Source organism: Marmota monax, unplaced genomic scaffold, assembly GCF_021218885.2.
Source record: "Marmota monax isolate L192 unplaced genomic scaffold, Marmota_monax_Labrador192_F-V1.1 WCK01_AAM20220418_F8-fsc00122, whole genome shotgun sequence".
NCBI classification, from domain to species: domain Eukaryota; kingdom Metazoa; phylum Chordata; class Mammalia; order Rodentia; family Sciuridae; genus Marmota; species Marmota monax.
The window spans coordinates 202,092-490,449 of record NW_026695223.1 but is presented as its reverse complement, the minus strand read 5'-3'; the positions used below and the strand labels follow the sequence as shown (position 1 = coordinate 490,449).

Sequence of the window (288,358 nt, the reverse complement as noted above, 5' to 3'; positions counted from 1 at the left end):
GTACGACCCCATTTTTTAAATATGGTGGGTTTAAGTGTGGATATAGCACACGGGGATGGAATAGTGAATGAAGATCACTTTCTTTTTATGCTTTTTCTGGTTGCTTCCCCCCATCCCCACCACAATGGACATACATTATTTTTATTCTTTTTTCAAAGCAATTTTCTTTTGGGGGAAAAAAAACTGTCACTTTAGAATTTGCTAAAGTATTTCATGAGGCCTTGGATGAAACTGACAGAGGATGCAAAGCTTTCATCTAATCCTCTTAAGAAAAGGGAGGCCAACCCACCGCTCTTCCTAGATGTCTTCCGCTTTCCCTTCCCTGTCACTCACCCAAATTTGTTCCCAAAGAAAAGGTGATTATCCTTCAGGGTATACCATAAAAATAAGGACCACAGACTCAAAGCCTCCCCAAAGACAGAACCTTTTCAGCTGTCAACTCCGAGATGATCATCTGGTGATTGAATGCTTTGCACAATTAAGGACATTTGAATCTGTCTTTCTCTGCTCAACTGATTCACAGAGGACAGATCTTGTTGCCGTTTCCCTCTCCCTCCCCGTTACTGCTGCTTCTCCCTTATCCCCCCCTTTCTTTGTAGGCATAGATGATTACAGGAGAAAGAAATGCAGATCTTTTCAAATCACTATGGTACCTCTCTCCCTTTCCCTCTGCCTTCTACAAGAATATTCTTCCCACAAACATTAAGATCTCCATGAGACCGAACCACTGAGGCTCTGCCATCAGAATGCCCTGAGTTTGGATCTTGGCTTCACTTCTACTACTTGCAAGAGTAACTGAGGCAGAAGGGTATGAAAGCTTTTATCTCACACACAAAAATTGTAATTAATATGTCTATTTTGCCTTTAAACTATTAATAAATAAAGGGAATTCACTCCCCTTTGTATCCCCAAGGCTAGCCCAGAGCCTGGTGATGGTGATTATGAGGAAGAGGAAGAGAGAGAGTGATGACCAATTGTCAGCAGCTAAGCAAATGCTTCCATCAAATCCTTTGACTTGTCTATGTCCCCAATGGTGCCCAGTGTTTTCAAAACCCTCCCACTCTTTCTGCCTAGAAGAGTGCCTGGCACATAATGGGAATCCCATAATTGTTTGTAGAATGAATGTCTGCAACCAACCAGCTGTACATCCTTATGTTTCACCAACATCTCCTCTCAGGCCAAAGCACTCTTGCCAACAGAAACAAAGCCAGAGAGAAGTCAAACATTAACAGTGAGCCACTAAAGAAACAGCCTTAAAGCTCTTCAGTCGCTCCCCCCATTCAAGTCAATGGTACAATGTCACTCTGTGTTCCATATTCAGTCCCTACTCCGTTTCCAACCAAATGAGAAGAAAATAGAAAGTCTGTGGGTATAAGAGGAACAGTAACCAGAAAGATCCAATGAACTAAGGCGAGCTACGCAACCAGTCTATTCACCACCATGGAGCACAGTCTTGCCAAGGATGAGACACTATTACAGCTTGCCTCTGGAATGTCCCCAAAGGCTCATGCCTTCAAAGGCTAGGTTTCCAATGCAGCAGTGTTCAGAGTTGGGGCCTTGGGAGGTGACTGAGTCATTAGGGCTCTGGCCTCATGATTTGCATTAGTCCACTATGGATTCAGAGCTTCATGGGCAGTGGGTGGTGGTGGAAACTTGAGGAGGCAGGGCCTAGAGGGAAGAAGTAGGTCACCGGGGGCATGCCCTTGAAGGGTATATTTTGTGCTTGGTCCCCTCTTTCTGCTTCCCGGCTACCAGGAGACAAGCAGCCTTGCTCCACCTCTGCTCTCCACCATGATGTTCTACCTCATCTCAGGCCCAAAGTGATGGGGTCAAACAACCATGGACTGAGACCTCTGAAACCATGAGCCAAAATAAAGCTTCCCTCCTTTAAGTTGATTCACCTCATATATTTTGTCACCGTGATAGAAAGCTCCCTAACACCGACGCCTTTCAAAACGGAGATGGGAACTTACAACCTGGGGATCTCATGTGTGATCTCAAAAGCCAGTGAAGGACTTGCTTTGTTGGGAAGAACTCCCAAGAGTAAGCAGTGAGCACCTGTTCAGAGCCTCCCAGATGTGTGAGTCCTCAAAGGCACCTTTGTCACACAGAGGGGGTTAGTAGCCACCACGGGCATCAGTGACACCTTTATTTGTCTCTCAGGAACAACGAATAGAAAGGAACGGCTTGGCGTCCCCAGTGAGGCAATTCTGTCATTCCAGAATGTGCGCAGACTGCTTAAGGATGTTGAGTCAGGATATAGGCCGTGTTTTATTTCAGAACCACTTTCCTTTTACTGATGATGAAAACAAAACAAAAATAAAGATCAGAGAAAGTGATGGAAATCTTGCTGGTTTGCTTTACAGAAAAGAAACAAAATCAAGGGAGCTGTGTAGAATTAAATGCTGCTAATGAAATTTAGGATCAAGAGTAACAGAAGACGCAAGTCCTGCATCCCATTCATCAGGAGGGTATCTCTTTATCACGAACAGATCCCAACCCTGGCACTTCCTTCTCAGGTCTGTGCCAGTGTCACCTGGACTCCCAACTCAAAGCATCATCTTCTAAAATAAGGATTGTTTTAGCCACAAAAGACAGCTTTTTCACCACTGTGATCAGAAGACCTGACAAGACCAGTTTGGGAAGAGAAGTACTCTGATGCTCATGGTTTCCTTCCATAGCACTTGGCCTGAGGTGAGGCAGAACATCATGGCAAAAGAGTGGGGTGGAAGAAAGCAGCACAGAATGTGGTAATCAGGAAACAGAGGGAGCTCTGAACACCAGGGACAAAATACATGCTCCAAAGGCATGCCCTCGGTGACCTACCTCCTCCAGTCACACCCCACATGCCTACAGTCACCACCCAGTTAATCCATTCAAGTGAATTAGTGCGGTGATTAAGTCAAGGCTCACATAACCAAATAATTTCATTTCTAAACTTTCTTGTATTGTCTTACACATGAGCTTTTGGGGAACAGCTCGTATCTAAACCATAACAAGAATAAAATGCAATAAAATGCTTAATCAAAGATGGCCCAAGGGGTACCTGGTGGTTCTGAAAAGGAGTTCCACAGCTCCATTCTGCAGCATGGTGGAAAAACCACAGGGCACCAAGAATTGTGTGCAGGGGCTGGAACTTACCTCAGACACAAAATTTAAGGAGACTCCAAAATACTCGGCCATCAAGATAAATTCATTAATATCTGATGCAATATTCTTAAAAATCAAAATGAATTACAAAAAAAGAAAAAGTCCATGAGGAGGGGTCAGAAATGTAGCCCAGTGGTAGAGTGCTCATCAGATCCCTAGAACTACAAAAATAAATGAATAAATAAAATAAATCGAGAGAAGCAAAACATCAACATTTTAAATTAAGACAGGATCAACAGTATTGATTTTTCTTTCACCTCAGGTGCCAGTACAGCTCAATACACTGCTGTCACTGACCCTGTCTTCCTCTAAAACTCAGGTATTCTGTTCACCATAAATTATTTGTGCATTTCAGTTTTGTTACTCTTGCCTTAAAATACAATTTATCTTGGTTTCTGAGATTTGGGGTTGCCGCAGTCTGGCTGGGCACAAATGCCGCAGTCTGGCTGGGCACACAATCACGAGCCACAACACAGCTTGTAGATTCAAACAGCAACTCTTTATTCCCGAACTCACACCAGCCGTCTACAATCACGTTCTGGGGAAATCCACGTTCTCTGCCCAAATCCACATTCTCTGCCTAAATCCACCTCCTCTGGGCATCTGTCTCCCAAAAAATACTCTGAATCCCGTGAGAACTCAAGGGGAACTCAGGCAGCAGGATATGCCCTATTCCCAGCAGGAATAATCTTAAACCTTAAACCTGGAACCTATACTGGGAACGCCCTAAACACGATTATCTTAAACCGGGAACACCCTAATCCGCCTTGGTCCTTGAGCAAGGTCACCTACATTCAATGTCACTGCAACATGTCAGCAACATGGGGTACGCTGGCAAGGAAATTGTCATACCTGCTTGGCTAATGGCTCCCAGCATGGGGTACTCCATAAAGTTTGGGGCCCAAGGCTCTCCTCAGTCCTCTTCGCCTGGTCCTCCTCTCCATGGTCCCTCCTCTCTCAATGGCTTTTCCTTTGACACCCCTAACTCATTTACATTCTCCCTAGACTCTTCTGTCCTTCTTTGAGTCTGTGCAGAGAGAAGGCACCAGAAGCCGGCCTCTCCAGATGGTCCAAGCCACACTTCCATTTGCAATCCTTCCTGGGCTCATTGCTTATGATTTTTGGTGTAATTTTATCTGCCAATTACTTGTTGCCCTAATACCATCTTCATCTGGACCCCTCACTATACTTATAGCAGGAGGACCTGAGCACACCTATGCCAATGGTATTCTTCCTTTTCTGGAGGAATCAACTCCTAGTGATCTCCTAGCTGTAATTTCATCAGGCTGGAATAACTTGACACCTCCATTGTCTGAAACAGAGGCCACTTGTCTTCTAAACCTCAGGGTTGGGGTTGTCACAGACTCCATCCTCTGGTCTCCTCTTAGAGGACTGTGACCACCTGTAACTGAGATAGACACTCAGTCCATAAGCAGCAGGCAAGGAGGGAAACCCAGAGGTCGGAGTGAGTGAGCTCCACAGGCCAGGCACTCTGAGCTGACCAAATCTCTCTTCCACCTGCAGGAGCCCCTGGAGGCAGGACAGAACTCTGGACAAGAGGCTGATGAGCACTGAGGAAACCTTAAAGCCCTGAAAACTCCTGTGCCTCCTGTACAACTGTCAAGCAGGACATTGGCTCTTGAGTGACAGTCCCTGGGATTGTCATGGGAAGCCTCAGAACACTGTGGTACACTACAGGGAGGGAGCATCAAGTGATGTGTATGGAAACCTGGGGCCAAATACAACCCTGCCCCTTAGCAGCTATGTAACCTCAGCCTTTTAGGTGGCTTAATCCCCATGGTTAATAACTGTTCTATTTCAGAGGGCAGCTAAGACAAAATGAGTTATCATTGTGGAAATGTTTGAAAACTCGACAGCACCAAATGTATACATAAAGTTTTTATACTTATCTAATCAAAAGTGATTAATAGACATTTTTCAATATGAAATACCAAGGCAAGAGATCTGCCTTCTAAATATACAAGGCAGTGTAGGCCACAGTCTTGAGAGGACTCATGCTGTGACAGCAGACAGTGCGGGAAGCTCAGGGGTACAAGGGCTCAGCTCCCTGTTGCTTACACACTTGTGTTTGGTAGGGCCACATTCCCGCTCCAGCCTGAGTAGGCAGAGGTCTGAGCAAAGTGGCACATGAAGCGTTATAATCCAGACACCGTGGAGGAGCCCTGGAGTGCAGTCTTCAGGGTAGCCAAGAAGGCAAGCAACAGGATCAGGGTGGAACCAACATGTCTCCAGATTCCATCCCTGAAGAACAGAAGGGGTCCAAGCATACTCTGCATGGAGAACAGGAGGTACAGTGAGGAGTAGTTCAGTGAGGAGTGTATGACCAGAAAGTCCCCATGGCAGGGAAGTGTGACACCAAGGAGCATATAAATCTGCAGAGCACATGGCCAAGTATCATGGACACTTGGATTTTATTTTGGGGCTTGCCGCAGTCTGGCTGGGCACAATCAGGAGCCACTTGTCAAAAGAAACTAACTTTATTTTTAGAACCACACACGACAAACAAAATAGTCTCTCAGGAAAAACCCTCAGAGCCTCAACTGCCACCACCGGCTTTCCCCAAGCCTCTCTCTCCCCCCCACAAACTTCTCTCCCTCTCCCACAATCCTCCTGCTCTTGAGGCCGATTGGCTGGGTCACGTGGGCGGAGCCAAAAAAGTCCCCCAATGAGCAGCTCCGTGGTCTGAAAGGGCAGGGAAACAGTCCAATGAGCATCACCGCAGAGGAGCCAATCAGCTAGATGTTGCTGGGGCTGCTGTGAGCCAATCGTCAGCCGGCAGCTGGAAGTTTGCTGGCAGCTGGAAGTTTGCTGGGGCCCCTTCGGCTGTGGCTCTCAACATCTCCCCCTCTCTGTTTAAACAACAAGCATGTGGCTTAGGGACCGTGCCTGTTAGGCAGTCCAATTCAACATATGGTCCTTACCCGTCATCGGATGAACTGACCTCTAGGCGTCAGCCTCCTGTCTTAGGTTGGTACCACTGCAATTGGATCATACCCGTCCAGCATACAGCCATACTTGTGGATAGGCCTTTGCACCTGTGGGGGGGTGAGGTTCTTTGCCTCACCTCTGTTGGCCCCCAAATTTTAGACCATCACTAGTAGAGGAGGATGCAAAATGCCATGACATTAAGCCAATTGAGGGCTCCTTTGAAAAATTGTACCACCGGTGACATCATCAGCAAAAATACTCCAGCACTACCACAATTCGCTGTACCAACAGATAGTTCACAATGCATACAGGTGAGCTCACAATGTGTCCAGGCAAGTTCTGCAAGCAGTTCAGTGATGGCTATTGTAGAAGCTGTAGATTGGTTTTATCTTTCACTTCACCAGCACTGGGATGAAGATAGGAATTCTGGCAATAATGGCTAAAGAAAAAATTATGTAACATTCCAGAAGGCACTAAAAGAAAACAATTTTCTTAACAATTTACATTGTCTTCACCGGCACTGGGATGAAGATAGGAATTCTGGCAATAATGGCTAAAGAAAAAATTATGTAACACTACAGAAGGCACTAAAAGAAAACAATTTTCTTAACAATTTACATTATCTTTAAGAGAATTATTAAATATAATGAAAAGGAAAGGTAAAAGTAAACAAACAGATCTGTTAACCTTCTTTTTTGTTTACATATTAAAACAATCCTCAACAGTTGTTTACCCAATTTAAATTAAACCATATAAATCACGTGAAAAAAAAAATATTTGGATCCATTTTATCATGAGTGCTCATCATATATGATATATGGACATACGTACATTCAAACATATAACACAAAACACAAGTGTGCACACATAATATAATACATACAACACATAACATTATAGTAAAGGCCTTATAACTTTTTACAGGTGAAATCTCCATTGCAATGCTTAAAAACTCTATAGTCAAAAAATAGAACTGATCAGCAAAACATTAACCTAGGTCTGTATGAGCTCAAAAAACAAAATAGAACTTCATGATATGGCAAAGGGCAATAATAAAATAGATATTGAAAAAAGCATCCTGGTTCTGTTGCAGATGTAAGAATAGCCAAACTGGAGTTTTGGATATCAGTTGTTATGGATTTGAGCCAAATCATCTTCTTTTTGGTCTGTAGAAATCGCTTTAGTTAATCTTTCTGGAATCCAAATCGGCTGCTGTTCTCCCTGTGGAAACACACAAACAGACCCCCGACTCCAGACAATCACTGGGTCAGGACCTTGGTTAATCTCTCTGGAATCCAAATTTAAAAAGTTTAGAGTAAAAAGGGTTATTTTAAGTTTATCTTTGGGGAATATATACCCCTTCCCAATTCCTTCTTTTTGCTTTAATAAGTACATTTTAATAGTTTGATGAGCTCTTTCAACTATGCCTTGTCCCTGTGGATTGTATGGGATTCCTGTTATATGAGTAATGCCAAATGTTGAGCAAAATTGTTTAAAAGAGGTAGAAGTATAACCAGGGGCATTATCTGTTTTTAACTGTTTTGGAACACCCACAGTGGCAAAATTTTGTAAGCAATGAGCTATAACATCTTTAGTTTTTTCTCCGGCATGAAGGGAGCCCATCAAAAATCCAGAAGAAGTATCAACTGTAACATGCAAATATTTTAATTTTCCAAATTCTGGCAAGTGTGTGACGTCCATCTGCCAAATATGGTTAGGTATCAATCCTCTAGGATTGACTCCAAGATTAACTTGTGGTAAAAAGGTCACACAATTTTGACATTGTTTTATTATTTGTCTAGCTTTTTCCTTAGTTATTTTAAAACGCTTTTGTAAAGTATTAGCATTGACATGGAACTTTTTATGAAAATTTATAGCTTCTTCTAGTGTAGAGAAAATATGTATGTCATGTGTAGTTTTATCTGCTAAATCATTGCCCAAACTAAGGGCTCCAGGCAATCCTGTATGTGCCCTGATATGTCCTATAAAGAATGGATCTTTTCTGTCCCAGATTAGACTTTGTATAGTGGAAAGCAAAGAGAAAACAGTAGAAGAAGGGGAAATCCTACCAGCATCTTCAAGAGATACTATAGCATTAACTACATACTGACTATCAGAAAATAAATTAAATACAGAATCTTTAAACATCACAAAAGCTTGTAAAACTGCATTAAGCTCTACCTTTTGAGCTGATTGTTTGGGTACTAAAAATGTAAAAGTTTGATCAGGGGTAACTACTGCTGCTGTACCATTATTTGACCCATCAGTGAATATATTTGGAGCATTCATGATAGGTGTTTTTCTTGTCATTTTTGGAAAAATTACAGGATGCAATGACCAAAAAGACAATAAAGGATTAGATGGTAAGTGGTTATCAAATGAAACATTAGATTTGCACATGATTACTGCCCAAGTATTTAACTCATTAGCTAACTCATCAATTTGATTCATAGTATATGGAGTAATAATTTTATTGGGAGAAATTCCAAACACTCCCTTTGCTGCTTTTATTCCTTTGAGTATTAATTGTCCTACAGCCTCAGGATACCTAGTAAGAATAGTGTTAGGAGAATAAGATAAATGTATCCATAATAATGGACCTTCTTGCCAAAATACTCCTGTAGGAATATTTTTTGTTGGTAGTACAATAAATAATAAAGGCAAACTTATATCAATTCTATCCAAATGCATATTTTCCATATATGTTTCAATGATTTTTAATGCCTTTCTTGCTTCAGGCGTTAACATTCGGGGTGAATTTGGATCTGATGGACCTTTTAGGATATCAAATAAAGGTCCCAACTCTCCTGTTGGTATACCTAAATAAGGCCTTATCCAATTTATGTCTCCTAATAACTTTTGAAAGTCATTAAGTGATTTGAGTTGATCTACTCGTATTTGAATTTTTGGTGGACGGACCATGGTTGAGGATAATAGAACTCCTAAATAATTAATTGGAAAATTTAATTGTACTTTATCTATTGCTATCTCTAGATTATAATTTTTTAATAAGTTTGTAAGTGTGGCATAACATTCTAGCAATGTGTTTTTATCTTTGTGTGCTAATAATACATCATCCATATAGTGAAATATTTGTAGTTCAGGATTTTGATTTCTAAGTGGCTGGATTACTTTGTTAACATAAATTTGACACATAGTTGGGCTGTTAGCCATCCCTTGAGGGAGTACTTTCCATTCATATCTCTGATCAGGACCTTCATGATTCAGTGCAGGGATAGTAAATGCAAAACGTGGACTATCCTCAGGATGAATTGGAATTGAAAAAAAACAATCTTTAATATCTATAACTAAAACATACCAGGTTTTTGGCAAAGCAGACAACTGAGGAATCCCTGATTGAGCAGGTCCCATAATAACCATCTCATTATTAATGGCTCTTAAATCTTGCAATAATCTCCATTTACCAGATTTCTTTTTGATGACAAAAATGGGAGTATTATGGGGAGATACAGAAGGTTGTATATGTCCTTCTGCTAATTGTTGTTTGACCAGGTCATGGGCTGCTTGTATCTTTTCTTTAGTCAGGGGCCACTGAGGAACCCATACTGGTCTTTCTGATTTCCAAGTAATTTTTATTGTCTCAGTGGCCCTTTCTGAAAATCCAACCCATGTCTGTCTGTTCCTTGATCTATTTGTATTGGTGCTGCTATACCTTGTTCTTGTTTTTCTAATCTTTTTCCTTTCCTAAAACCTTGTCTAGTCATAATAGTGGGTGCATTTTGGTTGATGTTATTTGTTAATGTCAAACCTAATTGATCTAGGACATCTCGTCCCCATAAGTTTATAGGAAGATGATCCAATACATATGGCTGTATAGTTCCTTCACATCCTTCAGGATCCTTCCAATCTAATACCATTGCACTTCTATGGGGATTAGTTGCCACTCCTAGGCCTCGAAGCGTTTGAGTGGCTTGTTGTAATGGCCAATGTTTTGGCCATTCTTGACGAGAGATGATGCTAAGGTCTGCACCTGTATCCAGTAGCCCATTAAATTCATGTCCTTGAATATTTAGTTTTAGCATGGGGCGAGAATCTAAATTTAAAGAAAGCATAGCCCAATCTACACCTGTGGAGCCTAATCCCTTGGAACCTCTTTCTACAGTACGACTGGAAAATTTATCATGTAGGCTGGGTATTATTAGTAACTGTGCTATTCTATCTCCTGGTGAAATTACTGATATACCCTTTGGAGAACTGGCTATAATTTTTATTTCACCTTCATAATCGGGATCAATTACCCCAGGACTTATCATAAGTCCTTTTAGAGTAGAAGAGCTGCGTCCCAATAATAAGCCTACTGTTCCTTTGGGAAGAGGTCCTTTCACCCCTGTGGGAATGATTTGAACTCCCATCTCTGGAGTTAGTACTGCTCTGGCGGAGGCGCAGATGTCCAACCCTGCGCTCCCTCTGGTTTGTCTGATGAGGGATCTGATGGACAATGTGTCCTGGGCACTACCCTGATGGGGTTGCTGGGTTCCTCCAGTGCTCCGTATATTTGTGGTTTTGGGCCCCCCTGTCCATTTTTTGGCAATGGAGCCCGATGCCTTTCTCCCAGCCATTAAATTCCATTCCTATATTTGCAGCACACCCCCTGTGCATCTAAGTAGAAAGTCGAGCCTTCCTCCTAATAGAGGAAGAATACTTGGGGGTGGGGAGCCAAATAGTCACTCCCCCAGCCTCCCACACAGCTAGACTCAGGCAAGGAGCAGAGACCCATGTGTCCTGGGCTCTGAATCAGACCTTAGGACGCACACAAAGAAGCAGCCACTGGCAGCATGGCAGCAGCCTTGAATTTCAGGGGCAGGGATGTCCAGTGCCCTGGGCTGGCAGCAGAAGTGGTACCAACAAAGGTGCCCAGTGTCTAGGGACAGAAAAAGCAGTTGCTGTGGCCTCACCAGGATGTTCTTGGTATGTTCTTTGGGTTGGAGTTCAGTTGATGTTTGGTCTCCTATTCAAGCCTAATTTCCAAACTTGACCTTATGGCCTTCTGTTACGGGCTGAATATATGTATATCCCCCAAAATCCACATGTTGACGCCTAATCCCCAATGTGATGGAATTTGAAGGTAGGGCCTCTGGGAGCAAATTAGGTTTAGGGTAGGAGGATATGAAGGAGTCCTAAAGGCTGACTGTGGTTTGTCCTTTCCATTATAAGGTATTAAGAGAGTAAAAACTTAACCCAACTATTGTGCTTAGAGACAAGGCCTTTGGGAAGTAATTATGATCAGAGAATGTTCTAGTTAGGTTTTTCATCACTGTAGCCAAACTAGCCAACAAGAACAACTTAGAGGAGGAAAAGTTTATTTGGGTTTGTGGTTTTAGAGGTCTCTGGAACCAGATTTTTAGCCTCTACTGCTTTAGTGCAGCACCATAGCCCAGTCACCTGTCAGTGGCTCATTTTCAGGTTCTTGGCTCATGAATTTGAAGAATGAAATTCAGACAAGGAAGAGTGAGCATAAAAGAGTAAGGTTTATTCAAGTGAGAAGAAAAAAGCCAGAACTCCCACAGGGTGAAAGGGGACCTCCTAGGGGTTGCCACTTAAGTGTCCTAGTCTAGGGATTTATATAGCTACTAGGTAGGGGCATTGATCAATATGTACGCTAGTCAGGTCTTAGAAGAATACCAAGGCTATTGGTCAAAATTTGTGCTAAACAGGTATTGGGAAATTATCAAGGCTGTTGGTCTGGCTCACGATCTTCTAATTGACTGTGTCCTTGTAGGTCTTGAAATTAAACTTTCCTGTTGTAACCTCTGTTTAGGTCTGCCCCCAGTTCCATTTTCCCACTCAGAGACAAATTATTTCCAAGGAGTGAGCTTTATATTTGAAAAGAGCCTTATTGGGGCCCATTACCCTTACTGCCTGACCATCCTATTCTATCTTATTCACCAGTCCATAGATGGCCAACTCCATTGCCCTGGGCCTAAGGAGAAAGGTGCTCAGCTCATGGCGGGATCAGAAAGCAGAGTTGAGGGGAAGGACCACGGGGAAGATTCACCTTCCAGGGCACAATTCCAGTGACCCACCTCCTCCAGCCATGCCCTGCCTTCCTATGGTTACCACCCAGTCAGTCCATTCAGACTAGGATGGGCTGATTAGATTACAACTCACATCACTGAATCATTTCATCTCTGAATATTCCTGCATTAACAGGGACTTTGGAGGGATACCTCATATCCAAACCATAACAGAGAAGGTCATCATGGTGGAACCCCCATTATTGAATCCTGGGGGCTTTTGTGAGAAGAGGAAAAGAGGTTGAAACATATTTGCCTACACTTTCTCTCACCAAGTGATGCCCTGAACTGCCTTGGGACTCTGCCAGCAAGAGGTCATCATCCAGATGCAGCCCCTAAATCTTGGATTAAAACTACCAAATAATCCTTCTTCCTTTAAAATCTACCCAGTCTGCAGTAATATATTATTAGCAATAGAAAACATTAAGCAGACTAAGACAGGGTGGGACCTACATGTTGAAAATAGCACTTTACAGAAAGAAGAAAATCAAGATTCATTCTCTCTCTCTCCCTCCCCTCCCACCCCACACCAAGCACACTGCAAGACCATGTGAGTACACAGTGAGAAGGTAGCTGCCTCCAAGACAAGAAACACCTCATCAGAAATCAGATCAAGAAATAAGTGTCTATTATTTAAACACATAGTTTATGATGTTTTATTATAGCAGTCCAAACTGACAAAGACACCTTCCTAGGGTTTCCTTGCCCTATTTAATCTCCATCGAATAAATCTCCTTACTCAATCTTCTCACTCTTTCCATAAGCAGAGGTTAGATCTGTGGTTTACCTTGAAGAAGTTTGCATGACATACCTAGTCAAAGAAGTTCCCCACATCCACATTCTTGATCCCTGACCATGGCTTTGGGCAGTCCTGGGCCTTGATTCTCAGTACAGCTTTGGCTGAGGTATGGAACTGAAGCACAGATGCAAGAAATGTGCCCAACTGCTCCAGTCACATGATCAAGATGAAAATCTCTCTACAATAGGTATTTGTTTCACATCCGAAGTTTAAAGAAATTAAGTGTTTTTGGATTTGTGTTTTGATGGCCTTGATCTCAGTAAAATAGTTCTCTTGCATGGTGAATTTGGCCATGAACTGAATAATTTTTAAAACTTAAAATGTGTTTCTGGCACATGCTAACTTGAGGTAAACCAATGAGGACCTGCCTTGCTAATTCAGAAGTGTCACAATCTTGAATTAAGCAAATACAGAAAACTTCTAGCCATGGAACAGAAAGAAGGTTCAACACAAAGTGTCTGACCACAAGCCAGCCAGCTCCTCAGTGCTGAGCCTACTCCCTGTCCTAGTTCTGGGTGACACACTCTGGTTCAGGTGAGCACTACTCTCCATCCTCAGCCCAGAAAGGAGGCAGGTGGCATCTACACCACCTCAACCCCAACACACAGTGTAGACTGATGGAAACAGCAGGATTTTTTATGAGATAACATTCAAAATCAGTGAACAGTCCCAGAAGTCTGAACCTGGAGACAATAGTGTGTCAGTAAATACTCAACAATCAGCTATCAAAGGAAAAAAAAATGCATGTACAATTGAGCTTCCCCAACCTGAAAGTCCAAAATCCAAAATGTCCCAGAATCTAAAATTTTGTGAGCACTGACAGGATGCCACAAGTGGAACTTGTGCCACAAGTGGTACTTCTTTTTGACTTGGTATATCTTATGTGATGGGTCACAGTCAAAAGGCACTAAAAATATTGAACACAATTACCTTCAGCCTGTGTGCATAAAGTGCATATGAAACATAAATGAATTTTATGCTCACACTTGGGTTCCATTCCCCAAGATATTTCATCACATATATGCATGTATTCCAAAATCTAAAGAATCTAAAATCTGAAACACTTCTGCTCCCAAGCATTTCAAAAAGGGATGCTCAAGCTGAGTATGCATATGTGAGGATGTTTTAAATTTACCAACATAAAGATATGTGACACAATTTGCAGATAATAAGCTACTCAGTGGTCCTTCGTGAAGACCCATACTGTTCACTGATTCTCTCAGGGAGGTTTTTGTTGATTTTTGTTAAACCACGGATGCAATTTGATGATGATTTGACAAACAAAGTTGTATCTCAATCTCTTTTCCCAGTACATTTATTGTCACTACCTATGAGATCTACTTATAAACTCACTCTTATGTAGACGACGTTGGTTGGACTGATTCCTCTTTCTGCTCAGTGGACACAACAGACTTCTAAGTTTAAACTGCCCTATACATTAGTCCCTTCATTTTCTTAAGCCTAGACAATCAGCAAAATGATGAATCAAGCACTTCTTTGTAGTATTTGCCAACTCTGTGGTGTAAATGCTCTTACCATGGCCAAGGTCAAACTAAACACAAGAGATTACCAACCACGGAGTTGAGAAAGATGTGCAGGAGAACATCATCACATCCTATTTTCACAAAACGGACGTTAAAAAGCTTCAAAATTGTACGTAAAATAAACTAGCAAAGTAATGAGGCAGATATGTTTTGAGTATTCATTATCTTTACTTTTAGTAAATATATTTAATTGTACATTTATATATATATTTAAATGTCTGCATTTAACAACCAGCTCACAAAATTCCTAAAAGCTTAACAACGCTCACATGTTGGCGTGAGTTGACCTCAGCACACCAGTAGCAGGAAGAGACCTGGAGAGTCACATACATCTACTTCTCCACGTATACAAAACATCTGGAGGTGGGAGGTAGGAGGGTGAACACGTGGATCAGGCAATCAATCCAACTGCTCCACTGAGATGTCCCGAGCATTCACAAGTAGCTGCAGGTCTGAGAGTAAAGTCTGAGCTCTGTTGTGGTCCCGGTGTGACGCTCTCCAACTCCTCCCTGTCTTTATGGATTTGACCTATTTTCAGACCAAAAGAATGCTGATTGATTCTCCAGTTGCCAACTTTGGCCGCGGGTTGCAGGGACCTCACTCCATCCCCACAGTCAGACACATCCCTGGCTTTGACAGCATTTCCCAGAACTCTGCAGGTCTGGAAAGAATGACACAGCTGGGGATCATTTAGAAGACAATTAAGGCTAATGAGCTGACTCAGCAAAAGCAGCAAAAAAGGCAGGAAATGGCTCTGGCTGGAGGATAGCTTTCCCGTGGTAGCTGGTAGAGACCAGTTGGAAAGTAAAATGGGAGATCCAATTTAGTAGCAAAAATTAGGATTTGCTTAACCAGGCCTTGATCTTGGCTGAATTACAGGGTGTGTGTCCAGTGAGGCTGTGGGAACCATGAATGTCTGTGGATAGCAATTTGACCTGACATCTCGCAGATTTAAATGCACATTGTCTGTGACCGGACCCTCAAGGATATTCCCCGAAGCATTGTTTGTATGAGTGACCCTGAATTAGAAGCAAACTCAAAGTCTATTAATAGGTGGCTTGCTAAACTTTTAAATAACAATACTATAAATCCCGACAATAAAACCACTAAAGAGACTGTGGCAGCTCTTTGTTACTGCTGTTGAATAATCCCAAAGGTACACTATTATGTGAAAAAGGCAAGGCAAAGAACACTGTGTCGTAGGCTCCCATCTGTGTACTTTAAATCATGTATTTTGTAGTTAAATGTGCGTGAAATGTCTTTGGAAGGAGACACCAAGAAACTGTTTAGAGTTTGCCTCTAAAGAAGAGAACTGACAGAGGACAAGAGTGGAGAAGGACTCACTTATCAGTCTGTCTCTTCAAAACTTCTTTAGTTGGGGGTCAGGCACAGCCTGGTGGTTCACTCCTGTAATCCCAGTGGCTCAGGAGGCTGAAGCAGGAGCATGGCAAGCTCAAAGCCAGCCTCAACAACTTACTGAGCCCCTAAGCAACATAGTAAGATCCTGTCTCAAAATTTAAAAAAATAAACAAATATAAAGGGCTAGGAGTGTGGCTCAGTGGTAAAGTGCCCTTGGATGGTTCAATCCCTGGTACCAAAGGGGGAAAAAACTGCTTAATTTTGTATATGTTATCGCCTTTTATTAATAAAATTAAAAAGTGTGTGTACTTTTTAAAAAGACAATAGTTGATATACTTCTAAGGTTACTATCCAAAGTGTTGAGCTTTCTCTAGTTTTTCTATAATCAGATTTTAAATAAGCTCCCCTACTCCAGTTTGCCTGGAACTGATTGGTATTAGCACTGAAACTTCAGTGTCCTGGGAAGCCCTCTAGTCTTGGCAAACTGGGATGGCTGGTGAACATTAAATAATGACTCTGCTTTAAAGGAAATAAGAAAATAATTTATTCTAAACCAAATATGAGTGACCACGGCCCCAGAACACAGATTTTAAGTTACCCTGAATGAATGCGGAAGAGGTTATGTGAACTTTTATAGACACAGAAAAAGGAAAGTCATAAATCAACGTATTTACCAATGACGTTGGTGGCAGCATCAGGCAGGTGGGGAATGTGGGGGAAATCTCCTCTGCACGTTGCAGATGTTATCTTCTAGCATTCTTAGCTTTAGGGTTGGTGGAGGCTAGAAATCTGCTCAGCTTTGTAATGCATTCTGAGAAGTTTATTACAAGGATGTTAGGTCAGATACAAAAGTTAAGGTACTTGGCTATTAAAGGACCTAAAATAGCCCAAGATAATTTTGTTCTTTGCTACAACATTCCATCTCTCCACTATCACAATGTTCTGGTCAGCCAAGGTCAAGTCTGCAGGGTCTTTAATATATAAGTGGTTTCTTCAGAGAACTTGGGTTAACAGCACCATCACATAGCCAGGTATGAAGTAATAAGAAACACATATTGGTCTCTGCCCCCAGTTTCTAACACAGACCTCCTAAAACTCTTGGAATTTCCTGAGTGACAGTGTCATCAGATGAGTTTCCAGAGAGGGGGTCCTCAACTCAGGACAAGGGGAATCCTTGGCATATGTAATGGAAAACAGTTTCAACCATGCCAGTCAGAGACACAGACAGGCTTTTGTTGTTGTTTTGTTTAGAAAAGCAGAGGCACATTCAAGGGAGAATCACAGATCAAGAGAGAGAGAGATCTTTTGGAGTAAAGCAAAGAGCGCACCTTCAAGGGAGAATTCCGTGTTAACCTGTGTATAAGACAGTGCCTAGGGGCTGGGCTAGAGGCGAAGTCAGGATGGAGTTCTGTGATTTTGCACCAGCTTATAGCACTTGTGCATTGCCTCTGCATCGTGTTGCATTTTGCAGGCAAAATCCTATGATGAGTAGGCATCATCCAATCCAAGGCCCGGGCTGGGTTGCCCATGAGTTGCTCATTTTGCATTTCAAAGGTTCGTGTGCACTTCTGTTTGGAGACTCATTCTTTTTCTCTTTTTCTGTATCCCCAAATTCCTATCTCAGCAGGAGCATCTTTTGTTCTAATGAGAAGGCTCCTGGTGGGTCTTAGATGGTCAGTGCTCACAAGGAAAACCAAGTCATGATTAGAAGCTTAGAACTTTCAACCTGATCCCTCATTCTGCACAGAGGGGAGAAGGGCTGAAAATGGCCCTAATAGTTGGCTTAGTCAGCTTTCTGTTACTGTTACAAAGTTTCTGAGAGAATCAATTTAAAAGGATTTCAGAAGTTTCAGTTCAGGGTCACTTAGCCCTGTTCCTTTGGGCCTGTGGTGGCACAGTACATTGTGGTGACTGCACATGGTAGAAGAAGACTTATTTGCCTAATGGCACCAGGAAGCAAAAAGAAAGAGGAAGGGGCCAGGGTCTCAACATCACCTTCAAGGGCCTGCCCCCAGTGACCTAACTTCTTCCCACTGGGCCCACCTCTGAAAGGTTCTGTGACCTCTGGGTAGCTGTATGGGCAGCCACTAAGCCCTTAGCATGTGGGCCTTTGGGGGATATTTAAGCCCTGAACCACAGCAATAATCAGTCATGCCCATGTGATGAATCCCTGAATGACCCAGGCATGGTGGCACGTGCCTATAATCCTAGCAACTTGGGAAGCTGAGGCAGGGGGATCACAAGTTCTAGTCCAACCTCAACAACACAGCAAGACCATGTCTAAAAATTTAAAAAGAAAAAAAAAATGTTAAGGGCTGGGGTTGTACCTAACTGGTAGAGTACCCCTTGGATAAATCCCCAGTACCACAAAAAATCAAAATTAAAAATCCCTGAAAAATTAGGTTCTGAGATTTTGCAGGTTGTTAAGCTCCTAACTCAGGACCTTTCCAGACTTGACCCTATGCATCTCTTTATCTGGATGTACCTGAATTCAGTATTGCCATGAGTGTTTCTTCCTTATTTTGCTGCAAACATGTACACATACACATGTAGCTATGTATTTTTTTCTTCCCTCTCTTAGTCCCTTATCATGTAACATAAGATGGATTAACTTTATATCATGGTATTTACATATTGGTAATTTTATATCATAGTATTCAAGTCCCAAGGCATCAAAGAAAAACACCTCTCAAGGACTTTACCTCCTCTTCTGGGGAAGGGGTTAGTACACAGGAGAGTTCACTCTAGGTGGGTGAAATGGTGACCTTGATACTGTATTTGGGGATTAAGTATGGTTTAAGGAGCTGTGTATGGATGCCAAGTTCACAAGGGATGGCTGTGAGGGGTCATTTCGTATACCGACGTGGTGGGCCAGGAGGTGCCCAGATGAAAACACTGTGCCTGGGTGTGTCTATGTGGTGCTTCTGGAGGAGATTATCATTTGAACACGTGGACTGAATAAAGCAGAGGGCTCTCCCCAGGATGAGTAGGCATCATCCAATCCACCAGGACTGAACAGAATATAAGGTAGAAGGAGGAGTTTGCCGCCGTTCCTTCTTTCTGCCTGCCTAAGCTGGGACATGCACCTTCTCCTGCCCTTGGACTGCAGTTTACACCATCGGCTCTCCTGGTTTTCAGGCCTTCCACTTGGACTTAATTATACCACTGGTTCTCCTGGGTCTCCAGCTTACCAACAGCAGATGTGGGACTTTGAGGCCTCCATATTCAAATAAGCCAGTTATTCATAATAAATTCTCTCTGTATATTTTCTTTTCTTTTGGTTCTGTTTCTCGGAAGAACCCCAATACAGCTGGTACACTGTTTTCTTCCCCCAAGCCCATGTAGTGCCCTCAGGTGAGCTCCCCGTGGTCTCCCTCCGATGGGCTCCTTCTCCTGGTCTTCCACTATGGATTCCCACTGGCTAAACTCACTCAGAAGTCAAAGGGTAGAGAGCTCTTGGCTGTCATCCAAACAGGTCAGAAAGAAAAACTACAGTGGTGGGAGGAGGGTGGCAATGGAAGATGTCCTGAGGTCTCCCAATCTAAAGAATTCTCTGTTTGAGGACTTGGGATCAATATCAGTGAGCAGGGACTGACACCCAGGTTCTAGTTCAACTCTTCCACAATGTGTTTCTTCAGTCTATCCTTTCACTTCTCTGGGCCTCGGTTTTCTCGTTTGTAAATGAATGGGGTGTCATGGATTATCCATCACTGTCTTTGGGAAATTTCTACCCAAGAAGCTACCTGTTCTATTTCAGGGTCCATTTGAAAGTTGTTTTCTCTTAAACCAGCATTTCTCAACATAGGGAATCAGTTCTCAATGTTAATGAGGTTCTGATTCAGGACACCTAGGGCAGGAATTCTTAAACCAGACCTTGAAGCCCCTGTCTTAAAGGACAAAGCTGCATCATAGTATAAGAATCTTCAAGTTCATTTTCTCTTTAATGAAAACAAACTGTTATTCTGTAATGGTTCTTTTTAAAACAACAATAAGAGTTTTGAGGCACCCAATTCATTTAATGCCTTGCAGCATGGAACTACTTGCTAAGTAGTAAAATTGCATTTCAAAACATGATCAAACATCAACCTAATCAGCCAGGTGTTAGGCTCTCAATCATAAGCCTCAAAACACATAATCAAGTATCAGTAAGCAGGTGTTTTAAGTGAAGACTGAGATAAACAGATGCCTTTGTGGTTATTTAGGAGGTTTTGCAACATTAAAATGGAGTACCTCACACTCAAGCAAGCTGACTTCAGAAGCTCCTCTGCAGAATAAAGCCAAGCAATAATTAGCCCAGGAGATTTTAACTGGATTACAGTTAAAGCCTTTGGTCATAGGAAATAGTGTTTCATTTCCTTTACTCCCGCCATCTTTAAAGTCTTTGAAAAAAAAAAAAGAAAAAAAATCACTGGAACACATTTCACTCTTTCAGACTGAGGACTTTGATTCCGTTAGAGAAAATCGCCACAGTGCCAGACGCCCATCCCACCTGTCTCTCCAATGTGACAAAATACAACCTGGAAATTCTGAAGAAAAATTAAAAGTTCCACTCTAGAAGTTACTTTGTGTTTTACCACACTTCAAAATGGCTTCTCAGCAGCCCCATAACTAGTCCCATTAAAATCACTGAAGATGGAGGGGGGGGGCAATTAAGGCAACTATTCTCAATAGAAAGGCTCTTTTTAAGAGCCAATGTTACTTAGGTTTATTAGAGTTTACCCTTGTTATTTATTTTAGCAAATGCTGAGAAAGCATCCCTGCTTCACATCACAGTTAATGAATTTCTACTAATTCCCCTTGATTGTGATGAGCAGGTTAGCTTTGAGAGGATTTCTTACACTGCACTTTCTGTTTCTCTGCCCCTTCCCTTGGCTTTGTATTACCACCGCCATAGTAGTTTTAGTTCTTATAATTTTATCTCCCACAGTTAAAGGAGCTATTATAGCATTTAGTCACACATGATACCGACCAAACAGATTCTCAATGCCTTTGCCATCCTGTAGATTCAGAATTATGGTGACACCAAAAAGTTTCAATCCTGGCTATCAGTGTACTCCTCTGAAACAAAAATCAAGAGACTCTAACCAGGTCTGGACAAATCAGGGGTTCTGAGGCTATGGGTTCTACAGCTGAATAAGCCTAAATGAATTCATCTTTCACTCCCAACAATCCCTGAAACCTGTTGGCAATTGCAGAACCACATTAGAAACTTCTCTTTTATATCATCTTCCTCTTTTCAGTCATGAGATTCAGCTGGGAGCTAGTTAGTGTGTAAATGGGGCTTTTGTGATTCAGGGCCTGTAGTTTGAGTCTACTTTCAAAGAAAAAAAGTTTCCTCTCTAAACCAGCAAGACTAGCCATTTGGGGACTATTCTGAGAGGAAGAAGAGCATCATGGCGGAAGGGCCCAGCAGAGGAGCGTCATTCACCTTACGGCAGCCAGATGAAAATACACGCAGAGAATACACACATATAAACATCTGAGCTACTTCAGGTTTGTAATGTTTCTGTCAGCATCTTCAATGCTGTGACCAAAGACCTGGCAAGAACAATTTTAGAGGAGGGAAAATTTATTTGGGGGATGCATATTTTTGGAAGTCTCAGTCCATAGATGGCAAGCTCCATTCCTCAGGGCTCAAAGTGAGGCAGAACATCATGACAGAAAAGTGTAGTAGAGGAAGGTGGTTCAGGCCATGCAATCAGGAATGGCAGAGAGAGAGAGGGACTCCACTTGCCAGTACAAAGTATAAACCCCAAAACCATACCCCCAGGGACCCACCTCCTCCAGCCACACTGTACCCACCTTCAGTAAGTCAGGGAGTTGGTTCATTGATTGGGTTAAGGCTCTCATAAACCAATCATTTCTCCTCTAAAGTTGGCATTGATTGTCTCACACATGAGCTTCTGGGGGATTCCTCACATACAAACTATAACATCATTATTAGAAAAACAGAAATTTGAATGAATCTGAATTCATACTGTTAGAAGAAAAATCGAGAACAGTTAAACTTATCAAAGTTTACTTGAGGGGGAAAAAAAAAGAATTCTAGATCAGGGCAGCATTCCAGACCAAAGATGGTTCAGAACTCCACAGTTCACCACAGGTGTAGGTTATATTTATAGCTGAAGAAAAGGAGTGACATACAGATAGAATCTGATGGGCAGCAATTGGCATTTACCTCATGTGATCATATTTTTGACAATTTTCAGCCTTTGATTGGCTGGAAGTTCAACTGCTCCAATTAGTTGAGACTCAGTTGCTTGGTTACAGGAGTATACTCAGGTTAAAATTTGTTTACCCATCAAGCTAGGTTACAGTTCACAGTGTGTGGAGACTGCATTAGGCCCAACTTTATCACTCAAGAATAGACCGTTTTAGGCCACACTTAACTTCCATTTTACAATATGTAAACATATACACCATTTAGAATACATACATACAAAAAGTCTATATATACAAATATCTGTACATATTTTACAAGTGTTTAGTAAGTTTAAATAGATGTCTCACTTTTTCAAAAAAGCAGGAGTATAAGGAGATGCAAATTATTTGTTTATATAGGTAAATTCCTTATCCGATACTGCTTTTTTATCATTTTTTTTTAAATTTTGCCTAGTGAGCTATAGAATAGTCCACAGTTGCTTCCTTTCTCAGTCTTTTGCTGATTTTTAAGTATTTTTAAATTTTTTTAAGTTGTTGATAGCCCTTTACTTTATTTATTTATATGCTGTGCCAACATATAAACCCAGTGCCTCACACATGCCAGGAAGTGCACTACCTCTGAGCTCCATCCTTAGCCCCTGATTTTTAAGTATTTTTTAGTGTTTAATCAACACATGGTAGTTGTACCTGTCTAGGGATTATAGTGTGACATTTCAATACTTGGATGCAATGTGTAATGATTAGATCGGGGTACCTGAACATCTATTAACTCAGACATTTATCATTTCTTCGTGCTGGGAATGTTCAACATCCTCTCTACTAGCTATCTGGAAACATTCCATTTATTGTTGTCAACCATCATTATCCCCCTATGCTGTAAACGTTAGAAGTTATTCCTCTTCTCCAACGGCACCCCTGTTCTCATTAAGCATCCTCTCTCCATCCTTCCCTCCCCCAGCTATTTTGGTTTATCTTGCATATCTTACATAAATTAAAACTGTTTTGTGTCTTCTGCTGCTTCTGTGTTATCCAAAGATTTATAAAAGTGTTGGCTTCTACTAAAGAAGTGGCTCTGTGACACGTATTTGTGCATCGGGAAATGGTGGGAGCTGAGGGCATGTTATTTACTTAACATTGTCAAATACTAAGATATTTCATTTTCCTTCTAATTGCATATATTGTGATGACAAGACATGAAGAGTCAGGGATGGGAGTGTAGCTCAGTGGTAGAGCACTTGCCTAGCACATGCAAGGTCCTAGGTTTGAGGACCAGGAATGAAAAAAACCTAAAGATATGAAGAGACAATGAGAGAAATTCTAAACCGATGATTTTGACATAGGAAATATATTTCATTCATAATTTTGTTAATTCCACCTTTTCCAAATGCCAATATGTAATTTATTTTATCATATTTATAAATATGACACTATGTCAAAAAATAGTCAATAAAGAAAGGTGAAAAAATACCAACTAAAAATCCCCATTATCCTACCCACTGGAGCTGATAACATTGAAGGATTTTGTGTAAGCTTTGGGAACTTTTTCTAAACTCTTATAACCATATGCTAACATACTATTTTATTTATTTTATTTTTAAAAAATAAGATCATATTATATGGACCATTCTACAACATAGTCATATTGTTTTGTTACTTGTTATGGCCCTCAGTTCATTTAAGCATCTTATGGAGAAACATTTGAGTTATTTTCAAGTTTCTATTGTTACTAACAACAGTTGCTTTGCACATTTTGTACCTGATCTTTGAACAGTTGCCTCATTATTTATGTAGATAAAATAGTTAACAGTAGTCTTCCTTGATCAAGGAAAAGCATGTTTAAATTTTGATGGTATCAAATGATACTCCAAGAAGATTGTGCCAGTTTACCCTCCCCCACCCTCTCCAGCAATGGACGTCACTGATCTTTTATGTTTTGTTTTGTTTGCTGAAGATCAAACCCAGAGTCTTATTCGTGCTGGGAACTGAGTTACACCACCAGTCCTTTAGCTTTTAATTTCTACCACTCTGATAACTCAAAAAAATGGACTCATCTCAATGAGCATTTCTTTATAATCAAGAAGACAGAACTTCCAGTCTGTTGACTGTCCATTTTAACTTCTAGTACACACTTATTCCTGTCTCATTCATTTTTCTGGGGGACTGATTGCATCATCTACCAATTTATAAACTTTCTTTAGACAGAAGCAATATTAATTTTGTGATCAAGATGAAGTTTTCCCAGCTTTGTTCTTTTTTATTTATTTTTATTTTATTTTACCTACAAGAGGCTTAGCTTTTCAGTTAGTCAAGTATATCCATCTTTTTTCCTCATGATTTCTGCTTTTCAGATGATGCTATACAAGACTCTCACCACCCTATGATTATAAAAAGAGTCATCCATATTTTCTTCTAGCACTTCTATAATTTCACTTCTATACTTGTTACTTCGTGGAGTGTATATTTTGGCAAAGAAAAGTGAAATAAAAATCCACTAGAATCATACTCTACATACTATTTCACAATCATTTTTTCATGTAATACATTGTGACCATATTTCCATGTTAACAGATATTTTTCTATAATATTACTTTGTACTGGATCCATAATTTATTTAATAATCCCCTATTATCGGATAATTGGATTGTTTGCAACCATTTCAGACAGCACTGTGGTAAACATAACAGCAGCTGAACTCTCATCTATTACTTTAGCAATTCAAGCGCTTGATCTTCTCCAAAACCCAGACCTTGATTAATCTTCTCATCACAGTGAACTATCCCTCATCCTCTTGCTCAAACCAAATCTTAGATATAGTCTTTGATTTCTCACTACCTATTGGGCTCTACTTATTGCAGTCTTACATCCATTCTCCTGCTGTCCCACACCAAGGCACTGCCTTTCTGGCCAGGACAACTGCAGTAGCCTCCCTATTCCTACTCTAGCCCACTAATCCAGTCTCCAGACAGCACAGAGCACCACTGTAGGATGGAGATCAAATCAACTCCCTTCCCTGCTTAGAACCGGCAAGTGGCTTCCATTGCACTCAGGAAGTAAAGCACAAGAGCCCTCATCAAGTCCTCCAAGGCCTGGGCACCTAGCCCCTGCCAACCTCTCCGACTCCTGTTCACCATTCATTCCCTCTCACACCAGTTGCCAGGCTATGACCTCCTTTCTGTTCCTTAAATGGACCTCTGCCCAATAGGCGCTAGTAGCACCTCCCCTATGTGACAACCAAAAATGTCTTAAGACATGGCCAAATGTCGCCTGCAGTGTAAGATTACCCCAGACTGAGAATGTTGAGACCTTGGCACAAGATCTGCCCTGTACTGGAATGTTCTACCTGCTGAATTTTTACACAAATGTTCTCTTCTTATATTCAAGACTCATATCAAATATCCCCCCCACCCCACCCCCGCCAAGACCTTTTTCCAAACTAAATAAGCTCCACACCCATCACCAGTGACCCTCTGTCATATCACTCTGCTCTGTTTTCCCAACTGCTCTTGTTTCTGTTTGGAGTAACCTTGTCCAGTTATTGGTTTACTTGCTGTTTATCCCCCCTCCTAGCATGTCAGCTTCTGGCCAAAAGCAGCACCTGGCATGAATAAACAGATGTTTAGAAATATATGTTGGCTGAAGAAAATGAATTTTCAAAAATGGAGACCAAAGATCTCTTTGTTGTTAAATCTAATGGATATATAAAAGTTCCTTTGTTAAACCTCTCCAACATTTGGCCCCCTTTCGGTGCAGTGCTGGGGGTGTATGCTAGGCAAGGGCTTTGCCACGGAGCTACATCCCCAGCCCAGCCTGCTCTTTCTCTGAGTCATCACTTGCCTTGCTTCTGTGAGCCTGGGTTATCCTGGCTGATCCCCACACCTTAGGCCCTCCTTTCCAGCTCCTCTCCAGAGCTCTGCTTCCTTGGCCTGTCCCCACTGCACTGCCCTTCAGGAAGTACCATCCTAGTCCCTCTTCTAACCCCTCATCATACAGCATGGTGACTTTGGCAACACTTCTTCATCTACCATCTATTTTCTCGTGACTCCCAAATCTGTATCTTTACTCAGATGCTAGTGGCCCCTGGGTTGTCCATGGGCTCCTCCAGTTCAACATCTCCAATCCAAACTCATCACTTCTACCAACTCGGAGCCACATCCTCAGCAACCTCTCTGTGAATGGCTAATCTTATGTGCCAACTTGACTGTGGCACATTTGTCCAGTACTTTGTTTTTCAAAGGGTCGTCCCTATACCAGCAGCATCAGTACCTCCTGGAAGTTGCTGGAAATCGAGAGCCTCGGGCTCCTGCCAAGCCCTGTTGACATGGGTGCATGTCAGCATTTGAGAAACACTAGGGAGATCCAGAAGACCAAGTCACTGACTGTCAAGCTTGGCTGTCTATTGAATCTGCAGGAGCTGAAAAACACACTGATGTATGGATACGAGGGTGGAGATGCTGATGTCCCTATGTCTTTGGGATTTTCAAAAGCTCCCGGCAACGTCTGTGAACCCCTGCACTGAGTGGTGTGGGGTGGCAGTGTTCCTGCAGAATCAGGGAGGCGAGCATGGCAGTCAAGGAGCTCTGCATGAGGCAGACATGAGCATGTATGGTCATGAAACAGCGGGAAGACCTCTCTGAAGAGACCAGAGGCCTGGAAAGGTCAGATTATGATCATGGGCTTCAAGACTTAATGTAGTAAGAATCAGGACACTGGAAGAGAGAGCCATGCTTGTTCAGATGAAGGTTTGCTGGAGAGGATGGAGCATAGGGGGCTAGATTCAGGGAGGCCAGTCATTCTCAGGAGACCAGGGAATGGCAGAGGGGCTTAGAGAAGCATGATGTCTACACAGAAAGAAGTGAATCATGACAGATGTGTCGTGTTAGTGTGCTAGGGCTGCTGTAACCAAGTCCCACAGACTGTATAACTAAGCAAAGGAGATGTGTCATCCCACAGCTCTGGGAGCTAGAAGTCCAAGACCAAGGTGCAGTTAATTGGTGGGGTTGGTTCCCTCAGAGAGCTGTAGAGAGGATCTGCACTGTGGCTTGGTTTTGGTGACTGCTGGCAGCTTTGGGGCTCCTCTGGCTAATAGAAGCATCACCCCGTCTCTGCCTACCTCCTTACATTGTGTCCTCCCTGTGTGACTGTGTCCAAGAAAGCCACCCTAAAGACCTCTGCTTAACTTGATTACTTCTGTAAAAATCCTAATTCCCCACAATGGCACATCTGAGGAATTGGATTTGAAGACTCAACATAGGAATTGAGAGAAGGGAAGCAAATTCAATCCATAACACACACCTAAGGAGAAATCCTATGAAAGATCCAGTCTTTTCCTTCACACCAAAGATAACCAAAGTGGGCTGCATGGGGCCCACTCATGTCCTCTGAGGTTGATGATGGTCTTACCATTCTGGAGACAGGAGCAATAAATGTGAACCTGAAGGGGACATTCCATGACAGGGAAAACCAGCAAAAGAATTGTTTATAAATTCAATTTTTACTCCATCACAGCAATGGCAGATGGTTTAAACATGTCAGTTGGGATTTATTTTGAGGTTTCAGAGGTTCTTCACACTCCCTGTCAGAGAATAATGGCTGTGCTCTAACTCAGAAGGGCGGGGCAGTTTGGTTTGCCTTGGCTAAGTGTGCTGGGTGCAGTGAGAGGAGAGCCCGTTACTTATGGGGAGGTGCCTATGAGCCATTCAAAAGGGAGAATGGAGTCTTTCTTGGAGACTATTGGTTTTGTCCCAGAAAATCACCATTTTTTTATTATTTATTTTACTTTTTACTTAGGAATTGTCTGAAGAGAGAACAAGGCTATGGCTAACAGAGACCTGGCTTTTAATGTGAGAGAGGTTTGGTCTTTTTTATATAAGAATCTTTTTTATATAAGAATACCCTCTAACTAGACTTGCTGTAGGAACTGCATTAGGGAGTTAGTCAAAAGAGAAAGTTTAACCAAAAAAAAGTTTAAATTAGAAAAAACTGGTAGTGGTTTGATTAAGTCTTTGTTTTTGATGTACAGCTGAGGTCCAGATGAACTGCTCTGAAATGGAGCCTCTTAAAGCCAGGCCTGATTTCAAATTAAGATTGGAGTAAGGGGCTGAGAATGTTCCCCTCCTCCAGGATCAGGAAAAAAGCTTTCTTTCAGTAACATGTTTGAGTCTTCTTGCTTTTCCTGTGTGTTCTTTCAGGAGCTTGGAAAGTGCTCCTCCAGAAAGCAGTTCCATTAAGTCTCTACTATCTTCCATCCAAGGATCCCCTCTGTCCTGATGAATTCTGGCTCCCCAGCACCCCCATCAGTTCTTCCCACTGGCACCCCCTCTAGGGTTTGGACTTGGTTTCAGCCAGTCCAAGAGCCAAGCACCGGACAAGGTAGAACAGAGTCAGAGCCTCAGAGTGTCAGTTGCTACCACTGACACTCTGAGCCACAGTGAAGCCTGGCTATCCCCAGGCCCCACTGGGTCACGACCTGTCAACCCCTGCCAGGTTTCCCCATTATGCCCCTGAGGGAATGAAGCTAACTGGGCCCCCAGTCAGGAGCTGGGGTCTTGCTATTTAATTGAGTGAATCATCTAGGCCCCCAAATCATGCCCATCCTCCACACAGGCCCTGTAGATGGCCGCCCCTGCAGCACCACACCTGAGCACTGGATTGCTCAGAGGTTCTCAGTACAGTGTTCACAGCAACGCGTGGGAGCTCGTCAGAAATGAGAAGTCCTGTCTCCACCACCGCAGGTTCCAACTCAAGTGCCTGCCCCACACACTCATCCGTATTACTGGGTGAGCCTAATGGAAGAGTTCTGGGAACCCATCTTCTATAATGCTACAGGGTGAACAAAGCCCTGAGGCCACGTCCCATACAGCCCTGCTGCCTTTCCCTGCTCCTCCCACTGACCTCACCTCTTCATATCCCTGCTTTGCAGCCACATCCAAAAAGCCGTGACACCATTGATAGCCTTTTCACATTCATCGTACTGCATTTAAAACATCTGTTAGTTGCAGGCTGTATGTTCTCTCTCAAACTAACAACACTGTAAATTACACCATGATTTCCAGTCCCAAGTACATATAGGCTCCTGTATTTATCTGGCAGTTATTTAATTTTGCATCTGAGGGAACATCATAGAGCCTTTAAAAAGAGATGCTGCCAAGTGCTACAATGAGGACATTAAAATATTATATGATCTCACTTATATGCAGAACCTTTTTAAAAAATTGAAACAGAATAGAACAGTGGTTACCAGGGGAAGGGAGGAGGAGGAAGTGGGGAGATATAGGTCAAAAAGTGTTAAGTTGCATTCATTCTACAAAAGAATAAGTCTAGAAATATCATGTATGACAGGAGGACTACAATAAGTAGTTACTATGTAGTTAGTAATACTGTATAGCTAAAAGTAGTTAAGAGCATAGATTTTAGGTACTCTTACTACTCATATGCAAAAAAGGTACCTATGGAAGGTGGTGGATTTGTTCAACGGTAATAATCATTTCACTGTTATATTTCATTGGTTGAGTCTCTGTAACCTGAGCCTCCATCAATGGCAGATGAAAATACTGGGGAAAAAAATTCCAGAAAGTTCCCAAAAGCAAAACTTGAATTTCCCACACAAGCCCTATACTGACTCCACAAACCAAATGAGGGGTGGGCATAGCCTGCTGTAGCCCCCTTGTACTTCACAGACCCCAGGACTCACTGCCTTGCTCGTTGTTTGAACGTTGTCTGGTCTCTTGTTCGTGTGCTGGGCAGTGCGGCCCACACTGGCTGTATCTGTCCTGAACATGGGCAGTTTACTTCTTGTTATCATTTCTTAAACAATACAGTACAGCAATATCTGTATACCATGTATATTGTATTAGATATTATAAGCAAGCGATCTAGAGATGACTTTAAGTACATAGGAGGATTGTGTAGGTTTGCAAATTATACATCATTTTATATAAGGGACTTGAGCTTCCGTGGATTTTGGTATCCTCAGGGGTCCCGGAAACAACCTCTGCAGATATGGAGAGACAGCTGGACACGTATAATCAAAACATCATGTTGTAACCTTAAGTATATACAATAAAAAATGAATTAAACAAATTCTCTATCTGGCAGTGAAAAGAGGCTAATTTAAGGGGTATGCATTATTAAAGAGAACTATGTGTTGATACTTTGAGCCTGATGAATACTTAATGAACTATGGTCACAAAGAAATAAAATGGCAAACGGTTTAACCTAAAAAGGTAAAAGAAAATAAAATAATAAAAATCATTCTGTTTGTTCCATTTGGTCTATCTTCATTCTTTTCATGTTGTGAGGGAGGAAAAAAAAAAGTTCGGGCGGAAACTTCCACTCCTGGCTTTATTTGGAAAGCTGCCTGCAGGACCGGAACCCCATCTTGTGGGCAGACACCTATTTGCACTTCACAAGCTCCATACACTGTACCCGCCTGACAGCCAGCACTGAGACTGTCCAATTCCCTTTCCTCCTCTCTGGGATTGGGGTCCAGGCTGTTCCTTAGGCTGGCCTCTCCCTGTCCCCGTCCCCTATTGTGCTCCTTTCTGGCTTCACAAGACATAACACTGGGGCCTTATTAGCATAGAGAAAGACAGCAAGAAATACAGTCTGTGGGAAAAGCCTTCCGCTTTCTCCTTTCTCTGCAATTATCACTCAACTGCTTCAGTAAACAACAAAATTGTTCCCCACACACATCATTACCGTTTACAAGATTAAAATAGTCTCGAGGTCGGGAAGGCAAACACAGGTTGGTTTGAGCTTTTGAGATGAATTGCTCGCCCTGGCTACACTGGGAGAAATTGAGGATAAAGAGCCAGGCTGATGTCAAGCTAGCATCTCCCCACCCAGATGGAAAGATTGTGGAGAGAGACAAAATGAGGGAAGGACAGTGCTCAGTGAGGCCTCAGTCTGGGTGGGGCAGGCTGTGCAGCTGGGCTGACAACTGAAGGTCTCCACCAACCCGACAACATCTTCTTGGGCCTCCGCCATTGTGGTGCATTCTCCTCAGGCATGGGGCTCCTGGATTCTGCCCCAATCCAGGTCAAGTCCCAAGCAGGGCATCCTGTCTGAACAGCTTCGTGTTCATCTCTTCAGATTATGGTCTTGACTTTGGTCACCCACTCTCGCTAAGTGGGTATGAGGTGTTAGCATAACCAGGGCAGAAGAGGAACATTCAGAACAGATCCAAAGTCCCAGAGCTCAAGAACTCTTTTAAACCACAGGTCCCCCTTGCCTGACTCCAGGGACCCATGAACACTGTATTCTTTGCCCTGAGGTGGTCACACCATGGAAGCCCTCAGTCAGGGGATATTGCTTTCTGGCCTAGTCAGCTGATGTTTTCTGATAACAGGCAGCCTTTCCAGATAAAAAGACATTTTCCATGATCTTCAAATGTGTCCTAAAAAGAGGTCATGAGCTTTACTCATGAACAAATAGATTTGATTGACCAGACATTTCCTAACACCAACTTTACAGGGCCAACAAACTCAAATGACCCCGGGGGCCAAGAAGGTAGCACATATGTGAATCGTGGCCTAGCTAGATACACACACCAGACTTTAAATTCAAGTTCAAGCTCAAGTTCAAAAACTATGCTGGCCAAACTACAACTTAAAACTGCGTTCAACTTCCTGGCATCCGGTTTGCATTTTCTGGACCAAAAAAGGACCAGTAAAAGGGAGAGGAGGGAAGACAAGGGTGAAGGGTTTTGTTCTCCTACTCTGGGCAGCACACACTTTCTCTACTGTGAAGGGCCATCCAGATCACAAAAAAATGATCCCCATCAAAGGGACACATTTTCAGGATGTTTCTCCAGGAATCAGGATAGACTCTACAAGCCAGACCCCTCTGTCTTCAAATCCCCTGAAAGACCAGGAAACCCTTGTGAAATGTCTGGCCAACACTGAGAATGGATCTGCGGCCACAGACCAGAGGGTTTTCTTGTATTGAAACTAATTAGCATGGTCCAATTAAAAAACCCATGAGCTTGGTGTTATTAGCTTAAGGTTGAAACAGCAAGGACCAGCCCAGTCTTTGGGTATTTTGACTTGATGCCCAGAGAAGATGGGAAATAGAAATACACAATGATGGTATCCCAAGTGGTCTCCTGTATCTGTGCCACACAAAAGAAGGCAGCCCATCACCTCACACCACCATCACTGTTCCTCTCTAAGATGTGGGCCGCAGCATGGGCAGATGATGAACTAGGGGTCAACCATGTCAAACTAGATTGGAAATATCCAGAGCTCTAAGCAATGATGATTCCTGCAGCTGCTCCCAGCAAAGATGCTGCTGGTCTGTAGAGATTGGCTTCCTGGGGCAGAGGGAGGGCAAAGTGGGAGAAAGGGCTCCAGTGATCTGGGGTTGAAGACCAAGGAAGGAAGGGAAGAATTTGTCAGTCTTCAGGGACTTGTATCACATATGCGTTCCATATGGCCTGGTCCAGTAAAGATCAATACGAAGGATGGTTTTGAGAATTTAGAGGCCTAATTAAACAATAGCTTATATTTAATTGGTTTAATAACATTTTCTTCCCCTAATATGATGCCAATCGAAGGTAAACTGTTCAGTTTCTTTTCTTATATTTTCCCAAAGTAGAAAAACTCCAAGGACATGGGAAGAGGAAGGAGGATCACTCCCTTGTGTGTGTTTTGAAGTTTGGTTTGCGAACTTGTTAGAAAATGGTGGGAAATTAAAAGCAACAATGAAGGAAGGAAAAGGGAGAGGAAGCCAGGTGGTAAAGAACTGCTGCTGTGAGCCCCTGAGTCTCCCATACCTCCACTCCAGCCACCCCGCTCCTGCCAACCCGGAGGGCACCATGGGAAACTACCCTGGCATGTGCCATCACACCAGCCCACCAGACCCCCCACCATCCCACCATGGCTCCTGTTCCCCTCTCCACCCCTCCAGGTTCCCCTGGCCACTGCAGGCCCAGACCCTGCAGACACTCAGTGGCCACCAGATCCCCAAGGTGGTGGCTTCCTGGCTCCAAGCCTGCACTTCCCTCAAGAGTACCCTTGCATGGCCACCCATGGGAGCTACACCTTAAGTCTATAGCATATTATTTTCAGGGAAAGGGTAAAATCAGAGATGGGTTGGCCTAAAGACTTTATCGTGGAAAGATAAGGCCATATCTCATTAGTATATATTGAGATTATTTGGGGAAAGGTAAGAATCAATACAAAACTGATATGATTAGAAAGGTATCAGATAAATAACAACTTGATCAGATCAAGGGGGAGACTGGTAAGGCAGAGTTTGGACAATATGAGCTATTCTCTCCTGGCAGTACCCACCCAGCAAACCCTGAGGCAGCTTCCCAGTATTTTCCTAGCTTGAAAACAGAAAAGATGGATCATTTCATTTCATTTCATTCAGCACCCCAAAGAACTCTCTGGTGACATGGTTTATATGAAACTCACTAATCAAACGCCTCAGGGTAAGTCAGCCTTTCCCCCTTCACTGACCCAGTTCTGTCATCTCCAAGAGAAAGAAGAATTCCTGACCCAAGACTTAGCCAACTTAAAATCAGTGATCAATGGTCACTCGTCGTGGTTGAGGATGGCACGTATTTTTTTTGGCAGAGCAACAAGAAATAGGTTCCAAAGGATAAAAGGTCACTCTCCTATACCCTAGGACTGACTCCAAAGTAGAAAGATGAAGTCTCCCAAGAGAGAGAATGACTCCCACACCTCCAAGGCTGGACTCAAGGTATAAACAGAGATAAAGCAAGAGCATGCCATCAGAAATGGAGGTGGCAGTCCCCATCCAAGATGTGTTCAGAGTGATGTTCTGGCCCATGTCAGCTTCATGAGCTTGTGGGCCATGCGTCCCTTACTGGACCATGACTCACCAACTTGAGGCCCTTCAGCCATCTAACTAGCGCTTTGTTCTGATTTGAAGCTCACCAAGCAATCTACTGCTGAGGATGGGCTTGACGATGGTTCTACAGAGAGAGACTGGTGTGAGCCACCGCAACAGATTTTATCTGCAGTTGTATTTTCAGAATAAATCAAGAAGCTGCCTTCTGATTTGATCCACAGACCTGTACCTTTGGTGAGGGCAAAGCTTTCTCCAGCACTGGACCTGCTCTCATGGCAATGGATGAATAAGACTTTGACCCCATAAGGCTAGGGGCAGCCCCTAAACGTGGAGGAGGCCACCAATACCAGTGTCACTAGAGTCAGGCGGCTTCCCTGAACTCACCTCACTCTAGACCTTCCATTCACATCTGTAACTGCTACCTGAGTTGGATTGCCAGGATGCCTGTGTGGTGGGCTACTCTGAGCCTTGCATCCCAGAACCAAGGTTCTCCCTCTCCTATCTGATCTCTCTGGGGCTTAAACCCACAACATAGGTTTCTGTACACCCAGCTCTGGTCATCCACATGGGAAAACTCTTGTGGAAACATTCCCAACTTCTGAGCCCCTTACATGGGTTGGGGGTCTCCAGAGAGACTGTGATGGCATCCCAAGTTAACAGAGGCGTCTCAGCCTCTCTTTCTCTCCCACTGGGCTCTTACAGGCTGACCTTGATGGCGAGCTCTACAGAGATGTCAACAGTGCTTTCCTTCTGCCTTCCATTCTTGTCAATATCCCCAAGGCCTAAGAGAGCGCTTGATACGCACCCAGCAGAGGCTGTTCTGGAGGGAAGGAGAGATGAAATGCAGTGCTTCTCTAGCTTGCCTCTGTCCCCACATCATTCACAAGCACGGCATGTCCCTATGAATAACATCTCTCATTGAACAAAATGATTCTCAGTAGTTTGGGAGGGTGAGAGGGGATCAGTTGTCTGTCAAAATATCTGAGTCCTTAGATTAAATCATGTCCCTAGATGTACACACATCCCAGGAGATTCCAAAATGTCCATGCTGACCCTTTAGAAAGTAACTTAACAGCAGTTGCTGACCATGGAGGCATCTGGCCAATCTTGGACAAAGCTCAGCAGAGCCCAGAGGACGGCTGGGGAAGGAACAGGCAGATCTCCAAGCCTGCAGGGTCTGTTGCTCCTAGACATCCACCCACACGAAGGGAACCTCACTGATAGCACCAGGGTTTGCCATTTTCTCCATGGAAAATGGTTAAGGTAATTTTGTTTTCAGAATCTCCCACTTAAAGGTTCAATGCCAAAAGAGAAGCTGGGGAGCACAAGAGCTCACCATGCACCATGACTTCAGACTAAGTCTTGCGTGGGGTTTTTGTAGCCCTTGGGGCTGCTCAGGATCCAGTTAATATGCAAAAAGCTACCACTGCCATGTCCTGTTCAGAGATGACGATAGGAAGACCCTGTTCTCCAGGCACATCAACGTCACCTGATACACCATCAACAAAAGCCAACTGGTTGTAAATCACAAGAACCCCATGAATCACAGAGTGCTTGCCACAGGCCAGGCCCAGGACTGGACATCCAAAGGCCTCTCTCTTCCAAATAAAGACTCCCATCATGCCTTTTCTTAATAAATGAGATTCAGAAGGGTTGAGTTTATGCCCTCAACAAAGAGCTTCACCCTTCTGTCCAGCAGGGTCAATTTATGAAACTAGGACTTTGAAATGTTAGTTGCTACGGAAGAGTTTCCCCCCAAGTATGGAAATAAAACCACACACTCTCTCCTATGTATCCCTCACTTCCTCCAACTATTAAACACTTGCCAAGAGCCTTCCTGTGCTTGGCACTGACCTTCATTAGCATGTCCCCAGGTACTGATGTTCAGTGTTTGCCATCAGAGTAGTGGTGGTCAGAGGGCCCAGTGCTGCTGGACGCCCAGATCATGGTCTGGTCTTTGAAGATAGCAGTGACTGTTTGCTTGCCAGCTCCCCTGCTAGGACACATGAGAGGCAGGGATCCCTAAGACACTTGCCTTAAGGACAACAGAAAACCCCTCCAAAGTAAAACTAAAAAGAGGTCTGTCTTCAAAGATATGTGCCCCACCTTTGTTTTTTAGTAGAAAGAAAGACAATTGCCTTGCTAAATACTGAGAAGACGAAACTCTAAGACATCAGAAGGGGAAGATTATCTGCTCACTTGGCAGCCTGGTCCGTAAGGAGGCCTGGTGAAGTGGGTTAGGGGATCCCGAAGGAGTCCATATGACCCCCCCCAAATTCTGGCCCTTTGCAAATATTGTGCAGGGCCTCCTTCTTGAGCAGAAGTCTGCAGAGTCGGACCCCACACCAGCCCTGCTGAATCTAAAGGCCTTGGTGAACATCAGTGGCTCTGATGCCACTCTGTTGAGAACTGCTGTCCTGGGAAGAGGAGCTCCTGGGTGTCTGTACTGGCTTGTTGAATGGCTGGGTGCAACACAGGTGCAAAATCATACCCACAAGCCAGGGAGAGCCCGTGCCACGGATGCAGACCATGACTGAGGCTGCATGCTGAATTCCTTCTTCCAGTGTCACCTCAGAGGGCAGGGTGTCATTTCCTCAGTCACAGATGCACCACACGTCTTGAGACTCACTTGTCCAGTCAGACTCTGCCTCTCACTCCCCTGCCAGGCAGATGGTCCATGGGGCGATTCCAGAGGATCAGGAACAATTGCAGGACAAAATTAAGAGAATCTTCACAAAGTGCTTTAAACCATGTCTGCCTCTTTCGGGTTTCAACCGACTTCTGTTCCTTCCAGTTTCTTCCCAACACAATTCTTGTGATACATATAGGAATCGCAGACCCTCTGTAAGTACCTGATCCATCCTTGAGAGGCACACAATCTCCTCCTGTGAAAGAAGGTCCCAGATCATCACTTTGTCTAATCATCCATCCCCATGCGTGGCTCAGAAACCATATCAGTGCCTCGTTATGGAAATGTACCGTTTGACCCTGTTTCAGCACAAAGACAAAGCCACACTGTAAAAGCACCTATTTGGTGGATCATTTGTCAGCACAGACATCAATATCCCCTGGATACCCTGCCACACAGCAGGACACAGTCACTCTCCACCAGTGATTTACCTATTTTCTCTTTTAAAGGGACAGGGAGAACTTTGTGGCTCACGGGCTCCAGATTTAAATATATGCCTCTGATATTTGACTCTAAGATTGGCCTTCATGGACCACCATCCTCAGACCACGTGGGAACACATTTCTTGACACTGCTTAAGTTCAAGAGGGCATAGAGAGGCGTCCACACCTGCCAGAGACCGAGTTCTATTTGCAGCTGGGATTCTAGGGGGTCAGTGAGATGGGTTCTTTTCTTGTGAGCTCTCTGTCCAGCAGAGGAAGGTTTAATTGGCAAGAGAACCAGGAGGAGGATGCAGATGTAACCTCTGCCGCCTGCCCCTTCCTCTGGGAAGTGGGAGCTGCTCGTTCTCCTCTGCAAGGAAGGCACGCGGAGCAGGCTGCTCATTTGCCTAGCTTGGAGTCCTCTGAATTCTCCTGGTGCCAGTCAGTCAGCCACTCTCCCCCCTTCTGAGGGGCTGCTGCAAGGGCTGGAAGCAAATTATCTTTAATGAGCCTGGAAGGGTCCCGTCTGGGACCAAGCTGCTCCCTGCTACGTGGAGCTCCCTTTCTTCTCTGTCCCCAGAAGCATCTCCTTTCGTGCCTCATTTGAAAGGCCTAAAAGGCAAGCGAGCTTCCAGACTTCTTCCTCCTCACACTCTAAGCTCATTAATGGAGACGGAGAGGGAAAATAAAACTGTAAATGCAAAACATATTTTCAAAAAAATATTTGAAAAGGTCTCCTTTTTGTCTTCTGTTTTCATATTCACTCACAGTTGGGCAGGAACATTGAGCAATGGCCTCTGTTTGAAAAGAACATTGTGCTATCCTCTGTATGAAAAGACAATAGAATCCTGTTGGAAAGACCATTTATTTATTCAACAAATATTTATAAAACACGTTCCTTAAGCCAGGCCTTCTGCTAGACCCCAGAGTTACAATGTGTCTCCGTTTTCTGTTATTATGACAAAATACCTGAGCCTGGATAATTTATAAAGAAGGGAAATTTATTTCTTACCCTTGTGGGGGCTAGGAACTCTATATGAAAGACCTGTTATCTGGTGGACCCTCTGCAAATAACAAAACCCAAGGATGCTTAAGTACCTTATAAAAAGTAGGATAGTATTTGCATATATATATATATATATATATATATATATATATATATATATATCTTCTCCAGATTACTTGTAATAACTAACACAATGTAAATGCTATGCAGATTGCTGTAATATAGCATTGTGGAGGGAATAATAAAAAGAAAAAAGCTTTGTAAAGAAGATGCATGTTCTAGGGCTGGGACTGTGGCTCAGTGGTCGTGCACTTGCCTGACATGTGTGAGGCACTGGGTTCGATTCTCAGCACCCCATATAAATAAATAAATAAATAAAGGTCTATCAATAACTTTAAAAAATATTTTTAAAAAAGGAGAAGAAGATGCATGTTCTTTGCCAAATATTTGTTATTGGTTGAATCCAAGGAGAGCCAATTATTTATATGGAATAAAAATGCACGCCACACTTAGCACCGCCAAAAAAATAAATAAATAAAATGCATGCTACATGCTGGGGAGAAAGAAGTGCAATAACTGAGTGGAGAGGGGGAGATAGCGCAGGTGAGACCCTGCCGAGGAAGCAAGACCTGAAGTATAAAACAGGCCAACCACACAAAGAGTCAGGAGGAAAGGTATCCCTGGCCAAGGGAACGAAGTGCCAGAAGACCAGATATGGCAAGTGCTGAAAGGATCTAAGGAATACAAAGGAGCCAGAGTGACACCGGTGAGAAGGGGAGGAGGGGGGTACAAAGATGAAGCTGGAAGGCGGGGCAGGAGCCTGATCAGGCAGGACCTCGCTGCCATCCTGCTAGGTGTGGACTTATTCCAACAGCAGTGGAAGGCCACTGAGAGGTCTTCAGAAGGTACACACAAATGGTACAATTTAATCTAAGAAATCACTTAGGCCACTCACTGTGCATGGAGAAGAAACCGGAAGGAAAAAAGAGGAAGCAGGAGACAAGAAAAGAGGCTCTGCAGGAGTCCAGGGTGGAGGGTGCTGCTGGACTCAGAGCAGCAGCAGAGAGAGGAAGGAGCAAACGTAGGTGAGGCATCTGGGTGACGTGCAAGAGCATGGGGTGAGGATGATGCAGGATTTCTTATCAGAACAATTAGGTGAGTGATGGTTCCAGTAGAGATGGGGCTGAGCCCTCTGGTGACAAAGGCCACACCTGATGGGAACAGAGGCAGGAGTGAGAAACGCAGAGGGCTGCTCTGAGCCTGCCAGTGTGCAGTGCGTCGGGGCACTAATGTCCCACACAGTACTCAAGTGTCCCCTGCTCTGTGCTGGATGTTGGGCAGAACTCGCCAGGGAACCTGCTGCAACCCAGGGCTCCTGGTTTCACAAGCTCCATAGAAATAAAACTTACTTTCTCTTTCAACCTTTGGAGTTAAATACGACCAGGAATATCTCAAAGAACACAGTCCAATGAGATTTCCCACTTTTCCCACAGATGTAGGTGCCTTCTTGCCTGTGATGCCCAAGGATTGGTCTCTACACAGAGCTGGTTTTTAACTAAGGAACTGAGCAGATTCGGAGACTTTGAGACCCATAAATTTCAGAGGCACCCACATCTGCTATCCCTGGTCCCACTCTCTGAGCTAACCCTCACCCCCCTCCCTGAGTTCTACAAGAACTTAACTTGGACATAATCTTGAATATCTTAGTGCCCAACAAGAAATTCAGAGCAACTTTCATGAGGTATAAGTAATAACTCCAAGAATCCAACCAAGCCTCAATGTTCTTCCCTAGCAGGTATCACTTTTTAACTGTTTATTGAACTTGTCTACATGCTGTCTCTTCCACTTGATGCTTCAAAGGCAGGATCTTCAGCCTGGTTCTTGGACAGAGGGGCTTAATAGACCGTTCACATGATGACAATGATGTCATCAATCTCCAGTTATTGGCCAGTGGGACCTACCCTAGAAGTGTGTTTTAATGGACAAAAAGTAGGTTCCCCATGCCAAAAAGCATTTCCTTTTTATAACTACCTTACAAATGAACCAGACATAAAATCCTTAAGCCAAAGAGGGGCAGGAGGGCACAGCAGAGCACAATGTTGCACTGAGCAGGTTCAAGTCCCAGCACCATCCCTCACTAGCTTTGTGAACTTGGGCAAGTTACTTGAGCTCTTTGGACCTAATTTCCTCACCTCTAAAATGGAGATAGTGAGCCTGTCCACACTCTACACTCCCACTTCCTTCCCCAACCCTGAGGCTGTGTTTCTTTCTCTCTCCTCCCCACGCATTCTATTGCTGGCTGGTTGTATTGGCCAATTTTCAGTGTCCGTTAACTACACTGTGCATTGCCCAATGTAAACTGGGTGTGTCTATGACGGTGTTTCCAGGTAAGATCAGTATTTTAATCTGTAGACTTGGTATTAGATCACCTTCCCTAAGGTAGGAGGACATCATCCAATTTATCGAGAGGCTAACAAAAAATGATAAGGTGGGGACCAGGCATGGTGGAACAGCTACTCAGAAGTCTGAGGTGGAGGATCACATGAATCCGTGAGTTCAAGACCAGCCCCTGCAACTTAGTGAGACCCCCCCCATCTCAAAAAGAAAACAAAAAAGATGAAGGAAGGAGGAATTTGTCCCCTTTGCTTTCTGCCTGCCTCCTTGAGCTGGGACATTGGCCTTCTCCATTTACTCCATAGTTCCTCAGGACCTTAGACCAATCTCTCTCCTCTTCCCACATCTACAACCTGGTCCTGTTTCTCTGGAGGACCTTGTCTAACACACTGGTCCCCATACAGACTCCATTTCAATGACAAAAAGCTATTAAGGGTACAAAACCAGCAAAAGGATAGACAGACATAGTGTTTTGTGCCCTTGGTCAATTTCAATGGTAACAGTTTCTCTGGGTCTTGTTTTAACTAGAACAGGAGCACTGCAGGTCGGAGGGGGAAGCCCTTCCAGGGTGGGATGCTCTGTCCTCCAGTGTCCTCAGAGAGCCCTTAGAACCCTGTGTGAGATCACTTAGCCATCATTTCCAGTGGCAAAGGTGGTGCTACAAGTCCAACAGTCTTTCCTGTGAATTCCCTCACCTTGGGGAAATGCAGAAGCCAGAAGTGAAAAGAAATACAGCCCGAAGCACAGGGGCCTGCAGAACCCAATAGAGCAGGTGGGTGGTTCTGTGGGAAGACTCCTCACTCTGCTCCATCCCAGAGATGACATCATCTTATAGTGCACTGAGTGCCTCTCTCATGAGACCAGATGCTGTGACCCGTCCAGGAGCCTGAGGTGCTCAGCCTCTCTGCCAGGAGCTTGCTGCTTGAGTTCTGGCCGTCACACCATCTCTCTGGAATTCAGTATCTTCATCTGTAAACAGACGGGTTCAGATCAGGAAAGGTTCCTTCCAACTCAGTGCATTTCTGAGCCTGGCATGCTGTCCCTTCTCCAATCTTCAACATGATTGACCCAGGAAAGCCTGAGGAAAATCAGTGAACTTTACATCTAAACTCACATTCACTATGGAATGCTTAACTTTTTTTCCAACATAGGTTTTGTAATCATCATTAATATGATGAAACATAACAGCACAAAGTGTCTGATAGTCTCATCCCCAAAGAGATGGTAAGCTCCTCAAAGAAATAGGGCTGTCATAACTCTTTCATATCCTCATAGCAACTCCCAGAGTGAAGGGTTGGGATTCCCTTCCCAGAATCTCAAGCAGTAGAAACCTGGATTTTTCAAAGCTCTCCCATGATTCTAATGAGAAGCCAGCTTTAGAAATCTCTAGTTGAGCAATGCATACAGTAGGTACTCCATTTGTGGAGTGCACATTGACATCTAGACACTTGGTAGATCCCTCCAAAACAATGATACAAAAGACATGAAAAATGGAAACTCTGTGTGTGAGAAGTAAGAAACTAAGCAACTGTCTGGCCTATGGGAGCAGCTCCTCACCTGCCTGACTTCCTGTGTTCTTTGCTATCACGTCAGTTTTTCTGGAATGTTTGAGCTTGCCCTGGAGGATAACAGTTATTATTTATAGGGTGACACACACACTAAATTAAGAAGACAATAGCGCCAAATCCCTCCACAAGCTTTTAGGTGCAGAGAAGGAGTTCATCTATTAATTGTGCTAAATCAGCCCAAGGATAGGAAGTTTGCAGCAATCTGTGTCCTTGGTCAGTCAAATCTTTTTGTCGTTTATGTTCCTTAATTCTAGAACACAGTGAGGCAACTGGGGAGTGGGAGGCAGAGGGGGAAGAAGAGGAAAGAATAGAGAGAATTCTTTTGTATCTTTTTCTGATCGTCGGCTTTTCCTGAGCTCACACTAGAGGAGGGAATCATCCTGGCACTTTGCCCTTGGCCTGCTAATACTGATAATAGTTCCCTTGATCTGGACGAGGCTCGCAGCTCATAATACAGGCAAGAGATATGATATCGCAGCCACCAGCCACTTTAGCTCTTTTCTCTCTCTATGTCAGGCATGTGATTGCCGTACAAAGAAAAGGGAAAGGCAGCCACCAGCTGCAGAGGCCGGAAGGAGGCTGGGAGGAGAGGGGATGTCTTTGTCGTGATAAAGACATTTTACACCAGGAGAGTGAGATATGACCGTCAGAGCAGCTCTCCTCTGCATGGCCCGAACCTGCAGCAGATCAGGAGTGGGTTGGGGCTGCAGGGAGGCTGGTGGCCACAGCTCAATTCCCAGGCCTGTCTGCATGGACCCAGGCCCTCAAAACATCTTTTAGTGGTTTCTAAAGCTGGCTGCTCATTAGAATCATGGGGGAGCTTTGAAAAATCTATCTCCCTTCACCAAGGGAAGGGAGAAATGCTGAACCTAAGGGGCGGGGGAAGGACTGACGGCATTGATCACCTTCTCAGAGTCAGTAGTTTTCCAGTGTTCACATGCATCGAGTGACCAGGAGATCATGATAAAAATCCAGATTTCAGGGTCTCAGCCACAGAGGGTTTTGTCTTAACACCAGGTCTTGACCCAAAGCCCTGAAGGTCCGGCAGGTAGAGAAAAGCCAGACTTTCTCTTCTATTCCATTAATGCATCATTAGAAAACAGCACAAAGTCCGCTGCATGGTCCCCTCACAGGCATGTTGGTTACATCCATGGCTTGCTTGGCTGTAACCAATGACCACAATGGTTAGTGGGTCTCCAGCAGGTCAACGAGCCCTAGAAACCTAGGCTGGCTGTAGGAAGCGATCGCACACAGGAGCTGTGTTCTTGTTCTGAAATGGCTGGCAGGCCTGGGCCAGGCCATGGAGAAATTCGGCCCTGGGTGTGTATCAGGAAGGCTGCCGACACTTGAGAACTCACTGAAAATGTGACCAGGATTAGATTTCCCCCTTTGAGCCTGTGCGATCAGATTTCCAGATGCAGGGGAGGACATGTGGGGACAAGGCTTCAAATGTCCTACCCTGTCATCAGTAGTATTCTACTTTGGACCATCACACTCCCCTGAAAAGAAAGAGTGTGTGTCTCTGTGTGTGTCTACACTGTGTGTGCCATGCGGGCTCGGGTATGTGCACCCAAGGCGTTTACCGGGCTATGCAGGAACAGTGGCTCTCAGTGGCTGCACATGCACAGGACCCTTCAGGGTTGTTTACTGCAGTCTTCTTTTTGTTGAAGATAAGGTCCCTGTGCTCTGTAAGTGTTGACTGAGTGCCTTCTCTGTGTCACACACCAGGGGAGACACACAGGTCCTTATACTATCAGAATTTGCAGACTACTAGAGAATTCTGCAGAGGGGACTGCCTCTCACTCTCCTTCTGATCCATTCCCAATCCATCTCACCCCATGTTCTCATGGAGCTCAGACCACTCCCCTTCCTCCAGTGTTTGCTGGTACCCTATTATATGTCAGGTGTAAGGCCAGGTATTGCAGTATACCAAAGATGTATAATGAACAGTCAGGGAGCATGTTTATCATGCACAGAACCAATAGAAGAAGATTATGAGATACATTTCTGATGCTGATAATGTGTATGTAACCCAAGGATCTTCTCAACCATGCTTTTTCTCAAATTAGGATAACAAATAGTCCCTTCAAAGGAAATAAATTTCAAAAAACTTCCAGTCTGCCTTATAATCTTTTATCATGCTACTTAAATAGGCATAAGTATAAAGCTTGGTATAATGTTTTAAACTTACAAATAAAGACCAAAGCAAATTTGTAAGTGCTTTATTTAAAAAAAAAAAAAAACTTCAGGAAAAAAAACAGTCATATTCAAGCTAACAACACCAATTTAATGATAATGTTTTGCTAAAACCAAATTAGTGGTGTTGAGTTTAATAACAGAAAGAGCCTCAGGTCTGATTCTTTCTTTAATCAGCTTTGTGGTTTGGCTTTTCTAAAACTAATGCAGGGAGGGCCTATTTCCCTAAGAGTGCTGTTCAAAATGACATGAATGGTTTCAGGCTTTGTCTGATCGTTCAGCATATTCAGACCTTATATTTAACCAAAACTCACCAACATGCAATTCTCAAAAGCCTACTTCAGTGCACCTTCTGATAACACTGTAAAACTAATTCAGTTGAAGATAAGATTAACATTGTGACACTCTTGAGTCTGTTTCAAACTTAATCTTGTTATTGCCTGTATTACAAGAAGAAAATTTCCACATTGTAAATTTCCTCCTATACTTATTTTTAATGAACTTCAAGTTGTAAGATAACAGTTGAGCACACAGAAGATCTGCTTATATGTGAAACTGTGGTGGCACAGGTTCTTTGGTGGTCAGCAGGCCTGCACCATTTTAAGCCACACGTGGACAAAGGTCTCCCACCCTACCTCATTATTTCTAGCTAAAAAGCTTCATTCATAACAGCCACTGTGATTTCACTAGGCTTTCACTTGATGAAATGGGGCTGGGTATAGAGGTGTAAATGTAAGCACGAAAATATTATGACAAGGTTTAAAGAATGGCCATTCAAAAGATCTTAGGTTAACATTTTTAGATTCTCATGAAGTAAAATCATAAAGTTTAAAAAAATTGCAAAGGGGCTGGAGAGATGTGGCTCAAGCGGTAGCGCGCTCGCCTGGCATGCGCCGGGCACTAGGTTCGATCCTCAGCACCACATAAAAATAAAATAAAGATGTTGTGTCCACCGAAAAAAACTAACTAAATAAATAAATAAATATTTTTTTTAAAAAAATTGCAAAAACATGATAGACCACTGAGATGGATAGGCTTGTAACCCTCCATTTGGCCCTTCCATCTCCCCTGTTCCTCCACGCCAGGCCATCCAGGTATACTCACAAGAATTAGGTCAAATAAAAGAACGAACTCAATGTCAGAGGGGAAGGGATAAAACTGAGTACTAAATAAATAAGACTCTCCCAGACTTCAAAGGAAGAGCATCTGAAACATGCTCCACACAAGTGGCCGTGACCTGGACTTCCCATATCTCTCCTCTTACTATCTCCGTCATCAAACCTCCCAACCTGGAATCTCACCTTCTGGTAAAACCAAAGCCCTGTACACTGAAAGTGACCTCATGCCCATCATCTCCCTTCTCCCCAGTTGTTATTTCCCAGCTCCAGATCTCTTACAATGGCAGAGGGTCCTGAATATTCTCTTAGGTAATCACCAATGGCCACTGTCTTGGTTTGAAAGTGTTTGTCACCTCTGAAATTCCTGTTGACTCTGTATAATATTCAACCCAACGATATTAAGATGTACAGCCTCTAGGAAGTGAATAGACAGGGAGAATTCTGCCTTCATAAATGGATTCGTGCCCTGAAAAAGGATCACAGGGAACAAGTTAATCCCTTCCATCCTTCCATCATGTGAGGACACAATGTTCAGCACCTCCAGGGGATGCAGCAACAAGACAGGCACCATCTTGGAAGCAGAGGCCAGGCCCTCACCAGACAACAAAACTTGGAAGCACCTTGACCTTGACCTTCCCAGCCTCTAGAACTGTGAGAAACAAATTTCTGTTCTTTGTAAATTATCAGTCTGTGGCGTTTTGTTTTAGCAGCACAAACCAACTAAGATAGCCTTTAACACACCACAGAGAAGTCCAGTGAGAATAGCTTTGGAATTCCTGCTTCCCAGTTGGTCTAGGATTTATCAGATCAGATTGCCTCTGTGACATCTCCCAAGTGGGTCAGAGGCATGGTTATTCCTTACCTGTTGGATCTGTTGGCACAGGACCATTCACACACATGCAGGCACACATGCACACTGACACACATTAATTCTCAAGGACAATAGCTGCTCCTCATAAGAAACTATTTCCTAACTTTCATAATTTCCAAGGTGCCAGCTGTAATCCATAATGTTAGGAAATCACTTTATACAGAATGGTGTTTATTTCTTTTTCTAATTCCCCTTTGGGTTTACAGACCAAGCAAAAGGCCCAAGTTCCTTAATAATAGCTTCCCTAGGTACATGAGCAGCTTTGAATTGACCATTCTATTTAGAGTTTTCTAAATTCCCCACCCATGACTTTCACCAGTGGAGACTGACCCTTGAGGAATGAGGAGACTGTGAGACTCAGTCCTAGTGACAACTACTATGGGTTCTAAACCAGGCAAATGTCAGCATATTGTAGAACTACCAAGGAGGCTTCACGGACAAGGTGAGGGCTTAGTCAAAGCTTGAAAGCTGATTAGGCTCTGCACAGTCATGCAGATGATGTGGGATGGGGCAGGTAGGAAGAGACACAATGGTCTGCATAAGATGGAGCCAAAGTGTGAGGACCCTGGACCTGGAGCTCAGAGTGGGAGATGGACTCTATGACTGATGGGATCCATTATAGGGCCACTAAAATATCAGACTGAGTTTAGACTTAGCCCAAAAGGCCATTTACAGCCACTGTGCATTCTTGAGCACAGAAAGTTTGGGGATGAATTGGTACTTGGGGTAGAAGAATCTGGCCACAGTGGGCAAGATCCATTGGGCTGGAAATGAATTAAAAAGTTTTTGTTTGTTTGTCTTTGGTTCTGAGGATTGAACTCAGGGGCACTTTACCACTGAGCCACATCTCCAGCCCTTTTTTTTTGTATTTTAGTTAGAGACAGTGTCTCACTGAGTTGTTTAGAGACTCACCAAGTTGCTGAGGCTGACTTTGAACTCATGATCCTCCTGCCTGTGCCTCCCAAGCTGCTGTGATTACAGGTGTGCACCACCATGCCCAGCTAGGAGTTCAGTAAGTTCAATCTTATTGCAGTAATGCAGGGCACAAAGCCCTGACTGTTAGACTTTAGCTCCTTATGGACAGGTGTTGTGTCACAGGTGATAAACCCAAAGTCTACAAGTGTGCCTCCAGAAGAGGGGGAGCCCGCCTTCCCAGAAAATTTCCACCCAGTCCCAAAAGACTTGAATATCTTTCTCCTTTAACAGCCTGTGCCTTCTCCTCATTCTTTTACCCTGTAACTGTAACCCACTGACCTCCAGTGCAATGAGAAGCTGATCTGTGAGCCTTTCCTCCTGCTTCTCCTACTCTTGACCAAGAATAAACTTTCCTTCGCTGCTTCATCAGTGCTTATTGGTTCCACATTTCCAATGAGGTAAAATAGTGTTAACAGTAGCAGGGCTATTTCACAAAACCCCCAAGAGCCCACTTCCCAAGGACATGAAAAGGGGTGCCGAGGCTGAGTTGTGAAGCTTAAGAAGGGCTCCTTGTTTCTTAGTGAGGCAGAAGAACAGAGGCCACTTGATTTGGAGCATCAGGGACGAGAAATGCCCAGGAGCTGGGGCAACTGGCATATGAAGTTGGGAATGGCCTCCGAGGAGACCTGACTGGGGGGGCAGCAGCAACAGAAATCTTAGCAAATAATACTGGAGGCGACGGCTGGAGGAACCACGAGCCACACCAGCAGGGGAAGGGGCCTGCAGGAGTGCTGGTCCAGCCTGGGTCAGAGGGTACAGCTGCTTCTGAGACCAAAATGGGCCAAAGGAAAAGGCTCATCTGTGGGCTGGGGCATTCCAGCATGCTGTATTGCCAAAGAGAACAAGAATTCCAAGTCCTGCACATTAGCCAGGGTCCCAAAATGACAGAGAGACCTTAAGTGGATTGGTCACTGTCTAAATCTGTCCCAAGTAGTAAGAATGGTAAGAGGGGGCTGGGGATGTGGCTCAAGCGGTAGCGCGCTCGCCCGGCATGCGTGCGGCCCGGGTTCGATCCTCAGCCCCACATACCAACAAAGATGTTGTGTCCGCCTAGAATTGAAAAATAAATATTGGGCTGGGGATGTGGCTCAAGTGGTAGCGCGCTCGCCTGGCATGCGTGCGGCCTGGGTTCGATCCTCAAGCACCACATACAAACAAAGATGTTGTGTCCACCGAAAACTAAAATAAATAAATAAATATTAAAATTTAAAAAAAAAAAAAAAAAGAATGGTAAGAGATCACATGTGAAACTTACTTCATCCAAGCGCCATTTGTTCCCTATAATCCCCAGAATTTGCAGTAGGTTTGTCTGTGGATGTGAGTGGGTGGTATGTGGAATGACCAAGAGGGACAAGGGGAAGCGGGGTGGAGTACGAGTTAGGGTCTAAGAGGGATGTTGGATGCCCTCTGTCCTCCATTTGGAGACTGAGGAGCTCTTTGACCACTTTTTGGCGCTGGGGGATCAATTCTAATTTCCTCTCCTTCTAGACAGGAGGCTCACCAGCAACAGGGCTTGCAGAGGAACTTGTTTTTTTCCAACTTCCCTTCCCCTCCCCAGAAGTGGAAATAATTGATGCTGACACAGATGATCACAGAGACATATTTATAAGGCAACAGGCCAGTAATTTTGACCTTCAGATTGCTTAGCTCAAACCAATTGCACTAATGCAATGGATTACAGCTTGTAAACAGGAGTGGAACCCTCTGGCTGCTGGTTCAGCTGATAACATTATTTCCAACTGTCCTCTTCTCCTAAGAAGACAGCGCCACCTTGTGTACAAACAGCAAAGTTCGGAATATGCCAACCCATTTTTTCCTTCTAGTTTAGATTCCTACAGTTTGGCCTGGGTCTTCTTATTTAATTTTTCAGAGTATTCTGAGATATTGCATTACAAGAAACATAAGATTTCCTCAAGCAGGTTAAGATGTTTCCAAGTGCAGAACATGATTCTAAAGATGTATCTGGCCCCAGAGGATGCCCTTCAGTGTGGTTCTTGAATACCTATTACCTTTCTTCCTCTAATTTGGGTTTAATAGAAGTGAAATCTGTCTGCCTGAAATCCTTCATGTAAAGCATATCTACAAAGTAAAAGCTTTCTAAAGCTTTTCCATCCAAGTCTGAAATAGGCTGTTGAGCTTTTCTCCATAATGTATGGGCCAGTCATAAGATTGTTCCTGATATCTAGCACTTGCTGACTTCCCTGACGCAAATACTCTCACCATGGCTGATTTCAAGGACCAGAGTGACATTGCTGCTGCTGAGCTCAGAAGAGATCCACCATCTGCTCTCAGCAGCAGCAGGTGCAAGCTGGCTCCAAGATATCACCGGAGACCCACACAGTGCTCATCCTACAGTGTCTCCCAGTCATTGCTCAGAGATAAGTCAGAAGCAGAGGAAGGACTGATGGAACCAACCAGTTCAAGAACCCAGTGATCTATAAAAGTATCAAACAATGCCAGGAAGAGGAAGCAAAAAAACATTTATCTCTGAACCCTTTTACAAAGACACCCAATTCCAGCCTTGGATGCCCTTTATCAGAAAAGTGGTTTTCAGGACAGTGGAAACACATGGAAGGTGCAGAACATAGACAGGGCTCCATATGTCTTTGTGGTTCTTGTTAAAATTCACCAGCCCTCTGTGGCCCAATAGACCACATACATTGATAAATCCATGATTTCCTTCAGTGAGGCTCCAAGAAGAAAAATTGCATCTTCTTTAACCTCCAGCTGATACTCCCTCAGCACTTACTGCAAAGCTCTGAGTATTTTCCCTTGAAAAGGGCCCAAAGGGAGACAGGCAAACATTCTTTCAACTAGGACAGCCCTCCTAGGGACATGGCATTTATTGAGCACTAAGAACATGGTAGGAAATTAACTCAAGGTCTCATTTCATCCTTGAAGTGACTCTGTAAAGGAGGTGCTATCATTGTCCTTTTCAATGAGGAAATTGGGGTTCTGAGCTGGTAAGGCAGTTGTCAGGGGCCATTAGGTAGGGTGATGACCAGCTGAGGTAATTCGAAGTGGGACCTTTTGGACTCAAAGCAAGTCACTTCTTTCCACACTGCCCTTGGCTGAGAAGAGGCAGAAGTCAGAGTAGTCATTTCCATCACCCTGTGAACTCCACTAACACGTCATATTTCTGAGTGATCAGGACCTCTGGATTTATGCAGCATGGGCCTGTGCACCCTTACAGGCTCGTGGGTGTATTTTGTCCTCTCTTCTCTGTTACCTGTACCTCAGGGCCATTTTCTCTTCTGTGCCCTAACCAAAGCAAAAACAAAACACTCTCTTCCACTTGAATAAAAGACAAAGATTTTTCCCCGAGGAGGCCTAGGGCAGGGGAAGAAAAGTTGGTGACCACTAAAACCAGAAATGTAGGATGGTCTGGACTCCAGAAGGATGAGAAGCATTCTAAGTTTGCCGCAGTCTGGCTGGGCACAAATCACGAGCCACTCAAGAGGAACATACTTCATTTCTGAACTCCACCAGCACACTCAACACACGCTCCCCAGGAACTCTCCTGAACGCCACGCGGCTCCTCCCGGAACCACCAACCGGAAATCCCTCCTCCGGCACCTCCCCAACCAATGCGAACTCTTCAAGAATCCCTGCGAGAGCTCAACCGGAACTCAATGGGAACTCTGTGAGAACTCAAAAGTCATCATCTTAATGGCTTGCTGGCGTCACCTCTCAACCACTACTTCTGGCAAAAATGCCATACGTCATCCCGACTTGGCTGTGGCCCTCAACATAAGTTGAAGAGACCCTCCTGACAGAGAAGTCCAGTGATGAAGGATGCACTTCAAGTAGAAGCCCCTGCCAGCTTCTCCCATGGTTGATATCCTAGACATGTCCCCAGATAAGTCCTTGGATCCACAGGTCAGTCCCTGACTGAGGGGAAACTGAGCAGAAAACTGTAGAGGCATTTTTCTGTGAGTAGGGGCGACAGAAAACCCTCCCTGCAAACCACCTCACAATATCGGCAGACCCTAGCCTCCGAGTAGGCTCCCTGCAGTAGGCAGTGCCAGCTGGACTGTGAGTAGAACACATCGTTTGAAATAGCCACCACTAAAACTTCTCTTCAAGAGGAAACTCCCTGTTTGGAAGGGTCACTTGGTGAGCACCATGATGAGATGGACAGTATTAAAGAACAGGATGTGCAGCACCAGGGACCCTGAGCACAGGGAAGCTGGCGTGGAGGGAGGGAAAGAGGAGGCCTCCAAAGAAACACTGGAGGCAGGAGGAGAAAGCCCACTGTGTGGAGGGGTGGACGGTCCCTCTCTGCAGGCACCCACTCTAAGAAGCACATACGACCCTTGGAGTGATGGGCACAAAGGGGACTTTCAGGCAACTTAAGAAGCAGCTGTGGTCACATCCGGGAAGCTCTAAGCACAAATGGGGACCTGGGGCTGCAGTGACCCTGTCTACATCCACCGCCAAAGGTGAAGAAACTGCAGATGAAGACAAGTTTAGCTGCTGTGTGTGACCTTGGGAAGCTCCTGCTGATGCCTGGCTTGAATGAGACAACATTAATTCCAGAAGAGGAACAGCTCACTCAGAAGAAACTTCATAGAGCCATTCACATTGACAGCATTGACATATAGCCAGGAAGGCGGGATTGTGCATGCTCAGAACCAACCCCACCCTCTTTGCACCAACTAGACACATTATCACTGCTGGTGGCAGATGGCAGAGAAGGGCACTTCCCTCCGACTTTCTTCAATGAGGGGAACAGTTCAGGAAGAAAATATAAAGTGGAGGGAAAAAGGGGGGGTTTCCTGTCCTAGGGGAGGATATGTAGAGTCAAATAACTTAGAAATATGACATGCTGGATATGTAGAGTCAAATAACTTAGAAATATGACAGACAGAGCTATTGATTTTGCTGCTTACAGATAATTGGAAAATCCCTGATTTAAAATCTGAAGGCTTGGGGACCCAGAATTTACTCTTATGCTATTAGAATAATTTGATGGTTTGGGTAATTTCTGAATGTAAGTACTTTAAGACACCTTTCTGCCTAAGGCTAACAAATAATCGTGGTATAACTAAGCACTGGATGCATTAGCCCAGAAATGCAACTCCAAACAGTTGCCTGACTGCAAGAACAGCTCATGGTTGGCACACACTGGATGTTTGTGGAGGAAGGGAGTCCCCAACAGCTGCGACAGACAGCTATCATGAACTTGGAACTGTGAGAGAAAAGTAAAGGGTTTGGAAGACAGGGGGCACTGTCCCATAGGAGACTGCAGAGGGAGCTGGCCCGCAGAGCTCCTCCAGCCAACTAAAACTGGAACAGAGGCTGGGATCCAAGTTCCTCCCAGCCCGCACAAGGGCTTCTCTAGTTTGCTTGTTTGCTTTCCTTTGATTTCTGCTGTTCAAAGGCAATAGGGTGTGTTGATGTTTGGAGTGAAGAATGTGCTTTCTGAGTGAGCTGTTCCTCTAACAGTAGAACAGAGAGGGAAAGAACAGGTGAAGGAAGCAAAGGTCCCAGAAAACCTCTACAGAAGGAAACCATGTGAGCTTCTCATATAAGGTCACATGAATACGGGTGTGCCCTACTGTTGGGCTAGGTCCTCCATCTTACCTTCCAGACTATGGACGACACAAATACCAGTGGTATAAAAAATGAATGGTACCCAGGGGAGAGGGGAGGGAGCTGGGAGAACTAACTGGAAGAGAACTGGGGAGAAAAGAACTGACTGGACACCTTATTTCCTTTAATCCTCACACCCACCCAAAGGATAGTAGTGTAAAAGCAAAACAAAACAAAAACGGGCCCAAAGAGAAAAGCCACACAGCTGGGGGAAGCCGAGTCCTTTCCCTTACTACTGCCCCAAAGGTGATGAAGACCGAAAACTACAGAACAGGATTTCCTCGTGAGTCCAAAAGTGCTTACTCCTGGAAGTAATCAGCTTCTTAGAAGTGTCATTTTTTTTAAGAATAGATCCATATGGATGAAATATTTTTAGCTCGCCTGCTTATTACAGTCTATTAGGTTCTTTCCAATAGAGTAATGGACAAGGTGAATAATGGGATTTTCATCTTAAGAAGTTTAAATTTCCACATCTAAGTAGCTGTGGTATGTTGGGATAAAGGAGTTGTTTTGCCTTCTAAGTCAAGGCAGAGCCCAGAAAGCAGATTACAGAAGCCCTGCAAGTTAATACACGCCCCTGGGCAGAGAGGTGAGCCGGAAAGGTGGGTATTAGACTCTTCCTCCTGCCGCTTTCACATTGTTTGACGTGAATCCATCTTTAATCAGAGTCTGTGTTGATATGAGGAATGCTGTATCTGTCTACACCATCCCAAATAGCTTGTAGGCTAGTCAGCCGTTCAACTCTTCTCTCCACAAATGCCCATTTTTCCTCTATTTACTGAGTTTTTCATTCTTCATCCAAACGCTTGGGTGTCTGTGCAAGTCATGCACACAGATTCTGAAGTTCTCTCAAAGCCAAATATTTGGATTGTGAAACATTGAGAATATCCACATAATTGATTTTTCCCTCAGATATTTGGCATTGTGTCGGTCATACTCTCCGCTACTTAATTAAGTTTTAATAATCAAGTCTAAGAATGGATAGGGCGGGCTAGCGGTAGAAAATAATGGTGCTACATCTAAATAGTGCCCACTTCTTAAGCAGGTGAACATTTTCAATGGGCTGAAGTTCTTCTTGATCTGAGGTTCCTCATAAGTAGGCTGAGCCACACGGTCAGGATGAGGTCTCAGCTTCCAGGCTGAGCTGAACTCAAATAATACCAGATACCACTGAGAACAGGAAAACCAAAGGGCAGAGTTTTTCAGACCAGGCTAGAGAAGCCAATTCTACTGTCAGAAACAAAAGCAAAGGGGCAAGGAATTGAGTAAAACATCATTCAAGATCAAAAGAATGAGGAAAGAGGTCCCAGATCATGTCTGTGAATGGGCTACAGATGAGCCTTGATTTGATCAAGCTCAGCCTCCTGCTGGCCTGAGGTTCAGCTTTGGAGAGGACCATTTTGCAAGGCATGGATCTTCTGGATCTGTACAGGGCTTGTTTGGTCACAGAACTACAGCCAGCAAGACCACTTGAGGCCAGTTTCACCTAACAGACAAATTATTTTCTTTGGTGTCATGCAGGCCAATTCACCAGGCCCCTGCCCTAGTAGATGAAGAGTGTATGAAAAACCAAATCGATGCCCAGAACCAAACCTCCATGAAGTTGCAGCTTTTGGAGGAGGTAAGGAAGGAAATTTAGTCTTGTCTAGGAATAGCAGAGCTAATAGCTGAAATCATGGACCTCAGATTCAGACCAGGATTCAGATCCCAGCTCTGCAACTTAATTGATGTTTGGATTCAGGAAACTAACCTCTCTGAATCCGCAGCCACTACATTAGTATAACAAGCATAATAATGGCACCTACTTCAGGGGGATGTCACTGTGCTTTAAAGACACAGTAACACCTCCTGTTTAGTCCTTGCACAGTGTTGTGCTCTTACATGTACTATCGCATGCTTTGCAAATGGTAAAAACTCAATGACAGGTATGATACCCATCTACATTCCAAAACATTCATAAAGGAAATGTACTAGTGCAGAGTTTAAACCAAGCAATACAAAAATATCATTCTTAAACTCAAGTGTACTCATGAATACTAAAACATTTATACAAAGGTCACATCTAAGGAATAGTGGTGTATGCTACAGGTGATGTAGAGATAAACTAGAGATGGTCTCTGTCCTTGAAGAACTTCTAGTCTAGGAAGGAAGATAAGATAAACTTAGAAATAGCTGGGAACTATCGTATGCAAGAGTGTATCAGCACTGAAACTGAGATGCCAAGAGTACATTAAGAGCAAGAGGGGGAGGAAGTCCTTGCATCTGAATGAGAGAACAGAGCCTCATGGAGGAGGAGGAGGAAGAGGAGGGGAGAGTGTGACAGACAGAGATGTTGGCTGCCTTCCTTCTTGTTCACTTCCTAACTGAATACCCACTTCCCAGCCTCCCTTGCAAAGGGGTGTGACCTTGTGCTATAACATAGTCCATGACACCTCTGAAGATGGCTTATGTTTGACAAAAGGGAAATTCATCAGTGGTGATGCCCTTGCCCTTCCTCCTACCTTGAACATGACACTTTGGAACCATATTGCCATGAGTCAGAGAAGAAGGATCAACAGGGCTTGCCCAGGAATTGGCCCAACCACTCAAGGCCCCCATGAAACTGAAAGAACTTAGCTCAGCCAACTTTGAGGGAAATTATATAGATGTTGGGTCACTGAAAATTTGTTGCTATTAAGTTTCTAAATATATACTAAGCCCTCAGTATCACCAGGTTCTAAATCTATGGATTCAACCTACCATGGATCAAAAATATTTGGGAAGAGCTGGGAGCACAAGCCTGTAATCCCAGTGGCTTGAAAGGCTGAGGCAGGAGGACTGCAAGTTCAAAGCCAGTCTCAGTAACTTAGCAAGACCTGTCTCAAAACCAAAAGGGCTGGGGACATGGCTCAGTGGTTAAACGCCCCTGGGTTCAATTCCCGGTACCAAAAATAAGAAGAAAGAAAAGAAAGAAAGAAAATTGCATCTCTACTGAATATATACAGACATTTTATTCCCTAAACAGTACAATATAATAACTGCTAGATAGCCTACATTGCATTAGGTGTTATGAGTAATACAGAGATGTTTTAGAGTATGCAGGAGGATGTCCATAGGTTATGTGCAAATACTACACCATGTTATACAAGGGCCTTGAGCCTCTTCAGATCTGGTGTCTGCAGGGGGCCTGGAACCAGTTCCCCTCAGATAATGAAGGTGACTGTGTATATCCTTCTCTAAGGACCTCCTCCTAGCCGCCTCTTGGTTTTAAATCAGTTCACTGGTTTACTCATTGCCAGCTTACAGACAAAACTCAATGTCAGAGAGAGCAGAAGAGCCTGCTGTTCTCATAAATATTCTTTGCTGGATGTAGAAGGTGAAAGGTAGAGCAGAGAGCCAGCAATCAGGGGAGTCGAGGGAGTGGATGACATCTGTGCTTCTGGTCAATGCTGTTGAAGAAAGATGGTTTTCTATTTCCCCACCCTGCCACACTAATAAATAACCACAGCAAATCATTCAGTATGACAACCTATATAAATACGCACTGTCAACCCTGAGGGTGTCCATTCCAAGGAAGAAGGTTCTGTCCCTACAGGGAACATCTGAGGTGAGGGTGGTGACTGGGAGGAGGTCAATGACTGCTTTCTCCCTGTCATCCAGACCAGAAGGATACAGCCCCAGCCACAGCCACAAGGCTGAGATCTCCAGGACATCATGAGCTGTGGTGTGATACTCTGCTCCACCTTCCAGAGAACAAAGCACAAGGCCCCTCCTGTTTCTCTGGCCATGCTGCAGGAAAGTGCTCCAGCTTTTTTAGGTCAGTGGCCAGCAGGGCTTGCACAAGCCACCTCTCAGGGCAAGACTGGTTGGAACTTGCCATGGCAACAGGGATTCTGCTCCATGGTGCCACCCTCTCTTGCCTGCCAGCAGCTGACTGGCCCTAGAACTCTTGTGCCCAAAGAAGAGAAATGCACAGATTTGTGCAGACCCCATGCATTCTGATGCTACCTACACAGACTTTGCCCCACCCACAAACATTCATACTATCACCTGGAGTCCACTCTGCCTGCTCAGCCTGCCATCTCCTAGACTGGCAAAAATGGTACACACGTGATTATTCCACAAACAGTTACTAGTATCTACTGTGTCACCAGCACTTCTTGGCACAGGGAGAGACCAATATTAAACAGAAGGCCTGTCTTCTACCCCTAAAGACTTCATTTGTCCACTTATTCATTCATTACATTTTCAAGCCACTTAATATACACCAGGCACTGATGCTAGGTAGCTTGAAGTCAACAGAAGAAGAAAAAGGGCTCCCCCCAGAACAACTAGAGAATAACCCCAGACAGACACAGCACGTTGGCAAATCATGACCACTGCTGGTACCTGATGCAAGTCTAGCCACTGAGCTTACTGTTTTACATGTGTTTGGGCACATTAGAGCCAAAGAGAGCCCAAGTTACCATGGAGACCAGTGTGTCCCTACCAGGTGACTGACTGCATCGGAATCTCCTGGAGAGCTTCCTAAAAATACAGGTTCCTGGGCCTTGGTCCCTGAGATTCCAATTCAGTAGTCTGGATTGAGATTCAAGAATCTGCATTTCTGAAACTCCCTGGGAGTTGCCCATGTACAACCAGGTCTAGATCTCTCCAGTCCAACTTCTAAATTGAGAGACGAGGAAAATGCAGTCCAGGGAAGTAACAGTGATTTGCCAAAGGTCATTCGGCTCCCTAATGACTGCATTGGAACCTGCCTAAATCAGTGGTTTCTGGCTGGACATCTGAATCACCCCTGGGACCCCTCCCAGGCCTACTGAATTTCAGGATTTCTAGGGGAAGAGGACTGACCAACTAGGATTTGTAAATATTCCAGGAGCTCTTAAAATTCTGACATGAGGCCAGAACTGCAGATTTCTGACTAAGTCTTCTGGTTCTTTTCATTCTCACATGCTGGACACCACATTTGGCTAGGAATCAGGAATCGTGCGCCCACTGCTTAAGAGGGCTGCTACCAGTAGAGTTTCCAGCCAATTCTGGCGGTTTAGTATCTGTGCTTCTTTCCCCCTTGAGAAACAGAGATTTTGAAAACTTAGACCTCACCACTGCATATTTCAGGGTCTAGCATGTTGTCTCTGTTCCCCAACACAATTGAGAACACAGCATGTGGAAAGATAAACACTGGAAAGGGGCCGGAAGAGACCATTACATTGCAAAAATAAGTCACATTTCTCACGTTTCTCTAAGTCCCCAGCTGCCCAAGTTAGTGCAAAGACAAGACCCACTTCCAGAACTTCCTTCCAAAACAACACTCCCAAACCTCCCAGAGTTCCTTACGCAGACCTGAAGGGAGTCCTACCTACCCACTGGGCAGCCAGGTACACAAGCTATCCTGCTTAAAAGCAGATCAAATTCCAAAGGGCCAAACGTCTAAAGCTAACCAGCTCCCTGGGAAGGATCTAATGTCATCAAGGATTGTGATTCAACTGTGTGAAGCCTTAAGAAAACTTGGGGATGATATGTGTTCTGTGAGACTGTCTTCTTGAGACTAACCCATTGTCACCCCCATCCTGAAGAAAAGCAGAGCTTTTAACAGAGCTGTGATCTCCCCTTCAAATTAACTCTTTGATGCTGACAGATTTGAACAGGCCTTGAAGCTGTAAGCCACGTATGGCTTGTGACCATTCTGCAGCAGCAGGTTACCACATGTAGACTTAAAGGTCCTGAGCAAACTCCTTGCTATCATCTGACCTGACATTAAGCCAAAACTCTTGACAATAAGCTTCTTCCTGTAAATTGTGTTGGCTTCAACCACCACTTTTCCTCATCTTCTCATGGCTTGACAGACATCTCCTATGTCACTTGATCTGCTTTTTGTCCTTCTAATCATACTGCCTACATAATTCACTACATATCTGGAAACACACAGTGGACTGACAGACTGCATGGCTGCTGTGAGCGGACTTGCATGGCGTCCACCAACACCACCTTCTGGGTGTACAGTGTTGGTGTGCTTTGGCTCTGAAGCTGGGCTTGGCAGTGGGAAGCTTGCAGGTGGAGAAGCCTCTGTGCAATGTTCTGTCTTCCCCTGTTCTCCAGCTTTGATGGCTCTGCTCCTTAATGATGTGACCTTGAATACTAGAACAGATCCCTTTACCCTGGGAGTCACCAGGGCAGAGTAGTGGGTACTGCATCCTGTAGAAATACGGAGCCCGGAGTACAGTGCAGCTGTGGGCCCTGCAAGGAATCCTGTTCTCCAGCACTGAGCCCAGCCATGGCACAAACCTTGAAGGCAGGTTGGGAACTTCCTTGAGCTTCAAATGTCAAGGTCTTCGTACCCACTTGTTTCTAGCGTACTGATGGGAAGACAGCTCTCACACAGAGCCATGTATTTCCCCAAAGGCACACCCACAGATCCAAGATTGTTGGATCAAGCGTGGTTCCTGATTCAGCCAAATCCTGTGGCCTTCTCTAAGCCCTGTGAAGAGCTTTCCTCCATGCCTCCTGTTACTCTTTCCTGCCATCTGGCCTCTTTTGAGCCAACTCAGCATACCATATAGATGGTAACAACAGTGGATTTTATAGAGAAGGTTTTAGGGTCTCAGTCCCGTCCCCTGGGGATACCCCGTGCTTCTTATACAAATGTGCCCAAACTCATCATTACAATGAACTTGCTTGGCACATATACCACTAAAAAGCCATTCTGTGAACTTTCTTAGAACAAGATAAGGGAACATAGAGATATGAAAATTGGAAGGGAAGAAGTAGAACATACTATTTACAGGTTCTGTGATGATATGCCAGAAAACAGACAAAAAAATTACCTCAACAGTAAGAACACTGAGTAAGGTAGCAGGCAACAGCACTAATGAGCAAACAGTAACTGTTTGGAAGAGGTAATGAAGGAAAAATCCATTTATATAGAAACCAGAGATAAAAATGGTAAATTTAAAAAGCTCAAAGCCTATAGGAAGAAAATTTGAAAACAGCTCTGAAGGAAACAAAAGAGGAATGATAAAGAGACGCATCATGGGATATGTCAACACTCTTTAAATGAATTCATATATTTAATATTGTATCCATATAAATACAAAGAAATCTTTTTTTCCTGCAGCTAGACAAGATGATTCCAAAGACCTCCAAGAAACATGAAGTAGAAAAATTCTGAGAAGCAAGAGTAGTATTAACATATTGGCATATGTGGTATATACAAAACTAATGTATGTTGATATGTGGTATTGACATATATTAATAAGCCTCCAAATTTTAAATTGCATTTGACTAGTACAGAAATAATCAGGCTAATGTCACAAAACAAAAAGTCTAGAAATATTCTAAATACATAAAAGAATTTGCTGTATGATGAAATTTGGGGACTTAGTGGGGGAAAACATGGACTTTTCAATAACTGATGTTATTTCAACTGAGGAGGCATCACAAAAACTTTTGGAAGTCATACTTTATGCCGTATGCCAGGATACCTTTCAAATGAAACAGAAATTTAAAAATAAAGACAAAAAACTATCATAAAACATACGAGAATCCTTTTATAAGCTCAGAGTGGGTAAGACTCTTTTTTAAATGATTCAAAGTCCAGATGTCATGAAAGAAAAAAACTGAAGAGTTTTACTCCATAAATACTAAAACCCCTGCATGGATAAAAACAAACAAGTGAAATACCGTAAGCAAAGAGAAATGAAAAATAGAAAAATATTTGCAATTCACATCCCTTAAATACAAAAATCTGTTACAAATTGACAAGAAATAGATTGATAGTCCAAATAAAAATAAGCCTACTAAAAGGAAATACCACTGCTCTATCTCTCTCATAAAATAAAAGATACAAATTAAAACTGATCGGATACCATTTTCCCACGTCCCATTTTGGCAAGAATCCAAGACTTTAATAATGTGGAAGCCTGTAGAGGAAACAGGTCCTCTCACTTGTGGCTGGTGGGAGTGTAAATTGATGCAATCTGTCTGGAGCAATTTGGCAATATCTAGCAAGTTACAAAGGCATATTGCCTTTGGTTCAACAATTCCACTTCCAGGAATTTATCCTACAAGGGCAAAATGGCCTGTGTACAAAATTATTTACTGAAGTGTTGAATACAATAGCAAAAGACTGGAATCAGCTTGGGTGTATAATCAATAAGACACCATTTAAATAAATTTCAGAAAGTACACAATGAGTAAATGCAAAAATAGAAGGTAGAGCAGGGACAGTGAGAGACCCCCAAGGAGAAGCAAGTAGAGGTTGCAATAGTGAGCTATGGTGCATTCCTGTGTAAGGATGTGACCAGAGCTGTGCTTTGATAAAGTCAGTTTGAACAAAGACACATAAGTGGTTAGAGCAGGATCTCATGCAAGACTGCCAGACCTGGGCAGGGGTCTCCAGGAAGAACTGTCAGAATAGTGGGAGTTGAAATAGAATCAAAGAAAAAAAAAGAATTAATTTTTTTTTTCATTTCTAAGGCAGAAAATGATTACTCTTTGAGGACAAGTTGGCTATAAGGTGTGAAGTGTTGGGAAGAACTTTCATAGAAGACTCCAAGGTTCTCATAACCTTGCCAGAAGGACTGGGCATTCCCCTGGGAAGAATCAGGTAATTGGGAAAGGGAGCTGGGATTCAGGATGGAAAGATGATTAACAAGATTAATTAATAACATTAATGAGATTGTGGGGAGAAGTACTCTGCGGCAATTGCAGAATCTCCCCTACTAAACTCCCTCATGTGGTTTTTCATATGTAGAAAAGAACCTAAAGTCACTGTCTTTATGGTCCGCCATGCTGGACTACCCCACAGTGTGTGTTTTTCATATTTTAACCCAATGACTTTTATGTGTGTGATTTTGAAGTTCATTGACTACAAACTCAGAAAAGGTTAAAAGATGTACTTTTAGCTTCATGCTCACTCGTTTTGAACTCGTTAGAGCCGTTCAGCCTCATTAGCTTCACTGATTTACAATCTTGGAGGAGTCTTCTCTGGAAGCCCCTGCTTGCCACGCTGCGTATGGACCCCACTTTATGCTTTCCCGTCATTCTGTGTGCATTCATTTGTACATCTCCCTTCACGCCACTGGCATTCGGTTGAATTCAGTTTTGAATCAGGTGTTCAAATATTGTAGAAATCACATCTGAGTGAACGTTTGATTGAAATCCAGTGTTTTCTCGTTGCTTGACTTGGAAGGAAAAGGCAGCTCAGCCTAGAAATGTTCTCCCAGAGATACTCCCTATCTCAAACCAAGTACACATGGAGAGGGAGTTCCCTGGAAAGCTGGGGTGCAGGAGTGGTGGGGGGAATGGTGGACGCTATTTTGAGGCTGTGATGTGGTCTCCTGACAGCCTTTGGCATCAGTGGGTGAAGGAGGGCCAGCCTCCCGGACTGAGTCTCCCAGCCCACATTCCAGGAGCTGCTGCTGATGAATGGTTCTTTTCTGCAAGGAAAAAGGTGCTACCCACGTGAATGGTGGGTCTGTCTGGGCTGGCTGGAAAAGGTCTTGGCGTGTTTCTAACAAACTCCTGGCTCAGGGACTTATGAGCTTCATTGGCAGGCTGCCTCATCCTCCTCCATCCCTCACTCGCCTCCTTGCCTGTCCTCCTTCGCCTTCCCTTGTCACCTTCCTTCCTACCCTCCAGCATCCCGCTGGAACCACTGCCTTGGAAAGGAAGGAAGGGGCAGATGCATGAGCTCCATGAGGCTCCCCTTGACGCTCCGCAGGAGCAGCTGCAGCCCACAGGACCCAAGATCCCTGCCCAGACATGACACTGCTAGAAACTGGCTTCTTCAGTGGCTACGGAGCAGGAGGGGCCAGATTCACTGACATCTACTCCAGCTGTACCCAAATGTTCCCTGCTACACCTCAGACTGTGTCCTAGTATTTGTAATTAAAAAAAAAGGTATCATGTCAGCATGATGTAGGTGTTAAACCCAAAAACCCTCAAGCTAGGGGGATCCATTTGAACAAGTCAAGTCACCAAATTTGAGGTCTACAGGTCTATATGTTTCCCTGCTTAAAATATGCTCAATCTCAGAGCCCAGCATGGACTGAGAATGAAGACAGAGATTATTAACTGGATCTATCTGGTGAGATGGGAAACTTCATACAACCAGGCTGTGGAGTTATTTTTTTCTAACTACCCTAATATAGCAAGGACTAAGGGGAGGCCTGAGGATGTCTGACGTCCTCACTCAGGATCCTTTCTTCCCTCAGAGAAGCAGGTGATGGTGCTCTTGCCAAATCGGTAGGCAAGTAACCTCGCCTATAGAATTTATCCATAACCTGGCTTGCCTCAAAAACTGTCTCAGCATTTATATGTATCTCTGAATGAAACCTTATTTGGTTCCCCATGTTTGCAAATATCACGGAGTATATGATGGTTTGAGAATTGCTTGTTTCACTCAACATTGTTTTTGAGATTGGTTTTTTCCAGGTATAAGCCTCATTTACTTCTCACTGCTCACAGCACAGTTCTGTGTCATTTTCTCTTCTGTGGATATTTGTGGTGTCTCCAGGTTTCTCATCATTAACAGCAATTCTACTGTGAAAATCCTCTGCTCATTTGGGAATGTTTCTCTGGGGTGCAAGAGTGGAATTTCTGGGCCATGTGGTGTTTTGCAACTTTAGCTTTTCTAATAGTGCCAATTTTTTCCCCAAAGTAATGGTGCTAATTTACACTCCCACTACTAGTGTTTTGCTTCACGTCCTTGGTATTGTCTGAATTACTAATTTTTGCCAGTTTAATGGCCTAAAATAGTATCTCCTCCTTATTTTAATTCACATTCCCTGATCAATAATGAAGTTGAGCACTTTTTCCTATGTTCTTATCCATTTTCATTTCCTCTTCTGTAGTGTGTCTGTAGGTTCTCATCTGTCTTCTCTATTTATATACTATGCACTTTATCTTTCTCTTAGTGATTTTTAGAAGTTATTTATATACTCTGGTTAATAAATTTTTTTGTTTGTTTATATGGGTTACAGAAATCTTCCACAGGTTTGGAGCACTTAGTTTCACTCTTTTTAAAGGGGTTTGGTAGTTCTGTATTAAGGTAGTAGAATTTATTAATCTTTTCCTTAGTGACTTGCACTTTGGGGACATGTTTAAGAAATCCTTCCTTACCCCGAGGTCATAAAGATGTTTTATGTATTTTTTTCCAAAAGGCTTAAGTTCGTGCCTTTCATCTGTCAGTCCTTAATCAGTCTAGAACTGATTTTCGTACACTGTGTGATACAGGACTCTAATTTCATTTGTTTTCCATTATGAGTGATTATTAAATAGTCTGCCACTTCCCCATTTTTCTATTGTGCCATTTTTTTTTTTCTTTTCAAGTTTCCCAATGTGCTTAGATCCGTGTCTGGGATCTCTGTTGTCTTCCAGTGGTCTTTTTGCCATTCTCGCACGAATACTCCACTGTCTCAATTACCTTTGCTTTAGAATGAGGCTTAATGGATAGTTGGGGAGATCATTCCACTGTCCTTTTTCCTTCTAGACTGTGTTGGCTATTCTTGGACTTTTGCCTTTCCAAATAAATATTAGAATCAGCTTGCCAGCTTCCATGAAAAACCATGTTGGTATTTTTATTGGGAATGCTTTAAATATAGAGCTCAAATTTGGAAAAATGTACATCACTTCCAAGACTATAGAATTCTCCACGTTTTTATGTCTTCTTTAGGGCCTTTCAATATTAGTGGGCACCTTTATCTATATAGATTTTACCTATTTGTTATTAGATTTATATAAGTGTTTTAAATCTATAAATTTCCTTCCAAATACCACGTGAGCTGCAACTTGTACATTTAGATATGTAGTACTGTCATCATTTTGCAAGTAAAAATATTTTATTTTTCATGGAACAATATATGGTCTATGATCTACTGTAAAGTGAACCACCAACTAGGTCAAGAAACAGAATAATGTCTGTACCTCAGAAAACCCGAGTGTCCCTTCCCAGTCACCACATATTCTCACTTAAGATAGTCAGCCTAAACACAATAGTTTTACATTTTTGGTTGGCTTTTTGTTTATTTCTATAAATAGGTTCATAAAGAACACATCCCTTTGGTCCTCGTTGTTTTCATTCAATATTATGCTTGTGAATTAGAGAAATGCAAATTAAAACTACACTGAGATTTCACCTCGCTCCAGTCAGAATGGCAATTATCAAGAATACAAGCAACAACAAATGTTGGCGAAGATGTGGGGAAAAGGGTACGCTCATACATTGCTGGTGGGACTGCAAATTGGTGCAACCATTAAGGAAAGCAGTATGGAGATTCCTCAGAAAACTTGGAATGGAACCACCATTTGATCCAGTTATCCCACTCCTCGGTATATACCCAAAGGACTTAAAATCAGCAAACTACAGTGACAAGGCAACATCAAGAAGGAATTAATAAACTAGAAATAAAATTGGAGAAAATACTCTGAATACAGACCTGGAGGTAGGTTGTAAGGAGATGATGATTAAATTTTAAGTTAAATAACATGAAAGATTGAATACAAAGATTTAACATACAATTATTTGAAATTGGAAATAAGATCATAGAAATAATGGGAACAAGTAATATCTGAGCAGATACTAATTTGACTTTTTCCCAGAATTAATGAAAACACAAATTCTCAAAATAAAGAAGCCCCACGAATTCCAAGCAGTGTAATAAGAATTAATCTACATTAAGACTATTAAAAGTCCTAGAATACCAAAGAGAAAGAGATCTTAAAAGTAACAGAGAGAACCAGGTGCAGTGGTCCATGCCTATAATCCCATTGACTTGGGAGGCTGACACAGGAGGATCACAAGTTCAAAGCCAGTCTCAGAAACTTAGTGAGGCTCTAAGGAACTTAGTGAGACCCAGTTTCAAAATAAAATATAAAAAGGCCTGGGGTATGGCTCAGTGGTTAAGTGCCTCAGGGGTTCCATCCCTGATACAAAAAGAAAAAAGTAACCAGAGAGAAAAGAGAAATTAACTTCTCAAACACAATAAATGAAGTCAAAATACAGTAGGTATTAATATCTTATATAGATAGATAGATATAGATTGTAGTTGTAGGTGGACAGAATGCCTTTGTTATTTTATGTGGTACTAAAGATGGAACCCAGTGCCTCACTAGCTCTCAGTGGTAGAGTGCTAAGCTACAACCTCAGCCCCTAGAACAATATTCTTTTTTTTTTAATATTTCTTTAGTTGTAGATGGATACTATATCTTTATGCATTTATTTATATGCGGTGCTGAGGATGGAACCCAGCGCCTCACGCCTGCCAGCCAAGTGCTCTGCCACTGAGCCCCAGCCCCAGCCCCATTGAACCATATTCTTAAAGGCCTAAGAGGGAGTCAACTTGGAGCATCAATCTAGTATATTCTTTCAGGAACAAAGATGACATAAATATATTTCAGACCAACAAAAACAGAAATTTGACTAACAGCAGGCCTTCACTAAAGCGGAAGTAAAGCCATCAAAAAAAAAAACAGGAAATTCACAGGAAAGAAAATAAAGAGGGTAACTTTGAGGTGTCACCTCAATCTCTCCCTTGTTCTGAGATCAAACAAAATACAATTTGGTCAACTCACTCATGATATGGTAGGAGCCCACTTCAAATAAAGACAAGACAGAGGGAGCAGCGCTGCTAGCACGAGCACGGCGCTCGCAGGCCAGTGGCCCGGCCTGTATGTGCGCGCATGCGCAACTCCGCCAGACAACGTGGTGCCTTCGGTAACCAAGTGCGCGTTTCCCAGACATAAGAAAGGCGGCATGGCACACTCATTGTGCATGCACCACTCCTCTGACACTCAGGACGCATGCACAACCCTGAGGAAGCCACACACACACACACACACACACACACACACACACACACAGCCTGCACAGCTCTGTCATGACTTCCTTATGATATTATAGCATAGAATACCCATGCAAAATGTATTTTTCCATTTAGGGGAGACTAAAGGGCTAATATGTATGGGGCGGGGGGTCGGCTAGCAGGGGCTATATAAAGTGAAGTTCTGCTGCGTTGGGGGCTCGGCCATTGGATGATAATCTGCCAAGTCCGTGCTGGCACAAAATAAACACGGCTTCCTGTTGAATCCCCCAACGCCCTGTCCCTGTGCACAGATCCTGCAACAATGAGGCTGTCAGAAGCATAGTGGGACTGGTTCAAAGGAGAAGTATAGGCCGAGGGGTTGTATAGTCATTAAAGAAAGAAAATGTTGAAATGAGATTGCTAGGTTAATGTACTCCTGAGAAACATCTCTACTATAAAACTCTGCAAGTTAACATCTAACTTCAGAATCTGGATCTTTAATCAGCAGTAGAAAGCAAGTCGCTAGAGGTATATCTCCCTTAACAAAGAACCCATAAAGGTAAAACAATGCTTCATCAAGAGATTGAAAGGACACAGAAGCCTCCTTTCGCCTTATTTCCAATAAATCTCTGTCTACTGAAATAAACCATTGACAGCAATGGCCCTATCCTTGACCAGAGCCTAGGTCACAACTGCCCTGTCCTTGACTGCTCAGCATCTCCATCAGCTGTTGAGTCTGGGGATATCCTCAGGGCTCCCCCTTGAACGAGGGAGTGGAGTCTGCCATTTTGTGGCAGCCATGTTTGTTCATGCTCACACCAAATAAGTAAAAGCTGATCTACAGAGAAAAAGGAGCATTCAGCAAGCACAATGAAAGAAACCAAGGATCATAGTGTCTCTCCAGGTGAGGCAGAGAGTGGGAGAGAGAGAAGTGAGGGTGAAATAACCAAGTAGATTCTCAATGGTTTTCCACTGCTTCCTGATCCAGGCCTTTGCAGAGCCCAGGTTGTGTAGTTCTTGGCCTTGGGTTTTCGAGATACTCCAGTGGTTTTCCAGTAAATTCCTTTTTGTGCTTAAAGAGAGTTAAGTGAGTGGTGGGGGGGTAGTAGCCAATGATTTGACAGCCCAGATAATCAAGACAGAACAATGGGACCCTATCCAATCAACACAACTCTGAAGCTCCTGGTGTAAGACCCCTTTGAAGTGTCAGAAAACATCAGAATGTACATGTTTCCTATTAACCCAGGGTAAGGCTACTCTGCTAAGCAGGAAAGTGCCCGACATTAGACAGTGCAGACTTGCCATGAGACAGAAACGCCATTGGGCTAAGCTCATGCACTCCGATACAATAGATGTGTAGATCCAGGAGAAAGTCCTCCTTTCTCCTTTTTCCTGCTTCTTATTCTTCATCCGGATGGGCTGACATCCAACAGCCTGCCGTCAGTCACCTGTATAAAGCAAGACACAAGAAATCCCGCCACAGTCCTTTCGTTTATCTTTCAGAGGGGTACAATTATGAAATTGATTTACATACCCACATCTCAAGTTGGTATTTTCACTTTTATATTGATTTTTTTATTGGTTGTTCAAAACATTACAAAGCTCTTGACATATCATATTTCATACATTAGATTCAAATGGGTTATGAACTCCCATTTTTACCCCCATTTTTTTTTTTAATGATCAAGCTTCCAAGCCAATATTAAATACTAGAAATCTCTACAAAACCCCAAGGAAAGGGGAAAGAGACCAGGAAGGAAGAGCAGTTCTGAATGAATGGGGAGGCATCTGGCTAGGGGCGGACCCCTTGTCAGAGATCCAAAGTGGGGCTGAGAGAACATAAATTGGAACTGGGAAATCTATGACAAATCAGGAAAAGCCAGATATTACCCATCACTCACCCTGTCTCACTCCTTTCTTAAATTATCCTGGTGACTGTGATAGCAAATAAGAAATTGGAAAGGGACTTTTCTGAAAAAGCTTTCAGAATATGTGAAATAACAAAAGGTCTAGTTTTCCATCTCAGCTGTTTTGTGCAATCACATCAAATAGAAGCTCAGCAGGCCTGAGGGCCACTGCTGCTTCTAATTAAGGCCCCAAGGTAAGGCCACCCATCAGGGGGCTTCAGACCAGCAAAACACAAATTCCACCTCTGTCTCTAGCAGCAGAAGGCTGATTTGGGGCTCAGTAGGCCATGTTTGTTCTCAGCTTGCATTAAAGGGGCAGGCTGCACCTGCCTCCCAACATCCTACAAACCAGTTTATCCCGGTACTGATTCTCTTGTTCAAACAACCCAAAGCGTGGGGAACAGATGTTAAATACAGGAGGAATGAGGAGCAAGTCATTCTCTGACCTGTACCCATTCTTCTGCATGTGTGCATGTGGACAAGGGGTGATGTACATAAAAACAGTTATTATTTCTTTCCTTTTCAAAAGTGACACCCGTTCATCACGCAGGTGTCAACTCTGACATTTTGAATGCTGGTGGAGGGCCTTATTTCTGCCACGCATCTCAAGGAGAATGATTCTCAAGCCTCTGGGATCATTAGGGGCACCTGGAGAACTTCTTAAGCTGCAGATTACCAGTCTCAGCCCCAGAGTTTAGATTCTGTAGGGTTGGGGTGGAGTCTAAGAATTAGCATATCTGACAACCTACCAGGTAATGCTGACTCTGCGGCTATGGGGACCATGATTGAAGAATCACAGTTCTAAGATAATACAGAAATAGAAAAAAGGCAAAGAAACATGAGCGAGGGCTTGAACCCAGCCTTGTTGATGTTTTCTGAGGCCCTGCTGGTAGACACGGGAGAGACAGCTGTGTTTGGATGGGAGAAGGTATGTGAAAGGGTGAATGCATAGCAGGTGGAGTTTTTAAAATGATTACCAACTCCAAAACAGTGTCTGCAGAGTAGGATTCACTTTTGCTGCCTAATGAGGTGTGAGCCTCCAGCACCTCTACTCCATCCCCAAACCTCTTGCAAGACCCTTGTTCTCTGGGCTTCCCTAGCTCAGAATGGCCTGACACCCATGCTCCCCTCTGCCCCATGTCTCCCCCTGTGGAAAGACTCAGCTTGGTTCCTAGTGAAGGGCCAAGAGTCAGCACATTCTGGGTTTTGTTGTCTTAGGGCCGGAGCCACAGGATGCCGTCTGCCTCCAACCCTGTTCCCAGGCAAGCATCCCTCAAGCCCAGTTAATCCTGCCGGAGATGGGCCATTTTGTTAATGATGGCAGATGGGAGGATCTGCTCTGGAGGTCTTAGAAGGGGTCTGTCAATCAAAGGGAAGAGAAGCACCACGTTGCCATGTGGTTTGTCCTTCCTCGCTGACCCCTCCTCTCATCTGATTCTCTGTGAGGTAGTAACAAGCTGTGCCAACCCACCTAGTGTGAGCCACGGGAAGGATTAGCTACATAATTTTCGGGATCCAATGCAAAATGAAGTGCAGGGCCCCTTAGTTCCAAAAGTATTCACAGTTTCAGGATGGCAACAGTGGACTCTTAAACGGAGCACTTTTCTGTGTATGGAGGTCCCAGAGTCATGGGATCATCTGTAGGAGCCTTCAGGTTTGGGTGGAAAACTCTGAACTCTTCCTAAGCCAGGCAGCTGCCCCCACTGGAATGGAAGAGACCTCTCCCTTGTAGGCCCTCTAGAAGGAATGGAAAAAGTGAAGTCAAACAAACAGAAAACACAGTCCTGGCCTCCGAGAACTGTGGGGGAAGCAGACAGATACTGAAAAGCAGATTCTTGCAAACTTCTCACGGCTGAGAAGACATATCTGGACATCTAACTCTGCATACAAGCACTTTTCCAGCGAGGTTACCCAGAAAAGGGTGGGGAATGGAGAGCTGAGGTAAGGAAGATCAAGGACCTTCTGTGAAATAGCATATTTTGTGGTCACCTGCTGGAAGCCTCTGACTCATTTTTCCCCCAGTGCTGGAGATGGAACCCAGGGCCTCACGCAGGCTGGTCAAGTGCTCAACCACTAAGCTACATTCCCAGCCCCTATATTCAGAATTCTCATGAACAAACCAAGGAACTGAACTACCCGGCCTCTAGGTCTCTCCCAGCTCCGTGAACATGCGCCTGGCCTTCTTTCCATTAAAGCTCTTAGTGTCTATTATAAAACAAACCAACTAAACTTGGCTTAAGATGACCACCACTTTTATTACATCTCACAGGTTCATGTGTAAGGAATTCAGACAGGACTCAGCCGTTCGATTTTTTCTGCTCCACATGGTATGAACAGGCTTTGTTCCTAAGTCTTGCACCATGATGAGGATGGCTAGGGGCTAAGTTCTACTAGGACCCTCCTCTGTAGGCCTCCAGATAGCCTTTCAGGCCTAGGGACTCAAGGGAGTGAACTCACTTGGAAGCTCAGGGGTCTCCAGGAACCCAGCAAAGAATTGCAAACCCAGCCATGGAACTCCCACAACATCACTTCCTCTGCATTCTATTTGCCAAGGGAAAAGCCAGCCCAGCTTCAAATAGAGGAAAAGCCATCTCCACCTCCCAATGGGAGAAGTAGAAAATAATTTGTAGACATTACTGACTCATCATGAATTAGTTCATTCAAAGAAAAACCAGTCTAAATAGTATACCCATAACCAAAGCACAAGTCTTGACTTGTCATTATAATATTAGAGAATAAAGTTACAATTTATATTTTAAAGCAAAACAAAATATTTAATATATTTAGGCCTTATTTTTATACTGATTCCTCAACATTTTTTCCATTTGCTTTGATCTATTATTTGACTCAATTGTATGGAATAAGAATCTATTGTAAGTTTTTTTTTTTTAATTCAAGAACTTAGATCCATGACAAGTCCCTATTTATCCTTAGGATTCAAAGCCCAGAACGTGTTTGCTATCCCAGGGTGTAATAATAATAATAATAGAGTGTCTATTAATAGACAGTCCCTGCAGCTGGCATTGAGAAGCTCCCATGCCCAGGGCCAACTTGTCTGGGCCACTTTCACCTCTTCCCTCCCCTGTCTTCCTAGTTCCACCATTTTCCAGGACACACCTCAACCCCATTCTTCCCAACATGAGGCTCTCTTTCTCTGCCTGTTTCTAACTTGAGCTGGGCCATGCTCCTCACTCCACAATTTCAAAGGATACCACAGTTTTCCTTGTTCAGATTCTGAAATGGCCACCAGCTACTAACCCCTCTCCTGAAGTCATTTGTGCTCCTGTTCCTGACGCTTCCCCTAATGATTCAATCCTAGGTGCCATCACACCCTCTTCTTCCACAGACCCTATAGTGGCCCATCAGACCCTGTACCTTGGCAGTTTTAGCATCCTTTGTTGCCATGGTAACCATCTCAAAGTTTCCCCTTCATGTACAGAATGCCTAATCCACTAGTCTCTAGCAAACCAGAGACCACATTTTTCAACTCTTCTTCCCCATTAAGCCTTTTCCAATTAACCTCACCCCTGGGTGTCCTGTTCTTACTTTTAATTTCAACATTTCTGCCTGTGCTTCATGCCATCTCTCTCCCTGAGTGCACATTAGGACTGCTTCTATCTTGCTACACATATGTGTCCCCTATTCATGAAAATGCGAACCCTTAGAGAATAGAGACCATGGTTTATGTATGTTGGGTTTTTTTCTACGAGTGTAGATTACAGGACTGGGCTTATGATATCTGCTGTAAAGATGGTCACCTAAATTAAATGTCTAAAAAATGCACATAAATTTTGCCACGCAGTAGACTAGGCACTTTATGTTAACTCGTTTCCTTCTCGCCCTGTACCACTCACGATTATCTCTTCGAAGTTCCAATTTTAACAAAATTCCTCCAAAGGGAAAGAATTTGGATACTGCACATAATTCATTATAATGGGATTTGGCATCTTGTACAAGCACAGCTGAGAATGCCAAATAAAGTCATAAACATCATCAGGTAGGGTCAGTGGTGACCATTTCCTGGAAGGTGAACTTGACTTCACATAGTTCAGACTCCAGACAAAGAACGGAAGAGACAGGCCTTAGCAGCGAACCAGCCATTTCTGCGGGAGGGACAAGAAGCAAGTTCCCTGCTCTGGAGGAGAGGAAACCTGTAGGAGTTGTGAGGAATGAGGTAGAAGAAGTGATGGGTGAACCCTCAAAAACGTCAGACTTTAATTGTTTTATATATTTCATAAAAGTTAGAACCAGGGAGGACAAGAACAAGCCACAGAAATTCATTCTTGGCTCCTGCCAGACAATCAAGCCCCAAACCACGATTTTAAAATCTGTTTGCTATTGAGCAGACGATTTGAAGACCAGAAGGCCCTGACACGTCTGGGGGGCTCCCTGGCTCAGGAGCCAAGCTGGAGGGTTAGGAACATTTGCCAGCACCCTGCTCTGGTACACTCTGTCCCTGCCTAAGTCTACTGCCATAATTAGCTTTGCTCATTAGTTTCAAGTAAATAATCTCCTTGTCACAGCTGGGATCCTTTAGCAGAACAGTGGACATTAGAGTTCACAGAAAAAAAATGGTTTTTCTTCCCCCCAGAATTCCCTGGAACACTCAGTCATGACCCAGAGATCTGAATGAGGCAAGGAAACTTCCAAAGACATTGAAAAGTCCCAAGGAACAGCTCTGCCTCCAAGGTGAAGGAGTTGGGAAGTAAAAACAAATGAACAAAAACAACAGCAAGAAATCGTTTGGAGCAGATAGGGTTTTTTCAACTCAGTTTAATGGTTTCATACCATCAAAATGCATGAAGAATTTGTTCAGTGTAGACACGGAGGTCATCCCTGCCCTTGAGGAGCAGCCAGTCCAGGGCAAGACTGAGCAGTGAGCTGGTAATAAGTGTCACATTCATCCACCTACAATGCTCAGAGGGAGGAACCTTACCCCTGCCTGGGCCTCCATGGAAGACTTCCTGGACTGGGCATTGAGAGAGACGAAGAGCCGCAACTGTGGGAGGGCCTCTGCAAGAAGGCTGGCCTCTGCAAGAAGGGAGGCATGGGGTGGATTCTGAGGCCATTAAAACAATTGGCAAAATACATTCCCTCCCCATTTTGTCTCTTGGTCTCACATCGTTATTCCCATTTCAAAGGAAGAGAAAGTGAGAAGGCTTCGACTCTAGCCTAGGATGGCCTGTGGGTTGGCACTAACAACAGTGCTGGGGACCCCTGCCAGCTTCAGTGAGTGTCCTGTGATGACAGGGCATCCTGTCCCGGGCTCCGTATGTTTCCCATCCCTACTTGCTCCCTAAGAACCACCAGGGGCATCTTTAGCACCCTCGGTCATTGCCAAAGAAGGTGCCCAGGCTGCTGATACCTTCCAAGCCTGCCTGGGCCACAGCTCAACCCTAAATGCCACTCTCCACTCAGTGTGGCAGAGCCTAGCTGTAGAGTTAAACACAGGACCACCCAACAGAAGAAAGGCAAAAGGTTATGCTGTCTGGGAAATTACAAGATGGGAAGAAAGTCAAGTCAAGAAGAAATAATTGCATGATGGTTAAGAACATGAGCTTTGGAATCAAACAGTTCTGAATGTAGGTTGTACCCTGCTGCTTCCTAACAGCATGAGAAGACCTTCTTGAACCTCAGTTTCCTCATCTTTAAAATGGGTGTAATTATAGTTTTCTCCCCAGTGGGGCATTATAAGAGTTAAATGCAATACTATGTGCAAACACTTCATGCCCACGATAATAGTTATTCAGTAAATGAAAGCCATCATTGTGTGTCCTTTTGCATACCCATATGAATGTATAGGGTACCCAGATTTACCAAGGGTATACCTAAGTCATCTGGATAACTGTCTCCATTCGACCATTTTGGAAACAGCTAATGATTTTTTATATCAGTAAGTTTTTTTTTTTTAATCAGAAAATGAAAAGGAACTCCTAGTAACAAAGAAAAATTTCTGGGGAAGATCAGAACTAGAGGCAAACAGCAGCTCTCACATCCTTGTAAGAAGAAGGAGCTTGTATAATAGGACTTGGTGTTATTGGTCCCCAGCCCATGCTATGGGCACAGTTAGAGAGGTGTGATGTCTGAAATGGGTAATTCTTTTGAACAGTCCAGCTGGACCACAGACTCCCCAGTCCTGGCATGAGTTGGACTAGAGATGAGAGAGCCTTCTCCACTGATTCACATGGAGCAATTCACATCAGTTGTGGCTTTGATTAGCAACTCCACATTTAAGGCTCTGCTTTAAAACCACTATCCTAGCCAAAGACAAGAGAGGCAGAGTCCCCCATGGGTTGCCCTTTGATTATGAAATTGACACTCTCCATCCGCAGTTGTGTTCACAATCAGCAAACCAGACTTGTTTGCAACCTACAATGTGCATTCCGAGCAATCCCCTCCCAACAAGAGGGGCAGCTTAGGTTTTCATCCCTGTTTTACAAGAGAGGACATAATCGTACTTGTTCCACACCATCCAACTGGACAAGGGAAGAAACTAGAGCTGGGTCTCCTGACTCCAAAGTTCTCATTGTCATTAAATCCGGCTCTTTGGTCACGTTGAGGAAAAAACTGAATTCTTTTGCCCTTTGAAACCTGGAGGACATATTTCTAGGACAGACGGCTGGAGTTGGAGTACAGGTTGTAGCCCCTGAACCCCTACACTTATTATTGCCAGGATCTATCATCCATCCAGGAAGAGAATTCTGCAGCTAGTTTTGTCACCTTCCAAATTCTGCTGTTATCTGAATTAGAAACATTCCGTCAGCTGGCCAAGACTGAGCCGAGGGAAAGCTCTGGAACTTACAGGATTTCTGGGAGGAGGGAGACAGCACTATCGGTTCATTCTCAATGGAAAATTGTATGGACTGCTCCCAGACCATTTTATGTCTGGACTTCAGGTCCTCTCTCTAGGTGACCCACCTCTCTGTACCTATAAGAAGTACACATGTCCTAAAATCCAATAACCTCCAGACCCTGCCCTCAGCCAAAACTTTGGTGAGAATCACCCTAAAGAGCAATTTCATTTTAAAGAGATGCTAACTTAATATGTTAATATGTAACATATTATATAATATTCTCAGGGTTGTTTGCCATTTTTTTAATGAGAAAGTTGTTAACTTTCATGGCAAAATCTTGGGCATTATGACAAGTGACTAGGGACGTACTTTGCATCAAGAGGTCCTATCACCACACAGGGGAGTCCGTGGTGGTAAATTGCCCTTCTCCTCTGTCCCATATGGTCAGGCCGAGGTCACTCATTTTCCTCTGAAATCAAAATCTCCTCTTCCAGCTGCTGGGAAGAGAGAACAAAGCTGCCAACTGATTATTATTCAAGAACAAAGCAGACCATTTATTTTAGCAGGTTCAGAGCCATTATCTCCCCAGGACACACGCTACAGTATGTGCTGGCTTTATCAACCCCAGTTTCCTTCTGTCCTCAATCCTTAAAGAGTGTGTTGTTCCTTTCTCTCTGGAGCAAAACAAAAGAGGACAGGAGTGAGGAATGTGTTGCAGTAATGATGAAGGCTCCTCTCTCCTTCCTTTGCTGCCCGGACTTCTCAAAGGCATCAGGATTTCTTGTTTCTTGCAGAAACCCCAGGTGGACGGGAGAAGACTTGGATAACCATGTTCCATTTGGACAGGGCCAGCACCCACGCCCACAAGTTCACTGCCATCGAGCTTGTAGGCTTCTTTGCTGCTAAGGATCTCAAGGAAGAACTGACAGAAAAACACAAGACACCCGTTAAATTTGAATTTTAGATGAACACTGGATGAGTTTTTTAGTATGTCTTAAATATCGCATGGGATTTGCTTAGATACTAAAAAAAAAATTGTTCATTGTTCATCTGAAATTTAAATTTAACCAGCTGTCCTATATTTTTATGGGCTGAATCTGACAAGCCTAGCACACTGTCCCCGAACCCTACCATCTCCATCCCTCCCTGGCCTCCACAGAGTCCGTACTGGTCACCTGAAGCACAGCATAATTCTACTGCTGAGGATAAGGATTTGGGGGGCACAACCAGAAACACACAAGGATGGTGTGGATCTGAGTTCAGCATTGATCAGTGTCAGAGATAAACCTCATCAGAGTCACCTTTGTCTGGCTGCTTCACATCTACTGGTTTAAGGTCACACTGAACACCTGAAAAACCAATAACTGTGTTCCGTGCTCTCAGAGTAAACAGAAAACTATTTTCCCATAGAAGATGAAGGGGGGCTTCCCCTCGCATCTAGGGAAGTTTGTGGAAAAATGTCAATCTCTCTGGGCCTCATCTGAAAACAGTGATGTCCAGACTGGTCCTAAAGCCTCGGCTCTAACCTTGTGCACAGACTGTCCCAAGAGACTCCCTAGCGCCTCCTCCTGGTGGTGTTGCCTGCTCAGCCCCAGGACACCCAGAGGACATGCTCCTGCCCAGCTCCTTCTCTCACTGGGGTCACCGTAACAAATTACTTCCCAGCAATTCCCGAAATGCCCGGCACATCTCGGGCCTCTAATCTCACCCTCCCATCCAGAGCACCTCACTGAGTAGACCCCCCAAGCCCATGGCTTTCCCATTTACCCTGGTTCATCTGCAGCTTCCCCAAGAATAGCCCGTCAGCAGTAAGCAAGAGTCCTTACCCCTGATAAGTAGTCACTTTGCCAAATTTAGGCTGAAAAGCAATCATCTCAATTCTGACCATAATACAAAGTCTTCATGCGAGAGTCCTTGATGTACTTCGGCAGTTTAGTAAAATTCATTTTTTTTTTAAAGTAGCATTAACCCAATACCACCCAGGGTTCATTCTTCTAACATAATCATTCTTCCCTCTCACTGCAAGTCTTTATTTCCTTCTTGAACTTATTGCTGTTTTAAATATGTTCTCTTTCACCCTTTATGTTCAATTTGTCCCTTTGGACTAATTGACTAGTAAAGGCCATGAAAAGTCAATCTATCTTTTTATTTTTTAATTAATTCCCCTGTAAGAGCTAGAAATAGCTTATATTTTTTTCTCTCTCACAAGGTATATCCACTCTCTGAAAATTCACAGGGACTTATATTTTGTAATCTAACTCAGAAGGTCCTCTGAAAGCATCCAGCACTTTTTTTTTAATTATTATTTACTGAAAGTGGACTCTACTCTCAAACATTTAACCATTTAGAAAACAGAAACAGAATTGTCTAGTCATTTCCCCAAGTCAACACTGGTTAAAAAAAAACAAATCTGGGATTAAGAAAACCAATACCATCAGATTTTGTGGTAGAGATGTTTCCTTTTCTATTTTGCTTGTGACTTTTTCCAATGCCAAAATTTCATAACTCGGTGACAAATATTCTCCCATGACTCTCGTGGCTGCTAATGGCTGCATTTGAGAACGATTTCTTTCTAACTGTGAGAATCTCAAGGTTTAACATCCCAGAATGCTGGCTCTATTGGCAGAGAGAAAAAAGGTCTTCCATGCATTATCTATTTCTATTGTTTTATAAGAATGAAAAGAAGACACATAATTAAGCCTGCACAGTGAAGAAAGGCGCTCCAGACATGCCTTCTGTTGGGCTGTGATAGTGGATGACAAGGTGGATGAATGGGAGCCCGAACAGTCCCCGGGGAAAAGGTCATGCAGGTCATTCTCCTTGTTCTCCTGCCAGGCTATCCCAGGCTGATGTTTGGTATAACACAGATAACCAGCAGAGGAAACTTTATCTTCCAGAGTCACCCCATTAATTTTTTCATTCATTCATTCAAAACCCTTCAGTGGATCTCTCATGGGCCAGGTAACAATAGATCAATAAGATCCTTTCTGTCCCCTCAAAGAATTAGATTAAATCTGCAAATAATAAGTGCATTGCAAGGTGTCATGATGCGTGGGTCTAAAGAACTGGCTTCCTATCATTGCGGGTCTCATCCAGGCTCATTTTGTCCCTCGGGGAACATTTGTAAATGTCTGGTGACATTTTTGGTTGTCACAACTTGGGTAGGGGCTGTTACTAGCATCTGGTGGGTAGAGGCCAGGGATGCTGCTAAACACCCTCTATTTCACAGGACAGCCCCCTACAACAGGGAATTATCCAGCCCCCAGTGTCAGCATTGTCAAGGTCGAGAAACCCGGCTCTCATGGACACACTGTGATGTGGTCAGTTCTTTCTAGTTGGCTCAGGACTTTGGACCACTCAGTCCCTCTGTCATTGGCTTGTGTCCCTATGCTAGTTACTTCCACAAAATAGAGCTGGAACCTCTGATCTCTAAATCTCCTCTGGCCTGACAATCTATGGTTTTATTGGGCCAGTGTTTGTGCTTCCACTGAACTCTGCCCCCCACAGAATGTAGTGGCCAAAAACTGTTTACCCTGCCTCAGGTCCAGGAGATAATCAAGTGACCTGTGTTGATGTGGCATGTAAATCAGGGAGGACAAGTGTAATCTCTGCCAGAGGACCCTGAGTTACTCTTCTATCTTCAGAACCTAAGTTTTCCCATCAGCAAACAAGACCATTTAACGGGTCTGCCTCCCAGGGTCAGGAGGAAAGGTTTGAGTACATGAAGCAAGATGGAAAATTACCTGGATGCAGCTCCTATGGCTCAGGCCAACCACAAATACCACTTGCCCGCCTTTAGGAGACCTGTGGGAATGGTGGGTAGGAGGGATCCTGCTCAGGACCAGCCCTGTGGTGCAGGGCATGGCTGGGCCAGGGAGGGATAGTACCTCTTCCTGTGTCCGTGGCAGCTTCTCAAGGTGGACCTTTGTCCTCCGTCCACCTGAGGAGTTAGACTTGGCCTTTTGGCCACACACATTAGGGGGATTCACTCTCGCTCCCTCTCTCTCCTGTGGCTCTAAACTCAATCACCAAACAGAAAGTGCCTGACGGGTCCTGCAGGCTGGGAGCCCAGGGCCGTGGTGGAGCCCAGGGAAACTGGGCCCAGGAAGGGAGAGGCTCCTGCCTGGCCTGAGCTCAGGGCCTCCTCGTGCTCCGTCCTCTGGCAGAGCAGGCTGTCACCAGACAGGCCAGAGAAGGAGCCAGGGTGGGGCTGGCTTTGGCAGCGACCCTGCTTCAGTGTCTCTGGACTCACTGTCCCAGCAGAACAGCAGCCAGGTCTGCCACTGGAGCACCTTTGTGTCCTTTCTATCCAGTGCCATCTGAGGTTGCAGAGGCTGCAAGCGATGAACAAGTAAACCCTCTTTTTCCCTTCCTAATAGAGGAAAAACGAAAATCCAGACGCATTAAGGAACACGCCCAAGTTACTTAACCCATTTTGTCCCAGGGTCCCACATGTGGAACACCTGTGAAAACTTAAATATAGTAAATGATAGAGTATATAATTATGTAAATTATATTATATAATTTAGCACATTATAAATTATATTAATGTAACCATTATATTAATTATATAGTTGACATGATTATATCCTAATGTAGAATTATATAACAAGTTTAATGTTAATTAATATAATAATATGTATAAGCTCTGGATTACGATTTCCAACCCATTTTAACATACCTGTGTAAATTTTGGTAAAATATTCACAGAAGTGAAAACTTGAGACTTAACGGGTTAAACTACTGGACAAGGGGGGACTGCTACCAATGCCACTTCCTGTCAAGTTTGCTGCACTGAACTTATCAACAATAAATGTTCCCAAGTCAGTTAGCCACATGTTTCCCATCCATTATTTGGGATTTTGTGTTCTGTTTGGGAAGAGGGTTGGTATCATTTATAATTAGTAAAATGTGCAAATCTTAAGCAAACAGCTCAGTGATATTTCTATGTGTGTACACCCATGCAGCATTGCATCCTGATCAAGATATAAAGCCTTGTACCATTCTAGAGCATTCCCTCCAACCTGCTTCAGTCAACAGCCAACCTGCCTTCAAGAAACACCTGTTCTTTCTTGGTCTGCTATAGGTTCATTTTGCCTGTACTCTAACTTCACATACTAACCTCATACTCCAACCTCATACTCTTTTGTTCATTTTCAGGTATTCTGGGTTCATACCTGTGCAGCAATTTGCTCTTTTATTGCAGAATAGTATTCTATTGCATGAACATAGCATATTTTATGTACCTGTCCTCTATTGATGGATATTTGGGGTGATTTCAAGTTTGGGATTATTATGTGTATTTATTCTAAAGACATTAATTGGGCAGGGATGATTTTTGTTATTGTTAATTTGTCTCAAAGCATGTGCCTGTTTTAATTCCGCACTAAAGAAACAAATGAAAATCATCCTCCAAAGGTCTCAGAAAATGAGATAGAAAGGAACAGATGCCCTGGGAGGAGGCTTCAGCCTCGAGGTCCTGCAACTCAATCTCCTCTGCCTGAGAGTGGCTGCTCCTCACCTCCCAGGCACGGTATGACAGGGGTTTTCTCTGAACTGCACTACAGAGAATGGCCGTCTCAACACAGAGAATGAACCCTCATCAACAGAGCCTAGAGCTTTCATTCAAACACAAGAAACATTCCCAGTTCCCCACCATTTGATGTCTTCTCCTAACAACAGATACTTTCCCATTCTACCCACCAGAAGGAGCTTCCCCCAGTCCCTCTGCTATGGTTTAAACAGATCTTTCGATGAAACTCTAGCTGAGGTTGGTCTCCAAACCCCAGTGTTGAGAGGTGCTGGAAGCTTCAACGGGATTAGCGCATCAAAAGGGATTAATGCCTTTCTCCTGGGAGTGGGTGCTCCATCTTGTCAGACTGAATGGTTGACCATGAGAGTGGATTGTTATAAAGTAAGCTTGGCACCTCTTCTAGCTCTTCCCCTCTCCTCCCCTCCTTCCTCCTCTCCTCTCCTTTTTTCCATGTCTCTCCTTATGCTTCCACTTTCCACCATGAGGACCTCACCAAAAGCCAAGCAGATGCCAGCACCATGCTTTTGGATTTTCAGAACTATGAGCCAAAATAAACCTCTTTTCTTTATAATTTTCCCAGTCTCTGGTATTCTGTTATAGTGGAAGAAAATGGGCTAGGATACTTTCTGGCCTTCATGGAAAACAATAGTTGTTTCTCCATGAAATATGTGGGAAAGAACAGGCCACCGTGGAACTATCACCCAGGCCTCCCTCCAAAGCAGTTTCATCAAGAGGTTTTCAGGTCCTTCAGTGGATTTCTACCACACACTCTTACACTGATCTATATTTTGTCTAATTCTAACTATAATGAGTCCACACTGTACCTGGCTGTGTTAGTCAGGTTTACATCATTGTGACCAAACAATACCTGACAAGAACAACTTAGAGGAGGAAGAGTTTATTTTGGCTCACACTTTCAGAGGTTCCGTCCATGGTCAGCTGACTCCATCGCTCTGGGCCCAACGTGAGGCAGAGCGTCATGGCTAAAGGGCACCATGGGGGAAAGCTGCTCACCTTATGATGACCAGGAAGCAGGGGGCTGGGAGTAAAAGGGGCTGTAGGGAAAATGCACCCTTCCAGGACACACCCCCAGTGACCTACTGCCTGCAGTCACACCCCATCCGCCTCGAGTTACCACCCATTCAAACTAGGATGGACTGGTCAGGTTGCAGCTCTCATGATCTAATCACTTGACCTCTGAATATTCCTGCATCAACCCAGGAGTTTTGGGGGACACCTCAAATTGAAACCATAACACTGGAAGTCTAAGTGCTGGGTGCAACCCCACCCCATCACAAAAGCAAGCATCTATTTAACCAGAGGAAGAGTCTTTATTACTCTACCTGGGCATGCAAAGAAGAAAGGGAGCAATCATTTGAATGATACACGCATTCACTAGACAAAAAACCACTTTGCTTTAAGATTTATCCCATGAATACTCATTGAGCCATAAGGACGAAAGTCCCAAAGGCCAGAATCACTACAATTGTGGTTCATAACATCCAGTACAGACACCAACCAAATACCTACTGAGGTCCTCCCTCCTCACACCTCAGGCTTCAACCAAAATACCATGGCAGGGCCATGGGGCACACCAAGGCCACCCATCCCTCCTGGTTTGCCCTTGATCTCTTTATGCCCCTCCTGACCTCTCCCTTTTCCTAGTGAGTCTGGATTGTCTACTGATCTCTACTCTTCATGGGCTCACAAAACAGGGAAGAGGACAACCAGACGTGGATACTGCTACTAAAGAGTCTCTGCTCAAGCTGTTTAGATCCCTGTGTCCCCATTTAAGCACTCTCGGCCCCTGAAGCCCACCCCCACCCTCACATGTACCCCGGAAGACCTTCCTGCACCCCAGCTAGCTCAATGCACCATTGTTTCCCCAGCTCCTTCTAATCAAGGTCCACAGCTCCCGTGTCTCACCCACTTGCTGTAGCAAGGTGTGGAGGGAAACTGTTCTCTGGGGTCCTAACCAGCAGGGGGGGTCCCTGAGCTCAGGGCTCTCTGGGCCTCACAACAGGCAGGGCTGATGCCTACCGGATGCTGGCCTCACCCTTTTCTTAAAGTGACAACACTGCATAATCAGCTCCTGAGCCCTTGTCCCACCTCAGCAGGCCCCATCTCTATCAGGGCTCTGAAGACGCCATCCAAAGCCCAGGGTATTTTTCTAACCTCTCCCTGCTCTCCACCCACCTCTTCTTCTTTCAAGAACAAATTCTTCCTCAGCATTCCTAAATTCAGAGAAAGAAAAATTTTTAAAAATATGTATTTTTTCCTTCCATTTTGATTGGGGATGACAATAAATTAGTTATCATTTATTCACCCCTAAGTCAGATTCAGTAATGAACTAGTCCTGGACTGGATTTGAATTTTAAGGACAAACCTAAAAGAGCTCCTGAGGTATTTTTTGAAAATTCACCAGAAGTGGCCAGGAGGTGAATTAGCTAAGCTGTGGTTGTTGGCATTGTGTCGCAGAGCCAGGAAATTCTCTGCATAACTAGTCTGTCGTCCAAGCCTGCTGGGAGCCCAGACTCCAGCTCCTCCCTGATGATTTCTCCTGGGTCCCCAGTCCTACCACCCACTGGCTCTAACCACCAAGGCCGCCCAGCTTACTGTACGTTACAGCGAATGTTCACATCCATTCCTCAAATCCCTTCTAGGCTCAAGATCAGGGGAGAAGAGTGAATTTAACTTGCAGAGACTTTAATCACTTCCTCCATAAAGGTTCTTCTTCTATGGAATCAAGCCAAAGAGCAGCCAAGATATCAACACCAGGGAACTTTCCATTCTGGAAAATTCCCTCTGGAATCACCACTCTCTTCCATCTTTCTCACCCCTAATTCCAATGCACATATACACGCAGTGTATTAGGGTAGGCTAGCAGCTGTAACAGGTACCCCCAACATCTCAGTGAATCAATGCCATGAAGATTTACTTGTCTCTCACATCTAATGTGACTATTTTTTAATTATATTTCTTCCCTTCTAGGTCATAATTCTTTGAGGAACTGGGACTTCACATTTTTGTAGAACTGTGATATCCATCTTTATAATTTGTAGTATAAATAGCATACCCTCAAGCAGGTCCCAGAGTGCAATTTGACCCCCTAGAAGTTGGCAGGAGCTAGAAATCCAGTCTATACTTTCCAAGGTCCTTTGCCTTAATGTATTCAAGGATAACTGAGTTGTTACTACTACGTAGTAAGGATAGGAGAAGAAAACACAGAGCCAATGAGAAGCAGGGAGTCAAATCTTCTTTAATTTGGCCTGGGTCATATCAGCTGCAGGCTGGTAGCTAGAGAAGAGTTCTGTGTCCCTGGGATAGGCAAAGTTCTCCCTGGAGGCCACAGCAGTGACCCTGCTGGGCTTTGCCTAGTCAAGAAAACTGTGCCAAAGACCTGAGTCCCTTGCCTCAAGGACTCCTTCAGCTACTTCTCAGGAGCACTGGACCAGATGGGCTTCAGCAAGTACCTCAGAGACCCAAAACCATAATTTCTTTCTCTCCTTCCTCAGTCGGGTGGATACATCAAATGTCTCTATCTATCCATCCATCCATCTATCCCTCTCAAACTTCCTAGTTTGAGGATCCAACTATCTACCTCTACAAATGGACATGGAGTTGATCCAATGCCCATGCCCAAGAGATCTCCCCAGTTCTGACCCCCAGGGGGAGGGTGTGAAAGCATGTGGTAGATTGTATTAATGTTTATCAGCTTTTCCACTCTATGGGAGGATTATACATCCCTGGCCTGCTGAACTCAAGTATTGCCCTGTGACCTGTCTTAGCTCTTTAAACATGGAGCATGTCACTTTAGAGCAGAAATTTCAAGAGCCAGCATGGTTGCAGGACTCTTTTCCCCTCTTCCATGATGACCAAGCAGTACTTCATATAAAAGTTGCTCCATTCTCCCAGGACATCACAGAGGAAAAGCCATGGCAAACTCACGATGAATGAGAAATCGACTTTTACTTATTGTTGTTGATGTATACCCTTGAAATTTTGGGGTTGTTAATGCAGTACAACTTGATAGATCCTGACTAACAAAGAGGAAAACCAGCCCTTTGTTCTCAGGGGACCCTGATACTCCTTGTGTGAATTAGCCCAGGATTTTTCATACCCAGAGAGTCTTGTGTAAGAAATCCTTTCACATCTTTTCTCCAGGTCTCCTGCGCTTGGTAAACGAGTGTGTCTCAACATTTGCCCTTTTAACTTAGTCTCTACAAAAATTGATTGACAGTTCTTGTTGCTAAAGATGGAAATAATAGTAATCTCTCAGAGGACCCTGCCACCACTTACCTACCTTTGCCCCACAGCAATCTGTGCCTGGAGGACACAGGATGATATTTTCTGTCTGAAGAGAACAGAGATAATTCTAAAGGAAGGTTTAGCATCATTAGTAAAATTAGAAAGCCTAAGGGGTGAATGAAACCATCTATAATTCGTTTCTATCCATGCTATGTCCCTGTTTTAATAAACTTCTCATTAAAAACAAGAGAAGGGGATGGGGTTGTGGCTCAGTGGTAGAGCGCTTGCCTGGCATGTGTGAGGCGCTGGGTTCGATCCTCAGCACCACATAAAAATAAATAAATAAAATAAAAATATTGTGTTAACTACAACTAAAAAAATAAATATTTAAATTAAAAAAAAAACAAGAGGAAACAAACAAAAAAACTAGAAGCTAACGGTGTAACTGGTTATTACAATGATCTCTGGCTGGATAAGTCAAACAAAAATGCATTTCCCCCTCTTTGGCCTCCCTAAACAAGGCACCTGTACTTGGAAGGACATTTCACAGTCACTGGTCTGCACAAAGCCAAGCCGCTTTGTGATTACATTCCAGATGCTTCAGTGACATATAGCCAGCTCCAAGGGCTCCACCAATGCAGTCAGACTGTGACAACACTTCCACCAGAGGAAAGCTCTGGACTTCTCCGTTCAGCTGACCTATCCCTGGGTGAACCTAAGCCTTACTGCCCTCAATTCCGGCTCTGGATGGCAGAGCTGGCAGCAACAGCCGGGTGTTCAGGCCTCACATAGATTCAGGAGCTGAATTGCCCCTAATTTCTTCCACCTGGCAGAGAACCCTGTGTGCACCCGGACCCCAACGCAGCAGAAGGATGTTCTGACCTGGACGGCACTAGTGTGCACGTACTACCGAGTCATTTATGTTGGCAACCCTCGAGGGCCAGATGACTTTTACGCTTGGGAGGCTGGCACTTCATAATTACAGCTGTGTTTGTGTTGTCATACCAAATCGCCTCACTTCCAGCCTTAAAATAGATTCCAGCCTAAAGGTGCTGGCTGTGCAGACAAAGAAGGAGCCATCTGAAGACTCGGAACCCGGTTCTGAGCAAGAGGCAAGGACTTGAAGCTGGACACACAAGTCCCAACTGTTCAAAACCTGTGACTCCTCTCCTCTCTCCTCCCAACAGAAATAGAAGTGCCATAAACATGTCCGTTTCCAAACTGGAACAGGGTTAACTTGGAGTTCCGTCTGCGTCGCTCTCCCGTTCATTCCTTCATTCATTCACTATTTTTCCTACTTCTGGATGGGATCTGCTCTCCTTGCCCTTCAGATCACTCTCCCCCTAGGTCACTCTGTGCCTGGAGGTGGACTTCCATGGACCCCTTTAACCAAGCTCTTTGCCTTCTGGCAACAAAATGGGCCAGGCTGCTGGGAGGCAGGAAACAGAAGTTAGGAAGTGAGAAAGAAGAAAGTCCCAGGGTTTATTCCTCTGCTCCCCCGCTGCTAGTCTGGGCAGAAGTGGGGCGCTCCTAGTAGGTGGTCCCTCTGTTATAATTTGCTGCACACGGGCTCACCTCCCCCCCCCACCCCCTCACTCCTCAGGGCTAAGTGCAGTGTATTAGTTTCCCAGAGCTGCTATGACAAAATGCTACAACCTGAATGACTGAGAACAATGGGAAAGTATGGGCTCACAGTTCTGGAAGCTAGACAACCAAAATCAAGGTGTCAGCCGGGCCATGCTCCCTCTGAAACTTGTAGGTCAGATTCCTTCCTTGCCTCTTCGAACTTCTAGTGACTTCTAATGCAGTCCCTGGCATTCCTTAACTCCTAGATGCATCGCCCCAATCCCAGCCTCCACGGTCATGTGACTGTCCTCTTCCTGTATGTCTCCGTGTCTCCTATTCCCTTCTTATAAGGACACCAGTCATGTTGGATTAGGGCCCACCCTAAAGACCTCATCTAAACTTGATTACATCCGAAAAGACCCTGTTTCCAAATGAGGTCACATTTTCAGATACTGAGGGTCAGGACTTCAGTGTGCTTTGGGAGTCGCTGGAAACTGCAATCCAAAATAATGCTATTGGCCCCTCCTGTGACCAGTGCCTAGACTGGTTCCCTAATCCTTTTACTCCTCTATAAATTGTCCCTACATGGCACTCATTGATTCCTTCCCAGAAGATGTCGTCTCTTTCCTACAAGGACTTTGAAGCCCGACAGCCTGACTAGCTCACTGCAGAACGCTGCCAAGCGCCAGAAGGTACTGGGGACACAATAGTGAGTGACAAGGGGCATATTCTCCACTGTCTTCATGGTGCTTGATGGCCAGAGCCAAAATATCACAAAGTCAAAGTGCAACTGGGATAAAATCTACAAAGGCGAGCTCCACCGGGCCATGAACAGGTGTCAGTGTGGGAATCACCCTCATCAGGGAAGCGAGGAGGAGCTTCCCTGGGAGACGGGAGCCTGAGCCAAAGTGGGGAGGATGAGGACGTCCACCAGGCCGAGAGGGGGTGTTAAGGCTCCCTCTTGATTAAGGAAGAAGACCCAAGGGTTGTGTCACTGTGTTCATATTCCTCATTCGTATTCCAATCCATGGTGACTCTTCTCTTCAAAAAGGATTGGCCTCTTTCCCACCCTCATAACTACAGAACACAGCAGAGACCCCAACACAGACGGGATCAGTCAAGGTGGACAGAAGCCATTCCCCAGGCTAGGAGGAACAGCAGCAGGTCAGAGGATGGACTCTAGGGAAACCAAGTCCCAGCAACGCCCCGCACCCCTGGGCCTGGGCATTGCAACACAGAAATCCTCCTCCTCCAGCTCAGTCTCTGCTGGAGACCCCAAAACGTCCCGTCTGCTCCTCCTACATTCATCTCCTGCTCCAAGTCACCTCTGTGTTTCCAGCTCTACCTCCTCCATCTTTCTCAAACCCACACCCTTCTCTCCTTACCACTGGCTCCTGCCCTGACTCGGGTCCCTCTCATCTTTCCCTGGAACTCTGATTCCTCTCGACTGGTCTCAGCCCTGTCAAATCCACTGCTCCAAGTCACCTCTGTGTTTCCAGCTCTACCTCCTCCATCTTTCTCAAACCCACACCCTTCTCTCCTTACCACTGGCTCCTGCCCTGACTCGGGTCCCTCTCATCTTTCCCTGGAACTCTGATTCCTCTCGACTGGTCTCAGCCCTGTCAAATCCACCCTCAGCAGCACGACCAACCACAGAGATGACCACCTTGCCACCCACTGCCCTTGGGGAACCCGCCAGGGCTCCCTTTTATCAGTAGGGTACAGCCCACAGGTGGCACACGGGCTCTGACCAGCCACTGCCTTCCCACCACCGACACACCTTTGGCTGCTCTTGGGCTGATATTTCATCTTCCAACAAGGCTGAGCCACTTGTAGCTTCTCAGCTGATCAAGTGGTTTCTCCCTCTGTGTTATATATCAAGTGAGCCACTTCCTTCCTCACAATCCAGGTCAATTCAACTCACTTCTAAAAGCTTAGTTCAGACATCAACTCCTCCAAGAGCCTCCCCTGGGGCCTCTCCCCCTCACATTTTCTACCAGGGAATTCCCCCATCATTATGTGTTCTAAATATCCACGGAGGCACTGATTGCCCTCTTTAGTTACAATCAATGTTGTCAAAATGGCCATACAACCAAAAATGCTCTACAGATTCAATGCAGTTCCCATCAAAATTCCAATGACTTTCTTCATAGAAATAGAAAAGGCTGTCATGAAATTCATTTGGAAAAGTAAGAGGCCCAAAATAGTTAAAGCAATCCTTAGTGAGAAAAGTGAAGCAGGAGGCATTACAAAACCAGACCTTAGACTGTAGTACAGAGCTACAGTAACAAAAACAGAATGGTATTGGCACCAAAATAGGCAAGAAAACCAATGGAACAGAAGAGAAGGCACAGAGATAAACCCACATAAATACAGTGACCTCACACTAGAAAAAGGTGCCAAAAATACTCACTGGAATGAAGAGAGCCTCTTCAACAAATGGGGCTAGAAAAACTGGAAATCCATTCATAACAGAAAGAAAGTTAACCCCTATCTCATCCTGCACAAAACTCAACTCTTAAGTGAATCAAAGTCCTACACATCAGATCAGAAACGCTGCGTCCACTAGAGGAAAAGGTAGGCCCAACGCTTCAACATATCGGCACAGGAACTGACTTCCTGGCAAGACTCCTAAAGCATAAGAAACAAAATCAAATGGGATGGCATCAACTAAAAAGCTTCTTCCCAGCAAAAGAAACAATCAAGAGCACGAAGAGAGAACCTACAGAATTGGAGAAAATCTTGGCCACCTACGTCTCAGATAGATGTTCATTTCCAGGATATGCATAGAATGAGGATTCTCAACAGCAGAGACTGTCTTATTTGGCATGTGACTGGCACAGAGGAGAGGTTTAAAAACTAGATGAACAAATGAGCAAATGACAGAAAAAGGGGAGGTGCTGATTGTGCCACTTCTGTGCTGGGCCTGCCGAGTGGACAGGATCTCCCCCATACCTACCGCCATCAGATGGGACCCGCTACTGCTTTGTGCTCAGGGGGCAGATGCTCCTTACTGGTCTTTCGTTTTTTGCTTCAGCCCCGGGTAGTCAGTACATGACTACCTCTGGGGGCTGTGGGAACCCGGTTATTTATCCTTTCCAATCTTCAAGTTCCCATGTGTCAAATGGACTCCCCTTCGGATGTACTGAACAGAACTGCTGTGGAACTGGAGGAGGTAAAGCCAGGTGTGTAGTCAGAACTGTGCGACTGGTTGATATAACTGAGCTGGGAAATGGATGAAGAGATGCAGGCAGGCGCAGTGACTACAGGGAGAAAAAAACGCCTGGGGACCATTGCCTCACATAGGACACCCCCAAAGGTCTTCTCTCCCTAATCCACAGCTCTGGGAAGCTCCATCCCCCGGCTTTTTCTATGCTCTGTTACAAAAGGCAGAGCTACCCGTTTTCTTATCAATCTTGCCCAGTGCACGTAGAATTGCAGCAGAACAAGAAAAATATGGGGGGAGGAAGGCTGTGTACCCAAGGCCAGGACTCGCCCCGGAGAAGTAGAGGCATGTGCCTCCTGTGCCGGGTTGGAGTGGGGAACGAAGCCTGGTTTATCATCTCGTGAAATGAAATGAGTTACAAACTCATTCCTCCCCTCCCAAATCCAAAAGTGAATCCCCAGTTTAGTAATCAGTAGATGACGGTTTGGGGATCTGAGGCTGCAGATGATCAAGTCCAGGACTGGAGGCCAGGAGTGTGCTTTCTGCTCAGCCCCATGCTGGGTCCTCTGGGCCTCGCTTGCAGATTGACAAAGTGAGTACAGAAAGAAAACACTGCACCTGAAGTGGGAAGTAGCAGAGCCAGCAGAACCAACCCCCGAAGAAGGAATGGCGAGCTGGAACCAGCTCATCCTGGCTTCCCAGAAGCAGACTGTTGGTATCTCAGAAATTTTATCAACCACATTAAACCGTCAGTCACTTGAAAGTGGCATGGTGAGAGCATTTTCTCTGGCAAAGCTGGCATGCACCACAAATCAGGGCTTCTCCCTGCCCCTCCAGAATCTGTTCATCTTTACTGCACTAAGGGGTTCCCACAATGTAAGCCTTTGAGGCAGGCTAGGGGAGTGGTTTTGCATGCAGGCTGTGGAATCACATAGACCCAGGCTGAAATCCCAGCTCCACTAGCTAGCTGTGTGATCTTAGGCAGACTACTTAACCCCTCTGAGCCTGTTTCCTCATTGTATTATGGCACCAATGCACTGAATGTATGTATGTGTATGTGCCAGGTATTGTCCCCAGCATTTATACATATTAACTCATTAATTCCTCACAACAACCTCGAAGAAGGAACTATTATTATCCCCAAGCTATAAAAGAGGAAAAGCAAGGCAAAGAGAGATCAAGGAACTCTTCCAAGATCCCACAGCTAGTAAAAGGGGGAGCTGACAGAGGGTACAAAGACAGGCAGCTGGCGCAGACTCTGCTCTCTTCTGATGCTGTCTCATGTGGTCCCAAGTCTGGCTACCTGTGGCTGTGGAGGACTCGAAAAGTGGCTGGTTGGAACTGAGATGCACTATAAGCGTGAAAACTTTGTGCAAAAAAGGAACGCGAGACACCTTACACATAGAAATTATGTAATTTAGAAGCAGGTGCCGTGGCGCACGCCTGTAATCCCAGCACTCAGGAGGCTGAGGCAGGAGGATCGATGGTTCAAAGCCAACCTCAGCAATAGCAAGGCCTTAAGCAACTCAGTGAGACCCTGTCTCTAAATAAAATACAAAATAGGGCAGGGGATGGGGCTCACTGGCTGAGTGTCCCTGAGTTCAATCCCCAGTACCACTCCCCCCCCAAAAATTATATGATTTAGGATTTTTGAGTTAAATAAAAAGTAGTATTACAGTTCATTGCGCCTGATTCTTCTTACTTTTTTTTTTTTTTTTTGGCAGGGAGAAGTATCAGAGATTCAACCCTGGGGTGGTTAATCCCTGAGCCACATCTCCAGCTCTTTATTTTTATTTTGAGACAGGGTCTCGCTAAGTTGCTAAGGGCCTCCAACTTGTGATCCTCCTGCCTCAGCCTGCTGAAATGACAGATGTGTACCACCCCGCCCAGCTTCTTCTTACTTTTAAAACATATCTACTGGAAAATTTTAAATCACACTTGAGACTTGCATTCTAAGTCTTCGGGTAAGTGCTTTTCTACCCTGACCTCACAGTTAGTTGTAGGCATTAAACCAGCAACTACAAGGCGAGACCCTTGTCTGAAACAAACGAAGCACCCCGTAGTTATTATTAATATTAGTGAGATCAGCGGTTTTCAAATGTCAGAGCTGGGATTGCAGAAGAGGAGACCTCTAGGTGTTCTCTCAGGTGGCCCCTTCACCCTGGTCACCATCTCCACAGACTTGGAACTCACCAGGGTGGGGATCTTTGGATGCTCTTGAGCTCTAGCATTCCCCCTCTGTGATTTCAGAAGTGAGGAAGACTAAATGTCCATAGCAGTGCTTTTTAAATGATCCTGGAAAATACTGCCATCTTGCTTGGAGACTCCCAAGGGGCTGGTCACAGATCTGAGCAAAGATCTGTGAAAGGGAGGTTTGCGTGAGGTTTGTCTCCCACAGGCTCGTGAGTTGGAAGCTTGGTCCCTAGTGTGGTGGTGTTAAGAGGTGATGGGATCTTTCAGAGCTGGGTCTTCCTGCAAGATAATTGGGGGGGGGGGGGGCTACTGCCCTCAGAAGTTCTCATGGGAGCAGGTTGATATTTTTAAACAGTGAGTCTGACCACCCTCTCCAAGCTTTCTAGGCTTTCTGTCTCAGCTCTGATCCCTTTCACATGCATTCCTACTATTGTGATGCCAAGTGACATGAGGTCCTCACCAGAGCTGAGAAGCTGGCACCACAACCTTGGACCTCCAGAACCATGAGCTAAATAAACCTCTTTTATTTACAAAGTATCCAGCCTCTGGTACTTTGTTATAACAACAGAAAAGAGCCTAATACAAACATCATGGATGTGACCTGTGTGGGGGGGTCCACTCTGGGCTTCTGGCTTTTGACCTACACAGGATCGCACATGTAGCACTTTTGTATGTCACCTCTCCACTTCTGCTCCCTCACAATCTGCCAACTCCTCACCCACTCAGAACCTGGGAAGGCCCTAGGCCCCCAGGTCCGGGGATGACAGATGGTGACATCGGACCAAGTGCTACAATGATTTTGCTGTCCTGAAGGCAATTCCCGGCTCCACCAGGCCCAGTGTCTGCCAGGCAGCCGCTCAACTCTTCCTCCAGCCCGCGCCCCTGGCTCTGATGTAGTATGTGTGGACGGACAGGGAGGGCAGCCAAGTCTTCGCCGGGCTCTCTAACAAGTTCCGCGGGTCTGTTTGTTAAAGAAAAATTCCAGTGGGTGCATCCAACACATGGAACTCAAGTACAGAAATTATATTTATCCACCCCACTGCCAAGGAGATCACATGCCCCGTGAGTCACTCCAGATGTGCTCAAAAACAGAGACTCTGTGTGGAAGCCCAGTCCCCAATCCCAGGGAGAGTCGGATTAAGAGAGGTGCCGACTCCGTCCCACCCAGGAGGCAGTGGCTGGCCTCCACCCTGCGGAGGCGCGCAGAGGGCATTTCTTCCCTCCTGGAAAGGGAAGGGAGGCAAGAATTCTACCTACGTCTCCCTGGGAGGAACTCTAGGTCCACCTGTAGCCACTGGGATCCCACCTGGGCTGAGGGTCCATTCTTCACCTTTTGGGAGGAAAAGATGGATTGGAAGGCACTGGTGCTCCTGCTGCTATATTCCCATGCTCAGGCTACGGTGTCGCACAGGTGGAGCAGGGGTGAGTTGCTTTTGATTCATTGGTTGGTTGGACGCTCATTCTTCTTTCTTAAAAATGATTAGAGGCTGGGGCTGGGGCTCAGGGGTAGAGAGCTCACCTAGCAGGTGTGAGGCACTGGGTTCGACCCTCAGCACCACATACAAATAAAATAAAGATATTGTGTCCACCTACAACTAAAAAATAAATATTTCTTTTAAAAAGTGATCAGGCACTCGGAGGGCAGTGAGCAGAGGGAGGGGAATTAGAAGCCCCTGCCCTCTTTTTGCCTCATCTCTACCAGTACACCTTGGTGGGACCTCCTTGTCAGGAGATGGTGGGAAATGACACCGGGAATCATGGGAGCTGCTGATTTGGGAACTTGGTCAAGGTAGAGAACGTAGAGGGCATCCCTCTGTGGGGCCAAGAGACAGCTGGGCTCTGCGGCCTGGTGTGCGACAGGCTCCCTCTATTTCCCACCAGCTGTGCGGCTGTGGCAGAGCCTCTGGAGAGCAGGTATCAAGGTCTTCTGCCTACATAATGGAGTCACAGGCGCTGGGGTTCAGGAGGCCTGCTCCCTGGGTGGCCTGGACAGGGGACTCTCAGCCTGGGTGGCCAGTAGGGAGGTCTCCATGCTGCCCCCAACCAGAAGTGGATGCATCTTTGCGGCCGGGTCAAGCTGGCCAGCGGCAGTGAGGAAAGACCCTCTTGGGCACCCAGAGTGCTTGGCCACTCCCACTGGAGTGGCAGGGCCACCAGGGGAAGAAGAGACCCCTGCAAAGGCTTTTGTCTCGTGGCTGAATTCCTCTCCCTCAGGATGTCACTCCCCAGAGCTGGGATGGCCTCTGTGTCCTGGGACTGGCTCCGGCTCGCAGTGCTGAAGTAGTCAGGGGTCATCAGTTAGGCGAGGAGGGATCGAGAGTGCCACCCACCCTGCGCCAATAGAACTGAAATCTTTCCACTGCCTGAAGTCAACTGAGTTCATGTTCCCAGAAAGAACTGGAAGAAGAACCGGGTGTCCTGAGGTCAGATGGTACCGGCATCTAGAGACCCCAGTCGGAGGAAGGCTGGGGTGGTGACCTGGGATGCAGACCTGCTTCCCAAGGACAGGACCAGGGAAGGAAGGAGTGTGGGAACAGCATCGTGGAGGGGAAGGAAGACTGTGAAATGGAGGGGTGGGGGCAGCAGAGCCAGGCGCTTACGCTGGATTTTATTTCTTCCTGTGGAAGCCAGACACTGGGAACCTCCCAGTCCTCTGAGCTGAACAAACCACTGCTGCCCAGGGCAAAGAACACCCATTTCCCTCTCCTTTTCCTGACAACCTCTTTCACGCGCATGCCACACACGTACACATGCAGACACACCCCTCCCTTCTCAAGGTATGCACAGACTTCAGGCAGCAATGGAAGCAGAGAGCAGAGACTTCCAGAACTTGGGTTCTGCCACCTACCCCTGGGTCACACTGGGGGCACAGCTTCCTTTACCTATTAAAAAGGGATCATAATATCTCCTCTTCCTAAAGCCTAGCCCATTAGAAAGTCAAAGGAGCCAGGCACAGTGAGTGGTGCACGCCTGTAATCCCAGGGACCCGGGAGGCTGAGGCAAGAGGATGGAACATTCAAGGCCAGCCTGGGCAACTTAGTGAGGCCCTGAGTAACTTAGGGAGATCTTGTCTTAAAATTAAAAAAAAAAAAAAAAAAGAGTGAGTTGTGGGGGAGGAGCTGAGGGGCAGAGTGCCTGTATGCATGGGTGGTGGTTTCAATCCCCAGCACTGCAAAAAAAAGAAAAAGAAGAAAGAAAGAACAACAAAAAAAGCACAATGAGATGATTTTACCTGTAATACAGCTTATAAACCCTCTAGCTACTTTAGGAGCTACCCTGTAAGGATAATTAATTGATTATTTATTAAGGGTAACTAATTAATTGGCTGTGTGGTTGCTGGCAAGCCTCTTAACCTGTCTGAGCTGTAGTCACTAACAGATAACAAAACTTACCCTCATGGGGAGTGGTTACGACCCTCATGAAGGTCATATTCAAAAATATAAATGAAAATGCTTTGTAACCAATGAAGCACTATATAAATGCTAGTCACTACCTACAATTTTAAAAAAAATGATAATTTTTCGTTAACATTGAAGGCTCTCAACAGAGTCTGATAACATCCTGGGAGCAATCTGCCCTCACCAGAGCAGATCCATCCCCACCAGGGCCACGGTCTATATAAACTTGGGAGGCAACAAAACTGACAGGGAGGTTGTCATGAGGCAGCAGATGTGAGGGCTGGAGCCGGGGCTCTACTCTGGGTTCAGAGCCAGCGAGTTCTCACCCCACTCACCCCACCCCAAGTCTCACCCCAAGTCTTCCACGTGGCTGATTTTTTTAAATGTTTAATATTTTTTCTAATTACAAAAGGAATACACAATGCTTGTCAACTTTTTAAGATGAATGAGGGTCACACCCAAGTAAATGACAATTTTTCCGAATGCGTGTTCCCTTCATCTTCACCCTTATCCCCCAGCCCCCGCCTCCAGCCCTGGCTCGGATGAATTCCCCCTGGAAAGAGTGCGAGGGCACCCTCTCCCTAGAAGGCCCCCTCTTCCATCTCCCTGTCCCCCACCCTCCCACCCTGTGGCCCCACACGTGGAAATGGAGAATACACCCAAAGGGAGCCGGGTGCTGGCCCACACCCTTCCCACCACGAGCCCAGCCTCTCCCTAAGAAACGCTCTCTAGGATTCCACCCTGGAAGGTGTTTCCACGCCAGGATCCAGGATTGCCCGCTCCGGTCCTCCAGCTTAAGACCAAGTGATTCACCTGTGGTCAGCACGACCAATCCAGGGACATAGGACACACACAGCCCCTGTCCTAGCATACCCCAGGTCCCGCCAGAGCAGCACTGAGGGGGTGGACCCTCCAGGCTTTTAAAAAATATGTATCTATTAATTGATAGAAACATCCATGCTGTTAAACACACGTGCGTTACTGTTTAAGAAGCAGTTTAGCCAGGCGCGGTGGTGCACACCTGGAATCGCAGCGGGTAGGGAGGCTGAGACAGGAGGATTGTGAGTTCAAAGCCAGCCTCAGCAAAGCAACTCAGTGAGACCCTGTCTCTTAATAAAATACAAAATAGGGCTGGGGATGTGGTTCAGTGGTCAAGTGGCCCCGAGCTCAATCCCCGATACCAAGAAAAAAAAATAGCAGTTTAGTTGGGGAAGGCTGGGACACTGCTTAATTGGTGGAATCCGGTGGCTCCTTTTCAGATGTGCACTTAGAGTTGTGCGGGTTCAGGTCATGAAGGCTCTGGGGGGCGGGGCCTGAGGTCGGGGCTCCGTGAGTGTTGGTAATAGACTGGTTGCACCTGCCCCTGGGTGTGCCACACAAAGCCACCTCAGTATCTCCAGGAGGTAGGTGCAAGTGTGACCATTTATAGGTGACAAAACCAAGGGAGAGGCAAGAAGGGAGGCGCTCAGGTCACCCTGCTGCAAGGGGAGGGAGGGATCTGACCTGTGTCTCTCTGGCAAGGTCTCCCTGTCCTGGCTCGCCCCCTCTCCATCATCTCTCCACCGCCCCTGAGGGGTGGAGTGTCCCAGCCAAGGTGGCTACTCTCCGAAGCCCACTGAGGACCCCAGCACACGAGGAGAGACCCCACTACCTCTGAGCAGCGCTGTGTTTCCAAAGGGCTGGCCCAGAGCCACAAAGTGAATGACATCAGTAGAATCTGGCAAAAGATCTTTCACAAGGAGAGCCTTTCCTTTCCACACCCTTAGAGTTGCTTTGACTGATTCATTAAAACCACAGTGGGATTTTGGCTTGGTGTGGTCTGGAGTCTGGATCCTGTCCGGCAAGCTCTCTGGTGCCAGTGCACAGTTACGTGAACAGGGGCGTCCTTGACATCTTCTGCCGTAGTGACCATACTGCAGGGCTGGGAGCAGGGAGAAGGAGATGTTTAGACTGTGAAAGGTCGAAGAGAAGGTCAGACTGCAAAGCCAGGCAGGCTGCTCTACTTCAGGGGCCCGTGGCTGCCTGTCCAGGCGAGGAAGTCTGCAGGGATACGGCCTGGGGAGAGAGCAACCACTGAGATAAAGTAAAAGTAGCTCCTTCCAGGCCAGAAGGAGGGCTCCTCTAGGTAAAGGAAGGATGTGGGGGAGACAGAAGTCGACATGTACTTTCTGGTCTTTAGCCAGGACCTGGAACTGCAGATAGACTCAAGAAGCACCCTGTTAGAAAGAGGAAGGTTTTGTAAAACACTCTGATTGGAAAGAGGCAAGTTGCGAGGCAGGGGTAGCAATGTGTTGCTATGTGGTTGTTCATTCATTCATCAAGGGGTACCGAGCACTGTGCTAGGCACTGGGAATACAGCAGTGAAGGGAACTGACAAAATCCTATACCCTCGTGCAGCCCTCAATCCAGGGAGGGGACACAGAAAATGAACACATAAGTGACATCTATGATATGTTGGGTGGGAACAAGGTAGGGACCAAGGTTGGAGCAAATGGAGGGTATGGTAGTCACAGAGGGCCTCACTGACAGAGCAAAAGACCCGAGAGGACAGGGAGGGAGTCCTGCAGTCCAGGGAAGAATAATCCAGAAAGAAGGAACATAAACGCAAAGGCCCTGTGGCAGAAGTTTGCTTGGTGTGCTCAGAAACACACAGGAACAAAGGGGTTGTGAGGAGGCATGTGGCAGAGCGGTGTGAGCCAGGGGAGCAAGGAGTCCTATCAGGCAGCTCCTGCTGGCCTTTGAAGGTCTTTGGGTCAGAGAGACATGGGAAGGCAGAGAGGGTTCTGGGTGGAGGAGCCACATGGTCAGACCTGCGTTTCTGCGGACTCACTTGGGCTGCTGCGTTAAGAGTAGAACCGAGGCAGGGTCACTGCCGTTAAGGGGAGATGCTCATAGCCAGGACCAGGCGGCTGCAGAGGAGGTGGCAAGAAGTCGTCACATTCCCGATAATTTCTGAAGATACAGCCAACAAGATTTGCTGACTGGCTGGATGCGGGATGTCAAAGAAAGTCCAAGATGAAGGTTGAATGACAGAGAGAGGTGGGGAAAGGCTGGCGATGGGGCAGACGTGTGCGCATGTTGGGGGTGACGGGAAGGAGAAGCAGCTACCACACATCCAAAAAGGAGATTCCAGTAGGAAATAGAGGAGTCTGGCCTGGAAACCAGGACAGCTGGAAGGTAGCACAGAAGTGAGTGTGGCTAGAAGAGGAAGGGAGCCCAGAGCACGGGGAACAAGCAGACTGGGGAGAAAAAGGGCGGCCATGGAGCAGGGATTTTTTTTTTTTTAATTATGATGGAAGACATAGCAACGTGTTTCATGCTATTGTGAAAGATCCAGTAAAGAGGAGAGAATCCATGATGTAGGAAAGAAAAGGCTGCTATGCCGGAGGGACGTCCTCCTCGAGACTTCCTGCACACAAGGAAATTTGGGCTGTAGATGGGAGCGTGAGAGGAGAGCAGAAGAGAAGTTGGAGTATAAACAGAGGGCAGGCAACCAGCTTCAGGAGGGAATGGAACAGTCACTGGAGAAAGGCAAGATGACAGGAATCGAAATGTGATGGCACTTTCAGGCCCATGTGGAATGAGGGACAGTGAGTTTAAAGTAAGGCCATTTAAGGCGGTCGTGTTTTTCTCCAGCCTCACGCAGGTGCGCGGATGCAGGTGTGGAGCAGGTAGGGTTGGGTTGTGCAAAGGAACGAGTGATTGCACAAGTGTCAAGTGATTTCGAAGGAACGAGAAGGGAACAAAGGAGCGAGCCCAGGGGCCATGCTGATTTAGCCTGGTATATGACTTTTTAATGTACATGCCTTAAAGAACGTGTTTTATACCAAATGCATTCATTCATTCGTTCATTTACTCCTTCATGATTAACTACCTGATCCTCCCTGAAGTCATTCAGAACTGAAGAATGTCCGGTGTTTGGACAGATGTATCCACAAAAAGAGAGCATTGTTCACCGTATCAGTGAGACTGGGTTTCAGAGTCCGGAAGATCTTGATCTTTAGTCTTATCTCAAACAAATTGGGTGGCCCAGGACAATTTCCTTAACCATCCAGTTCCTTCATCTAGAAAATGGGAAGTTAATGCTTACCTTTCAAGTCTGGAAAGCACAGAGCTCACGGCGGGGCACACAGTGGTTGCCCCCGAACTGTTATTATTTCTGAGCCTCACATTTCAACAGCTCTAGAATGAGGCCCAACAGTGTCCCTCAACAGGGGACATGGGTGGGACCTTCCATAACACATGAATCATGACTCTCCAGATCAGGTTCCTGGAGTAGCTTAGTCCACGTGGCAGGACCTTTGGTGAGTGAATCACTTGTTCCCTGCGGGTTGGTCCGATATATCACAGATGCTCGTTGTCTGGGGAACTGGGGAGGAGAGGAGGAGCTCTCAGCTCCCTGCCCCAGGGGCAGTATGTGCAGCAGACTTTCACTCAAGGAGACTAGTGAGGCCCAGCTGTGCCCAGAACAGACACTGAGCAGTCCGCATAGGCACGTTCACATTCCAAAGAAATACCTAGAGAACAGGCTGGGTGTGGGGGTTGAGTAAAGAAGAGAGAAAATGATGAATGGTCCCAGTTTAACACCCAACGAAAGGTACCCAAAGCCAATGATTGACAAGTCTCTTGTCTGAGGCTCTGTGGTCCCAGGGATGGCGGGGTACCCTCCTGCCAGTCTCTGGTCTCCCCACTCCGCTCCCCCCTTCTCTCCCTTCTCTCTCAGGGAAGGTGCCATTGCTAATGGCCACCCAGTGAAGAGCACTAAGGGCTCCCTGCTTGCTGAGACTGCACTATTACACCAAGCAATTCACCCTAATGGCTCGCAGGGAGCAGGGAGCTGAACTTACGGTGACCTCCATAAGTTTGGGGGATGGGACAGAAGGAAAAGGGAAGAAAATCAGCACAACCTGAATACTCCCCAGGGCTGTTGTTTTATTTTGTTTAATACCTAGTTTATTTTTTTAATCATTCCAAAATATATATTGGGCCTGCAATTATGCAGGTTTCAAGGTCATACGGAGAAAACATAAAATACATTCCCTCCCTCTAGGACCCAGCAGTGCTGATGACACTTCCTAGGGGTTATCCATCAGGGTGGGAAGTGTGCAGAATAGATGATACCAGCAGCCTCAGGAGACAGAGAAGGAAACCAGTGAGTGGCTGGGTGTTCGAGAGAGAGGCTTCCAAGGGAAGTGGGGTCCTTCTTCTAATGATGTGGAAGCAGATCTAGCCTCAAGATTTGCACGTATGTATACATGTGTGGAGCTGGCCTGCCCCTCTTTTGGCCATTAACACTTCTGTCAGGATCCAGCCTTTATCATTATGGACAAGAACGTCTAGGAATAGTGTACATCTAACTTGTACCTCTATGTTTTGACATGGCCTGGAGAGAGCTATTTCTCGCCCACCACCTCCAGCATTAGCAGCTCAAGAGAATATATCCTCTCCAGGTCTCGACTGGAGAGTCAGACTCTGGCCACTGCTCAGCCTCATAGCCCTCCTGCAGCCGAAGAGGACATAAATGTCCCCCACCTCTGTCCAAAGTACACAGTCAAGGCAACTACAGAAATATGGGGGGCAGTACTTCTAGGGGATGGGACAGATGCAGGAAGAGAGAAGGGAGAAAGGGACCCAGTTTAAAGACTCCAGTGCTCCCCACATCTACTTCCTCCAGCAGTCCTGGTTCCCCCAGGCTAGAGGACTGAGGCTGATTCCAACAATTTCCCCCAAACGGTTATTGTGAGGTATAAGAACAAGGGCTGTCGGAAATGACCAAGTATCCATTATTAAGCTTGGTTTTGAATCAGGAAGTATTTTCTTCTCAATCTTGAAAACCAGGGATCCACCTGGGGTGAGCACGTGAAAATTGCTGTTCACAGGGAAACAAGAAAGCCCAGGTTTAAGATGGCAATAACCTCCCCAGAGGTGACCACAGAGAGCCTCTCATTTGGAGCAGAGAGAGCTCCATGTCCATGACATTCCCTCCCTGCCCCTTCTTTTGCTGGGGGATGAATTTTTTTTTTTTTAAGGAAAAAGTACTTTTGCCAGGTGCGGTGGCACATGCCTATAATCCCAGTGGCTTGGGAGGCTGAGGCAAGGATCATGAGTTCAAAGCCAGCCTCAGCAAAAGCAAGGCACTAAGCAACTCAGTGAGAACCTGTCTCTAAATAAAATACAAAATAGGGCTGGGGTTGTGGGTTCAATCCCCAGTACCCCACCCCCACCCATCACAAAAAAAAGAAAGAAAAAAAGAAAAGAAAAAGAAAAAGTACCTTTAATTTTGCAACAAGAAAGAAATTCTAGGAAGAGAATTAAAGACATGAAGTTGCTCTGGAATCCTATCCTGAAGAAGGGGTTCACTTGATCCAGGACCCGGTATCCTTGTATCATATTCTATCAAGAGAAATCAGAGGCAAATCTTCGCTCATGTTGCCCTCAACTCATTACTTCAGGCTCTGATAGGGACACGGAGACGTGAAGCCATCTATCCCAGCCCTTGGGAAACTTGTAGTATCCATCATAAGTGAGTTACTGAGAAGACAATATTTCATCAGTTCTGCATCCTATGAGCTTCTTTTGAGAAGCAGGGGATTCCTAAGTGAGTTTTTCAGGTAATTCTCTGTCAGCTGAAGATGTTTCCATTTCTATTACCTCTGATGGGAATCTTTCTAAACTGCTTCACACAACACCTGCCTTCTTTAGCACAATTTGACCTCTTCTCCATGGCTGAAGGGCACCATTATCAACTAGCAGGTCTGTTATGGCTGGTTACGCAAAGTAAGCTTGCCCAACTCCAGGGGGTGCCGCTCATGTTGTAATCTGGTTTTTACAGTTCTTTCTCCAGTTTTCTGGTAGATGACAATCAAGTGCCTTGAAGAAGAGGCACCTTTTCCTATCTGTTGGCAGCGGGTTTACCACTGTGACAGGTGCAAAGAGGGGCTGAACAGAGGCAGGGGCTGTTTGCTCCTAGTCTGATGTGACCCTGGAAAACAGCTGCCTGTGACGATCTTCCTGCACTCTGTAACAGCCTTCTCTTTCCCTTGTCCTCAGTCAGTTCCCAGTTCTCCCTATCCTTTGTTCCTCTAAGCGCTACACTTCTAAATGCAACCACTGGGGAACAAGGTGAAGTCACAGACTCCATGCTAAATGCGTTGCTAAATCTCATGGCTCTTAGGGGAAACCCTGAGCTGACCACAAAATCCCCTAGAGCCAGGTACTGGGGTCTTGTGGCAGCTCTCTTCCTTTGTTACTTGGGTTCAAATTTTTGGCAGCTGTTCTGCAGATGGCTAGGGTGAGCAGAAGTCTGATTCTCTGATTGACAGCATGGTGAAAAACTATAATCCAGTACTCCATACTGATAAAAAAAAAAAAAAAGTGCTCAGTTGTGTGTTTATTAGAAAACAATATCTGGGGGAACTCACTTGCTGAACTTAAGGGTTTTCGTTTGCTGGCTCCCATCTGTTTTGATTTATTTTTGCTGTGTTTTAATATGAGGTCTCTAGCACAAACGTACCCCTATGCCTATATATTTTTCAACACTTTCTTGGATGGTTCTGATGAGCACCCAGGTTTGAAGATGCTGCCCTGACGTGCCCGGGAGCTTTCTGAGACACACCAGGGGAGTCCATCACCTCTCCCCAGGCTAGGTCAAGATGCACAGGCTACCTTCATGGTTGAGTGGAGGGCGGTGGTCTGTGTGCACAGCAACCCACAAGCTTACTCTGTTGGTTCTTTTAGCAAAGCTCTTCCCTGCTGCTCATCGGCCAAAGAGGTCGTCATCCATGCCATTGAACCCAGTCCTGCAGACCTCCCTGGAGGAAGTGGAGCTGCTCTACCAGGTAGGCAGAGGAAAAGGGGTCAAGCCAAGCTCTTTCCACAGCTGCCTCCCAAGTGACTGTGTGTGATAGTGACAAGAGCTGTGTCCTCAACCATGCCTGGCTTCATGCCTTTCCACAATCCATGTATCTCACCAGTTCCTGCTGGCTGAACTTGAGATCAGCCCTTCTTTATCTTTTTTTTTTTTTTTTGAAAAGAAGAGATGACCCGTCTGAGTCCCTGAATGGTGAGCTGCAGTAGGGAATGGCCTAGACCCATTTGTGGAGGTCATAGAATCCTGCCCATCCCAAAGGAAGGAATTGCTCACACCTCGTCTCATTCCCCATGAGCCTGAACAGGGAATGACAGAATTAGCAGTTCAGCCCAGGCAAACTCGAGATTAGATTTGTCCCACAGGTGCCACTGCCCACACTCAGACACCAGAGTGTGGACGATTCCCAAGCAAAGGTTTGGAGGCCGACTCATCCATAGTGTCCAGGCAAGGCCACGCTGGGATCTGGGTGCAGACCCTAAGGCCGTAGACCCTGTCTGCTGGAACAGCATTGCTGTCTGGCTGCCCTGCTAGTCCACGGAGGTTTCCAGAAGCCTGAAAGGGTCTCTTCTTCTGCCACTCACACCTGCCCCACTGAGATCCTACTCCTCCAAACTACAGAGCAGATTTCCTGAGGGCTCTTGGTTCGGGTCAGTGTGACCTTGCATAAGCCACCGGTTCTCTCTAAGCCTAAATCTCCTCAAGTGTTATATGAAAAAGTTCAATTATGGCTCCCAAAATTCCCCTCCAGCTTTTATATCCTGTGACTGTGTATCAAAACAGTCTGGTTAGGAAAGAGACTGCCTGCAGCAGCCACACAACACAGTGGAGCCAGGGAGATTTCAAACCCTGTCTTGGGGAACAGTCTGGCGAGGCTTGAATTTGGGAGTCACAGAACAGAGCCAAGCTTTAGAACGATAACAGACGGTGTTGGGGAGACGGAAACAGAGAGCAGACTGGAGACGTGGAGTCATCTATCCAGGTATTTATCAGGCTCCTCCTGTGTGCCTGGTGCTGGGTAGCGACAAGGATGGCAGACCCAGACCCTATTCTTACAAGCTGATAAGAGTCGAAGACAAACCTCTGTATCCCACTGAGTTCCCAGCACAGTTCTCTGCATCCTTTGAATCTCAAATTCTGCTTAAAAATTATCAAAAATAATTTATGCTTTAGAAAATTCTTTGTGGGTGAGAGGGAAGAAGGGACTGATCTGGGACACTAGAAACAATAATTGGTCACTTAAATAGTGGCCATGGACCAGGCACTGTCATACTTGTCCATATTTGTCTTATGTACCTCTCATGATATTCCCATATCCCAGTATCCCTCCTTTTGAGGAGAAGGAAAGTAAGGCCCAGAGAAGTGAGGCAATTTGTCCAAGGTCACGTAGCAAGTTTAAAGATCAGAAGTGAAGCCCAGGTCTCTTAGATCCAAAGCTCTTTCCACAGCTGCCTCCCTAAGTGACCATGTGTGATAGTGACAATTGCCGTGTCCTCAACCACGCCTGGCTTCATGTCTTTCCACATTCCATGTATCTCACCAGTTCCTGCTGGCCGAACTTGAGATCAGCCCTGACCTGGACATCTCCATCAAGGATGAGGAGCTGGCCTCCTTGAGGAAAGCCTTGAACTTCCACACCATCTGTAATGATGTGATCCCCAAACGCATCCCAGACATCCGCCGGCTGAGTGCCAGCCTGTCCAGCTACCCTGGCATCCTCAAAAAAGAAGACTTTGAAAGGACACTGCTGACCCTCGCCTACACAGCCTACCGCACGGCCCTGTCCCAAGGGTATCAGAAGGACATCTGGGCCCAGTCCCTCCTTAGCCTCTTCCAGGCCCTGAGGCATGACTTGATGCGATCCTCAGGCCCTGGAGTGTCTCCCTGAGAGGCTGGCCCACATCAGGACCTCGAAACAGGGACCAGCACACACAGCAATCCAGAAAGTTCACTCTCTACTCCATGTACCATCAACAGAGAGTGGCAGAGATAGACTAAGAGTAACTCCATGCTCTTCTGCTCTTGGTGCTTCCTGATACACACCCCCGATTGGTGTCATAATGTGACCTGGGCAGAAAGAAAGGACTAAAGGGGTATTCAAGATACCTCCAGATGCAGGATGATTTGCCAGGTGATGCACAGAAGTCCAAGATGTGCTTTGACCAGAGAAGTTGCCACACACACACACACACACACACACACACACCCTTGAGTGAGGATACAGTAGAGAAGACATCATAGTTTTAGGCATGGCTTGAAGACGGGAAACAGATTCCTTTGGTGCTAAGGGACCAGGGTGCCAGACGAAGGGGGTAGGGGAAGGGGACCTGTTTCCTAAGGTTCTACAGTAAATGTCAAAGAGGTAGATCCATACCCTAATAAATATGTGGTCAGTCCAGGATGTATGGGACTTTTCCAAAAGCCATCAAGAAGAATCAGCTAGAAAATCAGTCACTGTAAGACCTCTATGTGTCTTTGCTGAAGGTCAGTCTACTACAGAGGAGACACAGGAAGGGGGCTCTGAGAAATGGGGCCATCCCATTCATATCCTGTCTTTTGAACAAAGAGACTAAGCTAATGCAAAGAGGTCCTCCGAACGCCAGAGATGGCACCAACACCCAGGCCTATCTGTAATTGCTAAGCCTCATCAAATAATTAAGTGCTGCAAATAAAAGTGATTTTCAGTTGGCAGAATTTTACCCGTTCAAATGCCAAAATTTTCATTTTAAAAATATTGACTTGGTATCTATTTGAACCCTATGTATATGGTTTAAGCTTCTATTTGGTATCTTAAGATAATCATTTGGAACATTCTAAGGAAGGAGGCGGATAAGATAATCTCTAAGTTTCCTTCTATCTATTAAATTCCTACAATCACTTGCAACCGTGAAATGCTACAGGGACGGGGTCTGGATCTGAGAGGTCTGCTGGGCTGTTGAGACCACCCCTGCAAGATCTGGGCTTTGCCCACTGTGTCCAGTTCTGAGGTTTTCGCTGCCCATCAGGCTGTTGGAGCCCACCTTCACAGTTTGTTCTTCTTTAGCTTCCATTGCCTGCAAACTGAGGTAGCCCGGCTTCTGAACTCCGTTAATGAGAGTTAACAGGTGAAGGCCTCTGCTACTAGAAAGGTACCCGTGTTCTGATACAGATTCCTCACCAGCACAGAGATCTTTCCGGCTTCTCCTCCTAGGGTTACTGCTGGGTTCCGGAGGCTAACGCTGTAAGAACTCTGATCTCTGGATGAGTTGAATTCACTGGGCTAAACTTGATTCTTTAAAGAGTATTTACTAATCACCATTTGATGATCGTGAGGTCCAGGCTTCCTCAAAATCTTTGAACAAAAGAGCTGCCTGTCAGCACTAACTGCATGGTCTTTGGAGAACTATCGAGATGCCAGAGAAGGCATTTATTGTCCAAGAAAAATACAGCTTTGCATTCTGATACTCTCAGGCTCAGAAGTTTAATAATTCTTAGCCTCTCTGTCTTTCTCACTCCCTGATTATACCACTCTTTCCTTTCCTCAAAGGCAGATTCTGATGTGTGCTTTTTTTTTCGCTTGATATTTCTCTTTCTAACATTACATGTTCTCTTTGATACAGTTTCTCTCTCTCTCTCTCTCTCTCTCTCTCTCTCTCTCTCTCTCTCTACCTCTATCTCTCTTTCTTTTCTATTCTTTCCATTCTAGTTTTTGTCTCTGTTCCTCTATATTTTGGCCCAATTCTGATTTTGTTTTTTTTTGGCCTGTACTAGAGGTTGAACCTCAGCCCTCACACATGCAAGGCAGTTGAATGAGCTACAGAGCCAGCCCTTTTTAATTTTTATTTTGAAATAGAGTCTCTCTAAATTTCCCAGGCTAGCCCCAAAACTAGCCTCCTGCCTCAACTTCCCAAGTTGCTGGGATTATAGGTGTGAGCCACCATGCCCAGCTCTGAATATTTTTCTTTGTGTTTTTTATACATCTCCATCCCTTCTGGTTGGCTTCTGCTCCATCTCTCTTTATCTGCCTTCCCATATTATCACACTCAGTGTCATTCAGTTTCCTTTGAACAGAGCAAAGGTCAATGTACAAACAGGGTTAGAATTGCCCAGGGATGGACCTCAAGCCTACCTTCACTCCCTGTACCTTCCTGGATGTGGGGTGGGAAGGAGACTGGCCCTTATTCTCAGTGCTTGGATACTGTGCAAGATGGTCAGTCTTGTATCCCACTCCGAGAGTCCACTCCCATCAAAACGGGTCTAAGAACTTTCTTGTACTCAGAATCACCAGGTGGAAAGATCCATCTGTATAGTTCCTGACTACCATGTTAAACAAAGTGGCTGCTCCCAGGAGTAAGAGATCTGTAAACAGGAGGACCCTTCCCCACTGGGAGCAATGACAGCTTATTCACTCAGCAACAAAGAATCAAAAGGCACTTTATATTCATAAATTATGACAATCAATGACTAAAAAAAACAGGGGGAAAGGGACAGGACATTTTTAAGAATAAAGACTTCATTTTCAACAACTAGATTCTTAAACACTATTTTAATCTAAGATAAATTCTTACCCACAAAATGTCTTTAAATAATGGCTTCATGACATACAAAATCATATATGCTCACCATCTCCACCCAAAAAACCCTATTTCTTGTCCAGGGAACAACAGAGAAATAAGGTGGAAACAGACTCTCCCATTTGGCCTCATGAGCATAACACTCTATAGACAATCACAATCACAGCTGGCCTGCCTTTTGTCACATTTACTCACAGAATAATTTGGGGGTGGATGTTTGCAGTGGAAATTTGCCTGTGGCTTATGGGGCATTTCTGCCATTTCTATACTGCTGGGAAGTTTTAGTGTCTAAAAACTCCGGAAGCTTCCTGTATGGATGGCATCCTGGTGGCTCTCTCTGGTCATTCAAGAGACAATGACAAACATCAACATGCTGAATCTTTCATTGCTCTGTCATTCTAACCTTGAATCTGATGATAAAATAAGTTACATAAAAGGTATGTCAAAAGGCATTTGTGTAGGTAAAACTAGTCTAAAAAATCGTAATCTTAACTGTGTTTAAGCCTCCGGTACACTAGTGTTACATCTATGTAACATTGTTTTGTGGAGGTGCTTTTTGTTGTTGTTGTTACTTTGTTTTTGTGGTGCTAGAAATCAACCCCAGGGCCTCCTGCATGCTACACAAATGTTCTACCACTCAGCTGTATCCACAGTCCTGCATATTGTGCAACAGACCTCTAGAACCATCATTTTACTTTCTTTTTTTAAGAGTCTGGCTACTTTTGATACCTCATTCAAGTGGAATCTATCTTATATGTCTTGAGCATTGGATTCTGGAAAGTGTTTTCTTTGTCTAGAAAATGGATAGAGTCCTGAAGGAGAACTACTGGTCTTACTGTGTTACTCGCCTTACCTAATTTTATTTAACAATATTCATCTATGGTATAATAAAAATGCCACAGTCAAGTTACTAAACTCTCTGGAATCTTGGTTATCTTGGATTAACTCACTAAAAGAATTTGAAGTGGTTCCTAGGTTCAGTAGTGGATATGACTTCAACAGCTGTTTACTATCCTCTGGTCTCTCTAATATTTGCAACCAAAACATCACACATATGGTCTTGTTCATTCTGAGTTTCAAAATCATTACAAAAACGAAGCCAGAATCTCGTAAATACAAGAGCCAGGTTTTAATATACATGTAAAGAGATGAGTCACCCTAGCCTGTCCTACAATGGCAAGATAACCTCAAAGATCGGGGCTATCCACAGGTGCACCTGCCTTAGAAGTCAAGAAGGACTGGATTCTTGGAGTCATTATACCTTTAGCCTGGGGATCATTTCCAACTGGTATAGCTGCAAACCTGAGAAGATGCCATTTCTCAGATACTGTGTCTTGGAGAAAACATGAGTTTCATAAGCCCAGGCTCTGCTCAGCATCTCCCAGATCAGGGTAATATTGCCAAAGACCACCACTTAGAGAAGGTTGGGGGTTTTCTCTTTTGCTTGCTTGCTTTATTTCTCCCCAACCTCTTTCCTTCCCTTCCTTCTAAATCCACACATCCTCTCTGAGAAATGAGGCTACTGCTTCTCCCCATGTGTGAGCAGGAAAAATTCCAGTCTAACTGCCACTGGTCCCTGAAGTTGTCAAGTTCTCTGCCTTCCCACCTTTCCCTGGTATAGCAGCCAAAAGGGGCCTCCTGCTTCCTTGTTGGTACAAAGCCTCAGAAAGGAGCATTTGGGCACCTACCCTAGCCAGAGACCACCAACATCAGGCTCAAAGGGACTCTGAAATAACACAGGCATCTGGACTTCTCCAGAGAGGCAGCTTCCCTCCTGCTTCTCCCAGATGCTCCAGCAGCCTTTGTTCCAGGGCCTTTTCTGGGGGCTCAGACCCTTGTATAGCCCCAGGTGCTGAAGAATCGACTGTGGCCAGCAGGGATGCCTGAAAGGCTTACTATCCTCCACTCTGGGACAAATTCCTTGCCACCCTGTCCTCTTCCTGAGGACCAGGTCAGCAAGTGGCCCTCCCAGGGAAAGCTCTATGTCCCATGCCCAGAAACATCAAAGCAGAGCTTGGGGAAGTGGAATCATGTTTACCATGATGATCGCCACTCTGGCCCCTAGGATGTTTGAGAAACGGAAAAATAAGCGTCGCCTGCTGCCTAGGTTCCGCAGACTCAGCAGGCCCCTACTGTGACCAATCAAAAACTGCCTTTGGAAGAGACACTGACTCATTCTTTTCAACCTGCTGATTGGCTTTGAAGAATGGGCGGAGCTACTACTCCATCCTGGCTTTCCATTGGTGGATGAAAGTTCAAGGTGGGCCTCCAGAGGGTTTTTGTCCTGTGACAAAAAGGAATGTCTTGGGGATTTTTACCCCCCCTGCTTTGGAGGCCCAGGCTCAGGGCCAATTATAAGTAGGAAACCAATTTGAAGGAAAGAAGTTGGAAACGAGTTAGGGTGCCAGGTCCTGGGAGAGAGCAGCAGCCCCATCTGAGGCCTGCATGGGCCTCTGACAGACTCAGGTGCTTGTTTTAAAGGGAAAGGGCTTCCAGAATTTACCAACAGCGAGCCAGCTAGGAGGTGAGAGAGGTACTCCCCCAACAGGCCATCAGAGGGAGGGGAAATGACGGAGAGCACAGTATGCTCTTAGCATTTTTATTTTTAAAAGATTTTAAATGATTCTTCAAAGCCGAACAGCAGCAAAGTGTGGGTTTAATCGCTTAAGAGGGCTTTTCCCGATGGCTAGAATGAGGTTGCTCTCTTGCTAACCACGCGGAGAGGGAACCCACTATGCCCCAGTTCCTTCTCGCTGGTCATAAAACCATGCTCATCAATCCCACCTAAGGCCAAGGCCAGGAGCCCAGCCCTCGGTGGGAAAGGGGGTAGAACAGCCCTCCTCTTCTGCCCCCAAGACCAGAGAGGACTCTTGGGAGCCAAGAAAGGTTTAAGAAGTCTTCCTGGACAGATGCCGTGCGTAGTGAGGACCAAAGGCGCTCCGGGCAGAGCAGGTCCAGGGGCGCGGAGAGGAGATAGGGCCACCATGGGCCTTCTTCAGGGCCTTCTTGGAGCAAGGAACCTGCTGTTGGTCGTCTGCGTTCCGCTGCTGCTGCTGCCTCTGCCCATCCTCCACCCCAGCAGCGTAAGTATCCACCTGTGCCTCTCCAGGGCCTGGAGTCAGTGGGAGGGCAAACAAGGGAGATGGGGAGGCAGTGGGGTGCTTATGCAGTACCCACAAGTGGGTTATTGTGGGACTGAAGGAATGGACATGATTTTCTAGAGGAGACCAAAATGACTTCTTTCTAAAAACTGTCATATTTACTCCTCCATCTCAGTGCCAGAACCCCAACCCTCTGATATTCAGCTCAGTGGGGACAGAGTGAGGGATGAGGCTGAAATGACTAATGTGTGTTGCACAAAGCTGGGGACCAGGCAATGGATCCATAAGAAGGACACACTGGTGAGCAGTTACTCATCAGGAGTCAACCTGTGACCATCTTTATGTGAGAGCAACTAGAGACACAGGGAGACCACCTGTCATGACCCAGAGAAGGATGGGGAAGGAGGGCATGGTGGAGCCTGTGTCGGATCTGTGGTCAGATCACAGGGGGCTCTGATTATCAGAATTTGAAAATCTTGGGAACTTTCCAGAAGAAAGTTTAAGTTAGAAACAGAGCTTGATGTGTTGCCCTGGTCGGTGCATATGACCCTTTTGTTATTTTTAGCCTCTGTGTTTCTCTCTCTGTGCTCTTGAAAGACAGACATAAAATGATATGAGCCCCCAAACCCTAGACTGTGACTTAATTTTTAACCAGCATTGTTTAGCAGCATCGGCTCTGCATTTGGCTGGCCTCTGGCCTCTTGCTTTCTGCCTTTCCTTCTTCCCCTCTGTTCTATCTGTGACTTTATCCCTTCCTCCAGCTGTCACCTGCCTTGAGATTTCAGGAAGAATAAGCTAAGTCAGGCTGGTTCTGATTGTTGGGGGTGGGGTGTCTCCCTCTGCACTCCTTAAGTAACTTGGTAACCAAGATTAAGTTAAAAAGTTAAATAGAGGGGATTAGGATGGTTCTTAAAAACAAGCTGGCTTATGTCTTTAGTAAAATAAATACCCCAGCATGCCAGGCAGACGCCGAGTAGCACTGGGCTGGGATTAGCAGCTGGTGATTACTGCTGACATTTTTCCTGGGCTACTTTGTCCAAATGGACCTGATTTTTTTTTTTCCTTTTCTTTTCATGGTATTTTTTTACTCAATGTCAAGTTGATTTCAGGGAATGCTAACAAGGACACATTACCCTCGTCTCCCTAGCACTTATTAGGGAGGCCTGCTTTCCTTTAAATCAACCCCTACCTTTGGGAACCTTAACCAGTGCCCACAGGAGTGACAAATTAGGGGCCCAACACTGACTACGTCTTGTACCCATCCTTCAGCTGTTGCATCAGACTTTTAGATTCTGATATTTCATGCTTAAAACTCCTGGATGAATTTGCTTGCACTGGGCTGCCATTAAGAGAAGTGGCTGGGACCTGGGCAGGAGCACCTGACCTACAGTTTTGATGGTTCTTCAGAGTGACAAGCCACCATTACACATTAGGAGGAATCAAAATGACTTTCCCCTTTTTCTTGCCCATCTCTCTAACACAGGAGTCCAGACTGTTTATCATATTACAGAAGAAGAGGGCAGTGCTGGGGTCGTGGCTCAATGGTGGAATACTTCCCCAGCATGCATAAGACCCAGGGTTCGATCCCCAGTATCAAAAAAAAAGAAAGGAGGAAGCGAGAGGGGGCATCATCACTCAGCCATTTTTCCATGTCCCTAGTAGGGTAACACTTGCACCCCAACTTCCCAAGCTAAGTTTTACAAAGGGCCCATTGGTCATTTAGGATAGCAAATGACCAGATTTCAAGCCTCGTCCAGTGAGTGGGATATCATAGGGGTGGAAAAGGGGCAGATCCAAGGCTGAGTTAGTAAGTAACAAGTTAGGGAACATTCTACATGAGAAATGTCAATTCTGAACTCTTTAAAAAAAAAAAAAAGAGCAAAATAGAATTGACAACACTGTTTCTTAAAGACATTCCCTGAAAACCCACCAACTCCCATATTCCTTCCAGCCGCTGGCACTGAAAAGGGGCCTGGGGGTCCAAAGTGTTCTCCCTAGCGAGATAAAAGAGACTTGTCAGCTAATAGAGCAGTCCAGTCCAGCCAATATTAATTGAGCCACCTGCAAGACATGGGCCAGGTGCAGGGACATCAGACTTCTAGAATGGAACTTTGCAGAGTATCTTAGGCTGTGTGAATCCAGGCTTACCAACGGCCTTTTGAGAAGACTGACAGGGGTAAAAAGGACATGGATGTAGATTCTGTGGGTGACCTAAGTGAGCAATATCTGAAAAGACCCTCTAAAGGTATTTTTAATCCATTCTTCTGCTCTAAGGAAAATCCAGATAAAAATGTTCTTAATCCTGATGGGTGAAGGTGGCTTCCTCTGGCTCCAAATCCTAATGATATTTGCAATACTATGTTTCAGACCCATCAAACTTTCAGATTCTGATATCTTATCCTTAAAACTCCTGGCTGGATTTGCTTAGACTGGGCTGGCATCAGGATCACGAGTTCAAAGCCAACCTCAGCAACTTAGTGGGGCCCTAAGCAACTCAGCTAGACCCTGTCTCTAGATAAAATGTAAAAATAGGACTGGGGATATGGTTGAGTGCTGTTGGGTTTAATCCCTGGTACCAAAAAATAGAGAGAGAGAGAGAGAGAGAGAGAGAGGTAGAAAAGCTGGAGAGTCTATCTCAGCTTGCCCAAATCCTCTAATTCAAATCAAAAGGCACATAGTTGAGAAAGTCTTCCTCTCCGCCCTTCTACTGTTGCTGCTTGCTCCTCTTCCTCTTCTTCTTCCCCCCCCCCCATCTCTCTCTGTCTTCCTCTCTCTCTCTTTTACCTCTCTCCCTTAACTTAGGGCCTATAAGGATAAGGATCAAGACTTCCCAGTAGAGGACAGACATTCTGATCCTCTATCTTCACCTGGAATTAAGACCTGTCACTTTGTCTCTTTTCCACACAAGAGATGAGAATAAGCCAGATTGAGCTCCTTTAGGTAGTTTTAGGTCTACAGGAAAGAGGATATTTCTCTAATTTGCATTCTTTACCAAATGGAGCCATTTCCCCCCCACAATGGATTCTGTTGTCTCATCAGCACTTCCAAAAGTTTTATCTTCTCTCTGATCTTTTGGCCCCAGAGGAAATCTCAGTAGGAGCTCCAGTCAACAATCCCTGGGCCCAGTTCCCATCTCCCAAGCCAACCCCAGAATCCGTGACTCTCAGGAGGGAGCGAACCTGCCCAGCCAAACCACTTAATCCCTCCCCCCACCCCTCACTGATTACAGAGAACTTTTGTAACTTTCGTGCAAAAGCTTGAAGAGCTTGTTCTCAACTCAAGGGCTCTAAAATAGAGCAAGGTTTGTCAGGTTTCTGAAACAGCAGCCAGACCCAGGGCAGGTCAGACTTGATTCCTGATGGATTAGGACAGTGTGAAAATTGAGAAATGCACTACCAACTTGGATTTTCTCTACAACGGCCCTCTGAGGCCTGCAGCCTGGTGATGTTATCATTGCCAAGATCTTGGGCAATGACCTCCCACAAGAGTAAGCCACAGCCTTCCTCTACACACTCATCAGTGCCTCTGGGACAATCAGCATTACTAGAGGCCAAGGTTAAGGAGGAGTGGGATTTGATACTTATTTACCCTGTGCACCCCGTGGTGGCACAGTGAGTGAGATGGAGGAAAGGCTGATAAATGTCCCCACCTCTCCTTCCAGCTGGATGGCCCCTCTGTGGGAGGTGGGGTCATTCTGAGCACCATCTCTGGTCGTCACACTAGGAATATGCTACGGGGGGTACTGGGTAGAAAGCAGAGATGCTGCTCAACATCTTATGTTGCACAGGACACAAAGAATATCCAGTCCCAAAGGTCATTACAGCCAATGTTGAGAAAGGTCGATTAGGAGGTCTCCATTCTCCCTGGTCCAAAATGAGAATCTGTTCTCCATTCTCCCTGGCCCACCCTGCCCTCCCTGACTGCAACCTTCAGCTCCTTAGCAACTCTTCAAAGAGCCCCTGAGGGAGGAACTCACCCGCTCCATACTAGTACACCACCAGAGAACCTGAGATCGAACACTGAAGGGGAAAATAGCCAACCAGCTCTTGCCTAACAATTTATTGGATTAAAATTTGCCCCTGAGATGGGTGTGGTGGTGCCTGCTTGTAGTCCCCGCTACTCAGAAGCTGAGGTGAAAGGATGTCTTGAGATCAGCCTGGGCAGCATACCAAGAGCCCATCCATTAAAACAAAACAAAACAACAAAAAAAAAAGTTTACTACTGAATTGACTTGTTTTGGCAAATAGACTGAAGTAGGGGGATTTAAGTTTATTCATTCATTTTTAAAGCCATGAAGCTTTTTAGTAATTTTTTAAAATTTTACATGTTATGCCAACATAAATAAATCAAATAAAAGCAGGGCCACTGGGGTTGGGTGAGGCTGGAGAAGGGGTCTGGATTCAAGTCCTTGCTGGTCCCCCGGCATGTTTCTGAGACACACTCAGGTTTCCAGCGCTACATGAACATAGTACAGAAGCCAGCTCTTGGGTGACTTCTAAATCGCACCTCCTCCTGGTCTGCTTTTCTTCAGTCAGGCACAGTCCGAGTGCCCCCACCCCCATCCCTAATCTCTTCCACCTGTGAACTCAGGATGCTGACCTCGGAGCTCACTTGGGAACATATATCGACCCCATCTTCAACTCCCCCAACAAGCTCCAGTATCTGACTAATTGACCCCAGGAGGTTAGGTCCCAGCCCAAGTAAAGTCATCAAACTCTGCCTTGACACTTGGGTCTGGATGTTAAGCCTAATATCAACCCCTGCCCTCTACGGCTTCATGAACCAGCAGAGCTGGGTGAGATTGCGACAGTCCTGTGGCTGTTGTGCTTATCACATCTGAGGCATGGGTCCCCCCAAGAAGAGCCTTCACTTCACCCATAAAGAATGGGTCTCATCACAAATCTACCACACCCACTGCCAAGTCCACCTCTGCATCTCCCAGAGCTGAATCCTCGTGCCCAGGGGGGAGTCCAGGTGCCTACTACCTTAGCCCTGGTCTCATTCAGATGCTTGATGGCAGTGACTGTCCCTGTGACTAACCACCTCTTCTTCCCCTTCCAGGAGGCTGCGTGTGCTTATGTTTTGATCGTGACCGCTGTGTACTGGGTGTCCGAGGCAGTGCCTCTTGGAGCTGCAGCCCTAGTGCCTGCCTTCCTCTACCCGTTCTTTGGAGTTCTCCGATCCAGTGAGGTTAGACCACTTGTGATCCAGCCCTCCTCGGCTTGGGTCCTACCGAGTTGGTGTGGGAGGGATCCAGGGAAAATGAGATTCATAGAGCACTTGAGGAGGGGCTTTCTCACCCCCTGGGACCACCCTGAACACTGCCTTTGCACCTGCAATTCCAGACCCGGAATTCCCCACCTTCCAGCCCATCCTTGTCTTTCAAACTGGCTCAAAACTTGCCTCTTTCAGGAAGTATACCTTGATTAGACACATCCAATTACATCTTCAATTTGAAACCTCCTAGGAACTATATGATGGGGACCTGTGAATCATCTGTGGCTCATCTTTTCCAGCCTCTTGCTGTCCATTTTTAGTAGCCACACACAAAGCAGGAATCAGCACCCCCCCACCTGTTGTATCTCTCATTCAGAAAGCTGAGCCCATAGAAAGTAGGTGTTTGATCAGTGCTTGTTGACAGAGAGGCCTACCATGATTCCCTGGGTCCCCCAAAAAGAAAAAAAAATTCTGTTTCTTCCTCCCCAACTCCAGATTACCATGTGGATTTTCTTTACCCACTCTCTGCCTAGAGTCTGCCCCTCTGTTCACTTCCTGTGGCATTCTCAAAAGTTCAAGCAGAAGTGATCAACATTAAGCTCAGGTTGTAGCCAAATGTCAGGGCAAATGTTTATGCCTAGCACAAACAAGGAAGATGGGAACCAGCCAGAAGAGGAGCAAAACAGATGCTGGCTCTCAGTCATGAACATCTGGTTCCACTTGGGCTGTCTCATCAGGGCCCCTGGTCTCTGCTTAGTGTTCCTGATGAAGAGGTGGGAATGAGGCGTGTCAGAAGCAGAGAAGGGAGAGGAGAGGGAGCGAAGGTTGGAATTGCTAAGAGAATTAGGCGACATTCTAGAAGTGCTGCATTCATTATGGCCCTCCCAGGGCCTCTACGAGGTAGATGTTAATATTTCCAATCTACATGTGAGGGAAGAGGCTCAGGGAGCTGAGAAACTTACCTCAAATCACAAAGTAGGAAGTAGCAGAACTGGATTCAAACCTATACCTATTAGATTGCAGAGTTCACTGTATCCTAAGAAAGACATTCCATAAAGCACTGTGGGACTCCGTGGTGTTATCAGTCCATGGAATTACTACCTAGAACCGTGGGCCTCTCAGTCTCTGTGGTTTGAGGAAGGATGTCTTAACCCTGGCAAACAGAACTTTCTCAAAAGTCCCAAAGGTAGAATTAGGGGAGTGCAAATGAACGCTTTGTATTTCTACTAGGTGAACTCAAGTGACCAGTTTCTGTTTGCTTTGACCTTGGGTTTCTTTTTTTCCTTTTTGGTTTTTGGTGGCATTGAGTAAACAGAGCATCAGGCTCTCTAAAAAGAATAGGATCCCCAAACTCTCAGCAGTACCTTTGTCTCTGGAGTGTACAACCTCAACATCCTGGGGACCCATCTAAAGCTAGTCCGTGACCAGCATCACCAGTGACTTCAATTTTTCTTTCTTATCTAGAATAAAGAATAGGGAAGATGGGTTTTTGTGCATACCTAAAGGAAAAATTGACCTTAACCATGACTTTTCTTAAGAGAAGTGTACAAACTTGTGCTGCAGGTTTCCATTTAAACTGAAACCAACCCTCAGGGGGGTAAGGGGAGAAAGAAGAGGGTAGAGGGCTAAAAATGAAGTTTAGAAAGAATGGAATCCCAAGTAACATTCTAATGGAATGACTGTTCATTAAGAGAATTAATCTTTGTCTTTCTCTTCAGGCAGCCCCAAAGCCACGGGTTGGCCTTGGCCTTAAAGTAGATGATGTCTTTGTTTCTCTAAGGGCTGCCCACAGTAGGAATCCCCTCCAGCAGCCCCATCAGTCTACAGCAACTTGATGTTGCTAGGCAACAGCTATCCAAGGGTCACCCCTCTACATAGTCAGGGGGCCAAAGGACAGAGTCTGTGGGGGCAGCAGTTGGCAGGGTTAACAGGACTCTGCAGAGAAAAGAAAGAGCATCTTGAGGGATTAGGTGTTGGTACGCTGAGTGCTGGAGGGGTGAGAGGGCCTGTTTTATCATTTGAGATTTAAAAAAACCTAATCCATCCATTTGATATGAATGGCTTTGACTAGCAATGATATTCAGCAATTGGGCTACAGGGAGCAGCTTAGTCCAAATATAGTCTGTTTAACTGACCTTCTTAGCTCAGATTAATGGGAAATGCCAGGAAGTTAGAGGACACGGGCTAGAGTGTTGCATGGGCCAGTTAACTGCAGACAGAGAATACCTGCTCTGCCACCAAGGCTCCTGGGGAAACGCTGTGAGTCCCCTCATCATCTGTGTGTCACGCCCTGAGTCCAGCTCATGCTTGACCAGCCCCTGCCACGACTTGGGCCATGTATCCACTTTGGCAAGTTTTCTCCAGTTTTAAAAATCCTACTCAATTACTCTCTTTGGTAAAGACTTTCCAAAGACCTCAGTGTCAATCTCTTCCTTTTGAGCCTATTTGATGTTTTTAACTTTTAGATGGTCCATATCAGACACTCAGACATAAACTTTTGATAGACATGGGCTCTCTCCAGCAAGATTCACCACCTCCCACACACCCCCAGGATTTATGATGTCTGACAGCCCATCCGCAGCCCAGAGCCAACCCACATGGCCCTAAGCTCATGGTTCTTGAGCACAGCGTTTGTTGATTGTGTGTAACTAGTGTCATCTCTACATGAAGCCATGGGAACAGGATCCGTGTGGCTCTGGGACTGTGGCTTTTGTCCCTCGTGTTATTCATTCGACATTCTGAAAAGTGCTTCCTGAGTTCTGTATCTGCCATGTGTGAAGTGGGATGGGATGGTACCCAAGAATGACAAAAATGAAGAAGAACATAATTTCTGCACTTTCCAAGCTCATTTCTGGCCCTTCTGATGTTCCCACCCTCTGAAGCTAGACATGGGCTGTAGGGTTCTTCAGAGAGACAGAACCAACAGGGAAGTAGGATAAATACTGATGTAGATAGCGCTCGAGATAGATCCGTCAGGAGGAATTGGCTTGCTCAGTTGTGGAGGTTGAGAGATCCATGACCTGCCATCTGCAAGCTGGACACCCAGGGGAACCCATGGTATCAGTGTGGGACTGAAGGCCTGAGACCCTGGGGAGCTGATGGCGTAAATCCCAGCCCAAGAGCAGATGAGACGAGATGTCCCAGCTCAAGCAGTGAAGCTGGGAAAAGGGGGCAAATCCTCCTCCCCCACCTCAGTGGACTGGATGATGCCGTCCACATTGAGGACAGACATTCCAGTCTCACCCAGAAGCACCCCTACAGTTATACCCAGAAACCACCTTTCACCTGGGCACCCCTTAGCCCATCCAAGTTGGCACGTAACTGTAACCATCACCAGTTCATAAAATGGTTACCTTTTATGGTATTAGCTTGTCACCAGCAGGAATTTAGAATCATTTGCAAAGCTTAAAGTGCTTTCTTTCAACAGAAGGTGCTGGGAGGAGATATGAAATGAAGAAAAAAAAAAAAAAAGGCTCCTGACTTTCAGAAGTTTCTATTCGAGTAGAGAAAAAAGCATAGAAAACGTGGGAAATGCAGAAGGCTCTGCAGTAGTTACACGCTCAAGTGCCCATACTTTGACTTGGCCACTTTTTGAGTACAATCTTTCTAAAGGGTTTTATAATTTCTTTTAAAAGGAAGTAGTTAAATATAAATTACCTTTTTCCTTGGAGCCTTCAAGATTTCTTGGAGGGGGTGGCCACAGATCCTCACTCAAAGGAGGCAGTGTGGGCTAGAAGGTAGCAGAGCTGAGGAGCCTGCGTGCTGAACAGATGACCTATAGAATCTTGAGTGACGTGTTGGCATCGGCTGCAGAGAGAGCTCAAAGGAAATTTGACTTGGCACATTAGAGGATTGACAGGTGGCTAAGCAGGATGGGGGTGGCTGAGGTATGGTGACAAGAGTCGATGTTGCCTGGATGATACAATCGGCTGAAACTGACAAAATGAAGTTTAATAAGGATACATGTTAGCAGTCGATGTGAAAAGGTCCTTGGCTTTTAGCTGAGTACAGGTTTACTATGAGTCATCTATCACTACAATGTCACTGCCAAAACTTTGAGCAGTTACCGTATGCCAGCCCCTATGGGTTGTCATTTACATGCACAGTATCATTTAGTCTTCTATGAAGGAGTTATTATTTTTATCTTCATTTTACAAAGGAGGAGACTGAAGTTCAGAGAGGTCAAGTATCTTACCGAGGTTACACAGCTACTAAGTTCAAGATTGTTTGACTGCAAACTTGCAGTCTTGACCCGTGGGCAATAAATACCCAAATCTCCTGTTGAATTAACAAATGATGTGACCAGATCATCAAATTCTCTTCAAAGAGCTCATCTAGAGGTGGTTGGCCAGGAGGTAAAAAATCTGGAACCTGAGTCCCTGAGGAATGAAGAGAAGATTTAGGGGGACATGATTTGTGGCTTCTATGGCTCATCACTGGGCTCAAAGTCAAAGTGCCTCATACAGAGTGCTCTCCATTCTGGATAAGGGAAAACTCTGGAATGGGTTAGTTACCGTGTTTGATCCTCATGTTCCTGACCCTGGAAGTTGGAGCCAAATGACCACATCAGGCACACTGCAGATGGACTTTGAGCCTTGGCGGATAGGTTGAACTCTGTGTCTCTTTGACTTTAGAATTCCGTGATCTTTTTGTGTGCATCTGGCACTACTTCCCTCTGCTGCTACACAGAGCTTGGTCCTGGATTTTAGGTTTGTTTATGTTTGGTTTTTTGTTTGACTCCTTTGTGACTCTCATTATTATCATTATATCTGACTCAAAAGTCCTCTAAATGTGTTGCTCCCAATGTTGAAAACCTGGGCACAACACCCATGTCCATATAGTTAGCTAATATTTACAGTCTATAGGAGAAGAGTGCATAGGTGGGCACCCTAGGGCTCGGGTGGGGGTAGGGGCCAGAAGTAGGCAGGGGCTCAGGACCGCCGTCCAGGAAATCAGGGTCAGGAACACCTTGGGCTGTCTCTCTCTAGCCCCTTCTCGACACTCTCTCCCTCTCTCTCACCCTCGGTCCACCAGCCACATCAGTGGCCCTGCACTGCAAGCCTCTGGGACAGCTTCTAATTCCTGCCAGGGAAAGAGAGGAACAGAGGCAGCTCCCACTGGAATAGCAAACCATCTCTGCAGCAAGTGACATTTGAGTCTGGTGTCATGAATCTGTTTCCCTGTTGGCCCCTCATCTTCCTGACCCACTAGATGCCCACCCATTGCCTGGTCTGTGGTTTTCTCTATTTGTTTAAACTTGGAGGCTTTTCCTACTCCATTCTTGACCCTGCCTTTCTGGCCTCTGCTCCCCATGAAGGCTAATCCTCCTCTTGCATGCAGGCCCTTTGGATATGTAGGCTATGCATGAGGCCGACACCTGCCTGAGCCCAGCCTACCCACCATCCTGTGCCATCTGCACACAGCTTGGGCTGAGCGGCATGCCTGGGGCCTTAAGTAGAAACCTACCATCCTTGCCACCTTTGAGACCAAGTCCATGTTTCCATGGGAGAAACAACTTCCTCAGACTAGACCAGACCTTCACCCCAGGGCTCAGAGCCCAGCTCCTGCCTCAGCCTCCCCACATCTGGGCACATCTGGGCAGTTCTCACAGTCCCAAAGCAGAAACTGGGGCAGAGTAGCAGGTGTGAACCAGTGTCTCCAGCCATGCTGAGGCTAAGTGATTTCAGGATCAGGTGGGCACCTATCTGGATCTCTCTGCTTTCGATTATTGAAAGCAGGGTTTGCAAAGAATGTTTGTAGCAAACAACATCTTTTCTTTAAACCAAATCTTAGGAAACTCAATATATAAAACAGGAATAAAAATCTTACTCAATTTGGGAATGGGGGCCTAGAGAGCCAGCTACTTGGACCTTTCCCTCTTACTCTTTCTTCTCCACAGCAGCCCCTGAAGTTTCCTGAGGCAGAGGGTGTGGCTTGAAAAACCTCTGTTCTTGGCAATGCAAGAGAGGGGATGGAAAGGGTGTCCGAGCCCAGGCTGGCGCTTCCCCAGCAGAAGTGGCCTGCCTGCCTGTCCCCAGGGAAAGGCAGAGAGACAGAGAAGGCTGGCTTCGGGGCATTGCTTGGGCACTAACTAGAGTGCAGCAATAGGGGCCCCTGGCCTCACAGGGCTAAGAGGGAGCTGGCCCAGGCTTTCATTATTGCTGCTCACTACTGAGATCTAGAGGGTTCCATCACACAATTGTTGAGATGAACCAAAACTATGTGTGTTGCTTCACCACGAGGCTCCTGAGGGCTAGACACTCACCTTTTGAAGAAGGTTCCCACAATTCACTGGATTTCTTTTCTTTTCTGTTTTTATTTTGTTTTTGTTTTAACCAGAGATTGAATCCAGAGGTGCTTAATCACTGAGCCACATGCCCAGCCCTTTTTGTTTTTTTGTTTTTATTTTGGGTCTCACTAAGTTGCTTAGGGACTCACTGAGTTGATGAGGCTGGCCTTGAACTTGCCTCAGCCTCTCAAGCCACTGTGATTACAGGTGTGGGCAATTCACTGCATTTCTGAGGCGTGCCACCCGTGTCAGGAGAGTGGATACAGTCACATACACAACCTGCTGCTCTCTGGCTCCGAGTAGGGGGAGGGATTCCCACCTCCACCGTGAGTAAGTATGGTGGAAATGCAGGGAGGGTCAGGATCCAAGTTTGCAGCAAGATAGAACTGAGTTCAAATCTAGCATTGTCCCCGACCAGTCTTGAGCAAGTTCTGCAGCTCGACTGACTGCTGTTTACTCATCTCAAAAATGAGAGTAATAGAAATCCCTACCCTCTGGAGATTTATGGCAATTTCAGACTATTATGAGTACGAAAGTGCCAACTGGGAAGAACTGGTCTGTCTCTGTCACACCTCTGTGGGACAGTCCCAAGAAGGATGATCAGATAATCAGTGAACAAGACAGTGAGCTGAGGTAAACATCCAGATTTCCATTATCAAACTTTTAGGAATAGAACCACAAATTCCTGTTTTATTTTCATTTTGGGGGGATATCAGGGATTGAACCCAGAGGTGCTGAACCAGTGAGCCACATCCCCAGTCCTTTTTATTTTTTCTTTTGAAACAGGGTCTACTAAGTTGCTTAGGGCCTCACTAAGTTGTGGAGACTGACTTTGAACTGGTGATCCTCCTGCCTCAGCCTCCCAAACTACTGGGATTACAGGCATCTGCCACTATGCCCAACCTGCCTCCCATTTCCAAAACTCCTTTGAAAGATAAAAAACATAATATCTGTAGTCTCCCCTTTTCCATGGGGAGGGATGTTTCAAGATGGAGACTTGAAACCACTGGTAGTACAGAACCCTATATACATAGTTTCTTCTTATGTGCTCTGTAGTGTCTTCACATAGGGCCAGAGTTAATCTATCCATCCATATTTTATGTCGTGATGCCTCCTTCACATCTCTACTCTGTGCTTTGGAGCCATTATGAAGTAAAATAAAGGTTATATGAACCCAAGCGCTATGATACTATGACAGTGAATCTGATAACTGTGATGACTACTAAATGATAATGGGAGGGTAGTGTATATACAGTGGATATGCTGCGTGAGGGGATGATTCATCTATGTCCCCAGCAGATGAGATTTCATTGTGCTACGCGGAGAATAATGTTCAATTTAAAACTTGTGAATTATTTGTTTCTGGAATTTTTCATTTAATATTTTCTGTCCAGAATTGGCCTTGGGTAACTACAACCACAGAAAACAAAACTGTAGATGAAAGGAGATTTCTGTATCTAGAGAGAAATAAAGAATACTGTGCCCAAAGTAGTTCATCATTAACTGATGTCATTTACAGTTCCTTGACACGGGACCAGATAGTTAGCAGACCACGTTTGGCAGCTTTCTGTCCTTTCTTACCTGTGATTATAGGCTGAGTCAGAAAGTTCTTTCGAAGCTGTCACTCTTTGCTTAAGAAAATTTGGAGAAATCTTTGTCTCTTAGGTCTGCTGTTCCCTCTGACATCATGTCCTTCTCTCGATCCCTTCCTTTGCTCACGTGCTGGAGCTGATTCCTAACCCCACCCTCAGCCTCCAGCTTTGATCTCTTTTTACTCCCTTAATGGTAACATTTATCGAGCACTTCAGATGCACCAAGCACTGTTCTAAGAACCCTCAGGCACTCTTACTTAAGGCCCACGTCATGACAGATCCAGTGAACTGTGTAGCATTGCCATTGGCACTTACAAGGTTGCAGTGACAGGGTCCAGAGGTTCATTAGCTTGTCCAGTGGCCCACAACTCACCGGTGGTTCGCCATCCTCCTGCCCCAGGGCTGCTCCTCATTGCTGTACTCTACACACCTTTCCAAGGTGGCCTCCGTGAACCCATCTTTTATAAAACACAGCCCAGCTACCCCTGTGCTCTCCAAGTTCAGTGACGTGGCACATTAAGAAAACCACAGAGAAGAAAGGCGGAAAAAGCAACCAAGGTGCAAACCCTAATGTCACGAAACCCTGCACTTGACTCCCAGGAGGAGCACCCCTTGAGAATCCAACTTCTCTTCACAAACAACTCAAGCATCCTCTGTTATCTGGCTTCTGAGTCACAGAATATCGATTATAGGATATTAGAAGTGGGGAAAGGGCTGCTAAGGGCAAGGATCCTGGCAACAGCTGCAGCAACCTAACTATAGGACACAGAAAAGCATAAAATGCAGATGTGGGGCTTGGAACGGCAGCAGCCTGGACGGGTAGCTTAGCGAAAGCGCAGCAGCGTGGAGTTGCTGGCTGAGGGTGCCATCTCGGAGGGCTGGCAAGAGGCTGGAGAATGCCCGGGCTCTGTTAATAAAGGCAGGAAGGAGGCAGAACATTTCAGAAAATGATTAAGATAATCCTCAGCAATCCTGGGACTCTGGTGTTCCCTGGGGGGTTCTAAATAAGCAAGGTTTTATTGTGAGAGAAAAATCAATGGGCTAGAAAACTAACAAACAACACCACTGTGCGGGATTTTAATTTATAAAAGTGAAAAGGCAGCCCTGTGGCTTTGCTCTGAGCCCACTGTGTGCTAATGGCCTCAGACCAAATCAGCCTTTGTGGGGAGCATTTAATAACAGGAAGAGTCTCTAGAAATCCTGGCTGTCTACATGGCAAGCCATGTTAGCTGGGTCACTTAATGTTTGTGACAACCTTACAAAGTAGGGCCTCCCATAACCTTTTTCTTTTTTAATAAGAAAATTGAAGCCCAGAGAGGTTGAATAACATGCCTAGGCTTACACAGCCAAGACTTGGCTGGCTCTGCAGTCCTTGATTTTCCCACTGGACTATGCTAACTTTATAATCACAAACTGCAGCCTGAGTGCCAGGCTGCATCTCCCAAGCACATGGTAACACCAGACAGCAAGAAGGGCATATGAATAGACTCTCACCCACCAAACACCCAAAGAGAAAACAGCACAGAGCCAATATCTCACTGAAATTGGGCCGTATTTAGCCAAGCCCTGGGCATTTAGGGCCAGCCTCAGGACAGCAATTATGGAAGATAAGAAATAGGTGTCAATGCAGTCCGTTGACCAAGAAAATTCTGGTCCCAACCAGTTTCCAGATTGTCTAGGTGGCTTTGGATTCAGACAGACCTGGATTGATATCCTACCTCCACCCCTGCACTGTGACCTTGGAAATGTTCCTTCACCTCTCTGAGCTTCCTTATCTGTAAGTCAGACATCAGCCTCAAAGGGCTGTGGTAGATCTCAAAGGAGAAAGTGAATGCAAACTGCAGGGTGCCTGGCACCCAGATCTCCACCTGTCGGTGCCTTCCTTTCCGCGGTGCCTTCCTTTCCCTTTGAGCAGAATCCACAGGAAATAGCCACACCTGCTGTTAGGTACTGAGCCTCCTAAAAGGCTATCACAGACAAACTGGTGTCCTGGAATGATACGTGCCAAGGAGGGAGGAAACTAAATTTTGTCATCAGTCCCCTAAGAAAGTAATTCTGGTCTTATTGACTTCAATAGCTTCACAGCAGACACACATCATGATGGAGGAGCCATCTCCAAGAAGTACGCTGTGGGTTCCCTCCTCTGCAGACAGACAGTAAAGCCCTCTTGGTGCAGAGCTGCCTCCTGCAAGCCTGAGAGGGAAACCTGGCAAGGATAGGGTCCTGGGCTCCCAGCCACCACCGCGACATCCCAGCAGCTCCCACATCTAGCTAGAGGGCAGCATCTCCCTCATGACACTGCCCCTCACCCAGAACCCTGGACCCCAGAGTCACAGGGCGTCCCTCTGCTCTTGGGGAGCCTCGACGACCATAGTCAGCTGAGGAATAAGCCTGGAGACAAGATCTAGGTTAGCCAGATGCAGAGAACTCCTCTCCCAGGAAATGGTCGCAAAGAGGACAGATGTTCCCATTGCATAGATCTCATCAACCAAATGCAATGAAATTTCCATGGGGCAAAAGAGAGAGGGAGAAATGGAGCAGCCTGACTTTATTATGGCTTTGATGTTATCAAAGTGTTACATGCATGAAGCCTAAAAACTGAATAATCTGCCCTTCCCCATCTTGATCCCCCCTCAAGCCCCACTCTGCCCTCAGACTAAGGATCTTTCAGCTTTGTTACCTGCTTCTCTGGCATTAAGCTCCATATTCCTATGTGATATTGTTGCACTAGTTCTTGAATCGTCATTTATAGACATTTTCGGTTGACTTCCTGTGAGGACAGATGACAATTTTGTTCTTTTACATCCTCTGCTGCCTCTCCTCCACCCCCCAATATAGTTATATCAGTTTTTGTAAATTCAATCATCAAAATGTAATACTGGTATGATTATGCAAATATTGGTCACATATTTTACTATGTTTAGTTTCCTTCTTTTGTTCCATTTTTATCTTTCCTGCAGTTAATTTTTTTGTTTTCTCCCTTTAAGAGGAATTTTAAATTAGAAGTTTAATTTTTCTATATATTTTTCTTTCAATGTCTGTCATGTTCCTTCCAGCTAGGAGCAATTCTCGTGTACGTGAAATATTTACTGAGTATCTACTTTGGGATATAAGGTGTTAAGAGATAAAGAAAAGGCCCCGCAGTGGTTGCTCAAGCCTGTAATCCCAGCGGCTCCAGAGGCTGAGGCAGGAGGATCATGAGTACAAAGCCAGCCTCAGCAAAGGGTCTCAGCAACTCAGAGAGACCCTGTCTCTAAATGAAATACAAAATAGGGCTGGGATGTGGCCCAGTGGTCGAGTGCCCCTGGATTTAATCTCCAGTACGAGAGAGAGAGAGAGAGAGAGAGAGAGAGAGAGAGAGAGGGATAAAGAAAGGTCCTTAGGCATTAGCAGTGCAAAACTGAGTTGAAAAGTAAGAAATAAAAAAAAAAAAAAATTGACCAAACAACAGAACAAGTACAAAACACCAGTTCAAATGTTGCCCCAAGTGCCCTATGGTGTGTGGAACTAAGTGTCCATAGGGAGCTGTTAGACTTGCCTCTCCCTCCCCGAGGGTGCCCTTTCCTAGGTGCATAAGGCATGCTTAGGTCCATCTCTCAGGTCTCAGCAAAACACTGGACAGAGAGTGTCCTTGTGCTCCCTTTTAGAAGCAAGATTCTGGCAACTACATATAATCCAATGTTTCTTTTCTTCCCTTTTTATCATCTATAACTTTCTTCCTTATTTGGCAATGCTTTCTCTTATTCATTAAAATGTATATACAAAAAATTAAGGCAAATTATAAAAACACCTTCAATAACTCCTAGTGGGCGTGGTGGTGCACGCCTCTAATCCCAACAACTTGGGAGACTGAGGCAGGAGGATCACAAGTTCTAAGCCTGCCTTGGCAACTCAGCAAGACCCTGTCTCAAAATAAGAAATAAAAAGGGCTGGAGGGGCTGGGGTTGTGGCTCAGTAGTAGAGCGCTTGCCTTGCATGTGTGAGGCACTGGGTTCAATTCTCAGCACCACATACAAATAAATAAATAAAATTTAAAAATTCATCAAAACTAGTAAAAATATATATAAAAAAGGGGATGCTGGAGATGTAGCTCAGTGGTCGAGCACTTGTCCAGCATGCCCAAAGCCCTGAGGACAATCCCCAGTACTGAAGGGCAGGGGGGAGTCTATCCAGGAGAAACAATCACATTTACATAAGGATATTTTATGCAGAAGGTCATTCTTTTTAAAAAATATTTTAAATTCCAATTAGTTATACATGACAGTAGAGCGCACTACGACACATCATACATAAATGGAGTATAATTTCTCATTCTTCTGGTTGTACATGATATAAAATCCCACTGATTGTGTAGTCATATTTGTACATGGGGTAATAATGTCAGAAGATCATTCTTTGCTCCATTGTAGCACAAATGAATATTCAACAAAAGGAAAATGACTAAATAAATTCCATGGTAAATTATGTTGCCATTAAAACAAACTTTCCCAATAAATTTAAATATTATAAGAAAATGATCAGAAAAAAAATAAAGAAAATGATCAGGGTATAATATTAAATGGGAAAAAAAAGGCAATGTATATACTTTTCATAATGTGAAAATCCATTTATGTATCTACATAGCCATAGGGAAAAAAAGAATTGAGGGGAAAATACTAAGTTATTAACAAAAGTAGAATAATTTTTCTATATTTTGAGGTTTTCCATACTGAGCATGTATTCTTTTTCCTATAAATAGGAAAATTTTCTGAATATTTTTAAAAACATTAAACATGAGATTTGGATATAAACCTAAGTTTATTTTAATAATTTTTAAAGAGTAAAATAAAATTATCCATGTGTTTATTCTTTAAAATCATATTCACATCAAATTTAAATACAAATATTATGTTTTAAAAAGTTGGGAAGCTGGTGTGGTGGCGCATGCCTGTACCCCAGAGTCTCAGGAGAATGAGGCAGCAGGCCTCAGCAACAGTGAGGCGCTAAGCAACTCAGTGAGACCCTGTCTCTAAATAAAATTCAAAATAGGGCTGGGGATGTGGCTCTGTGGCCAAGTGCCCGTGAGGTCAATATCTACCAATGGGTTTATCGGATGGGTTAAATGAAATCATCTTTGTAAAGTGCTCACACAGAGACTGCCTGGTATGTGCTGGGCAGATATTGTTCTAAAGTAATCAGCTATCTCAGCTGGTGGTGTAGCTCAGTGGTAGAGCACTTGCCCAGCTTGCACAAGGCCCTGGGTTCAACCCCCAGCACCACAAGAAAAGCTATTTGATGACGCTCCCCTCTCTGCTGGCTCTTTGCCAGCCTCTGCCCATGAAGGAGTTGGGGCACTACCTGTTCTCCCCACTGGCCAGGCCTTGGGTCTGGGAGAGTAGCTGACCTGCCTGGGCCTCCCCGCAGGTGGCAGCCGAGTATTTCAAGAACACCACTCTGCTGCTGGTGGGTGTCATCTGCGTGGCGGCCGCCGTGGAGAAGTGGAACCTGCACAAAAGAATCGCCCTGCGCATGGTCTTGATGGCTGGAGCCAAGCCGGGCATGTGAGTCGTACTCGGGACACCTAGTACGTCCAGCCTGTCAGGTCGCAGTGGGACATTCACGGTAGCTTGTCGTTCTATTCGTGGGGATAGGGTAATACTAGAGTTGTGGGGCTCCCATCCCCTATCAATGAGAGTTCCTGTGGCCGTGGAATATAGATTTGAATCAGTGACCCTGGTGTCACTGTCAGCAGAACCCAGAGAACTTACCTGGTAACCTAGACTGCAAAGACAGCGGGTTAAAACACACAAGGGGCTCATTAGGTAATACAGGGGCCAACCTTTCTCTGTCTATCAGGGAGCAGGCTGGAGGAGGAAGTGGGCGTCCTCTCTGCCATTTAAGGAACTGTGGATGTTTTCTCCCATCCGCCCACCAGTTTTTGTTATGGCTTCAGAGCAGACGCATTAGACATGTTGCATTGATGAAGCTCTCAGCTGCTTCCTCTTTCCACTGTGTCAAGAAGGCCACGTGGGAGAGACTGGCCCCTGGAGGCATGCATGGCAATGTCGCAGTTGGTGCTTTGGGGAAGCCTCCCTCCTGCTGCCCTGGGCACCTTCCTGTGTCAGCCCTTCTTGCTTCTTCTGGTTTACAACTATTACATGTCATGGAAGGTGTACTGACTCTTGGGAGTGGGCATAGAAATAGATCATTTATATCATTACTTTTCAAAATCAGTCCCTTAGACACATAGGCTTTGCTTACGCATATGCTCCTGTCTCGTAGATCATCAACTGGGACTGCTAACTGCCCCTCCCCAGCTATCTTGTCCCTACATTCCATCTCCTAGGCCCATGACACTGTTCCCCCACATCATGGTGGGATGGGACTCTGTGGCTTTGGGAAACCTCTGTGTACTGTCTTCAAGAATTTTTGTCCACTTGTGTTTCCACTCTTCCCTCATACCACATCACCTAGCACATTCCCACCCTGCTCAGTCTTCACCCAGTTGCCAGGGCATGTGCAGGCCAGAAAACTCACGTTGCTGTCAGCCTAAACAGAGCACCCCCAGGATAGGCCCCTGTTTTGTCACACAATCACATGACAAGTGTACTTCCCGAAATTGTGTGAAGTCAATGATTCCACCTAAAATCGCAAACACAGGTGATATTGGGCATATTGCACAGTGTTTCAAAGTCAAAGAGAAAGCATTTGAAGGTTATCTTCATTAGTGTTTCCCTCCAAGTGTTGACTCTTTTAGATACCAGTTGAAAGAGTTCACACAGTGGTATGGAATACTGCTGTGACTTTGGGGCCACACTTTTAGCATGTTGACAGTGGGATGTGTAGTGGGCAAACTGTGAGCCCCTAACATTAGTCTCTATTTGGTAACAACTATGGTGACTTGGCTGCAAAGTAGGAAATACAATGGTACACAGAATTGCTGGCTACAAGGGCAGAAGATTTCCCTTGCCAGGTACACACTTGTAATCCCAGCAACTCAGGAGGCTGAGGAGGAGAATTCTAAATTCAAGGGCAACCTTGGCAAGTTATTGAGACCCTGTGTATATAAAGAGCTGGGGATGCAGCTCAATGGTAAAGCACCCCTGGGCTCAATCCCCAGCACCACCAGAAACAGAACAAGAATTCCCTTACACACAGGAAACACATTGCTAAGCTCCACATAATATCCACACGGAGAGACGAGCAAACAGTAGGTCCACACCCTGTGACCTTCTACCAAAGCTATGTGAGCTTACTTTGCTTAAGTAAAGGCTTTTTCCTGACTAAGGTCACTAGCCCATGAAGTGTGATTCATTCATGTGACAAATAATGCAATTAAGGCTCATTCAGTGCCAAGCACTAGGAGTACAAAGCTGAATGGCCCCGTGGGTAAAAGCCGGCTACAGATTCTAGACCAACGCCGTGAGGTAGGGAGGAGGCCCCAGGGGGTTTCTGCGGGATCTGCCATTGGCCGGGGAGATGGGCACTCTGCTAACGCCCTGCCGGCCACCCTGCCTTCCAGGCTGCTGCTCTGCTTCATGTGCTGCACCACGCTGCTGTCCATGTGGCTCTCCAACACCTCCACCACGGCCATGGTGATGCCCATCGTGGAGGCCGTGCTGCAGGAGCTGGTCAGTGCCGAGGAGGAGCAGCTCGTGGCGGGCAACTCCAGCGCCGAAGAGGCCGAGCCCATGAGTACGGTTTGCTGGAGTTCATCTCCTCTCTGCTCCCCCAGCCTCCCCCCGGGTGCCCTGCCGGTCTTCTCTCGTGATATTGCCCAGCTTGGTGCCTGTCCCCATAACCCGCTCATTTCCACTTTCCCTCTCTTCCACACCAGCTCTTATAACCTGGAGCTTCCCTGATCCCCACCCCCCGCCAGCTCTTCCTTCCTCCTTCACTTATGGGCATCCCCCTCTGCTCTTTCCCCCAAGACGCTCAGGAGTTACTACAAAGCCGAGGGCTTTGTCTCCGTCTATGAGCTCCACTGTATCAGAGCAGAGAGAAGGGGGATCGTCACCCAGAACACCCCCTGCCCAGCCCGATCCCTGGCTGCTCTTCCACCCAGGTGTCAGCTCAGCACCACATCTCATTTCTCACATTTCTTTGCCCCTGTAGGTCTCGATGTAAACAGCCAACCATCTCTGGAACTCATCTTTGTCAATGAAGAGTGAGTATGACTGTCCTCTCCCCAGACAGAGCCTTGTGTTTCCCATTGGAGAGGTCAGGAAAGATGCGACTATAAATAGCTCTTTTAGATGTCTAGGCCAAGTTCACCATCTTCTCTCCATCCCTCAGAGTCACTCGCCAAGATTTTTAGGGCAATTCCCTTAACCCCAGAATACTGCAGTGATGGAGAAGAAATAGAAAGACCAATACTGAATCTGAGTGGATATAGGAACTGTCAATCCAGCCACCAGGTACAATTTCATCTAAATTGATGTCCTCTTAGAAGAATATTTTTTAATGGAAAAACATACAATAGATGTTACTAGAGGTTCTTGGAGAATCACAGAATATTTTATAGATATTAGATATAGTCTTACTAGATTTGATCTTAGATATGGCAGAGAAAAATTAGGTGACAGGGGATTAGGAACCAGTTGGTGACACAGTCCTGTAATGGTAGAAAAGGAAATGTGGGAAAGGAAAAATTTAGCCAAACATTTATGGGAAATAGATCCATTAACAACTTATTTCTTTTGGAGATGCTGTATGAAAATGTCATCTTCAAGGTATTCTGTGACAAATATTACACATTTAAAATCTGGATTTGTAAGGGAGCTGGGCTTTGTAATTTGCCCTTTTCATAAAAAAATCAAAATCTCACATTGTGTGAAATTAGCATAATGGGATAGATGACAGAGGATACCAACAGAAAATGGTTTTGTTTTTCTCTTCCACTGCCTCAGTCATAGCCCATTGGCTTTCCCTCCCCCACCATTTCCCTCTTCTGGCTTTTAGATACAGTGATCTCATTTTCAGATGCTCAGCAGTCTGGTCAGATTCTTATCCAAACTGCAGTCTCTGGTCCACAGCTCCCCCCACCCCCCGCCCCTTGTGTCCAGGCCCAGCCTACAGAAGAGCTGAAAGCCAGTTGGGGAGGGAGTTGATCTTCTCCTCCCCTGCTCCCTGTCACTCTCCTGCTTCTGACTTCTCCTGGGCTGGGGCAGAGGCTGAAGGGTGCAGGCACAGAGGGTCTGGGCTGGAGCCAGGGCAGCCTGGGGTTGATGCCCTCTCTGAGATTCACACCTTCCTCTTTCACTGTGGGGCTCCCACCTTCAGGAGTTCATCCCCTTGAGCCTGGACTGCTGCTGGATGACCACTGCTCCCCTCCTTGGTTCACTCACTCCCCTGCAGCCCCTTGGTTCTTGGGCTGCCTCTGCCTTTTCCAGCGGGCACCTGCCCAGCTTCCTTCCATATGTCCCTGCTCCCAAAGGATTCAGCAGCAGCTGCCCTGTAGAACTGAGAGCTCACACTGCTCTAGTGAAGGTGGGTCTTTTCTCTTCAGTCTGGCCTGTCTGCCCTTTTGCACCAACTTGTTTGCTTTTTCCATGTACAATTGTGTCCCCAAATTCCAAAGTGAAAGCTCAATTTGACCTCTCCTAGCATGCTCTGTGCTGTGGATGCTAAGGCTGTTTGGCAGTCTTCTCGCATGGCAGAGCCTCTCCTGTAGTCTAAAGAAGTCCTTGCCTGCCCTCAACAGCCAGTTTAGGGAGAAGGGAGGGAAACACAATGGCACGTTTTCCAAAGAATGCATCATTCCAAACCTCCGTCACCTCCTCTCCTTCCCTGTGAGAGCCTGAGATGGGTGGTGGCGCAGGACATCATGTCCTGCATGTGTGTGCCCAGTGTTCTCATCTGGCTTCACAGTCGGTGAGCTGGTGGCACCCGCTGTCCTCACAAACTGGAAACACTCATCGAGGACTCAGAGAGTCAGTAATTCTGATGGTCCTCATCTTCCTCTGTGTTCTGGCAAAGGCTGGCCGATCCACAGTTCCCACAGGGGACTCAGTATGTGCAGTGTGATCAGAAATCTTCCCCCCATCTTCTCATTCTCACTTGCTTTTCCCTGGATACAGCCAGGCCCTCCCAGCTCCTGTTGCCTCGGATAAACATACCACAAGTCTTTCCTTTTAGATAGTGGCCTTTCCCAAGTCAGCCAGTAAGGATGTGGTCAGGGCACAGGCTCCCTGTGAGATAGGGAGAGGCTTCTGTCTTAAGAGGAGAGAAAAATCAGGTGACAGGGGATTAGGAGCTGTCTTTACACCACTCACATCCCAGTGCTAAGTAGTGATGCAAATGCAGGTAGTGACACCTGTGCCAAGGATCTGTTGTGAGGACTAATGGTGTCACAAGGAATAATGTCTACAGTGAAGTGCTTCGCACCTGACAAGCACTGCATGTTCATAACTTTACTAGTGTTAGTGTTACTCCAAAGAAAGCACACTGCCTCTGCCCTCGGGGGGGAAGCAGGCTCTGGCTGCATGAATCTTACAGTACCCCCTGCAGCATCTCAGAAGGCAAGGACGATTCGGCTAGAAAACTGGAGTCCACAGTCAAGTCCCTCACATCAAACCCCGACATGGGGAAGAGAACTCCTGTATAACGAAATATGGCCCACTATGGTTTCCGTTTGCTTCTTTCTAGCACGTCAGCTGCAGACTTCACTTCTATGATGCAAAACAAGGTATGGCCTTGTGTTTTTTCTGTGCTTTGAGATTACCTGAAGGTCCCTCAAGGTAACTTAGGCATCAAGACACCTGTCAGCTTATCCTGTATCCCAGCAGCCTCCAAGGACATAAGGGCAAAAAGGTTGTCACACAGGTTGGATATAAGAGCCAGTCAAGCTTGTGGCAAAGTCCTGGATAGTCCAAGCCCCAGCCCTGAGTACTAGTTTAGCCACATAAAATACAGTTTAACCATTTTAAAAAAATTGAGAATCGAACCTAGTGCCTCACAAGTGCTAGACAGCACGCTACCACTGAGCCACAACCCAACCCTAGTTTAAAATTTTCATGAAAACCATCCAGATTTCAAGAGCCAATAATTCAACCTTAGGATTTTTCTGAGGGGCTTCCATTTATAACGTCCTATTACATAAAGGGGTACATTTATAGAGGAGAGCAGTGCTTACTTGTACACTGCTGCTCAAACTCAGCCCCCACCCCCAAAAGCCAGTTTTATGGATGTTCATGAGGAGCACAAATGGCTGATAAAACTGTGGACTTCTTGTGGTGTGATTTAATTTTTTTCTTTCTATTAAAAAATACTAAAAATATAAATAAATAAATAAAAATAAAAAACAAAATGATGCAAGTATGAAGATTATATATATATATATATAAATTCTAAGAAGTTCTTCATTAGCTAATGAAGTCCCAGAAAGTCAGGCTCTCCTGAAGGACACAGCCATGTCTGCCAGGTCGTGAAAGCCTCTTCACATGGGGTGCCTGATGCTGGTGGGATGGGAAGCTGTGAAGATGGCTGGAGATGGGCCTGGTGAGGTGCACATCCTCCCTGACATCTGGTCCCCAATTCCCATGGTGCCGGGGTGTGGGGGGACCCTGGGATGGCTAGGAATACTTCTTCAGGCATTTGCCTCACCACGTCCTCTTCCTAATAGTGTGATGGGTTTTGTCCCAACAGAACCTGAATGGTGTGCCCACAATCACCAACCCCCTCAGAACAGCAAATCAACGCCAAGACAAGAAGCAGCCATCCCAGGTAACAGAATCCCACCTTCTATTTCCTACCCACAATGCCTGGAGCTCCCCAATGGCACTTGTCCTGGGGCTGTGAAGGCTTCAGGCTCATGAGCTGTCACCAATGTCTGGCCTTTGTGCACCATGACAGTGAAGCGCCTGGTCCACACGGCTCCATCAAGGCCTCCCACTACCTGGGCCCAGGCTTCCCAACTGCAAATGCTGATGGTTGGTCTACCATAGGTGCTCAAACTATGCCTCAAAGGTGCTTCAGGGACACTGCAAATACTTTGTTTTAGTATCCTGAGATACTAAAGCAACTGCTTTTCTGCACAAGTGAGGGCTTTCCTGGTTCTATACCACAAATGAATTGTATACCAAATGAATGTAAAAACTAGTAAAAATTGGCTACTGTCACAACCTTGATTTCAAATTTTTGTGTTCATCCAAACAGTCTTGATTAGTTAACATCCATCATCATCATCAATAACTGCCACCGTTTATGATGTACTGATTATGTACCAAGCATTTTCTCCCCAGTCTTGGCTCAGTGAAGCAGTGATTTTGAACTCCATGTTTTTGCAAATGAGACAGAATGATGAAATCATAACCCAAGGCCCAAGAGCTTGAGACAGCAGCATCTTGATTCAAATCCAGGTGTCCCTGACTGTTACCAAATCAATCTATGCCAATGAAATGCTTTTATGTTTGATAAATTGGGTTTATGTGTAATATATCATCCTGCAAACTCCCTGAACCAGAGAATCTAAGCGGACCTTCCAGCTCTGATAACCAGTGAGTCTTTCAGAGGTTTGGAAGGGCCCAGCCTCCCTGTGGCTCTCCTTGGAGGAGAGGGCAATGGTTAAGGGCCATGAGAAACATGGCAAGGCAGCCTCTTCCCCACTGGTTTTCTTATAATCTGACCTGCTGACATCTTCACCAGGCTTCTCCAAGTCTCATGAAGAATCAGGGAGGGTGACCAAGTGTTGAGCAGGGAGGAGACTCTTCCTTCTTTAGTGCACTTGAAACCAGAGATCACCTCTGTGACCTGAAAAGCCCTTATCTGGACCAAGCAGAGCCTGAGAGGACCATGGCAAGGATGAGGCTTATAGGCAAGGTGGGGAGGAGAAGGTAGAGAGGAAAGAGTGAGGCAGACAGGGAGGAGTCCCACACTTCAAACCTCGTCCCACAGAAGCTAGGTTTTCATCAGGACTATCACTCTACTCCACACAGAATAACCGTCTTCTGTTGGTTCTAACACAATGTGGAGAGCAACTAGCTTTACTGGAGTTCAAGCGAACAAAAACAAAACCACAAGCATGCTCTCAGTATTCATAACATTAATAACTACACAAAATCATAATAGCTTACCGATCATTAAATATCAGGAAGTGATCTAAGTGGTCACTTAGATCACTATAAACCTGGTCACCTCACTCCCTGCTTAACTTTCCTTGGATATATATATCCAAAGTGATATATATATATATATATATATACACACACACACACACACACACATATATATATGTATATGTATATATATACATACATACACACACATACACACAGACTTATATATATATTTCATTTAGTTCATTTACTCCTCACAACAATGTGGCAGAGAAAATATGATTTTTCCCATTGTACCGAAGAAGAAACTGCAGCCCAGAGGCATGTCCAGGCTGGCAATGATAGAAACTGGGATTCATTTTCTGATTCCAAAGCTCAAAACCTTTCTGCTATACCAGGTGCCTCCTGCCTGTCAGGCTTTGTGTGCTAGACAGCCCAAGCTGGTGCAGATACTCACTGATTTTCCTTTGGTAGGAAAAGCCACTTGGCCTGACCCCCAGCCCCAGGAATCAGAAGTTGAACAGAAAGTACAGGTCCCAGCATGACCAAATGATCTGCAAGTGCCTCTCTCTGAGCATTTCCTATGCTGCGACCATAGGCGGCCTGACCACCATCATTGGCACCTCCACCAGCCTCATATTCCTGGAACACTTCAACAAGTAAGTCATTCACTCAGTCAACCAATACTTACTAACCACCCACTGGGTGTCAGGAACTGGCCCAGGTGCTGGCAGAAGTCAAGAGGGAAAGAGACCGTCAAGTTGCTGCAGTTGAGTATGACCAGGGAAGCCGGAATTCTGCTAGGAGAGCTCACCAGCTCTGCAAGGAGGAAGTGCCTCCCCACAGAGGTGACAACAAATGGCCACCTGAAGGCTGAGCCATAGCACACCAAATGAAGGGCGATTTCCCACAAAGAACACAGCATGGAAGAGGCTCCGAGGCAGGAGAGAAGAGCACATAAAAACCAAAGGCCGAATGTTTTCTCTAATATGTGGATGTTATTCACAATAAGGCAGGGGGCACTAGAGAAGATAGTGTTACCTTAGATTAGGTAGAGGGAAGTGAAGGGAGGGGAGGGGAGTGGATGTGGGGGGAGAAAAGATAGCAGAACGAAACAGGCATTATTACTGTATGTATATACGTGACTACATGACCAATACGATTCTACATGTACAATAAGAAAAATGAGAAATTATATCCCCTCTATGTATGATATATCAAAGTGCATAAATCAATTCTACTGTTATGTATAACTAATTAAAACAAAAAAATTAAAATGGTTAAAAAAAAAAAAAAAAAGTAAATGACGGAGCAAAGGAGACCAGGCAGGAAGATGGGCAGAGACAAAGGGCTAAGAAGGAGCTTGGATATCAGCCGGAAAGGGTGTGAGAACCCTTTAAGGAGAGTTAAGCAGGGAGAGAGGTGACCAGGTTTATAGTTTCGAGAACTCATGCTGTGTGAAAAATGGAGAACAGATTGGAAAGGAGAAAACAGGATAGTTTAGGACACTGCTGCCATTGTCCAAGAGATAGCTTTGGTAGCCTTGGATAACACTGGCAGCAGGTAGGAGAAAGTCAGATCTTAGAGATACAGAGAGATAACTGGACGGTGTTGGTAGCATCAGGGGGAGCCTGGGAGGGAGGGCCACGCCTGACTCTCAGCCCTCTGGTTTCAGCAGCGGGGGGACTGGAGAGAAAAGATGAGAATGGAGAAGCTGGCAGAGGCTGAGGTGTGATGTTGGGGGCATGACTCTGAATCTCAAGAGAATTTTCTGGCTGAATAGATTTGGAGTTCGCGGCCTGCAGGCTGGCACCATGCATGAGCAGCCTGTTTGGTGACCCAAGCCACTGTGCTCTGAGTGGCCTTATGCTTGGTTTAATGTTGGCTGTCCCTCTAGAAACTCTTGATAATCTTTGAGCAAGAGGCCCACCTTTTCATCTGCCCCTGGTGATGGAAACCATAGGACTTACACTGTGACAGGGAGAGCAGGGGACAGGAGAGGGGAAATCCAGGAAGAGCTGTGTCATTCTACCCAGGAGGAAAGTGTTTCAAGGAGTGGCTACAATATTTCCTGTTAATGAAGGATGACACAAAATAGGGGTAAAAATGCAGCCCTTGTGTTTGGGGACATGGTGGCTACAGGTAGCCCACGTGAGAGGGGTTTGGTCAAGTGGTGGGAAAAGAGGCCAGATCTTGGTGCCTTGAGGAGTAAGAAGGAAGTGAGGGAATGGAGAGCTGGCTGAAGGAAGGAGGGGTGTAGGGTGATGGCAGAGAGGGAAGGAGAGAGAAGGAGAGGTCTGAAGATGGAAGACACTGGACTCTGGTCAGGACGATCCAGATGAGAGGGAAATGGAGTATGGGGGAGAAGGGTAATGGACAGTGATGCCACCAGGGATGGGATCCAGAGCTGAGCCCAGCTGATCATGGACCACAGGAGGAGCCCGACTTTCCTTCTGGCAGGAAGGAGAAGGAAGAAAAGAAGGGAGAGGATGGAGAGGGAGAGAGAAGGAGGGAGGGACGAAGGATGGAAGGAGGGAGGGAGGAAGCGTGGAAGGAGGGAGGAAAGACAAATTAAAATGAAGACCTGACCCTGCAGGAACCAAGCCCAGTTCTTCCAGGCTGTTTTTCTTGGCATGTGAGCAGATCACCCACCTTTTATTTTGCTGATGTATGTATGTGCTTAGAGGTTCCAAGTCCTGGTTCTTTGATGGGCACCATCCATACCTTGAACCTTATGAGGTCCCAGAGCCCACAGTGATCTAGAATTGGCTGCAGTGTATCACCCCACCGCTCCCCCCATCAACACTTATAATTCTCAAGTGGCTTTATGACAAAGTGCACCGTCTTTCCTCTCCATTCTGTCGTCTTGAAAACCAGGAGTTCAACTTCTCAAAACCATTATGTAAATTAAGGGCAAACAGGTCCTGAGTAATTCTGAGGGTACTCAGGAGAAGATATGTACTTCAGTGGTATTGATTTTAGTTTCTTAAATGTGTGTGTGTGTGTGTGTGTGTGTGTATTAGGCTTACTTCTTTCTTCTTGTCTTTCTTCTTGTACAATTGCAACAAACAAATTAATTACTTCTAGGTAGAGTCATCATATTGTAATCATTAACTCTCCTCTTACCCAGCTGTGTGTGTTCTTAGGGAGTATTTAGCTGTCAACCCCCAATATCATTTGGAAACCCTTGCTCTTCTAATTGTTGACATGGTCTTTACCCTCCAGCCAGTACCCAGCTGCAGAGGTGGTCAACTTTGGCACCTGGTTCCTCTTCAGCTTCCCCATATCCCTCATCATGCTGGTTGTCAGCTGGTTCTGGATGCATTGGCTGTTCCTGGGCTGCAAGTGAGTCTCAAGGCCCTGCCAGCAAAGCACTGCTGGAAGGCTGTGCTCAAAGCAGGGAGTAACCAACAGGATGCCTGAGGAGAAGGCAGTGGACCACATTGGGAGCCAGATCTTGTCTCCTCTAGAAGCTCTAGACTTATATGACTCTCTGTTCTAAAGTAAAATGTCCTTAATTTCAACTAATTATTAAAAGTATGAATTGGAGAGTGTTTAATGTAGTTTCATTGCTCTCAAAGAATATAGATTTATTCCAAGTACTCTTTAGAAATATGATTCCAGGGCTGGGGTTGTGTCTCAGCAGTAGAGCGCTCGTCTAGCATGTGCAAGGCCCTAGATTCAATCCTCAGCACCACATAAAAATATATAAAAATAAAGGTATTGTGTCCAACTACAACTAAAAAATAAATATTAAAAAAAAAGAAATATGACTCCAAGTAGAAGTTTCCTTTGGTTTGATTTTATAGGGGGAGTCATATGGAACATGCACAGATCCTTCAAAATAACAAGTTAGATTTGTCTCTTACAGTATTATTTCTAATATTAATCTGCTTAGTAATCCTTTTCTTCATAATTATCTTTTCCAAGTTTGAAAAGTTTCAAACACATAAAGGGAAGATACATATGATGTTTTGCTAAGAGTCCACGAAGCCCAACACTCTGCTGGTCAAGGGATATTCTCAGAGCTGACTTCTCTTTTTACTCAGAGACTGTCGTCAAACCACTGATGGCTGTATACTTCTGTAACTCCAATAGTATCATATAAAATTCACATCCATTTTTCCCCCAGACAAGCCTTGTCTCTAGACAAATAAATGCACACATGCACACACACACACATACACACACACCTGTGCATGTGGGACGCATAGACACACACACATGCAGACATACATACCAAATCACACTGATTCTTTTCCTTATGTATGAGTATGTAGAAACAACCACATGTAAATGCTCCTGCGCAGATGCATAAGACACACCAGAGCTGTGCCCAGATGGACATACCCAAGAGGCTGGGGGAGGCTGGTGCAAGGCTGGGGAACCAGGCAGACAGAAGCTGTATGAACAGAAGGACAGTGCACGTGAGCGGGGAGAAAGGCCATCCCAGCAAACTGGTGGTTTGGTAACTGTTTGATATCTGATTTCCTCTGGGTCTCAGAAGTATGTTTTCTCTTTTGCTCATTTTCCCCCTCTCAGCTTTAAAGAGACCTGTTCTCTGAGCAAGAAGAAGAAGACCAAAAGGGAAGAGTTGTCAGAGAAGAGAATCCAAGAGGAATATGAAAAGCTGGGAGACATCAGGTAAAACCTCAGCCACTGCCCTTGTTTCCTTGTCCAGGACAGAAACACAGCGAGTAAAGTGAAGCACAAAACAGCCTTGTTCCTGACATTGGGCGAGTTTCCCACATCTATGAATCCAGGCATTGAAATGCTACTTAATGCCCAGGCCAAGCTTTCCCAGACTGCAGTGACACCCTTCCCTTTGGCTATATTTGGAGTCCAAGGTATAGCTGTGGTGTGGGGGTGGAGTGTCGCAGACAAGGCAGCTGGGGAAAGAGCAACAGAACTATGGCACAGGGCAGTCTTGGAACATGCCAAATCCCCTCCTAAACTAGGACTCCTCACACTGATCAAGTGGGCCACCGCAGTGAGCCAGTGACCACTCCTAGGGAACTGGGAGGCTTGGTGCTATTTAGAGAATAAGGCAGCATTAAAGAGAAGTTTTAAGAAATCACTAACCAATGCTCAGCCACTTCTATCAGCATTTCTACAGTGACCCAGCATTCTAACTAATGCTATTTCTCCTCTTATAGCTATTGGCATGTACAACTTTGGGTAAACAATTCAGGGAGAACTATTTTTAAAGCTTTAAGTTATAAAAGGAATACATGTTCACCGTAGAACATTTATAAAACACAGGAAGTATAAACAACTGTTAATATTTCTTTTCAGGGGCTGTGGCTGTGGCTTAGTGGTAGCGCACTTGCCTGGTATGTGTAAGGCACTGGGTTCAATTCTCAGCACCATGTATAAATAATTAAAAAAATAAAGATCTATCAACAACTAAAAAAATTTTTTAAAAAATTTCTTTCCATACTTTTTTGTGCAACAGTACATGTATTTTTGGTAAAATTCATACTGAACATACCTGCATATTTTGCCTTTTCTCACTTTTCATTGTACTATGACTATGTCCCCACGTCATGAATTCTGTTGTGGAAACATGATGATTAGCGGATGCATCTCATTTTAACACACAGTTGTACCAAAATGCATTCAGTGTCAACAGGAGATCATTGGATAAACAAAATGCTTGTTTCTCTTTTTTAATAGGTAATATTTCGGTGAGCATTTCTTGTTACTGTCTGAGATGAAGGGAAGGACCAAACTTAAGGCTCCTGATGTCTATACTTTGAGGTCAAATGACCTCAAAAATGTTGTACCCATTTCAATTCCTGCTAGCACAGTGTCCAATGCCCATTTCGATACCCTCTCTTTGTAGGGTGTAGGTAAAATTATTTTCATAAATGGGTAGTGCTGAAGTCTCTCCCTTCCCACCTAAATTTCTCTAGGACATGTGGTGAACTTCCTGTTTATTTTTTGGCATTGCTTGATTGGTCTTCTTCCTGCATCACTGCCAGCCTTTCTAGTGGCAAGCAGTGACTATGTTTTATGCCTTGAGTATTGCAACTCTGAATAGGAGTTTCCAAAAGCAAAACAACAACAACAACTAAACCAAACTCCCCAGTTCCTGGAGTGGCTCATTCTGTTTGATTTTATAGCTACCCTGAAATGGTGACTGGATTTTTCTTCATCCTGATGACCGTACTGTGGTTTACCCGGGAGCCTGGTTTTGTCCCTGGCTGGGACTCCTTCTTTGAAAAGTAAGTAGTGATGTTTCTTCCTGAAGAACCAATCCCTCACCCAGTTTCCTCTGGCAGTGACCGCTGGGGTCCATCACAGCTCTTAGGGGCAGACATGAGATATGAGACCAGAGAGCTTTTCATTCCCTGAGAAACCTGCTCCCTCTAGGGAAGCAGCAGTGTGGAGTCAGGAAGAAAACAGTATTTCGAATCCCAGTCTGGGCTTGGGGTGCAGCCACTACTCACCAGCTGTATGACCTTCGTCTTCTCACATGGGCTCTCTGACCTTCAGCTGTCACACAAAGTGTTAGACACTGTCTAAAAAGTGCCAACTGTAAAGAGACTGCACTACAGAGAGGCTGAAGCCTGTGGGAGGAAGGAGAGGTTCACACAGGATCCCATGCCAGGACCTCTGAGGGCCAAGACCAGCCACAGGCCCCAAGGTCTCCAAGTACCAACTTCTCATTTGAGGAGGGTCACAGGTAGACCATGGTGGAGCTGTGGCCCCACAGGAAAGAAGACTCAGCCTTTTCTGTTCTTCCTTATCCAACGGCTCCTGATCACTTCTAGGACTCACCCCAACTAAGGGCCCATGAGTTTACACTAACACATCTCACCCAGCCAGGCACGGCCTCCAGACAGTAACCATGAACTATGAATCCGCTGTGGCACAGCTTGCCAGCAACTGGCAAGAAGTCAGGTTGCTGTCATCTCTAGACTGTCCTAAAGAGAGGCACCGTGTTCAGACAGACTTTCTTATTCATAATATTTCCGAGGATTCCCAACCCCTCCTCCAGCCATGCTTGTGTCTTTGCTAGGAAAGGCTACCGCACTGATGCAACAGTCTCTGTCTTCCTTGGCTTCCTCCTCTTCCTCATTCCAGCAAAGAAGCCCTGCTTTGGGAAAAACAATGACGGTAAGGGAATATTCAGGGGGAGAAGCTGGGGATGGCTTTAGTCAAAGAACACCCAAGTAAGAATGATTCAAAGGAGGCTTGCCAAGGCCCTTCAGACTCCCCACAAAGCGGTACAGCCATTTCCCAAATCCTCCAATTCACCCATGAGATCCCTAAATCTTCATAAATCATGTCCATAAATCTCCATAAATCACGTCCATCTCTCCCTGCCTTTGATCTAGGTACAAGCCTGGAGTCCTCCCTACAGTCTGAGCCCATCATCACATGGAAGGACTTCCAGAAAACCATGCCCTGGGAGATTGTCATCCTGGTGGGAGGAGGCTATGCCCTGGCTTCTGGCAGCAAGGTAAGTCCTCAATTCTGCTCTTCAGGGTCAAGTATGAGTCCAGAAGCTTTATCTAGAGAATCATTATAGCCCTGGGAAGAGGCTTAAAGAAGCTGAGGGAGAGGATGGTGGGTATCGGTCACTGGCATGGACAGCAACAGAGCAGGATAGACGTCCTGTCCATCCTTGACCTTCTCAGTGCTTCAGGGAACACAGTTACAGATCAGCTGTGATTCAGGTCATGGTACACCAGTATTGCCACCTCCTCTGCAGGTCCCACATTGCCACAAGCAAAAGGTTTGTTGGATTTTGTAGCCATTCCCTGGGCTCTGACAGTGATATAGGAGATGAGTCTGTAAGGGCTGAGAAACTAGCCCAAGTGATACAGTGGATTGTCCCTGTGGGTCAATAGCATAGACTGAACGTTTCAGAGAAGCTTTGCCAAAGCTGATGTAAAGATTTCTTGGTTTCCCAGTTGGGAGCGTCTGGAATAAGACCCTTCTAATGGAGGTGATGGGAAAGAGCTGAAGTGCTTTCTCTGAAATACAAAACGGTCCTAAGAATGAGTTGGGTTAGCTATGGAAATCAGTGTGGAGGCTCCTCAAAAGACTAGACATGGAACAACCATATGACCCATACTCTACTCCTCAGTATTTACCCTAATGAATGAAAGTCAACTCATACAGTGATACATATTTATAGCAGCACAAGTCACAATAGCTAAACTATGAAACCAGCCCAGGTGTCCATCAACAGATAAATGGATAAAGAAAATGTGGCATGTATACACAACAGAGTTTTATTCAGCCATAGAGAAAAATGAAATTATGTCAATTGTAGGAAAATAGAACCAGAGACCATCATGTTAAGTGAAATAAGTCAAACTCAGAAGGTTAAGGGTCATATGTTTTCTCTCATATGCAAAAACTAGAAAAGAAAAATAAAAAGGTAAGGGTGGGGGGGTCTCATGAAAATCAAAGGAAGATCAATAGAGGAAAGGGACCAATGGATGAGAGGTGGAGAGAGTGAGGGGAAATGCTGGGGAGTAATACTGGCCAAATTATATTGTTATATTGTTTGCAGGTATAAATATATAACAACGTATCACACCATTATGTACAACTGTAATGCAACAATAAAAAAATGTAGGAGCCGGACATACCTGTAATCCCAGCAGCTTGGAAGGCTGTGGCAGGAGGATCAAGAGATCAAAGCCAGCCTCAGCAACTCAGCAAGGCCCTAAGCAACTCAGCAAGACCCTGTCTCTAAATAAAATATATTTTAAAAAAGGGCTGAGGATGTGGCTGAGTGGTTGAACACCCCTGAGTTCAATTCCCAGTGCCAAAAACAAAACAAAGCAGTGTAAAAAAAAAAGAATGAATTGGGTTAAGGTTCAGACTGTTTCTCTCTCTCCCTTGTCCATATGAATGAGCCCATTCTAAACATGTTTCACTTGCACTTGTGCATTCTGAGTATCAGTGACTGCCAGGGCACAGAATCCTACACTGGGAAGGATCCTCAGAGGACACTGAGCCCCATCTCCTATGCAAGGTGACAGTCCTTTCCAGGATGCCAGGGCCTGGACACCCTTAATGACAGGGTACTCCCTATGTGAAGAACAGTTATTTAAATCCCACTTTGTTCTTTACTCTCCATGTATCATCATTGTTGGTTTTGGCTCTGTTCTCTGGAACCCTATCCTAGGTAATAATTAGTAAAATGATGGTTTTTAAATCTGTTTTTCCTACTAGAACTCCCTCACTCTTTTAGCCATTCTCAGAAAAGACTGCCATCCTAATCTCTCACCTCAGGACTCACTGTGGTTTACCTACCCTGGCCTATTCAGACATGGCCCAGGGTGGTCAGTCTACTACAAAATGGACTATTATATTACCAAACCCATCTCCCACCTCTGACGTAAGCACCAGCCTACAATTTTATAGAAGCTTTTACAGGGCTTCCTGGGCACTCAAGTCAATGTTTATATTGAAATAGCCGTCAGCTACAACCCTTCATCCTTCCCATTGGTAGCCACTATTAAACTGGAATTCCTTCAACCCATCCTGCATATGTGCTGTCAACCTTTCTAATTCCAAGTATAAGATATTATATTTATCTTTATTGAATTTCAGTTGTTAGTTTTGGCTAGAGTCTAGCCTAGCAAGACCTTTCTTTTTAAATCAAAATTGTATATGTATTTCAGATAGTATAGGTGATTTTTCTGTAAAACCTATTTGGATAGGTTTGATTCTGCCAATTTTTAAACTTTAGTAATTCAGGTACAATCTATGACTCCTACTGAGTTTGAAATAATTTCAGAGTTGACACTAGTGAGGAAAATTCAATGTGAAATGTTCTCATACCCAGGGGCTTAAAAAATTAAGACTTCCTTCATTTTGTTTTGTCTAACTTTGCAGACTAATTTATCAACTTCTTTCAAATTATAGCATGAAAGAGTTCTGCTGGAAAAATAATTGCCATTAAATTATGTCACTTTACTTATGAGTACTATTTGGATGATTTGGTAAATAAAACTCCATTTTTTTTTTTTTCACAAAATGTACTATTTCCACTCAACTAACTGCTCTTCCTCCCCTGCCTTTGTCCAGTGAGTGAGGTTTAATGTTGTGAGAGGGAATAATTAGAGTTCCTGCAGCTGCAAGTGCTGTACCAACCATTGATTGATGCAGTCTTCACATATTCAGTTTGTAACTCAGTCAGTTGGAAGAAAAAGGAAGAAAAGTTTCCAAGGTGAGATGGTTACAACAGAGAGAATTCTGGAGATCTTTCATCACAGTTGTCTGTGAGCTTGCAGGGAGCTGGTAAGGGAGCATAGAGATCAGATGAGCTTTTGATGAATTTGGGAAAGAGGAGAAAATGTGGCTTGCTGACAGCGTAGTGAAGGCATAGTAACATTTGAGTAGCAGGACTTTAGCTTGAGGAATCATAAAAACAACTCGCCTTGCTTTCTGCCCCTACTCTCCATTTCGCTCCTGCCTTGGCAGTCTGGGGTTCCACAGCAAGAGCCTGAGCATGTCAATCACAGAAGGGAGAGGAAGAGGGAGCAGAAGAGAAACGAATGCATATGGCAACCTGGGGGCTTTTAGTTCAAAAGCTTAATGGTGGCTTTCATTTTTTAGAAGAGGAGACATACCATTGGCAGATGAATATCTTCTAATCCAATGAATCATTCAAAGTGGGAATATTCATTTATTTGAGTGGATATGTACAAATATTGCTAATGGGAAAGGTTCAGAGTGAGCAATATGCCTTCATATCTGTGGTATGCACAAAATACCGACAAGATAGTACTTGTCAACCATCATGGGAACTGAACCCAACAGTTGGGGCTTAATGACTATGCTGTAGGCCAGGGAGGAGGCTCCTTCCCCATTAAATAGACTTTTTCTCTCACATTTTTTATTGGTGCACTATAGTTGTAGTGATGGGATTTCTTGTTACACATCTGTACTTGCACACAAGAGAACAATATAATTTGTCCAATATCACCCCAGCTCTTCCTGCCTCCCACCCCTTGGTCCTTTTCCTCTACTGATCTCCCTTTGGTTTTCATGAAATACCCCCCTACCTTTTTTTTTTTCCCCCTCTCTGGTTTCCATAATAAGAGAAAATATATGACCCTTAATCTTCTGAGTTTGACTTATTTTACTTAACAAGATGGTTTCTGGCTCCATCTATTTTTCCTTCAAGTGACATAATTTCATTCTCTTCTAGGGCCTCAGCAACTTAAAGATTTGGGATGTAGCTCAGTGGTAAAGTACACATGAGTTCAATCCCCAGTACCAAAGGCATAAGAAAGGATTACATCTGGACTCTGTACAAAGGGCATCACTGAGGTGTGAAGGTGCCAGAGGCTGGAGATAGGATGAGACTGATATTGAGGGGCTAAAGATGAGGGGTAAAGATCTCCAACCCCTGCTGAGAAAAAGTCCCAGGAAGGATCACAGCATGAGATGTGGCTGTGCACACCACATGACAGCCGACTGATCAGGACATTGAGACTGAATGCTGTACAATCATAAATTTCTGAGCTACAGAAATGATCTAAACATAAAATCAGGACTGCATCTGTCTCCAGTCAGATTAAAAATAGTATTGGATGAATCCTGGTGGTTCCTTCCAGCCAGCTCTCCTGACCCTCTGAAGTCTAAGAACCCCTTTGGAATGTGCTTTTCCTCCTTCCTTTTTACTCTAACACCTTTTCTTACAGAGCTCTGGTCTTTCCACGTGGATTGGGCACCAGATGTTATCCTTGAGCAGCCTGCCGCCATGGGCTGTCACCCTGCTGGCATGTATCCTGGTGTCCATTGTCACAGAGTTTGTGAGCAACCCAGCCACCATCACCATCTTCCTGCCCATCCTGTGCAGCCTGGTAAGTAGAGCAGGGCTCCCAGGTGTCTAAACAGTTGTCAAGGTCCTGCAACGGCAAGCCAGCTCCAGGAAGCAGCTTCTGTGGCTGTACCTTCTTCTCTGGTCACTGCCCACAACAGCTTTCACTGATTGGTATTCAAACCAAAATTTGAAAAAAAGTTTTCAAATAGCAATTAATAAATAAAAGATACACTAATAAATCATAGTAAGAGCTGTGGAAATCCTTTTTCAAAAGATTAACTTAGGGGCAGCCCAAAATGAAAACAAGAGGATGGACAAATAGCCAGGTGTGGTGGTGCACACCTGTCATCTCAGCTCTTGGGAGCTGAGGCAGGAGGATTGCAAGTTTATCAAAACTCTGTCTCAAAATAAAATATAAAGGGCTGGGCACATAGCTCAGTGGTAGAAATCTTGCCTAGCATGCACAAAGCTCTGGGTTTTATCCAGACTGCCAAAAAAGAAAAGAATAGACAAAACAATCTTAAAACCCTAGAATTCCATTTCCCCACAATCCTCATCAACCTTTCCCTGCTAAGATAAAAACCTAGCAGTAGGGCCAAAGAGGTAACCACAGAAAATGGAGTCAAAGCACACACAGCTGCAAAAACCAAGCTCACAGCTCTCAGGATCATTACTATCTCTGCCCAACTCCTCCAGAAGGTTCTGAGAATTGGGAGCAAGGTCCTTTATTCCATGACCTCAGACCAATGATTATGAATGGAAAAGGGATAGAGGGCAACCGCCAGGTAATGAACTTGACCCAATGCAGCATATGTCCACACTGGGAGATGAAATCTAGGAAATGGAAGCCTTTTCCCCATCTTAGCAAAATAGCCTCTTCCTGCTCTTCTAACCCCAAACTCCCCTCTGCCCATTGGTCAACTCTCTCTGCCCATTGGTCAGATGTCTCCCACTTCTTCTATCACCTCGAGTGTGTGAGCTTGGGAGGGCACTCATTTAAAACTTGACAACAGTGACAGCAATACTATGGGTTTGAATCCCAAATAAAACAATTATCCTCCCCAGAAAAAAAAGCCCTCAGTACTATACCCCCAAGGGTGAGGGATACTTGCTTTAATCAAAACAGCTTATTAATGAGATTTTTTTTGTTTGAAGAAAGGATTTTTCAACTAAATAATAAGGCTTAAGAACCACTTCCTTAGAATAGCATAAATTAAAAAAATCAAATACTCATTCTAGAAAGTTCCTCAAAGCTTTAGCAATTTGGGTTGCCAAGGGCAGCGCATGCCCTGCAGGGGAGGGAACCAACTAGCCCTGTCCAGTGAAGACTAGACTGCACTGTGCCATCATTTAAAACAAATTCATGCACAGGAAATGCATGCCTAATGTCCAAGTTAACATTTCTGTGAATTCTCTCTTCTCCTAGTCTGAAACGCTGCACATTAACCCACTCTACACCCTGATCCCAGTCACCATGTGCATCTCCTTTGCAGTGATGCTGCCTGTGGGCAATCCCCCCAATGCCATCGTCTTCAGCTATGGGCACTGCCAGATCAAAGACATGGTGAGTTGCAGGTGCCTGCTTCCGCCAGGTTCAGCCACCATGAGGGTGGGCAAGACTGGCTGCAGGCCTTCTCCCAAGGTTTCTTTTTTTGTAGCAGTATCTATCACCTGTTAACATCCTATCCTTTGTGGTAGAAAGAATGACACCCATAAAAAGGTTCTTGGATGGTACAGAAGCTCTAAGAATAGCAATAATGTGCTCTCCCCAGTTCTGGAGAAAAGTGGGCAGATGGATAGAAAAAGCTGGTGCAGGCACTGTGTGTGGCCCAGTTCCAGAAGCCATGAGCTTACACAAATCTCTGCCTCCATTTCTCCATTCTTCTTTCTCCATTTCATTGGACTATTGGGGACATTCATTCAAAAAGCCACTGGTTTGGGGTAGAGTGCTTCTTTTGCATGCACAAGGCCCTGGGTTAAATCCCCAGCACCACACACACACACACACACACAAAAGAAAGAAAGAAAAGAAGGAAAAAGGCACTGGTTTATTCACAGAAAATAGAGTATAAGAAATATGAATCTAGGGTGAATGTGTTTTGTAAGAGCAGGATCCTTCTGCTTGACTCTTTCCCCAGTAAGAAAGCACTAAAGCAACAATGAAAAAAATAAGGCACCACTTTTTATTTCTAATTGTCAGTTGGGCTCACAAAAAATGACTTTGAGGAGCCATTTTGCCACTGACTCAACCACTCCTCAACCAATACTCACTGCTGTTCTTAATATCCAGCTGATGGGGGTTGGGGAAAGGATAAACAAACTGATAGAAATGACTGAGGCCTGACCATCGGATACAGAGAGGCCAGTCACCCTGAGGTGAAAAAGAAATTTTTCACTGTTGAAACTTGTTCTCAGCAGACCTGTAAAATATCAAATGAAGAGAAAGAAGAAAGTGTTTCAGGCTGGAAGCAGATTCAAGTTGCTTATCTATATCATCTGTGCTATTTCAAGGACAGGAAGTCACCGCTGTCCCTCATTCCTGCTCCCCAGTCTTCTCACATAACTCTGCCCAGCTCTTCTGCCTCTGCTTCCTCTGTTGTGTGCCCCCACTGCTCACCTCTAGCCATTTACACTGGAATCCAGTGATCACAGACAGTCCTTGTCAAAGGCACTGAATGACAAGAAGCAAGCCAGTCCTGGGTTCTAGTACCAGCGGGGTTAATTCCAGGCTTTAATTTCCTCATCTGCTAACTAAGGAGGTTCCAACTAGATTCTCCCTGTGGTCCCTTTCAGCTCTAAAGGACCTTAATTTAGCTCCTCAGAACATGTTGAGAAGCACAGGCTGTTCTCCATGCCAAAAGACCCAGGGAGCCAGCCTGATTGAGGGGTCCATGGCTCCAGCCAGAGGGCAGTACAGAGGTCATGTCTACTTATTTGTTTGGTATAATTTCCTAGCATCTGTTTTTTCCCTTTAATTTCCCCAACTTGCTGGCAGCTAGGGGACCTGTTTCAGCTACAAGCTGTGTGCCTGGCTACCCCCTGGAAGGATGCCGGCTGTCCTCACGGTACACATTTTTCCAGCTGGCCCTGGCTTAGCCGCCCATCATCCCTCACATCACCCTTCAGCTTGTCAGTGTCAATGACAGTTCAGAAATGATACAGGTTGGACTCAGTAAGGTAAAATTCCCAGGGGAAGAAGCAAAGGCCCTGATGCTGTTAGTAAAGGGCTGAGCAGAGGCAGCTGACTTGCTGCCCCAGGTGACCCAAGACACTTTACTTCCCTAAGTTGTTTCCTCGAGGGAAAAAGGTAACAGTGGCAAAGCCTTCATATAATATAACCCCTGCAAGTTCCTTGTGTGTATGAGCACATAAGGCTCTGAGAAGTTCCTGCTTTAAAGAGCTGTTTAATTTTGTTAACACATTTCACTGCAAAAATAACTCTCAACATCCTAAATAACTAACAGACTTCCTGGGATTCCACTTCCTAGAGGGAAGACTACAGGCAAGAAGTGGAGATGATTCTAATTGTCCTCATCCAGCCCTAATCCCTCCTATTTTTCTGGTCCTTCCACGGTCCTGTGCCACCCCATAATGCAACACTTGAGCATCCCAGGCAGTCAGTGAACAATCAGGGCCACCTGGGTGGACCAAGGCTTAGCTGGGAGCCCAGGAAGCGCTCACTTAGGGATCTGTGCTGGCTTGTGTCCTGCAGGTGAAAGCTGGCCTGGGAGTCAATGTCATTGGCCTGGTGATAGTGATGGTGGCCATCAACACCTGGGGCGTTAGCCTCTTCCACCTGGACACTTTTCCAGCCTGGGCGAAGGTCAATAACATCACCAATCAGGCCTAACACAAGTGGACAACCTGGCTCAGTTGAAGGAGTTGCGCTGAGCACAATCTGAACCACAGGCAAAGAAAATTACCAGGAGCATGCCCCAGAAACACACTGAAGGCAGCGGTGCCAGAAGATCCTGCCACCTAAACCTTGAAGTGCAGGGACCCTGCAATCACCACAGGCATGGGCTGGGCGGTTGATGTCTTCTTTCCTGGCTGCCTACCTGCCTTAGCATCACAGCTCAAGAAACTAAAAACTGATCTGTCTTCCTTGGGTCCAGTCTTTCCTATCTACTCTTCCTAAGACAGGAAAAAAAGAAAGCCTGTCTTAATTGCCCCTGAAGGGCGAAGCCTCTCAAACTGACTGGCCTCACTAGGTTTTGTTATTTGTAGTGGCTCCTTAGGAGTTGAAGGAGATATGCACATCGTTCTACCTATGCAGATGGTGAAAAGAGCGACTCTATTTTGAGGGAACCTTACCCAGAACTTGAGCCATCTCAAGTTTTCTATCCTAAGTTCTCTTCACAAAAAAAGCCTCTTTTATTACTATCTTGATTCAGTTTTAAAAAATGGCTCCATCTCTCCATCTTTCCAATGGCTCCCCTTTGACACCAAATTCTGTAAAGAAATAGTTTTCCTCTTTAGAAGAAAAGCTGGTATCATTCACTTTATCAAAGGAGAAGGAAGTAGAAAAAAGACACATTGAATTAGCTTCTTTCTCCACTCACTAACTGGAAATACCATTGCCTTGGCTACAGGTGGGGAGGGAGGGAAAACATTCATACCTGTCTTGTTAGGGAGATCAAAACTATAATTAAGACCACATCACTTTTATTGGTATCATGCTGGCTTGCTTCTGGATTTAATGAGTAGTTCATTCCTGAGAAGACAAAGTACATAAGTATAACCCAAAGGTCCAACATGCCAATCACTTTTTCCTGTTGATAAGTCCCCTGAGGGGAAGGAGATACCTGCATCTCTTGAATTCCCCTGGCAACTTCTACGATGTAGTAAGCTGTACCTGCTCAATAAATGCTCCCAATAAGAATCACTCTGCAAGGCAAGGCCTTATTCCTCCTGTAGATCAAGCAATTTTTTTCATGAGATGTCCTTGTTGCATGGCTGGATATAGCTCTCTATCCCTCCAAGTTTGTTGTCATTAAGTATTTCCAATTTCAACAATCAGTTGCTTACTTAATACATCTTAAGGAAAAAATAGTCCCCCATAGTTTTGCACTGTAGTAACTAATTTTAAGATACTGTCAATATCATGTGAAGTTTTCCCACAATAATTTATCTATAAAATCACTCCTTTAGTTTATCAAGTGTCTGAGTTATAAAGTTGTTTTGTTTTTGTTTTTGGGTTTTTTTTGTTTGTTTGTTTTTGTTTTTTGTGCCAGTTAACACACTCCAACCACAGAGGGGCTAGAACAAATCCCCTGTGGATACAAAATGTGATTGGCCATGTCTAACTGGGAATGCTACTGCTTTTGTCCTGCTTATTAGCTTAGTCGATATCTGGCCAATTTTAATAGTAAAGATCTCAGGGATCAAATGAAATGCCCATTGTTAGGTATGCTACAACTGGTTTGATCAAGTCAGCATCCCTCCAATCAATCTGCTTCAAAGGTCAGGTGTTGTTACTATTGTCAAGGCAGCCAAATCATCATATTTCTCAACCCTACACAGACCCTACGCCAAGTCAGAAAACAAGACAAAGGTACAGAAAATCAGTAAGATTCCAGGAGTGTAAGTATAAAGAGAATAAGTTGACTTAGAACTTAAGTGGATTACTGGCCACTGTTCAGCACTGTTCAGCTACTTGGGACCCTGAGTCACTGCTAAAGGGGAAGCGGCACCAATTTCCCACTGCAGCTGCAGCCAATGCTCCATTAGCAGGTGTATTCAACCCGCTGGTTTAGAAATCTCATTTGTTTCAATCTGTTCTACTGGCTGCTCTTAAGAACGGTACCATTTTTTCCTAAATCCAGATTCAAGTCAAATGAGATTGCCCATTCCAGTGACAGGAAATGGAAGATATAATTAATAATGCCTAGGAGTTATTAATTATTAAGGTGCAGTGATTCATGACTGTAATCCCAGTGACTCAGAAGGCTAAGGCAGAAGGACTGAGTTCAAAGTCAGCCTCAGCAACTTACTGAGACCCTAAGCAACTTATAGAGACCCTGTCTCTAAATAAATTTTAAGGGCTGGGAATGTGGCTCAGTGGTTAAGCACCCCTGGGTTCAATCTCCAGTACCAAAACAAAAACAGAAACAAAAAAACTCCTTGTCCTCCCACTGTTGGATAACTTCTAGCCCTTCTCAGTAGTCTTGTCTCTTCATATTATTTGATTTTTATCTTTTAATGTACATGGATGAAAAAGCTTTAGATGATCATCTCATACCAGGTAATTTTCCTGATTATGAAACTGAGAGTGAGAGCCACTTAGTTGCATCTTATTCTCAAGTCAATTACATATTAAATTTGCTCAGTCAAGGTTGCCTTTAAAATTCCTTTAAGTCACCAAAGTACATGGTATACAGTCTTACACTGGCATTTACATGTCACAAAGACTCATATGCCACCATGTTTCAATTTTTAAAAATTGCTACTTTTCCCTTCAATGTCAGAATAGATCCCTATTTCTTTAGCTGAACATCAAATGAAGTATAGCTGTCCTCTGTATCCACAGGTTTTGCCTTAGTAGCTTCAATCATACTGGACTGAAAATATTTTTTAAAAATTGCATCAGTACTGAGCATATAGACTTTGTTCCCTGTCATTATTTACATAGCATTTACATTGTATTGTTATAAGTAATCTCAAGAACACAGGAGGATGTTATGGGTTATATGAGGATATTATACCGTTGCATATAAGGAACTTGAGCATCTGCAAATTTTGGTGTCCATGGCAGTGAGGAGGGGGGCTAGAACAAATCCCCTGTGTATACCAAATGAATATAGTTGGCCATTTGCATGTGGGGACTACATTGTTTGAAAAAATATTTCTAAGAACATCCCACCATATTGCCAAGATGCTTAAACCATTAGAAGACAAAGGGAACCAAGACCCTGAGTACACTGGTAGCTTACCCTGGGGCTGCCCTCACTGAAGGAATGCTGAGCACATCTCAACTGTTTACATGGCACCTTTCTTTTGTCCCAGTTCTGAACAACTGTACATGTATGACAGTGTGACTCCACTTTCACACAGTCCTATCACTGAGGCAGTGATTCTACAGGCCCAGGACCCAGGTTTTGCAACACTCCACCCTGGGTGGGCACTTTCCACAAAATCTCCCTTTTCTCAGTTCTTTTTTCTTATCCAGTGCCTTGTACAACAAGCCACCCACCCATTAGGACTTTTGTACCTAACTGAATGTTGCAACCAAATTTAGGAAAAGTATAAGCTGAACATTTAAAATTTTAAGTGTCACATACTCCCTATAGGCAAGCCTCAAAATATTTTCCTTTCACTGCCCTGTTTCTTTCCATAAGGCAACGCCCTAAAGTGGAGAAAAAGAATCCATTCATCTGCATAAGGAATGGCAATGCTACGTGCAAAACCCAGACTGGAAGTTTCAGAAGTCTCATTTGCTCCAGTATAGTATACAGTGTTCCTTCAAGAGGAATAGCTCAGAAAAAGCACTTAAATGTGGGAGACCTCAGCAGAAAAACAAACACCATTACAGTATCTAGGGCGTGAACTGCTCAGTGGAAATGAAAACATTACACATATACATACGAACTAATATGTCCAGACAACTAGGAAAGCCACACAGCTTCTCTGTAGTTATACAGATGAAAACTGAATTAGAAAAATAACATTGCTCCTTTAACTGAGCAGATAACTGCTTAATTCTGTAAAATACCAAATAAGAAAAGCCTACAGATGTCAAGTAGTAAGCTCAACTCATAGAATTCTGCCCTTTTTTGACAATTTTAAATGATTAATTTGGTTTTATTTTGCTGCCTAAATCTAAATCTTTCAAGTTTAATGTACTTATTAAGTTTCCAATATCAATCCTGAAGTTTTCTATTTCATAATAGTGGACCTTCATTCTTCAAGGCTGTAGTTAATTCTGATTATTCAAGATCAAATTGTGAGTGAGGCAATATGATTAGGGTGGATACTGTGAACTTTCATCAATATCTAACACCACAGAATAACACCACATTCTGCATGTTCATGCACTGGTTCCAAAAGTGATTGCAGAAATACAAAAATATCCTGACCAAAAGCAACATATTTGGACTAATATCTACTATTTATTGGACAATTTGCAAAGCACACCATATACATTATTTATTTCTCATGAAAATCCTATGAGGTAGGTATTACATCCAAATCTTACAGATTAATGCAGAGTTTCAGAAAGAATAAGCCATTTGCCCACTTCCCACTGCAAGGGAGAAGCCAAACCATAATTTGATCCTAATCTGTCTCACTGGAGGATGATCTTTACAGGGATAAAATTTATCATCATGTATGTTTTCAAAGAAAATCAGAATCACTTTATTTTGGAATCACATATAGGGTTGATGTCATCACTAAAAAAAGTTGTCTCTAAGTAATCCTTCCAGTGTTTTGATTCTGCTAAAATGCCTTCAGAAAGGTATTACTGACAAAGCTACCCAACAAGCCCTCTGAAACAAAAAATGAAATGGATATTTACCTCTATAAGTGTAAATATAGTTTTAGGACTTATATCTTACAGCTATATCCTGCAGAGGTATACATAATAACATTAGGTTTTATGTTATCAATGTAATAGAAAAGAACAATTTAAACAATCTTTAGTAACAGATTAATTATGGTTCATCCATTCAATAGAACTGTATACAGCCAAAAAAGAAGTAAGGCTTCTTGTTCCTTAAATGCTGATACAGAATGAGCTCCATTAAGAAAAACAATTATGTATAGTTTGTTACCATTTGCATATAGACATGTTTAGGAACAGACTCTTCCTCAAAAGTAAACTGGGAATGTGTAACAGTGACTGCCCAAGGAAGAAGAGCTAAAAATAAAGAGGATAGGGATGAGACAGGTCCTGTATTTACATGAAATCACTTCTGTATCTTCACTCATTGGAAGAGTTACCTACTAAAATATTTTTAATTAAAAAAATTCAAACTAGTAATGGGGCACCTATAATCCCAGCTACTTGAGAAGTTGAGGCAGGAGGATCACAAATTCAAGACCAGCCTGGGCAAATTAGCAAGACCCTGTCTCAAAATAAAAGCTGAACATGGTGATGCATATCTGTATTCCTAGTGATTTAGAAGGTTGAAACAGGAGGCTCATAAGTTAAAGGTTGGCCTCAGCTATTTAGCAAGATCTGTCTTAAATTAAAAGGGCTGGGATATAGCTCAGTGGAAAGTGCTTCTGGGTTCAATCTTCAGTATCACAAAAAAAAAAAAAAAAAGAAAAGAAAAGAAAGAATAAAAAAGGGCTGGAGATGTACTTGTAGTGTGTTGGCCCTGCATGTGTGAAGTCCTGTGTTTGATCTCTAGTACTAGAAAAAAAATTAAATAAATAAAAAAAAAAAAGACTGGCCAGCATATTGATGTACCTGTTATCCCAGCATTCAGGGGGCTGAGGTGGGGAGATTGCTTGAGCCCTGGAGTTCAAGACTAGCCTAGGCAACAAGACTTCAATTAAAAAAAAAAAAAAAAATTATACGTGGAACTACATTTTTCTTAGGAGAAGCACTATGAAGTTATAATGTAAATATATCTTTTAATGTAAAAAGTCTTAACATTTCCTTTATCAACAATTTGACACTTACCCATGATAAAATGTCAAATGTACCTGTAATCCCAAGAATGATTCTTTTGAAGAAAAAGAGTCAGATCAAATACATCATTAACGAAAAACATGCATGCTAAATAGACTGTGAATGTCATTAGAACAAAAATCATTGTTTTTCATATTTTTTAATTCCCCAGTTACTGATAAGATTCTTAGAATAGAGTGTCTCAGTTCATGAATAGCAAACTGATTTATTAGTTGAATTATCAACTATGGAGCTGCCTGACAACAGTAAAAATAAGTGGATAATTCAACAGAAACTGGATTCTAGATATTAATTTTAATTACTTTGAAACAACAAAATTTAATAACAAATTAGTTTAACAAGCACCCATTATAACTGCAAAACTATGAAATTAGCATTATTTGTATCTGATCAGCTATACAAAAAACTCACTAATTTTTCTTTCGACAAAAGGTAGTAGAAATCCCAAACAACAGGGGAGAAGCGACTTTGCTAAACTAGCACCATAATTCCAGTCAGCTGGAAGGAAAGGCGGGGGAAGAGGCAAGGCTGTTGGACACATAAAGGGTAGTTCTTAACTTATGGCCCCACTTTTGCTCTGAGGCAACACTGGATCTATCAAAGAAGAAAACTGCTGTGGCTGGAGATGAAAAGATGAAAACAAAAGCTTTGGGATCAGATGGTACAGGAGGCCCCTCAGGGGCGGCAGAATCAGAGTATCCAGAACGTAGGGCTGGAGTGGGCATCAGGAACTAGGGGGTTTCTTCTTGGCTTCCAAATCCTTTTTAATCTCTTCAAGTTTTTTAGCCAAGTTTGGTATCTTTAAAAAGAAAAATGGTTATTGTAAGGATTATTGTATCTACCTAATCAATATTCTTTTACTTCTCTTTCTCCAAAGGTGGTTTTACAAGTTTTTATTTTCCTATGAAGGAGATCTGCTCAACAGCAGTATTTCTTAGCCTCATAACTACATACAAAAAATAGCAGAGGTTGTAAGTTAATGTTCTTTCTCTGAAAGCCAGACCCTGATTCTCCTTTTGAACACACACTTAGTCCCCTCAATCTGATGCCAAGTAAAAGTTGTATATGTAAATAATAAATGTGATAGAAAGCAGTAAAGCCCTTGTCTAGAAAGCCAGATGACTCAAATGAAGGTTGACAAAGTGAAAAACTTTACTACAAAACAAATCAAAAGTTAATATCTTTCTTTCGCTTGTCTTTTTAAAATGCCTCTGGCTTTCAACTTACCCATTTATAAAGCAAGGCTAATATGACTTCCCACTTCACCAAACTCTGTCCTTAAACATGTTACACTGCCCTGTTCCATCTCCAGAATTTTCAGTCATCTCTACTACTGGGTTAGGACTGAAAAGATTATCCAATCAATCTTTAAATTCTCACCTATCACATGATTTTCCATAGAACAAATTAATAATACTTGGGCTAGGGAGCACTACTTAGGATCATCCTGAGACCACCTAAACTGATGGGATTTTGCCCTCTTGTGGTAATGTGGAGGACAGATGTTTCTGTAAATTTAAAAAAAAAAATTTTTTTTTTTTTCCAACAGTAGAAAAGCTTTCTATAAAATTCAGGATTTTCTCCTCAGACTTAAGATTTCATTTACCCAAAAGTGCACACTTTACCTCAACAAAGAAAAGACACTATGAAACATGAAGACAGCCACTTACATCATAGTTCTGAGCCAGATACATTCCAACCACGTTGCCAAAAGTAAATCCAAGCTGAAAAAACAGAACAGGAAGAGTTACACTGCATACCGAGTCCTGTGCCAACTGAGACCAAACCACAATACACAGATAAGATCCTTCTCAGGAGCTCAGGACAGGTAAAGAAGCTTGATGTCTAGCTTAGGATTGTTTAGCATGAGATGCACATTTTTCTTCTATAAAATAAATACAGATGTAACTTCCCTCAAAATGTTAAAGAGCATATGAAAGAAAGAATGGTAGCAATGAATAAATCTACTCTAAATTCTCTTTGTCCCCTCACAAATCCCATAAATACCAGAATATAAACTCTAGAAGCCCAAGCAGATTTTGTTGTTGAATGCTGCAATTTTTCAGTTGTGGATACTGCTATTCCTCTCTACATCAAATAAAAATTATTCAGTTGAATCACAGGATCTTAGAGAAGGAAGGGACTCTCACATTTCAATCTCTTCATATTTCAAAAGAGGAAGTTAAGGTCCAGAGAGTAAAGTAACTTATCCAGGGTCATTCATAAGGAGCACAGGACATTAGCACTCAAAAGTACATAAGCGGGCTGAGGATGTGGCTCAAGCGGTAACATGCTCGCCTGGCATGCGCGGGGCGCTGGGTTCGATCCTCAGCACCTCATAAAAATAAAATAAAGATGTTGTGTTCACCAAAAACCGAAAAATAAATATTAAAAAAATTCTCTCCCTCAAAAAAACAAAAACAAAAAAAATACATAAGCACTCAAAAGGTACAATATGTAATGACTAGGAAACTTTGACACACCACTGAGCTTATCAGGCCCCTGCCATGGTGAAGTCTGATGGGCAGAACACTTAGGCTAAGTGGGCAACAGGGATCCAACTCAGTGCTGAGAGAAACAGTCACAATTTTTGGAGAACTATAAACGTTTATCCCCTTGGGTAACTATCTTCCTTAACAAAAACTGTTTCATGAAAATCTAGCGTATTCCCTATATGCCAAAAGGGCCAAAGTTCATTAACTTAAAAAAAATTTTTTTGTGGTGTTGGGGAATGAATCCAGGGCCATGTGCATGCAAGGCAAGCACTCTATCAACTGAGCCCCTTAGCTTCAAATTTTAATGATAATTGTTTTTTTCTCCTAGTAATTAAGAACCTCCATCTAAAGCTTAATTTCTAATTTCATAAATTCAAACTGGCATCCATTTTTTCATCATTTTGTTTAATCAATGTTGCTTTTGTCCAATCACAATAGAGAGGATAAAACAGAAAACCGAAGTGTGGCACTTAATGTATTATCAGCCATATGTGGTATGGTCTAACCTTATCTTCAAACTGGAAGTGCATACAGAGAAACAGAATACACCTGGGTCCTTACTATGCATAAGCATTCCCTGAGAGATGAGATCACAGAAAGAAGTGAAATGCTACCTTTCCAAGCTCTTCAGTAAATATGTTACTATCATACCCTCTCTGCAAGGATTTTGAGATTTTAGAAATTTGAAAAAATATCTGCTTCTCAAAAACACACCAGAAACCATAAACAGTAGAACACTAGAGGCCCAGGGAAGGAAGAGTGAGATGAGGGAAATGGTATAGGGGAATGGGTAGAAAGAAGATGCTGGAGCTAACAGCCCAGGAAGAGGAGTGGAGACCAGCTCAGAGTAGTGAATAATAGAGGAATGGCATTTTCCAGCTCTGCAATTAGATCTTATTTGGCAGCAAAATCACATCTGACTTAAACAGATATATGACTATTTATAGTCTTTATCACATTTTAGTGTGAATAATTTTTTTGCTATAGAAATAGAAATCTTTATAAGATCTACCCTCAACCCCACTGAAAAATGTTTAACAGCAAAATTTTTTAGTGAATTTGCTTACAAACTGCTATCCCAGACCCTTCTAAGTTATTGAAGTATCAAGTTATATGTAGCTTATTATTCTTCTATAATCAAAAAGTAACCTAATTTCCCAAATATATCTGGCCCCCCAAATTTTAAGAGATTGCAGGTTCCTATATACTAAAATTAATTTCATAGTCAACCCTGCAAAAGGTTTACTTTGTCTCTAAGAGAATTTATATGATACACAGGAAGAAATACTACATAATGGCAATTATATAACAACAGTAGGCAGCACCCAGCACAGGATCTTGAATGGTACAGATGCTCCAACAACTAGAACAAGGTCTGCATTAAGAGGGAAAATGAATGATATAGTTAAGAAACCACCTGAAAGGAAAGGATGTATTATAAGTTGTGTCTTTAATAAGGCTCTAAATATGCTGAGGAAGTGTTAAAATTTAAATTGGCCAAAGAACTGGAAGGGGAACTGACAGTGGAGAAGCAAGACACAAGATGGGAATAAGGATATGACTAGAATAAAAGAAAAAGGCCTAGCTGGGTGCAGTGGCGCACGCCTGTAATCCCAGCGCCTGAGGAGGCTGAGGCAAGAGGATCAGGTTCAAAGCCAGCCTCAGCAACAGCAAGGCAGTAAGCAACTCAGTGAGACCCTGTTTCTAAATAAAATACAAAATAGGGCTGGGGATGTGGCTCAGTGGTTTAATGCCCTTGAATTCAATCCCTGGCACCCCCTGCTCCTCCCCCAAAAGAAAAAGGCCTGATTAGAAAAGAGGAATTGAGTAAGGAATGGAGAACAATATGCATGTAGAGCTCAGCAGGGCTAGTTGACAGACCTTAAAAAACAAGCAAAGGAGTTTCATTCCCATAATATGGTAGCCAGTGACTATCCTCCAACAGCAGAAATGGGATGAAAACCCAGCTTTGGAAGCATTCACCTCAAAAAAGCTAAGTACAGATTAATGTGGTAACATGAGAAAACAAGCAAACATGAATGAAGAATCCAGAAACAAACATTTACATTCATGGTCAAGTAATTTGCAACAGGGTATTAAGGCAATCAATGAGGAAAGAATAGTCTTTTCAAGAAATGGTGCTGAGACAACAGAATAAAAGTGGATCCCTACTTCACATCATACACAAAAATTAACTCAAAGACCTAATTACTATAAGAGCTAAAACTATAAAACGGGGGAAAAAATGAAGTAAACTTTCACAACTTGGGGCTAGGCAATGGTTTTCTTAGTTATGATACCAAAAGCATAGAATGACAAAAGGAAAAATAGACACATTAGGCTTCATCAAAATTAAAAATATTTATGTTTCAAAGATTATCATTAAGAAAGAAAAAAGACAGGCTGGGGTGTAGTTCAATGGTAAAGGGCTTGCCTAGCATGCTTAAGGTCCTGGGTTTGATCCCCAGCATTGCAAAATACATAAACAAATAATAAAATAGATAAATGATTGGCTTTGAACATCAGAAAGAAAGGAAGGAAGGAGAGAGAAAACCCACAGAATAAGATAAAATATTTGCAAATCATATATCTGGGATACTTGTATTAAGACAGCAGAATAAAATAGATATTATTATTGCTGTATGTATATACGTGACTGCATGACCAATGTGATTCGGCAACCTGTACAGTCAGAAAAATGAGAAATTATACCCCATCTGATATGTCAAGATCATTGTACTGTCATATGTAACTAATTGAAACAAATGAAAAATAAATAAATAAATTTTTAAAAAAGAATAAAGAACTCTTACAATCAAATGGTAAAAATGACAAATAACTCAATTTAAAAATAGGCAATAGTTTTGAAAGAATTTCTCCAAAGAAAAAACAAAAAGACAGTAAGCACATAAAAGGATGCTCAACATCAATTACCACTGAGGGAATGCAAATCAAAACTATTGTGAGACACCAAGTCACACTCACTAGAATGGCTGTAGTCAAACAAAATGAACAAATGTGGCTGAGAATGTGGAGAAATTGGAACTTTTAAAAAATGCTGTTGGGGATGTAAAACGATACAGTGACACTGGAAAACAGGCTAACAGTTCCTCAAAAAAGCTCAGCAGACAGTTAACATATATACCGCAATTCCATTTAAGAGCATATATCTTGAGGTTAGGGCTGTGGCTCAGTGGTGGAGTACCTCACACTGGGTTCAATTCTCAGCACCATATAAGAATAAAAAAATAAAATAAAGGTGGTGTGTTCATCTACAACTAAAATAAATAAATAAATAAGAGTGTACACCTAAGAGTCTTAAGTGAAACATACATACACACAAAGAAACTTGTGTATTCCTAGCAAGATTATTAATAGCCAAAAGGTAGAAAAAAACTTAAAATGTACATAAACAAGTGAAGTGATTAAAAAATGTGGTATATCCATAGGATGTAATATTATTTAGCCATGAAAAGGAATGGAGCACTGATTCATGCCATGATATAGATGAATCATGAAAACACTGTGAAAGGCAATCCAAAAAAACCCCACATATTGTATGATTCCATTTAAAGGACATACCCAGAATAGACAATTTCACAGAGACAGAAAATAAATTGATGGTTGCCCAGGGTTGGGGGGAGAGGGAAATGAGAAATGAATATTAGTATGTACAGGGTTTCTTTCTGAGGTTATGAGACATTAGGTATAAAATGAGATAGTGTTGATGTGTGTAGTCTGTGAACATATTAAAAAACACTGAATTTGCCAGGCATGGAGACAGTGGCATGCTCTTGTAATCCCAAGTGACTGGGGAGGCTGAAGCGGGAGGAACCCAAGTTTCTCTGCCAGCCTTAGCAACTTAGGGAGACTCTGTCTCAAAAAAACAAAAACAAAACAAAACAAAACCAGAATGGGGATTGGAGAATGTGGCTCAGCAGTAAAGCTCCCTGGATTCAATCCCCGATACAAAAATAAGCAAACAAACAAAACACTATGCATCTTAAATGGATGAATTGGATCTCAAAGCTGAAAAAGTTATTAAAATTTGGTAAAATAATGTCAGTCACTGGGATGAACCTAAAGAAATCAAAGACAATTTTGAGGCTTCCAGAATGGACAAATGTTTAAAAAGAATGGAAATGTCAGAAATGAAAAAGGGAGATAAACTGAATGAAAAAGTCAGATAATTGGCTCCGTATGAACACTCGATGAAAAATGTTTTCAGCATTTTTTGTTGTTGTTGTTTGGACATACAGGAGCAGATCAGTCACCATACTTTAACTATTAACGTAAAAAAAGCACAAACTCTTAAAAGAACAAAGCCAAATCCAAAGTAAACTGACTCTTGCTCAATTCCTTCCCCAATCAAAAAGTTGTTAGCAAATAAAGTTACAATATATTTTTGGAGTAGGCTCCTGGCAATAACTTACAGCGGTTGACAATAGCCCAAAGTATGTGACAAGTCTGAACTATGACTCATCAATTACATTTTCAAAAGTGATACACCATTTAAGAAATCTAAAAATAATCTCATTTTACTTAGCAAATATAGCTTCAACTAGCATTCAAGAGGGTACCTAAAAATGATTCATGGCCCAAGGTAAGAAAGTCTACACTAAGAAGAAAGACAAAACAAAATTAAATATTACTAATAAAGTTGGTAATTTTATTTCTCAATTTCAGACTCAGCTAGAGAAGCAGTCAAAAGACTTCTACATTCTACGGAGGCACAAAACAAGTCACCATTTTTTTTTGTGCCTTAGTTTTTAAACCTGATGCGGAGAACATTTTCAAATGAGTTTAACAATACTTCAAGTGATAATAAAACTCATTCTGTACATTAAAATGAAAATCTAAGGATATAATCTATATTCCTTCTACTAATGCCACAGAGAAGCACATTTTTAAGAGTAAGCTACATTTTATATTCAATAATTTTGCTTATAGAATAAAAAAAAGAAAGAATAAGGGGATAAAAACTGTTAAATCTTTAATTGCACCAGTAAATTAAATAGAGACATTCATGAAAAACCAGTTAACACTCTGGAAAAAGGTATACCATGTAGAACTGGTTTGACTGTTCTCAAAGAAGCTGAGGCAACTATTCAGTTGAATTATGACTGAGAGTAGTAATGAGGCAAAGGACAAAGACCTGCAATTAAATATAGCTGTCCCAATCCACAGGGGTCTGGTTCCTGGACCCCCTCAGCTACCAAATATGCAAATGCCCAAGACCCTTCTATAAAATGGCATGGTAACCTATACACATTCTCCTGTATACTTTAAATCATCTCCAGATTACTTATATTTTTAGATAGTCATTTTGCTGTATTATTTAGGAATAACGTCAAGGAAAAAATTTACATGTTCAATACAAATGCAATTTTTTTTTTCAAATATTTCTGATCCACAGTTGAATCTGCAGAAGCAGCCCACTAATCTGGAGAGCCAATTTTAAACAAAATCAATCACGAAGTATTGACCAAGTGCCTTGTACATACCCTTCCTAGGGCCTTTAGTAGCTGAGATTAACCGTCAGCATATTAGCTAAAATGAAGAGCCTAAAATAACGCTTCCAATTCAAAATATAATAAATTCTATATCAGCTAGCTAGTCTGAGAGTGGAATGAAAACTATCCACTCTGCAAAAGTAGTAGGGGGAACAAAGAGAACTTTTCCTAAATAAGCAACAAGACTAAATGGCTCAAAAAAATTTTTTTATTGACAGCTTATTACATGCAAGGTAACATTCTAATTCTTTTTTTTTTCCATGAGTTAACTCACATCTTTAATTGCACCAGTAAATTAAATAGAGACATTCATGAAAAACCAGTATCACTCTGGAAAAGGGTGTACCAGGTAGAACTGATATAACCTTACAAGCAGATATTAGCATTGTCCAGTTTCATGTTGGGAACACTGAGGCAGAGAGCAATTAAAAAACTTGCTCAAGATTATATAGCAGGAAAATAATATGAAGCATGAAGAAGCCAGATGCCATGGTACACACCTGGAATTCCAGCTGCTAGGGAGGCCAAGGCAGGAGGAGGATCACAAGTTCAAAACTAGTCTCAGCAACTCAGTGAGTCCCTAAGCAACTTAGTGAGACACTGTCTCGAAATTAAAAATAAAAAGATTAAAAATAAAAGTGCCCCTGGGTTCAATACCCAGTACCAAACACCACCACCACCCCCAAGAATGAAGAAAAGAAATAAATCAAAGACTATGTCAACATTTCAAATATGGGAGATATTTGAGAGCAGGAGAACAGAAAAAGAAATTAGGTGGGATAGGAATTGGAAGGAAGAGATAATGGGTCTGGACATGTGGAGTCTGAGATAGAGGCAGAAGTGAAAAGGTCAGCTGATTTGATATCAGGGAACTGGATGGACTCAAGGTAGTTTTGGAAGCTGCCTGCAAACAGGTGAGATGTGATGGCATGAAAAGGAACCCATTCCCTATAAGTGAGTCTGTAGAGGATAAAGCAGGGTCAAGGACTAAGCCTTGAACAACACATAGTAACCAAGAACAGAGAAAAGCAGCCAGGAGAAATGAGAGCAGTTTCCCAAACTAGTGCAAGCAGATATGATACCTCAGCCCTGGGAAGAGCCAGCACTCAGAGATGGTCACCTTCACTCTGTGGGTTTTTCCATGAAAAAAAATAATTTTTGCATGTTATAACATGAAAGAATATTGGAAAGTACCAAGATACGGGATCCAAAAGCCAACGAAGATCAAAGATGAGGTGATCTGAGTTGAAAGTACTGCTGCCCAAAAGCAGAAAAACAAATGACAACAGTAACAGTACCACAGTGGCATGCACAGAGCCACAGCAGTGATACCAATTAGGCTTTCCCTTAGAACAGCTTCCTTAAAATAATTTAGCTAAACTAGGAACAACTTGTAGAAATAGGGATTATGGACAAATACTTTAAGGAGAAAGGAATATATAAGCAACACAAGTGCACTGGAACTTCACTAAGTATTTACTATATTAACTTATTTTTAATAAGTTATAACAAAACTATGATGAGGAAATAAGCATAGAAAATTTAAATAACCCACCCAAACTCCCACAGCTTGAGAATGATAAGAGGTAGGATTCAAACCCAAGCAGTCTGATTCTGGAGTCCAACCTCTTAAACACTAGGACGTGACAGCCCTGTTTTACAGTTGAAATGACTGAAAACAAAGAGAAAGACTTGCCCAAGTTAACAAAGTTAGTAAATCATGTAAAAGAGGAGGACTCAGTGTGAAAAGCAATGCTATCCACTGTTTTCAACAAAAGCAACAGGTAGGAGAGAGGCCAGGAGGCAACAGAGTCTAATTACTTAAGAGCTAGGAATTCAATCAATGGCTTCAGCATCTCTCCTTCAATGCTGAGAATTTTGAATTCTCAAATCAGAATCCATGTTTATACACAGCAGAAATAAACTCAATTCTGCTGCAAAAGCACTTAAAAAGTTAATTGTAACTGGCCGATGACCCCTCAGTTTATCAATGAGCAACTGATGTAGTGGGACAATCAATTATGTCATCATACACTTAGAGGTTGATACTGCTTTTAACTAAGTGCTTCCTACAAGCAACTGCTAATTACTCGTAACTCCTAAGCTAACACTTAAGACACTATAGAAACTCCCACAGACAAAGGAGTAGCCCTGTTTAGAAGTTTAGATCTAGGATTCTCTCTTGGTTAACTGGACTTAATAACCAATCGCTATCTTTCCAAAGTACATTTGAGAAATCAACTCATTCCCAGAGCAGCAGGGTTTCCACTGATCATCTAAGATACAGAATATCTGCCTCATTAGAAGTAGAGGTTGAGTTGGGCATAATGGCAACCACACCTGTAATTCCAGCTACACGGGATGCTGAAGCAGAGAGATGGCAAATTCCAGCTCAGCCAGGCGACTTAGCAAGACCTTGTCTCAATTAAAAAAAAAAAAAAAGGGCTGGGGATGTAGCTCAGTGGTAGGTCACCCTTGAGTTTAATCACTAGGACCAAAATTATGATGTTAATGATGATAAAATAAGAGTGAGGACTGGGGATATAGCTCAGTTGGTAGAGGGCTTGCCTCGCATGCACAAGGCCCTTGGTTCAATCCCCAGCCCTACATAACAACAAGAACAACAACAATAATAAAAGGTTGAAAGCATCAAGTTTGGACGCACAACAGTTTAGTCAAAAACTTTCACTTGGAACTTTGGCAAGTCCTCAGGAACCGACCTTCACCAGAAAATGCATTTTTAACTCAAATAGCAGCCATGAGAAATAATCTGCTTACTCATGGTTATACTCATACCCCCACCCCGCCTAAAATAAAAACGGATTCTGGGAAAAATTACTTGTACAACAGTGTCTGACTCACTCCTCAAAGTCAGAAACTTATAAAAAGGTCGGGTGAGGCTGCCGAAGGCTCTCACTGACCTCGTGAGGTGGCGGCCAACCATCAGGCTCTAAGTCAGGATGGGGCCTGGGCCTTTGTCGGGGGACAGGAGCACATAAGAGGGGACGACTACAAAAAGTCACTAAGGACGTCTAATGACAAAGCTTGCAAGGGAGGATTACACAATGAGCGCCCTGAACTCCCCTCCAAGTTTTAAGACCTGGGATGCCTGCAGATGAACGCTGGCAAAGGATCTAGGGAGAGGCAGAAAAAAACCCCACAGGCCTCCCCGAGAGGCGACCACAGGCACGGGGCTGCGGGGACGGTCCCGCGCCCAAAGCCCAAGGGCCACCGCTGGCGTGGCCGGATCCCGAGGCGACCCTGAGCTGCGGGTCCCGCTCCTCGGCAGCTCCACTCACCAGGAACTGGAGCATGCTGTCGGCCGAGAACACAAGGAGGGACAGAAACCCGGCTACAGCTCCACTGGCCGGTCGGAGCCTGCCTGCCCGGGAGCGAGGGCGGAAACCACCGTCTGCTTCCGGGCCACGCCACGCCCCCGGAAGCGTCTCGAGGCGCCCCCTAGCGGAGCATCCCAGGCTCGCCGCCAGAACAGGACCACTTTGAACTTCCGCTTTTGTAAACTTGCCCAGATGCCCAGGTATCTGTGTTCATCCAAGCACACCAAAGATTCTGATCACAGCCAGGTTTAGGGCACCGTGACTCACAAGACGGGATGAAGAAGCGCGTCCCATCCCTGAATGCGCAGCTCAATGGCCTGGGAACCCTTCCCAACATTTACCCAAACACCACGTGGATTCTGAGGTACTAGGGAGGAATTTTCAAAAGCTCCACTAGTGCACCCTATCTGAGGACTCAAGATCGAGGTTAGGTGCTTAAGTAGTTAAGATGGAGACATATGGGTGCTAGCACAGCAATGAGTCCAAGTCCTGATTTCTTTGCACTATCTGGCAGCCAAGGGCAACTAACACTTCTAAATTTCAGTTTCCGCCTGTATAAATGCAATTCACATCAGCTACCTGGTAGAACTGAGATCAAGAAAGGGGATCAATATAGACAAAAATACCCCTTAACACACACACACACTCACAGTGAACCCACCCTTCTCTGCCTGCTCTCAGTACTCCAAATCGACCTAATCTATATTAAGTAGAACTGATTATAAATAATAAAACCCTCAAAGTCATACAAGCTTAAACTAAACAGGAATGCATTATACAGATCTGATGGACAACAATGCAGTATTAGGAATTTAAATATTTTCTCTACATTTCTGTTTTTCTCCATACCTCTGACTCATTGCTTCTTTCTGACAAACCAAGAGAAGAAAAATCTTTATGATCTCAGATTGGAGGAAAAAATAATTTAAAACGAAAACAGTAATGTACACTATAAAATCAGTCAACAGACTGAAGGCAAATATCTGCAAAAAAACCTTAAAAAATTAAAGCCATTCTCAATGTATAATCACTCCCTACACAGAAAATGGGGGGGGAAGCATATTAGGGGAAAAAATGGCGAATAATACACAAATATGCAAATCAATTGAGATACTTAACTGTTTTACACTCATCAGATTCGTTAAAATTAAATGTACAACTGGAAGTATTATCCATGGTGTAGTCACACAGATAGGGGTACAATGAGGCAACCACCAAGAAAAAAATTATGTCTGATGAAAGGAAAGCTCTTAACCTTTAATGCAGGATTTTCACTTCTAATTATATACTCTGTATAAGCCTTCTTTTTTAAAAATATATTTTTTTAGTTATAGGTGGACACAGTATCTTCCTAGCCCTATATAAGCCTTCTTAAGAGTCTGTCTCATCCAGAGAGACACATATGATGATAGTCATTGTAGTTTGCAAAATTTTGGAAACCTAAATGTCTGCAGATCCACTGTTAGTACAAGGCATAAGTAGTGTACTTGTATAATAGGACACTGTAACTATTCAATAATCATAATAAACAAACTTGAGAAATTATCAAAAACAATGTTGAATGAAAAAAATTTGCAAATTACTCCACGCGGTATTGACACACATAAAAACATTACCAACTTGCAAAACAATACTATTTAATGCCTATGAATATACCCATATGGAGTGGAAGTATAAAACATATGGATAGGATTAACGATGAGGTTTTTTTTTTTTTTGAGAGAGAGAATTTTTTAATATTTATTCTTTAGTTTTTCGGTGGACACAACATCGTTATTTGTATGTGGTGCTGAGGATCTGACCCAGCGCTGCGCGGATGCCAGGCGAGCGCACTACCCCTTGAGCCACATCCCCAGCCCCAACGATCAGTTCTTGAGAGGGAAGTAGGACAGTGGGATCAGGGATTTCACAGAGGCTTCAATGATATCTACCATATTTCTTTTCACAAAAACAAGACCTGAGGAAATAAATGAGTAATAAATTGGGTGTATGATGTAAGCCTAAGTATCTTGATGCTTATTATATTGATTATATTATTTATATGATTGAACCTAATTTTTAAATAAAATACTCGAATTAAGACAATGGTTGTTAAGTTTTCAAAGTTATCACCCACAGATTACTTATTACAACGGGAAAGAAATAACCTGTATAATGGAGATGTGTGTTAAACACCATCTTGACCAAGAGATCAAACTTAATATCATGAGTCTGTTATGAATCTCCTGATATCTTTTTTTTTTTTTTTTTGCTAAGGCTGGCTTTGAACTCACGATCTTCCTGCCTCAGCCTCCTGAGCCACTGGGATTATAGGCATGCACAGGGCTCTGATATGATGTATTTAAGGCACAGTTATAAGATCACCTATACAGTTGGATTCTTACTGAAAATGTTTAACCTGAATCTAATCAAAAGAAGTGTGGAAGTGTGGAAGCTTTTTCAAAAATTGCTTAAGTACTTTACCACCTTCCCCACCAAAAGGGTAAGGAACTGTTTAAGAATAAAATGACTGATTATAATGTATAATTCTTGATCAGATCCTAGGTCCAATGAAAGTTCTAAAGTACATTTTTTGATCAATTGAGAAAATTTTGATATGGACATACTATTAGAAAATGTTTTTTTATCAAATGTCTTAAATGTGATAATTGTAGTTCAGAAGAAAATATTGTTCTTGTTAAAATATTTAGGGATAGTGTCATGATTACAAGTTAAGGAAAAAATTAAGATACATATGTATAAACACAAACACATACTCATAAAGATATGCAAATTATTGAGAATTTGAATCTAGGTAAAAAGTATTTGGTTTTTAGTTTTCTTCCAACTATTCTAATTCAAAAATTTTTAAGAGTTGGGAAAACAATAGACAAATATTTGGAACAGGCTAGAATGTGTATAGTTCAAATAAGACATGTTAATTTGCATGTCATCCATTTGTCAAAACTATAGTGATAACGACTAGGAAGATAGTACACTTGTTTCCCAACACCAACAAACTAATGAACTCAATAAAAATGAATTAAAATCGTACATCAATTTAGTATTTTTGAGGATTAGATGAACCTTTGCTTGAAATGCTAACTTTAAAAAAAAAAGTATCTAACCCTGGTTTCCTCCCCTTTGCTTGGCTGAATGGCCAGGCTGTACCCAACACCCTTTGCCCTAGGTAACAAAGCCCAAGCAGGTTGCTGCTTGTCAGAAAAAAAGCATTTCTGGTCAGCACCACAATAAAGCTACAGTCCTTCCTCCAACTCCCTCACACTTCTCCAGTGCCCCAACTTCTGATCTACAATCAGCTACATTTTTGGAAGAAATAAGAAAACAAGATAATGGTGTTTAGTAAACCCACAATTTCAATTCCAAATTTAGCAAATATCTAGTATGGAAGGGTTCACAGGTTTATAAAGTGCTTAGTTTCCATGCACAGCTTTGCTGCTCATTCAGGAAGTGAGCCTGTGTTCCAAATAAAAGATTATTACTATATGCAGGCTGGGGTGTAGCTTAGTGGCAGAACACTTGCCTAGCTTGTGTGAGGCCCTAGGTTCATCCCCGTCCAAAAAAAAAAAAAAGTATGTGTGTGTTTTTATCTGAGCAGTGGAGCAACAGACATGAGGAGAGTTATTTTGGATCCACTCATTTCATTCATTTACCTCCCACTAAGATTTCTATTAACTATTGTCCAGCTAAAGACTATTGTTTATAACTAGTGGGCAATAAATCAACTTCAGAATATAACAATAATCAAGCCTTTAAAAAAATACTTAAGTCATGGAAATTTTATTAGATTTAAAAAAGAAAACACCACAACACCATAGAACTAAGTATTAATTTTCTGTTTCTACATGAATCAAGACTTATTCCCCTCTTAGTAGTCTCTCCTATATATTAGGTTAAAATAATTGCTGGTTGGAAAGGAAAAAATGTTCCCTCAGATGACACAGTCACTTGAATATAACTGGGAAATAGTGGTGATTATATAATTTTTTTTAATCCTAGAGATACCCATTATATTAATGAGAAATATTGAAAGATGATTGAGAAATGTCACAATTATTTGTAAGGAACAAATGCAAATTAACATACTGTCATTTTATGTGCTGAAAAGGAAAAAAGGGTAAAACCTAATTTTAGGAGAGAGATGACTTTTTGAGCATTTCTATAATATGCTTTCAGGTATTGCAGACTATTCAATAACAAAGGATGGCAAGAGCTCTTTATCCACCTTACCCCATGGAGTAACCATGAATATCATAAAATTATAATGTAAGTACAATGAGCAAAAAAAGTTAGGGTTCCCAGACTATGCCTTTATTTTAATGTTCAGAATGTCTTTAGGGGCAAACTACTAATGTGGAAATTTGTTAGATTTTCAGTAATGTTGATCATGTCCTAGTTAAAATTTCAAAAGAGTGACCATACATTTGCTTTGTTTTTTTAAAAAAGATTTATTTTTTTTTTTACAAGTGAGGATGAAATGAGGCAAAGAGTTTACAGAAAAAAATGTCCATATATAAAGAAAGAAATAGCAAAATATTTTTTGGTCATAATTTAGAAACAAACTATAAAAAGAAGACAGTGTTTCCCAATTTATCTCTTCCACTGAAGAGCAAAAGAACAGGCTCAGTTCCTTGATATCCTCAGTAGGCCACGGATACGTCTGACAAGAGCCTGTATGAAACTATAACGAGATCGAACTTTTGAATATAATCCTTCAATGTCCAGGAGTTTCTTTTGTAGTGATTCTCCGAAAGCGTTGATGGCATCAGCCTGAAGCTAGAGGTAATACAGATAACACTGTATTATTAAAATTGTTGTCTCAAATATTTCTTTCATTCTATGTCTTTAAATTTAAAATATTTCCATTTTGCAATGTAGTCTTACCAGGGTAAAATATGCTTGGATTTTTGTAATGTGGTACCAAATTAAATAGACATTCACAGTTTCTACCTTGGAATTTCTTGGTATGAGCCTAGTGATTTTTTTGCCTTACCTTTCTTGTATAAATGTGTAAATTTTAAGATGTTTAAATAATAACAACCATTCATGTTGATGTACTGACATACACATAAAAAGAACTGCAAAAGAGCCATACAAGAAATAACTATAGTTAAGAGTGGTTTCTTCTGGGGAAAGAAAGAAAAAATGCAGGTGGGAAAGAAGGTTTTACTTTCTACTTTATTTTGTAATTTTTAAAAAATATCAATGGGGTATAGTTAGACCTAGTATATACTTTAGAATTCATATTTATTTAGAATACATATGTAATCTCAGAAGTATCTTTCTGATGTTTATTGCCTTCACTTTTGCATTAAAATCACAGCACCCAGTGAGACTATCCTATACTTCTTCCCTTAGCTTTGTAACAGATGACTCTAAATGGAACCGTACCAGTCAGCCATTCAACATGTTTTTATTAATAAACATCTTCTAGGACTGGGGATTCAGCTCAGTGGTAGAGTGAGTGCTTGCCTTGTATGCACAAGGCCTTGGGTTCAATCCCCAGCACCAAAATAAATAAATAAATAAATACATAAACAAACAAACATCTTCTGGAGGATCTATTCTTGGCCTAATTCTGCACACGGTCTCACTTAGTACTAACTTCCCTACACAAGCCTGGCCAAAAAAACAAGCTTCTTTCACTTAGGAATGAATGCAGTCAGGCCTAGGATGAGAGTATGCTACCCAGGACATCTCTGCAGGCTGCTATAACTGCACCTCTCTTTTCTGATAAGGCTCAACCTTTCAGCTTTAAGAAAGGCAGCAGCAAGGAGGAATGAGAAGAGTAGAGGCTTATCAAATCATGGCCAAGGGCATTCAGATGCCCACTGGAAGATCTAATTGCAACACTTTGTCCCTAATATCACATCCTAATACAGTTTGTTAGAATCAAGACTTTGGTATTAATTTAATATGAGGTTTTCATTTCAATTGTTTTTCATTTTTTCCAATACTATTGATCAAGAGATTACTAAGAGCATAATGCTACCTGTTATTGATAGACTACTATAGTAGAATTTTTAATGGTTATAATCTCACCATTATTTTCTAAAAAATTAAGTGCTAAGAGAGACTGTGTCTAAAAATTCTACAAAGCTAATCAAAAGATAGGATTTCCACACTGCTATGGTCCCCCAAAGGTCCATGTGTTAAAGGCTTGGTCCCCACAGTAATGGGAGGTGATAGAATCTTTAGGAGGTGGGGCCTAGTGAGAGGTTCTTGGGTCACCAGAGGGCACGCTTGAAGAGTGACTATGGCCTTTCACTTTCTCTCTGGCCATGAGATAAACACCTTGCTCTACCTGCCACTCAGCATGCACACTGTAGACCCAAAGCACTGGATTTGCCCAGTCTTGGGCTGGAGCCTCCAAAACTGTGAGCTACAATAAATCCTCTTCCTTTACAAGATATCTCAATTACTTATAGCTAACACACAGTCACAATGCCTACTGATTACTCAGCAGTTAACATATTCCTGGTACCCCACTGGGAACTTCACATACAAAAAACCTCATTTAATTCTGACAAGACCTTCCGAGGTTGAATTATCATTCCCAGTACTTAGATAAAGAAGGAGAGGCTAGGAAGTTAGGTTGCTACAAGCCACACAGGTATTAATGAGCCAAGCCAGAATTCAAATCAGGTCTGTAATATGCAACTCTGAAAATTATAATCTTTATTGACTTACAGGGCTTTCCCTTTTCCTTTAATAAAGAGGAAAAAATAAATAAGCATATGAGACTAGAACCTTACCTGGTCTATATCATGTTGGTTTACTACAGTCAACCCACTTTTAAAATCCAGATTGGTTTCTGAGGAGAAGGAATCTAGAGATAAAAGACATAGTCAAGATATCTTCGTAAGTACAGATCTACTAGTGATCTACATGCTAAAAGTGAACAATGCAGGTCAAGAATGAAACTCCTGCAGCCATGGAAGCTATTTCACTGACTCAAGCCAGGGTTCTCAAGATTTTCTTGTTTCTTCCCACCTGAGAGTCACTCAAAGTGGCTCCCTCTAGCAATCACTAAGAATTCCAGCCTAGTGGATGACCCATTTCTGTTCTTCTGGAAAACTATCTGTGATCAAAGGACTCTAGAGCTAAGTCAGCCCTTAACATCAAGAAACTAAAGAACAATTGACAAGAAGACCCTAAAATATTGTTATGCTCACCGTAATTTCCCATGGACAGAAAGTAATATACAAAAAATAGCTACATCTATGACTAAGTAGATCTCAATTACCCAATTCACTCTTAGACACCTGGAACATAGCAACAAATTTCACTTTATGTATAATTTACCAATAAAAATAAGTATAAATAAATAAACAAAAATAGTTGGCAAGGGGTTGATTTGAATCCAGGAGTCTGACACGAGACTAACATAATGAGGCTTTGTTTTAAAAAAAAGTCACTAGTTACAAGGCACTAATGTGCATAATTTTCAAAATAAAGTTTACCTTGTAGTCTTCTGTTTTTAAATAAGGTTCTGGAGGCAAATAAGGAATCTTGAGAATCCGTGGGTGTGCAATGTAACAAATAGTACTCCAGATGGCGCCAAAGAATAAATAAGCAGGTCTCTATGATAACTGAGCTCATATTAAAGGACAATAATCTCATTATACTATTTTACTAGCCAGTTTCTGAGGAGGGGTAAAGGAGAGACTGTACTCACATAATGATGCATCTATAACCTCAGTCTAGCAGACAGGTAAGGTTCCAGTGAGGTAAGAGAAAGCACCATGGGGTGCTGAAAGGAAGAAGGGGAGGTGGCAGGGTGCTGTATTCCCTGTCTTAAGTCCTTACCTCCTTCCCAGAGAGAAAGTCTGCATATATTATTAGCTACCCTAAAAGAAAAAAAATTTATAATTTGGAAATATATTGGGCATTTACTGGAGAAAATTAACAATAATTCTGTCCCCTTCCACTGGGTTTTTGTGGCCAAATAATGTGAGAATAAGTACACAGTTCCTCCATTTAAAGGTCACCACTCAAGTCGATGACTTCATAAAGGATACAAGAACAAAGGGAAAGCAGCTTAGCTCGATTGTTGATCAACTTCACCAAACGCCTTCTCGCTAGAACATATTTCTGGGCAGTGGAGATTTTATCAACACCAGCAGGCATCACAGACTGGCACAACTAAGAAAAAGAAATAAATGTAGCATAAAAGTGACATAAATTGTAACAAATTTAACAAAAATCTACTATAAGAAGGTCACTGTGATAAGTGCTGTGAAAAACACTCAGATTTAAAAATCCTTGCAGACAAAAAGTTCATTATCTACAAATAAGAGCCAAAGAAGCAGTCAGATTCATAAATGAATGTTCACCTGCTGCCCTTTGAGAAAAATCTGACCTAGAAAAAGACTTTCCAACCTGCTAAAGGGCCCAACAACCCTGAATTTCCTGTCACCTTGAAACAAAACAAAAGTTCTTCAAGCAGTAGGTGAAACAATGCCAGGGAGAATTTAACAGCTGTCAGGTATCTTCTGAAGAAAAATAAATATACTCTTCTAGGGCACAGTAAACATATGATCATTAACTAAAATCTCCCTGAGCACTTCTAATTTGGCATACACATTAGCACAGTGGTTCAATTTAATATTCTGACATTGGGTTTGACAGAAGGTGTACTGAAGAGGGGCTGGTGGAATGCACACGCCACTATATTTCTGGATACATCCCGCATCTGCACAATCAAGCAAACACAGATCAAACTCATTTAAAAACAATAAATAAACTACATCTATTCTAAGCATATAGATTTTTTCCTTGTTACTATTCCCTAAACAATATAGTATAACAATAATTTATATGGCATTTATATTGTATTAGGCATTCAGTAACCAAAGAAGACTTAAAGCCTACAGGAGGATGAGCATTAAGTTATATACAGGGGCTGGGGATATAGCTCAGCTGGTAGAGTGCTTGCCTTGTATGTACAGGCCCTGGGTTCAATTCCCAGCACCATTAAAAAAAAAAAAAAGTTATATACAGATAGATGCTATGCTGTTTTACATAAGGGACTTGAGCTCCTAGGAGTATGGCATCCGCAGGGGGTCCTGGAATTCACAGCCCGAGGGACAACTCTTTTAGCATTGCCAACAAACTATACAACAAAGAGGAAGGACTGTCAGATATAAATTACATAGTTTCAGGAATAGCCTAAAGCTAGTAAGTCTGCCTCACCCATTGTCTTTGGGCAAGTTATCCTAGTCTTCTGTGCCTAAGTTTCCTCACAGACAAATGGTAGTAGCACCAAGACCTGCCTTTGTATTCAGCTAGAACATGTAGCTCACAACTGACTCAATAAATGTTCCCTGTGATTATCAGAAGAGTGACAAAAGGGAGTAGGCTTTAACCAATCACACTAATGACATAGAATTTTTGTCACTGAAGTCTGGTGTAAACCAGGACTGGCAAAATAGCTCAATATCCAGGCTGCCATGGAGCACCAAGATACTTCAGCAGGACCTAAGAATTGGCCAAGAGGTGTCCTAGAGCTCGGCTGTGCCAAATAGAAAATAAAGCAAACTAGTTAGGGTGCAAACCCAGTAACTTGGTATCTTCAGGTACAGAAAGGAAAAGAGAATGATTCTGGGTCACTGAGAAAGCGGTGAAGTCTGATGTGCTATCCCATTTGTTTGAAAAATTCACTAAAAGGATACTAAGGATGCTGAAAACAGAGACATTTACCTAAGTTTTGTGATAGTCAAGTCAAAGTGACTCTATTTTATTTAGTAACTCCATTTTGTAAAACAACCATGCCAAGTAGAAGGGTCATGACCAGGGCAAGATGTTCTTTTCCTTTTGCTATAGAAACCTTTAAGAACATGGGACTACCTAATGGGGCATTGTTTCTGTAACTAGGGTAACAGGGCTCTGTTTCTGTAACTGGGGTGGCTGGGCTAATTGTGATTGGCTAAGCGTCCCGCTGCCTGACTCTCTGTACTAACCTGACTTGCTTGCATTGGGGACTCCCAAACATCCCTTTTGCGGTTTTCAGGCTTAAAAGGAGCGCCCTTGCAATTGTTCAGGGCTGATCAGGAGAACAACTTTATGTTATGGTCAGTCACCACCAATATGCTTCAATAAAGGCTTGATTCGATTATACGTGAGTGGTCTGGAAGTCAATTTATGAAACCCCGGGACGCTGCTTTAACTACAACAGTTTTACCACCAAAATATCTGTAACATAAACACCAGTGTCTGCATAGATTTTAGAGTGGAAATTACCCAAAACTCATTAATTAAAGGCCAGCTTTCTATTTGCTTCAACAGAAGCTACTTGACTAGTGGGTTTTTGTTGTTGTTTTTACTTATAGATGAACACAATTTATTTATTTGTTTGTTTATACCAGGGATTGAGCCACATCCTCAACCTTTTTTTGTATTCTATTTAGAGACAAGATCTCACTGAGTTGCTTAGCGCCTTGCCGCTGCTGAGGCTGGCTCTGAACTTGGGATCTGCCTGGTCTCAGCCTCCCGAGCTGCTGGGATTACAGGCGTACAGCACCCAGTGCCTCACCCAGTGCCTCACGTGTGCTAGGCAGACACTCTACCACTGAGCTACAACCCCAGCACTTACTTGACTGTTTTTCAGTCAAGAATGTCCATGCTAAGAGCCTGGTGCAAAGGTGAGACTCTCCTTCCAGTCTAACAAAAGAATCAGGCAATTCCTTCAGTCTAGCTGCATGTATCATCCTCACTCCCAAGTCTGGGATGAGTACTCTAGCCCTGATTAGTGAAAGCAAGTTTCTCAAGTTCCCATCTCAAGATTCATACCTCTTTTATCTCATCTGGAGGAAGCTGCTCTACATTCTGTAGCTTGTTGACACTACGTCGGTGACTGTCGTAGTAGCTGAAGAAATCACTGGCGCTCTGTTTCAGCAGGTAGACAATAATGCCCAAACCAGGTAAGCGCCAATATGGAACCACTGGAGCTTGGGTATCTAGTAGATGACATAAAACTATGTTTCACTTACAAACACTTTGCAAGAATTTTTTTTTTTTTTTTTTTTTGTACCAGGACTAGAACTAAGGGTCACTTAAACGCCGAGTCATATCCCCAGCTCTTTTTTGTATTTTAGAGACAGGGTCACACTAAGTTGCTTAGAGCCTCACTAAGTTGAGGCTGGCTTTGAACCCATGATCTTCCTGCCTCAGCCTCCCTAGCTACTGGGATTACAGGTGTATGACACTGTGCCCAGCCTATTTTGTATGAATTTCAAATGACCCACATAAAATAATGGATATTCCAGAATTTAAGGACATGTAAGTTACCACTAAAAGTAACCTATGACTACATTTAAACACCAGCGATAGTTCAAAAAAACAAGTGGTTAGGAGTGATTATAATCAGGTACAGACGTAAGACTGGAGACCTTGAGAGACAGAGAGAAAGAAATGTGGGTGGTGGACATCAGCAGAGTTTTTCCTTTATTGGATGAAGACCACTTTGTAAACTTTATGAAAGATACGTATTCTACCTTTACCCCTCAACCTGCAATGCAGACACACAAATTTGGTAGTGCTTAGCCCTAGGTGAGTAATCTCTGCCTCACCAATTAGCTGTAGTTATCTAGGGTTCATTTATAGACTACATCTTTCTGGTTATTGAATTGAATGCTCAGTCATTCTTTTCAAGGTACCAGAAGAACACTAACTGAAATACTGCAAATATATAAATGGGTTTAAATGTTAAAAAGTGTTTTACTACATTTTGTGTGTGTGTGTGTGTGTGTGTGTGTGTGTGTGTGGTGCTGGGGATTGAACCCAGGGCCTTATGCATGTGAGGGAAGCACTCTATCAACTGAGCTATATCCCCAGCCCTACAATTTTGTTTGGGTAGCAAAACTAGGTTTTTTGTTTTGTTTTGTTTCGTACTGGGGATTGAACCCAAGGGTACTTCACCAGTGAAATACAACCCTGACCCTTTTAATTTTTTAACTTGGGACAGGGTCTTGACAAGTTGCTAAAGGTCTTGCTAAGTTGCTGAGACTGGCCTCAAACTCTTGCTTCAGCCTCCCTAGTCTCTGGAATTACAGGAATGTGCCATCATGCCCAGCTAAATAAGATAATCTGCCTTTTACCTGACTACCTTTCAACAAAGGTGCAAAGCAACAGTGGGATACCATAAAGTTATTTGCAGAAGAACTAGGGAGCAATAATGATACCACCCTTAGAGCAATTTATTCTAATGACTGGGGGATGTCTTGGAAATACCTTGGTCATTTCAAGCTTGATTTGGAGATAATAGTTGTTTAGTGGCCCAAACTGCCAAGATGCCGAAAGGGGGATTGTATTTGCTTCTTTCACTACCAACTCCCTTAATTTTGCTCTCAAGTCAGATTTCACAGATGTCATGTGAGGGGGATATATTATCAACAGATGCTAAAACCAATCAGGATTTCCTAGACAGATTTTCTTTTCTAGTCTTCAGTGAAGATGTTATAGTCTTCAAAATATGTCATTATTGAGAGCCTTCTCCTGGTGAAATTGAGTAGCCTAATACCCAAATGACAACGATATCCTCAAAGAATTAGCATATGGTCTAATGCTCAGAGGACTCTAAAACATTTCAGAAGTTCTCACTATACTGACTTGCTCAAGTCTAGAAAATACTAGAGCATTCAAAGGCTAGCAAACATCAGATGAGGATGATTTGTGAGAACTGAAGTACAGAAACAGATTCCATAGGGGCCTAGGGCTATGTGATCTAAGAAGTAAAAGTCCTGCAGGAAAGGGTCTCTGAATCACAAATAATAAGTAATATACTACATGATAACCCCAACAATAATAATAAGAGCAAACAATTACTACTAATAGGACCAGGTACTACTACTATGGAAAATAATACTACTTTCCATATATTAACACATTTAATTCTTGTAATCAATTCGTTGGAGGAGAGTTTGTTATTTCCATTTCACAGATAAAAACCTGAGGCACAAAGAAGGTACCTAAATTCTCTGAAGTCACACCAATTGTTACTAGTAGAACTGGGATTCAAATCTCGGCAGTTTGTCATCAACTTGTGTTCTTGACTACTACTTTGTATTGTCTGTTTTCAAACCTATTACATATCTACAAGCTCTCGTGCCTAAAATTGGCAGAGGAAAATGAGGCTGTTAACCCTAAAAAAGTCTAAGGAAAAATGTTGACCAGTTTATAAAGCTTCATAAAATTGATTTTTTAAAGTATTAAATACAAATGTCATGGTATGCAAGACTGCCTTGGAAGGAAAAAGCAACTAAATAAAATTTTAAAAATTATAAGTGATGTATTATTAGCATATAATAAATGACAAAAGTACAGTTTTGTTTGAATATCTGGCGAGGGGAACAAAAGCATTGCCTTTTTGACACAGCAGTCTCCATCAAGCTACAGACCTAAAAGATTAATAGACTGATGTTCATTTGCCAATTGCTAGAAAGGGAATACAGATCAGCCTAAAAGTTCCTGCTGGGAACCCATTCCCCTGAATGGAAAGGTGTTGAGAGCCACAGCTGAAGGGGCCCCAGCAAACTTCCAGCTGCCGGCTGATGATTGGCTCACAGCGGCCCCAGCAACATCTAGCTGATTGGCTCCTCTGCGGTGATGCTCATTGGGCTGTTTCCCTGCCCTTTCAGACCACGGAGCTGCTCATTCGGGGACTTTTTTGGCTCCGCCCACACGACCCAGCCAACCAGCCTCAAGAGCAGGAGGATTGTGGGAGGTGGAGAGGCTTGAGGTGGAGAGAGAGGCTTGTGGGAAGCCGGTGGTGGCAGTTGGGGCTCTGAGGGTTTTTTCTGAGAGGCTGTTTTGTTTGGCGTGTGTGGTTCTAAAAATAAAGTTAGTTTCTTTTGACAAGTGGCTCCTGATTGCGCCCAGCCAGACTGCAGCAGAAAGGGAACTCTGGGCAAGATTTCCAGTCATCCCAGCCCTTCTAAAGTAAAGGTAACCCCTCATTTCACATTGGAGCCACCTGAATGGGAAAGGTAACTTAACCCTTATGCTGAGGATGTAGGGTTGGAATCCTCTCAAGATGGTCCCTTTTTATTCTAGAGTAATCCCCTGACAATCAACTTTTTGAGTGGGGGGAAACTGAACCATGTAGAATTAATTTACTTAACCAAGTCAAGAGGTATTTTATACTTCTAGTTTAAATGACTTTTAACCTATAGACTATAAATCTCTATAGCCACTTTCCAAATTTCTTTAAGGAATATTCTCATCTATGAAAGATTACTTCAAACAAATTCATTGAATAAAAGGTATCTTTTATGAAGATTTCTGCTGGGCTGGGGATGTGACATGGTGGTAGTGTGCTGGCCTAGCATGCATAAGTCCCTTAGTTCAATCCTCAACAACATACACACACCTCAAAAGTAAAAAAAAAAAAAAAAAAAAAGTAGAACTTCTGCTTTCAAGAATGAAAAACAGATCATACCAAATAAATTTCTGTTTTCTCTGTGCCTTGCCAACAGAAAACCAAAAGCCCTAGACATAATACAAACAAAAGCAGACAGACACTATGGAAAAAATGCAGATATACTATCAGAAAACAGAATAGTAGGTGTCTGGGCTAGGGGTTAAAATAAACGATTAAATGCAAAGGAACAAGAAGAACCTTTAAAGAAGAGGAAAAAATTTATATGTTTTGATTGTGATAATAGGTATACAAATGCTTATTTTATTACTAAAATTATTCAAACTGTATATCTAAAATGATTGAATTTTTTGTATGTAAATAATACCTCAATTTTCAAAAGAATATAGTCCTATTAGCTAGGACACTTTTATAGTAGAGTTGGAATTCTTAGCATAATTATATCTAATAGGTAATATGCTATTAAAATAACATTCTCAAAAGTCACACCACAGACTTTCTGAAATCACCACCAGTCTATTCCATTACAACTACTGAATACTAATGGGCTTTGTCTTTTTAGTGCCCACAGGATAACAGCTTTAAAAATTTATAATCCTGCCCCATATTCTGTATCTTCCCTACTGACTCATCAGAAGATAAGTTAGCCTACTTGGTATCTAAATTTACTTTGCCTTGTTATATAAATTTGTAACTACAATACAAAACCCAATTTAGTCACTGAATTCAGCTTAATCAGACTTAACATACAAAATTGCCTGTTGTATTTCATTTTCTTTACCCAGCTAGCTTACACTCCAAATCTAGATTTTTTTCTTTGGGATCTCAAGTACTATTTAAAACTACACTTCCCCACATGGCTCTTTTAGAGTTAGCCTCAGAAAATCATGAATTTTTCCGTTCTCTTGAATTCTCCAGGTTTATATGTGGGTCTGACAATAGTACCTCCCACACCTTCTTTAAAGAGTTATTTTAAAATTTCCCCATTAATGACTCATATAAAGAAAAAATTGCATCTCATTAAACCAGAATGAAGATCTACATCATGATAATGGCACCTTCATCCCTCAGATGCAGGAAAAAACTGGTCTCACCTTGCCGCGGTCCATCTCTATTAATGGTTTCTGAAAGACTAGGGGTGAAGAGACACACAGCATGCTGAAACGTAGGGGAGCTCTGTAGCATGAGTGACTGGCAATACTCCATTACGTTGGCACAAATCTACAATGGAAGAACAGCAGTAATAAAAAAATATCTGCCCCCTAAATAGTTTAATACCATAGAAATCTAGATTTAAAGAAGACCCAGGTTGTAAATCACCTTCTAAAATTATACACCTGTTATTTTCAACAGAGTTTTCCCAAAACACAAAAATCTTGTGGCATATTCCCAACAATTCTCACCCCCTCCTACCTGTTGCATGGCAAGTTCAATCTCATCTTTCTTGCTCACTTTATCTCCCTCCACATTATCATCTTGAAATTTAAACTGTCGCAGTCTGTCGGAGCCACCAAAGCGACTTAACAGTCCCAAGCACTGACGCTAAGAAAGAAAAAGATATTGTTCAAAATTAGTAAACTCTTTTTCTTCTTGAGATATGAAAAAAAAAAAAAAAATTAATGGGAAGTGGTACTGCTCTTAAAAACGTCTGTTATCTTACTTCCAAATGAGCCAACTAAAGGTAACACCATTAAAAATCACCTTTCAGTCAATTCATTAAAAGAATACCAATGTTTTTTTTAGCAATTAATTCTCAATATAATTTAAATGCTTCCCAAAGAATTTTATATGCCATGTTCAAAATAGCATTTAATAATTCTTTGGGAGATAGTGGTTAATTGACACACAAGTTGAAAGGAAAATGAGAGAGCAACTAGAATTTGTTTCATGACAAACCACAACAATTTTGTCTACAAAGTTCAAATTTAAAGGCCATTACTCCTTTGGTTGCTTTTAGAGATTTCTTTGGGGGGATGGGGACACACAGGTAGTCTTGACATATAACATGCATATGCTGCCATCTTGAAATGCTGGTACTTTTCACCTGAGGGTACAATTGTTCCTAGGGCTCTCAGAGGGAAAGGATCACTTTTCAAAACTGGCAGCACATCCAGTGATTAGCAGATGGGTTTGGATTCAGAACATGGATTCCAGCAGCAGCCATAATGTTTTGCATGTGACCTAGGACAAGTTACTTATTTCCTCAAGCCTCTATGTTCACATTTCTAAGATTGTTGTCAGGATTATATGAGACATTGTATTATATTTAAAGTGTTTATTAGCACAGTGTTCTGCACTTAATCAGTATATAGTGAAAGCATTTATTTTAAAACTTGGTAACACTATATATCTTTCTATATATAAACAAATATTCAGTATATATATATATATCATAACATACAACATTTTGTCATGTAAACTGATGTTTAAATAAGTTTGAAGGCAAAACTTTTTAATCAAATTATGAAATAAACTTCTTTTGCCAAAATAGAAGTATTTTTTAAACTTATAAATATGCCTTACATATATAAAATAGATATCCAAAGGTCACCTTACAAAAGATCCATCAAAAAGATTTTTATCCCCCTCCCTACTGGTAAAAAAAAAGTGAGAAGACTAAAAAAAAAAAAAAAAACAGGGCACGTGGGTTTCACTGATGAGAGTACTACCTCTCTGGGCAGCTGTTTCCTAACATGCTGTCAAAAATACTATAGACATATCCTTGGACCCAGTTATACCATGTCATTTAATCCAGAATTTTAAAATGTACATAAAAATGCTGATATTTTTGTTGTGCTAGGGATCAAACATAGGCCAGGCAATCTCTCTACCACTGACCTACATCTGTAGCCCTAACATTTTTCTTTTAAAACTGAAAAAACAATTTATGAAAAGAGGACACGTTAAGAAAATTACTATATGAAAATAATGGAATATAAATTCTAGTATATGATTATGCTGTAGCAAATAAAAAGGAAAGGTGTTTAGATCAAAGCAGGTTAGCAGGCTCCCAGAAACTATGATAAAATGCCTGATTGACAGTATGGTGGTTCCTCAAAAGAGCAGGCACAGAACCACCATTTGACCTAGTTACTTAAAGTCAACATACTATAGTGACATATGTATACCATGTTTACAGCAGCATAATTCACAATAGCCACACTGTAGAAACAGACTAGGTGTCCATTAGTAGATGAAAGGATAAAGAAAATGTGGTATTTATACACAATAGAATGTTCTTCAGCCATAAAGATAAATGAAATTATGTCACTTGCAGGAAATGGATGGAACTAGAGTCCATTATGTTAAGTGAAATTAGCCAAACTCAGAAGGTCAAGGATTGTATATTTTCTTTCACACAGAAGCTAAAGAGGAATAACAAAAGAAAGGTTTGGGGGCTGGGAGCAGAGATCTTATGAAAATCAAAGGGAGATTGCTAAAGGAAAGGAACCAGTGGAGAGGGAGAAGTGAAGTGCTGGGGAGTGATATTGGCCAAATTATGTTGTTATATTGTGTGTATGTACAAATATGTAACAACAAATCCCATTATTATGTACAATTTTAATGTACCAATAAAAAATATGGAAAGAGAAAAAAATTAAAAATAAAATTACATACATCAATTAAAGCCTAATTGATAAAACTATCCAGTATGTTTGGATATATTCAAAGGAGCTGCATGCAGTTGCACACGGCTGTAATCCCAGCGGCTCAGGACGCTGAGGCAGGAGGATTGCATTTTCAAAGCCAGCATCAGCAGCAAGTCCCTAAGCAACACATCGAGATCCCCGTCTCTAAATAAAATATAAAAAAAGGCTGGGGATGTGACTCAGTGGATAAGCACTGCTGGGTTCAATTCCACATACCCCAAAAAAGAAAAAGAGATTACAAACCTGGAGGAGAGTGTAAGAAACATTAGTAATAAGTATATAAAAAACCAAACAAATTTTTAAAAAGCTGCAGCAATTACCAACTCTAGAGAAAACAAAACATTGCATAGAAAAGTAGCAGTAACGTCCATAGCTTAATAATAAATGTCATTTACATGGTCATAATAATGTAACATTAAATATTAATATAACCAAAATTATGATGTGATTATAGTGACTTTTGGTGTGGTGCAATGAGAAATATGCAAATTGTATGGTGGAACAAAAGAACTAACAAGATCTAAATTCTCATTTTCTTTAATGGAAAGCCAAAGCTGATTTCCAAAATGGGAAATCAGGTAGCAGCAATATAAGCATGTTATTCAGAGATAATAAAGAATCAATTAAAACAGATGAAAGGAGTTGCCCAATCTAGGCAGCAATGAAGAAGATGGGCCAGACAACTGTTATGTTTTGTAACACATTTTAAACTGCTATTTAGAAATAGAATCAGTTACCTGGAATCTTCCAATATGTCCCTGTAGCTCCATTAGAGATCCTTCATTTACATCAACGTCAAGTTCACTTAATATACCTACAAAATTTGGAATACTTTATTAAATACAGTTCTATACTAAAATAAAAACTAAGAAATAGTAAAAGAGGTTCTGAAATTTACATTGTTTTGCGTATGATCAGATTTTTGCCCTGAAAGTTTTGAGAAATATGATTCTACAAAGACTAAGTGTTTTTTATATATTAATAACACTGCAGCAGCACATGTGCATTTATATACAATCTAAAATTTAGATTAGTGATTTCAAAAAAAGACACTAAAAAATTTCAAGAAAAATGTTTTGTTTATAACCATAAAAGTTAAAAACTTCCTAAACTCAACATTGTTAACTACTTTTTATTTTATTTTTTGTAGTTATAAATGGACAGAATGCCTTTATTTTATTTGTTTAATTTTATGTGGTGCTGAGGATCGAACCCAGTGCCTCACGCAAGCTAGTCAAGTGCTCTTCCACTGAGCTACAGCCCCAGCCCATTAACTACTTTTTAATTAAAGACTTTAGACGTAGAAAGAAGTTTCACTAAAAAAGGAAAGGGGCCAACTTATACCATAAATACTGAGTGATGGTGGTGGCTGACAGAAAAAGAAACAGAAATTTCTGGTGGACTGAGCAGTATTAAACTCATACTCATGATTCTTATCTATCCCTCAGAAGTAACAGAGGAAAGACGATAAACCAACAAATGCTCTCGGAGACCTAGCAATTTACAGACAAGCATATTGAGAGTAATTAATTCTTAGAGAACTCAAAGGAAAAAAATCACTAGGAAAACCACTCCATGGCACTACTGGGACCTCTGTAGAGGCAATAAAGGCAGGCCTGGCTCAGTCTCATTATAGACCACTGGACTGAGTTGGAAACTTAGACATACCACAGGTTGGGTAGAGAGGACCCTGAGATCTCTTCAGGAAGGGGACAGGCTCCAAGTACCTCAACAGGCATGCTCACAGCTCTTCCCAAATCTCAATTTCTCCCTACCCAGACTGTTCAGCTACTCAGGCATCTTCAGAGAAGAAAAGACCTTGGGGATGGTGGGTGAAATCTGATTATCTAAGACTTCTCCAGAGCAACAAAAAAATGGAGATAGCTTATAGTTAAGCACACAGAAACAGAAGCCACACTGTCTAGGAAACTACACTACCAGTGTTATCTATATGACTTAGGACAAGTTAACCTTTCTGTGCCTGTAAAATGTGGATAACAGTTTACTACTTAAGACTGTTGTGTCCTCAAACCAATTAAGTGATTTTAACATTGTCTGGCATATAAATGCTTAATAAATATTCAAGTGTTATCACTGATACTACATGTTCTGAAGGAAAAAAGACAATCATAGTTGGTCATGTGGCCATTCCAAAACAAAGACAGCCTTTAAACATTCTTAACAATTAGCAATTTGGAGAATGTTGTTTTTTTTCCTGGAGGGAAGGGATCTATAATAAAAATTAAAAATATCAAGACATAACCCCCCAAAAAGAAAAAGGATGGAGAAGAAGAAATGGTGTTTTGCAGTGAATCCATGTAAATATACAAAGAAAAATAAACAACTAAAGGTACTGTGATTTAAAATCTGACTGTAAATGTTATAAAACCTGACAAAGTAAAGATAACATACAAACATAAATTGAAGGTAGAAGAGGAAGTGTTAAAGAACACATCACTTCATCTTTCACATCTGGGAGTTAACTGATTCTAAAATTTACATGTAAGTAAAGAATTATATTGGAGGAAAAAGTGACAAAAAATTTTAATTATTTTCCATAATTTCTCATAACCATACTGACCTTTTAAGAGCTTATATCTCTATACTACTGTAGTGAAGAAACTTTTTTTTAGAATTTAGCAATCCCTTTTATTTCTTTTCATTGAGTTTTTTAATCTGTCAAATTTGTATAAAATTAAGTGTTTTCTAAAACAGCATGTGAGAAGGTAATCACCTTTGCATGTGTGTGTCCATTTCTCTCTCTCTCTCCCTCTTTCTCTCAGTTATCATACACAGTACAATGTTTGAACCTATTCATCAAATGTTAACTTCTGGCAATTTATAGGTAATGAGATTTTTTTTTTTTTTTTGGGGGGGGGTCAGGTTTGTGTGTGTGTGTGTGTAAATACACCAGGGACTGAACTTAGGGGCACTCAACAACTGAACCACATCCCCAGTCTTATTTTGTATTTTATTTAGAGACACTATCTCAATGAGTTGCTTAGCACTTCACTAAGTTGCTAAGGCTGGCTTTACACTCTTGATCCTCTTGCTTCAGCCTCCTGAACTGCTGGGAATATAGGCATGTGCCATCACACCCATCTAAATAATATTTTAAATGTTATTAATTATCTCCTTGAACTTTTAAATTTTTTTTAATAATGATTGTATATCATTTCTATAACATATTACTTAAAAAGGCATGTGACTGTTAGTGGTACCAATTTCAAATAAATCATACACAGCTGCCAGATAACAAAAAACTGATTTCATTAAGCATATGTCAGTCTGTAAAGAAAAATTAAAAGTCCACTCAATACAATCAACTCACCAGGCAGTGCTGCTTTACTTATAATTCCTGTCAGCAGAGCCAATTCCTGCAAAGAGCCAGCACTAACATCCTGACAGCGGAGGATTGCTTGTATGGTATCTGAATGCGAAATGAGAAACTGCAACACCTGAGCCATGGAATAGGCAACACGGAGAAACAGGAAGAAGAGTAAGAAATATGTTATAAATGTGTAATTCATCTTTTTAATAATGTTGAAGCAAGTAATTCAATGTAATGAGGAAGAATAAGAGAAGCAATTGTTTTCTGCACTTATATATTTTATATCTTCAAGAAGCAAACATTTAACTAAATTCAAGTTTACATTTAATCTTCAAGAAGCAAACATTTAACTAAATTCAAGCAAACATTTAACTAAAACTAAGTTAAAGGTAAGAACTATTTCCAAGTCTGTAAATTAACATTAGAAGCTACTTCAGAAGACTAGAGTATAACCTGGTACTAATATGTGAGAACTATTAATTGGCCCTTATATTATTTATTTGTTTAAATGGAATTAGAATAAGAATTTTAAATTAATGAGTATAATATGGTTACTGAATTTGAGAAATTGCAATATGAAAAGTCTGACTACTATGACATGGGAACAATCAAGTAAAGCTTTCTGATGTAGAATAAAGGAGATCAAAACTCTGCCTTTCCACCTTGACCTTTCATTTTATTTTAATCTGCCATCATGGAAGATTCTCTCAGCACTTTCATATGATTATCTCAACTAAATTATAAATGCCTTGAAGGCAGAGACTAAGCCAAAACATGCTAAGTACCTCAATCACTCAGGAACTGTGCCAGCTTTTAGCTTTTAACATAGATCCTTAGTGTCGCCCACCACTGAATTCGAATCAGTAATCTGTACTTGCTGAAGAAGCTCTAGTGATTCTACTTCACTCAATACAAGACTGGTATTAGGGAACCAACATCTTACGTCTAATGTCCCACTGCTACTATAAAATCTTAAATTTCCATAAAGACAACAAGAAAAGAACTAACTCAATGGCCATGTGTAGAAAGGGCAGTAGGATGTCACCTAGACTACTACAATGTAAAATAGGGTTATCATTTTAGAAATAGCAGCATCTATCCTGGTGAGACAAGCCTGAGCCTAATGGCAAGAAAGCAGATAAAATTACCAGAATTCAAAGCACTTCCGAAGAGTTCCTAAAGGTATCAAATATACTAAAGCAATATAACAGAAGACTACAGAATCATGATAGGCCTAATTAAACAGTGAGAATTAAATTATGTATTATTAATTTAAAGAAACAGAAATAAATGTCTAAATGAAAATAAAACTAATTTATGGTGTTAAAGACAATTTTAAAAAAAATTTCTAGTTGTAGATGGATACAATACCTTTATTTTATTTATTTATATGTGGTGCTAAGGATTGAACCCAGGGCCTCACACATGCTACGCAAGTGCTCTACCACTGAGCCACAACCCCAGCCCTAAAGAAAATTAATTTATTTAAATTATTTCATTCTGTAAACATTGCATATAAATATGGTGCTATTTTTAATATATTTTCTGTGCATATTCTTCTCTAAACAAATATCTAGTTAAATTATACCTTAAAAACCAGCTTATTCCTATCATAGTTAACTATTTTCTTTTTTTGCTATGGGGATTGAACTCAGGGGTACTTGACCACTGAGCCACATCCCCAGACCAATTCTGCATTTTATTAAGAGTTGCTAAATGCCTTAATGCTGAGGCTGACTTTGAACTCGTGATCCTCCTGCCTCAGCCTCCCCAGCTGCTAGGATTACAGGCATGCACCACCATGACCAGCATAGTAACTATTTTTTAGAGGAACAAATTCTGACCTTTTGCTTTCCATTGCACTAGTCTATTAATTTGCTTGAGTATTTCATTCAAACAAGAATACAAAACAAACCAATGTAATTCAGGGCAAAGTATAAGGGAGCCTGTTTTCTGTAGGTAGCTCTGCCACAAATAGGACTGAGGTCAACCCACCTGGCTTCCTATGCAATGTTTCTGCATTTGTGAAAGGAGGATTTTGTACTAAATAATCTCTAAGCATGAATTCATCTTACCTGCCCTGCTGCCTGCAAGTGCTGGGCCATACTGGACGTGAGGATGACCTGGCACAGCTGGAGAGCTGGAAGGAGAATCTGCCGGTAGCGATCCACTGGCGTTGGGATGAACATTGGAGGGTCTCTCATGCCAAACATGCTTGATTCATTTCAACCAAAATAAAAAGGAGAGGGTAATATTCCAAGAATTAACATCAGATCTTAACAATTCCTTACTATTTACATGGCACGGAAACATGGCCAGTTGACTTAAGATGTGAAGCTACCAGTAAATACTCTATATCCCATATACATATCAGTGAAACAAACAAGTGTTTTTACCTAAACTTACAGCTTACTAAAAATGGAGTTAGTTGAAATTTGAAAAATCTTACTAAGGAAAAGTTGTAAAATTTGGAAATGTAATGCCCCAAACATCTCCTAATGTTCCCCTGGGCCACAGAGACTCTAAGAAATAGATAAAAACAAAGGTTATTGATCATGCAGTAAGAGGTATCCCTCAGAGGTACAGCATTTGCCTAATACAGGTGAGGCCCTAGGTTCAATTCCCAGCACTGCAAAAAAATAAAAACAAAGCGCAAAAATAAGAAACCAAAAAGTTATTTCCCTCTCTTATATTTGAGCCAAAAACAAATCTACATTGTTCATTACATAATATAAAACAAGATTAAAATAAGTTAAAATGAGGTTTTAAAAAATCACTTAATCTTTAAAATTAGGCCTCAGAATACTGTGATAATAAATTTTCTTTTATTATAAATGTTTAAATTTTTAGACAAATGAAAATGGTTGCCTATTGAAAGGGAGTTGAAGCAGGACATGGAAATAAAAGTTAATAAATAAGAGACTTTGCAAAGATAAGTGATAATGACAGGACATGAATTGCATCCCCCTTTAGGTAATGTGAAAATAATAATTCTCATATTTAAAAGTTTAGAAAGTAATAACAAAATAATTTTTTTCCTGTAGGTAATATAGTAATGCAGGTGAGCCATAATTATCCTTTACTAGGAGCCTAATCAATTTAGTTGTGGACACTTACCCTTGTGGGTCCATTTCTGGGCGCATGTCATAGACTTGACATTGTGCTAGTCTCACAATCACCCCAGATCTTAGAAGCTCTAAAGCACCCTGTTGTATCTTAGCCACTCTTGCGAGAAATGCCTACAAAGTTGCAGAAGGAAAATTACCACTGTTGAAATCATGTCCAAGGACCTTATATAAAAATGAGACACTCCTGACACATTTCTCATCTTTAGTCACCACCGAAGACAAGACGTTCTGAGCAGTTGCAAGGGTATATAATAACCTCCTTTCTCATAGGTTTTTTTGAGGACTCAATGGTACAACATATCTAAGGTGCTTGCATATGGTACTTTGAATGATTTAAATATTCAATTACACTGTAGTTTCTGTTATCATCATGTAGTCTTATGGAGAGTAGGGAAGTTTGTTTTACCAATACTAAGTTGTTTCTAATACTTAATATCATGCACCTGGGTATAGTAGGTATTTAATAAACACCTGTTGAATAAATGAAGGAGAAAAGAATTAATGAAGAATCTAAGACATTACTGCTTCTAAAACAGATTTGAGAACTAGAAAATGATGAAGTATATACTGAATCAGTACAACGGAATTTCCAAAAGTTAACTAATACAGTTTTAACTTTGTTGCTTTCTCTTCAAGGAATACCTGGTGTCATTTGACCAACACTGGCAAGCTGAATAAGTTAGCAGCAGTCCATTTTTCAACTAACCCTCTCAGGATCACTTCATCCTGTCTTCTGCATATTCAGAAGATGATTATTAACACAGATACCCCATTTAAAACTCCTTAAAAATGATTACAGCTTATATGATAGAAACATTATAAATGTATGCCACATTAATTTTCCTTCATACATCTACAGCCCCAGAGTAAAAGAACTGCTGACCTAAAAGTAAATATGAATGAAACCTTACCATTTTAGACTCATAAGTATAAAGGGCCTTTAAAAGAGGAGGCTGTGGAGTGAGTAAGCTCTGCAAAGTACGGTCATCTTCTACCAAGCTATCCACAAGGACCTTCAAATAGCCACTGTTAGAAAGATACAAAAGCCACTGCTGCTGCTTATCCACAGAGACAATCCGATCAAGGAGAGCCAGGGCCAGCATCTAAAGGAAGAATGAAACAAAGTCCAAACATGCTGATGGCTACCAAAATCAATAAGAATAATTGTCTTTTTTGAAAATAGTTACAAACTTTTCTCATAAGAAGGTTACTTGCAATAAAATTTCCTTATATTGTTTTCTTGAGAAGTTGAAACTATATGTATACAGAATCTCAATTTATTAATAAAAGACAAACTTTCAGGATGAAAGTTAAATTTCTGAACAAAATCTAACACATTAACATAATGGCATAAATATATTTTAGCTGCCCTTCAATAGATGAATGGATAAAGAAACTGTTGGTATATATACAAAATGGAATATTACTCAGCATTAAAAGAGAACAAAATTATGGCATTTACAGGAAAATAGATGGAGTTGGAGAATATCATGCTAAGTGAAATAAGCCAATCTCAAAAAACCAGGGGCCGAATGTTCTCTAATAAGTGGATGCTAATAATCCATATGGCGGGGGTAGGTGCATGGGATAAGTGGAGGAACTTTGGGTGGGGCAAAAGGGGACGGAGGAGGCAAAGGGGTAGGAAAGATGGTGGAATGAGATAGACATCATTACCCTAGGTACATATATGACTACACTAATTGTGTGACTCTACTTCATACACAACTAGAGAAGTAAAAAATTTTGTTCCATTTGTGTACAATGAATCAAAGAGTTTTCTATTATCGTGTGTAACTGATTAGAACTAATAAATAAATAAATGATGTATATATTTTAGCTGAACCTAGACATTTCCTTGTTAAAGTAGTTTTTAAAATATCTTTTTAAAATAATTCTAAAATTGTATGTATTATAGAAAACCTAGAAAAATATATAAAAAGTATACAATCTAATAAATATTAAAATTTTAAAACTTGACTCAGTTTACACATTCAGAAAGTCAAAAATACTTATTCAGTAACAATATTAACAGTTAATTTACCCTTCCAATCTCATGACCATCACAAGCATCTCGACAGACCACTTCCATAAGGGCAGCGCCATAACTCTCAATGATGGCTATGTTTTCTCGTTGTAATTTGCTAAATACATCTTCAGGAGCTGTCAGCCTTTCCCACATAGTTTTCTTTGCTAAAGAGTTAAAACAGAGAAAAACACTCTAATAAAAATCAGTTTAGTAACTAAGTAATTATAACTCACATACAACAAAAAATCTTTCCATTACTACATGCACACAAAGGACCACTGACCACCCATTTAGTCCAGCCAGGCGAACCTCACAAACACCATGCACATATCATGCTTGTGTACTAAAATAACAATGTATCACAAAAATAATAAACCATACTTAAATCAAAATAAATATTGAGACTCCAAGAGAATCAATATCCTCTGTTTATCCTGTTAACCAATCTCCTGTTATCTTTTACTGAGATTTTTGAGAAATTTGGCAAGAAAGGAACAGGTGTAATGTAGACAAAAATCTTCCTCCAAAATTATAGGTTTTTTTGTTTGTTTGTTTGTTTTTAGACAGGTTCTCATTGTGTTGCCCAAGCTGACCTTGAACACAATGGGTGGCTTAGATGATCCTTTCACTTTAGTCTCCCCAAGTAGCTGAGATCAAAGGCATGTGCCCCCATGTCCAACACATTCTTATTCTTTATTATTTTTAGTTGAAGTACTTAGTAAAAACAAAAAGTACTTCCATTATAAGGGTGATTTAAATATTCAATGGTAATTAATAGTATGATCATACATTTCATATAAGATTCATGCAAACCTTAGAAAACATTTGTAAATACACCAAGTAAAACAATATCCTACATATGAAATTAACCTTGTGATTTTTCTTCAACAACTACATAGCAGCAGTTTTTAAACTGGCATCTTGATAACTTTCTTTAACAAGCCATTTTTAAAGAATCAACTAAATATATACTGTGCAAAGGGAAGGGAGACACTGTACAACTCTGTGGACGACATATTTTGTTCAACAGAACTAGAGGTAAGTAAGAAGAGTTACAGAAGTAAATAAAGCTTACACTTTATTTGAGGGTATTTTTTTCCCTTACAGTATTCATGCGCTAATCTTCATAATTCTTATGAACTGAATATGCATCCTTGATTTTAGTCTTTAATGATTATGTTAAGATTCATTAATTATATGTGTGCTTAGCCAAAAGATGGAGAAGTGATTTTCTTTTTTAAAGTAATCATCTCTAAAAACAGAACAAGACTAGGAATTGATCTAATTCTACCTGCTTCTAAGGTATCTGGTTCGTCTGGTCTCTGGGCAATTTGTAAGTAATAAAGCAGAGAGCCATATAGGTGAGTCCTCACTCGTTGAAATCCACCACCTGGGAAAATCAAATAGATGTAGGCATTTGAAAACCATTTTTTTCAATTAAAGTTAAAACAAATTAAAAGTTGTAATTTATAGAAAATTTAGATTAAAAAAACCTGTCTTCAAAATGAAGTCTAACAGTTTCTTCAATATGATGTGAAGTGAAGAATCTCCAATAGAAGCAAAACCCACCAATGGGTTCTCTGCTGGAGGAGGTGAAGAGAAAGAACTATCAAGCATTAACGGATAATGGGCCTCTCTGGGTCCTGAAACCAATGGCTGCTTCTGTTCTGTGCGGACCGATTGGCTTAGGTGAGCAGTCAGGGTGAACACAGCACCAGCGACAACTGGCATTAATTCCTGTGCAGCTTCGTCATCCAGTATCTTAAAGTACAAAGGCAAAACAGAGTGAGGATCCTGCTTTCAGCTACCATTGACAAGTTTGTATATATTTAACTTTTCAACTACTAAAACAATATAAAAATGGAATATAAGTAACATTCAAAGGGAAAAAAGCTAATATATAGAGAGAAATTTAAACATAATGCAGAGAAACAGGCGCTCTTAACTAGAAGGGATTCCTATCAAAATTCCATTCCATAAGGATGTTTAATTTATTTGTTGTTGAAATTCACAGAAATGGTCTCACCACTAGGGTCTCATTCAATAGGTGTGGAGAGTGATCTATCTATGTATATTTTTACAAAGCTCGCTAGACAATTCTGATATACCTATAGTAGCTGGGAGCCCCTACTTAACAGAATTAATCCCTTTCTTAAGCAAAGCCTTGAGACCGGTATCATACAACTCTATTTTACTTTCAATCTAAAATGGAAAATAAGGATGAAAACAATATTGTTTAAATGGCATATATTTGTTCAACCTTATGAACTACTTTAGGAAGCATGTCACCTTATCATGTACATCTTGTAAAATATCACGAATAATCAGTTGTCGATCCTCTGCCTGAATGAGGTCCTGGGGACAAGCTGTCAGTATAATTTCTACCAGCTGCCTCCATGACTCCAGCACATGCCGTTTTGCATGAAGACACTGCAGTAATTTGTTTCTTCCTACCACATACTGAAGAATAGTGCTGATTTCCTAAAGCCACAGAAATTGAAATGCTAGGTTAATACACAAAGGCAAATAATGTCTGTTATTAATAGGTTCCTGTCAATTATTCAGAAAACATTTATTCGAAAACCCACAATGCATACCAGGCAGCAGATATCTTTTCATATTATTTTTGTGGCCAACGCTATGAAAATTAACATATAAAGTTCTTTGTGAGACAGAGGGACACAGGGGGAAGAGGGTGAGAGAGAGAAAGATGCAGGGACAGAGGTGGTATAGATGGAAATAAACTTTGTAACCCCATCTTTCTCCTTGAAATAAATAGTCTTTTTATATTTAGTTTAGAGCCCTAGAATTGCTTACACACCAAGTTCAAATGCATGTTTTCCTAACACGTCTTTATTTGTGACTTTCTACTTGGCCTAGCCAGATGTGTTTCTATGTATAAGATTCTTCCCATCTGACCTCTTACCCATAACTCCCCTCACTTGTAATGAAAAAATGACTCTCCTCTCTCACTAATAGTCTAAATCCCTAACTTGCATATCAGAAAATTTATGTGATATACCAGACATTAAGCTTCAGTTCAGTTTATAAAAATTACAAAATCAAAAGTGAAAGACTCAGGCTGGGGTTGTGGCTCAGTGGCAGAGCGCATGCCTAGCATGTGTGAGGCACTGGGTTCAAATCTCAGTATCACATATAAATAAATGAATAAAATAATGTCCATCAACAACTTAAAAAAATTTTTTTTAAAAAGTGAAAGACTCCATGAAGGTTTAATTTTTAATGAGTTTTGTTTTGTCTTGCGATACTGGGATTATACCAGTGTCTTACATGGTGCTACGCAAGCAATCTACTTCTGAACTACATCCAGAGTCCTTTTTTACTTTATTTCGAGACAGGATCTCCCTAAGTTGCTGAAAGTGGTCTTGAACCTCAATTCTACTGCCTTAGCCTCCTGAGTAGCTGCAATTACAAGATGTAATCCACTGCACTCAGCAAATAATTAAGTAGTTTACTAATTGATAAACTATAAGTCAATTTACAGTCTTGTCTTGTAACAAGTAACTTAGGTCATTTAAGTAATTAAAAAAATAAAACTAACCTACTCCATAGAACTTACCTCCATTAGTAGTGGTCTCTGTCCTATGGCTGCCATACCCTGAAGAGCATTTACTTCAGCTACCAGAACCCTATGAAGAAGCTATAGAATTAGGGGAAAAAAGAACAACAGACAATTTCAGATACTGGTAGAAATAATAACCCCTAGTAATTACTATAAACTGGCTTAAAGGGAGTTTCAGATATCTCTACACATAAACTAACAATGGCACTGTTCAATTTCCAGACAAAAATACTAAGAATCTTTCACATTCCAGAAAGTAGTACCAAAGAGCCTCTGTGGCAGTCAATAAAAGTGCCCTGGTTATCTTCTTCTTTCTGTGAGGACATTACCATTTGCCTGATAGAACATTAAGTAGTTAAAAACTCTCCATAGTACTAGTTCAGTGAAATAATTATGATAAGGAAGGAAATGGGGAACCTTTTAAACAATTAGTGTGGTCTATTAAGTTTTATTTCCTGGCTGTTTGATTAAAAAAACAATGAAACAAATAAACACACATACACACACACAGAGACCAATAAGCTAGAAACCAAAATCTCTTTTGCGGGAGAGGTTGGATTAAGTTATACTTTTTCTTATGGTTCAATGACTGAACCATTTGTACTCAGGATACTTAAAGCAATCCTCACCTTGACATTGCAGACTGTCTGTCCCCGTAAATTTTTATGTTCACAGTTAGCAATAACTTGTTCAATCTGGGCCCGATCAAAAAAATCCAACTGCAAAGGCTCAGGAATCTCCTGACTGAAGTCAATCGAATCAAGAATACTTAGAATTTTTCGACGTACTAAAAATAAAAAGCAGTAAATCAATTGTACTTGGGGCATCTGAAGAGACAAACAAACCCTCATACTCAGCTCACTCCAAGATTACTCTGTTCAGAAAGGGCATTAGTCTAGAAACTGAAGACTGTGTTGAAATCTAAATCTGATTTTATTTCTGTTATATCCACTTACAAAAATAATTTCCTTCTTATCCTATAACCCTAGCTATTAAAAACATTTATAAATGACAAATATTGCTTTACATAGTTTTTCTATACTAGTTCAGAATTTGCAGGCACAATAATCTCCATCAGTTTTAAGCAACTGACTATGTCTACAAAATAAATGTATTATAAAATTAAAAGTTTACCTTTTGTAGTAGTGTCAAAGTGAAGGAACCCAGAAACAGACCTATTTTCATCTTCTGTTCCTCCTTCACCATCTGCTGGAGTATCAATAATAATTGATTGTAAAATAAAGAACAAACTCTTAAAACTACATTTCTTTGAATATGACAAAACATTGTGCATTTTATTTTTAGGTCACTGTGTCTAGGTCAAAAAGCCCTTTGGTAATGAAATTCAAATGCCAACATCGATGAAGACTCACCAACATTCATCTAATTCTTTCCATCCCTATACTATCATCCACAATTTCAAAGAGGATAATCACAATTTCAAAACTGGTAAGATCCAATTATGATAAAGAAATGATTCAAAACCTTATCTTTAATTCACATGTGTAAGACATACTGAAATAACTTTGGTCAGCTGGATAGTGGCGCACACCTGTAATCTCAGCGACTCAGGTAGCTGAGACAGGAAGACCATGAGTTCAAAGCCAACCTCAGTGAAAGGGAAGCGCTAAGCAACTCAGTGAGACCCTGTCTCTAAAGAAAATACAAAATAGGGCTGGGGATGTGTCTCAGTGATTGAGGGCCCCTGAGTTCAATCCCCAGTATCAGGGGGAAAAAAAAAAAGCAAAATAGCTTAGGTCACCCTGGCTCGGTATGAGAAACTCAACAAAACACTTTGTATATAACTGTATTGTGGATGTTTAAAACAAAAATAAAATGACAACCATGGGATGATCTTAAATTTTGTTTTTCTTTCTTTCCCCCTGGTACTGGGGATTGAACTCGGGGGCACTTGACAACTGAGCCACATCCCCAGCCTTGTTTTGTATTTTATTTAGAGACAGGGTCTCACTGAGTTGTTTAATGCCTTGCCATGGGTTTTGAAATAACGATTCTCCTGTCTCAGTCTCCCCAGCCCCTGGGATTACAGCCTGCGCCACCACACCCAGCTTAAATTTTATGTTTTGTTTGGTAGTTTGGTACCAGGATTGAATCCAGAGGTGCTTAACTACTGAGCCATATTTCCACCAGCCCTTTTTATTTTTTATTTTGAGACAAGATCTTGCTAAATGGCTTAAGGCCTCACTAAGTTGCCTGGGCTAGCTTTGAACTCATAATCTTCTTGCCTTAGCCTCCTGAGAAGCTGGATCATAGGCATGTGCCACTGCACTGGCTAAATTTTGTGTTTTAAGGAAAAATATTCTTACAGTGGAAAGAACTGTTTTGGTTGACAATTACATACTTAGCATAAAATTCAGATTTGCATTTGGACTGACAAAGACCAATTATGAGTACAATAAAACAAGTGTCAAAATTCACACATTCACCTGAGTATGGTTTCACTGGCATGTCATCTAGTAAGAGGTGTAGGAGCCTCTGGGTATGAGATCGCTGGCGATTCAGAGAAGTAACTCTTAGTTCTATTGAAGCCGTCTTCATAAGCCATGACATTTGGTTCAACATAGAGATTTCATATTCTGAAATTTAAACATATAAATTTAATTTCTTAGAGTCATAACACAGGATCAGAACAGACCTAAATATCCATAACTCATCAGATATTTTCCCATGTAAAGAAGCCAATTTATGAAACTTGGCAACATCATATTACTCTGTAAAATTCTAAAAGAAAAAAGATACAAAGGGAGAAAAAGTAACACAGTATATATCTATAAAAGATGAGCTAAAACAAATGAAGAATAAGAGAATCAAGTTTTCATTACCAGGATAATTTCATAAGGCTCTTCTAAGTCTGCAATTATGTGATATTAATACATAATATTTTGTTTTGAAGAGTATTTTCAAATATATATCTCAAAAACTATCATAAAATTCACATATTTAAAGTTAAACCCATACTGCATCAATTTTATGATTTTTTAAATATAATTAAGAACATTTGATTTAACATATAACTAGGGGTAGGAATTACAAATATGAGGAGTTTTGAATTCAGTATTATTTTTATATGCTTGCCTTTGAAGTCCTAAATGATAATAGTGCAAACATAAAACTCACCAAATAACAATATTTATAGACTGATGCAAAGCTGATCAATTTTTTCAAAAACCCATACCATAATAAGTAAATATTAACTATTCTTTTTGATTAGTTAGGCATATAAAGAGTTTCACTGGATGCAGTGGCACGTACCTATAATCCCAGCAATTCTGGAGATTTAGTCAGGAGGACTACAAGTTCAAGGCTAGTCTTGGCTGGCTATCTTATATATCTTATGTTATCTTTATATCTATCTATCTGGTACCAGTGATCTATCTATCCATCCATCTATCTGGTACCAGGATTGAAGCCAATAGTGCTTAATCACTGAGCCCACCGCTCAGCCCTTGTTAATTTTTTATTTGGAGACCATCTTACTAAGTTGATTAGGGCCTTTCTAAGTTGCTAAGACTGGCCTCAAACTTGTAATACTCTTGCCTCAGTCTCCCGAGTAGCTGGGATTATAATTATGCGCCTAGCTAGCTTTGGTAATTTATTGAGACCCTGCCTCAAAATAAAATACAAATGCTAGAGATGTAGCTCAGTGGTACAGTGCCCTGGGTTCAATTCCCAACAATGGAGGGAAAAGAGGACAGGGTTTCTAAAAGCTTTTTATATAAACAAAATCTCAGGACTAAAAAATAAGAAACTTATTTTGAAAATGAAGTGCAAAAAGGTTTTGCCATTAAATAATTCCCAAAGGTGTCACTCTTAAAAGTAAGTTAGGGGCTGGGGTTGTGGCTCAGTAGTAGAGTGCTCGCCTAGCATGTGGGAGGCACTGGGTTAGATCCTCAGCACCACATAAAAAATGAAATAAAGATACTGTGTCCACCTACAACTAAAAAATAAATATTAAAAAAAAAGTAAATTAGAAGCTTCCAGTTACTAATAATAGAAATTTATTGGTATAATTTGTGACCCTCAATTTCCTAAAATAAAAAGATAATATAAAGTAATTTTTAAAAAACATAATAAGCCATATGGTCTGGATATAAACTGAATTCAGAAAATTTTTAAATATTAATCAAGAAAAAAGTAGAATTCTAATGATACTTGGTCTGTGATAATTATTATCCATCTCAACTAAGTTATGTTTTTCACTATAAACAGTTTTCAAATTTTTAAGACATAAATATGACTACACACCAAAAAAGTAAACCAAGAGTTGTACAATCACTTTCAGTAAAAAAAAATGTAAATTTCCTCCATAATTTTTTTAATCTAAAAATTTTCTTATCCCTTTCAACACAATCTTTAAATTTTGTTTGTAAAAGAATCAAATTCTGGGGGCTGGGGTTGTAACTCAGCAGTAGATTGCTCACCTAGCACATGAGAGGCACTGGATTGATCCTCAGACCCACATAAAAATAAATAAATAAATAAACAAATAAATAAATAAAGTGAAGATATTAAAAAAAGAAGAAGAATCAAATCCTGTCCATAGTAAGATATGTTTAAATAATCTTATGATAGAAGCTAAAATGTCAGGTTTCTCAATCACAAATTACAAAAGCAATCCACAATAACACAAATGCAAAGTAACAAAATCAAAACAGAATTCCATAAAAATTATAACTGCTCCCCTCAAATACTGTATAAATCAAATCACTCATCATGAGCTTATAATTTTGTTAAAAAAGATTTAACATCCCTTATCCAAAAATCCCAAATTCAAAATGCTCTAAAATTCAAAATTTTTGAGTACCAAGCAATAAAATACTCTACATCTGACCACATGTGATGGGCTGCAGTCAAAATATACGTATACTAAAATGATTGTGTAAAATTACCTTCAGATTATGTGCATAAGATGTACATAAACATAATTAAATTTACACTTAAGAAACTTGGGTCCCATTTCCAATGGGATATGCATATGCAAATATTACAAATCAAAAAATATTCAAAATCTCAAACACTTCCGGTACAAAGAATTTCAGATAAGTGATACCCAACCTATAATAGCAAAAGAAAATAATGGCTTACCTGTGTTAGAGAAAGGGAGATGTTGCAGCTGAGAAAATAAGAAATCCTGGCTGGTTCTCAAATATCTCATAGTAGGACCAGATGTATCGGAGCAAGCACATAACTGGTATATCACCTAATGAAATAAAAGAAAATCCTTAAATCAGTCTTTTTTGTGTGTTATCTGAAAGACATTTGTTTTAAGATAACAAAATATTAACTTAGAGCTACTATGTGAAAAATTAAGACACATCAACAACAATATGGATAAAACCAGGTACAAAATATAAACTCTAATTTATAAATGTCCTTAGCCAAGTAGCTCAAGGAAAAAAAAAAAAAAAAAAAAAATATATATATATATATATATATATATATAGAGAGAGAGAGAGAGAGAGAGATTAAAATACAAATTGAAAGTGCTGACATATAACTAATTTAAAAAACATTTTAAAATATTTGTCAATACATGTGCACATAGTTTGGTTTTAGTATTTAACTATTATAGTAGCAAGTTACTTAGCATTAACTTCTGAGAACCACACTTCATTTCAACCTCAGGAAGATAGAACACTAAAACTGAACAAATTACAAAAATTATAAAGATATGCAAACTCAGCTATATAAATTCTAAACATAAATTTAATTGAAAACAACAGATTTCGGGGAAAAGTTTTTTTATATTGAATGTAAAAAGAGATGATTAGAGCTAATACATAAGAGCTCCATCCTGTAAGAGAATATCACAAAGATCTAATAAACAAAAATGGCAAAAACACTATATATGAGGAAAAATAAATCAAAATTTAAAAAATATATCATCTTTTTTTCAGCAATAAACAATAATTAACCTAGGCATGATGGCATGTGTCTATAGTCCCAGGTAGCTGGGGAGCTAGGTAGGAGGATCACTTGGGTCCTAGAGTTTTTGGCCAGCCTAGGCAACATAGCAAGGTTCCATCTCTTAGAAATATAAATGAATGAATAAATAAATAAATAGGGCAATAATAATCCAAGTGCCATGTTATAGCTCATAAATCAACAAAAATTCTTATTGTAAAATGCAAATCATGGTATTTGGCAAACTAGCAGTGGAAAATTTCACTCATTTGTGATTCATTTTACGAACATTTATTAACTGTTTTCCACTAACAGACTCTTTAGTGTCATCTATTATCAGTGCCATTAATACAAGTTAAAATCTAAAGTCGTAAAACTATGCCTTCTGACCCTACATAATTGATACTCAATTATTTATAGATTCTGTATTTGCTTAAATGCTTACATGCTAAAATTTATTTGTAACCTCCAAATCAATACTCAAAGTACTTGAGGCAGAGTACTGAAAAATTTCAACCAGCTTATACTCAAGCAAAGCAATACTCTCTTTGCCTTCCTATTCTAATTCTATATTGCAAACAAGTCTTTTTTGTGGTCTACTTAGAGCCACCTTTTTCTCATTTTTGTGCTTTTTACTGGTGATTCTGCTGTTTAAAACAGTCCAAACACAGTTTTGAAATGCTGTTTAGTGTTCCTAAGCCCAAAAAGGCTAAGGTGAAAAACGTGTGTAAAGATAAACGTCACACAGGCATTTTTGGAGGAAAAATATAAGACAAACTTGATATAAACAAGAGTTCCAGTGCTATTTGCCAAGAGTTCAACGTTAAGGAATAAACAATATATACTACATAAGGTGTTTTTTTAAACAGAAATATATGTGAAAACAAGATTATGGATGGATTCATTAGTTGAGGAGAATACTAGGATCCACAATTTGTAGGAATCTAGTTCTCTATTTTTCCTAGGAGCTCAGGATTTATCCCTTCAGTGTTCACAATGACTCCTTAAAATATAACTACTAAGAATAATGAGAACTAACTGCAAATCCATGTCTGGAAATATATTCTTTTGGCAGCATGGTGGTGGGGATAATATATTCTTAAGTAAAATATAAAAACAACCCAAAGTAACTGAATAAGTTCACCAGACCAAAGTTAAAATTGGGAAAACAACCTAAATGTAATTTACACTATAGCAAGTATAATATAGAAAGTATATATAGAGAGAGGGTGTAAAAGGACACATGTGTACTGAATACAACTAAATAAACACTAGGTATACTCAAGGAAAAGACCAAAAGGAAAGGCCAGGTATAAAGCAAACAGTTCTGCTATAGTTGTATGCTTCTTTTTTGAGATTGTTTTGATATTCTATAAATAAAGCCTTAAACTAATACTTAACTTCTCAAAACAAAATTAAGTAAAATACAGTAAGACACTCTAGAATGTGAGAGAAGTAACAATAATTTGGCAGAAAAACCTGGTTTCTAACACGGTACAATCAGGAGCTAGAGTAAGGCATGTGCTCTCCCGTCTCTCAGACCTTTCTCCCCCTCCATGCCCCTTTCCTGACTTAAACCTGGTTTCATTCACTTTCTAACAATTGCTTCTACCTATATATTAAGTTCTATAACACTGCACTAAAGTTTGCTCTGACATTAAGGAAGAGTTAAATTTGATTCACAGAAACACTTAGCTGCAGTATAGTGCAGTGAAAGGATGTTTGGACAGTCTGAAAACAGAAGTAAACAGTGAAAAATTACAAACAAACACAGAAAAACAGAAAATGCCAATGAGAGGTTAAGGATGCATTTCTTATAAAAATGTGCATCACCGTACCCACTGAGTCACATAAAGTCTAGTTCTTAAAATACTTATTAAAAGTAGAAAAAGACAAAAGTTCTCGTAATTTAACTTCACATTACCCTTTCTACCATCTTACACAGCTGTAGGACTTTATGACATGGCTCTTAAAAGGTATTTCCATGCTGGGGTTGTGGCTCAGTGGCAGAGCACTCACCTCGCATGTGGGAAGCACTGGGTTTGATCCTCAGCACCACATAAAAATAAATTAATTAAAGGTATCGTGTCTATAATAAAAAAAAAAAAAAGGCATTTCTACTTGTAGTCTCATTTTAGTCTCGCAACAGCCCTTTCAACAAATTGAAAAACTCAAGATCCGTAGAAGTTGCATGACACAACCAAGGTGACTTAAGTTTGTTCCCAAGCAGAGACAGAAACCACAGGTCTTACCCAAATCCACTGCTCTGATCTCCAAAAAAAGCTACTTTGTATATGACACTATTTAAGTTTCTACATTACCTGGTCAAAAAATCAAAAACAAACAAACAAAAAAAACCAGCTAATTTCCCTCATTTTCAAGTGATTAGGAACTTCAGATTTATAAGACTTGGGAGTCTGTAACTTACGGATTTTATCCAAAAATGAAAGTCTGGTCAAACTACTAAATGAGCTCATTTTAATTCAGTCTCACTGTTATACTGTCCTACGCTCAGGTATCTGAACAAATTTCTTCTACTCAGTCTTCAGAATACCTGGTAACACAGCTCAGCCAGTTGAGGAGATTCTTGAACTGCCACTGGACCTGTTCTCCCATCCGTTCCTTTCTCCAGGATGTTTAGGATGGCATGCAGGCACGTCCGAGGGCAACCTAACACTCCTACATGAAACCAAAAGAACATTCAACTTTTCTTGTAGAATTTCTGCATTAGAAATCTCTTAGCCTGTCTTTGTAACAAATTCTGTAAACATGCAAATAAATGCACTGCTATAAAACTCTTCCAAATCTGATACACAAAATTAATAACTAAGGCCAATTCTCTAAACCTCCATTTACCTACTTGCTCTAAGTCCTAAAGATTGACCCATCATATTATCTTTCACTTATCTGTTTTTTTCAATGAATTACCATATGAGCACAAATTCAGTAAGAGACCACTCAGATACACAAATATAGCAACAAACAAATGCCCATATATCTTATGGTTATACCTGGATCCTGTAAGTTTGTGGTACTGACAGGTTTCTTCAATTCAAAGCCCAACAAGTAGAGAGCAAGATTGGGTGGATTGCATTCCAGAGAGGTGATGAGAAGATTCAAGATGTGGATTCTTGTTTCATGATGGATTACAGCTAATTTCTTTTCCATTTCTGATCCTTAATGTGGAAATAACAACATATTATGAAACAATACCAGGTTAACAAAAATCAAAAATAAAATTACAATACCAGGCATGGTAGTAGAACATGCCTGTAATTCCAGCAACTCAGGAGGCTAAGGTAGTTCAACTTCATCCCAAGTTGAAGGCTAGCCTGGGCAATTTAAGAGACCCTGTCTCAAAATTTAAAAAAAATATAAAGAACTGGGTATGTTGCTTAGTAGTAGAGGTTATGACAAAAGTTTCCCTAATCTCCATGTTCATTTTAGATTACCAGATTAGCCATTATAAAGGTCTGATTTATTTAAGAAAGAATCCTAAAGCATGGTGGTACATGCCTATAATCCCAATGATTTAGGAGGCTGAGGCAGGAGGATTACTGAGTCTAAAACCAGCCTCAGCAACTTAGTTAAGCCCTAAGCAACCCAGCAAGATCCTGTCTCAAAACATAAAAAAAGCCTTATACACTTACTCTAGCAAATCCCCAATTTGTCTTATATCACCACTAGACAGTTAAGAGTTCCAGATTTTATTCTTTATGTTAAGCATACATATAAAGTAAAAAATAGCCGGCCATAGTGACACACGCCTGTAATCCCAGTGGTTTGGGAAGCTGAGGCAGGAGGATATCAAGTTCAAAGCTAACCTCAGCAATTTCACAAGGCCCTAATCAACTTAGCAAGACCCTGGCTGTGTACAAAATATAAAAATGGCTGGGGATGTGGCTCAGTGATTAAGTGCCTTTGGGTTCAATCCCTCATACCAAAAAAAAAAAAAAAATGCAAAATAAAAAATAAGGATGTTAGATAATCTGAGGCATACCCTCTTCTAGACGTACAAATTCTTCTGTATCTTCACTATCCAAACACTCCACAAATCCAGCCATCAGTTTCTGGCTTACACTCTAAGGTCATATAAACAAACAGAAAAAAAAAGGATAAATTAATAAAACGTTTCTAAATATTAGAGAAACTATGATAAATATGGTTTAACTATAAACATCTGTCTGGGAAAAAATAGGCAAATCTACTCCAAATAAAGTTTGTAGGTTTTAAATTTTGGTTATATTTAGAAAACTTAATTCCTTAAATTTTTTTTAAGTTAGCATTCATTGGAAATAAACTAATAAAGATTTTAAAAAGTTAATGATTCTAAAACTTTTGTTTGCCTAATTTTCCTTCCAAAAAATCAAATTATTACCTTAAAAATAATTTTAAATTGTTGTTTCATGATGTCTTCATTATATTTTCAGTGTTCTGAGATCTTAACCAAAATATAAAATTAAGGTTCTCATCTTCTTTCTAGAAACGCATCACCTAACTTATATGTCCTGACTGATTTCTCCTTTAGAAATCTAGCAGGATGTTAAGATGGATTCAATAATTTAAACTAAAATGAGTGTCAGCAAGCCAAAAATCCCCTGATTATCCCATATTTCCACAAATCCACAGATTAGACATATATGCATATAAATAGTGCTGCTCAACCAGGGTAGTACCACCGATCTACAGGACACTATGGATGTGGAGTCATTTTAAGTTGTCACAACTAGAAGTTACTCCTGACATGTAGTGGCAGGGGAACCAGTGATGTTAAAGGTCTAGCAGAGTGAGTGTCAATTAGCCACAAAATGAAGATCTGTCCCACCCAAAGCGAAAATGCTAGAAGAACTCCTGTTTTAAAACACTGTGAAGAAGGACAAAATCCTTTAGCTAAAGGAGTGATTTCTGAAGTAGAGATACAATAAGATAAATGTCTAAAAAGGAAATTAAAGGAGTCCCTAATAGGAGTCTATTCAGTGTATAGAAACACAACTATTATGAATTGAATAAAAACACTCTACAGTGTAACATCACATGAAGTGACACAGATGGGTTCACCAGACAACCACAGACGTGGACAGCTCATAATAGTTAAACACATTCAGAAATATAGAGGCTCACTTAGAATAGAAGCAACTAATAGGATGAGACTAAAAACAAACAGAAGTTGTGTCCACAAATTCCATCATTTTACATGTGCTTAGAGTAGAGCCATTTTAAAAAAATATTTTTTAGTTGCCAATGGACCTTTATTTTATTTATTTATATGCAGTGCTGAGAACCGAACCCAGTGCCTCATACATGCTAGGCAAGCACTGTACTACTAAGCCACAACCTCAGACCCAGAGTACAGCCATTTTGTAAGCTACAGGGCCACATCCTATGTATAGTGTATGTATTATACCTGTGACAAGTACAACCAAGTACTTATTCTTGGAGAATTTTTCCACAAACAAGAATATGGTTCCTCCATAGATACTGTGACTTCTGTCAGAATGCACCAAAAACAACATCAGTTACCTGGTCATGTGTGAAATCTCCAACCAATTTTATTTGAATATTGGAGTTGCAAGAGATACAGCAGAGGATCTTTGCACTTTCAAAAGCCAGTTCTGGATTAGTATTACCATGATACAGGTATCTTTAAAACAATAAAACGTTGGATGAACAATGTGATCAAACTTGATTTCCCATCATTTCACTAAACAAAGTTTAGAACCAGGGATTCCCTAACCCATAGAGCACTTTGGGGTAAATCAGAAAAAGATATCCCCTTCTAGTTAGGAACAGCCTGTCTTAGGCTAAATTGTGTCCTTCCAAAATTCATATGTTTAGTCCTAGTAGGATATTAGCATACGTAGCAAATTAAGTAAAACTGAAGTCACTGAAGAAGGCCTTAAAGACTGGTGATCTTATAGAAATTGGGGATTTGGACACACAGATCACCATGTGAAACTCAAGTGAGAGATCGTGGTAATGCTTCTGTAAGCCATAGAACACAAAATCATCAGAAAGCTATGATACATGTATGGAGAAAGATGTTTACTTCCTATCCAGCCCTATTCTACAAACACCCAGTTACCAGGCAGAAAGCAAATAATAATGTGTATTTCAACCTCAAATATTTTTAGGATACAGAATAAATTAGGGAGAAATTTTGAGATTCAGTTACTAAAATCAAAAGGGCTAGAAAAAGCAAGATTAAAAGGCCAATAATAAGGGATGCATTAGAGATCCAACAAGATTTAGAAATCAAAGTTAAATGCTCATCTGATTCATATCATCATTTCTCTACCTATGAATATAACTTACCTTGCAATGTTTACTACATTATCTGCCTTCTTAGTTCTGGGATTAATTCCCTGCAATAGCTGTTCTAAAGGAGAGACTATGAGAGCCAGCTGACTCTCTCTTAGAAGATCCATGAAGAGATTTTCCTTTTGCAGAGTAAGGTTGAGAAGTGCAAGGCAATGCTGCACTGCTTTCTCCAGGTGTTTCTTCCCTGAAACCCAAAAATGAAAGTTAAAGCCAGGTGCAGTGGTGCACACCTGTTATCCCAGTGGCTCAGGAGGTCGAGGCAGGAGGATCACAAGTTCAAAGCCAGCCTCAGCAACTTACCAAGTTACCTGCCTCAGCAACTTACAGGCATCCCAAGCTTAATTTAAGTTTAAAATTTTACCAAGGCCCTAAGCAACTTAGCAAGACCCTATCTAGAAAAAAAAAGGTGGTGGGGGGGAAGTGGGTGACTGGGTGGTGGTGGTGGTATACAGGTAATATAGCTCAGTAGTAAAATACGCTGTGTTCAATTCCAGGACTGGGGAGAAAATACTGTCATTTACAGAAGAATAAACTGTTTTTAAAACGTAACAACTTTTAGGTACATACCAGGAAAAGGGGCATAGGTATCAAGCTGTTTAACTCCTTCTTCCAGTAAACTAAGAGCAAGCTCCAACATTGGTGACTCATTCAAAAGATGATACATTAGACTAAAGCCAGGTGGTTTATAGGCTATAATTTCTTCTCCTAGATAGAACACAATAGTTGCAATGATGATGAATTAGTATTTTTGTCACATCCTGGCTTTCTATGAAATCATGAGATGTATAAATTCAATGGGATTTACACAAATGAAGGTAACTTCAATTTAGAGACAGTGACATAAGCTATATAAAGTAATAACAGTACTATAGACTATAACAGTACAGAGGAGTAATTCCCAAAAGGGAATTCCCATTTCATATAACAACTAGTCACCCATTAGGTTAAATCATTAAAGAATCCATAATGTAGTGCCCTTTATCTTCCATTCAAATTTTACTTTATTTTCTCTTGAACAAAATAACTGAGATGATTAAAATAATGAAAACACTACTTTAGCTTATAAATATAAATTTGAACTTACAGCTATTTATAACTTATAAATTTTATGAGTTATAAATAGCTTTATAAATAGTTGACACCTTGTTTGAAAAGTGACAAATTACCTTGTAACTCCACAAACTGGTCCACAAAATCTTCAAGCTGAGGCTCATAATCTCTGAGCAGTTTATAAAATACCTCTAAGACAACCTCAGCAACTTCCCACTACAAAAAGAAACAAATATTTTAATAACAGTAAAATAGACCAAGGTAGTAGCCTTGCCAGGCTTTGCATTCCTATCACTTTTCTCTGAAAAATGAGTGAAGTCCCCTATTATTATCATTATTTTTTTGTATCAGTGATTGAACTCAGGGGTACTCAACCACTGAGCCACATCTCTAGCCCTATTTTGTATTTTGTTAGAAACAGGGTCTCACTGAGTTGCTTAGTGTCTCACTTTTGCTGAGGCTGGCTTTGAACTCAAGATCCTCCTGCCTCAGCATCCCAAGCTTAATTTAAGTTTAAAAGTTTTAAAAGTTCTATACAAATAAGGGAAAAATATTTACATCAAAGGATGAACGTATACAGCAATATACATGGTAAAATTAAAACTTTAATGCTTTAAAAATCTATGGCACAGAATTGGCATAAGATTGGTACTGTAGACAGGATGGTTGTTGAAATTATTTTCTTAAAATAATTCTTTCTTATATACTTCATTTTATCAAGGCTGAATTTTGGAATGGGACTACAGGATGACCAATTTTTATTACTTTAAAATTATTTACTTTTTTGTATTTTCCAAAATTTTCAAGAAAATTTATTCAAGTAAAAAAGATATATCATCACATGATGAATTTTCGAATTAAAACCTATAGACATTGCCTCTAACACGCTATATTTATTATTTATCTCAATGCAAACCACTGTTTCTATGAGAAGCTGTTGTCCTAAAAATAGAGTTCCATAAGTCAGGCTCAAGAAGACTTTTAAGTAAAATAAATTCTAAGAATTGAGGGAAATATTTTCAGGTAAATATGTGGGGGTAGAACAGAAATCAATGACAAAAAACACTTGAGAAGTAGCTACATATGGATGAAAAAGAATAACATCTGGAAAGAACTTGGCTGACTAGAGCTCTAAACACTTAAGTCATTGACCTTTTTAAGAAAAGGCAGATAAGATATTTAAAACAAGTCCAAAAAAAGTGTCAGAACATTTTTTTGAAGATACTGCAATGATCAGCACCCATTAATCACCTAAAATGACTTTATTAATGAGGCATGGCTGCTGTTAATGATTTCATCAGATCAGAAAATTTATGTGAATAAGATAGCTTACATAAAATGTATTCCCTTTCAAATGTGTATTTTTATTATAAGAAAAACAAAAATTATAAAGCAATTGACAAAAAATAAAATTCAGTTATTTGTGATTATTATTAGAAATAAGCTTTTTCGACTGATAGGGCAATGAATACGCAAACTATGCTACATACAAATAACGAATGTTATACAATAACTAAAAAGACTACTTTCAAAGAATCATTAATGATATGAAAAATATTCATGAAGCTAAGTGGCAAAAAAGGAACATAAAGCAGTCTATTAGCTCAAATGTTATTTAAGTATATATGAATAGAAAAAAGATTAATAATAATCCTTCTTTTAGCAATAGGGTTATGAGTAATAACATTTCTACTTAAATTTTCCAAATTGCCCCAAATTAGCAGGAACTAAGCTATTTTTATAATCATTAATATAACCCAAAAAACCCCATCAGGTTCCAAAACAACAAACTATAAAAATAAAGCAGAAATGTTCCTACAAGATACAGCCAAGGGTATTCTATGAACTAATAAATAGTACTATAGACTAACGTGAATTACATCAGAACCTGGAATGGTCTCTTACATAGCTTAGTGGTCATGAGCTTGGATTTGGAATTAGAGTCCTAGGTTCAAATCCTGGTCCTGGACCTTAAGCAGGTTCCTTAACCTTGCTAAGCCTCCATCTGTAAAATGGGAATATTAACAGTACCTGCCTCAAGATAATACTGGAATTACATAAAATGATATATAAGCTCAGTGGTATCTTACAAGCAGAGTCAATGTGTGCATAATGTCAGTGCTCCCTCAGCCTTCAACCATGGCAGCCACACCTAATGGTCCATAATACTCCTTTTCCCACTATGCCAACACTCCGCAACCCACAAACACTACTAACAGATAAAATGTGAGCAAGTTTAAACTTCCTTTAATCCCTGAACTAACTCATCCCAATAAGGGAAGTGTGTTTTCAACAAAGGTATAACATTTGTGGTTCAATTTTAGTAAAAATATGCTCAATTAAGGATCTAAATATCTACATGACTATAAACTCATATAAATTACTCATTCCTAAATGTCAGTGCTTTGATGTTAATGCCCAAACTTATTTCTAATGCACAAAAATTAATCCAAAGACATTTGAGAATTAAGACTAAATTTTACTAACTTTCAGAGGCTAGAATGAATTTACAGAATTCTAGAATGATAAAAGAAAATGCAACAATAAATGAATAAGGAGAAATAAGTTTTTCTCTGAACATAACCTTTTCGGCTGCTCTTCGGTAAGCTCTTGTGCGGAATCGGAGAAACACAGAATCTCTAAGAAATTGCAAATAAGGGTCAAAGCCAGGGGGCCGAAGACCAGCGCCCAAATTAGAAGGAAATGAGCTCTCCACCAAGGTACTAATAAGCTGGCAAAAGGCCCGAGTCAATGGGTATTCTTCACATCGGGATTCTATTTCATTGAGCTCAACCTTTAAAGAAAAAATAAAGAAAATCTGACAATACAGAACTAACAGCTGAGTAGTGCAGAACATTTTACAGAAATTAATTAATAGTACTATATCACAACAAAAGATAAGTAACAGAGATTACTAATTTTTCACTGAGAGGAAAAAATAAAAGTATTATATCAATATAGAAGGGTCATCTGAAAGAATTTCAAATTCCCACACAATGTTCCAAACTTGAATTAAAAATAGAAATCTTAAATGTTTCTTTAAAAAAAGGAAGAGGGAAAATAGAAACTAAAAGAATTAATTATCACTTCAGGTTAACTCAAATAACCTAATTAAACTGAGTTCAAATCAAAACTTTTCAGTTTGGATAGCTGCCATGTAACATTCTTTTCCAACATTGAAACATTGAATATTTTGGTTCCTTTCACTTAGTGTTTCATCTCTATTTCAACACTGATCAGAAAACCCTTCAAATGCAAAAACATTAGAATTAAAAACTATAGACACTTAAATGTTAATAATTTTTGCATTTTTTTTTAATCATTACAAGTATAAATGAATATAGCATTTAACTAAAAGGAAAACTTTACCTCAATACCAATAGCTTGCCTCTGGCTTGGAACCCTGACGGTCTGCAGTATCTTAAAATAAGAAGTAGATGTTAGGAATGCTCCTCATTCATCAATTCACAATACTTTACTCTCCAGCAATGTAATATCACATACCTCACCCACCACACCCACACATCTCACACTGTCCATCAGAAATAACAAGGGAGGAGCCCTTCCTGGACTTTCATTAGCAATTCTGGGAGAGTTAGATACAACTTTCAATTTTATGGTGTGTAAAAAACTGGTAATTTGTAAGATCAAATAAGAGCTCTGTTCAGCAAATTTCCTCTCAGATATTCTGGAAATGAATCTTAAAAAAGTTATTTACAAGAAGAAATCTCACCAGCGTGTAAGACACTGCTCTCTGTCCACAACCAGCCCTACTTAAACCAAGAAGTTAGCTTACTGAAAATGGGTTTCTTAAAGAGATTTGGAGTTAAGATGTTGTTCTGATCTTGTTATGGGTCTAAGTATTCTACCATATAATAAAATTATATTTGTGTATAATTTATATGTAACATATGTATAGTAAAATTGTATTTATTCACAATACTTTACTCTCCTGCAAGTCAAGAGTGTACTATCAAGTAAAATACTTTAAAATTTAAAAAAAAAAATGTTTTGCTCTAAGGATAGAAATGTCATTGTGTAACTAAGGAGAACAAATGAAAAAAAAAAAAAAAAAAAGAATGTCAAAACCCAATTGCATTGCATTTCAGATGTACAGAAGTAAACAGCATGTAGGAATCTGATAAGTACTGGTATACTCATGAATCAAAAAGGCAAGTGTTGCAAGGTGCAGCGGCTGTACCTATAATCCAGGCAATCAGGAGACTGAGGCAGGAGGATCACAGTTCAAAGCCAGCCTCAGCAACTTAGAGAGGCCCTAAGCAACTTAGTGAGATCCTGTCTCAAAATAAAAATAAATAAGGCTGGGGATGCAATTCAGTGGTCAAGCATGCCTAGTACAAAAAAAGAACCTGAAGTGTCAATAGTAAGCCAAAAGTGGCCCAGCCTCTCAACACACAGTCCCACTAATTATTGTTTTCCATTTTTTTTTATAAAGTACAATTCACATCTTTAGGAAGCATATGTTAGAATTACTCTACAATACTACTTTAAAATGGATGCTTCTGTAAATAATGAGTTATAATGACAGGCTCGTTTATGTTGTATTGCTCCTAAGACAAAACACATATTCCATCTAACAATTTTCTTAGGGATATTTCTATAAGGCATATCAATTTTTCTTTTCCACATTATCACATAGAGAATATACTTGATAGAAAAATTCCAATGGAGCTTGCATTTAGAGAAAGAAAAAGACTCCAAATATTATATAACCCATATATTTCCCCTCCCATGTCAGCATAAGTACATTTCCTAAGTGTGCAGAAATAAAAAAAATTCCTGCTATATGCCCATTTTAGCACAAAAACTATGTTCCTGGCAATAAGCCTTCGTGACCACCAGTAAAAAGTTCTCTGGTTATTGTTAAAATTTCTGTACAAAAATAGCAAACTTGTGTTGCCCTTTAATAGGAAAACAACCTCCACAGATATTTCACTCTTCTGATATAGGGAAAGATGGATATAGGAAAGAAAAACAGACATTTCCCATTTTAATGTGTTTATATGACTTATGAAGGCTTACAAAAGTTTGTCTAAAAGACAGAGAAATTCCATCTACCTATCTTTACAGACATTGAAAAACAAGATCTTCAAAAATGTATCTGAAAAACCAGTCTCTGGTAACCTAATAAACTTACCAACTAATCCAAGAGAAAAACCCAGGCCTATTAGTTTCTGATGCTGTACGTGGCCCCCAAACCATAACTTTCTCATTGAGAAGTCTAAGACATACCGTAAGTTAACACGTTGCTCTTGCTTCTACGGTGTTTTTGAGCTCACTTTCCAAATAATACAAATAAGGGAGTTCATAACACTACCTGAGTGTATTCCAATGACTGCCAGAGGGAAGCAGCAATTTCAGGAGACTTTCCAAAAGCTGCGAGAGTCTTCAGTAGTTCAGCTTTGAGAACAGGGGGAATACTACACTGTAAGAGCCCAAGAATCACCACAACAGGGGTCCACTGAGGATGTTCACACAGAGCCAAACGAGCATTTTCACTCTGAGAAATGAACACACACAAAAATTCTCAATTTTACTTTAGACACTCTGTTGCCCATGCTGATCTCTAGTTCCTAAACTCAAGTGATTCTCCTGCCTCAGCTTCCCCACTAGGCTGGAATTTACAGAGGTACATCCCCAAGTTCAGCTTTCCATTTTTAAAAACTAAGAAAGGAAAATAACCAGCAATCACTTAACTGCTAGCATTTATACAGAGCCCTGACAGATTTAATACATACTAAACAAAGATAAGCCTAACATGTTTGCTTGAAGTCTACCAGTGGATCAAATCAAATTGATAGTATGGTCAATGTAAAGAACAGAGAAGAAGCAGCCTATGAAGAACTACTTTTGATGATCCAAGTATGGAAAATAATACTACAGAGATAAATGGTCTGCTAGGGTCTTATAAATATTATCTCAGCATCTTAAATCCTCTCTGGAAAAATATATTATAGTGTAATATCATGCATGAATGAATAAATACTTGTCTTTTTCAGAGGAAAAAATAGACATATATAGTATCAAGTTATCTCTTCATTTTCAATAATATAAATTACTAACTTGACGTTTTGACATTTAATAATGTTAATCATGATTAGAAAAACCAAAAAGCTAGAAGATACTATTCCTTTCCTCCAGAGAAAACATCAGCCTGAGCACTTAACTTTGGTCTAGAAGTTGGAAAATAATATTATGAAGATAAGTCTGATTGTAGCTAGTAAAATGTTTTGTTATGGGGATAAAAAATAATAATTCCGTAAATCGCCTTTCTTTTTAATTAAAGTTATTCTCTATGTATGCACACACATTATCACTACATTTGTGTTAGAAAACCTTCTAGAAGGATGCATACCTAAAACTCATTCTTACATGCCACTCTGGTTCAGGTTCAGGATATTATTTTCATACCAAAGTTATTCCAATGAACAAGGTTACCTCAATTTATACCCTCTACCAGGACAAGAAAAGAAAAAGCTTAAAGGCAGAATGCTATATTGTGCTAAATTTATCACTCACATGTGTAAGAATGAAGAGAAAACGTTTGACCCCTTAAAATATTACTGTGCTAGAATATAAGTAAACTTATGCTGTAGATTGGTTACCTACCCAAGTAATGATGGTAGATGTGAGCTGCAAAAAAGCAATCAACCCATCTTGCTCCTTCTGGGTGATGCCACGTGAAGGAAGGTGACGGTACTGGACACTATCTGCACTTGGAAGATCCTTTCGGAGATGTTCATGATAAAGCATTAAGGAGTGAAAGAAATGCTCCCAGGAAACAGGACTACCACCTGCTCCCTGAATATTTTCAACTGTAAAGAAAGGTGGTACAGAATATTTTTTCAAAAACCTCTATTCATTTGCTTAGAAATGAAAATAAAATTAATTTAAAACAATAAACTTTGTCTTTGTCATAACACAAAGGCAATCTTGTTCCAGGTAAGTAGTATGTTGAAAAAGGGTTAACACACCTCTAAAACTAGAATTTTGAACTAATTTTTCCTAAGGGCTAAGAATGGGATGATATCCATGTAAATATTAATTATTTTGCATGTCAGTTACCTGCTTAAGACCCACAAGAGTTCTGTGCTGTCATATAGCTATTCAGGGCTGCTTTCCCCCACAAAATAACCCACAAATATTAAGCTTTCCCAAAGAAAGGTAATTACATTCAAGATTTGTAAATTATGCTATTTTGTATATTTTGCCCCTAGTGTACAACAGTAGGGGCAAGAGTATAGGATATAGAACAAGGAGGCCCTGACAAAGTAGATCTGACAGGCAGATCTCAGTTCTAATCATGGCTCCCCAATGACCTGTCACCTTGGGTAAATTATTTTACATCTCTAAACCTCAGCTTCTTCACATTTAAAAATGAAAATAATATCTACCTGACAAACCAGATGTCTACTATCTCTTTTCCAGTGTTTTTGATTTAACCAGACCTAGTCTAAAAATGAAGTGAGAAAACTGGGAGAGGGTCAAGAGAAAACTTTAGAAAAACAAGTATTTTTGAAAATAAAAAAAGAAAATAGATGTGGAAAGGGAATGTATTTTTCTTTGTATACCAGTTGTGTTCTTGAAATATTACACTTATTCTGATTTGTTAACCTGAACTGTACCTATAAATGAGAATGACAAAATTCCCAAATCTGTGAGACCATAATCAGTGTGTCACCAGCATGCTTCTTGTCCTCTGTTGTCATAAGGATAACTTATATCTTTGGAGAAACCCAGCAAAAATAACCAACCTTCTTTACTAAGCAGTGGGATACCAAACTCAACAGTGTAACAACAAACTTAAACAACATCCAATTTCCTTACCATGACTACTACCATTGACTTTGAGCAGGCTAAAACAGTAGTGTGCACACTGAGGGCCATTGGCCAATCCCTGGAGCATTTTCAAATAGGGAATATAAATAGTTGGAGGCAAAAGGTCACCCATTTGCCTAACAAACTTTGACAAGACAACCTGAAATAGAGAAAAGAAAATAGTTTAAGTAAAGCATATATTAACTATAATGCAACATGGACTAGCTAATAAAGACTATATAAGCTAAAACCAGTTTTCTGATTTTACCCTTGCAAAAGACAAAATTGGTATTCTATTTATGAAAATAGTTTTTTAAGCTTGTCATCAGCAATTTAATGCAATTACAGAATATTTTTGTGAAAATAAAATGCATTTCCCCCCCAAACATCTCAATGTTACAACATAAGACTAGATATATTTTTTTCTTTTTTTGCAGAACTGAATATTGAACTCCCAGAAGTTTGGGAGGGTGAGGCAGGAGAATTGCAAGTTCAAAGGCAGCCTCAGCAACTTAGCGAGACCCTGTCTCTTAAAATATACATATTAAAATGGGTTGGGGATGTGACTCAGTGGTTAAGCACCCCTAGGTTCAACTCACAGTACCAAAAAAAAAAAAAAAAAAAATCTTGCATATTGAGCCCAAGGACACTCGACTACCAAGCTATATTCCCAGACCTTTTTTTTTTTTGTAGTTGTAGATGGACAGAATGCCTTTATTTTATTTGTTAATTTTATGTGATGCTGAGGATTGAACCCAGTGCCTCAGCAATACTAGGCAAGTGCTTTGCACTGGGCTACAACCCCAGCCCATCCCAGACCTTTTTTTAAAAAATTATTTTTTATTTTGAGAAAGGGTCATACTAAGTTTCCTAGGCTGGAGTCAAATTTACTATCATCCTGGTTCAGCTTATGCAGCTGCTATGATTGTAGGCGTGTTTCACAAAAACTGCGTGACTATACACCTTTTAAAAAAAAATTTTTTTTTTTAGTTGTTGATAGACCCTTATTTATTTATACATAGTGCTGAGAATCGAACCCAGTGCCTTACACATGCCAGACAAGGGCGCTACCGCCCGAGGAGCCCCAGCCCCAGCCCCTAAACACCATTTTTAAATATGTAAAATACCTGAAGAAATTTACTAATCCAAAATTAACCAGCAAATTCAAAGGTACACTTAGAACTCAAAGTTCCTAAATGCCAACTGCATTAGTATGAAAACCAAGCAATCAGTAATTATTTTGACAGTAACCTAAACATACAACTGTTGTGTTCCCACCAAAACCATGTTCCTATACTCCTGCTGTATTAAGCTTCTTTCTTAGTTTTCCCTTTCTACTTGCTTATATTTAAAACCTATGACTAAAAATATTAATTCAGACTCATTAGTTGGAACTACACTGAAAATGTATAGATATCTGAGAAATTTTATTAAATGCGTTAGGTATAACAAGGTTTTATAATGACATAGGAAAATATCTTTATTTTTAAGACAGATCCTACTTATTATTAAGGAGTGAAATGTGATATAGACTATAATTTCCTTTAAAAAAATCCCAGCAAAATAAGTGTTAGAAATAATGGGAATAGATGAAGCAAACATGGCAAAATGTTAACATAAAATGTGAAATTAAGATGTTAAGTATTCATTATAATTATCTTCCAAATGTTTGAAATTTTTAACTGAAAAAAATTTTAATCTTTAAAAGGTTAAAGAAAAATTTTAATCTTTAAAAGGTTTAAAAGGTTAATACATCCTTCTCTGAAACATTTTTCAAACGGGGAAAAACTGAAATAACACAAGAAATACAATAAAATATAAAGAAAGCATCTGATCCCAGACTGCAGAGAAAAATAAAAAAATATACAGCATAAAAGCTTCTACTCCAAAAATCCCCAAAAGACAAATCCTGACATGGCAATCCATTTTATTTACTTCTGTACTTCACACTTTAGACAATATAGGATGGAAAATGAACTCTTGTCTATGTTATCAATAGTTATCATAGGCATGTTGTCATCAATTAAAACTTCTAAGGGCTGAGGTTGTGGCTCAGTGGTAGTGCACTTGCCTAGCATATGTAAGGCACTGGGTTTGATTCTCAGCACATCATATAAAATAAATAAAATAAAGGTCCAACAACAACTAAATTAAAATAATTTAAAAAAAATTCTAAGCCTTGCTCCTTAATATTTGTACCTCTCCTACTCCTAAAACTTGATTAAAATCATGTATATTGATTACTGTTGTACCTTTGGAGGAGAGACTAAAATACTAATAAAACTAATGATGAGACTTGCCTTTTTAGCCTCTAAGCATTTAACACACAACCTGTAAAATGATTAGAACTTGAATTTAATGGTTTTAAACTTCCCCAAATAAAGGAAAAGTATAAATTTCTAAAAATTAACACTAGAGGTCTTTTGTATTAAATAGCAACATCAAGAGTAACATCTTTCATATTTTCAAAACTCCCAATTACCACACCAGAGTATAAAAGTAGAAAGCCTAAAGACTCACCTGGCGTTGAGGGGGTCGCTGATGAGCCACCCCCAGATAAGAGCCCATGATGGTGGGAGTCTGCAGAGGCTCTGAGGGACACCAATATTCTAGGGCAAGCTCCAAATGAAAAGGATTTTTTTTATATAGTTCACCAATCTGCAATGAATAAGCAAAGACTGTGGGAAATGCTTATAATAAAAAAAATGCTTTAAATAAGAATATACAATAGTATTGATTTCACTTGTGGATTTAAAGTACGATAGCTGAAATTTTCTAAAGTAAGGAAAAACATAAGGAAGGGACAAAGAGATGACAAAGTACTCAATATAATTAGTGGCTTACCAGGAGCATTAAGTGTTCTAGATCTCTTCTGAGAGAAATGGGTGGTTCATTACCCATCTGCATACTCATGTGAATTATTCGAGCATCTTCATCTGCCCGGTTCCTCAGCTGTTTCACCTATTAAATTTATTAGATGAATATGAACTTCTTATTTATGGAATAATAATATTGAAATCAGGATATTAGACAATTATCTTAAAGTGATTATATACCAGAAAAACTTTAAAAAGTGTCTATTCTACTTCAGCGACATGAAGAAGTATGCAAGGAAATTTATTACAACATTACTACCTGTAATTTCTAATATCTTAACACTTCAAAGAATTTTAGACTGCTTAGAAGTTGAATTTAACCCAGTGTTTTCCCAATGGGGCCACTACTGACATTTCAGGTAGGATACTTCTTCACTGGAATGGATTATCCAGAACATTCAAGACACTTGGCATCCCTGGAACTAAATACTAACCACCAATAACAACACTACAGTAATTATAAAAAGCAAATGTAGTCCTGCTCATTTCCCAACATGCTGTATATCGTAGCCCTGCTTTTGTTTACATTTGTGTAAACTAAATACCCACCGAAGTAACAAACTACTTCTTAACAACAACAAAAACAAAACAGCTTGATGTTTGTGGAACATTCCACAGAACAGTAGAACATATATTCCTTTCAGGTATACACAGAGCATATATCAAGATAGGCCATATTGAGCCATAAAACAAATGTCAACATAATTGAAAAATTACAATGTTCTCCTACCAAAACATAACTAAATTAAAAACTAGCGACAGAAAAATAACTGGGAAGTCCTCCAAACATGTGGAAAATTAGACAACATACTCCTACATAAATACTCGGGATATTTTAGAAAATATATTGAAACTGAAACAAACAAAAAAATGCAACCTGTTAAAATTTGTGTAGCACAGCTAAAGCAATTACTAGAGACAAATTTATAGTACTAAAAAAAAGTTTATATAGGGGGAAAATGTTTCAAATCAATAATCTAAGCTTCTACCTCAAGAAACTAAAAGGAAAAGGGCAAATTAAACCCAAAGCAAAAAAGCAAAAAAAAAAAAAAAAAAAAAAGAGCTGAAATAAGACAACAAATTAGGCCCAAAGCTAATTTATTAGAAAGACCAGTAAGATTATAAACCTCTACCAGGTTAATTAAGAATGGGAGAAGGCGCAAATTACTAATATCAGGAATTAAAGGAAATATCACTACAGATCCTATAAAAACAAAAAATACAATATAGTACGTTAGGAATAACTTTATGCTAATCAACTTGGTAATTTGAATGAAATAAACAAATTTAAAAATTTTTAGTTGTAACTGGACACAATATCTTTATTTTATTTATTTTTATGTGGTGCAGAGGCTCAAACCAGAGCCTCACACATGTTAGGGGAGCGTAGCTCTACCACTGAGCCTCAACCCCAGCCCTGAAACAGACAAATTTACTGACAGCTACAAACTGCCAAAGCTCCCTCACAAAAAAAAAAAAAAAATACATAATCTAAGTAGTTCTATAGATACTAAAGAAATTCCAGTATCCCAACATTATGTAAATTCAGTGTTTACCTTATTACACACCACTTATGATTCTTCTATCAAAATTCTTCTCAACCTTCATCTTTTCATAATCAGACTCATTTGGGTTACTAATTAGGAGATAATTTTAAACCTTAACTCTTCTAAGGATTCCACAAATATAAAATGAAAGGATTGACAGGTTATCATTAAAAGGACTTGATGCTACCTATCAAGTCCTTTGATGTTACTGTCGTTTAGATATCTGTTAGGTATACTCTATTCTATTCCTTACCATTGTAATTTACTATCTGCACCTCTTATTGTTACAATCTATATATTTTTTGTATCTATCTTATCTCATGAATTAGACTATAAATTCTTTGTTGACAGGGAATAAGTTTCCTACATTTTTTTTTTTCCTTAGTGCTGGGGATTGAACCCAGGGTCTTTTTCATGTGTGGTACCACTTAGCATATCCCCAGCTTTATGTGTCTTCCTCACTATACCTAAGCATGGTACCTGCATCACAGGAGAAACAGTGAACACTGGATTCATTAAGTAATGAATAAACACTTCACTCCTTGACTGTTTTTGCCACTTTTTTTTTTTTTTAATGGACACAATACCTTTATTTTATTTTATTTATTTTTTATGTGGTGCTGAGGATTGAACCCAATGCCTCATATGTGCGTGCTAGGCAAGGGCTCTACCACTGATCCACAACTCCAGTCCCTGTTTTTGCCATTCTTGGTAATTTTTCCATTTGCTTTATGTTTTCTAAAAGGTATGGTATTAGAAATCTAATATGTATTTTAAGTGTAGAACCTATGGGGTGCTTTCTTTTTAACATACAAAGGGACAGTTTTAAAATATACATATATTTACTTTCTGCCACCATTTTGATGACTTCTTAAGCACAAAATGGCAAACAGAAAATAAGGAACTGTCAGAAATGGCTCCAACAACTCACTGCATTAAAGCTTCTTAAATCCATTACTTTACTTGTTTACATCCTGAGGCCCATTTATACATGATCAAGAGTCTAAACAATTATCTATGAGATTATTCACTGTGCCTCTTACAAATCATTATAAAAATAAAGTTGTCTACTTTTTCCTTATAAACCATTTTCAATGTCAACTATCCCTTCTTAATGGTTTATTTTTGACTAATGGGGACTCTTTTATTTCATTTTCATGAGTCACAACTATAGTTACAACATACCATGTTCAAATTTTAGTCTATACAAGCACTAGACAAGGTGGCACACTCCCATAATCCCAGCAACTCAGGAGGCTGACAAAGAAAGACTGCAAGTTTGAGGCTAGCCTGGTCAACTTAGTGAGACCCTGTCTCAAAACAAAGTAAAACAAAAGAAAGTGCTGGGGCTATTGCTGTGTGCGTTATAGAGCAGCCCTGAGATCAATCTCCAGAAATGCCAAAAAAAAAATATTTTCTTAGTATCTTAAAAGAGTTTTTTAGTTTCAAAAAAAAAAAAAAAAAAAAAATCAAGCAGTACAAAGTTATTTTACAAAATTCATTCACTACATTTTACTCATTTTGTATTGCTATTCTTACCTTCATTGGCATGAGTGCAAGGAAATCTGTAATGAGATTATGGGTTCTACGAATATAAAATTCTTCCTGATAAAAGTTTTCTGACACTACTACAGACTCAGTGAGGAAAAGGAAAACATTGTCAGCAACTGCGAGCTCTGCCATTGCTTCATCTGCTTCTGTGAATTCAGCCAGAGCTAGAAACATATTTAGAAACAAAAACATTGGGAAAAAGTCATTAACTCAAGATATAATACCTCATAATGGTCTGCTGATGGTTCAAATTTCAGATACCTTCCCAACCTTCTATCATGTGCTATACTTACTAAAATGAGATTATGTATAACTGTAACTAACTCATAAACTCCAAAGAATTACTGAAAAAGTATATTATAAAACTACATACTCTTCATTTAACAAAAGTGATGAAAATTAATTTAGACATGTGTAATATAACACTGACACAGTCAGAGAGCTATTATCCAAACAGTAAAATATTAAAAATGATACTAAGGCTTTCATAACAATGAAATCGTATTGGTCATTTGGAAAAAATCATCAAGCCAATGAGTAAAGATCAAAACCTGAAAAACAAAATCTTTACAATAAACTGACCTGCTTACAACATTTTTAACATTTGGAAAATTTAAGTTACTACAAACAGAGAAAACATAATGAACTTCAACATGACCATCATTTCATTTCAATATTATCAATTTACTTCAGCTATATATCCTCTCTTCAACAATATCACATTGAAGAAAATTTCAGACAAACATCTCAATATTTTAACATTTCAACATTTAAATATTTCTTTATACAACTCAATAAGATACTGAAAAAATACAGGTGAGGTGATGTATGCCTATGTCTGTGTAAGGCCTGTAAAGGCTGCAATTGCAGTTACATAGGTGGCTGAAGCAGGAGGATCACAAGTTTGTGGCCAGTCTCAGCAATTTATTGAGAACCTTGGCAATTTTAGCTCAGTGGTAAAGCACTCCTGGGTTCAATTCCCAATATAGAGAAAGAAAAAAAAAAAAAAAACCCAAACAAAATGATCAGTATATACACACACACACACACACACACACATATATATATATATATATATATATATATATACATACATACATATACACATACACACACACACATACACACACAAAACCATTATCATATCTTCAAAAATAATTTTTCACTGTCAAATATGCAGTGATTAAATTTATAATTATATTATCAATGCGATGTAAGATTTTACTTTGCTTCTTTTGTATGGTCTGTTTGCTTTAAATAAGGATTCAAATAAAGTCCACATATTGCAGTTAACTTATACATTTCTAGGCTTCCATACATCTTTTTTTTTTTTTTCTTTGTGGCACTGGGGATAGAATCCAGAGTCTTATGCATGGAAGGCAAGCACTCTACCAACTGAGCTATATCCCCAGCCCCATATATCATTTTTATTTTTTCTTTAAGTATCCCATAGTTTCTACAATGTGGTTAGGGACTGCATCCCAGTGGTATAGGTTATTTTCCTTCTTCTGAATATACTAAAAGTTGGTAGTTCTACCTAAAGACGCTTGATATGGCTTCAAATTTTTGTTAAAAGTATGTCACAGGTAGTACTGCACTTTTCTAACAAGATACACTATTGCTTGTAACTGCTTCTAAATTTTAAATACAAAATTGTTAGGTAACTTTGTGGCAATCTGGCATTGGAAAAGAACTGCTACATAACTTATTCTGCTTGGCTGTCACAGACACCAAATACATAGAAAGTACACTTTCATTGTTACTGTTATAGAAAGTACACTTTCATTGCCTTGAAAAAAAGTCAAGAATATATAGAAGCCAGGATAGTCTCCATCAGAATAGATGGCTTTCTGTTTTGATATATGTTTTATTTTATATTTTGAAATAAAATCTGCATTCTACCCATAGCATTAAACTCACTGAGAACAAAATACTCTCTTAATTTCTTATTATGATTGATACTGACACTTAATTAAGTTACTAATGTTAGCTAAGTATTATTAACATCATTTATAGTTTACAATTTCTTGAGGCTGAAGTATAGCTCTGTAGCAGAGTTTGTGCTTAGGAGTTTAATTTCAATACCCCACCCCCACATCACTCTAATAGCCCTAATTACTAAAATATATTTAAAAAAAAAAAAACGAGAATATTAAACCAAAAAGATTAAGTAGCCAAAGATCTGGGACTTAAAACTATAAATCATAACATATTCTTATCTACTATTCTATAGCAAACTATAAAATAGGATAGCATATTCTACAGTGCCCCTTAAGATGTGATATGGGAAATTATAGTATAAGACTTTGATTAATGATCACAGCCACTTGAAGTTTAAAAGCTAATTTTATGTCAGAAAAGTAATGAAATAAAGACATATAAATGAAAAGAGTATGTGTAGTTGTAAAATAAGAGTTTGTACATGAATGTTAAAGTCTAAAGGCTACCTACCCAAAGTCTAAAGGATACCTTATTATTATTATTATTGGTACCGGGGATTAAACCCAAGGGCTATTAACCAATGAGCCACATCCCCAGCCCTTTTAAAAATTTTTGTTTTGAGAAAGGGTCTCATTAAGTTACAAAGATCTTCCCTGAGTTGCTGAGGATGGCCTTTAACTTGTGATCCTCTTGCCTCAGCTTCCTGAGTCACTGGGACTAGAGGCACGTGCCACCATGCCTGGCTAATAATTTTTTTATAAAGTGACCAAAGATAGACTACTTATGTTCATATTTATTTATGTCAAAAGATAGTACTTCTCCCAAAATGTCATTAACTGATACACTGACTCTCATTATAAAATTACCTACAATTTACCTGTCACATCAGGTAGTTGGGATATTCCCCTCAATGCCAGTGCCCAAGCAAGTCTAACAGTGGCTTGCAGCCCAGGTAATTTCCAAGGCTGTGAATCCTGAAGACGAGAGTGAACTGTTGCAATGTACTGTCTTTCTGTCAACAGTGGAAGCTGATGAATCATATCTGAAAACATAAAAATAGATGACTTTACCAAAAAGTACATAAATGAATTTTCACTTTTGACACAAAGATATAATGTCTGGAACTCAGAGCATCTGAGCATATTCAAAAAAGAATTATGGCTAGTTAATATTAATGTCTGACATACCATACATACTACTGTTAAGTACTTACACACAAAAAATGAAAGAAGAAAACAGATAACCAATTCTAAATTCTAATTTCATTACTTTCAATAATTTTTATAATATAAAATTTAAAAAAAGTTAGAGCCACTCATTTTTTCTACATATAAATTCTAAAATGTAAATAAATGTTAATCCTCAAAATCAAAAAGGTTTATGCAGCTGGACACACTGGCACATGCCTCTAATCCCAGCAGACTAGGAGGCTGAGGCAGAAAGATCGGAAGTTTAAAACCAGCTTTAGCAACTTAGGCCCTAGGCAACTTAGTGGAATCTTGTCTCAAAATAAAAAATTTAAGAAAGGACTGGGGATGTGGCTCAATGGTTAGATGCTCCTGGGTTCATTCTCTGGTACAAAAAAAAAAACTAATGTCTACAAAAATTTTTATCTCACAAAAAAACCAAACAGCAAAGATGAAATACTACTGACATTATAGTCAACAAACTGTTTTCCTGAAAGGTTTGAAAATGTGAATAAGTAGTAAAGAAGCATGAGCATGTATTAATATACATGCTTCCTTCAACATGTCCACTCTAAATATGGAAAGAAACCAATCCTGTAGGAATAACTAATGGAGCTGCATTTTCTGTTGCTGTGATAGTGACCCTAACTATTCTCATGTGTCAACCATGCACTCTGCCACTGAATGTGAGTCTTAAATGTGATCTTACATCTAAACATTCAAATAAGGCTGAACTGCACACACAGAAATAATAGGCAATTGTGTATTTTGGTAGCTAAATATTACCTTTCTTGAATATTTTCTCCACAATTTTAAACCTCATTTTCAAAAACAAACGTACTAAAACATATAAAATTCAATACCATCTCGTTCTTCTGTGCTTTGTTCTATAAAACTGATATCAAAACAATATAGAAGTGCCATTAGAAGAGCCAAATTCACTACATCCAGTGAGCCATTAGCCTCAACTGTCACTCGTTCTAAATGTCCAATAAGGAGGAGAGTGTCATCTTTGCTTAATGGTGACTGGCATGCCCAGGCAAAAAGACTTTCTGCCAGAGACTGCCTGCACTCCTTGATAAGATCAGAAACCTAGAAATAAAAACATATGATTATCAATATAAATAAATTACAGGAACCCTGATCATATTACAAAATGATCATATTACAAAATTTTGTCAAAGATAACAAAACTATCTGAATCCAAGTGATCCTAAAGTCTTATTTCTAGAATTATGAATAAATCCTATTGTTTATTCCTTAAACTTAAATTCCTTAAAAATATGGGGTAACCAATTTCTTGAAGAGCTCATTTCAGAACAAATACTAGAATGGCACATGCACAACTAGCTGAAACCAATGCTAGTGAATAGAGAGCTGACTACATATTTTGAAATGCATTATTAATTTTCTTTTGCCTTATGTCAAAAGTATTATAATTGTCATGATTCCTCTGTTTCAGATTTGATACAATCAACCCACAAATTCATCTCATCTTGCCTCTTTGCGATGTTTTTCACTGCCCAAACCTCTCTCTCGTTGTAGTTTCTCAAATTCATTATTCACATCAATCTGTGACACCAGAGTGAGGACTTTATAAGTCAATCCTTGTTCCATCAGCTCATCTGTAAAACGTGTTGTCATGGAAACCAGTTCTGGACTGTAATGAAAAGAAATAAACCTATATTGAACAATTATGCTTATACTTCCTCATAATAAATGATACAGCAAAAGCTCTTTAGATAACATATTACTGAAAACAACCAGGATGAATTAATTATAACCTACCTTTTTACTTTTGGGTACCAGGAATTGAACGCACGGATGCTTAACCACTGAGCCACATCCCTAGCCATTTTTATATTTCATTTTGAGATAATCTCATTAAGTTGCTTAGGGCCTCGTTAAATTGCTGAGGCTGGCTTTGAACTTGTGATCCTCCTGCCTCAGCCTCCTGAGCCACTGGTATTATAGGCGGGTGCCACAGCGCCCAGATAAGTACTTTTATTTGTAAACCAAATAAAGCAAGTTTAAACTGCTTGCTTTATTTGGTTTACAAAATAACTACGTTACTAAGTTTAGCTTATACTACATATTTTACTGAAACTGTAAAAACTTATGGAAATTTCTGTTACTTTTAAAATTATAATTCTTTAGGTAATCTCAAATTAACCTCTGAAATCCCAAGAAGCAAACAGACCTGAGTTCTAGAGTCCAAGTCTTTCCGCGTCTGGACTGTATCAAGGCTTTCAGAGAATTTGCAATGCACCGTTTTCCATCCCAGTATAAAAGAACAGCTACTAATCCTCTAGTAAGTCCAGGAAAATGTGGCTGTTGGTGCTCTCCTAAAAAAGAAAATTCAACAATAATTTAGTAAATATAACAAGTTCACTCTGCCTTAAAAAAAAAAAAAAAAAAAAAAAAAAAAAAATTTTATATATATATATTTTTTAGGTGTAGATGGACACAACACAATGCCTTTATTTTTATGTGTTGCTAAGAATCAAACCCAGGTCCCGCCCATGCTGGCGAGTGCTCTACCGCTGAGCCACAATCCCAGCCCCTCACTCTGCCTTTTAGCCTACTCTCCCCTTTGAAAGAATTCCAGTCTTTCAGTTCATCTCCTACCTTTCTTCTCTACCCCAATCACTGCTCTTCTGCACTCACTTCAGTTCCCTAAATTCATCACTTTGTTTTCCCCTCGTCCAGGTGATGTCTTCTGCTTGATGCCCTCTACTTTCCCGAGTGTCCCTCATTCCACATTTTTGCAACACCTGGACTTGTTTGCATACAAACTTGAATTCATGCATTGAATTGTTTCAAAATGGTTTCCACATATTTCTCCATGACTAGACTATATGTTCCTTTATACTAGTTGAAGTTTTATTTATCTTCATATTGCTAGAATCTTATGACAGGGCCTGGCACAGGGTAAATATAAAATAAATATTTCTTAAATGCAAGTTCTGAGTTACACTCAAACCTAAAGCATGTCCAGTTAACATCCTTCCCACAGAAGGAAAAACTACCTGCCTCGTTCTCAATATCATACTTCTTTCAATGAAGTTTAGAACAAATAGAATTTTGGTAGGCACATGATACTTTTTTGGCGGGGCAGGGTACCGGGATTGAACTCAGGGTGGGTACACAACCACTGAGCCACATCCCCATCCCTATTTTGTAAGTTGCTTAGTGCCTTGCCATTGCTGAGGCTGGCTTTGAACTTGTGATCCCCCTGCCTCAGCCTCCAGAGCCTCTGAGATTACAGGCATACTCCACCATGCCAAGCAGCACAAGATACTTTTAGACATTAAACACTGGTTCAAAATGTGTGTATTTTCTTCACATTTCCTCTGTCATAATTAAAATAACCTGCTCATTTTATAGAAATTCCAATCTGTTATTCTGGATCATATATATTTCAACTTCCCATTGCAATCAGATAAGATCCAAGTAACTCCCATGGCCTACAAAACCCAACACAATCTGATTCTTGCTGCATCCTCATCCTCTTTCACTCTCTTGCGCATTCATGAAACTCCAGCCCAGTGGTATTTTTCCCTTAACCAGGCCTTTTCTTCACACCTCAAACACCTACTGCTTAGTCTGCCTGGTACAGCCTTCCCCAATAGGTTGGGGCTGCCACCTTCTCATCACTGGGTCGCAGGCCAAATATCAACTAAGAGGCTGTGATTAAGTATGCGATACAGAATTACCCTAACCTGCCCCTTCTATGTCCCACTAACTTATTTTATTCCAAATATTATTATTGAAATTATCTTATTTTTGACCTAGTCATTCATTTTCTGAATCACCTCATCCAAAAATCTGTAAAAAAGAAGTAACCTTACCTTTATGGCAATAAATGCTTTGTGCTATAAAACTCCGAAGATGAAATTTCTTCTTTCTTTTCCCCCTTGTATTGGAAATTGAACCCAGAGGCAAATTACCACTGAGCTATATCCCCAACCCTTTTTATTTCTTATTTTGAGACAAGAGCTTGCTAAGTTGCTGTGGGTCTTACTAAATTGTTGAGACTGGCTACAAACTTGCAACCCTCCAGCCTCATCCTCCCAAATTGCTGGGATTATAGGTGTGTGCCATCACACCCAGAACAACCTATTATTGTTTGCTAGTAAGTTACCATGTAAAAGCCTACCATAATTCAGTGTAATTAATTATCTTAAGAATTTAACAACTCTGATCACTAAGTTGAAGTCTTCCCTTTAATCAAAGGTAAACAAAAAGAAATATTTTGAATATGGTTTTGTCAAGTAAACCACATCCTTAGAAATTATTTTAGAATCCAAACATTGAAATACTTTAATTTTGAGTGCCTAATTTAATAGTTCTATACTGCTTTATCAATGTATCAGTTAAATGTCAACCTACCAGCAAGGAGAAGCTCAACAGCTGCCAATTCCCCAATATCAAAAAGGTTGCTGAGAATAAAAGCTTCTTTAATGAGCTGTTCAGGAAGAAGCCGGGTTCCCTGTTGACCCTGGATGGCGACTCCCTCTGTACTGGCTTTCTGAACCTTCTCATGCTGTTGAACATTTTTTGGCTAGAATGATAAAATTGTAATCAAGTAATGAAAATAGTAAATGGAGAGAAGGGCCTACAGCATTACCTATAGAAGTGTATTCATGATAATGCAGACTGTAACAAGATAAACCCCAGATAAAACAAGATTAACCAAGATAGTCTAGAATTAAATCTTTATGAAGTAACATTTTGCAATACTTCAACTTTTTAATTCTAATACTACCTTCTCAATAAACTATCTCTGCTAAACTCTGAACTATAAAATTTAGACAAAACACACAAACAACATTCTATTTTTCAAGTTTCTAAAGAACTTTTCCAAATATACACCTATTTAATAAAAACATAAGGTTTTTAAATGGGAAATAATAAATGGACATATGAATTATTAAACTACTAGCAGAGTTTATTAATATAAGATATAGTTTTATTTCCAAAAAGATTCTTTGATTTGTATATTTAACAAATGCCACGGGCAGCACTTGCCTATAAGTCCAGCAACTTTGTAAGACCCTGTCACAAAATGAAGTTTTTTAAAAAGGGGGTGATAGTGGGGGATGTAAATCTGTGGTAAAGTGCTCCTGGGTTCAATCCCCAGCACCTCCAAAAAAAAAAAAAATTTTAACAAAGGACATACATCACAGAATTATCTCATAAACCATAAAATTTTAGATCTCAGAAAAGGCTACAAAAGGAATGATAGTAAAATGAATCAGACATTATTACCCTATGTGCATAAATGATTACATGACCTTTGTAACTCTGCATCATGTATAACCAGAAGAATGAGAAGTTGTACTCCTTTTATGTATGATGTCAAGATGCATTCTACTATCATATATAACTAATTAGAACAACAAAAAAAAATTTTAAATGAAGGGGAAAAAAAAGACTACATAAATCATTTCACCCAGCTCTGCTATTACAGACAAGAAAACTGACACCCAGACAATCCAGGTAATTTGTCTATGGTCATACAACTCTATAGTGATGGACCCAAGTCTGGAACTCAGCTCAACTGGCTCCCAGGCTCCAGGACAGGGCTTTTTCTATGGATGGATGGAAGGATGGATGGAAGGAAAGAAGGATTGAAGGAAGGGAGGGGAGGAAGGGAGTGAGTGAGGGAGGAAAGAGAGAGGAAGAAAAAGAGTTTTCAAATTTGAATCCCCTCCATCAAAATATTCTATTCCTAGTTGCAAAGAACTTCAAGATGCAGAGAATAATAATACATTAGAATTAATTAGTTTAGCTAACAAAATTACATAACACTATGAACACTTAATATGCTAAAGTGTGTCTGGAAATAATCTTACGGCTGAGGTATATTAATAAATATAGGTCTGAAATTCTAAGGCAGCTAGTATTTGTGGAATATAATGAATTTCCTAACTTCAAATATTATTAAGTTTAACTCTTAGCTGGAGATAAACTCATTAGTAACTTCTATAGAGAACAAAAAGAAGACAATAGTTACTCCAAGAAAAACTTGAATCACTGGAACAGTTTAAGTAACATTTTATTTACATGCACTAAGAGCTTACTTGCTCCTTCAATTCTTTAAAGAAAACAGAAAAAAGAAAATTCAAGAAGAAAATTTCCTACTGGATTTTTGAACAATGAGATGAAGTCAGGTTTGTGTTTCTTCAAAATCATGTCAAGAAGGTGGATAGCTTCGGGCTGTCTTCTCCAAAGAGCATTTCCCACTGTTTGCCAAATGTCTTTGTAAGGACCCCATAGACTAGCAGCTTGAAGAAAAAAAAAAAAGAAGAAGAATTAAAACCAGCGTCAAAGAAAAAAACATACAATTTGGAAAATAATGTGAGGTTACCGTCCAAACAAGTTGGCCACATTCGTGGCTACTCTTTAATATAAGAGGTTATATACAAGCTAAACATTGATATAAAATCAAGTTAGGAGAATTCTTAGGTAAAATATAACCATCATGTTTCCTAACTTAACATAAATTCAAATAAATTCTGACTAAATCTGAATATAACTTAAGGTCTTATCACCAAATTAGCTATGTGACCTGGAGTGAAAAAATAAACTCTTTCAGCTTTGATTTCCTTATGTGTAAACCAGAGGTGTCATCTGCTGCAAAGGGTTTTTAATGGTTTTATTTATATACATATATATATATATATCATGTTCATATACATATATACGCACCTACACTAGAAGTAGCAAAATACATTTTCCAAACTGTTTTCTTAGTCATATCAATTTTATTTTTTTTAATGGTATTTATTTTTATTTGTTTTTATGTGATGCTAAGGATTCTAACCAAGTATTTCACATGTGCTAGGCAAGCATTCTACACTGAACTATACACAGAGCACCCTTTCTTTTTTATTTATTTATTTATTTGCTTGCTTATTTATTTATTTGTTTGTTTATTTATTTATTTATTTGTACTGGGGATTGAAACCAGAAGCACTTGCACTGAGCTACACGGTTCTTAAGTTTTTAAATGAGATAAACACAATACAATGCCTGCCATGTCACTGGTACTCAATAAAGTTTAAGTGCCTTTCCTCGCCTCCTAATATCCAAAAGAAAAGCAGGAATAGGAAAATAACGCAGATTTTATAAAACAAATAAATAAAAAATTTGTTTAAGAAGCTGAAAAAAATGTACTTTATTTTTTAATTGTGGGTGAGATATGAGCTCTAAAAAAACAGCATCAACCTCTAACACTGCAAAATTAAATAAGTAAACAAACAGCATAGAAACATGAAATACTTAAAAGTCACATAAAAAGGATCACATTTTGACTTATGAAATATAATAATAAAAATTTCTTTTTTTTTTTGGTGGTAGTACTGAAATTGTACCCAAGGGCACTCTATCAATACCAACTACTGAGCCAATCCCATTCTTTTTATTATTTATTTTTAGACAGGGTCTCAATAAATTGCCAAAGTTGGCCTCAAATTTGCAATCCTCCTGAATTGCTCGGATTACAGTTGTGTACCACCACACCCAGCCAATAATGGGTAATTCTTATTGAACTTTTGCTATGTGCAACTAAGCACGGCCCTAAGCTCTCATGTGTATTTTTATTTTATAGTGCCCTATAAGGTCAACCCATATATTCCTCCATATCACAAATATAGAAACTGAGGCAAAAAAGTCAAAACAATCACTGAACATCACACCGGATAAGCAGGAATTGAACTGGATAGTCTGGCCTCAGAATGTGCACAAACCACCAGGTTACACTGCTTCCACGCAGAATACTTGGAAAATGAAAGTTTCAGAAGACAAATTTAGGTATGTCAGAAATACATGGTAAATAGCATGGCAAGTGAAGAGATTAATATCACATCTAGACAAGCAAATTCATTTACCTAAAAATACTTAAGCTTCATCAAGGATCATCAAAGGTTGAATCACACTGAATAAGATAAATAATCCTAAACCGGCTGCAGTGGCACACACCTTTAATCCCAGTAACTTGGGAGACTGAGGCAGGAGGACCACAAATTCAGGGCCAGCCTCAACAATTCAGCAAGGCCCTAAGCAACTTAGTGAGACTCTGTCTCAAAATAAAAAGAGCTGATGATGTAGCTCAGTGCTGAAGCATCAATCCCCAGTATCAAAAAAAAAAAAAAAAAAAAAAAAAAAAAAAAGTGACTAGAGGAATAGTTCAGTAGTAGAACACAAAGTACTGGCTTCAATCTCTAGTACTGGGGGAAAAAAGATCCCTAGGCAAACAAAGCATGGCTTACAAGTATTCCAGAAATCTGATAAAGAGCTGACAAAAGTTAATTCTGTACTCTTAAAATATTTAATATATAATAGGATCTTTGCAGAACTAATAAATATCCTTGTATTTTACATGATTGGTATAATAAGCTCAGTGAACTTTAAAGTTCCACTTTCTCCTTTTCTGGGGAAGCAGTCAATAACAGATCAAACACACACACACACACACACACACACACACACCATATACATGTACTAGCCTATTTAGTCCATCATTAATATCAACACATCACCAAAGGTAACCATGACAAAGATTTATCTTCAGTTTGATCAATTTTAAACTTTTTTTTATAGATTACTAATTAAAATTAGCCAAGTGTAGTGGTATACACTTGTAACCCTAGAGACTGAGACAGAAGTACAGGTCAACTTGGGAAACTTAGTTAGACCCTGTCTCAAATTAAAAATAATAATCATCATAATGAAAGCTGGGGCATAGAGCTTATTTAATAGTAGAGCATCCTGTGTTCAATCCCCAGTACCACACAAAATAGAGGAGTTATAAACTTTCCCAAACAACTAAATGTGTAAATTTTCATTTTCCTTGACATTTTGGGATACCTCCAGCAAATTTTATTCACTCATCCATCATCTATGAGGTACTATGATCTTATAGCGTAATGAGGAAACATCGATCATACGATCGTGCATAAATGTAATATCCAATTGTGTTAATAAGTACTATGAAGGAAGGTGCCCAGGACAAGAGGCACATAATAGAGGGATATGAACCAACTACAGCGGTGAGAAGGATTCAGGAAGTGATAATTGGGCTGAATTCTGAAGAATAAAAGTAGAAGTTATCTGGAGGATAAGAGGTAAAGATATGCATTTCAGGAAAGAGATAGCAAGTGAGACCCAAGGCAAGCGGGAACACTGCCCTGTCAAAGAACTAGAAAAGGCCAAGAGAGCTGGAAACAGACAATAAGGATTTGGCAAGGGAGGCCACTGCCGTGCTATACAGGACTTCCTAACCCATGCTGAGGATTTTGGTGCTTACTCTAAACAATCAAGCAAGATGAAGATTTAAAATGTCTGTTAGACTGTATGAAATCTAACTATTACCTTTACTGAGAGCAGTTTAGGAGGATGAGAACAGACTAGAACAAATGAAGGAATAGAAGATATGAAAATGGAGTCAGTGAAAACTGACAAATCTTTTCAAAGGTGTGACTGTGAAGAGGAGCAAGAGACAGTAATTAGGGCTGGGGATGTGGCTCAAGCCGTAGCGCGCTCGCCTGGCATGCGTGCGGCCCGGGTTTGATCCTCAGCACCACATACAAAGATGTTGTGTCCACCGAAAACTAAAAAATAAATACTAAAAAATTCTCTCTCTCTCCTCTCTTAAAAGAAAAAAAAAAAAAAAGAGACAGTAATTAGAGCAAAGCATAACATCAACCTAGAGAAGGGAGTTAGTGGAGAAGAAAGAGCAAGAGGTGAATATACAAGAGAGAAATAACAGGGAGAAGGACATCTGAGTGGGATTCACCTTAGGTAAGCCAGAAGGAAACGGATTCAAAAGGAGGCAGATACATTTAGATTTTTAGGTTTGAAGATGAAAAAGAATTCATACCTGTTGGCTTCTATTTTCTCTAGATAGGGGTTGGAATTTAAAGGTTTGAGGAGTGGCTTTAAAGGGTCTGAAACAGTCACTACTGTACTGACAGGGCTGACCAGAAGAACTGTCAAATGACATTAATATTGGCTTACATATTAAGCTGCTAGTATGCCTACTCAGTGCAGGTGATACAGTTCACAATACTAGTGACTCATACAGCTGAAATTCAAGCATAAGTTTTAGAATTCTCATTCTTTTTTCCCTTCTCCAAATTTTAAGTTGCGTGTGTGTGTGTGTAATTAAAAAAGAACCAACATGGAATACCATCTTTTGTTAAGTATATTTACACTGTCTTGCAAAACTGAAATTATACACCCATTAAACAACTCATTCTCTCTTTCCTAGTCCCTGGCAACCACCATTCTATTTTCTGTTCTAAGAGTTTGGTTATTTTAGATAGTTTATATAAGTGAAATTAAACAATATGTCTTTTGTGACCCTCTTATTTCACTTAGATAATGTTCTCAAGATTCATTTTTGTTGTAGCACATAATAGGATTTCTTTCTTTCTTTCTTTCTTTCTTTCTTTGGAACCAGGGATTGAACTCAGGGGCACTGAACCACTGAGCCACATCCCCAGCCCTATTTTATATTTGATTTAGAGACAGGTTCTCACTGAATTGCTTAGTGCGCCTCACTTTTGCTGAGGCTAGCTCTGAACCCTCAATCTTCCTGCCTCAGCCTCCCAGGCTGCTGGGATTACAGGCATGCACCACTGTGCCTGGCCCTAAAATGGTTTTTGTTTTGTTTTGTTTTGTTTTCCATATTCTCTTGGGCCAGGAGTGTAGCTCAATGGCAATGTGCTTGCCTACCATGAATGAGTCCCCAAGTTCTATTTCCAGCACCACAAAAACAAAATAACAATAATAAATTTTTAAAATAAATAAACAAAGATATTCTCCTGGACTCCATGCCTTTAAGTGTTTCCTTTTTGGTTGCAAATTAAACACTCCTGTCACAAAGCTTTATTACACAATGTATACTCTTTTGGAAACTACTTTTTGCTTTCCTTCAATGATTTATGTTTGATGATAATATACTAAGCCTGGCGTGGTGGCAAAGGTTTATAATCTCAGTGGTTTGGGAGGCTGAGGCAGGAAGATCCTGAGTTCAAAGCCAGCCTCAGCAAGTGAGACAACTAAGCAACTCAGTGAGACCCTGTCTCTAAATACAATACAAAAAAGGACTTGGGATGGGGCTCAGTGGTTGAGTGCCCCTAAGTTCAATCCCCAGTTACCTCCCCCGCCAAGGTACATACTAAACAAGTGGACATTTCCACAATTATAACATATTCAACAGCCCCGGAGGGGTTATAACATGGAAGCCTTGCTTTTAAGTGTACATTTAGTGAGAAGACAGCATCTACAATATTAAGCGTGTAAATTCAATGCCAAATTCATAAATATAAAAAGTTTGTCATAAGATCAATTAGGTTGTGCTTAGGCCCTAATATGCACTAGCATAAGCTCAAAAGATTGGTTTAGCTGTTTTAACTTTGAGAAGTTAGTCAACCACTCAAAGTCTCATTTCTAAATCTATAAAGTGAGGAATTTCATAGAAGCTACTCCAGGGGTCATAAAGGATATTAGATTAGGTAATGCAAATATTACACTCACTCCAGTTCTGGGGCATGTAGGTGCTCAACAAATATAACAACTCATTATTATAAAATAACTTAGGGCATTTCTGAAATGGTTTTATTTACAAAACTCATAGTTAGACAACTTCCCAAAAGTAATGGTCCTGTGAAAGTAGAACTGTAACAAACAGTAACAACAAAAGACTGCAGAAAATACTCCCAGGAAAGAGATGTCTTAGTTCTCTTGAATGACATTCCCTACATGCGATTGCAATGATAATCTCTTAATAGTTAAGAAAGTCTCAATCGAGGCATTAAGATTCTGAATGTTTTCTGGACCGTTCTGCCCTGCTCAGTTCTTTTGGAATCTTGCCTTGCCTACTACAAGCCTGTATTGCATCTCAGGAATTGTGACTGTCAAAATACACCCACTTTTCAACAGCCCCCCCCCCGGGGGGGGGGGCGGGGTTCAAAATTACCAAAAGACGACCGCCCTAAAACCCCCATAGTTCCTTTACTATCTTCTAGTCTACTTCATCCCCAAGGTCCACTGATTCAAAGGCAAAGGCACCTGAGTATCTAGGGCTGGACCACGCCCGCTGAGTTGGGAGGAATTTGCCTAGCTCCCGGCACCACCTAAGCGGCAACCTTCTGGGCGGAGGACTTCAGAACCTGGAGTCCCTGCAGCCTGTTAAGAGACCCCGACGCCCGCTCCGGGATGAGTTCCCACCTCAGCTCAGGGCTAAAAGTCATCTCGGGTCATCTGGCCTCGCTGCCAGGGACTTGACGCGTATGCTGACGAAATCTGGACAGCAGGTTCTTAATGGAGAGGGGTGAGAGAAATCAGGCTCAGCCCGGGGCTGCGACAGACTGCACAAGTGGTTACCGAGAACCAAGCCTTCCCGACTCCACGCTCAAACCCCAACTCTAGCGCTAGAGCCGCGGCGCCAACGCGCGCCATTCAAACTGGGGAGGGCGGGCCTCGAGGCCCAGAGCCGCGGCAAAGCAGGCACCGCGCACAGCGTGGGCCAGGACTCCGAGGACCCGCACAGCGCGGGTCGCTCCTGCACAACCGACCATCGCGCTGCCCCACGCTCGTTCTCCTGTTCGGCCGCACTTACCCGAATTTACCGCCAACAGCGTCGCCATCTTGCAGGCGCACTGAGGAGCCCTCCTGCCGCATGGAGGACCCGGGAAAGGGCGAGGCCGCCCGCGGCGATGCCTGAACAGAAAGTGTCCACGCCGCCCCTGCCAAACGGCGAGCTCGGCCCACCTGGCCGTTCAAGACACTCCAAAATCGGCTCTGGGTCACAATCATCAGTTTCCACTAGGACCATGCCCATTCAAATAGGGCAAGAGCAACCCGTTCGGAGACGCGAGGTCCTGGACTTGACGTTAACTGTGCAGTGCATCCTGGGACTTGTAGTTTTATTAAGTGGTGCGTGAAGTTGGTTAGGTGGCATGGAAGAAGTAGGTGGAAATAGAAAAAGATACTCTTAAACTAGTTATTACAATGACTCCCACTTAGACGTAAATTCAAATCATTATCTGCATTTCAACTTAAATCTTGCATTACTGTCTTGTCTTGGGGAGTGAAAGACTTCAATTGACTGTATTGTGTTGACTAGTTACATATAACAAGTCACAATTTTTATTAATTATCAAACGTATACAAAATTTGAACAATTACCCCCCTTCAAAAAAGTGACAGGCACCAGGCATGCACCGTGCACCAGGTGGTGCACCCCTATAATCACAGGGACACAGGAGACTAAGGCAGGAGGATCTTCTGTTTGAGGCCAGCTTCAGCAACTCAGGGCACCTCATCTCAAAAATAAAAATAAAAAGAGCTAACAAGTCTCCACCATGTCCGCTTAGGGACTTACTTCCTTAACTCCTAAAGTGCAAGAAGTAAAAATTCAAGAACCAATAAGTGGGATGGAATCAAACTAAAATGCTTCTGCACAGTAAAGGAAACAATCAATAACGTGATGAGAGAGCCTACAGCTGTAAATGGGAAAAAAAATATTTACCAAACACACCTCAGAGCATTAATCTCCGGGATATATAAAGAACTTTAAAAACTTAACACTAAAAAAACAAACAAACAAACAAATAACCTCATCAATAAATGCACACAGGAACTGAACAGACACTTCACAGAAGAAATACAATCAATCAACAAATATATGAAAATATTCAACATCTCTAGCAATTAGAGAAATTCAAATCAAAATTACACTAAGATTTCATCTCACTCCAGTCAGAATGGCAATCATCAAAAATGCAGGCAACAATAAATGCTGCAGGTTGTAGGGGGAAAGGTACACTCATACATTGCTGATAGGACTGTAAATTGGTGCAATCACTATGGAAAGCAGTATGGAGATTCCTCAGAAAACTTGGAATGGAACCACCATTTGATCCAGTCATCCCACTCCTCAGTTTATACCTAAAACAGTTAAAATCAGCATACCACATTGACACAGCCACATCAATTATAAATAGCTCGATTATTATAAATAGCTCAATTCATAATAGCTAAACTATGGAACCAACCTAGATGCCCTTCAACAAATTAATAGATAAAGAATTGGTATATGTACATGATGGAATATTACTGAGCCATAAAGAAGAATGAAATTATGGCATTTGCCAGTAAATAGATGGAACTGGAGAATATTACACCAAGCAAAATAAGCCAGTCCCAAAGAACCAAAGGCTGAATGTTTTCTCTTATATTCACATGCTAATTCACAATAAGACAGGGGGAGAAGAGGTAATTTGGACTAGACAGAGGGGAGGAGAAGGGGCCTGGGGGTAAGAATGATAGTAGTAGAATGAATCAGACATTATTATCCTATGTGTGTGTGTTACATGACCTGTGTAACTCTACATCATGTTCAACCAGAAGAATAAGAAGTTATACCCCATTTGTGTATGATGTGTCAAAATGCTTCTACTGTCATGTATAACTAATCAGAGCAAATTAAAAAATATATAATAAAAACAAATAAATAAATAAAAATGGCTGGGGATATGGATGGCTAGTGGTAGAGTGCCCTGGTTCAATCTCTGGTACAGGGAGGGAAAAAAAAAAAAAGAGGGTCAGTCTCCTCCACTCCCCACTGCACAATAAGGAAGATTATTCTGAAGTAAATTCCAGGCATAATTTCATAATCACCTCTGCTGTGCGACCAGCATGCTAGCTTCAAACTAGAGGTTCTAAACATAGAAGTTAACTAGTGAGATCAAAATAAAGACACATGGGGGCTGGGGGCCATTGCTCAGTGGTAGAGCACCTGCCTTGCATGTGTGAGGCAGTGGGTTCAATCCTCAGCACCACATAAAAATAAATAAAGATATTGTGTCCAACTACAACTAAAAAAATATTTTAAAATAAATAAATAAATAAATAAAGACACATAAACTTAATTTACCTTTTTCTTGCCCAGCTAAGAGACGGCCTTTCCTGAGTCCTGCCTCGAGCCACCTGATGTAGTGGTGAGGTTTACACAAGAGACCAGCAGGAGAGAGGAAGAGCATGCCGGAGAGTGGGCTTTTATAGGGGAACAAGAAATGCAGGGGAAAATTCCATCCAATGAAGGTCGAGGGGGACAGCATTCCAAGGTCAGGGTCAATGGTCAGTCACACCCCCACACGGACAGGCTCTTGCACCTAAAAAGGGTGGGGATAAGCTCTGACACAGCTGGATGGAGCGCCTCACACCCAGTCAGGGAGGTACCCAATCACGTGTGAGAACGGCTTCCCACAATCACCTAGTGTTTTTCTATCTAAGCCCATCAAAACTTTCTTTTTTTACTTGTTAAATTTTAGTAAGCTAATTTTCAAACTAAAATATATAATCATTACCCCTTACTATCAAAAGCCAGATATTAAAAATTTTGTGTGCATCAGGTTGGGAAGGTAGAGTTGTGCTTAGCATGCTTAATGCCCTGGCTTCAATCCCCAAGACCAACAAAAGAAAAATAGGAAAAGGACTTTACTTGCATTTATCTCATTTAATCTCTGCAACAGTTTTATTGGGAAAATAAAATTATAGCTACTTATGTCAGAGATGGTCTGTGTACATTACAGTCTCTATCAACTCACTAACATTCCGCTGAGGCTGGAAGTAAATAGGGCTTATTTTCCCATTTCAATGTTAGAAATCTGAAACATATAATTAAGGTAAAATCATAGAGTAGTTGTTAATAATATCAGGAATTTTAAAAGAAGAATATTAGGCATAGGGCTGGGACTTGTAGCTCAAAGGTAAAAGCATACCTAGCAGGTATGAAGCCCTGGGTTGGATCCCCAACATCCCCCTAACCCCTCCAAAAGAATATTAGGCATACTAATTCTTTCAAACAAAAATAAATTAGGAGACACAAAAGTCACTGGCGACTTTTTGCAAGTCATTATGATATAGAGACAAATGCCAAACTACAGTGAACGTGTTTTTAAGGAGTAAAGGGGGAGGAAATGAAAAGGCAAAGTCATTTTTCACAAATTTTAGCATGAAAGAATAATACTGACCAGGAATTTGTCAGGAAGTAGCATTCAATGAAGATTTTCATTCTCAACACAACTATTACAGGTCTCCCCCCCGCCCCCCCCAAACACAATGTTTTAATTTTAAGCCCACAAAATCTGTATAGCTGACTTTGCTTTCTATGAAGGCTCTCTTGAACTTCCAACACTCCCTGTCACCATCATCACACTTACAAGCATTCCCTCTGTGTGCTAGAAATTCGGCAGTCCTTTGCAACTGGGATATTGTCATTATAACCCCTTCTGAAACTACTCAGCATAGTCACCTGGATCAATCATCAGATTCTACAAGCATTTTTCTGGATTTCTTCGATGTATTTCCTCCTGTGGATCATGGGGCACCACCACTCTTTGTTGTCTTCCTACCTTTTTAGTTCTTTTTAAAGTTCCTTTGTGGCCTTCCTCTTTTCATCCATGAATGGCAGCTCTTCCCCTGGGGTCATCCCCTAGCCTCTATCCTTTTCATTGTACTAATAGCGCTTGGAAATCTTGCTGAGTGAGGGGACAGTTGTTTGCTGATGAATTCTATTTTTAATCTGTAATCTGGTTCTCTCTGCTGAGTTTCAGATTTTTATATCTGTCTGTATACTCTCTATTGTCACACAGGCATCTCAAAATCAGTGTGTCCAAAACTTATGTCATCATTTTCCTCCTAAAATTCTGACATCTATATCCACCAAGTTGTCAAAGGCAGAAGCCAGGAGTCCCTATATTCTTCCTTCCATTGAAAATCCCTGTTCATTCAACCCCCTAAATTTCTGGAACTCTTTTTCTCTTCTCGGCTACCTATGCCATTTTTCTCTGCAGGTCTCATCGCCTAGTACTTGGTATCTTGTAATAATCTTCTCAGTGGTCTCCCTGATTTCTATCTCATTCCTTTCTCATGGGCTCCTGCTATGGTTTAGATATTAGGTATTCCCCAAAAGTTCATGTGTAAAATATTGCAAGAAATTTTAGAGGTGAAAGAATTGGGAAATTAGAGTTTTAACCTAATCAGTGCATTAATCCCCTGATAGGGATTGACTAGGTGGGGACTGTAGACAGGCAGGATGTGGATGGAGGAGGTGGGTCATTGGAGGCGTGCCTTTGGGATATTCATTTTGTCCCTGGAGAGTGGAGTTGTCTCTCTCTGCTTCCTGGTGCCACATTCCCAGCTTCTTTCCTCTGCCACACACTTTTGCCATGATGTTCTGCCTCACCTTGGGTCCAGAGCAATGGAGCTGGCTATCTATGGACTAAAACCTGTGAAACCAAGAGCCCCCAAACAAACTTTCACTCTTCTAATTGTTCTGGTTAGGTCTTTCATCCCAGCAGTGAGAAAGCTGAATGAAACAACTCCCCAGGTGATTTTCAAATGCACAAAGTAGGTCATATGCTTCTTCTGGTCAAAACTTCTCAATGATCTCCTATGACCTAAGAGTGTCATTTGAAAATTTCCTAGCAAGGTACCACCAATTGACCAGTTATCCCACTCCTCAGTTTATAACCAAAGGACTTAAAATCAGCATACTACAGAGACACAGCCACATTATGCAGCTCAATTCACAGTTGCTAAACTATGGAATCAACCTAGATACCCTTCAACAGATGAATGAATAAGGAAAATGTGGTATATATACACAATGGAATATTACTCAGCCATAAAGAAATATGGCATTTGCTAGTAAATGAATGGAACTGGACAATATCATGCTATGTAAAATAAGCCAAGCCCAACAAACCAAAGACCACATGTTCTCTCTGATATGCAGATAATGACTCACAATAAGGGGGGTGGTAGGGAACAACTGAAGTACTTTGGGTTAGATAATGGGGGATGAAGGGAAGGGAGGGGGAATGAGAATAGGAAAGATAGTATAATGAATCAGACATTACTATCTTATGTGCATATATGATTACATGAGTAATGTAATTCTACATCATGTACAACCAGAAGGATGAGAAATTATACTCCATGTATGTATAATATGTCAAAATGCATTCTACTATCATATATAACTAATATGAACAAATAAAAATATTTTAAAATTTCAAATTCCTCCTACAGAAGAATATTGAAAGGTAATTAGCATTCTGCTTCCACCATTTAGATACCTAGCTTAAGACTCTGATGTTTCAAATTAAACAAAGATAAGGTATTTTGTTTTGTTTTCGTTTTTGGTACTGGGTTTGAACCCAAGGGACATTTTTAAATTGCACTTTTAATAAGCACAGAAGTGATAAAGACTATAATTTAAATCCTTATAAAATTAGATAGAAAATTTTAAAGTTTTTTTTAGATGTTGACGAACCTTTATTTTATTCATTTATTTATATGTGGTGCTGAAAATCAAACCCAGTGCCTCACACATGCTAGGTAAATGCTCTACCACTGAGCCACAATCACAGCCCCTAGATAGAAAATTGATGTGGCTTCAGGAACTCAGAGAGTTGATTTTTACTAGGATTTTAATATTTCTATCTCTAGCATGACATAAGCATGACAATTCAAAGCAAGGAAATCACTTAAATTTTTTAATTTAGGGAGGAAAAAGGTAATATCTAGCAGCAAAACACTATTGCTTGTTTTTTTAAAAAAATTATTTTTTAGTCATACATGGACACAATATCTTTATTTATTTATTTAAATATGGTGCTGAGGAGTGAACCCAGTGCCTCACATGTGCGAGGCCAGTGCTCTGCCACTGAGCCACCACCCCAGCCCAGCTTGTGTTTTTTTTTTTTTTTTTTTTGTAGTTGTAGATGGACAGCATGGCTTTAGTTGTTTTTATGTGGCACTGAGGATAAAACGCAGTGCCTCACACGTGTGCTCTACCACTGAGCTACAATTCCAGTCCCTTCTTCTTGGTTTTTAAAATTAACTCTGCACAGTACCTACTGCAAGTCTAGGTAATCATTTTTTTTTTATTGTGGCAAAATACACGTTACCTAAAATTAACCATTGTAACTATTTTCTTGTCTACAGTTCTGTGATTTAAGAGTAGTCCCATTGTTTGTGTCCATCACCACCATCCATCTATAAAACTTTTTCATATTCCCCAAATGGAATTCTATACCCTGTTAAGCACTTAACCCATCATTCCCCTTACCTCACCTCTAGGTGAACACTGTTTTCTTTTGTCTCCATGAATTTGACTCTCCAGATACCTAATGTACCTAGTGTAATTGGAACCATACATAATTTGTTCTTTTGCTATTTTTTTCACTTAGCATAATACCTCCAAGGTTCACCCATGGTATAACATGTGTCAGACTTCCTTTTTAAGGTTGAATAATATTCCATAATCTTTCGTATATGTATATACTACATTTGTTTATCCATTCACCTGTTGATGAACACTTGGATTGCTTCTACCTTTTGGCTATGGTGTATGATGCTGCTACGAACATGAGTGTACAAATACCTCTTTGTATCCCTACTTTCAAGTCTTCTAGGCATATATCCAGAAGAGGGACTCCTGGATCATATGGTAATTCTGTGTTTAATTCTTTGAGGGATCATCATACCATCCGCAGTGGTTGTACTACTTTACTTTCCAACCAGCAATGCACATGTGCTCCTTACTTTCACTTTCTAGTGTTTTCTTTTTCTATAATTACCATCCTAATGGGCGAAGTGGTATTTCATTGTGTTTGGTTTGCATTTCCTTAAGGACTAGTGATGTTGAACATCTTTTCATGTGTTACTGATCATTTGTACATCTTCTGTGGCAAAATATCTATTTAGTCTTCTGCCCACTTTAAAAAAAAATATTTTTAGTTGTAGATGAGCACAATACCTTTATTTATTTATTTATTTATTTTTATGTGGTATTGAGGATTGAACCCAGTGTTTCATATATGTGAGGTAAGCGTGCCACTACTGAGCTACAACCCCAGACTTTCTGCCCACTTTTTAATCAGGGTTGTCTTTTATTGTTTAGTTGCAGGAGTTCTTTATATATTCTGAACATTAAATCCTTCTTGGGTACTCATTTTGTTTTTCAATGCATTATTTTTAAAACTAGGATCATTCTGCAAGTGACCAGAAAAGGTTGTCATTAATAAGTCTTTAGATCATTGGAAAGCTTCCTTATTAATTCATTTTTTGAATATTATAATATTAAAATATAAATCTCTGCACTTAGAGATAACTTCAGTAATTTGGGGGGTTGAATGTTAGAAAACCTTAGTGATGATGGAATCCTAAAGCTAGAAAGAAAGGTGCTTCTGGAAATTAGTCTATCTCCATCCCTTCAGACAGAAAAAGGCAATAAATATGATAGAAGAGAACAAATCTTGTGGGAAGCCATTCTCGCATGTGATTGGACACCTCCTTGATTGGGTGTGAAGAGTTCTGGCCAAACTGTGTCAGAGCTAATCCCTACCCTCTCCTGGTTCGAGAGCCTGTCCGTGTGGGGGTGTGACTGACCATTGACCCTGAGACCAATCACTGACCCTGACCTTGGAATGCTGCCCCCCTCGACCTTCATTGGATGGAATTTTCCCCTCAATTTCTTGTTCCCCAATAAAAGCCCACTCCCTGGCGTGCTCTCTCTCTCTCTCTCTCTCTCTCTCTCTCTCTCTCTCCTGCTAGTCTGTGTAAACCTCGCTGCTCCACCAGGTGGCTTGAGGCAGGAGCCAGAGGGGATAGCCCTCTCGGACCTGGTCATAGAAAAAAGTAATTGAGTCTGTGTGTTTATTTTGATCTCACTAGTTAACTTCTATGCCACGAACCTCTTTATGAAACCAGCGTGCTGGACGCGCGGTGGAATATCTCCTAATAAATACCATCTCTCTTATAAGGAGGATTACAAATTTAGGAAACATGTAAAAAATAGGTCTGAATCAGCTATTCAGGTATAAATATGAGGTATTAAGCATCTTTTAAATGTAAAAGTCATAGTGTCATAAAAATAAGTATTGTAAAATTATAATGGAGATGTATAAAATACTATATCAAGATGTCCAGAACCAGGCATGGTGGCACTCACCTGTAATCCCAGTTACTCAGGAAGCTGAGGCAGGAGGATTACAAATTCAAGGCCAGCTTAGGCAACTTAGTAAGACCTGTCTACACACATACACACACACACAAAAAAAAATAGTGGGGAACTAGGGATGTAGCTCAGTGGAATCACTGGAATGTATGCTACATGAAGACAGGGATATTATTTTATTTACTCATGCCACTCAAGAACCCAGAACAGTATCAAGCACCTTGTGGTAGGGTCAATAAAAATTCATTGAGGTCTCACCAATGGGATGCCCTCTACCTTGTTGTGATTCACCTCTCACTAGATGCCAGTTCCACATTGTTGAACTTCCCAGCCTCCAGAACTGTGAGCTAAATAAACCTATACGCTTCATAAGTGGATTAATAATAATAAATATTTGTTGAATGAATGTTCAGGAGGGAAAAAAAAAACAGACGTATGGGATAGAGTTAGACTGAGAGAGAAGGAACTGTTAAGAAGACCCCAAGGGGGGGGAAAAAACCTACAATATTTTTAAGGATGGTTACATACATCCTTACCATACAAAGGCTTACTTTGTGAATGTTAATTATATATATATATATATTTTTTTTTTTTTTTCTTTTATAGTGCTGGGGATCAAACAAATTCAGGATTCAGGACTTTGTGTATGCTAGGCAAGTATTCTATTACTGTGCTACACTCCCAAGCCCCAAATCAGAAAATATTTTAAACCAGGAAAAGAGAAAAAAAAGAGAAGACCAACTAAAGCAACTGTGAATTATTTTTAAAATAAAATAAAAATAAGCCTGTAGCTTGACTGATCAAAAAAAAAATGAGCAAATACATCACTTCAGTATTTAAAAGATACATCACTTCAGTATTTAAAAGATAAAATATTGTGAACAACTTTACATCAACACATGTCAATTGACAACTTAGATGAAATGGTAAATTTTCCTCAAAGACAAAAATCTAGAGAATAGAAAACCCAAACAGCTTTGTATCTGTTGATAAAATTGAATTTGAGGCTGGAGAATATAGCTCAGTGGTAAGAGTGTGTGCTTGGCACACACAAGGCCCTGGGTTCAATTCCAGCACCTTCTCCTCAAATGGGATTTATAATAAAGAACCATTCTACAAAGGAAACTCAAGTCCTCAATGGCTTTCTTTGTGAATGTTAATAAATATTTGAGTAAAAAAATGATACAGATCCTACAAAAATTCTTAGAGAAAATAGAGGGGTAAACACTTCCCAGGTAATCTTAAAAAGACCATTATTCATCTGATAAAGCATTACGACAAAAGATAATCACAAACCAATATTTCTTATGGACATCAATGCCAAAATCCCAACTACTAAAAAATCCCCCAATCCAGTGATATATAGAGAAGATAATATATCCTGACTAGGTAGATTAAAATTCAATTTTAGCAGTTTCTTTCCATTCAACCCTTCTACTTAGGACCAACTAAAAAAGGTTAACAAAAAATGACAAGCATTATAATTATCCAGGAGAGACAACTCATTAATTCAATTTTATAAAGAGAGTAAATGGCGAAAGAGAATATTTGCTTATCAAGAGAAATCACTAAGTAAAGTCTTTGGAGAGGATGGTCTCCTAGACCATCCTGGCACATCCTGACAGTCACAAATCTAGCTAATCTGATCTCCTTTTTCTAAGACAGACCTTTCTATTTTGTGTGTATGCTACTGGGGATGGAACCCAGGGCCTTGCACATTGTAGCTAAGTGCTTTCATTTTTTCCTAGAATTGATTTATTGAGCAACTCTGTTGATGAGATTAGAAAATACTCCTCTCTGGATTGTACTTGTTCTTCCAAATATCCATAACAAAAAAAATAACAAAAAAAATATATCCATAACACATTTGCACTATATCTCCTAGCATTTCTTGTAAATAAATGACCACTTCATCCATCAAACTGGGTGATCACTATTAAAGTTTGTAGTTTATAAAAATCATTATTAGTTTTCCTCTCAAATTATTTGACAAATTGTTTAGTGCCTAACTCTCTCTTGAAAAGACATGAGGGCAGAGACCTCCTTCTTCTCACCTATTTTTCTCAGCAACTAGCCCAGCATATGGTTCAATAAATAGTTGAATAAATGAATACAGTAATCTCAAAGGATAAATTTTTTCCTGACCTCATTCCCCAATTCTAGGACACATTTTTTTCTTGGTACTATTTTTTAGGCACAATTCTCTTTCCTTTTTGCAGCATTTTGAGCACTTTGAATAAATTATTCCTGTCTAAAAAACATGGAGTGGGAAAAAGTATATGAATCCTTTCCATAATCAGGATTAGCCTAGCATCTGAACATATATGAGAAAGATAGTACTACTTGCCTTTATGGAGGACAACACTTCTACTTAGGACCAACCAAAAAAGGTTAACAAAAAATGACAAGCATTATAATTACCCAAGCTAGAAAATGCCAAATATCCTCACTCCAACTAATATGAATGATTGCCACTTCTTCCCCAATTACAGTAGTCCCCAATTATCCACAATTTCACTTTACATGGCTTTAGTTACTTGCATTCAATATGGTCTGAAAATATCAAATAAAAAATTTCAGAAACAATTTATGTTTTAAATTCTGTGCCATTCTGAGTAGTGTGATAAAAATCACATGCAGTCCTGCTGCATCTGAGTATCATGAATCATACTGTTATTCAGCGTATCCAGGCAGTATATGCTACTCTTTTGTTACTCTTCCATTAGTCACTTAGTAGCTTTGAGATTATAAGATCCATTATCATGGCAAGGCAGTGCTTATGTTTTACTTAATAATGGCCCCGAAGTGCAGGAATCATAATGCTGGTGATTCACATATGCCAAAGAGAAGCTTTAAAGTGCTTTCCTGAACGGAAAAGGTGAAAGTTCTTGACTTAATAAGGAAAGAAAAAAGGCATATTCAGAGGCAGCTAAGGTTTTCAGTGAGAACAAATCCATTGGTGAAATTGTGAGGAATGAAAAATAATTCATGCTAGTTTTGCTCTTACACCTCAAATTGCAAAAGTTATAGCCACAGTGTGTATGATAAGTGCTTAGTTAAGATGGAAAAGGCATTAAATTTGTGGGTGGAAGACATGCACAGAAAACATGTTCTGATTGTTATAATTGTTCTATTTTATCATTAGTTATTGTTTATCTCTTAATAGCCTAATTTATAAATTAAACCTTACCATAGATATGTATATAAAGGAAAAAGCATAGTATATATAGTTTTAGTTTCAAGCATATACTGGGGTCTTGAAATATATCCCCCATGATAAGGGTGAACTACTATAAAGCTTTAGCCTCTAATCTGCCCATCCTATAGATAAGGCATATTAGAAATCCCCAACCCTAGATCTACCTCCCACTTCTAGAAAGCACCTAATCCAGATTGAACCTCTGCTTCCTTGGACCCTATACAGAATTATTAAACCAAATCTCAAATCCTTTAATTCCTTTCTTATACCTTCTTACTAAGACTTCCTACAGTTCCCCATTGTGTGTATTCTACTTAACAACAATGAGTAATCAACCAACGTGTTCAATTATAAATGTGTTCCTGGTATACATTCACCATTCACCCTGGGCTTGTACAGTACCTAGCATGAGGAAGTGCTTAATAAATATCTTAGGTAAATAAATTAGAAATAAAAGGATTAATAGTTAATTTTCATCTTCATGTGCCTAAGTGGTTGAATGGCTGACACATCTGGATGAATGACTGACCTTCACAGGAGGTACTATTCTGCCTTGCTGTATGACTACTTAGCTATCAGTTCTCATTAGCAACCTCCATAAACTTTTTTTTTTTTTTTAGCACAGTGGGGTGGTTCTGGGATAAAAAACAGGTCCTCACATGCACTAGGCAGCTTTCTACCACTCCAACTACACCTCAAGCCCCAAATTCTTGATTCTACCTTCTCTGATCATCTACCTTTATAGAAGAGTTTTCAGTTCTTTTAAGATCAAACAAATTCTTCCATGATCTTGCATTACTAAGTTTTGAATGCTCAGCACCTATTACATAACTCTCTGGGAGTTAGGGTTCTAACTCAGTGGTTCAGCACTTGCCTAGCATGTGCAAGGCCTTGCATTTGGCCTCCAGCATTACAAAAATAAGAAAAAAGAAAAGAAAGAGAGAAAGGAAGAAAAATTATTCTTTTGCCAAGCCGAAACTCTCACTGGTAAGTCTGCATAGTGGTTATCTATCTTACTCTTTCCTAGTAAGAATTCTTTTGGCAATTGGCTCTTGACTTCTTTTCTTACTCCATCTGACTTCTATTTTATTATTTTGTGGTTCAAGGGATTAACCCAGGACCTCATGCATGCTAGGTGATCACTCTACAACTGAGCTACATCCCTGGCCCCAATATTTTAAAATGATTTTAACAGTAGCACATGTTCATTATAGGGCACTTAGAAAGCACAAAATAGGGCAAAGAATAAAAAGCAAAACTAGCCACAATCTAATTGAAAACTTGATTTAACCCGTTGGACACATGGGTATTAGTATAAATTATTAATATTATATATACAGATTGTTTCTGTGTTTCACATGTACACCATGGGCATTATCTTCATAATTAAACATTTTCTTTTTTTTTTTTTGGTACTGGGGATTGAACCCATGGGTACATTACCACTGAGCCACATCCCCGCCCTTTTTGTTTTTTATATTGAGACAGAGTCTTTTTTATTTTTTAGGTGGACACAATATCTTTATTTTATTTTTATGTGGTGCTGAGAATCGAACCCAGTGCCTCAAGCATGCTAGGCAAGCATGCTACCACTTGAGCCACATCCCTAGCCCCAGAGACAGTCTTTCTAAGTTGCTTAGGGCCTCACTAAATTGCTGAGGCTGGCTTTGAACTTGCGATCCTCCTGCCTCAGCCTTCCCAGTTGCTGGGATTACAGGCATGTGTCACTATGCCTGGCTAAATATTTTTTTTAATTTGTCTTTTAGTTATAGATAGACACAATATCTTTATTTTGTTTATTTATTTTTATGTGGTGCTGAGTATGGAACCCAGTGCCTCACATATGCAAGGCAAGCACTCCGACACTGAGCCACAACCCCAGCCTTTAAATATTCTTTAAATCACCATTTTCAGTCTATTTCATTCAAAGAACATTTACATGCTGAGAACTCAAAGCCAACATATTACTCTAGCACATGGACAGATACACAGTCCTAAATAAATGTAACTTATCTCTTAATACTGAATGTTTATATTTTTTCTAATTTTTTGTTATCCACAACTTGATAAACATGCTTATGTATAAATCTTTGTCTACATTCTTTAGACAGGTTTCCTAAAAGCAGTATTATTAGTTTAGTATGTGGGAACTTTTTAATACTGTCCATGTATATTGCAAAATTGCTTTAAAGACTTTCAATTTAATTTCTGCCAGAGAATATACTGATTCTCTGAACTTTACCAGCATCAAATACTAAAATTTTTATATAGATGTTATTGAAAGTGTTTTTTTTTTTAAAGTAAAAACAGTATCTCATTTCAATTTGCATTTTTCATTGCTGGTGAAGTTTTGAACTTACTCAAATACAAACATTCCTCCTACTCTATATTTAAAAACATAAATAAAGCAAAATACATTAAAAGTAATAGGAGGGCTGGGGATATGGCTCAAGCGGTAGCGTGCTCGCTGGCATGCGTGGGTCACTGGGTTCGATCCTCAGCACCACATACAAATAAAATAAAGATGTTGTGTCCACCGAAAATTAAAAAAAAAAAAGTAATAGGATACAATAGTTGTCTAACATAAACTCATTATTATAGGGCCTCCACAAAAATGAACCAAAAATGGGATAAAGTCTAATACCGAGAAATAAAACTTGAAATCAAAACTGTGGACATTCAGTTGCCATATTTATATGCAATGCTGACTTCAGAATTACTGGTAGGAGAAAGAATCATCAGGTCATTATTTCAAGGGATCATGATTTAGGGAAAATATTCTATAAATTTTGCTTATTATGTGCTACAGAGTTAAGCTGTGACTAAGATTAAAGATAGGAGGGAAGAGAAGAAAACATATTTCAGACAGAAATACACCTCTCTGCCAAAGGTGCAAAAATACCCAGACATTTCCCTGGTGGTATTGTGCAATTGTTAGTATGTTGCATTTTTCCCATACAAATTGTATGACTCTAACCTGTAGTCAGTGCTGTTTTGCCCCCTCAAAATTCTCTTAACAAAACTGCCTGAATCCAGATCTGTATTTTTAACCCCCTTGAGAGTCTCCTTGAATAAATCACTTGATCAGAGTGTGTGAAAGGTGCTCTGAGCTCTGAAGAGCTTCAATTGCATTATAGTTTATTCACATAAAATTTAATCCAACAAGCATTAATTAAGAATCCATCATGAAAAACTGATTTTAAAAAAAGAGGTCCAGTAGTAACAGGTACATCAGCACATGGCCACAGTTCACCAGGATGCACAGGGTAACATGACTGTACATAAAGTGCCCTGGAAAGAAGAGCAGATAAAATATAGGGAAGGAAACTCCTCTTCCCTCTTCATTTGAGTGGGTGGACAGAGGGATTTCTACAGGAAGAAAGGGCAGAGTGGAGCAATAAAATAGGGTGAAAAGGAAGAAAAGAACTTCAGTTTTCCCACACCTACAATACTACCCCTTCTGGCAATTTAAGCCCTAGTTAGACTTTCTAGATTGATCTGGAATTAAGGTAAATGGCCAAAATTTGGGGACAGATGACTAAAGATTTACTGGGCAATATGAATGGCTCATAGAAATGGTTCATTACATAGAAAATTGAATCAGCTATTACAGGCAAATGCAAGTGGTCAAATTTCTAACTGAATGGAGTTTTACAGGTTAAAAAGTCCTCCTTCCTCCATGTATCATCTAATTTTTCCTCATATCAATTTAGTAAATGAGAAGCTATTATTTTCCCATTTTACAAATGAGAAAAGTGTAGAAAAGTCAAGTGGTGTGCCTAAGATTACCCAGAGGGCTGGGGATGTGGCTCAGTCGGTAGCACGCTCGCCTGGCATGCGTGCAGCCCGGGTTCGATCCTCAGCACCACATACAAACAAAAAACAAAGATGCTGTGTCTGCCGAGAACTAAAAAAAATAAATATTAGAAATTCTCTCTTAAAAAAAAAAAAGATTACCCAGAATGTGGTACAGCTAGACATAAAACTGACTGCAACTTCAGTATTCTTTCTAGAAGAGTCAAAATACATTATAAAGCATGATGTTCTATGCATGCATGAAATAACTCCATCTGCTAGAATTTACTTACACATTTCCAAAGAGGCATTCTTTAAGCCTCTTAAAATATATATAAATATAAACACATGCACACACACATATAAATATATACATATGTCAAAGAGGCATCCCTCATTGTTGTTGTTGTTTTTGTAGCAGGGATTGAACCCAGGGGCACTCTACCACTGAGCCATATCCCCAGATCTTTTCATTCTTTATTTTGAGACAAGGTCTTACTTAGGGCAGCACTAAATTGCTGAGGCTGGCCATGAACTTTTATCCTCCTGCCTTAGCCTCCCAAGTTGCTGGAATTACAGGTGTGTACGAACACACCCAGGTATATTTTAAATATTTCAACAGAAATTTCTGCTAGGACATTTTACACTTACTTGATTTCCTCTTTAAAAGCTCATACCATGAGCGGGGCACAATGCTGCCCATCTGTAATCCTAGTGGCTCAGGAGGCTGAGGCAGGAGGATTGTGTTCAAAGCCAGCCTAAGCAAAAGCGAGGCACTAAGCAACTCAGTGAGACCCTGTCTCTCAATAAAATACACACACACAAAAGGGCTGGGGATGTGGCTCAGGGGTCCAATGCCCTGACTTCAACCCCTAGTACCTCTCCCTCCCCAAAAACCTCATACCATTAATTTTAGAACTTTGCAGCAGTTGGGCGCAGTGGCACATGCTTGTAATCCCAGTGGTTCGGGAGGCTGAGGCAGGAGGATCAAGAGTTCAAAGCCAGCCTCAGCAAAAGGCAAGGCACTAAGCAACTCAGTGAGACCCTATCACTAAATAAAATACAAAATAGGGTTGGGTATGTGGTTCAGTGGTTGAGTACCCCCGAGTTCAATCCTCGTACTTCCACAATAAAAAGAATTTTGCAGGGGGCTGGGGATGTCACTCAGTGTTATAATACTTGTCTAGCATGTGCAATATATGGTATGCCACTGATTTAAGAAAAAGATGTACAAAAAATATAATGCTTTAGGGACTGGGGGTGACATTCAGTAGCAGTAGTAGCGTGCTTGCCTAGCATGCATGTAGCCCTGGGTTCAATCTCTTAGCACCACACTTTGCAAATTATAGTGCTCTAAAATTTTTACCTATCTTATGAATGGAGAAATAAAAGAGGAAGTAGCTTTTCTAGCTGAAGGAGAGAGGTAGGCAAAATCAACTGCATCAATATGCAGAAATAATACCATCTGCACCATCATTCTGAAAATTGCTATTCCTTAAGCCATTATGGTCAATTTGTTTTCCTAGTGGCCTCTTGATGGCTTCTGTTTTGGCTTAGGCTGGTTATTTTTCACTGATCACCCCCACTGGAAAACTGATAAACATCACAATTGCAACTTGGCTGAGTGAAGTGCCACACATTTCTGTCTCACTTGCTCTGCTATTTATCAAGTATCCATGAATGTCTCAGATGGAAATGACTGTCTAAATCTTTGGAAAGGAACTGAAGAACTGATTCCCATAGACGTCAGTAAATTGCCAAATGAGGAAAATGAGTCTAAAAGTATTAATTTCCAAACCTTCAGCATTATTTTGATGAAATCACTAAGATCCCAAGTACACTAGCAAAAGTATTTGAACAAAATTTTATATATATACACACACACACATATATTTAAAATTATATATATTGTAATAGAAATTTCTGTTATGATATTTTGTATGGTATATCACTTATTTGATTTTTTTCTACAAAATCTCATACCATGAAAATAAGAACTCTGGAGAGGCTGGGGATGTGGTTCAGTGGTAGAGCACTCACCTTAGCATGGGCAAGGTCCTGGATTCAATTCCCAGCACCACACACACACCAAAAAACCAAACAAACAATGAATAACAGCAACAATAACAACAAAAAACTTGTTTCTTAAAAATGATTTGAGGGGGCTGGGGATGTGGCTCAAGCGGTAGCGCGCTTGCCTGGCGTGCGTGCGGCCCGGGTTCGATCCTCAGCACCACATACAAACAAAGATGTTGTGTCCGCCGAAAACTAAAAAAAAAATAAATATTAAAATTCTCTCTTTAAAAAAAAAAAAAAAAAAAATGATTTGACATTTGGCTGGCACAATGGTGTACACCTGTAATCCTAGCAACTTGGAAGACTGAGGCAGGAGGACCTTAAGTTTGAGACCAGTCTGAGCAACTTAAGGAGAACCTGTCTCAGAAAAACAAAAAGAAGGGGGTAGCAAGCTGAGGATGTGGCTCAGTGGTAGAGTAACCCTTGGCTTAATACTAGAAGAAAAACAGCATAGTTTGGAAGTAAATAGACCTGAATCTAGAAGGATTTTTTTTTTTTTTTTTTTTTAATTTTGAGCGGACACAACATCTTTATTTGTTCGTGGTGCTGAGGATGGAACCCGGGCCGCATGCATGCCAGGTGAGCGCGCTACTGCTTGAGCCACATCCCCAGCCCAGAGAGAGAATTTTTTAATATTTATTATTTAGTTTTCGGCGGAAACAACATCTTTGTTTCTATGTGGTGCTGAGGATCTAACCTGGGCCGCACGCATGCCAGGCGAGCGCGCTACCGCTTAAGCCACATCCCCAGCCCCAAAGGATTTTTTTTTTTTTTTAAATCTCAAGTAATTTCACTGTTTTTTTTTTTAAGAACTTGAATAAAAAAAAAAATCACACAGAATTATGCCCTCAATGACACAGCAAGAAGTATCATTATCAGGTTTTTCTTTTCTTATATACTGTATTCTCATCAGAGGATCTGAAATCTGCCTGCAGCCAATGGGCCACTTCAATGTGTAGCATGGGCCCTGGAGTTCCACAGATGCTCAATACACACTTCTTAAACAAGTGAATGACACAGAGGGACGATACCATTAGACCTAGCCTCTATATTCTAGAATGGCTCTTTACAAATACAGATCAGCAAGGGGTGAGAGGGAGGGAGGAGGGGGAAATGCTGGAGAGTGATACTGGCCAAATTATATTGTTATATTGTGAATACGTAACAACAAATACTATCAATATGTACAACTATAATGCACCAATAAAAAATGTGGAAAAAATACAGATCAAAGCTGGGGAGGATTACTTGCCCAACTTGTATGAAGTCCTGGGTTCCATCCCAAGCACTGCAAAGGAAAAAAAAAAGAAGAAGAAGAAGAAAAGAATATCAGTCTCTCCCGAGAAAATAAACCAAAGATCTTCTTTGCCCCAAAGTTTTTGTGACAATCAAACTGAGAGGAGAAATCAGAAAATATTTAAACTATGAACAAAACAGTCTTTAAATAGAATAATTTTCAAGGTCTTTCAGAAGAATCATAAATTATTATAGTTTTTGTCTGTCTCTGGATTCCCCCTAGTGGAAATAACCCATTTGTTTTGGTTCCATACCGAGTATGCAGTGAAAAGAATGTCTCCCGCCCACCGCCCACCGTTTCCCCTCAGCCAACAAATTCCTTCTTCAGAGGCAATCACTTTTTTTTTTTTTTCCCAATGCTGGGGACAAAATCCAGAGCCTTGTGCATGCTAGGCAAGTACTCTATCACTGATCTACATAGCCAGTCCCAGAGGCAATCACCATTTCTTGTTTCCTGTGTATCCTTCTGGAGATAATCTTTGCATACATGAATTTTTTCACAAGTGATAATAAACCATACACACACTTATTTCCCCTCCTTTTTCACCTCTCAGGATGTGTTGAGTATGACTGCATACCAGTGTATAAGTCTGCATCATTATTTTAAATATAGAGAATTCTATTATATGAATATACCATAATTTCCTTAGCCAGTCTACTATCAACAGACATTATGTTTACTATTTAACCAATATTTTACTATTATTATTATTATTTTAATATTTATTTTTTAGTTTTCGGTGGACACAACATTTTTATTTTATTTGTATGTGGTGCGAGGATCGAACCCAGTGCCCCACGCATGCCAGGCGAGCGCGTTACCGCTTGAACCACATCCCCAGCCCAATATTTTTACTGTTATAATCTTATGTTTTACTAGTATAACTAATGCTGAAGAAAAATACACCTAAGCATACAGACCATAAATATCTTAGTGGGAAAATAACATTCTATAAACACTGAAAAAGAAGGCTCTTTAAAATCTTACTTGGGGTACTTATTTCCAAATTAAAAAAAAATACATGGTAAATTAGGAAAACAATAAAATAGAAATTAGAGGTTTGTACCATGCAAAAGAATACTAGATTCTGGGGAATGAATTACTTTCTTTAGGAGTAGGATGGTTTAAGAATTAAGTGAAGTATTTGGATAACAGAATGAGATGGTTGAAGAGAAATAACATTAGCTACATGTACAGATTTTTTTCCAGAGTCAAAGCAACCCAAAACCTGGAAAGAGAATACAGACCTGAAAGTTTGAGATGACTGAGGTTGGGAGAAGGGTCTCAGTAATGAAAACGCAGGTTCAAATAGGGTTGTGGTGAAACATAGCAAAGCAAAAGGTGGAGAACAATGGCAAGGGAGAAACAAAGGAACCAAAGGCAACTCACAGAGAAAAAAAATAATAGTAGTAGTATTCCAGAAAACTTCCACACAATAATGGGCCCAAATAGGTTATGTATGAAACTCATGTAAATCTTTTTTTTTTAATATTTATTTTTTAGTTTTCGGCAGACACAACATCTTTGTTTGTATGTGGTGCTGAGGATTGAACCCGGGCCGCATGCATGCCAGGCAAGCGCGCTACCGCTTGAGCCACATTCCCAGCCCCTCATGTAAATCTTTTTGCAAATATGTTCTTGCATCTCAATCTGTGGTCAATCCTGATCCTTCCATTTCCTCAGCCAGAAAATTTGGGGCCGTATCAGCCCAGAGAAGTTGGGAGCAATAATCAGGTTGACACAGTGGCACATGCCTGTAGTGTCAGCTACTCAGGAAGCTAAAGAGGAAAGATCACTTGAATTCATGAGTTCAAGACCAATCTGGGAAACACAGCTAGATTCTGTCTTACTAAAACAGAAAGAGGGTAATCAATCAATGTTATCAAATTTCTGGATGGCTAATGTAGAAGTATGACCTAAGCTCTGCAAGTAGATACTCTTTCTAGGACTTTCCAGGAGTAAGTGATTCAGGAGGAGGAGCTAGTCATATTTGATTTGTGATTGCATGTAACTCTAGATACAACAGTGTCATCTTTGCCATGCAGAACAATGATTAAGAACATGATGCTGGTGACATTTGCCCCGCTGGCAACCAGGTCTCCCCAGTTTGCAGTCTCCTGGTTCCTGCCTGTTTTCCAAGACTGATTTTCCATTTTTCAGCCAAATTATGTGAGTTATCCAATATCCTTCTAACAAATTTACATTCTACTTATAATAACCAGGACTTATTGTTGTTTTTCATATTCAGGAACCCTTGACTAATACAGTGAACAGGAAGGCAAGCAAGTCTCTGAGAGAAGTAAACATAGCACAGAGATCCCTGGAACTGGGGTCTTAAGTGAGATAACTTTTAACATCGGGTATAGAGTTGATCCCCTCATGAAAGAGCAGGAAAGTAAAAAATCAAAACAGAGGTAAAAAAGGGATGCTTTGGTCTCTGGGAATTAGATAATGCTCTTTCCTTCTGATATGGTTATCAGAGCTGTCAGAGGATAAATGTCTAAATTCTCTCTTCTCAAGCAAATAGAAAATGGTTGGGCATAAGAATGGGGTAGGACAGCTGGTCAAGAGGAAATGAAAGTATCCAGGCAAAGCTACCAAGTTCAAATCCAGTTGTCCAAAGCAAGTTTGGTGAAGAGGTGGTAAAGAAACTCTAACTTGGAAATGTCAAAATAACATGAGCAGGCTAAGAAGTGACTAGCAGAGAAGGATTTGAGCCGTTGCATTTGAATCCAAAAGGAATTCATTTGCTTTGCTCACTGTCATGTCTCAGTGGCTCTGATACACTGTAGGTCTTCAATAAGTGTTGAATGAATGAAAAAATCATTATACATTGGACACCAACTATTAATTGGTGCATGCCATCAAGGGTTCCCATGAAAATCGGATGCAGGGACACTTGAGTTTTGAATCCAAGACCTATCTTGACTCCCAATTTCATATTCTTAATCAATTGAGCTATGTTGTCTCTTTCCTAGACACAGCAACAGAAATTGCTCAGGATTATGCTGCCTGCCAAAGAGCAAAAGAGCTCAGCACAGGTGCTATTGATTTTCAAGCTGCCCCACTTGCCCTGATCATCACTGCCTTCCTTTCTGGGTATCATCATGGTAGATATGTTGGAATTTTCAAGGTGCCAAATCTCCTCTAAATTCTGAGAAATGCTTTGGATGTCACGCTTTATGTGTGAATATAAAAGACATGATGCTAGCACACCAATGTCACACAGATTTAGGGAGATCACTCTCTCAGTATTGAGTCATAGCTCATGTTTCCTCTTTTCTCCACTACATACCCCTGCAGCACTTGGGTGCCCATGTTACTCAGACTTGAGTTTCTGGAGGGGGCTGCGATTTTGAACACAAATATGAGTAACAAGTTGATTCAGTATCATCCCCTGCTTTTTCCAGTGACTAAGGCTTTGTTACAGTCTTGTATGTCAGTCCTCTCTAGAGAGTAATCTCTCTCAGGAGATTTTTTAGGATCTTCCACAGGCAGATTTCTGGTAGCTATCCCTCCTTCTCCTAGAGATATTCAGATTTGTAAGAATCCCAGCAGTGGGCACAAATGAGATTCTCCCTGGGGTCCTTCTTGGGCACAGTAGCTTTGAGCATTTATAACAAATTCTTTCTAACTCTCATAAAAAAAAATCAACAAGATAAAGAATGTTAAATTAAGTTTCCATTTTATATGAAAAAATATATAAAGCAGAATGACAGTGATAGAGAAAGTGATAAAGAAAGGTCAGTGGCTGCTGGAGGCGGACAGTGGGGAGAGAGGAACACTGCAAACACACACAAGGAAGCTTTTCAGGGTGAAGGAATCATTCTATATCTTGTCTGTCGTGAGGCTTATGTGATTGTACACCTGATGACACATGACAGCTTAAAGTCCTTCAAGATCAGACTGGGAAGTAAGAACTTTGGTGGAAGTAGTTATTGTGGGAGATGATCCCAAGCATGAGCGAGGAAGTATGGAACATAAGATAAAAAGAGTACGTTTATGATCAGTTCAGAGGTGGGTAACTGGTGCCCAGTCCTGCTGAGGACCCTCTGAGATACTATGTGCAATAGGTCTCAGAATTGCCCACCAAGAAGACTAGAAGACAGGGGGTATTTTTTTAACCAATCTTCAAGCCCTCTTGTCTGAAGGTCATCCCTGGTGACATTAAAATCATGCTTCCAGGTTACTGCAGCCTGCAGCCAAGCAGACATAGTGAAGACTCTGACATAGTATGTTAGTCAGCTTTCCATTGCTATGACAAAATACCTGAGATAACCAACTTATAAGAAGGAATTTTCTTTCTTTTTTTTTGGCTCATGGTATCAGAAGTTTCAGGCCATTTGGCCCTGTCACTTTGGCTCTGGGGTGAAGCAGAACATCAGCATGGGGATTGTGTGGTGGAGCAAAGTTGCTAGGAAACAAAAGAGAAGTGGGGCTAGAGTCCCAATGCCCTTCAAGAGCATGCACCCAAAAACCTAACTTCTAGTACACCCCCACCATCTAAAGGTTCTACCACTTCCCAATAGGGCCATAGGCTGGTGACCAAGGCTTCAGCACATCGGCTTTTGGGATACATTAAGATCCAAACAATGATATATGGAAGCTGAGAAGTGTCCAAGTCAGTAGCAGCTGAAGTGAACTCCAGTGGGCTGACGGGAAATGGGGCAGAGCATCAGAGCCATCTATAACACACTGTTATCAGATAAGCTTCAAGCTTCCCCTAGGGCCAAGCAAATACCTCCCTGGTTAGCTGTCAGCAAATCTAAGCCTCGTCTGTTTTGAAGGACCACTTCTGCCAGGGAGTCTATTTGGTCCTGTAAATCTTTAATGGTTCCTGATAGAGTTTGTACATCATCTATAAGTTGTTGAGACAGGCGACGGTAAAAGTGTATAGCCGTGCCTAAGCCAGCTGTACCTGTGCCCACAGCAGTTGCTATTCCAAGGCTGGCAAGGAGTGGTAAGGCCTGTATTGCCCGCCTGTGTCTTTTGACTAAGGTGTCTAGGCTAGGAATGGGTAGAGGTTCGTCTCCTGGGACAACAGTTATATCAGGGAGTAATAAGGCAAGAACACAGCCACCGGTCCAATTCGCTGGAAGCCTGGGGAAGGCCGAGTTTCCTCCACACATAAAAACTGTGCCATTGGGGGGACAAAGAGATGGGGTGGGTGAGGAATAATTTTGTACTGTTGAGCAATTTCCAAAGGAAGTAACTCCAACATCAATATCATAGGTATTATTCTGCATCACGCCTAAAAGACATGATGTAAAAGTGCCCATAGGCTATACTTTAAAAGGAAGTCCGGGTTGGCATGTATCATCTTTGTTTATGCTAGAATTAATAGGAACTGCCACAGGCATGATTGCCCCTGTTGTCATGCAAAGCCAGCAATCACCAGCAAGGGTGGGGTTGGAATTATTAAGCAAGGAGAAGGTAGTTTCCAAAATATCTAATGTATTGGTATCTAAATCTGGGAGTTGGGATTTAGGCAGCATTAAGGGATGATATGTGAGCTCAGGGATCTGGGATTTCAAAAGTTTGATTATCTGAAGATGCTTGACAGCATCAGTGGGTCCTCCACCATCAGGGACCCCCATAGGGGCCTTAATGGGCCAGCAGGAGGGTTTACCAACAGTGCCTTGGCATCCAGCCAGCCGCAATGGGGTGAATTGGCCTTCTCCTCCCCAGTCGAAGAGAACAGGGGTATAATGAACAGTGTGCCCTCCTCCCCGGAGGTCAATGTGTCTCCAGGATTTAAAACTGGATAAAGGTGGTTGGCAACCTTTGGAGCCTTATTCATTAGGGTGGGATTTTGAGGGGGACCAGGAAGATTCCCAGGGTCCTGGGGAGACTGAGAAGGATCTATGTCTATAATAACTGAAGGGCATGCCGAGGGGGGACGAGAGGGACGAGAGGTCTTTTGCATAGCCTCTTCCCCAATCCTGACAAGTTTTAAGGTACCATTGTCAAAGGATGAACTTTTAAGAATTTCATTAATTAAGTTCCAGTAAGAAAAGGTGGGAACAGGCTCCTTTTCTGGGCCAAAGGATTCATAATAATCTTTCAAACAGTCTCCTACTCTAAGCCATCTTTTACCATCAATGGTTCCTTGTTTGACTCCAACAGGCCTTAGCTCATACAATCAGAGGATCAAAAAGCCCAAGGACAGAACTAGGGACTCAACAATGTCATCAGGTCTCTCCATCTGTTAGTTCTGATCTCCTCTGTGTGAGCTCCCTGACAAGTTCTGTGTGGTAAAACAAACAAACAAACAAAAAAAACAAACATGTGAAATCTCTTGGGTCTATAGACACCAGATGCAGCATCTCTTTTTCACCACTCTTACATAAGTCCCTGGGGTTGCTCTGATTGGACTAACTTGGATTACTTATCTCTATACCAAAGAGTCAAAGGGACGGAAGGATGTGAATTGAAGAGACTTAGTCTTAGACCAACCCTGAACCATCATACTATCAGGGTGGCTCAGGAGCTTTGATTCTTTAATGGGCCATAGCCATGTGTCCCACCTCTAGTGATTCCATCACCTGCAACTCAGGAATATCAAAAGGGGAAATTATGTTTCCCTGAGAAATTATCAGAGTATCTTTCCAGAAAAGATCAGAATGAATGCTGGGCAAACAAAAACTATGTCTATTATACTAGTATAATTTAAGTTTTAATATGCATATTATGTAAGTTGGAATCTTGTTAAAAAATATAGATTCTTGGAGCTGGGGTTGTGGCTCAAGTGGTAGAGTGCTCGCTTAGCACCTGTGAGGCACTGGGTTCGATCCTCAGCACCACATAAAAATAAAATAAAGATATTGTATCCACCTAAAACTAAATATTTAAAAAAATATATAGATTCTAATGCAATGGGGCTTGAGATTTTGTATGTTAACAAGCTCCTAGGTGGTGCCAACGATACACCTAAAGTAGCAAGATGCTATACTCACAAGCTAAAAAACACATCATCCATTATTTCCCTTACTCTCATTCATGGTGGTTAGTTGTGTCTTCTGACTCAGTTCTCACCTCTCTCCTTCCTCTCCAACTCTTCCACTGAGACTTAGGATTTCTACTCTGTGGTCAACAAGTATCCTCAATATCTTGCCAGATCATTTTCTTTATTTACTACTCTTAACTAAACTATAAATGTACCCTAAACATACCACAATACGGGAAATAGAAGGGGCTTATTTTTATATCCTGCATATTTCAGGGAACAGATTTCTATTGTTCTTTCCTTTTATCAACTTCAGAATTCATGTAATTTGGCTGTTATCCTCTCCCCCTACTCTTTAATATCAGCTACCATCCTGGCCACTCCTGCTCATCACCTTGCACACTGTTTTTTTTTTTTTAAGATTTTTTTTTTTAGATGTTGATGGAACTTTATTTATTTATTTATATGCAGTGCTGAGAATTAAGCCCAGTGCCTCACACGTTAGGCAAGTGCTCTACCACTGAGCCACAACCCCAGTCCTTTGCATACTGTTTTTTTGATTCAATCCAACTCCTGTCGCATGACTTTTCAGTTCCTTGACCTTCTCACCTCAATGACCATTTTCTTGATTCCACCTAAGCTACCCCTCCCAAAGTCACAGATCCTTGTGGTGTGTCAGTTTACTGTGGTCCCCAGAGTAGCTTTCTGAAAGGACACTGTGCAAAGAAACTTCCTGTCACACAGTCCACTTGCACTGCACAGATCCACTTTTTCATACATGTTCAGGAAACGACTCCTCCTCATTCCCTGTTGGCCTGTCTTCCTGAAAGTAAACTTGGAAGATTTTTTTTTTCTTTTTTTTGGTACCGGGGATTGAACTCAGGGGCACTTGACCACTGAGCCACATCCCCAGCCCAATTTTGTATTTTATTTACAGATAGGGTCTCACTGAGTTGCTTAGCACCTTGCTTCTGCTGAGGCTGGCTTTGAACTCGTGATCTTCCTGTCTCAGCCTCCCAAGCTACTGGGATTACAGGTAAGCACCACTGGGCCCAGCAGGAAGAGTTGTCTAATGGGAAGAATTACAGCCTACATTACTGCAAAAAATTGGTCTGGAGGCTACAACTGGTTTTCATTCTTTCCCTTTCCCATTACCCAAGTTAAGCTTCTCATCCTCATCTTGGCTGTTCTTGGAGGTTCTCCTGAAAGTTTAATTAAAACCTCCTGAGCTCTTTGCAATTGTAGCCTTCTCAGGCCATGACTGCTGCATATGTCCTGTTGCAATTAAAATGGGGTAAGGGAGTATTAGGATGCATTCAAGTGTCCCATGTGCATTCCAGTACACCCCTGTTGTGGAAATTGGCTGTTATCCTCTCCCCCTTCTCTTTAATATCAGCTACCATCCTGGCCACTCCTGCTCATCACCTTGCACACTGTTTTTTTTTTTTTTAAGATTTTTTTTTTTTTTTAGATGTTGATGGAACTGATTATTAGGTCATGAAGATGGGGATTCTTCTCACTTTTGGTTCCTGATCATAAGGAGTTCAGAGAGCACTGGTGGCAGCAGTACCTTATAGTTCCATTGAGCCCTGGTAAGCTTACATCCTCCAGCAAGCAAATGGCCTTTGTGGGTACCAGAACCATTAACACTGCAGAGCCCAGCCTTCAACATGGGAGCATAAAATCCCCAGTGGAAGTGGTGGCAAATGAGGCCACTTCTGCTTCACCCTTAATTTTTAAACCCATTTTCTCTTTCTCTTGGTGACACTGTGTCACATGGACTCTAGTGTAATGTATGTACTGCATCTAGAAGGACAACATCCTAAACATAGTGTATTTTCTCCAACCTGATGCTTAAGATGTGCCTTTGGTGCTTTCTGCAGTTGACTGATTCTGAAGGGAGTGGTAGATTTTTTAAAGGCATGATAGGTACGATTATGAGGCAGCTATGCTCTCTGCAGCAGGTTCTTTTCAGAGGACATATGAGTGACGCTCCCCTATGGCTGACACATTATCCAAACTACTGAAAAGCAAAGATATCTTTTGACTCAAAAAAACATCTTTCAAAAAATATGTCAATGTAGCTGGGCATAGTGGAGCATGCCTGTAATCCCAGAAGGCTGAGGAATCCGGAAGGCTGAGGCAGGAGGATTGCAAGTTCAAAGCCAGCCTCAGCAATTTAGGGAGACTTAGTGAGCAACTTAGTGAGACCCTGTCTCAAAATAAAAAAATAAAAAGGAGCCGGGGATGTAGTTCAGTGATTAAGTGCCCCTGGGTTACATTCTTAGTATCAAAAAGATATGTATATATTTTTTCAATCTAACAAAAGCTGAGAGAATTACAGAGAACAATTGTATATTACAATAAATGTTTAAAGGAAGTTTTTCAAGTGGAAGTATGATAGAGATCAAATCTGTATGAACAAACGAGCTCAACAAATGGTAACATGAAAGTAATTTTTTTTTGAGAGAGAGAGAATTTTTTATTATTTATTTCTTTTAGTTTTCGGCAGACACAACATTTTTGTTTGTATGTGGTGCTGAGGATGGAACCCGGGCCACACGCACGCCAGGCGAGCGCTACTGCTTGAACCACATCCCCAGCCCAAGAAAGTAATTTTTTAAAGAGATAATTGATGTCTGAAGCAAAAATAGTAAATGATATTGTGAAATATGTTTTTTTGGTCTTTGTCCAGTTTCTTGGTATATAACTCCTGAAATCTTGAGAATCTTCAAAGTGAAAATACTTTTTTGTGTACTAATCAATTGACTGATGACTGGTTGCCTCTAATTAACTTCAGAATGGGAGCTGCTCACAGAAAGACCAATGGCAGGATTAGAAGGCTGGGGTTTTCAGTCTCACCCACCAGCCTCCAGGGAAGGGAGAGGAGCTGAAGGTTAACCTGATCACAGAAGGCCAATGATTTAATCAACCATGCCTAACTAAAGAAATATCCATATAAACCAAACAGGACAGGGTTCAGGGGCCTTCCAAGTAGGGAAACACACTAAGTTCCTGGAGGATGGTGTACCAGTAGAGGCCATGGAAGCTCTGCACCCCTCCTGCCATACCTTACTCTATGTATCTCTTCATCAGTACTCTTTGTAATATCTTTTATAATAAACTGGTGAATGTCAATAAATGTTTCTCTGAGTTTTGTGAGTCACTCTAGCATTAATGGAACCCAAGGAGAGGTTTGTGGGAATCCTGATTCATACTGGGTTAGTGAGAAACACAGGTAAGACAAACTGGGGCTTAAGATTTCATCTGTCAATCCTCAGCACCACATGAAAATAAATAAAGATATGTGTCCAACTACAACTAAAAAATAAATATTAAAAAAATAGAAGTTAAAAAAAAAGATTTACATCTGATATGGGGGGCAGTCTTGTGGGACTGAGCCTTAAAACTTGAATCTGATATTATGTGCATGTTTTAGGAACTGAATTAGAGGATATCCAGCTGATGTCCCCTGATGAAGGACTATTTGGTGTGTGAAACCTGCACACATTGGAAGTTACAGAAATATTTTGTGTTGTGAGAGTATAGGAGAAACTAAGTCTGTTATTCTTATAATCTCAGAGTAGTAATATATTGGGGATTCATAACTTATGTAAAACAAAATATATGACAAAGAATGGCAAAGAGGAATTTGAAATATGTTGTTATAAGTTTTTTTTTGGTGCTTGTAAAATGCTAGAGATTGAATCCAGGGCCCTGGGCAAAGTCAGCAGGTGTTCTTCCACTGAGCTATACCTCTAACGCAAGATGCTTTTGCTGTCTGTGGAGTGCTACAAAACTATGCCCTACAGCCCTTTTTTTTTTTTTTTTTTTTTTTTGGTGCTGGGGATCGAACCCAGGGCCTTGTGCTTGCAAGGCAAGCACTCTACCAACTTAGCTATATCCCCAGCCCCTGTATTTTTTTTTTTTTTAATTTAGACACAGGATCTCACTGAGTTGCTTAGGGCCTTGCTTAGTTGCTGAAGTTGGCTTTGAACTCATAATCCTCCTGTCTCAGCCTCCCAAACTGCTGTGATTACAGGCATGTGCCACTGCACCTGGCTAAAAGGTAGATTTTAAAAAAGTTTTTCAAACATTTTTGTATTGGTACATTATAATTGTATATACTGATGGGAGTTGTTACATATATGTAAATACACACAATTTTTAATTTTTTTTAAAGGTAGATATATTAAAGATGTACTAAAGATATAAAACCTAAGGGTTAAGGCTGAGCTCAGTGATAGAGTGCTTACCTAATTACCTAACAGATGTGCAAGACTTAATTTTGAGCCCCAGCACTAAAAAAAAAAAGAACTAATAAACCAATAGTGGAAATGAAATGGAATAAAGTATATCTAATACAAAAGAAAGCAGCAAAAAAGGGCAAAAAAAATAAAGATAGAACAAACAGAAAACTAGCAATACAATAGATGAAAATCCAACCACATATGGGGCTGGGGATGTGGCTCAAGCAGTAGTGCGCTCGCCTGGCATGTGTGCGGCCGGGGTTCAATCCTCAGCACCACATACAAACAAAGATGTTGTGTCCGCCAAAAACTAAAAAATAAACAAAAAAAATTCTCTCTCTCTCTCTTTAAAAAAAATTAAAAAAAGAATCCAGCCACATCAATAGTTATATCAGGGTGGGGTGGTGCACACCTATAATCCTAGTGGCTTCAGAAACAGGAGATTCCTGAGTTCAAAGAAAGCCTCAGCAACTTAGCAAGGCCCTAAGCAAATCAGCGAGATCCTGTCTCTAAATAAAATATAAAAAAGGGCTGGAGATGTGGTTCAGTGGTTGAGCACTCCTGGGTTCAATCCCTGGTACCAAAATAAATAAATAAACAGTTTTAACAGCCCAATTAAAAGGTGGTGATCATCAGACTGAATTGAAAAGCAAGACTCAACATATGCTATCTAGTAGGAGCCCCAGAACGAACACACATGACTTTCTTTTTCTTCTAACTTTTTGGGGAATCACTAGTCATCTTAAATCAATGAACCAAGGTATTTTATCACTTCTGGGAAACTTCCAACTGTTATCTCCAAATACTTCCTCAATTGCAGTTTATCTCTTCTCCTTTGGGGATGTTAATTACATGGAGTCATCTCATAGCATTCTATATATCTGTTGCTCTCTGATTCATATTTTCCTTCAATAGAGACACCTTCAGCATGTCTCTGAGTTTTACTGTGGATGAATCTTTCATCACAGAGTTCACTTTTCTTTTCAACAATACCTAATCTTCTGTGAAACCCACATACGGAATTCTTCATTTTGGTGATTATCAGTTTTTAAATTTCTAGTTGGATCTTTTCCAAGTCTGCAATGTCACTTTGAATAGTTTCTAGTTCCTTGTACAAATTTTTTTTCTACTCAAAAAGAGGAAATGTAATTGTTTTGTAACCTCTTCTGATTATTTTAAATGTCTCTGAATTTTGTTTTCTGTTGTCTGTTTTTGTTTTTTTTGGTTCTCATTTGCATTGTCTTAATTTCATGTGTATTGCATATTTAATTGGACTTAACTAATTTTTGTGGTAATGGGAATGGATTGCAGGAGGGGCTTTACCAATGAATTATATTCTCAGCTCCCTCCACTTTTTTTTTTGAGACATGCTCTTGCTAAGTTGTCCAGGCTGGCCTTGAACTTGTGATCCTTCTGCTTTAGTCTCCTGAGTAGCTAGGATTACAGTCTTCGGCACAGTGCCTTGGCGCAGTGACAGGGTCTCACTGAATTGTTTTGCGCCTTGCTTTTTGCTGAGGCTGGCTTTGAACTTGCAATCCTCCTGTCTCAGCCTCTGGAACCTCTGGAATTACATGCATGTGCCACTGAGCCTGGCTAATTTTTTTAGTTGTTGATGGACCTTTATTTTATTATTTATATGCAGTGCTGAGAACCCAGTGCCTCACATGTGCTAGGCAAATTCTGTACCACTGAGCCACAACCCCAGACCCAAGGATATTTTTTTCTTTTCTTTTTTTTTTTTTTTTTTATTGTTGGTTGTTCAAAACATTACATAGTTCTTGATATATCATCTTTCACACTTTGCTTCAAGTGGGTTATGAACTCCCATTTTTAGCCCATATACAGATTGCAGAATCACATCAATTACACATCCATTGATTTACATATTGCCATACTAGTGACTGTTGTGTTCTGCTACCTTTCCTATCCTCTACTATCCCTCTCCCCTCCCCTCCCCTCCCCTCTTCTCTCTCTACCCCCTCTACTGACCTTCATTTCTCCCCCTTGTATTATTTTTCCCTTTCCCCTCATTTCCTCTTGTATGTTCTTTTGTATAACCCTGAGGGTCTCCTTCCATTTCCATGCAATTTCCCTTTTCTCTCCTTTTCCCTCCCACCTCTCATCTCTGTTTAATGTTAATCTTCTTCTCATGCTCTTTGTCCCTACTCTGTTCTTAGTTACTCTCCTTATATCAAACAAGACATTTGGCATTTGTTTTTTAAGGATTGGCTAGCTTCACTTAGCATAATCTGCTCTAGTGCCATCCATTTCCCTGCAAATTCTATGATTTTGTCATTTTTTAATGCAGAGTAATACTCCATTGTGTATAAATGCCACATTTTTTTAATCCGTTCGTCTATTGAAGGGCATCTAGGTTGGTTCCACAGTCTTGCTATTGTGAATTGAGCTGCTATGAACATCGATGTAGCAGTGTCCCTGTAGCATGCTCTTTTTAGGTCTTTAGGGAATAGACCAAGAAGGGGAATAGCTGGGTCAAATGGTGGCTCCATTCCCAGCTTTCCAAGAAATCTCCATACTGCTTTCCAAATTGGCTGCACCAATTTGCAGTCCCACCAGCAATGTACAAGTGTACCCTTTTCCCCACATCCTCGCCAGCACTTGTTGTTGTTTGACTTCATAATGGCTGCCAATCTAACTGGAGTGAGATGGTATCTTAGGGTGGTTTTGATTTGCATTTCTCTGACTGCTAGAGATGGTGAGCATTTTTTCATGTACTTGTTGATTGATTGTATGTCCTCCTCTGAGAAGTGTCTGTTCAGGTCCTTGGCCCATTTGTTGATTGGGTTGTTTGTTCTCTTATTGTCTAATTTTTTGAGTTCTTTGTATACTCTGGATATTAGGGCTCTATCTGAAGTGTGAGGAGTAAAGATTTGTTCCCAGGATGTAGGCTCTCTATTTACCTCTTATTGTTTCTTTAGCTGAGAAAAAACTTTTTAGTTTGAGTAAGTCCCATTTGTTGATTCTAGTTATTAACTTTTGTGCTATGGGTGTTCTATTGAGGAATTTGGAGCCCGACCCCACAGTATGTAGATCATAGCCAACTTTTTCTTCTATCAGATGGCGTGTCTCTGATTTGATATCAAGCTCCTTGATCCATTTTGAATTAACTTTTGTGCATGGCGAGAGAAAGGGATTCAGTTTCATTTTGTTGCATATGGATTTCCAGTTTTCCCAGCACCATTTGTTGAAGATGCTATCCTTCCTCCATTGCATGCTTTTAGCCCCTTTATCAAATATAAGATAGTTGTAGTTTTGTGGGTTGGTTTCTGTGTCCTCTATTCTGTACCATTGGTCCACCCGCCTGTTTTGGTACCAGTACCATGCTGTTTTTGTTACTATTGCTCTGTAGTATAGTTTGAAGTCTGGTATCGCTATACCGCCTGATTCACACTTCCTGCTTAGCATTGTTTTTGCTATTCTGGGTCTTTTATTTTTCCATATGAATTTCATGATTGCTTTCTCTATTTCTACAAGAAATGCCGTTGGGATTTTGATTGGCATTGCATTAAACCTATAGAGAACTTTTGGTAATATCGCCATTTTGATGATGTTAGTTCTGCCTATCCATGAACAGGGTATATTTTTCCATCTTCTAAGATCTTCTTCTATTTCTCTCTTTAGGGTTCTGTAGTTTTCATTGTATAAGTTTTTCACCTCTTTTGTTAGGTTGATTCCCAAGTATTTTATTTTTTTTGAAGATATTGTGAATGGAGTGGTTGTCCTCATTTCCATTTCAGAGGATTTGTCGCTGATATACAGGAATGCCTTTGATTTATGCGTGTTGATTTTATATCCTGCCACTTTGCTGAATTCATTTATTAGCTCTAATAGTTTCTTTGTAGAGCCTTTTGGGTCTACTAGGTATAGAATCATATCATCTGCAAATAGTGATAATTTAAGTTCTTCTTTTCCTATTTTGATGCCTTTAATTTCTTTCGTCTGTCTAATTGCTCTGGCCAGCGTTTTGAGAACTATGTTGAACAGAACTGGTGAAAGAGGGCATCCCTGTCTTGTTCCAGATTTTAGAGGGAATGCCTTCAATTTTTCTCCATTCAGAATGATGCTAGCCTGAGGCTTAGCATAGATTGCTTTTACAATATTGAGGTATGTTCCTGTTATCCCTAGTTTTTCTAGAGTTTTGAACATAAAGGGATGCTGTACTTTGTCGAATGCTTTTTCCGCATCTATCGAGATGATCATATGGTTCTTATTTTTAAGTCTATTGATGTGGTGAATAACATTTATTGATTTCCGTATATTGAACCAGCCTTGCATCCCAGGGATGAATCCTACTTGATCATGGTGCACAATTTTTTTGATATGTTTTTGTATCCGATTCGCCAGAATTTTATTGAGGATTTTTGCATCTAGGTTCATTAGAGATATTGGTCTGAAGTTTTCTTTCTTTGAAGTGTCTTTGTCTGGTTTAGGTATCAGGGTGATGTTGGCCTCATAGAATGAATTTGGAAGTTCTCCCTCTTTTTCTATTTCCTGAAGTAGCTTGAAAAGTATTGGTATTAGTTCCTCTTTAAAGGTTTTGTAAAATTCTGCTGTATACCCATCCGGTCCTGGGCTTTTCTTAGTTGGTAGTCTTTTGATGGTTTCTTCTATTTCCTCGATCGATATTGGTCTGTTTAGGTTGTCTATATCCTCCTGACTCAATCTGGGCAGATCATATGACTTAAGAAATTTATCTATACCTTCACTATCTTCTAATTTATTGGAGTAGAAGGATTCAAAATAATTTTTGATTATCTTCTGTATTTCTGAAGTGTCTGTTGTGATATTGCCTTTTTCATCCCGTATGCTAGTAATTTGAGTTCTCTCTCTTCTTCTCTTGGCTAGCATGGCTAAGGGTCTGTCGATTTTGTTTATTTTTTCAAAGAACCAACTTTTAGTTTTGTCAATTTTTTCAATTGTTTCTTTTGTTTCGATTTCATTAATTTCAGGTCTGATTTTAATTATTTCTTGCCTTCTACTTCTTTTGCTGTTGTTTTGCTCTTCTTTTTCTAAGATTTTGAGATGAAGTATGAGATCATTTATTTGTTGGTGTTTTTCTTTTTTTAAGGAATGAACTCCAAGCAATGAATTTTCCTCTTAGAACTGCTTTCAATGTGTCCCATAGATTCTGATATGTTGTGTCTGTGTTTTCATTAATCTCTAAGAATTTTTTAATTCCCTCCTTGATGTCTTCTATAACCCATTGATCATTCAGTAACCTATTGTTCATTCTCCAAGTGATGTATGCTTTTTCCTTCCTTCTTTTATCGTTGATTTTCAGTTTCATTCCATTATGATCAGAAAGGATGCATGGTATTATCTCTACTCCTTTATATTGTCTAAGAGTTTCCCTGTGACATAATATATGATCTATTTTTGAGAAGGATCCATGTGCTGCTGAGAAAAAAGTGTAACTGCTTGATGTTGGGTGGTATATTCTATATATGTCAATTAAGTCTAGGTTATTAATTGTGTTATTGAGTTCTATAGTTTCCTTATTCAACTTTTGTTTGGAAGATCTGTCCAGTGGCGAGAGAGGTGTTTTGAAGTCTCCCATGATTATTGTATGATGGTCTATTAGACTCTTGAACTTGAGAAGAGTTTGTTTGATGAACATAGCTGCACCATTGTTTGGGGCATAAATATTTATGATTGTTATGTCTTGTTGGTGTATGGTTCCCTTAAGCAGTATGTAGTGTCCCTCTTTATCCCTTTTGATTAACTTTGGCTTGAAATCTATTTTATTTGATATGAGTATGGACACTCCTGCTTGTTTCCGAAGTCCATATGAGTGATATGATTTTTCCCAACCTTTCACCTTCAGCCTATGTATGTCTTTTCCTATCAAATGCGTCTCCTGTAGGCAGCATATTGTTGGGTCTTGTTTTGTGATCCATTCTACTAGCCTGTGTCTCTTAATTGGTGAGTTTAAGCCATTAACATTTAGGGTTATTATTGAGATATGGGTTGTTCTTCCAGCCATATTTGTTTATTTCTGTTACTAAACATGGTTTGTTTTCCTCTTTGATTATTGCCCCCTCCTTTACTGTCCTACCTCCCACTGTTGGTTTTCATTGTTATTTTCCATTTCCTCTTCCTGTAATGTTTTGCCGAGGATGTTTTGAAGAGATGGTTTTCTAGCTGCATATTCTTTTAACTTTTGTTTGTCGTGGAAGGTTTTAATTTCATCTTCCATCCTGAAGCTTAATTTCGCTGGAAACACAATTCTTGGTTGGAACTCATTTTCTTTCAGTGTTTGAAATATGTTATTCCAGGATCTTCTAGCTTTCAGAGTCTGTGTTGAAAGATCATCAGCTGTTATCCTGATTGGCTTACCCCTAAATGTAATCTGCTTCCTTTCTCTTGTAGCTTTTAAAATTCTCTCCTTATTCTGTATGTTGGGCATCTTCATTATAATGTGTCTAGGTGTGGATCTCTTATAATTTTGCACATTCGGCGTCCTGTAGACTTCTAGAATTTGGGATTCTGTCTCATTCTTCAAGTCTGGGAAGTTTTCTCGTATTATTTCATTGAATAAATTGCTCATTCCTTTGGTATGGAGTTCTATACCTTCCTGTATCCCAATGACTCTTAAGTTTGGTCTCTTAATGTTATCCCATATTTCTTGGATGTTCTGCTCATGGTTTCTTAACAGTCTTGCTGAGCTGTCTATGTTCTTTTCAAGTTGAAATACTTTGTCTTCATTGTCTGATGTTCTATCTTCTAAGTGTTCTACTCTGCTGGTAGTATTCTCAATTGAGTTTTTAAGTTGGTTTATTGCTTCCTGCATTTCTAGGATTTCTGTTTGTTTGTTTTTTATAACCTCTATCTCCCTGTATAGTTGATCCTTTGCTTCCTGGATGTGTTTGTGTAATTCCTTGTCGAAGTGATCTTTCATTGTCTGATTTTGCTGTCTAATGTCTTCCTTGATACTCCAGATCATCTGAAGCATATATATCCTGAATTCTTTATCTGACATTCCATCTGCTGCAGCTGTTACCTCTTCTAAAGTTGAGTTGACCTGCATTGCTTGTAGTCCTTTCTTTCCTTGTCTTTTCATACTGCTTGCGTTTCTTTCTTCTTGGTGAAACTGTTGTGTTTTTGAAATTTCCCCCCCCCCTATATATTTATATTGCTCTTGTATAGTTGAAAAGTCTCCCTTGCAGGTGCGGGCGGGGGCTCTGCTCTGCCCCTCTTCCAATTGGTGTGAGGTGTCTACCACGCCCTCGGACCCCTGGGCCTGATCCGCCGTTCTGTCGCAGGTCTGCCTACCTTGCAGGTGGGGGCGAGGGCTCTGCCCTGTCCCTCCTACCACGCCCGGCGACCGCTAGGCCTGATCTGCAGGTTGGTCGCCGGTCTGCCCACCTTGCGGGCACGGGTGGCAGTTCCGCTCCGCCCTCACTCCAATTGGGGTCACTTGACCACCACATAGGCGGGCCGCTGGGCCTGATCTGGGCGCGGGCGAAGGCTCTGCTCTGTCCCTACTCCAGTTGGGGTGAAGTGTGTACCACGCTGGCAGGCCGCTGGGCCTGATCCGCCAGTCTGTCACAGGTCTGCTTACCTTGCTGGCTCGGGCGGCGGCTCTGCCATGCCCCTCCTACCACACCCGCAGACCACTGGGCCTGATCTGCAGGTTGGTCGCAGGTCTGCCTACCTTGCGGGCGTGGGCGGCGGCCCTGCTCCTCCCCTCTGGCTCCACGACAAAGCAAGAGAGACTCGGGTATCTGTGACTCACCCTCCCTACCAGGAGACCAACTGTTTCCGTCACCGCTGGCACCGATGAAGTTCTCTCCTCAGCCGCTCTCCGATGACATCAGATCTCTGCCATGCTGGCATTCCCTGTTCTATGGCTGAATCCCATTTTCTTCTCTTCCAATAGGCGGAGCTGTGCCCTCTGAGCCGAGCTTCTGCCCTCTATGTGCTGACAGAAATCCCTGTACGGTGGCTCCTGGGAGTCTCTCAATCTTGCTAACGTGGATTCCGCTGGGAAGGAATTCTGTCAGAGGAACTCTGGTGATGTCACCTCTCTGCTATGGCGGGCCCCAGGCTCCTTGCCGGAGTGTCCGAAGGGAGGGGTGGGACTGGTCTGTCTCTGGTTGGTTTCAGCTCCCGGTTCGCTATTTCATGAAGGCTTGGCGAGAGACCTCTTCCTAGAGTCCCTGCACTGCTCCTGCTGTGCTGCGCCTCGGAGGCTATCCGCCCTGACGCGGGGGCCGCGTGCAGGCAGCCGACAGTCGCCGAGTCGCACGGGCAGCGGCTCTCTTTTTTTTTTTTTACTTGACTTTATTTTATTGGTACCAGGGAGTGAACCCAGAGGGGCTTAACCACTGAGCCACATCCCCAGCCTTTTTTTTTCCTCACAATATCTTTATTCTATTTATTTATTTATTAGTTGTAGTTGGTTGGACACAATACCTTTATTTTTATTTATTTATTTTTATGCGGTGCTAAGGATTGAACCCAGGGTCTCACATGTGCTAGGCAAGCACTCTACTGCTGAACTATAGCCCCAGCCCATCCCCAGCCTTTTTTATATTTTATTTAGAAACAGGGTCTCTCTGAGTTGGTTAGAGCCTTGCTAAATTTCTGAGGCTGGCCTTGAACTCAAGATCCTCCTTTCTCAGCCTTCCAAGCCTCTGGGATTATAGGTTTGCACCACCACACCTGGCAGGCCATTTTATTTTAAAAATTACTTTTAGGTACAGTTTAAAAGCTAGGATAACATATGCTTCCTCCATAATTTTTTTTATTTCCTTCTATCAAGTAATTGATGGTGCTATTAGTCCAGAGAAAGGCTAGATCACCTAGTTGATCCATTGGAATTGGGACCTTAACCCTATTTTCTTAAGTAGGGCATTTCAGGGTACCAACAAAGGGCAGAAAGTCTCCACCATTGGAGATAATGTCTGTTCTTTTAGACTCAGGTGTCCAAGAAGCTACTCCATTCTTTAGCACTTCCTTCAGATTAGCAAATGACCCCTCGTTAAAAGAAGTAGTCCTTCAGCATATATATAAGGATGGAAGCTGGGTGAGGTGGTGCACGCCTGTAATCCCAGCAGCTCAGAAGGCTGAGGCAGGAGGATCACGAGTTCAAAGCCAGCCTCAGCAATGGCGAGGCACTAAGCAACTCAGTGAGACCCTGGCTATAAATAAAATACAAAATGGGACTGGGGATATGGAAAGCAGTATGGAGATGCACCACATAAAAATAAATAAATAAAAATAAAGGTATTGTGTTCAACTACAACTAAAAAAAAATAAATAAGTAAAATAGAATAAAGGTATTGTGGAAAAAAAAAGTTGGGGATGTGGCTCAGTGACAAAGTGCCCCTGATTTCAATCCCTGGTACCAAAAATAAATAAATTAATTAAAAAAGATGGAGAATATCTGCTTTTGGCCAGCAGAACCCTTTACCTTTAGCCACTGGCCCAAGGTAGCCATATGGCTCAGATGCCTTTTTTGAGAGATTAAATGCCCCGTGGACAAAAATTACTTCAATTTACCTCTTTAAGTTCCAACTCTTTTCCAGTTCAAAGCCTATTATATTTTTATGTATTTGATGCTTTTCAGTAAATGCTTCTAGTATTCATTCAACTTCTTTATAGTTGTCTTCAGTGAAAGGTCAAAGGGACTTATATTTAATGAGCCTCCAAGAACCAGAAAGTGGAATGAAAAAGACAAATCTGGATGGTCCTAGATACCCAATCCTTTCCCTCTTTTGTTATTGTGATAATCATTCAGCAAATATTCACTACTTTCCCCAAGTTTTCCAGCTTTGACTACTGAAGTGCTACCAAATGTGGTGCAAGGAGTAGTTTGACATGTGCTTGCATATCAGGGCTTGCCCTCCTGTATCTAAGCCATGTGAACAGCTTTGCTCAGGAAGTGACCACCCCTGAACACACATGAAAGCAATCCTGAACCTAACACACCAAGAGAAGCCAATCCAGCTAGATTTGCAGTTTGCAGCAGAGCCACCCAGATGAGCCTGGTTCACATCCACTGACCCCCAGTTGCCCAGAGGTTGCATGAGAAAGAACAAATGACTGTTGTTATAAGCCACTACGTCCTTTCCCTTCCTTCCTCCCTTCCATTAATCTTCCTTTCATAGGAGGGATGGAACCCTGAGGTGCTTTACTACCAAGGTACATTCCCGAGCCCCTTTTACTTTGAGAGAGACTTGAAGTTGCCCAAGTTCATCTTGAACTCGTGATTCTTCTGCCTCAGTCTCTGGAGTTGCCAGGATCACAGGCGTGCACCACCAGGCCAGGCAGTTATCTTGGAAGCACTTTTGTTATTTATACAAGTAGCCTAACAAGATACTCCCTCAACAGAAAAAAAGGGCTTTCAACAGAACCTGAGCTCCAGAAGCTTCTCCTTTCTAACAAGGTCATTTTTTCCAGTTAGGAAGTTCTTATTTTTATATAATTGCCTAGATGCTCCCTATTTCCAGTCTCTATATGTAGTTAAAACAGTGAAGGATGGCTTTGGGGACATAACTCAGTGGTAAAGCACCTTCCTAGCATGCACTAGGCCCTGGGTTCAATCTCCAGCAATACTGGAAAAGAATCACGAAGAATAGACTTATAAACTGGCATTCTCCCTCTGGGAATGGGGACACACCTGGTTTACTTATGTCAGGCTTAAGCATGTGTTATCTATTAGATAATAAAGAATAGTATCTTTTTACATTTCTGCCAGCAATTTATTTTTCTCCACTAAATCTTTACATTTATACTATGCAGAACCAGTGGTGTATGCCTCTGAGTCCCTTGCACAATAAGAAAGTCTGGTCAGATTCATCTTCTATGCTATTACTGGAGGCCAGAAATCTCAATGACTATTAAAAACCTATAAACAAAACTTAACAAATTTTACTGTTTGTGGGGTTGGAGATTGAACCCAACCAAGGCCTTGTACATGCTAGGCAAGTATTCTGCCACTGTCCTGTACCTACCCTTTCCAACATTGCAATTTTTTATACTGTTTTGTATCATCACTGATATGTGGGAATCCTACTAAAATTTTTATTTTATTTTATTTTTATTTATATAGACAGTGGAATGCATTATAATTCTTATTACATACATAGAGCATAATTTTTCAAATCTCTGGTTGTATACAAAGTATATTGACACCAATTTGTGTCTTTATACATGTACTTTGGATAATAATGATCATCACATTCCATCATCATTAATAACCCCACCCTTTCCCTCTAACCCCTCTGTCCTATCTAGAGTTCATCTATTCCTCCCATGCTCCTACTCCCTATCCCATTATAAATCAGCCTCCTTATATCAAAGAAAACATGTGGCATTTGGTTATTTGGGATTGGCTAACTTCACTTAGCATTATCTTCTCTAACTCTACCCATTTACCTGCAAATGCCATGATTTTATTCTCTTTTATTGCTGAGTAATATTCCATTGTGTATATATGCCACATTTTTTTTATCCATTCATCTATTGAAGAGCGTTTAGGTTGGTTCCACAGTTTAGCTATTGTGAATTGTGCTGCTATAAACATTCATGTGGCTGTGTCCCTGTAGTATCTATGTTTAAGTCCTTTGGGTATAGACTGAGGAGAGGGACAGCTGGTCAAATGGTGGTTCCACCATTTCCAATTTTCCAAGAAATCTCCATACAGCTTTCCATATTGGCTGCACCAATTTGCAGTCCCATCAGCAGTGTATGAGTGTACCTTTCTCCCCACATCCTTGCCAACACTTATTGTTGTTTGTCTTCATAACAGCTGCCATTCTGACTGGAGTGAGATGAAATCTTAGAGTGGTTTTGATTTGCATTTCTCTAATTGCTAGCAATGATGAACATTTTTTCATATATTTGTTGATTGATTGTATATCCTCTTCTGAGAAGAGTTTGTTCAGGTCCTTGGCCCATTTATTGATTGGGTCCTACTAATTTTTGCATGTTGAGATTGTATCTGTGCCACCATGCCTGAGGTTATATGAACATGCCTGATGTTATATGAAGCAGCTCGGGAGGCTGAGACAGGAGGCTTGTGAATTCAAAGCTAGCCTCAGCAACAGTGAGGCGCTAAGCAACTCAGTGAGACCCTGTCTCTAAATAAAATACAAAATAGGGCTGTGGATGTGGCTCAGTGGTTGAGTTCCCTGGTACCAAAAAAAAAAAAAAAAAAAAAAAAAAAAAATCAAGCCATCAAACTGTGGCCTGAAAGCCAGCTATCTGTTTTGGTTAAGATTTTATTAGAACCAGGTCTGGATTAGGAAGGAAAGTGTAAATTCAGGGCTAGATTTTTTTTTTTTAAGTACTGGAGATTAAACTCAGATTAAACAAAGCTACAATCTCAGAGTCCTTTTGATTTTTAAATTTTTTAAATTTTACTACATTGCCTAGGCTGGCCTCAAATTTGCAATCCTTCTGCCTCAGCCTCCTGAGTTACTAGGATTACAGGCCTGCATCACCATGGTTGTCTTCATGTATTACTGTTTTGTTCATTTCGAATTTTGCATAAATTTTGTTTTTTTAAAATGTTTACCACAATATTGTTTTCTGTGATTACTGAGTTTTTTGATGCTTCCTTATATTTTATGTCCATAGTAAATGCATCACTTGCCTCACCCTACTTGTTGTCTTGCCCTGGTCCAAGTCATACCTTATCTCCAAGCTGTACTTCTGCAGTAGTTTCCTAACTAGTTTGTCCACTTCTACCTCTGCTAATCATCTCAGATCCATTGTCCACGTGGCAGCCACAGTGATCTTTGGAAAGAAAAGGTAAAGTCATGTCACTCCTTTGCTTTACTGTTCAATTGTCTCTCATTCTACTTGGAATAAAATCCAGGTTTCCCATAAAGTCCTGCATAATATGAATCTCATCTTTTTCCTTAATCCCATTCCTACCACTCTGCCTTGCACTAACTTTATTGGTTAACTTTCCATTCCTGGAACATGGTAAACATATTCCCACATTGGGGTCTTGGTACAGGTCATTTTTTAAATGTTTAATCTCTTCTAATCCTTTCAATCTGAGATTCAGTTATCTCTCTGAGAGGCTTTCCAATATAAAGTAGTCCCCTCCTGATATTTCTTTTCCCTTTTAATATTTTGACAACATATAAGTATTTTGCTTATTATTTTGTTTGTTGTCTGTGTTTTCAAACCCTAAATCTTTGAGAGAGCCTAAGGCTTTGCATACTATCATATACCCAGTATTCAAGACTTCAATATTCACTAAATGATTAAAACTAAAAAATGATGAACATAATAAAACCTAAAATTAATAGGCCTTTGGGGAAAAAGACCCACAAATAAAGTGGCATTAGTGTTTATTAATATTAAACAGTCTGACAATAACAAGGGACATAAAAGTGATCATTTCTTTTGTCCAATATCACAAGAATATAACTTAAAAAATGTTATTTAAAATATATATTAATAATTTAAAAAGGTTAAAAAAATGGGAAACCACCCACAACAATAATTGCCTTGTAAACCTCCCTCGTTCTCATTTTCTGTTTCCAGCCTAGGTTATCCCATATGTCCTTTCTATGGCAGAATCCAAGAAGGTAAGCATTATCACTGGGGAAAACAAAAATCAACAAGTTGGGCAAAATACTACTGTCATAATTTTTCTTTCTTTATTTTTGGTGACTTAGGGCCTAGTACATGCCAAACACACACTCTACCACTGAGCTATACTTCCAACCACTTACCAGGATTTTTAAATTTACCAGTCTCAAGTGGGAAATCATTATTTCCCTAAACGCCTGCTGTTTTTCTGCAGAAGTTGTTCTCTTACCTTCTCTAGATGCTACTGCAACACTCACCATTCTCCTTTTACCAAAGAAGTCACCGTCTATTAGGGCATTTAAGCCAGAAAATCTGAGTCATTCATAACCAGTTTATCACCAAGTCCTATTATTTTGGTCTCAGACATATGTCATGAATCCATCACCTTTTTTCTACCTTCACTGTCACCACAATAAAAGCTACCATATGGTTGACTGCAATATTCTTTCAATTTATTATTCCATTTTCTTTTTAGAACTTTGGGTTGAATACAGGGGCCTTTTACCACTGAGCTATTTCCTAGCCCTTTTTATTTTAGATTTCGAGAGAGGTCTCACTAAGTTACTGAAGCCTCTTGACTCAGTCTCCCAAGTTGCTGATACAGTAGGATTCCATTATAGGCGTGTACTACCTTGCTCGGCTTAGTTTTTCCATTTTCATTCTTGCCATTCTCTGATCCATTCTCCACACAGCAGAGTGATCTGTCTTTTTTTTTTTTAAAGGATAAAATGGATTTATACACATAAATTCCCTCTACCTCTTTTTAATTATAATCCCTCTACCTCTTTTTAATTATAATCCTCCTAGTAACTGACAACACATTAAATATTTGATGTGTATGAATCCTTCCACTATTTTCTCTGTTATTATATAGAAATGTATTCATGTGGTTTTGAGAATTGTTATATGGATAAGTTTATATGAAATTATGCACATACACATTAAAATATAAAATATGTAAGAAATTGAGGCACTGGTCTGAGAGGGTAGTAACTCTTACTGATTAGTTGGTGACCTAAGACCTGTCACTTCTCTAATGTCAGTCTCCAACAATGAATGATTTTCAAGATAGGAATGGCAATGCCCCCTAGTGTTGGATACTCTGGGAGGTATTGTTGACCTTTAGAGTACAGAAACAAAGTAGCTAGGCTTCTTGCAAAATTTGGGCCTGCTCCTCAGGAAGGAAAACTATTTTGTGTCTCACATGACTATTAAATGTTCCACCATAGGTGAAAAATAGTTTGTAATTATCTGTACCTAAAATATATAACTTAATTTACATATGAACACAAAATTGTTTTTTGTTTTTAACTTTAACAGAAAATATTTTAGGAATGCAACTATAGTACAGTGAGGACAGATCAGTGTTATCCCACCAAAGGCAGCCAAAACATCATACTGTGTCAAGTTAGTATAGCTTTCACATTCATGGGGATTTTATTAATAAATGCTAGCACATGATAAATTGATTATATTTTCTAGAATAGTCACGCTTGACACTTATGTTAAAACATAACTTTAGTATAAATTCTTTTCTTTGTACTTCAAAGAGTACAATTTTGATTTAAAACAAAATCATAAATGTAAGTAGTTTATATTACCTATGAATTTCACTTCAGGCTCATCAAGGGGACATTATGAAAATATTTACTTAAAAAAAGAGGTATTAGGGGCTGGGGATGTAGCTCAAGTGGTAGCGTGCTCGCCTGGCATGCGTGTGGCCTGGGTTCGATCCTCAGCACCACATACAAACAAAGATGTTGTGTCCGCCGAAAACTAAAAACTAAAAAATAAATATTAAAAAATTCTGTCTCTCTCTCTCTCTCTTTAAAAAAAAAAAAAAGAGGTATTAGTCAGGCATGGTGGGGCACACCTGTAATTCCAGAGACTTGGGAACATAAGGCAGGAGGATCACATATTCAAGGCCAGCCTCAGCAACTTAGTAAGACCTTGTCTTAAAAAGGGGGGGGGGCTGATGTAGCTCAGAGATAAAGAGCCCCTAGATTCAATCTCTGATACTAATTTATTAAATAATAGTAAAATAAAATAGAGGTATCAGTTGTCAGCAGATTAGGCGATGCTTAAGATCCCTTCCAGTTCTTATGTTAACAATTCTTACTGGTTGAACCTTTAATAATGGAAATATTCTTATTTTTTCTTTTTACTACTTTGTTTAG

General features: G+C 41.2%; 4 protein-coding genes across 13 annotated transcripts; 2 read left to right on the top strand and 2 right to left on the bottom strand.

Annotated features, from left to right (window-relative positions):
* Window positions 1-92,903: 92,903 nt before the first annotated feature.
* Window positions 92,904-108,570, top strand: Fam180a (family with sequence similarity 180 member A). Its single transcript, XM_046434214.2, has 3 exons — window positions 92,904-93,259; window positions 102,973-103,073; window positions 104,646-108,570. Exons 1-3 carry the CDS (start codon window positions 92,914-92,916, stop codon window positions 104,988-104,990), a joined length of 792 nt encoding a protein of 263 aa, XP_046290170.2. The 5' UTR covers window positions 92,904-92,913; the 3' UTR covers window positions 104,991-108,570.
* Window positions 108,571-109,962: 1,392 nt separating this feature from the next.
* On the top strand, window positions 109,963-153,843 carry Slc13a4 (solute carrier family 13 member 4). The gene is made up of 17 exons (XM_046434216.2): window positions 109,963-110,179; window positions 110,565-110,738; window positions 115,818-115,946; window positions 129,258-129,394; window positions 131,356-131,528; window positions 131,949-132,000; window positions 134,481-134,520; window positions 135,480-135,557; window positions 137,363-137,547; window positions 140,114-140,233; window positions 141,431-141,532; window positions 143,014-143,115; window positions 143,913-144,010; window positions 144,232-144,356; window positions 148,567-148,728; window positions 150,115-150,252; window positions 152,401-153,843. Exons 2-17 carry the CDS (start codon window positions 110,565-110,567, stop codon window positions 152,536-152,538), a joined length of 1,953 nt encoding a protein of 650 aa, XP_046290172.2. The 5' UTR covers window positions 109,963-110,179; the 3' UTR covers window positions 152,539-153,843.
* Window positions 150,858-169,764, bottom strand: Stmp1 (short transmembrane mitochondrial protein 1). Of its 8 annotated transcripts, none has more exons than XR_009225872.1 (6): window positions 169,633-169,746; window positions 168,674-168,753; window positions 159,996-160,049; window positions 153,494-159,124; window positions 153,308-153,402; window positions 150,858-151,108 (listed from the first exon to the last, which is right to left on the bottom strand). XR_009225872.1 is itself a non-coding variant. In XM_058575773.1 (3 exons), exons 1-3 carry the CDS (start codon window positions 169,645-169,647, stop codon window positions 159,050-159,052), a joined length of 177 nt encoding a protein of 58 aa, XP_058431756.1. In that variant the 5' UTR covers window positions 169,648-169,758; the 3' UTR covers window positions 158,511-159,049. The 8 variants fall into 8 exon arrangements, 1 of the variants encoding a protein (XP_058431756.1); XR_009225873.1 differs by having other exon boundaries at window positions 168,674-168,748; window positions 169,633-169,745; XR_009225870.1 differs by lacking the exon at window positions 168,674-168,753 and having other exon boundaries at window positions 153,003-153,402; window positions 169,633-169,764.
* Window positions 169,765-174,105: 4,341 nt separating this feature from the next.
* Window positions 174,106-242,790, bottom strand: Nup205 (nucleoporin 205). 3 transcript variants are annotated; one of them, XM_046434212.2, is made up of 43 exons: window positions 242,632-242,790; window positions 236,148-236,290; window positions 234,393-234,564; window positions 232,201-232,345; window positions 231,501-231,660; window positions 230,864-231,092; window positions 229,691-229,855; window positions 226,861-227,036; window positions 223,743-223,859; window positions 223,419-223,556; window positions 220,908-221,058; window positions 219,690-219,895; window positions 218,398-218,580; window positions 216,429-216,479; window positions 215,644-215,853; window positions 213,176-213,275; window positions 212,577-212,714; window positions 212,004-212,193; window positions 211,212-211,332; window positions 209,692-209,773; window positions 208,703-208,867; window positions 208,246-208,370; window positions 204,873-204,987; window positions 202,214-202,363; window positions 200,901-200,975; window positions 200,396-200,553; window positions 199,764-199,844; window positions 198,473-198,664; window positions 197,677-197,944; window positions 197,475-197,573; window positions 196,199-196,347; window positions 195,069-195,260; window positions 194,147-194,268; window positions 193,105-193,243; window positions 191,030-191,156; window positions 188,436-188,512; window positions 185,462-185,590; window positions 185,143-185,269; window positions 180,463-180,629; window positions 177,693-177,816; window positions 177,135-177,263; window positions 176,427-176,500; window positions 174,106-174,447 (listed from the first exon to the last, which is right to left on the bottom strand). In XM_046434212.2, exons 1-43 carry the CDS (start codon window positions 242,657-242,659, stop codon window positions 174,295-174,297), a joined length of 6,042 nt encoding a protein of 2,013 aa, XP_046290168.1. In that variant the 5' UTR covers window positions 242,660-242,790; the 3' UTR covers window positions 174,106-174,294. The 3 variants fall into 3 exon arrangements, with proteins under 3 accessions (XP_046290168.1, XP_046290169.1, XP_058431755.1); XM_046434213.2 differs by having other exon boundaries at window positions 200,901-200,972; window positions 242,632-242,789; XM_058575772.1 differs by lacking the exon at window positions 242,632-242,790 and adding an exon at window positions 242,241-242,368.
* Between the last annotated feature and the right edge of the window lie 45,568 nt (window positions 242,791-288,358).

What these genes read in the sequence shown, in the direction of transcription:
- Fam180a (XM_046434214.2), top strand. Translation starts at nt 92,914, where the DNA reads ATGTGCTCAAAAACAGAGACTCTGTGTGGAAGCCCAGTCCCCAATCCC. An exon ending in GTCGCACAGGTGGAGCAGGG is followed by an intron (nt 93,260 to 102,972) that starts GTGAGTTGCTTT and finishes TGGTTCTTTTAG; the next exon opens with CAAAGCTCTTCCCTGCTGCT. An exon ending in AAGTGGAGCTGCTCTACCAG is followed by an intron (nt 103,074 to 104,645) that starts GTAGGCAGAGGA and finishes GTATCTCACCAG; the next exon opens with TTCCTGCTGGCCGAACTTGA.
- Slc13a4 (XM_046434216.2), top strand. Translation starts at nt 110,565, where the DNA reads ATGCCGTGCGTAGTGAGGACCAAAGGCGCTCCGGGCAGAGCAGGTCCA. An exon ending in CCATCCTCCACCCCAGCAGC is followed by an intron (nt 110,739 to 115,817) that starts GTAAGTATCCAC and finishes TTCCCCTTCCAG; the next exon opens with GAGGCTGCGTGTGCTTATGT. An exon ending in TGGCTGTTCCTGGGCTGCAA is followed by an intron (nt 140,234 to 141,430) that starts GTGAGTCTCAAG and finishes TCCCCCTCTCAG; the next exon opens with CTTTAAAGAGACCTGTTCTC.
- Stmp1 (XM_058575773.1), bottom strand. An exon ending in TGATGTAAGTGGCTGTCTTC is followed by an intron (nt 159,142 to 159,979) that starts ATGTTTCATAGT and finishes CCTTACAATAAC; the next exon opens with CATTTTTCTTTTTAAAGATA.
- Nup205 (XM_046434212.2), bottom strand. Translation starts at nt 242,659, where the DNA reads ATGGCGACGCTGTTGGCGGTAAATTCGG. An exon ending in CCAGTTTGTGGAGTTACAAG is followed by an intron (nt 212,715 to 213,175) that starts GTAATTTGTCAC and finishes TGTTCTATCTAG; the next exon opens with GAGAAGAAATTATAGCCTAT. An exon ending in CCAGAAATGGACCCACAAGG is followed by an intron (nt 193,244 to 194,146) that starts GTAAGTGTCCAC and finishes AAATGAATCAAG; the next exon opens with CATGTTTGGCATGAGAGACC.